The sequence below is a fragment of the Ammospiza caudacuta genome, chromosome 5 (genome assembly GCF_027887145.1).
Source record: "Ammospiza caudacuta isolate bAmmCau1 chromosome 5, bAmmCau1.pri, whole genome shotgun sequence".
NCBI lineage: Eukaryota > Metazoa > Chordata > Aves > Passeriformes > Passerellidae > Ammospiza > Ammospiza caudacuta.
The window spans coordinates 41,832,718-42,121,075 of NC_080597.1; positions in this window are offsets into that span (position 1 = coordinate 41,832,718).

A 288,358-nucleotide genomic window follows, 5' to 3' on the forward strand; every position below is an offset into this window, starting at 1 on the left:
TTTCAAGCTAAGGAATAGAAAAAGTGCTATAATCTGCAAAAATGAAAAAAAAATTGCCTTACAATATTGTCACCACAAATACCATGTAATTTGTACAAGTGAGTGCAATGGTACTGGTCCAAGTGTCCAAGAATAGTCTTGGGCTTGTGCTTTCCTGACTGGCTTTTAATTCACATGTAATTAACATTATTAATGTTATTTTTTCCATCAACAACTACCACTGTTTATAGCTTCGTCTCAGAGTTGCTGACAGACCTAGAGCTGTGGCTGCTGAATACTATGTAGAATGCAGCCTTCTCAGCCTGCTTTTGCTTGCAAAACTAGGGAGGACAGGAAGGGAAACACCACGTGGAAAAGGACAGAAGCACCATACGGGACACAGGGACACTTGCTTCTAACCACAGCCTCTCAACCACTTCATATCAGTACTTGTTGGGCTCTTCAAACCTTACATATGCAATGTAACTGAGAGAGTTACATATGCAATAGCCAGGCTCCAGTGTATATTGTACAGGTAATTACTATCCATCAGCTACTTAAGGAACTTGAAATTTAAAAAAAAGCGGTGGTATGAAGATAGAATATCTAAATGCAACACAAAATGTCTTTATCCCTAAAAAATACTGTAGGCAGACTAGGCAGTAGTGCACCAGCTCGTCAAACGTTCCAAAGGTTTTTTTCTTTTGAGAGAATGCAAGATGAAGAGAGGGTTGTGTTAGAAGCAAAAGAAAGCAAGGCAATAGGAATCAATAAGCTCTTGAGAACTGAGGAGAATAAATGTTTGTATGTATATGGGAAGGTAAAGTTGCTTCAATAAAAGTTGTTTGAATTGGTTTTAAGGCAAAAGCAATAAAAAAAAATTAATATGCCTTTCAGTTAAAATAATTCTTTTGTGAATTCTTCTTCAGCCAAATGGCAATAACAGCAAAATAAATAGGATTTTATTCTGCTGAAGCAGTATTTTAGAGCAGTTGTCTCCTGTCAGTCACAGGGCCTGATCCTGCCCCAGCTGCTCTGAAATGGCTTCACTCCTGTTCCAATAACCATCACAATAATTTCATCCTTCCCAAGATGTTTGGTTGGATTAGGTTTTTTGTGGGACATTTGTGTGCCTGCTTCAGCCAAGGGGACTCAGACATCTGTACTTGAAGTTATCTGTAATGCTATGTTATGAAAACTCTACTGGAGACACAAAATCACACATGAACACGGTGAGAAACAGCTCAGTCTTTGTGCTGCTGAATGCCATGTTGCCATTCCACAATAAATAGCAGAAAAGAGCCCTGAAATTCATCATCAAAATTGGAAAGGATTTCACATTAGCATTGTCATTTTTCTCCTTGATTTTCTTCTTTTAAGTAGAAAAGCTATGATTCATTTGAAACAGCTTATCTCTAAGATGAAGTGCTGTTGCACTATATAGTAATTTGTAAAATCTAATTAATTTTTGTACCCAGGACTATATTTTGTCACTGAATGGAAAGAGAAAGTTGAACTGCAAGTCAGCTCATTCAAATCAAGAGTCACCTGCTGGCTTTCTAATCAATAGGAGACAGAAATGCTTTTATTCCTAAGTCTACAAACAGGTAGAAATAAATTGCTTCCAAATTTTTATATATATTTTCATTTTAATACTCATTAACTTGTATATTTAATAAACTTTTTGGCTTTAATAAACTTACTGGCTTGATACAGTGGACTTGATGGCCTCTGTACTGAGATAACTTTGAACAGCGTTTAAGATTAGAGTTTCTGCAACTAAAGCTGAGACAGAAATGTCTAAGTCATCTAACCTTAGGCTTGAATCTGGCATCCACCTTGTAGTTATTGTAGAGAGGCAATTTCTCAGAAGAAGAAGAAGAAATGTTAGGAGTTTTCATATCTTACTAAGCTGATGGTACCTTTGTCACTATATCCAATCAACACATGAAGTAAAATTTGCTTAGAACTTTTCACCAGATAGTGTTCTGGACTGCTTTAGACTCTTGAAAGCTCATTGAAAGAGAAGTAAAATCCAACTAATAGAGTTGAATACCACTTCTTTGATTATAAAATTCATGAATTTAATAGCAAGTTGATGTCTTTAAGACAGAATTAAAATGTTACAGAAGATACAGGGGAGACTTGACTTCTAAACCCCAGGTGTCTACAATGCAGGTTGTCATTCTGGATTACTCAAAAAGGCCACAGAATGTCACAGGAATCACTGGCCATAAAAATGCTTTCCAAAACTCAAGTTTGCTAACTTTAAGCTCCCGTAAAAAGGTCAAAAATATGCAGCCATTGTGTAATATAGGAAAATATTGCTTGGATTTAAAGGCATGTTCCACCATGATCCAATGTCGCAAGAGTCTACACCAGGAAGGAAAATTTTAAATAAGATTGCCAGTATAAAGCATGTTCTACAGTAGAGATGAAGAATAATCCCAGTTCGTCCTTCATTTTCCATTTTGACACCTTTTGTTAGTGTTTGGTGTAGTCACGACCATATGAACATAAATACCAGAAAGCTGAAGAAACATAGTGTGCACAGGGCACTAAGTTTCCTTTGTCTTTTTCTCGCCCTCAGCTTGTAGTCTCCTGTGTTTCCCAAGGGCAAAAAGCACAACCAAGGAGCTGAAGGGCAAAGTGACTTCCAGGGTCAGAAGGACCTTGCTGGTTTCACAGAGATTCTGAAGTTCTGAAACATGAAAGTCTTACAAGCACAAAAAGAAAATGAGCTATCTTCTTTCAGATCCCCTTGGAGATATCAACACATTAGATGCCTGTAGTTTCATGTCAGAAATTCAATTTACCAAACCAAATGTGCATATTTAGCTGTATCTTTTAGTTACATGCTCTTTTCCATAGATTTATGAACTAAACAAAACAAGGAAACGGAGAAATTTCCCCTTGCCACTGCTAGCCTTTCAAAATGTTGCTCTTTGGAAATTTAGGAGTCATATTCAAGCTTTCAATCGAATTAATTCTCAAACAATTTTTAAACATTTGATCTTCGACAACATGAAGTTTCTTTTCAATAATTGTTTTGTTTCTCTGTGTTTGCCTCAAATATGAAGAATTGTCATATTAGCCTTTTTTGGTCAAACAGGGCCAAATAAACCAACCTCTTTTAATATCTCTTCATAATACAGTTGTTTCAGGGCTCTGATCACTTTACTAATCTCTTTTTGAATGTGTTCCAAATCACTCGTACATCAGAACACAGCAAAATTTTTCCAACACCTTGTAGAATGATCATTCCCACCTCTGACCCTGAAAGCATTTCAACTACTCCATCCTTGAATTTCATGAGATATTTTCAAATCTGTTTCATATTGATAGTTCACAGTTGTTACATGATCAGTCAAAACAGATAGGTCTCTTTCCCCTCCTTTATTTCTAGCTATTTAATTGTTTCTTCAGAATAGAAGTGTTTTGACAATGAGATTTTTGAACTTTATGCCATCAATTTTCTCACCCTTCAGTCGGAAAGAACATTTGACCCTTCTTGTACAATAGTTCAGTCTCTTGGCAGTGTTTAGGACTCCTAAATTAAAAAAAAAAAAACAACATACAGATCTGTATTTGTTCATTATCTGATGTTACTAATGAATGTATGAAACAGGAACAATCTCAGAACTAGCTTCTGAGAGATGTTATTCCTGTTAATATGCCTTTGGCGTAATCCAAAATAGCCTTGTTAGACAGTTTCTCATAGAGTTCCCAGCTCTTTTATCAATCCCTTTACTTTCCATCACGGACTGTAATAGCATACTGAAAAACACAGCAGATGATATTTACCTGCATTGATACAGATACACTGAATTAATTCCATCTAAGAAATTAATCATTTTTAGCAGAAAAGACATAACATTAATGAAACACTATTCACCTTTGATGATCAACTTTTCAATTTAACTCACTTCACCACTTCTCAATCACCTCCTCCTGACTGTTCTTTGTTTCAAAAATGTGTTCTCAGTATTGAGGTCAACTTAATAGACCTGTTTTAGCTTATATCACTTTTGTATCTTTTCAGTACTGTTTTTTCCTATTTTCCAGTCATCAGGTACTACCCTCCCAAAATATAAATAACTATAAAATTTTATATACTACCATACTTTGTACATTTAAAAGACAGGGTAGCGGGCAAAGTGCTAAGTACTTTCTAAGCTTTTATTTTGCTAACTTCTAAAAGGTATATTCACAGAACAGAGGCAGCTTTGAAATCTATATCAATATTCAAGGAGCTTTGCATAAGATCTATCTTGCATTCTGTTACTTGAAACAAAAAAACTCAAGCTAAATTTAGTTGTGATTAAGTTATTATCACCACTGTAATAATCCTGGAAACATATAAGACTAAGGTACCACTGATTGAAATCTTGCAATGAGCTGTAATCACTTCCTTTTAGGTCATATCTTTCTGTGCTAGACTAGAAATATTTTTCTAAAGGCATTGTTCTTACTGACTGAAGTACTGGAATGAGAAAATATTTCCATAAAAAAACCTTACATTTTCAAAAAGACGTCATAAGTTTTGTCACGTTATGCAAAATTTGTACTTAAGACAGGTTGGTGTTTGCATTTTTAAAAGAAAATAGTGTAGATACGATAAATAATATTTTTGTTTGGGTTTGGTTTGGTTTGGTTTTAATTAAAGACTGTGTTACTTGTTGATTAGCCAATAACTGTACAAGAGTTTGAGGAAAAAATACCCCAGTAAAAGCAATTGAAGAAAATTTGCAACAAAAACTTTTTACTTTTGGCACAGAAAAACCCTGAGAAGATCAATAAGTATGCAGGTTGGTTTTGCTTCATTATATAATTGATCCTTCCAAGATAAAGAAATCATTTATTTAATAAATTTTTCATTCCGGTAGGTACATTAAAATTAATCTACTCCCCATGTCTGTTGCAGCAAAGCAATATTTCACAAGTATTTCAGTATTTTTTCCCTCTTTATTAGTAGTTATTACAGCAAACACTGGAAGACACAAAATATGCAATGTACTGGCTAATTGTGCCTCAGTGGAAACACATAGCTAACTATATCAACTAAAATATTAATTCCATATTAAATGACCATTTGTATTTCATTTAAAAATTTGTCCATTTCCAGGTCTGAGAACAGGCAATGAAGAAATCACACATATTGAATTTAAAAGGAGACTGCAGTGTTTTGCTAAGTGTGATGCCAACCAATAGCATGCCATAGGCTAAAAGCTCTCTACGGCTTTATTTCCATCTGGGAGTAATGGCAAAGCACAGACTCCTAATCTACATGACTAAATTACCTCTTTCCAGGCAGCCTGCTATATCACAGCAGTCTCCTGATCTGGGTTCCTGTCTTACAGTGGACACAAGATGTGACAATTTTAAATATGATTCAAAATCATGATAAAGACTTGAATTCACATCTCTTCAACCCGAAAATGTAAAACTCCCTCATTCTTGCAAGAAGAACACCAGTTTTCCAGTCTATTGTCTCCAAAGAGTTTAGGACTGTTTGTTGGGGTATTTGGTTTATTTGGGGGTTTTTAAATCTTAAATTTGTTCCTGGTGCATAGCTATAGAAGGCATAATAGTCAGGATTCTCTTTTGTACTGCAGAGGTATCTGCAGTTGCTTCATTGCCACAGTAATTAAATGCAATGCAGACACAAGTATTACACGACACACTGTAAATTCTGGTCTATATATGAATATCTCTCTTTGAAAATAAGTAATTATCACCTTGAACTCAGGTTTATTGCATATCTACTATGAACTCTGGTTGCTTTAGGAATTTCAAATTAGCATTACTTTGAGGGATCCAAAAGTACATTTCATCATTACTGTATAATGACCTTTGTGACAGAGGGAGACAGTGTCTGTATGAATCTTTTCCCTCTCTCACTCTTCAGTACAAAGAGATGATTTCACAACCTGCAGATACCTTGCTCAGGTGTCACAGACAACTTCATTCATGTGATGCCCCTATCCATTTTCATCTGTGTTTACCTCTGAAAAAGACAAAAAGGACTGTTGCCAAAGACCTATCACAGCATGGGCGATACCAGATGCATCCTGGTTTTTACACAGGGAAGTATCAACTCATGGACCTGTTAATCACAGATTTTCATTCAGAGTAATATAGAAACAAATAACAGATGCAGAACATGAACAGGAACCACTGTTGTCCCTTTTTAGTGCCGATATCACAAGGACACGACACTGTCTTAACTGTACTCTCATGACAGTAGGAGATCATTCAAAGGGTCAAAACTATGAGGATGTAGAAATTTTTTTCACCCCAGTTACAATACAGAATTCCACACTAATTTAATCTAGATGCTTACTGAAATTTTCTCCTAATTTGCTGAGTTGCTTGATAACTTGGATAATCTCTTGCCTTCAGAAATCTTTTTCAATAGATATATTTTCAACAATGTACTTTATCTTGTTGGAGGACATTCAAGAATTCTTTTTTCAAGCCACAGGGATATGATGTTTTTCAAACTGTAATCATAACATTTGATATGGTATAGCATAAAATCAATAAAGTAATATGAAACAAGATAAATGAGTTATCTTTTTGGGAATCTTCTGGTTAAATGCATGACAAGCTTTGTGCAAAAAGTGACTGGCTGGTGAAAATATCTCTTGAGCATGAGCAAATTGGATTATCAATTAGCCATGTGTCTTCAGAAATCTCCTTTTCTCAAACCTTCTTCAGTTACACCCTCATTTGTCAAGTGCCAGCAAAAAATGTTTGTTTTCTTACACAGAAAAGCTTTGCTTTCAGACTGCCATTTTCTTCTTAAAAACTAAAGCTTGGTAAGCTTCACTAAACCTGTCTAGTAAAATCCCTTAAAGCAAAAACAAATCATGAAGAATTTCTTAAAATTAATTATTTAAGTGACTTAAAATAATATTAAAGTCAAGCTGAAAAATTGTCAGCCACTCTAAGTCCCAGGGCAAACCCTCAGGCTTAGGCAGTAACAAAATGGGACCACAGAACGTATTCAGAGTGGAGGCCTACAGGTCTGGGGTAGTTAAAGGTTTGGGTTTCAACTTCTATTAATGCCCAGAAGTAACCTATCCTCTAGTCATCTTGAGATGGGCTGAGACTGTTTCTTTGTTTTTTTCTTGAGTCTTTCTGTATGCATATCAGAAAAACTGGTATGCCTCAACAGCAAGAAATATAGTAGCTTTTGTATGGGCAAAATTTAATTTTGTATGTCAGAGTTAATAGAAAAGCTTTGACTTAACGATTCTCCTGAATCTGGGCATTACCATACTCCCTGGGAATTCAGATTGATTTGTTTTTTCCTCACTGATATTTTTAAGGTATAAAAGCACTGAAAACCATAGTGTTTGCAGTACATAATGCTAATCTGCTTTCTTTAAATTTTCTACTGCCAGCAAATGTTTCATCAAAATAAGACCACATCCATATGCTAGCTGAGAAAGAAGGCAGAATTAGAAAAAGATTAATATTGTTATTAAGCAAATCCTTTGACTCCCTCACAAGGAACAATTTTAATTCCCCATTTATTTATTGACATGAAATTTCTCTGCTCTTTCCCAGCTTGCTTTCCAAAGTGAATTTAATGGCACACCAAGGCCTGTAAAGCAAAGGCAGCCTACTGGAGAAATGGCCATAAAGCTGTTATAACTTCATCACACTTCAATGGCATACCATTTTTAATTTTAAACTTCATGGCTCCTTGTGCCTCCTGGATAACTGTATCTCCAAGACTACAGTTACCTCTTCATCTCATAAACAATTGGAATAACAGCTGATCTTAGCTCTGCATGTGCTGTTTTATATTAAACACAGCTGAGTATCCATAAAATATGTCAGGTTACTAGCACTAAAAATAGAAGCATTTTAATTGTTCTGAAACGGCAAAATCATAGAGGATGATGACAAAGTCATTCTTACATGGTCACAGAATCAAAAAAAGACATAGATTATCCTGAGTTGGAAGGGACCCACAAGGATCATCCAAGTCCAGCTCCTGACCCTGCAGAGTAATGCCCCCAAGAGTCACTTACGTTGCCAAGAATGTTATCCAAATATTTCTTGGACTCTGTCAAGGTTGGTGCTGTGACTATTTCCCCAGGGAGGCTGTCCCATGCCCCATCCCCCTCTGGGCAAAGAACCTTTTCCTGATATTTAAAGTGAATTTCCCCTGATTCAGCTTCGTTCCCTGGACCCCATCACCGTGAGTGATAGGACCAGAGTGAAATCAGTGCCTGCCCCTCTTCCCTTCACAAGGAAGCTTTAGTCACAATGAGGTCTCCCTTCAGTCTCCTCTCCTCCAGGCTGAACAGACCAAGTGATCTCAGCTACTCTTCACACAGCTTCCCCTCCAGACCCTTCAACTCCTTTGACAATCTCTAACATTTTTGTATCTTTCTTGTATTTTGGCACTCAAAACATCACAGAGTATTGAAGGTGAGGCTGCACCAGAGCAGAGCAGAGTAGGACAATCACCTCCTTTGATCAGCTTTCTTCTCTACGCTGGTCTATCTGGACCACAAGTACAAGAACTGAAGTGTTTGTAAATCTCATGCTTTGTCATGGTGAAAAATTATGTTCTCTATCTTTCATAAATCATCTAAGAACTAATGAAATCTTTTACTGGTGCTCCTCCTGAAACATTTTTCTACAACCTCAGTGCCATGAAGGCAAGAGCATTTCCAGCATGACTCTATCTTACTCTAGTGCTCAGGAGATCTTTTACCAGTATAACATAATCATTTAAGCAATTTTCCCTCACATTGCAGTTTAGCACAGAAAGATATTCAGAGACAGTTGTCATAGTCTTTCTCAGACTCTCTTTTGCTCTTCTAAATAAACAAAACACTTCAATGCAGCTGTTAAACTAGAGGCTTTCCAGTTCTCTTAATAGCCTGTCCCTGTTTTAAGATGGAGACTGAGTACAGATACTTTTATCTTACTGTTAGAAAGCACCATTAAATCATGTTTGAAAGTGAGAGGCATGCGTGGAATGAGTTGAGTCTCACACTTCTGTGCCTTTGTCCCTTTTTTTAAACACAAAACACCCTTATTCTCTGACATTAATATTAAGAGTGACTAAGGGGGACTCCTAATCAGTCCCATGTCTGTTCAGGCTTTGGCATTTCCACTGCTGTTTAAAAGTTTACCTTCATACTATTGGTATTTTGAAAATATTGTTTGCCAAGAGTTGTCTTGAGATTATCATCCTAACAGTCTGCAAGACAATACACCTCTGCTAACCTCCAGCCTTCCTAAAGGGGCCTTGTTCTAGCCAGTGCTCTATTGGTCACATCTTAATGTCTTACAAAATCCTTTACATTATACATGGTAATCAGCATGACAGCAAGGCTAAAATCACCAAAGGTACAAATATAAATTTCTGAGCTTGGTAGGGCTTGCTCAGAATGCAAACATGGGACCGTGTGAAGCATGGCTCCCATGGCTCATTTTCTTAAAGATTAGAGAAAAAAATCTGAAATGCAATTATTTATCTATAACCATGGGTACAACTATCTATAGATACATAAATAAATATCTGCATCTCAAAAATGGCAGATAAATCTGAATTAGACATGAATTTCCTGACACGGTTGTCACTAGCATAGTCTTCTTACTGTTTTATTCCACAGTTGAGAGAGGGCCATTAAAAAAACCCAACAAAACAGCAACAACAGAAGCCATGAAGACCATTTTCCTCTAGCAATTATGGCATGAACAATGTTTCAAGTTCATTTTAGACCATATTTGGTCTTGAGTATATCTGAAAGGGATTTCAACCATTATTATTATCAGTCACTGCACAGTGACAAGACCAATGTGTCAGCACCACGGATGGGAGAGCAGGATATTTTTTTTCCCCAAGAGACATACATCAATGTCTCCAAGAGAGGAGAAAAGAGGGAGTGAAATATTTCTCAGACTGGTTTTATTTGATCTATTTCAGACTTTGATATACAGAAGAAATTAGTCAGTGTTTGGCTTCATGGAACTATCACAAGAAAAACCTTTCACTCTTATCTCAGATAATGTTCAAATTGCAGCCAGACAGCAATGGAATGGAAAATCAACAAATGAGAAAGAATGGTTTGGGAGTGAAGATATGAAGAGGAAAACTGTTAAAAATGCAGGCCTTAATTATGCCTAGTTTCTCTCTGCATCAACTTATTGTCCATTAAAGTCAAATCTGGATAGACTTCACTGCTCAGGTTAGAAAAAAATCAGTGGATGAATTAAATATCTTGAAAATAAGGGACCCTGGTTTGAGACATATTTACAGATAAATTTGCTGATGATGTGACTGGAATAAATTGACAAGTTTTTCTTTTCTCCAGAACAATTGCATATTTTCTGTAGAAAGTCTGACTTTTTGTAAGACAATTATTTATAATTACTGCTATGCAACTATTAAATGAATAGTTATGCAACCATAATTTTGAAAATCCTGAGAATAAGTCTACATATCTGTGATTGAAAGGCTATTTTTTCCTCCTAGTTGTCCAAAAGAGCCCTCCTATACTCAGATCTAGCAAGAGTGAGAATGGGAATATTCTGAGATTGTGAACATCCTGATGAACCGAAAAGAAAATGTCATAATTTATTTGTCTAACATATAAAAAGTGAATTAAAAATCATATAAACATTTTATTGTGTAAAATGTGTAAAATGGTAAATTGTGTAAAATGGTTTTGTGCTGTCTTGCCTTGTCAAGCATTTCTGTATTAACACTTTGCTGGAATGACCACAATATCAGATGAGTTCTGTATGATGGCTGGGGTTGTTCAGGCGGGAGAAGAGAAGTCTCTAGGGAGATTGTTGTAACATCCTTCCAGTGTCTGAAAAGAGCCTACCAGGAGATGGAAAGAAACTTTTTACAAGGGCATGTAGAGACAGGACAAAGCAAAATGGCTTCAAACAGAAAAAGAGCAGGTTTAGATTCGATATTAGGAAGAAGCTTTTCACTGCGAGGGTGGTAAGGCACAGGAACAGGTTTCCCAGAGAAGTGGTGGATGTCCCAACTCTGGAAGTGTTCAAGGACAGGTTGGATGTGGCTCTGAGCAACCTGGTCTAGTGGAAGGTGTCCCTGCCCATGGCAGGGCGGCTGTAAGTAGAGGGTTTTAATCTCCTGCCCAACCCAAACCATTCTATACTCTAGGACTCTGGTCTGTGGGATTACAAAACTGCCGACACCAGCGCAGTGCTCTTTGTACACACACGCACAGGGACCTGACAAGAATAACACAGATCATTCTGACATCTCACACCATGAATAAAAGAGAATGGCCAGTTTTCCTGCTTCATCTCTGTGAGGGGAATGGGAACATTTCACAAAATCTTCTGGCAGCAAGAAAGTCTAGAAGGCATTATGTCCCTCTGTTGTGTCTCCCAAATGCTAGCAAGCAGTTATAAAACAGCCTCTCCTCACTGTGAAACATCTCACAAGGGAGAAGGTTGGTTGAAGGTAGTGATCACAGTTACTATTTTGTTTTCTGCTCTCAGCTGCCTGAGGCTTTCTGTCAAAAAATGAAACAAAGCCTAGCCCAGAATCCAGTTGTTTCCCCAAAGTAAACAACTTCCTAATGTTCTAGCTACATGTACTTAGCATTTTCCATCACAGCCTAATTCACGGTGCTCATTGTGATTATGTCAGGACACATGGCACATAATAAGTAGACTTAATTTTTCCTATACTAACAAATTAGCATCTCCGAAGTCTCCATTAGACTTCTGTGGTATTTTCTGGATGCATGAATGATTTTTCAATAGTGAAAAAATTGTTTCTAGGTAGCAAATTCACATAGTCTCATCTCTTCTTCAAACTGGGTTTTCACACTGTTGCAATGCAAAATGTAAACTTTTTATACATAAAAAGCAATCTATCAGAAATGCTTATCAGGAACAAAACTTCCAAGAGAAGTTTCATATTTCCACTCAAAAGATAAATAGCCACCACTGCATTTTTAATGACCTTTGAATGAAATTTATTTTGATCTTGTGTGTTTCCCACTTTCCTGGGTTACAGTAATCATATTTGGTTGCTCTTTAATCCAATTTATTTAATTCCTAATTAAATTCCATAAAATTTTCTTGAAAAGAAACTAAGAATTTTAGGAGGCAAAGAGATAAATAATTATGAAATATAACAGCTTTGCTATTCTTTTGAAAGGAGTTAATAAAAATATGTAGCCTCTGTATTATAAGTACTCTGGCATTATCTGAGTAGAATATTTATGATGATGAATTCCCTCAGGCATTAATTGCATGACTGTTTGTTTTATAGAAAGTATTTAAATGTAAATTAGAAATATTAGCTTGTTCTATTTCTATTTTTTTACTGGTAAAATGCAACCTACACAGTGAATACAATTATGATGTTAATCACTGTTACACTACTGTTTTCATAGTACAGATTTCCTTGTTTCACATTTCTGAGGATTATTTTTAATGCAGTGCTCCTTAATTTTGTATATCAATGATATGGGGTTATCTATTTCACATTGTACAAATTATATTTGTATCTGTCACTTTTTATTGTATGTAAAGGCTAAAAATTCATAAATATGTTTAAAAAATATTTATTTCCTTTTCCTGGGTACAGATACACTGAATTAATTCCATCTAAGAAATTAATCATTTTTAGCAGAAAAGACATAACATTAATGAAACACTATTCACCTTTGTGAATAGTTTGTCTACATCAAATCAGAAAATAGTTAAACAAGTGCTGTCTCTCACTAGCATTTGATTTTCCACAAAGCACTTTCAAAAACAAAACAAGCAAGAGTTCTCCTGCCTGTGTGCAGACCATTTTGTATTTAGCAAGCAGGAAGCACTCTCTCGTTTGTTTCTGTCATATTATTCCACTGAGTGACAAGAACAAATGCTGTTGAAGCACTATAGAAAATGCACTTAAGATATGTACCTCAGCTTGCATCAAGGGGCACTGGATTGTTTTTGTGAGCTACAATAAAATGGTGCCTGTGTACGACATAAAGAAAAAAGGACTGCCAAAGTAATCTGCAAAATTGGAAAAAGGAAAAGTTTGGCAGATCCTGTGTTCCCAGGGTGCAGTGAGTAGTTACTATCAATTTGAGTTCACTTTCTTAATATTTCCTTCTGAATGAACAAGGCATTGAACGGACAAATGGAGTCTTAAGGAAAAACTGTGAGGATATAACCAACATAAAATCAATGCACAATCTCAGAAAGCCAAAAAAAATTACATATTTATATTTCAAAGTTTACAGACAAATCCTAAATGCCTAGGATCAATGTTACTAGCCTATCACATACTCAGTCTTTTTCTCATTAAAGGAATCAATCCTCAGTCAGTTGAATAAGTTATCTACCATTTCCTTTTTTTATAGGGGCTCTTCCTTTTACACCCAGGTAGCCTTAAACTCTGTTCTGGTTTCTTGCTCAATCACTATAAAAAGGAAGTAAATACAATTTTTGGAAAGTTAAATTAACACATCTTACAGCCTGCAATTGTAACATTGACTTTTGTGACCACCCTCAAAGGACTGAAATAAAACTTTCATTCTGCCAAATATAAACCTGACATACATTCTTTTGTAAATTGGAATTCATGAGATCAGTTAGAATATGAATAAGTATTGCAAACTGGTTTGCATTCCGAGCAGGAAAGCCTTCAGGAATACACGAATGCTGCAGTGGTTCTCTTGGGAAGTAAACTCTAACATTCAAAAATTGTGTCATTTCCCACATGATTAACAGAAGCCATACTCCAAGAACACACTATCACTCTGTCACCCTGTCTCAGATTTAGAACTTTTGCTGCACACAAACAAAACTCCTTCCCCAAAATTGCTCTGCCTGAGCAGTATTGTTAGTGTTACAGATGCATCTCCCTGAACAGAACACATTGCCAGGTTTCTCAGATGTTGCTGACAATAAAGCTGGACAGAGGTGCTGTGATATTGGCAAGTCACTTCATAACCCATGAAGAAAATCACAGCCCCAAAATCTGATCCTGATTGTACTGGTAGCACAGGTGGGATTTCTCTAGAGGCAGGTGAGTATGGGAGGCATTAGATGCCTCTTTGCACAGGGGCAGAAAAGTGTGCACAGCCTGGTTCAAGTGACTAAAATCTATAAAATATCTTTCTGTGTCCCCTGGAAGATGGAGAGCTGCCCTTCTTATGCTTTTAAAAAAAACCCAGTTTCCACATTATTTTCAATGCTGCAGGGCATACACTGTCAAACTGTGATAGATTTTGAAGTAGTTTTGGCTCTGTCAGAGGAGGACATATTTGATATTGGCAAAATATACTTTAAAACTATATTCAAATAATATTTCTTCTTCTTTTTGTATCCACAAGGACATGGTTGTGTAGCCACAAAGGATGTACAAAGAAGCAGGCTATCAAACATTGTTGCATCAAGACAAAAGAGTCTCATTTACCTCTGTTTATCCCATGAGAATTTTCAAAAGCCTAAGATGCAAATCTTATTTCCATTAGATGGCTATAAAGTATACTATTGTCACAAGAGAAATAACAATATATTTTCTGTCAGAGATGACCATCCTTTTCTTCCTTTGTTACAAAGAATTGCTAAGATGCCTCAATAAATTAATCTTTGTTGTCACAAATTGTAATATGATAGAGCCAGAGAACCTGGGAGATACTGCAAGTCCATAGCACTAGGCACCAAGAAGACATCTCCTGATTTGTCCCAGCTAAGTAACTTACCGTCTTAAATCAGAGGGAAAGGTGGCATGGAAATTCAGAGATGCAAAGTGACTCTGGGCTCAGCAACAGGCTGAGAAGGGAAGGAGTAATGCAAAATATATCAATTTGAACAAGTCAATGAAACTTTTAAATTTCTGGAATCGTTCTTAATATGAGGAAGCCATACTGACTGATGTACCTGTCTGAAAAGATGCCTTGCCTATTTTAACTCTCCTCCAGAAATTCAATGATTGTAATATATTTCTTTTTATTTGCTAGATATGTTAGCAAGATGTGTTTTAATGAATGTCCTTATTTTGCATTTTCTGTATTCTCAACACTAAAAGATATTTTATGATGGAATTATGAATCAGTATTTTGTCTCATGCAATGGCTGGCATTATTGTATATAACAGAACTCCTAAGGGTATACACTTGTGAGATCAAGCACTTGAACTTTTAGCCTGACATGTATGGATCAGGCCTATTTTTCATTCACTCTTATTATACTTTTTATGTTTTGGTCTTTTCTTATACAAATGTCTCTTCGAAACTTAAATACAAAAGACATGTAAGTGTGAATAATCCTTTCTCTTTGCAATTCCCCATGTCATAGAGTGGAAATTACTTAAATTCTGATTATGATGCGTAATTATCCTCTATGCATCTAATGTCTCCACCAAAAATCTTCCTTAACAACAGATTGAGGTGAAAGAATCACATTCTATTTCATCAGGAGCAACGTTATTAACAGTACCAGCATGGAATTTATATGAAGTGAGGCAATTTCCCAATGCCTTTTCCTTCTAAGCTCGTACTTTGCATAACCTACATCCTGAGCCTGGTTTCCTGAATGAGAGATTTTTCTCATGAAGGATCCCTTAGAGCTGGCAATTTACAGAAAGCCTGTAAAAGTTCAAAAAGCCAAACTCTCATCTGAATAGTAGGAAGTTTACATGGTTTTGATGCCCTGTGAGTCCATTAAGCTAAAAGGTGTAAGTAGACTATTTTTCCCACTCATTTTCATCTCTCCCAGAAGGGATCTGAAAACAAAACTTTATGATAAAAACATTATGTTCTCCAAAGAAAACAATAAATGCTGTGTTTCAATCCCAGTATCAGGAATGTAATTCTGAGATAGAATCTGCTAAGTAACTTCAAATTTGGAAAACATAAAATGTATATTATACTTCTTTCTTTAAAAAAATCCTGAAATCACACAATATTTTTGTCACTCAGGCATTTAATTAGAATTTCAAAAACAGATTAATTGTAATTGAAAATGTAATAAACTATAGTTTGGGATTTTTTTCTAGGGAAATCCAAATTAACATAGTTAATGAAATTACTTTACTTTTTTGCTTTGTCAGTAAACTAAATCCCTTCTACAGCTTTCTATTTGGAAAAAAACCCCAACCAAACAGATAATCTGCTAAAGCAAATGGTCTGCTTTTTCACCCAGGGATTACAAAAGCTATTAAGGCAAATTCCTGTGAACTCCATCAACAGTACTTTAAAATGAACTTTTAACACCTTACAAGTGTTATTTTAATGGAAAAAAATGACATCAATTTCTCTAAATGCTAGAGGGATTTAAACAGTGGTAAGATGAAGTCAGTGGTTTTATGAAGTGTATTATCTTCTGGATACTGGTTTGTTGAAGATTTTAAAACCATTATCTCACTAAGCTCTCAAGTAATGCTAAGAATGTCTATGAGCTCATTTAAAGCTGATCTGCAGTGTAATAAAGAAAAACAATATATTTTCTTCCAGCTGTCAAACCAGCATGAATGAACTAAGCCACTCTGGACATGTTTAGAGAAGTGGAAAAAAGCCTGTAAAGATCAAGCAGGAGTTTCCCAGTGTTGGGAAAATACAGATGGGCAGGTTTGGGTAGGATTCTCTGTTCAATGCCAATAGCTCAGCAAAGGCTCTTCCTCTGGATGAGCTGCTCAACACAGGGAAAGCAAAGTTGTGCTTTGCTGTGGCTGAGCTGCAGCAAAATGTTGTTACAGGGAATTTATGTGTGGGGGACTGTGCCCTGTGCTGGGAGAACCCCATTGCTTGAGCCCTCAAATGTTCACCAAAATGCAACTTCAAAACATAGAATAAGGTGTAGACAGCAAAACATACTTGAATATTTGGGAAGACAAACACTGTATAGCTAAATAAAAGAAAGCTCAATTCTATTTCCTCTTCTAAATGATTTTTATTTCATTTTCAAAACTCCACAGATTTGTATTGCTTAAAGAAAAAACATGCTATCATTGGTTTTGGAAAAAAGCATTTTCTTTCAAGATAATCAAAACACAACACACTGCTGAACTTAAGAATAATTTCCACATTAACCTGAAAACATTTCATCATACCCCTAATGTCAAGAAAGGGTGAATATTTTAAGTCTATCCCTTTTTTTTGTTCTAAGTGACTCCTTTGAAAAATTTAACACAATTACAGAAAGCATATGTATTTTCACATCAATGAGAAAATGTCATCAGATAATTTCTGAATGAATTAAGAGATGTAATTTAAAATGTCTTTTTTAAATATGAAAATAACATTAATTTCATATGCATCTTTTTTTTGGTTTTGGTTTTTGGTTTTTTTTGCTAGTTTAGCAATCAGTTTTATTCAAATTTCTATCCTTTTCTACTCTTAATAGAGATTTTGGTTGACAGTGATATTTATCTTCCTTATGATACTGAATTAATCCTTGCACATTGTTTTAGGCTAACCTGAGTATAAGGAAAAATCCCCATGTGTATATAACATATTTTATATAGAGAAGAAAGGTAAACATATCATAAAATTCCTTCTCTTGTAATACTTTTACGGTTTTAGTAGTCACCATAAGACACTTCTCATCACTTTTTAAAATGAAAGTGTATAGTCTTATTGGTTGATGCATTTGCATTTAAATTATTTGCTAATATAGACAATACATAACTGTGAAAATTTGTGATTTTAAACTAAGTCATCATTAAATCTGACATTTTTATGGTAGGTCTGTCAATCAAATGACAAATAGTTGACATGAAAAATGTTTGCAGCTATTTGAATTGTAATAATTTACTTTTAATCTTACTTTATTAAAAAACAAACAAAAAAAACATTAGGTGAGGTGTTGCACATGAAGAGTCTGTTTCAAACCAAACAGCTGGGAATCCTATTTAAATATTTCCAGCAGAGAACATAATTTTCTAAATTAGCAAAATAGCTTTTATTTTCATGTATTTAGAACAAACCAAATCCAAACCAACAAAATTCCAGCTGGATTTATCATCAGAAACACAGCTCTGTGACTGAGAGTTGTGGGGTAGATAATAGGACATTCCTAAATGAAACATCAGGAAACATCACTTTATTTGAGGCTTCAAGTAAGCTTTTTAAAGAGATTAATTAATTTACTTTGAATATTTTAAGCTTTGTATCACTACCATTTTGACAACATGATCATTTCAGAACTTGAAGCATCTGAAGGCTTTAGTTTAAAGGCTTATTTCTAGTTTTATTTTTTATTTCATAATTCAAATTTCTTTTATAAGAACGAGTAGTAATATTTTTATTTTACATGAATATTGGAAAAGTTCTAGAAGTGTCAAAGATAAGAGATACCTAGATATTAAGCATGTGGCACAGGAGTACTGATAACAGGTTTATAAGGAAAAGGTGGGCACTATATCTATTTTCAGTGACATATGAGTTATTTATAAATAAAAATATGATTTGCAGTGAAATAGACATGATCTTATTATTGTCTCTTATTTATTTACCTTTATGTGTTCCATTATTTTAAAATCTGTTCATTTTACAGTCATTGTGACTTTAATATCACAACAGAAAAGCAAAGATAGGAAGCATTAATATTATAAAATCTAAAATATTTATATATAGGAGACTGAAGCAAAAAAAATTAGACTTTAATTTTAAAAACATAAAAAAGCTGCCTGCATAATTTCAAAAATCTGGATATAAGTGCCATTCTTAAACTTACACAGACCAAAAATGTATGTAGCAAAGAATTAAACTTACACAGACCAAAAAATTTTGTAGCAAAGAAATTAATCTAGATATTAACCTAACTTGAAAAAGTCAATTCTCTTTACTTTTTGCTGTCATATGTTCTTAAAAAAAGGTATCTGGAAAAAAACCCTGACAATTTTGTAAATTTAGGAGAAACCATATAAAAGAAATTAATAAAGAACAAAGAACCCGTGTGTATCATATCTATCTAGGGAAAAGAAAGCTGTATCCTTTAGATGGCGGTTAGTTCATTTTTTGCACTCAAACTGCAGCCTTAGCTGCTCACTCACTAAGGGCTCAGAAATGTGATTGGGAAAGTTTCTTAACTGGTTGAGCTGACTTTATGGAAACCTGAATTTCTGCAGTGTCTCTGAACATGCACGGTTACATTTGTTCATCTCTGCTATCCTACACATCTTTATTGTGCCAGGGTGATGAACATGAAGAGGTGAATAACCTGCTTCTTTGATAGACTCTGCCAATTTTAATAAAGGCCAGGATAGTCCTTTTGAAAAGATACCTGAAGAATGCTATTAAAATGAAACTTTAATTGAGGTACCCAGCTTATTCACATCCTGATCTCATCAGTTTTCATTCACATGTGACACATTGCCAGCTTGTAATAAGAACTTATAATAAAAGGTGGCCCAATGGGAAGATAAAAGCCAGGATGGAAATAGCTTATTGCTTGAAATGAATTAAACATGGGGCTGATGGCTTTTAGCAAGATAAGTAGTCAAGACTGCTCAATGACAGCTATCTCTTATTTATTTACACTAAAATCCTATTTATCTGAAGTTCGTGGTTCTCAACATGAAGTAGCAGGCAACCAGAAAGGCTTGTCATACAGATCAGATCATCAGGATTGTTCTGTGTATTGCAAAGTGCACAGTTAAATTCATCTTTCCTGCACAATTGGTAAAGAAGAGCACATGAGCTCCCACAAATCTCAGCCTGGTAGGTCCCAAAAGCTGCTCCTGCCCAAGGCTAGAGGCAGTACTCAATATAGTCAGTTCTCAAATAATGAGATGTGCAGATAAATCCTGGCATGGGGATGCCAACTAATAGCACCATGCAACAAACCTCGAAAGGCTGAATAAAAGGATATTTAATTCAAACGAAAATGCAAGGAAAACCTTATACATAGAACATAAATATCCATGTTTCGCTTCAATGTGTCAAGTGCTACTAAGACAGTGCCCTGTAAATCTTTCTGCTGCTTTATTTCCCCCTTGAGTAGTCACATTCTCTAGGTTTCTCAGCTCACACTTCCCCCTCTGTTGTGACAGCATTTGTGTTTGTCCCTGTGATTCATGCCAACTCTGCTACCATTTGGGTCTAAATGCAGTGCTGCAATTAAGATTGCAACTTTAACACTTCTATTCAAAAATTGCATTCAAGATTTTGTGTGACTCAGGTATCTATTCATATCTCTCTGAATGTAAACAAGCATTAAATAGTCCTGTTAATGTCTGGGACTGACTTCAAGCTGACAAACTGAAAACAGTGATATTTATAATTCAAAATCTGCCTGGAAGAGCTGTCCAGAAATATGGTTTTGCCAGCTGCTAGGATTAAGGAGCATTCTGGCTGTGGAAGATATTCTGTGGGGGCCTGTACAAACCTGGATTGCACCTTTGCTGGAGTGATGTTTGAGGAGATGGCTGCAGTAAGCTGATGCTTTCAGTGGTCTGGTCTGGCACAGTGGAGAGCCTGAAAACACCACCCTCCATGGTAACAAGCTAAAGGTGCTCTGAGACAAGCCATGATTGCTGCAGACTTTTTGACTTGAGGCAAAGCAACTATTTATACCAGCTTTTTAGTTTTTTGTTTTTGTGGGTTTGTTTTTTTTTACCTTGTATGAACACAATGTTCCCTATTCTTTTAAAACTTACAAGAAATCTTCCTGCTTAAGATTTTTTCCTTTCCTGTACTCTTTCACTGTTCCCGTCTGTGGTGAGTTCATTACAGCTATAAGGACATCACAATCGAAGATGGTGATTATTCTGGGAACAACCAGGGTGACTGAAAATATTGTTCTAGGCAGTATTGAAAGCATGACATCCTTAATTTCCTGCAAGGATTGAGCATCATTGCAAGTTTGAAACTGTTTTTAATTAACAACGACCAAATCAGATCCTGGCTTTGTACAACTTCTGCAAACAATCTGGTACAAACTTCTGCCAAATGTGAAATGTCTTTTGAAGCAAAACCCTGACAATTCCAGTTTCTTCCTCAAAACTTCTGTAAAAGAACTCTGCTTTAAAAGGTAACAATTACATCTCTATTAAGAGGAAAAACAGTCTTCAAAATTCACCTCTAAAACAGACCTTCAAAATCTCCATCTCACCTTCTGTCATGATTTAAAAATATGAGTAGAGATTTCAACCACAATTTGTGCAGGGTTATCATTCTTCCTTAATTTTGGTGCTATGTGGATGGAGGATGCCAGCCAAGTACTACTGAGAGGTCCAGAACCTTCAGGATCAAGTTCACTTACAGGGCTGGGATGTCAGGTGCTCCTTTTATGGCATTTTGATATTGGGCCAGTACACAATATCAGCAGACAAAGGTTTTTTTAATCTAGTCTGCATCCTCAAAACTTGGAATTTTAGGTGTAAAGAAAATGGAAACTAAGTCAGATTGTTAAAAGGGTAGAACAGGTAGTAATAGAAATTAGATATATCAAAATTTAAGACAGAGGAGATTTATAAGAAACATCAGATATCCTGAAAACTCATTCCAGTCTTTTAGTCATAAAAAGAAGGGCAGAGATGCTCGTCTGTTACTCCCTAGTTTGGAAGGATGTTGCCATATGATACTGAGATGTCTGATGTTATTTACCCACCTTTTTGCTTCTGCCTTTAATGAAAAATCATCACATTAAAGTAAAACAAGCAAAAAGCTATTGCAAAAGTAAAATAATTGTTCCCTACATATCATAGCAGGCGTGATAGGTATTAGTGGATACTAACTGCACCAGGAGGGATTCGAGTTAAGAAGCAGAAAAAGCTTTCAAATAGCATGGATAATGAGTAACTGGAATAATTTGACTGGGGAAATTGTAGAGTCTTAATCTTTGAACCTTTATAAGGACAGCTCAGGCAATTTGTCTAGAGTAGTCCATGATAGGAATAGCATCTGCCACAATGTGACTCTGACCTGAGGAAGAAGGAAAGCCCAGGTGAAGCTCTTAAAGCTCCTTCAATTCTTATTTTTCTATGACTTTTATTGTTTACTCTTATTCAGAAAACTAATAAAGAAAATCATATCTACTTTCTTTTTGTTATATGCATACCTGCAATCTCCAGCATTCCTGATTGCCTTTGGGAAGCATTATATGGCTATTGCAGCTATGTCAATAATTTTTATACCACCTGTGGGACAAGTTATAATTTGTAAACAAACATATTGTCAGGCAAATTTAAATCAGTCTTTCCTTTGACTTCAAGAGGAGCTCAATTGCATCATGTAGATTCAGACAACCAAGCTGGCAGCTGGTCTCCCAGGGCTCCCTTTGTAGTCAGCACATAGATGGGCATTTTAGGAAGCAACTGAGAGCATGAGACTAATTTATGTCCTCTGAAGACTGGCCAAATAACTGAGCAGGTTATTAAAGTAAATTAAATTGGAAACCAGTAGCTGGACAGTGTTAACACTCCTTCCATGCCTTCATAATGCCTAAATTACTAAGTGATAAATAACCAATATTTGAAGAGAATATATGAAAACATATAGTGGAAAAAATAGCATTAAATTAATCACATCCACAGAGTTTAAAGATTTTGCTGCAATCTCTCCTCCCATTTCCGTACCATAAATAATACCAGGGCAAACTAACTGTTTTCTCCTACAACTCAATGTGAAAATTTCTGAATTAGGCTGGCTATGTAAACATCTAATGAAGAGTAAAAGAAAGCAAACCTACTCTATTTTGGCTCTCTGTCTGAGTGGTAGTAAAAACAAGATTGTGTTAAATAAATATGTTTTAGAACTACTTAGTTGTGGTTTATAGTAAGAATAAAATAAACACACGGCATAATTTCTTTCAAGGCTTTTTAAGATATAGATTCCTACAGTTAAGTTACAGAACAAAATTAAAGAACACAGAAAATGTTTTCTCTATCCTTCAGCTTCCTTGTCTGCATCAATTAAAATTATTCTAGGATCAAGAGTGTTCCTGTTTCCAGCTACACCGTTCAATATTCTTTTCTTATCTAACAAGGTCTAGCTGAGTAATTCCTCAACACTGAGAGAATATTGATGAGTGAACACATAATATTTTCTTCTTACTATCCTTTGAAAAAAAGGCTCAGCCGAATGCCAAGTAGCCTTCTGTACATGGTGGAATTGTGTAAAAAAAATGGATGAGGTTGTGACTGAACAGCACAAGAACTGCAGAACCAAGACCAGGCACAAGGACTGACTTGGTTTGTTTGTTTGTTTTTTTGTTTTTACGGGATAGGTGCATCATAATTTCATCAAATTTTAAAATTTTTATTTATATTCCATCTCACTATGTCAACTGAATATCGCATTTCATTGACACGTTTATTCAGCACAGTCTTGCTAAGCCCCAGGATAACCACTCTCCCACTGAACAGTGAAAATTGACAGTTTAATAGAAAAATAAAATGTTTGTTATTTACAAATAATGGAAAAGTCAATCTAATTTTCCGGGACTCTACTTGGAACTGTGATGATAATTAGAACTATTAAGTACAGCCAAACGACCGTTTTGACCCATTTAATCAAAAGGATATGTGTCACATTAATACTGTCATTACTGTGTAAGTTAATCTAAACATCCATATTTATCCTTTCTTAAGTACTCCTTTAAATACATAATTCATATTGATGCAAAAAATATTTAGTTATTTAACTTGCAGTATGAACACGATACTAAAATTTTAAGACTTTTTTTCCTTTTTCTTTTATTTTCTCATCAACCAGCTTGTGAATCTTTGCCACAGTGACATAAGTATCTTTGATGGCAGTTGCCTTTGGAGTGTCCCTTGTGCTGAGAGGGCTCAGAGTCACTTCCACAGGCACCAGAGTGCCAGGTGCTGCCTATTGAGGGATTTATTGCACCCTGCTGCTGCTGCAAGGGGAAGGATGGTTTCTCCCCAATATCTCTGATAAAAGGATATTGCTTCTGGACTGATGGCAGAAATGTTTAACACCGCCCATGTTTAACACCACCCATGCAAGTGCCCTGCAGAGTTATGGAGGTTAACAACTTCCAAAGCTTAGATAATGCTGCAGGAATTGGTGTGAATAAATAATTCACGTATACTTTCTTATGACTAAAAAAATATAAACAAAACTTGTGTAGTTTGAGTAAGATTTAAGCTACGGTTAAAGTATTAGGTTTTATCACAGATGTGATTTTTGCCAATTGAATTCTTTTGGCACAAGGGCCTTTTCCAGAGGCTTGATGTAATAGAAACTTGACAAATTGATTAGAACATGGTTTTCATTCTTTCCAGATGTTTCCTGCATTATGTAGAAAGCTGAAAAGTGCAAATTTTATTATCTCTTACAAGACAAGAGTGCAGCTCAGAAAACAGTATGAATCCTTATTTGGCCAGAAATATGATGTTTATTTTGGTTAGAATGGGGCAAGCATTAATAGACACACAGAAAACAAAACACAACAAAACAAAACAAAACAAGACAAAACAGAACAATAATGAAAAAAAAGAGATCTATGAAGGCATCCAGTTATGGAAAATATTATATGCAGTTTTTATTGTAGATGTGACAACTGGTCCTGTCTGCTGGCTGCCTCTTCCTGACACCCACCGGTGTCCAATAGATGCATTTGGTTGGTGCTGCTTACTTTTGTATTGCTACCACTAGCTGTTTTAGAAACAAAAGCAATGCCAATAACCACTCTGTAAAATTTCCTTGTGTCTGAACATAGAGGTTTGTTGTTTGGGTTTTTTTAATAGGGTCTAGATACAAAACTGTCAATGACACTCACTAGTGAATGATGTAGAAAAGGATTACGCAGGAACATTCAAATCTTTAGAAAATAATTTAAGAGCCTGAGACTTATTTGACACAAAAATTAATAAAAATGAAAACATGAAGAAATTCTATTTCCTGCTGTTATGTTATGTAACTCATTTTCTGTTCAGAAATTAGGCCATGAGAAGTTACAGAATTGCAAAGTAGTTCAGCTGGCATTTGCATACAAATATAGAAACATTGGCTATAATAACCTACTAGTGTAAAGGTTATTTCAAAAGTCCTGTTGTCATCCTCTTGTATGGTTGTCATAACATTTATTCATAGAAATATGTGGGAGGAATTAAGCCATTTTAAGAAGATTTTGAAAGAGTTTTTTCCTTTCAAAGTTTGCTTATCCTGAAATAACCAGCTTTTAGGAGCACCGGTTTTCTTATATGAAATATTTATGTAATTTGTTTATTACTTTTGTATTTTATTGAGGTATGCAGCTGTGGATTTTTGGTTTACCTTTTAGAAAGAAACACGCAGCCTTATAGTTTTGTTACATTTAAAAATATAGAAGGCATCATCCTACAGAACTGGCAGCTTTTCTACTTCAAAGCTCATAATTTACTTAAGTACTCTAATAGAACTATATTTCATATATGCTTTATGCTTGTGTTACTCCTCAGAGAACCTAAAGATGAAAACAAAGTCATTTACTGCATTAGGAATAGTGACTGTATTGGCCATTAACCTCAGTATGTTGCATAGACTAGAATGGGGCGTATAAAACACTCACAGTAGTGAGATTTGACAGTACAAGATATTTATTCAAGCCAAAGTATTGCTTATGGAAAAGACCTCACAGATATCTGTGCTCACACTACTCTGTGCTACCATCTTCTCCAAACAAGTAATTTGTTTTCTGCTTCATACAATATTTGAAGTTCATGACCAAGGCACGTTATTTTCTTATAACAATTTCCTCTTCTCCTACAAAAACAGTGCTGAAAAAAGTGTTATGCTATATTAACTTATAAATTAATTTTTTTCCATTAGCACTGTACTTATAACTTTAAATGTAAGTACAATAAAATAATCACTGGGCTATACATTATACTGCTTAAGAACACTTTGCTAAAAATTAAACCCCTTTCACATGTATTTTGCACGTAAGGGCATACACAAATTTTTATTTTTTAAAACTGTTGATAACTACATTAGCTTTTCAAAACAAGAAAAATGAGAATTCTTCAATAACTAACTTCCTCCAAGACTCTGGTTGAATGCTAATATCAGTTTATCTGTTTCTAAAATTTTATGTAAATGCATGCAACTCCAAAATGTTTTGAAAGAGTGATTTATCTGCTGGAACCCAATGATACAAATCCTCTTTGCTGCTAGGTACTCTTCCAAATCTGGCAGAATTGGGCTGTTTATAGATAATACTTAAAAAAAAAAGTGTGCAGATTATAAATTCAAACAGTTGAAAGTTAGAAACTGTGGTTTAGTTAAATTCAGTCCCTCTGGTTTTGTGTTCTAGAATGGCAGCACCGGCATCTTTCCTGATAATACACAATTGTTTTCTGTGGGAGCCCTGCCTCCTCTTTTGAGTCAGTTTTACTGTTTGAATGTGGTGATGTACAGAGGTGATGTACAGTTCTTAAATCCATTATTGACAGTATCCACTCATCTACTGCTTGTTTAGACCTGTCTCAGTCTTGAATTAATTTCTTTGACAAATTTTATGATTTTTAAGATTCTAAACTTGTAAGACTTCTGGTAAGACCTAGAGTTACCCACAGCTCTTCATGAATGCTCCAAAATTCTTTAGTCTGAACAAAATTCACATGCTTAGTTCTTAATCCACATATATAGATTGCTAGAACCATAGAATAATTTGGAGAAGGGACCTTAAAGATGGAGTAATTCCTAGCATGCCAGTGTGGGCAGGGAACTTTCCCCTATGCCAGGTTACTCAGGCCCCCATCCCACCTGGTCCTCAACACCTCCAGCCATGGGGAATCCACAGCCTCTCTGAGCAACCTGTCACAGTGCCTCACCAGCCTTATAGCGAAGAGTTTCTCCTAATAACTGATCTAAATCTCCTTCAGTTTAAGGCCATTTCCCCTTGCCCTGTCACTACATGTCCTTGTGAAGCCCCTCTCCAATCTTGTATGCTCCTTCAAGTACCGGACATAAATCAGCTCGGAATCTATCAAGATGTTTTTCCAACTGCATCCTCCCCAGGACTCACTTCAGTGAATCTTCTTAGAAAATAGTTACAGGATGGAGTCTTGTCCAGAATGTAATAATGGACAAGGTTGGCCATGAAATGCAAATCTTCTTCAGTGGTGTATGGTGTCTGTAATAAAAGCCCCCTAAAGAATTTATATTATTTTTTGCAAAAGGAAACTACTCCAGATAGGAAGGCACTAGCCACAGAGGACCACAGGTGATGATTGATTTTGTCTCCCTCATTTTTGGTGACATTTCTGAATACTGTATGTGTGCTTGGATGAAACTGTCCTCTCATTGCTCTGGTTTTCAGTGGAAACTGCTGTCATTACTCAGCTTTCTAATCACCCGCTATGCATGGTTGATCAGGAGTGGTTTCAAACCTGGACTGCACAGAGGTTTTTGTATTTTTTCAACACCACCATCATCTTTTCCTGCCCCAAATGGGAGTCCCAGGGTTTCCTGCCCTCTCTCAACATCGCTCAAACCTGGGCTTCATTTTGAAGTACCTGACTTCACTCATTAGACTTTGCAGTTGAGGTTGAGGGTGATCATAGTGGATGCAGGTTCAAAGCAAACTTACTTTTGGCACTCCTGGTAAGCAAGAAACTTTTGGCAAGGGCTGCCCACATACTGTTACATCCTACCTCCCAGATGTTGCTTTTCAAATGATTGAGAATGGACAACTTAAAGGACCCCAAAAGCTGCTGATTATGCAGTCAGAGAAGGGAGGTGGCTACTCCACCTGAAACTAACAATAAGCTTTTGTTGAATGGAGTTCTCAGAAACTGATTAATTGTTAATTATTTTTCTCCTAAATTTTAATTATCATTTTTATACCAAATTTTAAGCTGCAAACAGGCTGTGTTCCCTAGAAAAATGAGGTGTTTAACTGGTCAAGAGGGAACCTGTTGGTCATTCCACATCTAGCAAAGTGACAGGCAAGTAAAGGTGAAGCTGAGACCAGGTGCTATAAAAGGTAGGTGGGAAACGTCACTCCCTCATAAGAAGCAGTGCAGCAAGGATAATTCACTACAATACCCTCTGCGCATAGAATGAGCCTTAGGTGAGCCTGTTCCATGGACAGGAAGGTGAGGATGTAAAGTTTGTTCTTGAGGCTTGCAGGATCCAGATACTGGGAAACAAGGATTTTGAAAGCTATGATCCCAGCCCAGCGCTGCAGGAGTTTGACTGCAGTTTGGATTGGGGTGTGTGCCTTAAATACTGATCTGGGCACAGCACAGAGTGTGAGGCATTTTGGAGATGAGGAAACAAAGTTCACAACCTACCATCTAAGTGGAAGAAGCTGTTCAGACATAGAGCTCTGTCACACAGTAGGTGAATGTTTGAAACATACTGTGCAGCCCAAAGAATTTAAATCCATTTTGAACCTCTTCAAAAGCCTAAATCTGGACTCTTCTCTCTTACAATCTTCTTGCCATGGAGCAGAGCACTGCAGAGATTCAGGACCAAACCCCAAGCCATCTGGTTCCCAGATTCCAAGCTCTGGTTGTCACTGCCCAAATGGTCTCTCATATGAGAAAAAATTATATATATGGGCTGTCTTTCTCAGGATTCTAAGATCCAGTCTATTTTAGACACTTTCTGTGTAGAACACTGGCTCTAAATAAAACAAAGCATTTTTGTTCCTCTTTATGCTTTTATTTCCTAAAAGAAGAATGAAAAATGTGGTTTGTTTGGAATTTTAACTTTTCTTCCAGTCCCCAGTGAAGTCAATTTTTCTGAGAAGTGGATATTTCAATGTGTTTTTGCTATTTATGGGCAAGCAAATATTTGACCCTGTTTCTTCATTTTTCTTTATGCGTAATATATTTTTCTTTATGACATATCCCTAAAGACACTAAAGATGGTGCTATTCTCATTTTAATAATTGGAAACTAGAATAAAGCAAATGGAGGTAAAAATGTAGTCTTTAATTTAAGACTAAAGTTTTGCATTTTTTATACGAGCAGAGTTCTTACTGACCTGATTTGCAAACCATGACCTAAACTCTTCTGAGCATCAAATATCAATTTTGGGTAACCAGAAACAAAGTAACTTCAATTAATGTAAGCTTCTCTTTATTTCTTTTAGAGGCAGAAGTACAATCTGATTTTACAAAAGTAGCAGTAAATCATCATAACCAAGAAAACATTTTAGCTTAATTTTCTAAGACATGTTTTTGTTCCTATCTGTGCACACACAGTCACATTTGTTCATTTTTGAACTTACTGATCAATTTAAACTAAGACCTGACAGGAAAGTATAGATTTCAGAAATAACTGAGGTAGTTATTAGCCTGCAGTTACAGTTCATAGTCAAGTACAAGTTTTCAAAAATCACAATGCTAGGCAAGTGTGTATGATGAAAGAACAGGGAAAACTCAGTGATGCCATTTGATAAACCTCCCAGCTCACAAATTCTGCAGCAGAAGAGACAGAGGTCCCATGAAAGCCCCTTGCAGTGCATGACCTAATTTATTAACAGTTCATTCTGCACTGTAAACTGAATGAAGTCTGGGGAAAATGGAGGGAAGAAAAGAAAAAGTGCTGTGCTTATGTACTACAGATATGGGTACTGAAAATACACACATCAATGGGTTCTGCTGGTAACTTTTCCTGTTAGCCCCCACTAAAATCTCAGTCTTGTTTCAGTCCTGCCTTAAATGCAGAGCACACAAATGCCAGCACAGGACAACACTTCAGCACACTGGGGTAGGAAGTTCACTCTGTCTGTCCTTAGTGAGGGTTCTCATCAGCTAAAGGGCTTTATGGCTTCAGCTAGCAATTGGAAAAATATTGATTCCATGTTTTGATAGTGCAGTCTCCTTCTCTAGGTGGTACTAGGCATGGTGGAATATGAGATTATCCCTACCACCACTGAAAATTTCAGTGGAAGCCGTAGGAATGAGCTGTTGGCATTGCTGCACCCCTGTGGTCCCACACCTCTTTGCTAGTCAGAGGAGATCTTGGAGACTCAGGAATGCTGGTCTCCGTTCTCTGCTACACAAAGGAATTGCTCTCATTAGTCAGATTCTATGACCTCCTACTCCTGCAAAACTAAACTTCAAGTAATGCCCTATTCCATCTCTGCCTGCCTCAGATGGAGCATGTTCATTTTTTCCTGGAGATGCAGTCTTCTTGTCTGTGCAGGCTACAAAGAACAGGGGGAAGCTCTCTATCAAAGAAAACTGCAGAAAGTTGACCGCCAGGCTAAAAGATACTTACAATAGGTATGAAGAGATCACTTTAAGGGCTCATAATTTACCAAATAGGAACATTTTCTGTGTATGAAAAAAAAGAGAAGGGAAACTCATGAGACGATAGCAAATTGTCTTTTAAAGTTCATGTTCCCATGTTCCCAGTTGTGAAGTACTGCAGCTTCTAATGGCTGCAACAACCAAAACTGGTTTAAACACCAGATTACACACTTAGAATAAATTTACTTCTGCAAATAAACAGAGTTCAGCAAAGGTACTGAGCGGATCTGGTAGCTTTGCAAAGTCTCAGTGAATAAAGTGCTTTATTATAGAGTTTTGGGCAACTTCTGTTACATTAGGTTTTTCCTTGATGGTAGACAAACACTGCTTCAAAGGCATGGAGGCATGGTCAAATAACCCAGACAGGCATGTAAGGAATTTAAATTTTGCTTGCATGTGTGCATTTAGTCTATGAAGATTATGCTTGCAAGGATCACTCATGAGGCTCAGAGTAGCTGAATTTTAGCTTTATTCATTCAATATAACACATGGCCGAGTCACTGAATGACACCAATAACACCATACAGTGGACTCAGAAATTTTTGGCCAGTGTAAATCCAGAAAGGAAAAAGGTGTGCCAGGAGATTATCTCCTGTTGACTCAGAAGAAAGTTCAGCAAGTATAACACTGTGTTCTGCCTGCCCTCATTGCCTCTGCCTGGCCTTCAAAACCAGCCTGGATCACTCCATCCCAGTACTCCAGTCATCCCACCATGTCTCCATGGCTCCTGTAAGAGTGTGGCCCTGCAGGCATGTGAACATCTTTACATCCAGTTGTTCATTCCCCACGCTGTGTTCATTTGCATACAGCCATTTAAGTTAAGGACGTCTCCCTCCCCTCCCTCCACAATGAAGCCAACTCACTGGCTGGAATGCCTGGAATGCCTGGAATTCCTTTGTGCTGCTCCTCAGGTGCTCTGCTGACCTGTGATCCATCCCCAGCTTGTGGGCATCTCCTGCTGGTACTAGCATAAAAATCAAGAAAAAAATTAAATCATGAATAATTCATGTTGGCTGTTCTGGAAGATATTTTGTAGTTATAAATAGTGACATACAATGGACTGGTATCACTGAAAATGTCACAAATTAACTGTTTGATACTGTTATTAATAATGACCTAAGTCGTGTTTGTCCAACTGGACTCTGTTCCACACAAAGGTATCTACCCATGATTTTTGAGTTAATAACTTGCCCTTTACCACTTGAAATACCATACTTTGAATTTGTAACAAACATATAAATCTAATTCAGAGAGCTTGTCCTAAAATCAGATGAGGCATTGATTTAAGGTATTTCTCATGAAACATACATGAAAAAAATTGCAGCGGCTTTGCTTTGAAAAGACTTTCCTGAAGGAAACAGGCCTCCATTTTGGAAGATATGCAAGATGAGTTCAGTTCATCTCAGCCTAGGCAACCTCAAATATCTCTGTCCTCATTTGCAGAGCATTTAGGGAATTGTCTGAGTTCTTCTTTAGGTTTACGTCCTAACCAATTCATTGATGGTATTTAGAGTGGTATAAGATCTGCAACATTCAGAGAATCTGGTATTGTCTCTTGTGCTATAAGGCCACAGCATGAGTGAGAAATTACTAAAAACCTTGACGTCTTGCAAACTGAAATACTCAATTTGAAATATTCAAGGAACAGCATTATTGGAGGTGGTCCTGATCTTTATGAACTTACTTCTGATGGTGCATCTAATTTTTGTGGAACCACTCACAAGAATGAGGAGCCTCTAGCATAAAGTCTACATCACCTGACATCACCTTAAAAATGTGGCCATTTTTCATTTAAATATTTATAGTAATTTGCTTGCAAAAGGAATGGTAAAACTTCTAGGATGAAACTTACGTTTGTGCAACCATGTACAAAATTGCAATTTTTCATATATACATTACTGCAATAATTTAATGGTATCCAATTTACTATATTACTTTATAAATTATGCTATTTTCTAAAATATTTAGGTTGTGTAGAGGCTAGGAGAGATTTGCTATGGTGTATCAAAATCATAATTAATATTAAACAAAAATGTCTCCAAAAGCATAATACATAATTGGTATATTTCATTTATCAGAGAATGAGTCTGTGCAAATGAGGCTTTCTTTATATACTCATATACATAGCAAATTGTCTTAAAGTGTTAACACAGCCTTTAGGAACTCTCAAGTGTACATTTAACATTCGAGATTCATTGTATCTGGCATTTGCACAACTGTTGTCTCTAAAAGCAAGTTATGTGAATCATCACAACAATGATTCTTTGGGGAATGCTTCTTTCTACCATGATGGATCCTATTTTACTATGAAATTTTGAAAATTGAACTGTTCGTGATAATTGGGTTTAAATTCCTCCTCTCGTCCAAACAGAATTTATGTACATGCAGTTGGAGCACATCTGCACCCAGTTAACTGCCTTCAGTTAGCAAAATCAGCTGCTTTCAATAATTACATGCACTTTCAGAGCATATGTGAGTTCCTGAATCGCATTCACTTTATAAAATGTTACATCTATATGTAAACGTATACATTTTTTTAACCAGTGTAGTAGATAAAATTTCCCATATTCATGGTTTCTTAAATTAGCTTTCTCAGAATTTCTACACTTCTCAAGGAGATATGTAGCATATGTCATATTGATCCAAACAGATTTTAGGAGCAGGCTTGTGGCACTATATCCAGAAAAGGCCAATGCAAATACACACCAACTCAAGATGAGCTTCTGCAAACAAATACCTCACAACAAATACTTTGAAAAGGGAGCCAGAGTACATGAAAAAGTGTTTTTAACTCACCTCTCCAAAGGTGCCAGATATACCATCTACACATACAGATAAAAAAGAAAATCACTTAGGAAAAGTCCACATTCTTCTCCATTATGCTTTTAATTCTTTTCAGAGAGGAAAATTTCATATGAAACAGACAGGTTTTTAGGCTCAGGGTTCTGCAACCAGGTCATAAATAAATAAATAATAATAATTTTTTAAAAAGTAAATAAATAAATATTTTAATGGCTTCTTTTGGTTTCGTGTTGCATAGACACCAATCCAATTACCTTCCCATTAGGCATAAACTTTAGACGGTCCTGACTGTAACAACAGTACAAAAAATAAAAAAGGCAAAATACCTTATTTTTCTGGTTTTGCATAGCTTATAACACTGCAAAAAATAGTCAGGACCAGCAAACTCGTAACTAGCTGGTCAGAAAAATTTCATCTGCTACATTGTGAAAATTGAATTTAAAATACAATCTTATGCTTTTTAAATATACCAGCTTGTTTTATTAAAACATTGTAATAACCCCAATATGATAGAGAATAAAACAAAATGGCTTGTAAAATAGAAAAAAATACCAATAGAGTCCTTGATTTCAGAGAAACAAAATTATTTACTTCTTTCTCTGGATTAAAAAAAAAAAGGAGATAATAAATGTATCAAACTGACAAGCATAAATATGATGCTATATTTGCGTTTGAAGATTTTGAGTTTTCTGCTATAAACAATATACCAAGAACAGTTATGGAACACCATCAAACACACATAGATTTTTAAGTGGCTTCAGAAAGATACAGCTCCTAAAATATTATTTTAATTTTGAAGACTTTTTTCCATCAAATCCAATTATTGTTCTCCCAGAAAAGTGGTTTAAAATTTGTGTTTGAATAAAGCATTATGAAAAAATGTAGGATTTTCTATAGAATGTGAAAAGAATCTCCACTGCATTTTATATTTGTTGGATGAGGAACTGCCTAGTTGCCATAAAGGCATCTCTCTGAGATGCTTCCAAGTATGATGACCCCACTTGGACCATTGCAAGTTGGAGGGTTTGCAACCTTTATTCCATATGAATAGACCTGGAGGTCAGAAGTGATGAACATGATCAACTTGCCTGATCGCAAGTGGCAAGCATCCTCAAAAACAGTATTAGGGCCACAACTTAAAACATATTTCATCTTATTTTGAAAACTGCACCATAATATCCCTTGAGAAGTCTGTTTCAATGTGTAGTTGCACTTCTTGCTTGAACTTTTGTCTGATTTAATCAAGTCATTGGATCTATTTGCACCTTTGCTTGTCATAATGAGAAACCTCCCTTTACCCATCTTTTCCATGTGTAAATACCAGAGTAGCATGTCTTGACCTTCTTTATAATAATGTGGAAAAAGGAGTTGATCTCAGAAGAGCAGCCCAATATGCTGTGATTTAAGATCGAAAAAGAAATGGCATCATTATATAAAAGACTCATTTATATACTGTGTAGAAATATTGTTGAGCAATTGAAATAGGCACCAGTGCTACGACATGAGGAAAAATCCACAGATATCTAAAGATTTTCTAGAACAGAAAAGGAACAGATAAAACATATGGAGATTCTTTGCAGAAATTTCTCTCCAAACAATGTAAAAGACAAGCATATTGAATTTGAATCTTTGGTTAGGTTAACAGTGTTCCAAGGACATGTTCTTTTATAATCATAGAAATCTGGTGCAACACAAAACTTTTAGATAATCCTTTTTCAAATACATGTTAAAAAATCCAAAGGTAGAAAGGCAAAAATTCTAAAGTTTCCTTGACCCAAAAGTGTTTGACTGTTTTGAACAGTTTTTCATCTCAAATGCTTTCATCTTCTTTTTCCCCGTAAAAGAGAGAGTGCGTGAACTCAACTTATAGTGGAAAACATTTCTTGGAACATGAAGAGTCAGTCACATAATGACTGGAATCAAACAGCAGTAGTCTAAGACTTTAAACATGGAGACACCATGTCACCTTCATAATCTAATTTTAAATCCTTCTAGATGAAAGTTGTTATTATTATTATTATTATTATTATTGCTACTACATTTTATCCTTTTAGAGTATGTCCTCTACGGTGTTGCCCTAATTGATTTTTCTATAACTGCAACAGTATTTTTATGCATTACAAGTCATATTAATAAATAAGCATCAGAATTATAATGCTTCCACCTGGGAGTACTTTAGTTAAAGGCCATGTTTTGTTCAAAAGGTAAATAGTTTAAATGTTGTCAAGTTTAGAATTAAAAAAATAAAATGCAATTAAGCTGGCTTTTATCCCAAATGTTTTCCCTGAAAGTATCCCAGGATGAATATAATAAAAAACATAAGCAAACTCACCTTCTGCAGTTAGGTTTCATGTGTTGTGTGTCAAAGTTTTGTGAAGATTATTCTTTACGCACTAAACATGACATTTTAGACAGAAAGAGAAAATAAATTTAAGAAGAAATTTAAACCCTATATTATTACTGAAACCATATTTTAGAATTATTTAAATTATTTAAAACTTTACTATTGAACAGAAAAATATTGAGGAGTGATATTTGGCACAAATTACATGAGAACTGAATATAATCTAATTCACAAGCTTCTTTATTAAATTTTAATTACATAATTACCTCAAGGTAACTTTAAGGTTTTCAGAGAATGCATTTTGTTTTCAAGGCATCAACACTTCAGCAGTTGACACTGTATCTGAAATCTGAGCTCTGGAATGTACAATGCCAAAAACTCTTTCAAACTTTTTGTTCCAGTATGGTGCAACTTTCATATTCTAGTGGCAGTTTGGACGTTTTCTCCCAAATTTGCCCTAAACCAGGACCACTTACTTCATGACTTAGGGCAAGTGCCCTGAGGTGGAGATGACACAGCAAATATTCTGGAAACATTATAGCCTGGATATGTATTACTGGAGGGCTGCCAGAGAGGACAGATCCAACAGAGCCTGTGAGCCAGATGCCAGTTTTCTGAATATGGATCAAGTTGAGGGAAGGAGTTCTAGAGATTCTGACCAAAAGTTTGTGAAAAATACTGTACTTCCATCTAAAACATTTATTTCAGCAATATCTACAGTTTGAGAATGAAATGTATGAGTTCTGAGAATACAAATGAAAAATTCAACTAAAGTTAAAGCCAAGCTGGATATGCTGTTGGAATATAGAATCTGCTAAAGTGCATGGCAAATGGATTTTCTTTCCTATTTATAATTGCTGTGTTGAATATAATTGTGCTGTGCAATTGGCTAATCATAGAGCAATCTGCTTCATATTGGTTTGTCTGCCACTATCATGTCTGTAACTTCTATATATTGTTTAATAAAACTGCCAATTTTCATTCTTTTGAGAGCCTCTTGGTGTCAAAGTATTTTAAATTTACCGTGATTACTACTCCAGTAATAAGGCATAACTGTGCATAAGTGTTGGAAATATGAGACAACGAGATTCAATAATTGGCTGCTACCTCTAATGTTGCTCTGATTTTACACACTAAGCTGTATCTTCTATTTACACAAATGTTTGATTTTAAGCCCATGAGCCCTATTCTGTGCCCAGTAGAGAATATTCTCCCTTTTCTTAAATTCTCTTCAAAGTCATGCAAATTCAAGAAAATCCTAACAAATCTGTGAATTTTTCCTTCAAAAAAAGCAATTTTTCTATAGGGCCATTTAAAAAAGATGGAGGAGGTTATAATTCCCCACACAAAATAGTGAGGAATTGCATACACTATACATTAACAGCCTCACCATGGACCCTAGATATCAAATGTTTTCATACTTGTTAGAAAATCATGAAAAACCTGTTTTGGAGACTGCTTTGACCAATAAACCTCTCCATAAATGTCACATCAGAACACAAACCATTAAAGCAGTTCATAAGACACCTTTGAGAATACTTGAACAAGCATATGGTGTGCCTTTTATGCATCCAACCAGGAGCATTAAAATAAAAGGGTTACTTTTACTGTGATCCCCTTAATTGCAATATCTTCCAGCAATGTTGTGTTGGAAACAAGGTCATCTAATGGCCTAACTAGCTCATCTTCCCTTTGGGAAAAGTGCATGTTATTCATATGGGTATAAATGAAGCTGCAACTAGAGGAGATACCAGTGTTTGGAGACATTAGACTAGGTACAAAAACCCCCAACTTCAAATATGGTCAATTTTACACTATTTATTTTGCTATAAGTATGCCTTATTTAAAAGGAGAAAATATAGTATCAGTTTAGGCCAGCTTATGTTGCTTGAGTTCCCATAAAGGATCCCTTCTTTTCCTGATTTTGTGGGGAGAAACAATCTCTAGAACACCAAAATGAAAAGTGGTCCTAGTGACAGGCTACTGGCATGCTTGTTGCATTCTGTTAGTGACTTTCCCTTCAGAAGTAAACTTGCAAGGCTAAGCACTTTGGGGTCTCAGTACATAACTGAAAAAAATGAATTGATAGTTGTGCTTGAGCACTAGCAAGAGGTAAGAGTGATGGTAAGTGTAATAAGTTTGAAACACCAGGAACATACAATTGTTCTGAAATCCCATTATGAAGATGTATTATTATTAGGTTCTGCTGTTGCCTCAGTAAGAGAGAGAATATAAAACACAAATCAGAGGGCACAATGGTTGGGATGAAATCTTAAGATGTCCGTTTTCTAAACAAACTCACAAATCACTTCCTTCGCTTGGAAAGGCAGATGCACCATTTTGAAGAGCCCCAAGAAAGGATGTAGAAGACATCTTGCTGTTTTAGATTTCACAATCTAACCGGAGAAACTTGAATTGTGCCAATAGGCATTGCAAACAACTCAACTTCTCTGCCAATATGGCAATTTGCATAGCATTACCCATAATGCTTCAAACTGTGCCTTTGCTTTGAAAACAGATTTAATTGAGCCTTGCTGAGCTGCATTAATGTGTCTGTTTAAATTGAGCAAATCTAATTAGCTCACATGAAAGTTATGCCACCTCTGGTGCAGCAAAGCTAATGCAATTAAAGTCAGCCAGATGTATTGAGTATTGTAAACATGAAGTCAGACTGGTGGAGAATAGCTCAGTATTCATCAGAGACTGGACAGTTTTGTAACACATTAACAACAGCTGCACTCTCTAAAGTGTACAAGTTATATTGTGCTGTATATATGACTACTTCTAAATTCCAAGGTTTTTGCATCTTCAACAATACTTGTTATAAGATTAGAACAATCTCATCTGTGTGTGCCAACCCAAGACTGTTTTTTTTTTCCAATTAGACCACTACTTGCTTATACAGCATTGCTACAAAATCAATATTTACTAAACATTGCACAGAAAAATACTATTTATATTGGAAATTATTTCCTTGACTATTTTTATGCCTTTATGAACTAGATTTCTAAAAAAAACTGTATTTAAATGCATAACTGGGAAAATGCCAAGATACATTTCAAAAATAGTCAGAAGATGCTTAATAGGAAAAAAAATGTTTTTAAGATGATTCATTATTTTCACTACACAGTCCTTCTACCATCTCCTAGTTAACAGCTACCTATAAACAGGTTAGCACTTGAGATGGTGTCTTATTCCTATACAGTTGGGGTTTCTCTAATAGATACTGATTTCAGTATCTGATTTTGTAGATGTCACTATAAAAAATTATAATTCTTGAAGGAAATGCTTCAAATCATACTTCCTCTTTGAAAACCTCACTTAAGATAGATGTCTGCATCTCTTCTTTGCAGTAATTTTTTGTTTCTGCTTTGTATTCCCTTCCCAGAATGCCAAAATGACTGAAAAAAAAAATTGGCTTCTTTCCTGGCAATTGATAATCTTCTTCCTCCTCATTTATTAAATTAAGCTATAATTGCTTTCAATCTTAATCAAGTCCAGTGTATCACACTGTGGAAAAGATTTTCAGTGGAAAATAAGGTAGGCTGTGCTCTCTTTGCTCTTCTTAAATCTTGGACATACCATTTTCTAACTTCTCAATTTTCCTGTCTGTAAAATGGACATAGCTTTTCCCAAAGTAAATATGATTTTGGTTTTCTTTTCATTCCCTGCCCAAGAAAGTTAGAGATATAAACACTATAGAATGAAAGCATGTTGCAAAATTGATTTTTTTAAGTAGTAGGTTAAATATAGATTAGAAAAATATGTATTCAGAAGATACCTTGGGTACATCTTTTAAAAATTAGCAGCTTTTGAGGGTATAAATAACACCTTTAAAAATAGGGAAAATTAATTAGGAATTAAAATTTTTAACACTTACAACCATTACACGTAAGAACAAAGTCATCTTAAATATGTTCAAGAGAAAGTTTTCTATACTTAGTTTAGCTGCATACCTCAAGTTCTAGACTCTATTTTGTGAGAGTTTCTAAAGTAAAGGTAACAAGGTAGCAAAATCCAATTTAATATTTCTTTGCTGGATATTTAGATTTTTCTATGGAGTTTTCACTACTGAGAAGGCAAGGTCTTGATGAACGAATGGTGTAAAATATCCTTTCTTTCCCTACCATTTTTCATGTCTGATGTCCCGAGACCCTGAAATAAGTGACAACAGCTTAGAAGATGCTCCAGATGCTTAATCCAATGATCTATTATTTTTGTTATCCTATGCTGAGATGCCTCTCCTCAACCTATAGCCACCTTAAGGAGAGGCATACTGGGGTACCAGTGCAGTCTTTTCTGTACTGAGGGTGTTGTACAGCTACTTCCCTCCCACCCCTCCTCTCCCAGGCCAGGTCATAGCAGAGGGCTTGCACTGGTATAAGGGTAGCAAGTGGATTCTTCAATCAAATTGACTTATACTTGGATGAATGACTTATACATTTGGATGAATGAAGAAATCATGAGCAGGGGGAAGGGCAGATTTTGGGGGTTCCTTTGTTGTTTGTTTGTTTGTTTGTGGTGCTGGGCAAAATACAGATTCACTTGATATTCTTCATCTGAATTTTATAAAAGTAAATTTCTGTTGAGCACTAACAAACCTTCATTACCAAAAACTGTTAACTAGTTTGGCCATCTCTTAAAAGTCACCATTTTAAGAAATGTCAAAATGCTTGACACTTCATAGAATCATAGAATGATTTGGGTTGGAGGGGATGTTTAAATGTCATCTAGTCCAATTTCTCGGCAATGGCCCGGACATCTTCATCTAGATTTAGAGATTATGACAGGAGGGCTGCCAACAACCTGACAGGCATAATACAGCAGACAATGCTGTAGCAGTGGAAGATTTCATGTACAGAGGCCTTTCAGACTGGACTGAGAAGCTGTAATCAATGTGATCAGGAATTTAGTAACTCTAACATAAGAATGAAAACAAAGATGGCTTACACGTAGCTTACAAAACAACGGAGGAATAGCAATTCTAGTCATTTTTAGAGCTGAAAGGAAAGTTCTATATAACAATAAAGAATAATGTTGTAAGAGGAATATAGGGAGACACAAAGGTGAGATTCAGACTCTGTAAATCTTGACTGAGATAATAAAAAAGTCTATCTTCAAGCTTTAGTCTGTCTGCTGTTTTTGCCGGGTTAATTGGATCCTCAAATTGATGCTTATATCTTTTATTCACCTCTGTTGTGCTGTATTTCTCTAATATGTATCCAAACGCATGCGTAACTATATTAATATCACCATATTGATATTTGCATAAGTGCAAGCTGATTTCCAGATTTAGTTTTTGGAACTCACCTGCTTTCACCTCAAACACCTCACCTGCTGGCTGATTTCTGTCTTTGGATGAAAGCATTTGGTACTCCAATACAACACAGATCACAGAGGCCTAGAGTCATATTACATGAAAGTTTCTTCATCAGGAAAAGTAATTGCAAATAACTAAGAAAGTCCTGTACAATATAACAACAATTTTTTATCTACTTCCCCCAGCAGCAAAGAAACCCTCTTGCATATTCTGCAGAAGAATTGATAAGACTGAGTTTTTTCCAGACCTCCAACCGTAACAAAAACTTGTCTCATACAAATAATAATTAAATATCATCCTTATTTGCTAATATATCCGTAGAGGTCACACTCAGTTTACATATTTTGGCTCTGCAAATTGTTTTTGGACCATTTTGCTATGTGATTCTAATTAGAAGATTGCAAGTTTATAAACAAATCAGGGTGCCAAGTCAGCCTGTCACACTGATTATAAGTGAAGTACAGAAAATAAATTGATTAAGCATTAGTTATAAAAGCAGAACAAACTACCACATCAGGCATCAGAATACAACACGAAATGCAGGTGGAAAGGAAAAGACCAGTGATATCAGTTAGCAGAAAGTGGAGAAATAAGGGAAAAAACACAGCATAAACTGAGGGAATAACGGATAACGTACAACAAACTCAGATCTCTTTTATTGGCAGCAAGTACGGAATATCTGAAAATAAAATAAAAACTTTTTTAATTTAGCAAAATCAATTTGCAAACCAGCCCTTGGGAATTGTGTTTGCAGCATTAGAGAAGATTTACTTTTGCAAAATATATCAGATCCTGGCAATCACATTAGTTATTAAGACAGCACATTAAGTTATTTATGCAATATTTTCTTTGAAAAAGTGAGAGTGCATGCTTAATGCAGGTAACAGACAATAAAAATAAAATTACCTTTTCCTAGAAGATGAAAATTTGGACCTTTTTACATAGTTCAAGGCAGTAATCCAAGTAGAACAAGTTAAGACTACCACTGCCTCCACTGCAGAGCTAGGAGCAATATCAGCTTAAGTTGTATAAGGCTGCAACTAATTGTAATTGGCTTGGTCAATTGGAAAGCTTGCAGGGGATATTTTGACAGAAGGCTCTTTTTGATAAAATAAATAAATTAATTAAATCAAGCTAAACACCCACTGACCAACTTGAACTGAAATGTTATAGGGAAAGATAAGCTATTGGAATTAATCTCTTTGCAAAAGTTGTTGGTGTTGCTATCAAAAAAAAATCACATATTTAGAAACCAATTTTTAAAGTATTAATGGGGTTAAAAAATTAAGAAAGACATTAGGAAACTAAAACACTGCTTTAAGTGATCCAAAATACATTTCCTTTAATCTCTCAAGACTTTTGTTCATCTTTGGGAGTGAAGAGAAAGAGCTCCAAACATGTATCCCAGGACAGCTTTTTGCAGCAGCTCTCATTTAAATATAAACTCAAGTAGGTCAAGTAGGCTTATCACAATTTTAAATAAGCTCCATCTAGATTTTTGATATCCCTTATACTGTTTATAGAACTTATTCATTGTATTTTTAACTCTGCAAGGAAGCTCTCTAGAGACTATTCTCCCTCTCCAGTACTTGTATTCATGGTTTTGTTAAAAAGAAACACTCCCAGAGAAACTATGAGCACCACGACCATAGAGATGTAATTTCTGAGCTTTTTCTGCCCTGCTTCTGATCATCACAAGACATACAATATCTAAAAAAAATAAATGCTCATCAGACTGAACAAATTCTTTTCAAAAATACCTTAGGTCTTCAGAATATTAAAAAGACTTTTAAAGTAAATAGCTCCGTTCTATATGCCTTTCCTTACACACCACATGACCATTAAGACGTCTAACTACTCCTTAGTCAGTAGTTACCTAAATCAGCATTTTCCTCATTTGAGCTCCTAAATATCCCTACCTGCATGTTTAAGACACTAAATAAAGTCCCTACTCTCATTTTCATAGTCCTATTCTAATCAGAGGCACTGTTTGGTGGTCCCCTGGTGCATCCTAGTAGAGAAACAGAGTATAACTGCTTTGAATTTAATGGAAGGGGTTTTTTCAGAAGTATGGCAAATATCTGTTTTAAAACAAGAGACAAGAAAACATTTTTTTCCTGTGTTACCAGTAGTTCTGACTTCTCCAGCTGTGTTCTTGAATCTCTATCATATCCCTAACAGTACTTTAAAGAGATATACGGGTCTCGCCTGCATCTCTTTTTTCTTTATGGGGAAGTCATAAATACTTGAAAGCTCTCTTAACAGGATAATTATTGCTTGTTGTAATTTGCTGGCCACTGCATTGCTCTGAGAAACAATAGAAATAGAAATAATGTACAGCAGTTGAGACCAGGCACTATATGTCTTTAAAGAACAACGAGAGGATTATCTGTGGTCAAAGAAAATAAATGTACAAGCTCCATACAAGATTTGGCAAACAACTATATAAAGTTAAGGCTTTTTTTTTGCTTTATTTTCCATTTTATGTGCTCTTTCTCTGATGATACATTGTATTGTATTACCGCGACCTGTGTGGGTTGCAATTGGTGAGAGAGAGACGGTGAATCTTGTATCTTGATCAGAAGGCTGAATTTATTAATATATGATATAATACATTATAATTATACTAAAAAGAATATAGAGAGAGGTTTGCAGAGCAGCTAGCTAAGCTGAGAAGAGATAGAAAAGAACCCACAACAAAGTTGTGGCCAAGGACTCAGTCCCCTGGCTTGAACTGATGATTGGCTCTTAATTATAAACATAGAAAATGAGCCAATCAAGGTGAATCCTATTGCATTCCACAGCAGCTGATAATAATTGTTTACCTTCTCTTCGGGGGCCTCTGGCTCCCGAAGACACAGAAATATGAAAGGAAGGATTTCTGTGGAGAAATGTCTGCGACATCTCACCTTTCTAAATTGTATAAAAATAAAAGAAAAATGCTGATGTGGAATGAACAGGAAATTCCTTCACCTATAAAATATAGAATACTAATAATTCACTAAAACAATCCTACAGTATAAGAAAATTGCAAGAAACAATGCAAAGAGAATTCAAGTCCATGCAGCTGAGTTTCAGGAGCAGTCCATCAGCTGAAGTTGTTTCTTTTGGACATCTGAGAGTCCTTTTTGGTCCTGAAACAGCATAACACAATTTTAAATAATTTGAAACAATTTGAACAATTTTTAGAATGTCCTTTTCTGGCCCTTCAGTGCTTCAGCACTTCAGAGCTGCTGCCCGCCTATTTTCAATCTTTTTTATTTAATTTTTAAACTTTTTTTTTTTTTTTTTTTTTTTTTTTTTGATCGAAAAGCAAAAGAGCAGCAGCCAAGCAAAGCAATGCCAGAGAAGGAAAGGCCCTGGGGGCCCTGGCCCATACTGGACCAGGGACCCCAAAACTGGCTCACACAGGGGGACCCGGACCGGTAGGACAAACCACAATCCCCAAAAACATCAAGAGGCCTCGCAGTGGGCCCGGCCCAGGAATTTCCTGAGCCCAGCATCCCAGGCCAAACCCATGAGGAAGGCTCTGCATTCCTACAGGCCTGAGCCTTGCTGCCAGCACAATGGCAGCACGGGTAGTGAGACGCTTCCTTTCCCCTAAACCACTGAGGCATGCCAGCAGCAGGGAAATAGAAGCTGCCCCGAGAATCTTCATCTCGGGTCTGGGAATGTTTGTTTCCCACAGCATCACGGCACCACCCCCACTGGGCTGGGGACCAAAGGCAAAACTTTCAGGAGCCCCCTCCCCCTCACCGCTAGGGCACAAGAGAGGCGGCGGCCTCCATGGGACAATCCCCGAAAAACCACCCCCCAAACCGCCGAGCTTGAAAGCCGGCAGCCGGACTGCCACAACAGTGAGCTGGCGGGCAGCCCCTGCTCCACTGAAGGAGAGACCAGCCTCCAGGGCGGCTGCTGGGACGTCCGGTGGAAGCAGCGGGGACGGAGCCGGAACCGGGGAGGGAGCCGGAACCGGGGGGAAAACCGCGCTGAGCGTGGGATCAGCCGCGGGCTGCTTCGAGGGTCCCGCAGGTTCAACTCCGTTTTCTGCTGCTGACTCTGGGGTCCTCTGCGGAGGCGCAGTCGCAGTCGCCGTCGCAGTGCAAACCGGCAGCAGCGGAGCTGGGAGAGACAGCAGAGCGTCGCCGTTGCTTAGCAACAGGTCAATCGGCGGAAGTGCTGTCTCTTCGGCCTTCTCCGACACAGGCTCTGGCGGGGGCAGGGAGGCCGGTGAAACCGCGGGCGGGACCTCCTGGAGAGGTGGAGACGGGATCTCCTGGAGTGACGGCTCTAGCAGGGCCGTGGAGGAAACCTCGGAGACCGGTGCCGCCCCCGTTTCTGAAGGCGGAGTCTGAGAGGCCGGCGCTGGCTTGAGCGGCCGCTCCCATCCCCCTGGAGAGAGAGAAGGGGGGGAAGGAGAACACTCAATCTGAGCATGCTCCGGAGCAAGAGTAAAAAAAACTTCTTCGCGCCGCGAAGTTTCGCCCCCCCCCGCCGTGAAGCAGGGGGGGCTGGGAAGAAAAATGTCCTCCCCCACCGCGTCTTCTGTCAAAGGTGGTGGAAACGGAGCTTGGCCATAACAATTAGAGATCCACTGAAAACAAGCTCCTCTGCGTTTCAGGACAGGGAAAAGCTTTATAAATGCTGGGTAGATAGAAGGCAACACGCGTCCCTTACTAAAGACGTGCTGGATAATCGAGTCCATGCACTCCCAGACAAAAGCATCTAAAGCATATAAGACATCAGCAAAGAACCCAAAAAGCTTTGCCCATCGAAAGAATTCATAGATATCTGTTTTTGACAAAAAGAAACTGTCTTCCCTGCACCAATGTTTCCAGAGGGCTATTATTTTCTCCTCTGAAGGGGAGAATTGAATCTCTTCTGGCAAGGCATGGGTCTGCCATACAAACAGCCACAAGCTACGAAGGGCTGGTTCATCAGGGATAGAAAAGTGAACAGTACCTTTTGAAAGAGTCCAGCTTGCTCTGGCCAGCTCCACAGGTCTGCTGCTCTTTTCCATCATCTTTCCTGATCGTTTTCCAGAAGAAAGATTCTCTTTGTGGTCAGCCTTGGCTGTGAACTCTGTCCAAATCTTCAGTTCTTCAGCTCCTGGCTTGAATCCACTTTCTGAGGTCACTTCAAAGCAACCATCAAATGCTACACATACAGGATTTTTACCCAGTGCAGCAATTTTGCTCCTCTGGTCTTATCAGATTAATTTTTGCTCTTACACGAGGGGTCACCAGATATTACCGCGACCTGTGTGGGTCGCAATTGGTGAGAGAGAGACGGTGAATCTTGTATCTTGATCAGAAGGCTGAATTTATTAATATATGATATAATACATTATAATTATACTAAAAAGAATATAGAGAGAGGTTTGCAGAGCAGCTAGCTAAGCTGAGAAGAGATAGAAAAGAACCCACAACAAAGTTGTGGCCAAGGACTCAGTCCCCTGGCTTGAACTGATGATTGGCTCTTAATTATAAACATAGAAAATGAGCCAATCAAGGTGAATCCTATTGCATTCCACAGCAGCTGATAATAATTGTTTACCTTCTCTTCGGGGGCCTCTGGCTCCCGAAGACACAGAAATATGAAAGGAAGGATTTCTGTGGAGAAATGTCTGCGACAGTATTGCAGAAGTATCCCAGCTGTGACTTGACCAGGATATTTTATTTTCCAACATAACTTTCAAGAGAAAGAGTGTAGGAAATTTTTAATGAGAAAGGTAAGAGTGACTCTTGTTTTTGAATGTCCCTCAATAACCAACGCCTGTGCTATCCTTATTTCACTGACTCTACATAAACCCAGCTAAAGAGACTGGAGGCTTTCAAAAAAGGTGTCTGTGCATGTCAGAGAGCAGATGCTCTCTGTGAACTAGGTAGCGGGTTGTGAAAGAAATCTCTGAAGGGGAAGGACGAGGCAAAAACTTCCATTGTCAGAAAAATCAGCCTCTGCTTTAGACTGTTAGAAGAGGTGAGACCTACCACAGGGTACAAGTCAAGGCTGCATCATTTCAAAGACTTATGGGCACATAGAGCTTTTAAAACCAGCAGTGACTGTAATTCAGAAACCTTTTTCTAAGTCTTTTCTCCTGTTGTGCTACCAGACTGGGTCAATTAGGAAGCTCAAAACAGCTGTGGTGGGATTCCTGAAGGGATGTATAGGGAAGGAGGATCTCAGTAAGCTGAAACATCAGATCCAAGGTTTATGATGATTATTGAGACTTGTACCCTCAGACAGGAAAAAAGGTGCCAAGATTAAAGCCTAAAATGTGTCTGAAATGCTCAGAAATTAATATTGATCCTGATTTCTGGCTAGAATGTAGGCTTTGTTGTTGGCTGTGCTCCTTCTGTAAAGTGGTACAAAAGTGCCTGAGACAGAAGATATGTTGGTCCTATATGTAAAGCCCACCTGGTCCTCCACTTGCTGAGAATAATGGTAAATTTGGGTTGTGAGGCCTAAGTAAGGAGAGAATAAACCCAAGTTTATCAGCAGGGCTTTTTCTCTCACAAACCTTACACTGCCCACTGCATCTGGAATTACTTGACCCTTGCCAGACTAGGTGTATTTTTACTTCCTGGGATTTCCAGTCCTTGAGTTAAAGCTGGAATAAGAAAGAAGCCATGTCTGTAGGATTAATATCTGTGGACCTGAGAGGCTGAAAGGAAGATCCTGGCCTAAGATTCATTAGCACCAAAAAACCGCTTGGTATAGCTCAGAACTGCGTATGTTACCAAATGATGGTGCCAGAATGCTGTGCCCTGATAAGGGATGATGCACTAGCCAGAGATGTGCCATGCTGTAGGAAGAGCACAGTTATTTATGTGAGCTAATACACAGAGCTGCAATCACTTTTGAAATCAGTGCAAAATCTTTTTTTCCGCTAAGCTCTAATTTGGAATCTAGTGTGTTCATTAAACTACAAAATTGTGCAGCCCTCATATCTGGGCCTGGTGCTATAAGTTTTCATATGAAATGACCTCTAGCTCAGAGAAGGGCTGCAATTTCACCTCCTACAAATTAATCCTACACAAACCCAGTGTGACACATGAATCATGTAAAATATTTCTGCAGTATTTTTAAGGCCTAGGGGGATACCTGTTCAGAGGATGAAAAAAAATAACCTGATATCTGCAGTGGGATTTATTGAGCACAGGTTTTAAAGAGGTTGCATTTATCAAGCACTGTTGAATGGATACTTGTCTGGAGTTTTCCAAAGAATTTCTAGTTGCATATAGGTTTGTGGTCCAGATCTGGACAAACACTAGGGAGAAAGATAGAGAACTAATTTTTTGAAGACTTATTCTCCAAAGAATCCTTGGAGGAAAAGTTCAAAAGGCAGATTCACAATAATATATTCAGAAAGTGCATGCTTAACCAGGGCAAATAATGATAGCTATATTCCCTGGTATTCCTTTGGGTGTAACAGAGAGTACCACTGCAGAAATTTGGTGTGCTGCTTTTTTTGTACCATCCCCCCAAAAAAGGACTTTTCAACAAGGGCAGGTGGCTGGCTTTGTGCTTTATCTGATTATTGATCAAATATGTAGGACAGCACACTTATAATGAGAGACTTTCAAGTCTTGGATATTCTTCAGATATGCTATAATCCTTCAGACACAGTGCAGTCCTGTCTATAGGAATCACAGCAGTAGCTATGCATAAAAAATTTGGAAGTGCAGATATATTTTTGGAGGGGGAAAATATCTTCTGCAGGTTCAGTGCCACTGTATTTTAACTCTGGTTATTTCATTTTCTATGTCATGCTAAGGATGAGGAGAATTTTCTCCCTAGCCTCCTACTGAGACAGTATAGGACTACTGGGGACAGCTAAAGTTGCTGACTGATGAATGATAACCAGTTTGTAGACAAGAATTGATGTAGATGAGTAATCTAATGATGACTAGTGAATGAGATTCTCTTTCTGGCACTTTGGGTAAACTTTACTCCTCTTTAAAAGAGGTTGATAACAAGGCAATAAAAGGATTTTCTGCAATAACAATTTTGCAGCTTGTCCAACTCTCAACCAGGCTTTGCAACAACTCACCTTTAGGAATCAGTTCCAGATTAGACAAAATATTATCAAAGGAAACTTCCATTATAAATTACTCCTTTCATGTTTTTCTCTACTGATAAACTGAACAGGGCTAACTCATTAGGCTTGAGCACTGTCTGAAGATTGTTCACACTGTTAGTGTGATCCTAGTCACAGTTTTGAACTGTGTTGACTAGAACTTGTACAGGCAAAATCCAGGCACTGTTTGGAGGTTAGGGTAGACCAATAACCTTTGGAATGAAATAGATTAGGAACTATGTCAGATTATGTAAAATTAGTAATTTTTGTCAGAGGAAAAGTGCTTGTAACTGCAGAGATGGAGCTGTGACATAACAGCGGACTTGAGGGACAGAACACCATTCTTGATCCATTTCATATGAGTCTAAATACTACATAAAAGAATATATGCAGCAGCAACCTGCAAAATTCCTTGAGATGCCTGTCTTGCTTTCCTGTGCAGAAATAGAGCTTGTGCCAACAGGAAGTTGAAGGTCACTTCAACAAACTTAATTTTTCTCAAAGCTATTAGAAGGTTTGTGAAAAAGGGACAGTCACAGGTCACGAACTTTGCCACAATCCTTGTGCACGGCTGAGGGTCCCTGCCCTCCAGAAGTATAACCTGTTGGGTCTCCTCCTAACTCAGAGATCTGGCGACATGCTTTTCTTTCATTGCAAAAGAGACACTTAGGGAGTTGTAAAGGGAATCTGCAGTTGGGAAAAATAATACTTCAGCCACACTATGCTATCTGAGACGGTTCATTATTTTTTCCCAGGCTGCTTTCTTAAGGAGAAAGATCATAGATTCACACCTCCACAAGAGAAGATGAGATTCTCCTTTGCCATCTCCTTACTTTCAGTGACTAAACCATAAGCTTCAAAAACTGATTTTGATCATGGAAAATATGAACTCTTCTAAGACTAATCAAGTTCTCTTTAGTCTGCTTCAGATATAATCAAATTATGCCAAATTTCTTCTTTATAGCACACAATATAATTAGAACAGGAATAACTATGTCCTTGCTACCTGTTAGCAAATCCTCACTTCAAAGTGTGCTTTATATTTAGATTCTATACAAATCTTGCTGTTTCAAATATGTCAAATATATCTCTCTTTGTATTTAAAGAAACAGACTATTTCACATTTATGATAAACTGCTTAACAGCAAGTCACATCAAACAGTTGTAGGATGTAATTTTGTCTAATAAGATTAGCATACTTGATATTCAGACCCTTGACTTGTTTGAGGGATCTCAATACCAGTACAGAAATATGATGTTCCCTGCCATGTTTCTTTGTTAAATTGAGAGAAGAAAAGCCTAGACATTGGAGTGCTCCTCAAAGAGTTTGCAGATTTCTTTAATACATCTCCTAGGATGAAAGTTTTTTATTTTTCTCCAATCTCGAATATCTTTTCATAATGTGAGGTGAAGAATATGAACAAAACTCACAAAAATTGTGATGCAGTCCTTTTACAAACTATTTGTGTTTGTAAGTGACAAGAGAGAAAATATATTTTGTTGCTAACAGTTAAGACCCAAATAAGAATAAAAATATATTACATTTAATGATTTGAATTTTAATAATTTTATGTGTACAGGAAGAGTTGTATCCTTTACAAGTATATTTGGACTAAACTATAGCTTCATTTTGCAAATCTGGAATCTCTGCTTCATTACCCATTAAGTCTAGCATCACTTTAGCAAATAATATGATTAAATAATCTGAGGAGACAGTTTCAGAGAAAACTGTGCTAAATTATTTTCAAACTTCACAGATTTTCATGGGATTAAGGTAGGATTGCATGCAAAAGTCCATGCAATTAAACAAAAGTTCTTTAGTCCAAAGTGTCTATTGAATTATTTTCTGATTGATAATGCTGTTTGGTAACCTGCTGAAATTATGATGGGTAGTTCATGCTTTCTTCTCATTGACTTTGGTATCTTTTTCAAATGTTGCAAATTACAGAATATATTTAAAAAATGGTAATGGCAGAAGGAATTGGTCATATGTTTAGGAGATTGAACTCATTGCACAAATCTGACCATTTTCAAGGGTTTGGATCACAGCAGTGACAAGTGCTAACAGAAATACATCTTGCTGTACATGGGGAGGATGAATCATGCAATGTCACCTCACAAAGACTTGTCATTGTGTGCACTGGGGAGATGGAGAAAATAATTAAGGTTTTGACTGATGATGATTTAAAATCAATATTTGCTCAATTTTTCACACAATAAGTCTCTTAAACATTTTAATTATACAGACACGAGAAATTGGTGTGCATTCTCTTATTTGGTTACAATTAAACTAACTCTCATTTTTAAGGGAAGACCTTAATAGCAATGTACCTGATTGCTAATTTTTTCTATTTCTAACACATAGCTGGATAAAAAGCTTCCAGAAAATCTTGGAAGAGTAGGCCATGGGTAGCAGAGGGTTAAGTCTAGAGAACACTCAAACCAGATAAACTCAAAATATGTTCATATTATATAAAAGAAATGGTCAGAAAATCAGATTTCAGTCCTCTGAATATCATCCATATTCAAGTAATTTCATCCAACTCAAGTCACATTAAAACATCCTAAACAGGTCCATATTCAAATTCCGTATTCATAGTGCTGAAAATCCATTTTGTTTTAAAATTATGCCTGTCTTTTGGCTGTGCTAATATTTTTAGCTGACTGCTTTGGCAACACAACCTTTGGCTTCCCAACATTTTCCATTTCAAAGCCACCAAACTGTGAAGTGCAGCAGTGAAATTCACCAGGTGTTGGAGGACAACCTCATTGCAAAGATAAAAATGCAAAAATTTTAGCCAGTAGAAGTAGATTTCCTCCTAGCCCCCAAAGTACTAAGCTCAATGACCTATTCCACTCCCCTGAGATCAAGGTACAGTAATTTTGTGCCAAATATGTTGTCTGCTACCATCTGGAATTAGAAAATGTACAGAAAAATAACTTCACCTCTTGTCAGGATTTCTGGATAGCTCAGGGTAGTGACAACTGTGCATGAACAGCCAAGGTGTGCTGGACTCCTGGCCAAGGCGCAGAGTGATTCAGGTGCATGCAGACAGCGAGACGGATGCTTGCAGAGATGACCAGAGGACTGGGCATCTCTCCCCTGTCAGAACTGCAGATGGACAGCAGCAATTTTGTCACCTGGGCACACCAAACTTCACATTCATACGTTACAGGGCACGAGCACCCACATTCCCAGCCGAGAATTCCCAGGAAAGAAAAGAGGAAGATAGGTAAAGGAACCTGATCTGGCTCACTTTAAAATCAAGAAGACACGATCGAGAGGGGCAAGCTTTATGGGGACTTGGCAAGATTTCTGGCATATCTCCAGTGCTAGCCTGGTTTAGCCACACTTCATTGTATGCTCTTTCAAAGGCTGGTGAAAAGAGAGTTTAAAAAAGAGAGTTTTAAAAAAGAAAGTTTTTTTCTGGAGCTTTTCCAGAAAATATTCTTTCTGTCCGAGTCAAGGTGAAAACATATCTCTGATTGTTCTCTATGTGCTCCTTGGTCAGCTGGTGTTACAATTTGCCTGCTATAGAATACTTCTTGGAAGATACTAAGGAACGGGAGAGCAGGCATGAGAACAAACGAGGATTTGCCACATTTAAGTGTTCATTCTGATATACACATAATGGCATGCCCTGGTTTGCCTCACAGCCCCATTTCGCTTCCAACCATCTTTGTAGGTCTTGTATCTCAAGGTTTGCTCTGCAGTGAATTCTTTCTTCTACAGCTCTGCACCGGATGGACACAGAAGCAGAACTGGACAGGGCATGAAACTGTATTTCCCACCCTCAGGCTTCTGTTAGGGCAAGCAGTCCATGTTTAAAAGGGCAAACCCTGGACATAACTTGTTGTACCTGATATCTGACCCTGTCCCATTGTTGTACAAGGTCTGAGAGCCTTGTAAATGCAGATTTCCAGATTTCTGAGTTCTTCAATTTTGAAACAGTAATTTTCAAAATTGTTTCATGTCTTGATATATGCTACAATGATTTGTCAATATTTAGTATGAACAGTAGTATGATAGAAGCCTGAATAAATAATAGCAATTCCATTATCTTATATCAATCCTGTAATCTGAAAATAGATACCAAATTAATGAAATCAAATTATCCTGCCATAATGTCATATTGATTACTACTATTTCTTTTGCTGGACCTGATTTAATATACTGTTTTATCTTTTATTGTTCTCAAATGACAATTTTGTTTCAAATTTATTCACACTTTAAAAAGATAATGTATGTACCATACATGTACATCACTCTTGCACAGGAGTGTTTTCTGCATCTGGGCAAAATAGTGAGGATAACCTTTCTTGTTGTTCTTTCTTAGGCAACTCCTAGTAACACAAACACTATGTGCTTAAGTGGAGGATGGGCCCATTTCTAGAATTCCCAGATTTATTCAATCCAGCACTTTAGTACATAAACGTAATCAAATGATGAAGCAAAGAGACCTGCTTAATTATATACTTAAATGCTTTGCTGAACTGGATATACAGCTTCCAGCTTCTAAATTTTTGACAGAATTGAAACCCATATTTTCCACATGGATGAAATATCAGATGATTTTCTCAAGTAAGGACAAAGTTGCTTCTCAATCAATAGACCATTCTGATTGCAGGTATATCCCAGAGACCCCACAGTTAGACCTAAAAACTTATCCTCTTCTCACCTGAGAACATCTTATTTTGAACAATTGGAAATAAGAGACCACCCTAACCCAGGAGAAGCTGTATGTACTTACATAGGGTCAGATCTCACATATTTTTCTTTGATGAAATGATGAAGAGACATTGACTACATAGGAATAAGAAAATTAAATAAAGTCTAAGTATTCCCTAATTATCAATTAAAGAGGAGAAAAATAATCTTGCAAGTAACCATGGAAATGTTGCTAAAGTCAATATATTTAGCCTCAAGAATTGTAAGGGATGGAATGTCTCTATGGCTCTACAGCTACTAAGTAAAAACATCGATAAACACTTGCAATGCATTCGTGGCACAAATGTACCCCTGCCTACTCAGTGTAGATTTTCTTACTTCTATCTTCTCTCCTAATTCTTCCCTCCTAATAAGAAAGAAAACCACTGTGAGTCTGGTTGAAATAAATATTTATTTTTGAAATCCAAAATAAAAAATATTTTTAAGTTTATTAGGTCAATATTAAGGCTTCCTAAAATCACAGACGAGGTCAAGGGAGTGGTCTGTGTGATGTTGGTGGACCACATCTGGAGAACTGGGTCAGATCCTGGGCTCCCCAGCACAAGAGTGACATGGAAATTCTGTTGCAGATCCAGAAAAAAAACACAAAGGTGACTAAGGGACTGGAGCATCTAACATAAGAAGAATAAGGGGCTTGTTCACCCTGGAGAAGACGCAAGGAGATATTTAAAAATATCTGGCAGAGGGCAGTAAAGAAGATTCAGCAAGACTGTCCTCACTGGTGGCAATTGAGGGAAAAAGAGACAGTGGGCAGAAACTGAAATACAGGGATGTTGATCCATAATAGGTGTAAATCACAGGAAATGTCTGGAGCGTTTATGGAGTCCGCATCCTCCGAGGTATTCAAAACCTGGCAGGATGAGGCCCTCAACAACCAGCTCCAGCTGATACTGCTTTGGACAGGGGAGTGGATTACACAATCCTCAGAGGCCCTTCCTAGCCACAGTCATTTTGTGAATCTTGAACAAAAGATTGGCTTCTATTGTTCAAGCCAGAACGACCATGAGGATGCAGATGTTTTGCCAGGATCAGGAATAGAGCATACATGATCTCATTCTGCTACAGGCTCCTGCAACAGCACTAACCTGCTGGACTTGTGCCTGACTAGGCATAAAAAATCCAGCTCAACAGCACTTTCTGATTTCAGATGAGAGAAAACCATAAAAAATGGTTAATAATTCCAGTTCATTTTCTTACTTTCTGAGAAAAAAAAAAAAATTCAACACTTGTGCCTTTATCACTTTTACTTCCTAAATTTTTGTGTGCTCTGAGAGGAGATCTAACTATTTATTTTTGCCTTTTTGTTATACATGTGGTTATCCAAAGAGCAGTGCTGAAATAGATTGTGAGCTGTCCTTGGAGAGACATTCAGCACAATTTAGAGTGAAGGTCCAAATTGAAACAGGCTGCCCAGGAAAGTGGTTGAGTCACCATCCCTGGAGGTGTTTTAAAGATGTGGTGCTTAGGCACATGGTTTAGCAGGAGCTTGGCAGTGCTTGGCTAACGGTTGTGCTCAATGGTCTTAAAATTCTTTTCCAATTGAAAAGATTTTACAAATCTATGAAAGTCAAATGGTTTAACTGCAGTATGACATAGACACATCTTTGTGAAGTCTCAAGGACCATATCCTGGTTTTGCCAGGAAGAGTTTTCTTCTTAGTGTATGTACATTGCTGTAGTTTGGATTAAGTATGAGAGTAATGTTGATAATATACTGATGTTTTACTTATTGTAAAGCAGTGCTTACACTTCTTAAATTGCCCTTCTACTGAGGAGGACAGGGGTCACAAGAAGCTGGGAGAAGACACTGCCAGGACAGCTAAGCCCAGAGTAGTTTCATAGCTGAAAAATAATACTGTGAGCAGTTGGCTGGGGGGGGGATAGTGTTCTGCTGCTTGGGGCTGGTTTTGCATCAGTCAGAGGATGGCAGGCAATTTCATTACACTTGTTTTGTATGTTCTTTATCATTGTCATTATTTTCTCTCCTTTTTCTGTCCTATTAAATTATATTTATCTAAACCCATGTGTTTTAACTCTTTTTCTGATTGTGTCTCCCATCCCACTAGGGGAGAGTAAGCAAACAACTGTGTTGTGTTTAGCTGCCTGCTAGGTTAAACACAGCAGACCTTTACAAATGTCCAGGGTTAAGAGCATGACGAATATCTCTTAGGTTTGTAGAGGCTTAAAGGGACAAGTCAGACATCCAAGAATGGATCTGTATATACTAGCAGGTCTCATACCTCATAAAGTATTACTGCTTTCGTAGAAAATCACAAAGGTGTGTTTAGAAATACCTCTTCTACAGCCATGAAGCTTGTCTTAAAGGGAACCATTTGCAATCTTCTTTCAAAGGTGTCTGCTGGCACTTCTAGCCCATAAAAAAGATACACACAAAAGTCTTTTTGCCTTGAATATGCAACTTCATAGTGCATTACTCCCCAAGTGGCTCAGAGCTTAGCCCACATAACCAAATAATCAAGGAGACTATGAGCAAATCTCTTAACTGTATGACAGATTCAATCAGGCTTTGCATGTGGTGTAAAGCAAACTGCTGTGACAGAAGTTACAAATGCTCACATCTTGCTTAGGGACCCAAATTTAGCCATTTTGTTCTTATGAATCCACCTTTTACCAAAGAAAATAACAATATAGAAGTAAGTACTAGTCCTACTCGTTTATTAAAGTAATGTGTGATGGTGTTGCATCCACGGTATTCTTTCCAGATGTACTCATGATCATGTTTATAAATGTTACTTTACGAGTAACTTTTCAAATATTTAAGCAGATGGAGCATCTGCTTCCATGAAGTCTATAAAGAGGGTGAAGGTGTTAATAAAGGCTTCATTATTGGCACAGCAAATGTGAGAAAGATTACTGTCAATTGTAAAAGCAGTAAACACTCTTGAGAGCTGCAGTCTGCATGTGGATGACAAAACCTTTCCAAAGGTCTTTTCCTCTCTCATCACTAGACTGTATGAGCAGCCTAGGAAAACAGGAGCTCTCTATTAAAGAGACAGAAGCAAGGCAGGGTAAAATGCTGGAAGTAAAGCCACATGGCAGTAGTCATGGCGAATAACTCTAGCTGTAAAATTTCATTAAATGAAATTAACTTTATAGTCACAATAAAACTGGAAATAGGAAAGGTTATGTTCTTTCTGGAGAGAAAAGCCTAGCTGCTGTGAGTTTAGAAGGAATCACATAGGCATTTAGAAGTGTCTGCAAATATACTATTAAGCCCTGAAGTTCAGCTACAATGAACCATGAAAGAGGAGTAGAAATCTGCATAAAGTGTAATGTAAGGTATAATCCTATTAAAATCACATGAAATCTATGAATCTACAGTGGGTGTGCATGTGCACAGCAGCAAGTCCCAGGAGGGGAAGTTTCAAGAATGTCAGTCTTTATTGCTATGGAATGTGACATGTATTAGTTTAGCATTCCTCTTGCACTGTTAACTTACTATTCACGTTGCCACCTTCTCCCACATCAAACGCAATGATTGCAGTGAGAATATTGCCAAGACCTCTCTTGCCTCCTTGCAGTCTCAAAAATTGCAATCTCCTTTGTGAACTGCTGTTTAATTGCAGTGTTTCCCCTCCTCTCAGAGTGTTCAGCATATTTTTTAGAATTTTTTAGAATCTTATAAAATATTACATGCCTCAAAGACTTGGACATCTAAACTGGGACAGCAGAGGCTTCTGGATTCCATCTCCAGCCCTGTTGTGCTGTTTGGAAACATAGCATCAGACATTTTCTTTTAGATATTTAAGACACAGCATGATCCTTTAGGTGTTTATTTGAATTCACCAAAATATTATTGATAATAGTATGATTTGCATAACAATAACAATTAGTATTGAGTAGCTTCTTTCCTTAGAATAAAGCCCTCTGTTGACATCTGAAACAAGGGGAAGGGAGGTTTGGGTCATGATGGGGTGAAGGACGGGAAGAATTTGCTAGCCAGAGTTCTTATTTATAAGCACTCTAATTTCTACATATAAAACAAGGAGTATACTGATCAAGATCATATCACCACTTAAGTTAACTGCTTTATCCTGTGGGTGTTCCCTACAGGGCAGTTCCTCAAATCAAAGGACTGAGTCTCTTCAGGAGCCTCCCATTAATTTTTCAGGGGGTGGCCAGGAAGGAGCAAAGAGACAGAGATGAAGAGAGAGAGAGATGTATGCATATATATACATATATATATATATATATATCTTTTATATTATGTGAAACCTGGCAACAATGAAACAATATTTTGCAAGGTGATGATGACATGTTTGGGAGTGACTATTCTGTTATTGAATTTAACCTTGTTCACCTGCAACTTAACCCCTTGTATTTACAAACACTGCTTTACATACACAGATTTACATATAGTTTAGATTTACTCTTCAGGCTTCCAGACTCTAACAACATACCTCTGGAATCAATAGAATATCTGTACTTTGTAGACCTGCAATGCTTTCAGAAGCAAACTATATTTTGGTATACATCAGTATTTAACCTGGGTGCATGATATTGTCAGCAAATACCTGTTACTCCTGCAACAAGGAAGGTAATAGAATCATAGAATGGTTGGGTTTGGAAGAGACCTTAAAGATTTGCTATCTCCAACCCCCCTGACAGGGACAGGGACACCTTTCACTGTTCCAGGTTGAGCAATACTCCAGCCTGCCTTGAACACTGCCAGGGATGGGACACCCACAATTGCTCTGGGCAACCTGGTCAATTCCAGTGTCTCACTATCCTTTCAGTAAATAATTTCTTCCTGATATTTAATTTAAACCTTTTCTCTTTCAATCTAGATCTGTTCCCCCTTGTCTTGTCACTACAGTTCCTGGTGAAGAGCCCTCTCTGGCTTTCCAGTACTCCCACTTCAGATCCTGGACTGTGGCTCTGAGGTCTTTATGCAACCTCCTCTTCTACAGACTGAGAGACTGACCGTCTCAGCCCTCCTCTTCATAGGGGAGGTGCTTCAGACCTTTTATCCACTTGTTGCCTCTCTCTGGACTTGCCACAACAGTTCCATGTCTGTCATACTCTGGGGACATTTGAACAGAACACAGCAGAGCAGAGTAGAGGGACAGAATCCCCTGCCTTGGCCACACTGCTTTTGGTGTAGCCCAGGGTTGGCCTTCTGGGCTGTGAACACACACTGGCGGTTCATGTTGAGTTTTTTATCAACTATCATCCCCAAGTTCTTCTCCACAGGGCTGCTCTCAATCAATTCTTTATCCAACCTGTATACTTCCTTTTCAAAAGAGCCGTCTTCAGGACTTAACTAGAAAAAAATAAAAATGTTGATGTCCAATATCAGAACAGAACAAGAAAATTTCATGGCAGGAAAGGTTTAATTCAGACTTCATCTAGATGTTTGCACCAGAGAATGGTATTTTCTTAACTCTTATGTTTCAGATATTCTTTTAAATCTTTAAAACATTATATTTTTGTCAACACATATATTTATATAATTAATGTTCACAATGGCATTTTTTCTTAAACCAGTCATCTAGCTTGAAAAGCTTGTAGAAGAACACACCACAGATTGTCAGAATAAGTCATGCCTCTGAAAGATGAGCTGTATTAGAAAGCACAAGGATCATCAGAAGCTCCACATATTACAGAATTTTATTAGCATCTTGTTAAAAAGGAGCACTTCATTTCACTTTTAAATTTTTTTTTGTATGTGGATCATCAAATAGAATATAAAGATGTGTAAAATTTATGACAATCCCTGGGAGATGCAGCCATGCAGTGATCCAAATTATTACTATGGCAAACCAGACAATATACAGCAATGGTGAGGAAGATGGGAGGGAATAATATACCTTATATATCAATTCTGTAATCCACACTTCTTAGAAGCCAGAGAAGGTGGTAGCCTGCCTCAGCTGCCTGAAGCTCCATCTTCTCAATAGCATCCCATGCAGATTCATCTGGACAACCATGGGCAGTTTACCCAAAGATGTTTTGGAGAGCCCTCCCAACACACTGGCCTCCAAGAGTACCTTTCAAAATCTTTGGGTGTCCTTACTTACAACCACCACAGCAACGAGGGTAATTAGGAAACATTACAATTGTGAAAATTCAGAGACCGCATAATTTTTGTCAGACAATCTCGCATCTCTTCCATGCATAAAAATAGAGCAATATGGTAGAATATGTTCAAAATGTATGAAAAAGGGATGACATATCAAAGTCAATAAAAAAGTCACAACAGAAGCACTTGGAAAATAATATAGAAAATTTAAAGCAAAAGTTTCCATCATAAGTCCACTTACCTGGTTGCTGAGCAACATGTTCATTTGTGACAATCACTGAGTTTTATAAAATATAGTTTGTCTCTTTGCTGGAGGTGATATATAGATTTCTCAGTCTGTAATCAAGAGATGGCCAGAGTTTGAAAAATGCACAATAAACCAGCAGGCTTCAACTGAAATCCAATTTATTTTACGGTCTCCAGCAATAATTTCCATAACTAAGTGCTAAATGTTTGGTCAATATTACTTTCCTTACTTCATGCTTTGCAATTAAATTATGCTGCTATATAGGGAAATGATAATTATAGCACTTGAGAAGTACTTTGTACTTCCAAAGCTCTATTCAAAAGTTAATTACTAAAAAGTGATATAGCTTGACCCCTCTGGCTATATACCCTAGCAGGGCTGCACATAAGGGACATTTCTGTGAGGTTAGCAGCTTTCACAATCTCTCCTGAGCTGTGCCACAGATATCCTGAATGAGTCTTGTGAGATAACTTAGGTGCAAATTTTGCTGATTCTGGTCACAGTCAGTCTAAACAAATAACTTAAAATTACTTCATTAGGATTTCATTAGCCCAGCTGACTAACACTGTACTCTGTGAATAGCCTTAATGAGGGTTCCTCATGGCAAATAGAGTAAAAGAGCAACAATAAATCTCAAAAATGAAATAAAAAAGTTGTTATTGGACTCCAATATTTTTTACTTCGAAAGAGTAATGTGCACAGTAAAAAATTCTTTTTCAAGCCTGTTCAACCTAAAAGCATATCTTAAAACCTTGAAATATTCACAGACCTACTTCTATAGTCATTAATTGTGGAAAACCAGCTGCAGAGATGCTATTTTCTTAAAGAACAAAACCAGAAGACGAATGATAATTAGAGTATCAATAAAAAAGATTTCATGTTGGCTGCATGGTCTGGCATTTGCTTAATACTTACACAGAGTACAGTACAAGTTCTAGTGCTTACCCATATTTGTAAGTCAAGAAAATGAGTAACTTTTCTTTGTCTTCACTACTGGACAGAAAACACAGCATCCAAATGTACTCTCAAAACCACTTAGATTATCAGCAAAAGTATTTTCTCTTTCCATATGGTAAGTGTCTTAGAGTATTTCCAATACTGTCTGAGGATCGTCTCCAAAATTGTGAGACCCCTTTTATTCACATCAATTATTGGGAAAAGAATCTTTTTAAGAGAAACAATATGTTGTCAGTAACTCTTATGAAAATAACAAAGTTCACTTGTAGGTGGGATATAAAAATAAAATTTCTAACAGCTCTGGACAGTCTATCATGTCTGATAATTTTTTAAAATATATTAATATGTAGGGATTTTTTTTAATTTTGAGAAGTTTGGGATATACTGGATCTACTTGATAGTTTTACCTATGCTAAGATACTTTACAGTACATAATCCTTTTTGCATTTTCAATTGTCCTCTGGAAACTGTGTGAAAAAACGTGAGAGTTATTATTGTGACTGTTACCTGTCTATGATTCTGCTGTTTGTTATGAAGAAATAATAGGTTAACACAGAACTGGATGATTTTGTATTTCTGCATAAATTTAGAACATGACTTTTGGTAATGCCCATTATCAAAATATACACAGATAATTGCACATTGTACCTCTGAATATACCTTTATACCCATAGGAAAGGGTGTGAAGTAAAGGTCAAACAGAGACGACTTCTAAAAAACACAGATCCTCCAAATAGTGGGAAGTAATTACCCATGAAGAAAAAAGGACACAGTGTTTAATTGCATCTTGAAACCTCCAGTGATGGGGATTCTGCACTCTTCCAGTGATTGGTTGTCCACACTGTAAATAATTTTTTTTCTTATATCAGAAAAATGCCATTCAGTTTGTACCTTTTGCTCCTTGTCTTCTCCATGTGACGCCTTGTGAAATGTTCCTCCATCCTCATTGTAGCTACCCTTTAAAACTGGAATAATGTGATGAGCTCCCCCGGAGCCTTCTCTTCTAGATTAAAGACAAAACTCCTTCAACCTTTCTCCACAGGGCATGTTCTTTGATCATCTTTTTGGCTCTCTTTTGGACACTTTCCCTTCTGTCCACAGCATTCTTGAATTGTGGGAATCCTAGCTGGACACAGTACTCCCGGTGCAACCTGACAAGCACTGAGCAGAGTGGGATGATTGCATTTCTATCTCAGCTAATAATGCCCTGTAGATGAGCCCAGGCTGTGATTTGCCTTCATTGCTGCAGCAGCACACTGCTGACCTGTGTTCAGCTTGTATTTCACCAGGATCCCCAGGTCCCTTGCAGCAAGGCTGCTCTTCCGTAATTAGCTATTTGCTAATTAAGCTATTTGCTTATTTTGTGTCAGATGTAGGGCTTCACACTTCCGTGTGTCAGTCTTCTAGCTAGCCCACTCTTCCAGCATGTCCAGGTTTCTCTCTAAGATGGCTTTCACTTCTGTTCTTTCCACCTCACCAGCCAGTTTTTGGTACCATCACCAAACATGATGACAGTACTGTCAATTCCATCCTCCAAATAATTTTTAAGGATGCTGAACATTGATCAGTGTCACCTGACATCCAGTTTCCTACCCATCTTGCAGAACACCCATCTAATCTGTGTCTCACCAATTTTTTCTAGAAGTTTTAGACTTTTAGTAGAAGTATTGCAGCTTTGCTCAGCTTTCTGGCATACTGGATGCAAGGCAGTATTTACTGACAAAGCTAATAGTTGCACCCATAACTAAAGGGAACTTGAAAAATTAATTTCTGTTTGAAGCTGTCACTGAGATTTGCCCTTACGGTTTTCAAAATGAGTTGGTGCATTTGTTTTTTCTCCCAGGAGAATTTTTTTTAAATGCAAGAAAGGCGCATACATATCTCAAATTGCCATATGCTTTAATGTTCTCTAAAATGAGTTTGGAACAAAAGCTGGCTAGAAAAAACAATTTCTGGTGTGTCTGCAGAGAAATATCCCTCCTTGTAATGAACAAAATCTAATCTTTCCAATCAGTTTACACTCTGCTGCTTGGTATGATACATGTGGTAAGCTGATGTAGCCTTAAATAAACACCAGTAGTAATAATAATAACAGGGAAAGCTCCATAGGAGAAGACAACCATTACAGCATGGTTCTGCCTTACTGGAAATTTGAGATGCTGAATCACAGCATAAGGCACTGGTGGAAGTAAACCATGTGACCAGCCAGAGGAGACAGATTTGGACATAAAGGCAACCGAATATTAAAAAGCTGAATTGAAATCCAAGGTCACATCCAGAGCCAAACTGAATTATAAACTCTTAACAAAAATATCTTAAATAATAACGTTGTTATGACCTAGTGCCTTAGTAAAATACATGCTTCTATAGATCTCTTAGTTCTTGGGTATGTGAACTGTGATCAGTTTGGGAATCTTCATTTCTTCCAACTACATCCTGCAGTTTAGATAAAATTAAATATGGACTATGCAGAGATAGGTGCCATTGTGTGATGCCATTAGTATAATTTGGATTCATTTAGGTTTTCATACACAACTTGCTATTTTCTTATTCTAAGATCTTCAATAAACTACATCTTAGACCACTTCAGAAATACAAGGTTATATTTGATGATGCATGACTCAAAATACATTTTCCTATAACAAATAAGTTTATAAAGAAACTTTGATGGCACAGGTCTGTGTAAAATATTTAGATTGCAGCTTCTAAATTTGCACCTGAGAAAAAAATTGTTGAAGCCTTGTTTTCAGATCATTTATAAGTGTTTATTAAAATAGGCATCATTTAAAGTGCTACTTTGGAGAAGTTTTCCCTACAAACCAAGTTAGACATATTAAAAGTATAATTAATAATGATCCAGAAAACTTGGAAGTAGTACAAAGCAGTTAATTTAAATATCCATTCTCTGACAAATTAGACATGAAAACTTTCAAAAAGAAAATTGTTTTGAGAAATTCACATTTAGAGAATTCATTGTTCTGGTTTCCTTGAGTAGTTTTATGCAATATCATCCATATGTTATATTTGATTTCTAAATTCCATTGCTTGCCCTACTAACAATGTGTCCAGTGAGGTTTCTAAACAGAGGTAAAAAGCACAATGGTGTTCAAGTTCATGGGAAATTTTGGACAAAGGACATTTTCTCCTTACATATAGTAAGATTTTAATTACACCCCCTTCACCCAATTTTCACACAATAGCTGTAAAGTGCAGCTTTTAATCAGTTAAAACATAGAGGAAAATAGCCATGAGACACTAAATGTAAAACATATGGGAGCCCAAATATATTAAACACACATAACACTTACCTCAAATCTTTTTTTCCTGTTGGCCTAGAAATGTAAATACAAGGTCCTTTGGATTCAGATTAGGTTTTGCAACAAGAAATAATTATTTGCTGACTAATTCTAAAGAGTACTGATACACTGATACTTTTAGTAACAAATACATATGGACTACTATCAAATACATACTAAGATTTAAAAAATCTTAATTTAAACATGTTATTCAATATTATTGACCTTGTTACAAATTGTAAGGCTTTCCAAAATTATGTGATGGCAAAGCATAATTACACATGGACGCTGTTCTGCAGGAAACCTTGGAGCTTTTTCTACGTTAAGGAAGCTGAAAAATTTAACCACAAGAAATGGCTACATCTCTTCTATATTTTTGAGCAAGCAGGCCTGTTACTTAGAAAAGTTGTTCAGCAGTGAAGTAGCTAGTGTAATTTAAACTATTGTTCTGTTTTTGAGGGAATATACTACTGAATGAAAATACAGCTGTTCAAGCTGCTGCAGAACAACTATTTAAAGCTAACACTAGACTCTGAAAAAACAATTGTACTGAAAATCTAACTTGTCAGTCAATACTAGTCATTTAGATAGGGGAAAAAAGTTGTTTTTCTGGAGTCAATTCCAGCACAGAAAAAGAGATGTTAGCTATCCTGTCAGTTGTAGAAATTTATATTTTGACTTTTGATTAAACATTACTTAGACTGTCCCAAACCCATGACAAGCATTCAGTTAAGAAATTGAAAAATTTTTAACCTATAAATATGTAAATAATTAAACAGTAATTAAGTGATTTAGAGAGACTTAGTAATTAAGTCATTTAATGTGAAAGATTTAATTTTTTAAATTTGCAGTATTTTTGATACCCATGAAATTAGTATTTCATCACTATAAACTAAGAAACTGAGAGTTCTAATAAATTATCTAATGATCTGATTTGCACTTTTGTCTTTTCACTAAGATATGAAAGGTATTTCCTGAAATTACCTTGAATTGGAACTAAATTAGTGATTGGTTTTAAAATGTTCCTTACAGCCAAGCCATAAAAGGGAAGGGAAGGGAAGGGAAGGGAAGGGAAGGGAAGGGAAGGGAAGGGAAGGGAAGGGAAGGGAAGGGAAGGGAAGGGAAGGGAAGGGAAGGGAAGGGAAGGGAAGGGAAGGGAAGGGAAGGGAAGGGAAGGGAAGGGAAGGGAAGGGAAGGGAAGGGAAGGGAAGGGAAGGGAAGGGAAGGGAAGGGAAGGGAAGGGAAGGGAAGGGAAGGGAAGGGAAGGGAAGGGAAGGGAAGGGAAGGGAAGGGAAGGGAAGGGAAGGGAAGGGAAGGGAAGGGAAGGGAAGGGAAGGGAAGGGAAGGGAAGGGAAGGGAAGGGAAGGGAAGGGAAGGGAAGGGAAGGGAAGGGAAGGGAAGGGAAGGGAAGGGAAGGGAAGGGAAGGGAAGGGAAGGGAAGGGAAGGGAAGGGAAGGGAAGGGAGGGGAGGGGAGGGGAGGGGAGGGGAGGGGAGGGGAGGGGAGGGGAGGGGAGGGGAGGGGAGGGGAGGGGAGGGGAGGGGAGGGGAGGGGAGGGGAGGGGAGGGGAGGGGAGGGGAGGGGAAGGGAAGGGAAGGGAAGGGAAGGAAGGGAAGGGAAGGGAAGGGAAGGGAAGGGAAGGGAAGGGAAGGGAAGGGAAGGGAAGGGAAGGGAAGGGAAGGGAAGGGAAGGGAAGGGAAGGGAAGGGAAGGGAAGGGAAGGGAAGGGAAGGGAAGGGAAGGGAAGGGAAGGGAAGGGAAGGGAAGGGAAGGGAAGGGAAGGGAAGGGAAGGGAAGGGAAGGGAAGGGAAGGGAAGGGAAGGGAAGGGAAGGGAAGGGAAGGGAAGGGAAGGGAAGGGAAGGGAAGGGAAGGGGTAATTAAAATTATTATGGGTAAGATAAGCAAACTGCTAAAGGGAGAAACCTTATCTGATGTTATCATAACCATTGAAACTAGCTTCACATTTAGATGCATAAAAGCAAACAGATAATTTGAAAAAATTGGATTCCTTGCCTATTGGGTTATGTGTGAGATAGTTCAAATCCTTTCGTAGTCCAACAGATGATCTAAGTACAGCCACTTCTTATTTCACTAAGATATAGACTAAGATAGTCTTATAAGAAGCTACAACTTCACCTCAGTAATGGAGAATATTTGTCCATTCACAGTTAATTGCTATTCCCTTTGCAAAAATATTTTTTTTTTACTATTCTGATCTTGAGATCTAGATATTACTGAAAGGGTAATCAGGGTTAACATATGATATGAGTGTGGTAATATCTGGCTTTCTACCAGAAAGCCAACTGATATTGAAAGCCAAGTTTGCACATGTCTATGTACTTTGACCATTGAGCTGAACAGCACAGCAGTTAAAACCAGAAAAAATTGTCTAGATGCTTTTAAGTAAGAACAGTTAGAATTATTTCATTGTATGAACTGCCGAGTATAATCCACTCCTTTAGAAAGAGTGGAGAAATTTTTCTCTCCTGTTTCAGTATAGAGTGGATCTCTATCTTAAGGGAATTTACTTTGCCTTGAATATTGAGTAGAAACGGACCAGCTGTGACTAGATAGGTAATTTTTAGATGGGTAACATCACATGGGACAAATGCTACCTAATAAGTTATTACTCCCCGCAGTGATACCTCATCCATATTAAGCATTAAATACTGTGAATAATATCTCAAACTATTTTATGTTGTTTCCAGTCTTTGTGCTCAATTAAATTAATGATATTGTATTTCTTGAGAACCAACTAGACCAATTATATAGTGCATCTGGGGACAAATTCTAAAAACCTCATCATTCCTCTCTTTCAGCCCAGGATACATCTGTTACTGGGTAGCCAGAGTGAGTCTTTCTAATATTCTTAAGCCACCATCTGAGATAAGGCTGCCTTGTGTCTAGGTTTTCCATAACACTTTGTCTTTTCCAGATGAAAGTTTTATCGTTCAGGATTTTGAGCACTTCTGTCCAGGAATTCTTGGCATATAGCTGCTCAGTCATAGCAAACTATTTCCTTCTGAAAAATCATAGTCTGAAATATGGCAGCCCTAATGACAGGAAAACCATCTGTCATTGCTGTAGAGCTTAGATTTGAGCATGGATAGATATATTTATCTGGACAGCTGCAACTTTGCAATTGCTGCACTAATCAATAGTTTTTGGCTGCAATTTTTGCACTAGCAGCAGTTACATTTACATTTTCTTTCCCAGCTGCAGCTGCACTTGCACCAAGAGAATGAAAAGAGAGGAATAGCAAGGAAACAGCACAAGCAGAGGTGCTGATTCAGAAGGGATTTTCTTTAGGATCTCTTTCCTTCACATTTAACATGTGAAGCTGATCAACAGCTATTGACTTTGAGATGACAACAGGAATTGCAAACTGCACCACTGTGCAAGGCTCCTCTGGCTTACAGAGCCAGCTCACTGCTGTGAGAATTCATTGTCCTTTCACTGGAATGTGACCATTGCCACACCGGTACTTGCTGCCCAGTTTGGCAGGGGCACATCAGCTGTTGTTGGTACAGTGAAAAATGGATAAACTTACTAAAAATATTCTGTTGATGCAAACTGCAAAACTCTAAAATTCAAAAATCTCATTGTGTTTTGGCACATAACAGTGGAGTTAACTAAATGCATTGACAAAACTACAGGGATCTACATTTTTGTCATTTTTCAGTGCAAGGCTTGAACTGGAAGCTGTCTTGCAAGAAGAAAACCCTTCCTAATGCACACTGGCAGAGTAAATGGCAAAGGTATTTTTATAGGAGAACTAATTTAGGTTTTTTTGGTTTTGTTTTGCAGAAAGACTGATTTGTCACCACAAACAATGTAGATATTGATGATGAAATCTCTACTTTTATTCAGAAAAATTTGCTAACCTGCCTTCCCTGTCTTCATGGTTTATGAAGTCTATTAGTGGGTTGCAGGATAGAAGTGCTTAAATATTTGTAAAATTACAGTAAAATTTACACTTCTCCTCTGACTTTTTTATTTATACCTGCTGAGTCTGAGGACTTGTCAAGCTGTGGGAGATTCTCTTTAACAATTTCCTGGTTAAAGCTCATCCATTCCAACAAAAGGAGGGAGCTGGGAAATGTTGAGACCCTAGAGACCATTAGAATCCTTCCCTTCCCTCATCTTGTGATAAGTCCAGGTGAAGCAATTCCAGGGGGAGCCTCTAATTCCTTGAAACTTTAGAGAAGAGGGTGAGCTGCTGTGATCCTCTGCTTGACATCCTTCAGTGTTTCCACATCTATCACTATTTAATCTTTCTCTCCCATCTCCCATTCCAGCTCTTTTTTTTTTCTAAACTCATCATCTGCCATAATCATTTGGATATTCCTCGTTTTTCTACTGATCCCAGGAATGGGCTGATGCCTGTTCTTAGGGGGGAAATGAACAAGAACACAGATGTAATCAGGAGCATAAAGGAATTTTTCAAAGAAGACATGTACATTTAATTGTCTTCCCACAGGAAAATACGCTTCCAGTGTTCATCTTTGTTCAGTACAGAGAACTGTCTGTGCTGAATGTGCATATGTGGTAACCCTTTTACAGATCAATGCCCAGTGTTCTCATGAGCCTATGTGAACATCTGACACCCCAGAAATTAATGTTGACAATAAATGACAAAGGTTTAATTCTTTATTTCTGTTTGTTTGGAATCTGGGTACTTCTCGCCTAATTTAATGGTCCCTATTTCTGTACTGTCAGAGAGGAGGACAAACAAATCCCTGTCTATGCTATTTCATAGTTTTGTAGCTTCCTATTACATGCCATTTCTGTGTTGTAGAGACCAGGCATAAGCATATTTTGTCTCAAAGACTCTTACTGGTGCAACAGGAAAATTGCGAATAGAAGAGAAAGTTCTGCAGAGGTGGAGCAGTACTGGGCTCCATCATACAAAATCTAGTTTGCCTCAGAGGCATGCACCAAGTTAATCATAAAAGGAAGTGCATCAGTGTACCTTCCACCCCCCCCCCCCCCCCGCTCTTTTTCCTCTCTTTCTCTTTCATTTTCTTTGTTTTACTGCCCTACCTCCAGACCACCCACATGGTAGGACCAACACAGGACCGAAGAACTGATGATCTTCTTTGTCCCCTTTCACTCTTTTCAGCCTTTATTTTTCTCCTCCCTTGCTCTGACTGGGCAAAGCACTGCTATCACATTCTACCCTGTACTCCACATGGAAGTTTGTGCTGGGGGTGGGGAGCTTCTGGAAGTGTGTTGTGATTTGTGAGCCTGCATCTTTGAGAAGTTTGTTGCAGGAAATGAGAGATTATTGAAGTGTACTGTAAAATTTAGGGCCTTGTTAGCCAACACTTTTTGAGCCTAAATAATGGCCTGGTTGCCAGAGTTAAGGTGACTATGTTACAAGAGTATATGAGTTCCCTGACACGTGGTCTGCTGTATTTGTTTGGTTTAATGAGAATTTACAGAAAGCATCACACATTTCACACCAGTGGATATGACATATGTTGGCATTTTTACATCATTTCATGACCTTTGAACTGAAAAAAGAGTAATTAAAAGTTATTCATGATCTATCACCACAGGAAAAATGAATGGGGCATGGGGAGACTCAGGTACAATGTACATACCTCACGTCATGGCTACTTGGCCTCAGAGAACGGTTCATGGTCTTGCTTTCCTGACTCATTTCTTTGATTCATTAAGCAGTCTTTAGGTGGATATCCAGTCATCCTAGAGAAGCAAATATTTTGGCACCGTGTTTGGTTATTGGGATCAGTATCAAAAAGTCCAGCGTTGTCATTTTCAAAGCTAGGAAGTTAAAGTTAAGAAGGAGGTACAAGTGCCTGGGCAGTGTTTTTAGTCAGTCACACTCTCTGCAGTCTGTAACTTGGGATTAGTCATCCTGGAGGCAGATGCTGTGAGGGAGGAAGGAGAAAGAAATAGAAGGCAAGAGGTTGTGTTGATTGAATGTGCTTTCCACCTGAACTGCTGGTGCATCTGCTTGCGCACTTGCACAGGAAAGCCTCACTCTGCCATTATATCTCTTTTCTTCTTCCTGCTCTTTTTCCTCTAATATCTGAGAAATTGTGGGTAATTCTGTCTTCTCCTGTGGTTCTTTTGCATCTCAATGAAATTCTCTCTCTCATGGAACAGCCTCCTTCATTCCTAAAGGTTTTCTGAAGCTCTCCAAATGCTCCAGAGTTGCCTCTGTCCAAGAAGACCTATGCCTGTTAAGTAAGAAAGTAGACAGTTGTTGCTAGTGGTTCCCTTTCTACAGATAAGAACAATTAGAGAATTTTTACAAGGCTGGGATGATATTTTCACAGCATCTCTCTCTTGTCTTGCGAGTCTTAAGTAAAGCCACATCCCTCACATCTGCAATGTCCTCTGGGCAGATGGGAGCTTCTTAACACAGACATTATAATAGCTGGGAAAATGGGTGATCACTGTAAAAGATACATTGAATTGTTGCTGTACTTTATTTAACATTCAAAACAACAGCATGAGCATGGAAGACCTGGGGCAAACATTCCTGTTAAGAGTACCTGTGACATTGTAAATCCATGTTTGAGGTGAAATGGTAGCTGCAGGCAGAGTACTTTTACTTCTATGCAAACCACTTGTCAACCATGTAAACATATGGGTCCAAAGTAATTTATAGCCTGATGAAGGTAATAAATGGTTTGGGCTAGATCCTCAGCTGCTACAAAAGCTAATGGAGCTAATCTAATTGCACCTTGTGAGTTCTGTGCTGCTGAGTAGTACATTTTTTTTTAAATTTTTAAACCAGGATCCATGTTATTGAAGTATTAGGGAGGGGAGGGAATGCATTAAATAACAGAAAACAAATCTTGTTGAAAAGTAACTCAGAAACCAACAGCAGGTGTCTTGCATAAATGTGTACACCACACTGTCTAGTAGTCTAAACACTATGATATTCAGACATCAGGTTTCCTGGTCAGAATATGTCAGATCAAACCTCCTAACACCTCCCAAATTCCAGCAAAATATGAACCTGCACATCAATTTCTGTCCCTGATAACACAAAGCTGTAGATAATTAACTTTTGTCTTTTTTATTTTTATGTATCAATACATTTAATCTTTCTGGAGGTTATAGATAATATAATCTAAGTCTTTACAACATGTTTTGAAGGTAGTTAGTCAGTACAAATACTTGACAATTACCAATCATTAGTTTCTCAAAGGCTGCTTTACCTTTAAATCACTCTAATGATGCTGTCATAAAATATGGCTTGTTTACTATATTTTTTATGTATGCTGTAGCTTGCATATAATTTCAATTACCTTCCATCTTTGCCATCTGGAAACAGGGAAAAGAACTTGTCTCCTTTGTACTGTATGGAAAATAATTACCAGTGATACTCTGTATGATAGCTAAAGGAGAATTTTTGCATCATAACTTGATTGCTCTTTTCACAAAACAAGTTTATTTAACAATATATACACCAAGAATTTATAAATGATACTATTAAAAAGTTGTTTTAATTTCAGGAATTAGTTCTTCCAACTGGGAAAAAAAAATATTTCAAAAACCTCAATAAAGCTCTACCAAACATAATATTTTTGTCAGGCAGATATGATGCACAGGGTCACAGCAACCTGAGGAAAAAACAAGTTGTTTGGCAAAGGAGCTCCCTCACACCCTTTTTAATGTGATAATTAAAAAAGGTAATTAGCAATAATGGTCAAATCCCACTTACTTAGTTCAGATTAGCAAACAAAACTTCAGATATTTATCTGAATTTAGACAATCTATTTGAATGTAATAAGTAACAATAATAAACTCTTCCAATCTGCAGTTCAGATTCTTGTGCAGAATCTCCCTGAGAACAGTGGGGATCTTCTGAAGATCAGAGGTCTGATCACTGCATTTTATTGCAGGAAGTATTTCCTCATGAATTATGCAGGTATCACTCTTAAACAGAAGTCTTTTGCATCAGTTTTCTCTTTAACCTTCTAGTCTCAGAACCGGATGAGAAGCAATAGGCAGTCATAAGAATGAATAATGGGAGGCAGCAGATGTAGCCAAATCTTGCATACAGCCAAGAAGAACCAAGATGTTTCAACTTGAAGATGCGAAGAATTCCTTGACTCATCAACAAACAAACAAACAAACAAGCAAACAAAACCACCAAAGTTTTTAAATCCTGCGTGAAAATATGTTGCTGAAAGGGTATTTCATATATGCCACTATAACATAAGGGAACAGGATTCCACATGTAAAAGCACAACAAACTACTGACTGGAAAATTGCACAAATATCTTTACCAGCTCTCAATCACAAAATTTATTCCATAAAAGAAAAAAAGTTCCATATTTATTCATTGTGGAAGGGGCTAGCAGCGGGCCTGTTAGCTAAAGGAGCAAGAAGTAAGAAGAAGAAGAAGCTGATAAGGAGCTTTCTCCAAGGCTGTAACCAAGGAGATCGAGAGAAGGAAGATAAGAGCATTCTGCAGCTGGATGAAGCGTTTTTAGAAAGTTAGGTGGAGTCAGAGTAACTTTTCACCAATGGCATGGTATTGAATTATTGTGGCCAATAGCTAAGGTAGAGGAAGGGTAAGCAACTGGAAAGTGTATAAAAGATCAGCCATTTTCATTAATAAACTGTTGCCAAGTGTTACCAACTGAGACTGCTTGTGGTCTCTGCTTTATGTCGTGACCGCCTCGACTGCGACATTTTGGAGACGCCAACGTGATAAGAACATAGTCGGTGGGGGCCCATACAGGGTCCTAGTAATTGGCAACCGTGACCCACTGGGACGTAGTGGGGGAGGCGGCGTTGGTGCAGCTGAGAGTGGCAGGTGGAAGCCACAGGGAGGTCCGGACCTGATTCCCTCCAATCAAGACACCTGGAAGTAGGTGAGCCACCAACTAGTAATAATGGGACAAAATTTATCTAAAGAGGAAGAAGGTGTTCTGTCTACATGGAAAGTTTTGTTAAGAAATAAGGGAATTAATACGTCAGACTATGAGCTTCGTAATATATTGCTGTGGGCTAAATCACAGAATTTTGGCACTGATCCCAACACAGCATTTAGTGTTAAGGCATGGAAGAAAGTCGGGGACAGACTTTGGCAAGTTATTCGAGCGGGAGATAAAACAGCTGTTGATTTAGCAGTAACCTGGAACTCGCTCTTTGAGGCTTTAAAGGAATGGAGAATAGAAAGAGAAACAGAGCAAGATGCGGACGAAGAGTCGGGACTGATATCTGACGGGGGGGCTGAGGTAGAAGGGGGCTCTGATGGGGAACTTGGTGAAGAAAGTTCGGATGCCATGGGAGTTACCTGGCATGCTGCCAAAGCTTCTGGGAAAGCTGCCAAAACTTCTGGGCAACCTGCCCTAGCCTCTTCTTATCAGACTCCTAAGCCTCCTTATCTCACACCTGCGCAGCAGCTCGAGATGGTGCCTGTATATACTACACCGCTACGCCAGTTAGCTGAAATGTCTTTAGCAGAGAGAAAGGTCCAGCCGTCTGCCCCCCCGCTTCCCTCCTCTCTGGTCCAGCCGTCTGCCCCCCCGCTCCCCTCTGAGATGCTTGAACAACCTGCAAGGCCGTATCCTCCTTTACCTGACAGTGACAGCAACAGTGAGTCAAGTGATGAGTCGCCTGCAGTAACACCTGACTTGGGGCAAGGAGCTCTGGTCTCTTCATCTCCTAAGAGCTCTAGTCTTACTGCCCCATGGACTTTGCCTCCATGCCAAGTCACTGTGCTTCCTCGACACCCTCAAGAGTTTTGGGAATTTGTTAGGAGGAAAGCAGTTGAAGAAAAGAACTGGGACATCATAGAAAGGTTAGGTGCTCCAAGAGTACCTCAGGAGAACAGTGCCATTGCAAATGTTGCTTGTGATAACCCTATGGCTTTTCCAGTTTTCAAAGCAGCTCCTGGAACAGGACAGAACGACAGTCATCATGTCTTCACCTGGAGGGTTGTGCAAGACCTCCAATCAAAAGTAGCTCAATATGGTATTAATTCCTCAGAGGTAATGCAATTAATACGTGTGATTAATGCAGATTTGCTTGCACCTTATGACATCACTCATCTTGCTACAATTCTATTCCAGCCAGTACAATATGGTGTATTTCAAGAAACTTGGAGGCGAGTGGCTGAGCGCACCGCTTTAACAAATATGCAGTTGCCTCAACACGACCCTCATCATGCTGTGGGTGTTGATGCCCTAATGGGCTCTGGGCCTTTTGCTAATCCAGATTTACAGGCAAGGTGGGATCCTTCGATTTTGGCACAAGCTCAGCAAATTGGCATGAGTGCCTTAACTAAAACAATGGAAATGGCAGCTCCAAAACAGAAATATGTTACTATACAACAAGGAATGAGAGAACTATTTTTGCAGTTTGCTGAAAAACTTGCTGCCGCTATTGAGAAACAAGTAGATGATGAAACTTTGCGAGACAAATTGTGTGTACAATTGGCTAAAGAAAATGCAAACCCAGATTGCAGAAAGATTATTGATACTTTGCCTGGGGAACCCACCTTGTCTGAAATGGTTACTGCTTGCTCGAAAGTTGGTTCAGTCGAGCATAAAATGGCAGCTCTTGCTGCAGTGTTAAGACCTTCAGCGAAGTGTTATAATTGTGGACAACAAGGGCACGTAAAGTCACAGTGTACTGTCCAGAGAACAACATTTAGGCCAAGTGCAAGTAGCAATGTTGTATGCAACCGTTGTGCTAAAACTGGCACTATGCTAAGCAATGCAGAAGTAGATATCATGCAAATGGTCAGCTATTGCCGGGAAACCCAAAGAGGAGCGCGAAGGGGCGCGTGGGGAAACAAATACCCCAACAACTACAACAGCAAATGCGGGCCTTCCCAGCCCTGCAAAGCTACCCATCTGCGAACAATTCTCAGGGGCAACAAGCGGGTCCGCAGGGATTGATATACCCACCGCTGACACAGTAACCATTTTAACAAAAGAAATATGTAAAGTGCCTCTTGATGCCTATGGTCCGATAGGACGGGGATTGAGTGCGTTTTTGATAGGGAGATCAAGTACTACACTTAGAGGTATTCATGTGCATCTAGGGCTTATTGATGCTGATTATTTAGGGCAGATTCATGCTATGGTATCCATTGATGACCCTCCTGTCACTATTCAGAAAGGAACTTGCATTGCTCAGCTTGTACCTTTTGTGAGTTCTGTTCCAAATGCAGTGGACCGAAGTCGCGGCACAGGAAGCTTTGGATCGACAGGAGTACCTCAAGTGTTTTGGACTGAGAAAGTAACAGAGAGCCGTCCAGAAAAGACATGCACTCTCACCACCAATGGATGTCATCCAGGAACTATATCAGTAACAGGTTTGATTGACACTGGAGCAGATGTCACAATACTCTCACGACTTTGCTGGCCTCAATCGTGGCCTCTCACTCATGCAAGTTTTGGACTCCTCGGGTTGGGTGGTGCTACAACAGGTGGCCTGTCAGCCATTGTAATTAATGTGAAACATCCTGATGGCCAACAAGCTAACATCAGACCCTATGTTGCCGATACTCCTCAAAGTTTGTGGGGACGAGATTTTTTATCTCAATGGGGTGTCAAAATTACTACGGATTTTTAATGGGGGCCACTGTGTTGCAGGGCAATGAACGTCCAGTTGTACCCCTGACATGGTTGACAGATAAGCCTGTCCGGGTTCGCCAGTGGCCCCTGACTACTGAAAAGCTTACTGCCCTGCAAGAATTAGTTACAGAACAGTTACAAGCAGGACACATTGAGGAATCATTCAGTCCCTGGAACACCCCTGTTTTTGTAATAAAAAAGAAATCGGGAAAATGGAGACTTTTACATGATTTACGGCAGATAAATGCTGTAATGGCAACAATGGGAGCTTTGCAACCAGGCCTTCCTACACCCACGATGATTCCACAAGAATGGCAAATAGTTGTCATTGATCTAAAAGATTGTCTCTTCACTATTCCATTGGCTGAGCAGGACAAAGAAAAACTCGCATTTACGGTGCCTTCCTATAAATCATGCTGAACCTGATAAAAGATATCAATGGAAGGTACTCCCACAAGGCATGAAAAATTCGCCAACTATTTGTCAATGGTTTGTGGCACAGGCCTTGTCAAAAGTGAGGGAGCAATTTAAAAACTGCTACTGCTATCATTACATGGATGATATCTTGTTGGCATCTGACAACAAACAACAGTTGTCAGCTCTTAAACAATGTGCTGTGACAAATTTGAAAGACTTTGGCTTGATTATTGCTCCAGAGAAAGTGCAGGAACACATGCCTTGGAAATATCTAGGTATGTTGGTGACCAACACTCAAGTTATGCCTCAACCTGTAAAGTTAGACATTGATGTTAAAACTGCTACTGATGTACAGAAATTGGTTGGTTTAATAGGTTGGATTCGATCATATTTAGGCATAACTAATCATCAGATGCAACCATTGTTTGATCTGCTGTCAGGCATCACTTCCTCCACTGATGAGAGGCAATTGACCTCAGCGGCAAAAAAGACCCTAGAAGAAGTTGAATTAGCCCTAGCACACAAATTTGTTAACAGGATAGATCCCTCTGTTGGTGTTCAATTGTTTATTTTGAAAGACCATGAAATACCATGTGGAATATTGTGTCAATGGAATGATAATTGGGAATATCAATTGCATATTCTGGAATGGATATTTTTATCTTTCAGATCTCGGAAAACAGCTCCAGGACTTTATGAGCTCTTTGCAGATATTATCATCAAGGGTCGCAGGCGTTGTCATGAGATTTTGGGACAGGACCCTGTGACCATTGTGATACCTGTACAACAGTGGTATTTTGAATGGTGCTTTCAAAATAATCATGAATTGCAATCTGCCTTATCTTGTTTTACAGGCCAAATCTCGTATCACTTGCCTTCTCATTCTGTTCTAACACTAACTAAAGAGATTCCTTTTGAAGGCAAGCAAATTTGTTCTCCTGTTCCAGTGGAAGGTATAACGGTTTTTACAGATGGGTCCGGGAAAACCGGAAAAGCAGCTGTGGCTTGGAGAAAGGATGATCACTGGGAATATCAGACAGTGATTCAGCAGGGATCTCCTCAACTGGTTGAACTTTCTGCTGTTCTTTTGGCTTTTACTTTGTTTCCTGGTTCTGTAAATATAGTTACTGATTCAGTTTATGTTGCAAATTTGGTTAAGCATTTAGATCAAGCAGTGTTGTATAATATTCAGGAGAAACCATTGTTTACTATATTAGTGAAGTTGTGGACAGTTATTGGCGCTCGAAAACATTCTTACTTTATCATGCACATTCGCAACCATACATCATTACCGGGATTTTTTGCTGAAGGCAATGCCTATGTAGACTCTTTAGTAGCTGCTGCTGCAATCAAAACTGTACCCAATGTGTTGCAGCAGGCAATTTTATCCCATCAATTTTTTCATCAGAGTGCTCAAGCTTTACAGCAGCAATTCAAATTGTCTACTGCCGAAGCAAAATCTATCCTTTCCTCTTGTCCCGACTGTCATATGACTCATGTCACTCAGTATTATGGTACCAACCCTAGAGGTCTTTCTGCGTTAGAAGAATGGCAAACTGATGTTACAAAAATGCCAGAATTTGGTCACTTTAAGTATGTTCATGTTACAGTTGATACTTTTTCTCACGCAATGGTTGCTTCAGCATTCACAGGAGAGAAAACTCGAGATTCTATTCGTCATTTTTATCATGCCTTTTCTACTCTAGGTGTTCCATATCATGTAAAGACAGATAACGGCCCAGCATATGCTTCGCGGAAAATGCAAGCATTCTTTCGTGCTTGGGGCATTGAGCATTCAACAGGTATTCCACATGTCCCCACGGGCCAAGCAATTATTGAAAGAGCTCACGGACTTCTTAAACGTCAGGTTCAAAAACAAAAAGGGGGAATGCAACAGGAGTCACCTCAAGTGAGATTAGATAAAGCTGTTTATGTGTTAAACTTCTTGCGTCCCCTACCTGACTCACAGTTATCTCCAATCTTTTGCCATTTTTCTTCTTTGAATTCTAAGCAACCAAATTTCCATAGAAATGTCAAGGTAAGGGTCAAGGATTTGATTACTGGTATATGGTCTGGTCCAGTGGAACTGGTAACCTGGGGAAGGGGTTATGCTTGTGTTTTGACAGATAATGGTCCTCGATGGGTTCCTGCTCGCTGTGTTAAACCTTACCTAGAGCGTGCGGGAAAGGACAGGATCGATGGCTCCGCAGCTGAAGCAGAACGTGCGGATGACACTGGCTAAGTCCATACATCAGTACTTAAAGATGGATGAAGGAAGAATGGGAATTTTGTTGATGGTTGTGATTGTGATTTTGTGTGTCCCCTCTCTGCTTGGGTTTTTGCAAAGGGCCCTGCAAAAATCCATAGCAGCTGTATTTACAGGTCAAAAACAAAAAAGGGGGAATTGTGGAAGGGGCTAGCAGCGGGCCTGTTAGCTAAAGGAGCAAGAAGTAAGAAGAAGAAGAAGAAGCTGATAAGGAGCTTTCTCCAAGGCTGTAACCAAGGAGATCGAGAGAAGGAAGATAAGAGCATTCTGCAGCTGGATGAAGCGTTTTTAGAAAGTTAGGTGGAGTCAGAGTAACTTTTCACCAATGGCATGGTATTGAATTATTGTGGCCAATAGCTAAGGTAGAGGAAGGGTAAGCAACTGGAAAGTATATAAAAGATCAGCCATTTTCATTAATAAACTGTTGCCAAGTGTTACCAACTGAGACTGCTTGTGGTCTCTGCTTTATGTTGTGACCGCCTCGACTGCGACAATTCATGACAAGAACATTGACAAATATAAACACCTGTTTGTGTAAAAATTCAAAATTAATCAAATTTTGATGCCTGCAGGAAGAAAGAGAATCTATAATGAAGTGCAAACAATGTCAAAGAAATAGGAACAGTCATGGATCAAATTTATGGTAAAAAAATTGCCCCTGGGAAATTTAGATTTTTGTCATGATGGTTTTACAGCTTTCTACAGTAAAGATATACTTTTCATTTGGTTATCTGTGGCAGCAAAATAAATACCTTCTCATCTCTGGTCAATATCTGATATAAAGACTAAAAAACCAGCAGAGCAAACATCTGCAAGACTCATTTAAAATATTAAGTCTCATATAAAATTACTTTATCTTGTCTTTCAACTATTTGGAAACACAAATTAAATTTACAACAGTCATTTCATATGGAAATTATTTCTTCCCCTTGAAGACACTGATAGCTAATCACATATTTCATGGTATGAGATTGTATGAATTTGCCCTATTTCAGCAAAGTGCCCAAAACCTGTACAACACTAATTCAATGACAAGGCCTAAGAATGAAGCTCAGAATGTCCTTCTTGCCTTTTCTTCATGCCTGCCTACAAAGACACTGGCAAGGCTTGTATTGCCTTGCTAATTGAGCATTAGATTAAGTGGACTGGTGTATTTGTTGTCTGGATTTTAGCAAATAAGTGGAAGAAATAATTGCCATCATAAGCACAGCCACAAATCCGCTTTACATTTTAATTTAATGTGTTTGCATGGGATTTTAATCCTTAAAATGGATACACCCTACTGTAGCTAGCTATAAATGTGAGGCATAAAGTTTCCTTCTAATAGTGTGTCATCAGCATTTGCATTTTCAGCCTGGAAAAAATCATTTTGGAAAGGTTGATGCATTCTGAAATATTGCAGTCAGTATTTTGCAAGCTGATCAAATACTGCATTTTGTAGGAATAAAACTGCAATGGCATTGCTTTTTATAAGAGTTGTTAGACAAGAAGGCCAAAGAAATTTTAAAGAATTGCTGCAATGAAAGCACGTAATATATTTAGCAAATAAAACTACCCACTTGTAAACAGTTCAAGGAACCAATATAATCTAAATTTTCTGTTTAGTTTTTGCCTATCAAATGTATTAGAATATAGAAAAACAAATATTAGAACTTGAACTTATTTCTTCAGGGTAATATTACCTTATATACCTTAATGCTTTCACTAGTGGAATTAGATGGTGGCCTAATCTAGTGGTTAATAAATGTATTCATTTTTTGAGACATTTTCTTTATTTTGGAAATAATCTGTTGGTCCCTGTGTCAGGACCTGGAGGACTTCATGAGCCCAAATAGCCTGTCAGGGCAGCTTCACTTGGAAGCCAAGGAGCCCAGGGCAGCCTAAGACTGTCGCAGACATCCTTTCACTAAAAATTCTTTCTTTAGGATTTTTCCTTCTGAGAAGCTAAGAGGTCTCAGAGACAGAATGTAAACAATGGTTATCTGCTGCTGTGGAATGCAACAGGTCCATCTGTGATTGGCCCATCTTGGATGTGTATAGTTAATGGCCAATCAAGGACCGAGCTATCTCGGACAGAGTTGGAGAGAGCTGCCCTTGTTATCATTCTTTTCTATTCTATTCTTAGCATAGCTAGCCTTCTGGGGAAACCTTTTCCTTCCTTTTCTTTTTAATATAGTTATAATGTAATATATATATATAATAAAATAATAAATCAAGCCTTCTGATCATGGAGTCAACATTCTCGTCTCTTGCTTCACCTGAAAACCCCTGTGACCACGGTCACAGAGGACCCCTGCATTCTGTTCAGCCCAGGCCCTGTTGAGTCCATCGGGGCTGCCCAGAGGGACCCCAGTCCTGTTTGCGGAGCAATCCCTCTCCTACTGCTTCCTGCAACCACATTGCACAGCTTCCCTTCAGAACTGCTGTTGGATGCAAAAACTACATAGATATCTTTGTACTACAAAAAGCTAACCTCTGTCAAAGTACCACCTGGCAAGTATTTATGTTCTTCCATTGAATAAATCTTACCTTTAAACACCAAGCTACTATATTTATTTCCATGGAAGTTAATTCATCATGCATTGGTCCCCAGCTGCTCTGACAACTGCTCTAAGAGACACAGATGAAATTGAATAATGCTGGTTTGCAATACAGAATTTGTAGATACAGAACTTTAAAAAAAAAAAGAGAAGTGCAAGCTCACATTAGATAATGAATGAAAGCAGGTACAATAGCAAAGTGTAAGAGGAACAGTACATAGAGGAGATGTGTGAATTCCTGCCAAGCAAACACAGGTTGCAGCAACTGAGTAAACAAAGGTTTAAGATGCACTGGCTTCCTAAGCACCTTTCCAATACAGATTTGCCCTCTTTATGATTGGACAATCCAGTGTCTGTGTCCAGAACTCTGTCTCTTGGGAAATTCCCACAGTTTCTGATAGTGTGGAACTGAAATTGGAATGTAAGAGTCCAAAAGAAAAATGACAGTCGGAACTCAAACAAATGTTACACAATCCCCCTATATCAGAGAGAAAGGCTACTGTAAAATTGCAAACAGCAAGCCACAAGTATAAAGAATCTCATATTTTTTTTTTAACTGAGATCCTGGTCAAGTTCTTCACGGAAAGTGAAATTCACAAGATATCAAAGATAATCCCCTAATATTAATAGTATTAAGCACCTCTTTCATGAATAGAGATGCTACCACTATTTTACTTTTGTTTTGGAGGTGACTGGCCTTTGTTGACATGAAGTTGCAGCTGCCATTTTAGTGTTGGCCCAGGTTTCTACTTCCCAAAATATTGAATAGTAATTGTGTTAAAATATGTGACCTAGATAGCTCTTATCCATTGAGGGAAATTGGCTGTTTTATTGTAGTTGCTGCTCTTCAGAGGTATTTAAATGTGATTATGAAAGTGGCAGAATTTGCAGACCGTGTTTCCCACACTACTTGCAAGAAAAACAAGTTAGATGTGAATACTAACAGGAACACAAGAGAAATAAATGGAGGGGAAAGTATATGTTTGTACAGACAGGTTAATGTGCATGAACATGGTTTCATATGCATAATATACATATACTCAAATATTTCTCTAAGTGGGAAAATTCAAAATACGGTGGAGGTTTACTAATTTATCTTGCAAATTTATACTTATGTAAGCTGTCTGTATCTACATACAGTGAAATCAGAGGTCAGAAAAATGATTGAAGACACAAGCCTAACTTGATAGTTCTCAGCTCCTAAAGATATTGTACAGTAAAATCTCTTTTGTTGGATAAATACTTAAAGCAGATTGAACCACTGCTCCACATGCAATCAAACCAGGCACTTGTAAACTTAATTATGAGTGACAATCCAAGCCAGAACTTCAGTGCTGGCTCACTTCACTCCTTCATCTGTGTACCCTCAGGAATTAAAATTCTAATGCCTCTGTCACTAAGGAAATTACATGATTAAACTAGCTTTCACAGGGAAATCAATTACTCCTCACATTTTTTAGTTTATTTTTACATCCCAGAGCCTTCTTTGGTATGTCATATTGAAATGACACAACTACAATGTTATTTAATATAACTTTAATTTTTAATTTTCTTAGGAAATCTGTTTATATTTTTCTATATTTGGCCCTCCAAAATATCCCAAAAAAAACCTCTTTTGGACAAAGAAATGCTATTGAGTGAATATGCCACACCCCCTATCACCCACAAGCCTCTGGAAAGGCTCAGAGATATAAAGGACTGCTAAAAACTATGATGAGAGCATTAGGCAATGGGGCATGGAAGCAACAGGATGCAAATTTAGCAGAAGTCACTTGGTTGGTTGCCACCAGAGGAACTGCAAACCGTCCTACTCCAACCAAACAGGCCTCCTACATGGGGGAGGAGATAACTTCACATAAGGAAGTAGTGTGGATTTCTCCTCTCATTGGAAAAAGCAAATGCAGACATGGGATCGTCTTTGCTCAAAAGTTGGGCTTACTAAGTGGGTAATGCAGAAGGATGGGGACACCTGCTATACATCTCAAGCAAATTTAACTCTGGGGTAAATAATCTGCTGTATGTCACAGGAAGTAAAGTAGCAGTAATGACATGAACCAGGGCAGAGGAGCAAGGAGAATATGATGATTATTCAAGCCAGGCTGGTGCTGTGCTGCTTTTCCTGTCTTGATCATCTGTCTTGATGGAATGGAGTCTAAATCATGGTTGGTTTTGATCATCTGAAGGGGTGGAGAAAGTCCATGGAATAGGAAAATAATATCTGTGAACTAATGGGGAATAGTAGTTAATGAAATATATACATCTGTGTGTGGGTATAAAGCTGGTTTAAGTACCTAGTTAAAGCTGTAAGAAAAAAAGGAGGAAGGAATTAATTAATTATGTTTTCCTTCCAGAACAATTCCTATGCATGCTGCAGACCTGCTTCCTGGGAAGTGAATGGACATTACTTGCTGGTGGAAACTAGAAAACAATTTAGTTTCTTTTCCTTTTCTTTTGCATGCACAGCCTCCCATTTTTCCTTTAGTAAACTGTGTTACCTCAAACTATGATTTTTCACTCTTATTTTCCCTCCCCTGTCCAACTGAAAAGTGCAAATGATAGAGCAGCTTGGTGGGCAACTGGCACCCAGCCAAGGTGAACCCACTCCGGTCTTGGATATTTTTGCTTCATGGCTTACTTAAATATGTCTGATAGGAGTGTCATTATATTTACATTATCCAATTGTCTCTATTAAGATAACAATTACTTCTGTTTCACAGATGTAATATTCACCTTTGCACTCTACCACTGATGTTATGATTATTCTTTCAGTCACACTGTCTTGTATGTGTGTGCACACATGTTTACCTGTGTGTGTTTAGGTATATAATAAAACTTAATTTCTTGCCTGGTCAAATTTTTCTTAGGCTGTTCCAATTTATCCTGTCTAATGAGACAGCTTCTAGCAGCAGACGTTGACAGTAAAAGTAATAGCTTTACAAAAGCAGCAACCTGTTGCTGTACATTGCTATATTGAAAAATGGATGCTCTGGTTTGGAGCACATCTTTTTATTGAGCGGCTACACTGTGATGGAAGATACATGAGAGAGAAGAACATTCCTAATCACCAAATGTTCTGATAAAGAGGACCAATTAATCTTTGTCTATTAGAAATAAGGATAGGGATTAACTCCTGTAAACTAGTCTGAAGAAAAGTTAAAGTAAGACTTAACAATATTGAAACACTCTGCAATTTTTCTTTCATGCTCTGTACATATTATTTTGCACCCATAACAGCCTATGGCTTAATACAGTTTCTGAGGTCTGGTATGCCAGTAATGCTGAGAAAAGCTGAAAACTATAAATTACCCAGGCAGGGACTATTACCTGAACCTGACTGCCTAGTTGCATTTATATTAGCTCATCTTTCCTTGTTTCCATCTTTAGGGAATTTACCTTAAAACCACCAGCTCTGTGGGAAAGCCAGCTCTCAGACAGAGAGCTCACCTGTTGGCCTTGACACTGGTGCACAAAGAACGTGGGGACACCAAGAGCTTGTGGATCTGTACCAGGTTCTAAGTGCAGCCTTTGCCTGACCATGCAGGTTGTCAAGAGGCTCTTCATTCAGTGACATGACGGTCTTAGTGTTTATGTACCAACATCATGGAGGGTGATTTTCTCTGGCCTCAATGCTACAAAACTCTTTCACGCACTTACTGTGAGCGTACTCAGGTGTTTTGCAGATCTTGGGTGGTGATAAAACACTGCATATTTCTGAGCCCCAAGTGAATTTAGCTAAAGGGAAATTTAAAATATCTTCCTATGTCTTATTGTCATTCACTTTCACCACCATCTTCAAAGAGGAGTCAAAAAAAGAACAAAAACCTCACTTTCTTGCAGTGTGTAAGATAGGTTTTTCAGGGATTCTGAAAAGGTAGCAATAGGTAACAATTGTTACTGTTACTGTTGGATTGTTACAATTGTTACAATTGTAACAATTGTTACAATTGTTACTGTTACTGAAGGATTAAAAATATAGATTAACAGTCTAAAAGATCCATTTAGATAACATGCCCTTCAATACACAGGTGAAATTCATTTTATTGACATGAAGTCAGTAATTAAGCTGTATGCAAAAGAAATCTGGAGGCCTCCAGGTGCTCCACTTCATCCTTCCAACCCACTGCCTTAACTGCAGGATACAGAGCTCCCACAGAGCCATGCTATTCCTATCTGCAGGATAGAGAGAGAGCAGCAGAGCCCTGGGCCAAATAAGCTGGCGTGAACCAGCCCCACTCTGTCGCAGACATTTTTTCACAGAAATCCTTTCTTTCAGATTTCTGTGTCTTCTGGAAGGCAGAGGCCTCAGAAGAGAATGTAAACAATTGTTATCAGCTGCTGTGGAATGCAATAGGATGCACCTATTTTGTTTGGGGATTGGTTCATGTTCCCATGTTTATAATTAAGGGCCAATCACAAAGTGCAAGCTAGGGACAGAGTCCCTGGACACAACTTTGTTATAGATTTTTTCTTTCTATTCTTGGCCCTAGCAGCAGCCTCTGCATCCTCTCTCTTTATTCTATTTAGTATAGTCATAATGTATTATATATCATATATCAATAAATCCAGCCTTCTGATCAAGAAATAAGATTCACCGTCTCTCTCTCACCCTCAGTGACCCACACAGGGCGCTGTAATACCACTCAGCATCCCCCATGCATTGTTCCACCTGTGCCTCCTCAGGGAATGCACAGACACACATAGAGAAACACAGCACGACCCTAGAGGGCTTAGCATTCCCCTTCCTGCAAGCAGACATTTTCACCTAGGAAAATTATACTCTATTTTGGGGTAACTTAGGCCTTTTTCTGTAAGCTAGCAAATTCTTCAGAGCATATTAATAACACAGAAATTATGAGAAGGTAAAAATTTTACGTTTTCAGAAAAAATTTACTAGCACTATAGATTTACAAACAATACTAGGGACTCTTTTTTAAAGCCTAGATAGCAGACACAGGATTATTAACATCTACCAATGCCCACTATTCTTTTGATTCATGAAACATATTTTTCCCCAGTATTTAGTTGAAAATATTTAAATAATATATCAAAAACGTGACTAGTCACTAAAAAAACCAAACAGACCAACTTTTTCCTTTTACTGCCTTTAGAGAGTATCTTTTTTGATGCAGTACTACAACTGCATTCAAATTTTGCTTACAGATCACAGCAAAATTCACAGGAGCCTAAAAAGAAAATCCCTGTTATTTGGTAAGCCCTAGTCATGGTATGTCATCCACTCTGTGTCTCAATTTAGTTGAAAAAGGCTTAACAACTGTCAATTTGAAGAAACAAGTTTGGAATAGCAATGACCATTTCATCCTGTTTATTGATTTTAGCCATTTCCTTATGTTTTATCCAGCATGCTAAAATTTAGAGCTTCCCTAGTAAATTTTAGATATACTTACAGAAAAACCTTGAAACAGGAGGGTGGATTTGAAATAGATTTTCCCTGGCTAAATGATAACAAACAAAAAATCTCGACAGCATTTCATTCTCCTTATTGGTACGCTGTCAACTGTGAAGCTATAAAATAAAGATTAAAAATAACTGGTGCTGTCTTTAGAATGAAGGTTTCCCTTCAGTACAAGCCTGAAGGAAGGGGTCAGTTGGGTGATTGGTGATATTTATTTCTCAATACCTTCAAACTCTCAATACAGAAAAATTCATGACTTGCACTTAAATATCACAAAGAATTACTTTCTCATTTTTTCTCTTGACTGTGTACTTTCATCACTTGTTTTATTAAATTTTTCCTAGTGCCATCAGAGAGCTCAGATATTTTTCCAGAGTGCAAAGTACATGCTTAAGCACCCATTGATGTCTTGTCATTTCCTGAATACCTTGTACAATAGAAATTTTATTATTCCTTTACCACAATGACTGAACTGTTCTGGGCCATTTGATTTCATATCAGAGATGGTGGGAAGGGATGTCTGTTGGACTGTTAGCTTTGAGAACAAACTGACAATGCTACAGTGACAGAATGAGATGTCCCTGAAAATAAGAAACCAAACTGCAGGAAAAGCAAAACCAAGTGAACAATAATAAAGATTTCAACAGATTCTCAAATCTGGACTGAAGGTGGGGGGGAAAAAAAAAGGAATAATATAAAAATTCATATCTGCCAGGAGGGATGATCCTTTTTTATAGCGTCCATGTGAAATCAACAGCTCAATACAAGCTAAATGCAGCAGTTATATGATTGCCATTTAGGTTTTATGTCATATTGTGGTCTATATGTCAGCTTGAGTTTGTGAGCAGCTGCTGTGACATAAATCACCTCCAAATGCTTGCATAAAATTTTTTTTTCTTTTTGGGTGAGGAAGCAGGGAGCTGCGATGAGGTATGAGGAAGTGGGTGGAATTTAAGAAAAGTTAAAAGAGGGAAGAAAACAGGTTTCAAAGTTTTGTATCCTTCTCAGCCTTTAGAAGACAAGCATTTGCAAAGTTCTCTGTGCCATCAAGAATTTTTGAAATCAGAAAACAGCAGCACTGCAGCCACTTTTTCAAAAACTGCAAACAGTCAGGGAAAAGTATACGCAATTGTTAATGGATCATCTTTTTTCTGCATGCTGCCTATGCCATAAGAGCAGATAATATTTGTTAAATACTTCAGAATAGCATCAGGGACAGGTCTTGTTCATGCTGTTACTGGAAGCATAGCCACCTCAGTGGCTGACCATGAAACAGTTTTTATATGTTCACTCAGGCTCTGACTCTTTCCTTTTGGATTTGCTGATTTTATTATCCTTGATTCTGTTTTTTTTCCTGTGGCTGTTGGTTGCAGGGGAATTTTGAACTCATAAATGCTTGTGCCATATAGATCTCTCCCATATAGCCCCCAAAACCTCTTAGCTGATATAAATTTGGTAAAAATTCTGGCACTTAGTTTGCTGCTATGATTTGTGTCTGTGCTAAGTGAGTTAGAATTTGTTTGATGAAACATATGATCTCAAAAGTTATTAGAAGTTGAATGGAATTCTATCCGTATTTAGTGTACCTTGGGTTTATTTCAACCAGTGCTGCCTGTGAGTCAAATAGTGTGAGCCACTCAGTCTCTAGATGGTCAATTGACAGGGGTACTTCCTCCTATTTATCTTTTCCTTCTGACTTTGGGGGTGATTTAACATGTGGGTGATAAGTTACATGAGAGGAAGTTCGTGATTTGTTGGTCCATTCATGAAGACCACTTTTAGACAACTGCCTCTACAAGGTACTCAAAGGACCTGTAAATAGGCAAGGACAAAATGTACCAATAATAGCTTCCTTCTCTTGCTGTGTACCTGAAGTGTTGGTATGTCTTGCTTGTATTTATAACAAAATAAAACTTTGGTTTTAAATGTTAAGGAAGAAGTGATGCATTAGGGTGAAATGATGGTTGTTAATGCACGATTTTACAAATTGCACTGTTTATTGTGTGCTCCATAAAACCCAATAATTTTGTGTATCTATTTTGTTCTAACAATAAGCATGAAAACAAAACTATAAATACATCTTCACACAATTTGCAACATGGCTTTATATTCAACTCTGAGAAAATTAAACAAATGCCGGTATATATTTCACTACAAATAAAGGCATTTGTGATGTAGTGATTTTTTCCTCTAGATTCATCTAGACCTTCATCTAGACTCATTTTTACTTTCTCCCTATTCTACCTTTTAACAGAAAATGAAGATAAAATACAAGTTAACTTGGACAACTAATGTTGTCAGCTTTTGTGAATGAGTTAGAACTGAGATCCACCGGTGGAGTACCCTCAGTCCTGCAGCAGGATTATAGGGTGAAAATAGGGGTTTAAAAGGGACTTGAATGGATTTCGGATAGTTTTGACTAATCTATTCTAGCACTACTATACATTTACTTACATTTGGAGAATGGAGCTGTTCCCTTCAAACAACAATGCCCCATTTTGCCCTCATGATGATGGTTCCTCCATCTTCACATTTTCCTTTTTCTCCGTTTTTATACTCCTAAAATCTTGGGCATGATTTTAACAACAAAGCGTTTGAGAAGTTGTTCAGAGATGGAAGCATTATAACAAGAATCCTGGTCTCATTTTCCTCTTGTATCTCATTCAACCCTTTTGCTGTTAGTGGGAAGCAGTGGCAATGAATGGTGCCCAAACTGCTGAATGCTCTCCTATGCACGGACAGCTGATTTGAGACCTGTACTTTTTCCTATGGTCTGGACATGAACAGTCCTTCAGACTGCAACCCCTCTGACAATAGAACTGCTATTAGTTGCAGGAGATGTTCATCATTTCAGGCATTTTATATTACTATTAAAAGATGTCTTCTACTAAATTGAGTTGTAATGCTTCTCTTCTTGAAGGATGCTATAATAAACAAGAAAATTGCAGTGAATGTTTACAAAAATAAATGGTTCTTCTGGGCAGCAGTGGCAGGGGGCAGAAGAATTCCTTATGTTAAGTAGAGATAAGATTGCATTCAACAGCTGGCTTCATAAAGCATGTATAAAATATGTGGTAAAAACACAGGAAGACCCACAGGATTCTGCAAGTCCCACCATGGGAGTCCAACACTGTTTAGCAGAATCAGGTTATTTGAACTTTCTTTCTACTGCAGAGAGAAAAACAATAGAAAAGTCAGACATAGTCTTAATTTCCTGCATTGGGTCTATTAAACATTAAAGGTTTGTTTTTCAGATGCAAGAATAGTAGCAGAAAGGAAGAATTCTGCTTAGATCTGCTTTTTCATCCTGTATAATGTTAGGGGTTTTTTTCAAGAATTGAGCTATATAATATTCTGTATTTACTTTTTGATTAAAAGAATAAATTATAGGCCATCTGAGAGTCACTATTAATCTTTCCTATTTCTTTATTCCACAGGAAAAATAAAACAGCTAGGAATATTTCCAGCAATATAAACAACTTCTTTGAGAATTTTGAGTCACAGATAAACTGTGAAATTAGCCATTTTTTGCCTTAATCATTCTTCCAGTTTGCTAACAGTGATTAATACAGCACCCTAATTATCCATGTCCTAATAGTTTCATATCAGTCACAGAAGATCCATGGTTTAAAGTAAAGAAAAAAATCTGATGGTGAAATAGTCACAATTCAGCTTTATTACTAGAAAATGAGAGGGTTTTTTTTTCTTTGACATGTATGAAGGAAGAAAAAGAGTGTTATCTGGATCTGAAGGCTAGAAGAACATATTGTAAAATATGAAGGAACAGCCAATTTAGCAGTCAATGTTTTCAAATCTATGGTTTTCTTTTTCAGATATGCTTCTCTCACCAAGGGCATGTTGCTGAAAGTCAAGGCAGGCACATAATAAACACAAAGTGTCAAAAAGGATATTTATACAAAATTTAAGACTCTAATGCCAAGAAAAATGACCCACACTGTTTCAAGTGCACAAGACATGCTAAAGCTCCTTGTCTGCCAGTGTTTTACTGATGTCTGTGACCAGCTGAATCCCTTCCTTTGCTAAGCCAAATACCTCAGCTTTCATCGGTGTCTATCTGCAAAGCTTGAGGATATCTGAGACATTCATACATGGATGACAGGTATAATACAGAATTTATGTACACTATTTTAGAGTAGCAGCTGAAAGCCAGCCTAGAGCATTGCATAGTGCCTGATATCCCATCTGCTTCAAAGAAGCAATACCAAATTAATTTGCAGAATACTGCTACACTAATCATGTAGGGAGACCCTCTTCTTTCACAAAAGGTGTTGTGGACTTCAGTTGTCTTTGTCTAAAGGGAATTTGAAACTGTAGCTTCAAATCCCCTGAAAGGTATCCAACTAAAGGATAGATAAAATGGAAGCACATGTCATATGTCCTACTGAAGTTTGGGCGATAAGTAATAGCATTTTCATTGCACTACCATCATTTCTGATCATTAATCAGGGAAACTAAGTCCTTTAGACAGAAATTTAATTTCCTTTGTGTGTATCTTGAAGCTATTATTTGTAGTATCACAGTGAAACATTTGATTTCAATATAATGAACACATAGCAATATTTGTGAGTAGAGTCCAAAAGCTGGATAGCAATATGAGATGGCTGCAAACTCTTTACACTGCAATATGCACACAAAATTAGTTCTAAAATTCAGTTTTTCAGGCAAACAAAAGTGGATTGGGTAAAGAACTCTACAGAAAATATGCTCATCACTTTCAAGGCTGCCAATGTCTTCAGTGAAATCATAATAAGGCAAAATACAAAAGTTACATTAAAATACTACTACTTGGAACTTGCTTATTGTTTTATTAGAAGTGACAAACTTTAAAGAAGCAGAAGGGATGCAGAAGGTAGAGTTAAAGGAGACTGATTTCAGCAAGTCCCGAGGGAGTTAATTGAAAAGTAAGCACAAACAGGATACATTCTGCTGCAGTTTTTCTGTGATTGTGTCTGTAATCCATTAAATTTCAATAACTTCTCATAGAATGAGACATGAACATTTTCTCTTTTCTTACTCAAATTCTTTTGGAATTCCTATCTCATTTTCCACCTACTGCTTTAAGAATGTAACATAAAGCATCCCAAATGTTATTGTGTGAGACTATTTATAATTTTAATAATTTTCATTCTGTGATATCAAGATTTGTTTAAAAATGGGCTCTAGAGGATTTGTAAAGTTCTACTATAATATTTAGGTTAACTGATTTAAAGCTAAACTATATTTCATTTAAATAGGGGGAAACAAATAAAATAGTAAGTTCTGTCCAAGGATATTGTATTTGTCTTCTGAGCTGTCTTTGCAATTGTGCCTGGAAACCAGACTGGAAAACCACCAGTGACTCAAACCCCTTCTTTGTACTGAGTACCTTCATTATGTTGATAATATTTTTTTTTCCAGTTTTTTTTTCCAGAGAGAGAGATTTTACTATTTCAGAATCATCTAAAAAGTGTAGCAAGTTTTAATCAATGAGAAAATGTTAAACTTTTAGATATCCAAAACCATTCAGTACAACACGAATCAAATTCTTAAATATTTTCTTCATCATAGGTATATAATGGTTCTCCACAGTGAAAAAAAACTAAAATCAATAAAACATTGATTTTTTAAATGCTTTTTGACCAATTTCTCATTTCCAAATATTGTGAGTATGTAATATTTACTGATAGCAGCAGTAATTATTGTATATGAGTCTTTCATGGCAACTTGCCACTTTATGCTTTCTCTAGAGAGATATTTCACATATTTCTATACTGCATTTCTATAAATGTAATCATTATGGACTAGAGATTAAAAGGATGCTGCCTTGAGTAATGAACTACCTTTATGAACACCACTGAGGAAACAGCTGAAGGAGGAAATTGAACCACAACACCCTTTAAACTCCAACAGCCATCAAAATGTTTTAAGGTGGTTATCGTTTATCCTTCTTGATCTCCCTTTGGTAGGGAATAAATGTAAGTACCCTATTTGTAGTGTCTGTCCCTTCATCTTCGCAACCCAAAACACTCTTAAATTCAGAATCTTTATAGTTTATTCCCAACTTTTATATCCTTCACAATCATCAGATTTTTTGAAGGTCTCCAGAGGTAGATGGTTTGCCCACACTTACATCTGCACTAGACATACTCGTTCCTCCTGATAATTGAAAAATCTTGTTTTATTGTGAATGACCTAAGAGGCCCCTAAAAGTTTGCTCTAAATTGTGTGTTTAAATTAGGTACAATGGATTCCACCCACTTCCTTCTATTGGTTTATATTTATTAAAAGAATGAATGTTGGTTTAGCTAGTTATTAAAATGCTAATTATAAGCACAATTTTCTAATCTGCTGCAAGACAACACTGACATGTTGTCTTTGTTTTATTTATCTGAGCTTAGTGACTGGGAATGTGATATCATCATCCATAAATTAATATAGTCCTATAATTTTAAAATGAGTAAGCTAATCTATTCCTACTAAGAGTGCCACATATCTTACGAAGACACATTGTTATAGAATTGAAATTAATTTTACTGAAAACAGTGTTCTACATACATTTTTTCTAACTTCACTGAATACAGATTAGTATCTACACTGATATTTCAAAACTTTCCTGTTAGTTCTTTTGTAGCTTGTCTGTGTCTGTGGAGCATTACCCTTTACAAAACTGGGACTGGGACAGGACCCTAAAAAGTGTGTTCTCTATAACGAGAGAAACAACCTGAGAAATGCTAGATCTGTCATTTTATTTACTCCCCTGCCTTCTGTAAAATATAAAGCCTGAGCTCAGAGCTCTCACTCTTCTCTTTGTTCAATGGCTTGGCTCCCATAAATGCACCATATCACCCAGTGCTCCAAAGAGAAAAATGCAATAAATAACTTCATTTCTCAAGCACACTGGCGTTTATTAAATCAAACCAAGTCCCAAAGCTTACTTCAACTTACAATTTCTTTTTTTTTTTCATACAAATGTGTAGCAGTAACCTAATATTTAAACAAATACAGGACCCAGATTCTTTCCTACACCACAGAGTGCAAATACATTTATTTAATATGTGAGTGATAAGGGCAATTAATGTTTTTGTAGCCTGTTATTCAGAATAATTAATCTGTGAAGCTCTTTGGAATCTAGGGTTGGAAAAGGCCTCTCAGATTAATGGTTTACCCAGCACTGCCAGGTCCACCACTAAACTATGTCCCTAAGCACCATACCTACTAGTTTTTTGAACACATAATACTCTGAATATCTGGGATTAAGGTTATGCCTTAGCCAAGTTCTGTCTCACACAATACTGTCTGCAATTAGAGTAATTACCCTTATTGTATGTATATATATATATATATATATATATCAAAAACCTTAAGGTTTCACCTACCTGTATGCATTGCCCACATCTGACTATGGATTTTTGGATCTCTCATTGACAAAAGATAGTTACCTTCAGAGAAAAATCAGTCTACTGTCTTCTTTGGGACTAATTGTGTTGTAAGAAAAATAAAAAACAAGAAAATGTTCCTCTTCACAGACTATAAGGCCAAACACAGTCATCAACTTTAGACATCTGCATCAGTCTTTAAAGAGTCACTCTAAAAGGGTGCAGATTGTGCAAGTTAATATTGAACCTTCCTGTAGGCAGTCATCCCATATACTTATCTTTGCCTCAAATGCCATTGGTTGCATATGTGTGTTCACAGAACTGAGACTTCCATCTCACAGTGATTTAGGTGTTTAGCATGAGTTTCCTTTGCATGCAATGGACAGACCCCTGAGGGATAATGCATCTTATTTTAAGTATGGTATCTAAAGATTACTAGCTGTCTAGAGATCTCTCACTCTCTTATTGACTAAAAAGGATGCCTAGACCACTCTCTTAAATGGGCATTTTTGTGATATGCAGTTATGGCTGAGATTAATATGATTATTTCAGAATCATATCACAGGTGACTGTGGAATATATCTTATGGAACTGGAATTTGCAAAGCTTTTAGATGTTTGAATTATTGGGTTTCTGAACTGACAGCTAATGTCTGCATGTGCTTTTATTTCTGGGAAAAATACTGAATTGGTTTCCTTTTTGAAAATTAAGCAGTTTTAATGAAATAAAAAATTAATTTAAAAATTACTTTATCACAAATATGTGTTGCTAAAGCCAAAGTTGTAACCCACCCTTTTATAAATTCTAAAGCCAGTCTTATGGAGACATAGACAAAACTGACAAAAATCCATTTCTTTATGATGCTTATTTTGAGTGTAAATGGAGTAGTATTATAATCAGTATAATCTTGGACTAATTTGAGTCACAGAATAACAATAAGTTGTTTAGTGAGTTCATTGTAAGCCACATTTTAGAAAGATCTTCTAAAAGATAAAATAATTGCTGTGAATTAGTTTAGCATCTCACCATGCCAAAAATTTAAAATAAATCATTCAGTTTAACAATTAGTCTCAGAAACTACACTCTTACTATGTTAATCAAATCTCAGTTACAATGCAGAACTACAGTTAAATGAACATAAAGGTGGGACCATTTAATTAAATGGGTTTTATTGGTGCTTTATTTAATGTTGAGTAGTAAAATTTAGCCCATCAATTTTGCATTTGACAAGAACCCTTTTAACTGGAGGTAAAATTCCTTAAATTCTAGGAATCATAGCTTTAAGAATAGAAAATCCTAAAGAATTAAATTCTGGCAGTCAGTTAGTGCAGAGTTGTAGGTGAACAGAAGTGACAAAGCAACAAACAACCGATGAGGTTGTATTAGTGTATGAACTGAAGTGGAAATGGAAAGATAAAGCAGCAAACCAGACAGAAACTCTTTGAACTGTTACACAGTATCTACATTAACCTCTGAAAGGGGCAACATTAGATCTCTTTAACGTCAGTGGAAAGAAATATACCCTAACAGTTTATGATTGACCTTACTTACCTTAGATGTCTGCTTTAAGATGAGATTAATTGTTACTTAGAAGCATCTGCCTCTCTCCACTCACTATAAAAAGAGAAAGGGATTACTGCTTTTGGTGTGGAGCATTAAAGACATCTTCCCAACAGGAAGGTAACCAGCTAGAATGACCCATGAAATGGCAGTCGTGACTTCATTTCTCAAGTGCCTTTACTTTGAAGGAACAAAAACATACAAAAAGAAAAAGTTGTTAAAGATTGCTAAATAGGATCTGTTTGTTTATAGTATTGAGAATACAGAAGGGGCAATGAGGCAGTTTCACTTAGATTATAATGGATTTCTGTATGATTGATTAACTTTTGTAAAATCCTACCATAATTTATGCTAAGTATCAATGATTTTACATCAAGATTAAAGGTATGGTAAAGGAAAAGTAGTATTGAAACTGATTAGCCACCAATGATTTGACTTAAGTTTGCATTGGTCTTTTTAGGAAACAAGTATATAACACCACAAAAATCTTTAGTTGAAGCACACATTTCCAAGTTTATTTGTGTTATCAGTTTTCAATTTTTACAAATCTATAAAGTGTAATACCATGGAATTAAGTGTTCATATAATAATCTTACCAACATCACAGCTTCATATTTTTAGTTAAACTTTCATGCCTTGCCTGAATAAGAAAAGTAAGGAAGAACAAAGTCTTTATTTGCAATGCATTCAGCATAATATGTTGTTGTTATTCAATGTATCCAAGCTAATGATTTATAAGTTAAAAAGGCAGGAAAAGAAGACATTTCAAGAAGTTTTTTTTCCATCAGAAGCTATATTTCCATTTAGACTGAATTTATTGCTCTACATTAAAAAAAGTAATCCTCCTACCCTTAATTAGTGTAGGGCAAGGGGACAGTGCTTTGGTCTTTTTGTTTGGTTTGTTGTGGCAATCATTTGTCTTGTTTCTGTTTTGGTTGGTTGGTTTGTTTGTTCAGAATTTTTTTTTTCCTAACATCCATAACGAGATTTGTTGACGTAATATACCAAAAAGAAGTGACTGTGAAGCAGCCCAGTACAAAGCAGATTAAGGCTCTTTATTCTATCCTTTCAACTGGCAAGCCCAGCTACCTTCAGCTGCTCTCTTTTTTCCCTCATACGGGTGGATATGTGAGGAAACACTGGGTATTCTTATGGCATTTGTTCTGCATATTCCGTTCACAGAGAGCCCACTTCACTTTGTTGGTACTAACACTTCCAACGCTGTCCCTCACAGCACCCTTCTGGACAAGCTCTCTGAGTGTGGCATCAGTAGGTTCACAGGGTAAAAAGCTGTGAATTATGGGGCTCCAATGGTTGTAGTGAATGGAATGACATCTGGCTGGTGACACCAGCAGTGTCCCTCAGGGCTCAATCATGGGCCTGTTCTGTATTTTTATCAGTGATCTGTGGATATAGGAGTTGAATGCACTCTTAGCAAGTTTGCTGACAATACCAAACAGGGAGGTGATGCTGACTCTCTCAAGGGATGAGAGGACTTGCAGAAGGATCTGCATAGATTGGAGAGTTGGGCAATTATCAATGGCATGGAATTAAAGAAGTCCCAGTGTCCAATTCTGCACCTAGAGCAGGGTAATGCCAGGCACAACCTGGGAGAGGAATGGCTGGAGAACAAGCCTGCAGAAATGAACAAAAGCATGGTAGTGGTGGCTGACAGCAGGATCAACATGGAGCAACAGTGAGCCCTGTCAGCCAGGAGGGCAAACACCATCCTGGGGTGCACTAAACATGGATAACCAGCTGGTCAAAAGAGGTGATTACACCACTGTATTCAGCATTTGTCTGGCCTTACCTGGAATGATGTGTGTGGTTCCATGCCCCATGATTTAAGAAGAATTTGAAGGTCCTTGAGTGCATCCAGAGGAGGACAACAAATTAGATGAGTCATTTGGACAATGCCCTTAATAGCATGCTTTAGCTGGTGGTCACCTCTTAATTGGTCAGGCAGTTGGATGCGTGTGAAAGACTGGACTGCTAGTGATTAATGACAAACATTCATCCACTTGCAGTAACCTCTGTAAGAGACTGGATTATTGATACCAATGGCATAAACCATCTACTGGATGCTTTGATAGTGATGAACAGAGTGGCCTCTCTGGTGCAGAAGGGCATGCACATCTGAGGCTACAAGCTGGATTTCCAGATAAGGGAAGAGACTGATAAGAAGCAAATCCTATGATGCGGAAAGAGTCCTTCTTATCATGCCAATATCCCCCCTTACATAATGACTCATCCTGAATATTGGCTTCCCAAGTAGTGGAATATTCACACCTAGGGTGAAGGTGCTCATCTCAGCTGATGGGTCATGATTGATCCAACTGCACTGAAGAGACTGCTGCAACATCTTAGATGATGTCAAAGAGTCCTGATCAATAACATTATATCACCCAGTGTGAAACTCTGTTCCTCAGGGCGGGCACGTGGGCGTTCCCACCTGGACTGCAGTGAATATAAACCCAACAGACTTTGTGATCTGCGGTCTCTTCCCCACTCCCCACTTCATGGATACATACTGCAAACATTACTTCAACAAAACTGCAACCACTAAGAAGACTAGAAGTGGACCAACAGGATGTCATCAGTATCTATGTGAGTGGTTATATTTTTTTCTACTTTCTTTGTCACTGTCTTTCTCTCTCCCCACCCTTCTCTTCCCCGCCCCCCGCCCGCAATCTCACAATTACTTAAATAAAAATCCATACTATCAACTTCATCATATGGTCTCGTTTGCACCTTCATTTGAGCAGAAGCCTCTCTCTAATAATTTCAATAACTGAATCATAACAATGAGGTGATTGTTCTACGTCCCTTCCAATTGAACCATCAAATTTTTTTTTTAATCGATTTTATGTAAGATAAGAAAAATTTCATTAAAAAAAAAAAAAAGAGGAACATGGGAAACATTTTTATTACAAGTAAAGTTCCAAATGCCTAGACTGGAATTTATGTCTTCCACACCACATTTCCACATTTCTCACACAATCACTAGTAGTGTTGCCTGTTGGAGAACTGAGAAATAGATACTTGGGAGTACTGCAATATTAAAATGAAATTCCTGGTAGAAGGTACTATAGGAGACAAGGCTCATGATTCCTTCCGAGATTACTTGAATGCAGTGGTTATATGAAGAAAAAAAATAAAAAAATTTAAAAAAAAAAAAGTGAAAGAAAGAAAGAAGTTGAAAAGACTAGGTGCTTTTCTTTTTGCTTAAACTGTTTGGTGGGAAGGAGATAGTGACAAAGGAGATAGCTTAACAAAGGAGATAGTGACAAAGGAGATAGTAACAAAGAGGCATAATAAAAATACTGAAGAGAACAGTGTAAAAAATGTTTAAAAAAAACAGTCAGAAGAAAAATTTCTGTAGTGATTCAAGAAAGTTAAGTGTTTGGCAATAGTCCTTGAAGGAGTGTTTAATCTAAAACACCTTTGAAAAAGTCCTCATTTAACTCCCAATTTACCTCCAAGGAGCTAAGTGGTGCATTGTCACAATAACATATTTGTGGTCCAACGTAAATAGTACAAATAATTGTTCTTTAAGATATCGCAGGTCTATAGGAGCATTTAATTACATTGCAGTAAGGAATCAGCATATTATTTTCCCTTCAAAAAATAGCTCTTTATTTGTCCTTCTTTGTTTTCCTCTTTTCTGAAAATTGCTATGCCATCTAGGGCTTTGGACATCAGGACTGTTTACTTTAATTCCAGAATCTTTTATTAATAGATGTGCTAGATTTTGTTATTAAATGGAGACTCTTGAGAGAAATATTATACTAGGATGAATTAACATCTAGATTAACTCCTAATAATTTTAAGAAGTCTCTTCCTGTTCTATTTGAATTAATAGGTAAGTATATGGAAGTGCCTATGAGGTTTAATATTTCTAAAATGAAGCCAGAGAAATATTCAGAAAATTACAGAGATGTGTGCTGTGTGAGAAGCCACTCACCTTCATATGGAAAAAAAATGAGACTCAACAAGTCTAAAGGAAATGAAAGGAAAAGCTGTAAAGGTATTAAAATAGATGCAGGCTAAATTTTTTTTGTTGTTAATACATTTAGCATTATCAGGCTTATAATTGTTTTAGGATTCTAACCATATGGATCAGCAGGAGACATAAACTTATATTAGAGGTTATTCATTCCATTGAATTGAGAACATCATGTGTTGTGGCTTTTTTATTAACATTAAACAAGGTAGGAAATGAAATGTCATTAAGATTAATGTTGAATTATAGCGGTGAAAGCTTTGTAGATATGTTAAAGGATCTTTGGCATGTAAATACTGCCCAAAGCTCTAGCACCAATTTAAAAAGAAATGTGTTTCTAAGTTTTCAACCAAACTTTAAAAACTTGTTTCCACTCCATTTGCCTTAGAGATTCAAAGCCAGACCTGGGCAAAGGGAACTGAACCTCTTCTGTCCCTGAATATTGCTCTTAACCTGATTAGTTTCTCTTTTTTCAGATGTACTTAGGAAGAAAAAAAATAGCTAAAATTGAGGGTGAAAAGCAGGGGGCACAAACACTTATCTTTTGGGAAGAGACTCCAGGCACCTATCTCTAGTGAAATGACTCCCTGCCCAACAGCACGGAGAGCCGCAGAGAGCTAGCTCTGTGATTTCAAATGTCCTACTGTCCTCACACACCTTAGCTGCCTAATGTAGGGGGATTCTTATTCAACACACTGTGAGACTGCTGTTGCTTTCTGGGGTTTTTCTAATGTATGCAATACTAGATCTTTACACCTTCTCATACATTACATGGGGAGTCTGTGTACTATTTTCAGCCAAACAGATTCCAATAATAAAAATCAAACTCTGAAATTGTGGAGCTTTTCGTATAGATTTAGTACCAAAGGAAAAAACAGTGTTACCTTTAGTAAGAAATAAAACAACATTGACTAAGGATATTGAGTACTTGTGTTTTGTCAGAAGAAGAAGAGGAACGGGAAGGGAAGTGCAACCATAACAATTACAGCTTCAATATAATTGAACAGATTTGGCCATCACATATTGTTGTATGGTTCCATAATACTGGAAGTACATTTTGTCAGAAGCAGTGAGATATTATTTGATAGACAGAAAAGCTGTTCATATATTGACAGGTACAGAAAGTTCATTTGTCCTGCACAGAAATGGAGACTATGTAAGTGTTACATCAAGGGAAACAGCTAACCTCCATAAATCAGCACTTTCAGCATAAAGGAGGTAGCCTTTGTGATGTAAGAGGCATCATCCTAAAATTCTTCAAGTGTACAGATCTCATAAAAATATCCCAGTAATTATTAATAACAATAAATGAATGGCTTCTGCTAGAAAGGCGTTTTTCTAAACCCCTCTGAGTCCTGCTCCTTGACATCTCCAAACACTGGATGAGATTCTTAGTGACTACCATTCACTTAAAAACTCTCTAAAAATAGTTAAGGAAAATTATAAGAAGAAGCTTATAAAACATACATAGTAGAGTCTTTTTGGTTTATACTCTAACTGGCCTGATGTTTCACAGTTGCTGTCAATGAAGAACAAGAATAAAGGTGATTGAAAAGGAATGGCGTTGATATGATACTGGAGAGAAAAATCTATTGTTGTGATTGGCTATTATCATCTACTTCACAGATGAGTGATCACTCATGTGAGCAGGAAATTTCATCGCATTTCCCAACCACTAGTAAGCTACTGCAAACCAGTGTCAAAGACACACTTATGTAGAAAGTGACCAAAGAATTAAAAAACATATCATGGCTGTAACTGCACCATCACTTCCTAGAAATCTTACTATATGTGAACTGTGCCTGCATATTACTTTAATATAGCAGCCACTTATAACCAGGAACCATTTCTATATGAGCTGCCCAACGGGAGCATAAAGCTATAATTATAGTGCACAAAGATATCCATTGAACCTTTAATAATGACAAGATGTATTCATTGTATTACAGACCAGCCTAAATGCCCTGTATCAGATATGTTTAGCAGTAAAGTATCTCACATTTGCTTACTCACATAAATATACTCCCTTAATTGCAAAATATTTCTGCCATACTGATAAAATCCAATGACAGATGAACAAATATCTAGTTTTTGGGGACCTTTAAATTTTACTGTCTATTAAGTATGCATCAAAGAACTTTCTATTTGGAAGACAAGGCATGCAAGTTTGGCAGTTTTGCACATTTTATGTTAATATTTTTGAATAAGCCTAAAGTATAACAAGTGTTTAGAAATTGTCTTTTATGGACTTGAATTTGAATAGCAAGAGTTTTTCTCAATACAGCTACCAACTTACATACAAAAGCCTTTTCCAACTTGAGATTATCAATAATGATAACGTAAGTTTCATAGGTATTTTCTAATAAAAAGAACATTTCATAACATGAAAAAGAGGTGCATTCAAAACTGCAGACAAAAAGATTACAAAAGTAATGCAAGCAAACACCATAAACATGTCTTAGCAGTCTAAGCAGAGTTAGAGAAATATAAAGAAAAATAATTCAGACCATTACTCTAAGATGTGATAAAAGAACTTAAAAGTAGTGGTGAATGATACAGTTATGAGCCGAGACAGGTAATGTATGACTTGCACATAGAGCTGAGGTAGTTGAGAAAAACTCCTAGATGGTACTAAAATAATAGATAAATATTTCAATTTAATTTTACACATGTTAGAAAGCAAACACATGCAACAAATTTGAAGAATTAGAGAGAATATGTGAAGAATCAAGAGATATATTTTTCTTCTGAAGAGATTCATAATGTTTATAATTACCTTGGAAAACTGTGTTTGGTGACTGTGTCAGTACAAAATGAGAGTTGCAATACAATGCAGAGAGTCTCAAGGACCTCACTAGCCAGGAGGAAATCTTGTCTTTCTCTCTGCACAAATGCCAGTTTGAATGTCAGTAAGACAAATTTCCTATCTGTGAAAATTATAGTCTCTAAACAAGGAAGAATTTCTAATTTTCAAGACTTGATATTTAATGTACAACTTGATGAGTTTTTTATAATGTCTTATTCTCCTTTTTTTCCCCCAATAAGGAAGACTCCAGATTTTGGTAAATATTTTTTTTAGTGATTGTTTTAGACTTTTTGCCTTTGAAGTTTCTGCTGACTGAAATTAATGATCACAACATGATTGAAACCAAGAGTGATTCTGAAAAATCTGTTCTAGTCATGTCTGAGCAGGAGAATGCAAATCTACTCTCTGTGTGAGAATTTTATCCAACTGTGCAGGCACAGTTATATGCACACAGGTTGTAAATAATGTGTGAGATCCAGTCAAGTCCCAAAGCAGTAATTATTGTCTTCTTTTGCACCCATCAACATGACCCAGTCTTCTGTCGCCACAGAATAAAGCTATCTTCTCTTCCTCAGTGAAACCTATTTGGCACAGCTGCTAGTAAAGCAACTGTAGTTGGAATAATCTCTGATACATCTCTGCCTTTTTTTGATATCATTAGGAGACCTCTATTTACCACAGAAATACAAAATGTTTTGGTGCTCAAATTATACTTAAAATATTCTGCTCTTTTACGAATAAAGTGGAACAAGATGTATGCAGCAGATAGATAACCTCAGAAAAAAGTCATTCACTAAAAGTACCAGAATTCAACAAAAACATCAGCACCACACTTAACGTCTAAGATTAGGTCAGTTATCCAAAATATGTGGTATGCATAAGTGAAATAGCTCTACATTTTACCTACTTTGTTTATGTTGTGGGAAGTAAGGTAGGTGGAGAACAGGTGGAGATCACAGAACATATGTTGTTTCTTGTTATGCTGTACAGCACAAAAAGTTAATTAGGAAATATAAAAAATGTTATCAGCACTAACTAAAGCTTTGCTCTTCAGCTTTTTTATGTTATACTGTCACATTACATTGGGGAAAAATATTAACATATTCAATTCAGGCTACTAGAAACCCTCTTCCACTTGGCTGTTAAAAGGGCAATGTGGTCATCCTGCTACCTTTAGGCTGATCCTTCCTCAAAGCTCTGACCTGGGTAGCAAGAGACTTGGAGCCAAAGCAACTGAAGAGATCAAGTCTTGACATTTTCAGAAATACTCTGTAGAGTAGGTTGCCCACAAACCATGAGCTGTTTTGATCTGAGCCTGCTGGCTGCAGATGAGGTACTTTCTGGTCTGCCTGTGAGATCAGCTGTGGGTTTGGCAAGGAGGGAGCCAAGGGGCTGCTGGTGTCCAACCCACCACCTCCCTGCCTACCCTTTCTACACTGAATTAGCCTGAGTTTTGAGTGTGCAAAAAAATCTGCCTCAGCTTTTTTTCTGACATCTTAGTTTTTTTCAGCACATGTCCTATGAAGATAGGCTTAGGGAGTTTGAGGTTTTCAGCCTGGAGATGACTCCAAGGAAACTGTTAGAAGCTTTCCAGGAACTAAAGGGAGCTTATAAAAAGGATGGAGAGTGACTTTTTACATGGGCAGATAATGATAGGACAAGGGGAAATGGTTTTAAACTAAAAGAGAGGGCATTTACATTAGAAGTTAGAAGGAAGTTCTTACTCAGAGGGTGTTGAGGCACTAGAATCAGTTTCCCAGTGAAGCTGTGGATGCCTTATTCCTGGAAGTATCCCCAAAGCCAGACTGGGTGAGGCCCTGGGCAACCTGATGTAGGATGATATCCCTGCCCATTGTGGGGTGGTTAGAACTAGATGATCTTTAAAGTCCCTTCCTACCCAAGCCATTCTATGATTTTAAAGTTTTCACATCAGGTGTGTTGCTACAAGCAATCTGTGCAGCTTTGCACATACAGACCATGTTTAAAAATAGCCCCTAAAGCTATGGATTTTTCAGTCTGGTGTTGTAGGATAAACTTAAATGACTGTCAGATTTTGATAGTCCTCCCACTATCCCAGTCTGCTCCTTTTAATTTCCAAGAGACAGTTTAGGTCATTTATTTTACAGTCCAGTTTCAAAGAGTTGATGATCTGCATAGTTCAGGGCAAGCTGAGGGCTTCAGCTATAAGCTGAGCTTACAAAAAGGATCAAGGGAAGACTAGAATGGCTTACACTGGCCCTCTGTTAAAAATTATGTAATGTTAAACACTGCTGTTCATTCAGGCTCATTTCTTATGACAGTTTAAACTAATATAAATACTGTAGAATGTAAGTAGTCAAGTTAAGGATCTGCCTTTCCTTCTACCAGTTTCATTGTAGAGTAGTCACTGCTGGTTAGGGGTGAAATTAAACACTAAGAATACAGTAGCTAAAACCTGTAAACCAAGTTTTTCTATGCTTGCCTCTTGGAGTTTTCAGGCACTTTAATCTTTGGACAGATGGTGGGATGAAGATTTTAGCATCTATATTATGAACATAAGGTCCTTGAGGGCTCCTCAAAGGCTTCAATCTCTCTGCATCTCATTTAATAGGACATATGCTTTTCCTTGACAAAACCTATGTGTAGGAAAGAGAGAATAACAATTAGTCTTGGTCAAGCATTTGATGTGAGAACATCATTCTTCAAAAGTACATTGATTCATGCATGTCCAAGGGTCTTGTGGAAATTAATTTTCATGGAAAATTTTAATAAACGGTTGATACTTTTTAGATAGTATTGTAAAAATTTCATTCTGACAAAGTCAAGGTAATTTCTTCTTTTGCATTTTGATCTCCATATTGTTATATATAATTAGATGAAGATAAATAAAGGCTGAAGTGTTGCAGTCAAAAGGAAGTACTGCATTGCATCAAAGTGCTTTAATCTTATCAAAGTGAGGGACAGCCATAAAACTCATTGAGAGTTCTGAAAAAAAAAGTAAAATTAAATTTCCTGATCAGAAAAAATTTACTTTAATTCCTACTTTTATTTCCACCCAATTTAAACAAAATGTCAGAATACTGTAGTTTCTCCCGGGTCGCAGATTCTGCTGTTATTTTAATTTGGTTAGATAAAATGCAGAGGGAGTGTTCCACAGACAAATAAAGCAATGATACAGCAAGAGTGGTTTCTGTTGATGTATTATGGATGGATAGACAAGTTGCATCTTCAAAGCTGGTGGCAAAGCAGTTTGCCTTCTGGACATGTAATAAAGATTGCTCTTCTGCTTTTTTGTTTACATGGTTCCATGATTTGAGGTATCCACCATTACAGCCTGTTGCAACCAGTTACAGAAAGGTATTAAATAAGGAGAAAAGGAGCACAAATAGAGACACTTTGCAGGAGAAGAGATGAGTTTGGTAAGGACTTGTCAGTTGAAGATGAGAAAGTTGATGAGAGGGACACTGAAGAAGGATATAAAATCATGAATGACACAGAGAAGGTATTAGATAATATTGGTAGTTATTCCTCATAGTAGAAAAAATAGGCAATTGATTCAGAATTTTTCATACACTGCAAATTTAACTTGGGAGTTCATTGACATTCAATGCTTTATGTAACACAAGAGTAAATCATTTCATAAACTACTAGAAAATTTCCCTCATGGAGAAAATGTTTTTCAAGAGCTACTAATCACACCCAGGCAAGTACAAAAATACAACCTCTGTCTCAGCTAGGTAAGCTGATAGCTGGAAGCTGAGAGCAAATATTTTGTGAGATGTTCTGCTTTAGCTTAGTCTTCTTTCTTTTCATAAGCACCTAAAGATTATGTAGGCTTTTGGATGTTTTCTGTAGGGTTCTCTTTATACTTGGTCAGAAAATACAGAAAATAAATTTTCAGTGTCTGTGGCCCCTGGACAGCCCTCACATAATTCAGAACCTTTCTGGAAAACATGAATAGCTGATGATACTTTGGAAAACAAAAGGCTATCAGCTTGTCCATGTGCACCAATGATGAAACAGGACTGCCAACATTTTTGTGAAGAACATGTAGCCTTCTGTTTGCTTGCTTGTTCATAGCTAAATGGTTAATTTCCTTTAAGCATCAAAACAATCACCAAAATCTCTTCTGAAAGTATGCTGTTAGATACCTAAAATTTTTGGATTGTGGGATGGAAAACTCACTTAGTAGAAGCCACATGTCTAGACTCGTGTCTGCCAAAATTAAATACCAAAATCTTTTAGCAGAGACTTTTGTTGGTAATTATAGAGAAATTAGACCTTCCTATTTCAGTGGGCAGTTCACTTAAATTGCAAGATGTCCCTTTTCCTCAGGTTTAAGTTGGTACAATGTAAAGTTAGAAAAAATCCTCTTGAATGCATCATGCTGAGTGAATTATTATCGTTCTTGTAGCACCAGTGCAAGTGATATAATTAGCAGAGCTAGCAAGGGCATTGTCTATGAGGTCAGCTTCACCGTATTCTAGCCACTATAATTACTGCCATGCCTCTCTGAAAATTGAACTCCTTGTACTGTTGTCTGCCCCCTTAATAATGATGTCTTCCTTCTCCTTTTCCAATCTGATAATGTGAGTTCTGTGGCTCCACCTGCATTTTTGTAAAGCTAAGCTCAAGACCTTCTGCCTCCTCTATTTTCCCTCTTTGTACAGGGGACTGTATTTTAAAGCTACTGGCAGGGAAGTTTAGTTTATAGGAACAATGGCTACAGACAATGTGGCAGATGGCCCCACCATTGGTGCAAAAACTTCTTCAAAAGAGAGAGAAGCATCTCCTGGGTTAAGGAACCCTGGAACCAGTCCTGTTCAGAAAAATGATTGCATACCTCTGGAAACCAATGAAGCTGGCTCTACTCATTGCTGCTTTGGGAAGGCTATTCTGTAATCAAACTTGTTTTAAGGTACAGGAAAGAACTCTAATTTCCAGCCTAGCTTTATTGAAGTAATAACCATTTCTTTTTGAAATAAGAAGCAATTGTACTTTCACAGAGGGCAGAGTGGCAGTACCAACAATTTCACTGAGATGCTATGCTTTTACGGCAAGAGATTATTATGAAATCTTGTATACACAGCTTTTGTTTTTCCTTTCTGGTTTTCTATTTTTTTAGCTTGTTTTGTTCCAATTTCTTTCTATACCTACATTATATCTATATCATATCTATCTATTTATCTATCTATCTATAATTTTTCTTTTGCCATTCATTGGAAAGCCAGGAATAAGCTATTACATTATGACCTTTCTGTAGCATTTTCCATTGGGACATTAATGGTAGGTTATTTATCATTTTGCTGGGAAGGAATAGATTTCCTGTCTCTTCCCTTGGGGAAACCTTATTTTCACTTGTTTCATTGACTAAATGTGCTCATTATTTAGTCTCAAGTGTATGCCTGGGGTGTAGCCCCAGTAATGATTAAATTTTCCTAGCAAATCAACACTATGGAAAATGTTTCTGGTACTTAAATATGTCTCACACTTCATTTATTTTTCTGTCCTCTCTTGATTAACTTCAAGCTTGCTTTTCTTTTCTTTGTTTGTTTCTATATCCAGTGGTGACATCTCAGTTGTAGCTTTCACGATTAATTGTCACTGTTGTGTTTTCATTATCATAAACACCCAGGACAGAGAAGCCCTTTAATGAATAATTTCCTAAGGGTTACTTGTACATGTTACTTGTCTTTCTATCCTGAGGTTTGCAGGTTTTACAAAGAAGCTATTTAAAACCTTGCAGAGTCAAAAAAAAAAAAAATCCTTCACATTCTTCCTATATTCCCATCACATACACATTAACACACAGTGTGCACAGATTATTACTCTGGTATTCAGATCCACTGTCTCCAAGTAAATTTACATATTTAACTACTGTACAAAATTCCTTAAAATAGCAGTATTTAATCCATTCCCTTGAGCCAACTAACATTTTCAGTCATATAAATTGTTGGTTTGATACAATTATGCAATTTTTTTAATAATTTATTGAATAATATAATTATTATCCATCTTGTGGTATAGTGGTACACCTTCTAAGTTCCCAGTTATCTGCTTGGACAGGTATTTATTGTGGGCAGTAGTGGATTAGCTATAAAGATCTCTGATGGAAATAGCTTTGTAAAAGACAAATCTTCATTTACTTTGCATTTCTTTTTCAAGTGCTTTCCACCTCAGATTGACATTCAGCATTCATCTTTCAGTGTGTAGGCTCTCAGATGTACACTGTAAGTTTTCCATTATATAAGTAGGTGTCAATGACTGGAAAGATAAATAACAGGTCCTGGAATGGAGCTTGTCTATGGAACCCATAATTATATGCACTTTTTAATTTTTAGCTTCCTCTTTCATGGTGTTTTGGACCCCTCTACATACTTCACCACAGGATGAATATACAATGGATGTGACAAGTCTGCAAGGCTCTTGGGTATCAGCTCACACATTCCACTTGCTGCTGAGGGCAGAAATCAACACCTGAACCCCTCCTATTTGGCATTATAGACAAAGAACAGGTGAGCATAGGTTCACTCAATGATATTTTCAAGGATTCTAAAAGAATAACAAACCAAGAAATAGTGTTAGAAGGCAGCACAGTAAAACTAAGTTAGAGAAGATAGTTTTACATTGTAATTTTTCAGTTGAAACTGAAGCTACAGATTCTTTATTGTTGCATAAAATGTTAAGAGGTTTTGAAAGACTGAGACTGTAAGAACTGTAATAAGCTACTAAATATTGCTCCAGGAAAACAGAACAAAAATTTTCTATTCTCTCTTTTTCAAATGAAAAGGATAAAGAGAAACTAATTTGAAGGGGAAAATGTAAAACTAATAAATATACAGCTAAATAATGGAATTGATTGGCACGCCGTGGCACTCTGATGACTATTTATTTTTATTTGCTGTAGAAAAATGGGTAATGATGTGTAGGAAAAAAATCCTTTATTTTTAATTGTTCATTCTTTAATTCATAAAAATTTTGGATGTCAGGTTGGGAGGAACCACAGTGGGTCAGCTGGTCCAACCTCCCAGCTCAAGCAGGGTCATCCTAGAGCACATTGCACAGGACTGTGTCCAAACAGTTCTTGAATATGAGGGAGAGTCCACAACCTCCCTGGGCAACCTGTTCCAGCTCAGTGGAACTTTCTGTGCATTGCTTTCTGCCCATTGCCTCTTGTCCTATTGCTTGGCACCACCCATTCATCATTCACTGAAGCTAACAGACATAATTGACTATGCTGATTAAGGAAATGGTTTATCTAAAGAAATAGATATGAAAGGCTTTATAATCAATGTACTTTGAATCTAGATAAAACCAGGAAAAACTAAGTTAGACCTGCTATTGATTTTTCTGGACATTTTCTGCAGTCCTCCCTATAGTTACTCCTTTTTTTTTGTTGGGTTTTTCACTAGTACTCTGCAAAAACTTTGAAAACAATAGAAAATATTGGTATCAACTTACTATCTTTTGTGGTGACTGTTGAAACAGAGTGAGAGGAAATTTTCACAAGACTGACTATTTTTTACTTTTAACACTCTTTGCAAACACAGGAGTACGTTTATTGTTTCCAGAATGCATGAGCCTTTCAAAAGTATGGTTTTCATAGTTTAAGATTAGGAAATTTATTTTTAAAATAAGGAAAAAAAAAGAATAAAGGAAAAAAATAAATAAACTGAATTCTCCCTTTCATTCTGGAGAGAGCTTCCCTGGATATTCCCCCAAAACATAAAATATTGAGAAAGGAGAAATACATGGATACAGACAAGGTTTAAAATAGGAAAACCATTAATGCAAATGATATTTTTCATTCAACAAAATTTCCTACATTGAATTCAGCTTGTGTGAGGACTCATAGCAATGTGCTACTATGAAAGAGTTGTTTAGTTTGGAAACATAAAAAACAAAATTAAATGTTGAGTGGCACGGGGCATTTTCTAGGAATTATTTTTAAGCCAAAGGAAGTGAAAGAGAATCATGTGCTATGTATATTACAAGAATTTCTGAAATGTTCAGGGGACTGCATAGTTCCTTCTCTTTAGTTTATACAATCTTATTGTTCTACCTGAAGCTTTGAACACAGTAGTTATATGCAACCCTTATCTAGGACACCAATGAAAACACCTCTCCTCATCACGTAATTATATCTCTGGAGATAATTATGAATTCCATACTTACATTTTTAACCTTGAATGTAATCTCCTGGTTCATCCATCTCAGTTTGCATAAAGTTCAAGCTGAAGTAATTTTATGCTTGAAAGTGAGTAGCAGGAGTGACACAGCCTGAATAAAATGTCCATGATATCTTAGAAAAAATGAATAAAGGAAAATAATAGTACAAAATGCAAAATTACTCTTCTACCTATTGTAATCTAAGCAACAAAAATCCTAGATACATAACTAGCTAAGATGTTCTGCTTCTTTTATGCAAATTTGTGTTCTTTGAGAGAAATCAATAAAGGGATAGAACATACCAGAAGACCTGTGTTTTATTGATTACAATTCACTATATATAATCCACTGCAGTTTGAAATGACAATTGAACTTCTTAAATGCAGAGGTCAGATTATATATGAACTGTATTCTGCACAGAAATTACTTTCACAATGATGCCTAATGAAGACAATATTCTATAGTTTATTTATGTAACTTACTATTGCCCATAGAGATAATTTAGTGGATTGGTTGAAAAGATTTTGCTTAAAGTTTTTGCAAGTGTTTTAAAATAAAAGATAATCATCTGAAGAAGTACTGTTCTAAATTTTACAAAACAAAATAAAATAGAAATACTTTAGAGGTAAAACCAAAAATCAGAAACTAGTCAAAACAGGACTGTTAGATCTGGTGATGTGTCAGGACCCAGGGCATCCCTCTGGCTGTCCTGAGCAGCCAAGAGCCCTGCCAGGGGTCTCAGAGACCCTGGCACAGAGCCCAAAATGCCTGTGGTTTTGATTATGACCCATGGATCTTCAACCTTGTATGAAGATCAGCGAGCCACAACAGTTTAAGTAGAATATTAGTGAAGTTATCACAGGGTGGAAAAGTAGATTTTAGGGTTTTTAGTATGGGAGTTCAGGAGGCAAGATGGAGGGAACTGGGTGTGTCCAGCCTTTCCCCTTCTTCTTCTTGGCCTCCATCTTCTGCTGTAATGTTGGCACTTACAGATTGGTTTAGAGTAGAAGCTCACTGTCTAACACAATTGATAGGTATTGGAAAGTAATTGTAAACATTGTACATGCAGTTTTTAGTATAAAGACATAACACCGCCCCAGGGGCAGGCAGAGTGCCTCTGACTGTCTTGCTGAGCTGACCTTGTCAGGGCAGGAGAAAATTTTTTATAGATAAGATAAAATAAACAACCTTGAGACAGAGAAATGAAGAGCCCTGACTCCTTCTTTAAGCGCCGGGCTGGGAAAAGAGACTTTCCAACTTTTCTCGGTGTCACTCTGACAAGATAATGATCCTGACAGTGATGGAGCCATTATAACTTTCTCCGACACCAGATTATTCTTCTTGCCTTGTCAGTTTCCCTTGCCACGCCAACTCTTTGGTTCAGCAAATTGCATAATACTTTCTCCCCTAGCTCCTTCTGGCCTTTCCCAAATCATTGCAGTAAGCAGCACTATCTGAGCAAACACTCCCCTAGTGAACTACATGCTCTGAGGAGCCAGGAAAGAGAGCACAAAGAAGATGTAGGAAAAGGGTGGAGGTTATGGCTGGCCAGAAGCAAGGTGAATGTAGGGCTTAAATGTTCTTTGCTTTAATAGCAAAAATTATTGTATATTTTAGCAACAAATTGCACCTTGCTATTAAACTATGTTTAAAATAGTAAATAAAATGCAATAAATAGACAAGGTAGGAAGTATTTGAAAATTTTTCCAGGCTTTTAAAATGTTTTTGTAAAATTTCCTTTAAAAGTCCTTTTCAGAAAAATTAAGTAACCTCCAGTAAATCCAGGACATTTAGTATCATGATTAACAGCCAAATACGCTATTCAGCCATGTCCCCAGGTGTCACATCTGCACATATTTTAAACACCTCCAGGGATGGCGACTCAACCACTTCCCCAGGCAATACTGGATCACCCTTCTGGTGAAGAAATTTCTCTTAATATCTAATCTAAACATCCCACTGTTCAAATTGAGGTAAATTTCTCCTGATTTTTAGCAGAAGTTCCCAACCCCCACCTGGCTACAACCTCCTTTGAGGTTGTTGCAAAGAGTGATCAGTTGTCCCAGAGCCTCCTTTTCTGCAGACTAAATACACCCTGCTCCCTCAGTCACTTCTCATCATTTATGAACTGCCTATGGCCAGTGGCAGTGGTGATTGCATCTATAGCAGACTCTAAAGAGGTTATTTGTATCTATTTACTAATGAAAGCCGAAATTAGCAATTTTTTCAAAGGACTAAATAAACTGAAATCTATCAGTACTGATAATACTGGAAGCATCTCTGTCAAAGTGCACCTCTAGATCTTGTCATACCTCCTGAGTATCAGCAACAGACGGTGGACAACAAGTGGGAGTAATATAGAATAAATATAGAATAAAAATTCAAAGTATCAAATGTCGTTCAAATTAAATTAAATTACACCTGCAGAACAGAGCTTTCTAAATTTTCCCACAAAAAGAATGTTTTACTTAAATATATATTCATGGAGTAGCTAGGTGCTTTCCTGAATGGTGCCAGGAAATGGGACCAGATTTTTTATTTATTTTTTTTTCTTTGTGGATACAGGAACATGGTGTTTATAAGGAGAAAATATTATTTATTAAGAGAGGTTAATATATTTCCCTTATTTAAAGCATAAAACAGAAGATTTTTAACAGTTATTTTCAAGATCTTTCTTTTTGAACCTGCTTATTTTGGTATCTGCAAACATCTGTCAGGGAGTTAGCTTCTATAACTAACAGCCATTACAAGTCTTCAATTTACAGATCCTTTTTAATGAGATGTGGTCAGATAAGTTTCTGATGAATACCTGGATCGGCTGATTATGGCAACATGTCCACTCCAGTGAAGTAGCTACTTAGTTACTGCTGGTGATCAGAATCAGATCACAGAGGACATTGGATGGATGTGAGTGAGTAACTCTGGCATCCTCAGGGGATGAAGTGCTGTAGCTGACTGTGTGCAGTGAGACAAGAATAAGATACCACTACAGAACAAATCATCTCCCAAAGCAGCACATATCCCAGAGCAGTACAATATTTTCCCTCTCCTTCACTGGCCTTGACTTGTTTCATTATAAAATGACAGAATTTGCAGATCTATTTTAATAAAAACCCTATTAAAACTTAAATGAGTGTTAGCAAATTATTTTTGCTCTGATTCAAATAATTTTAAAATTAGATATAGGTACCTAACTGAGAGTCTGTGAGTCTGTATAATTTATAGTTGGAAAGAGTTTTTACAGTAATATTTAATGAAGCATAAATGCAAAGTTTGTAAAATACGTTTCCTAGGAATATTATGCACTCGTCTTTGCACCTTTTTCTCTTTAAATTAATAAAACACCCAAGATTGTTTTGACACCATCAGGTCCAAAAGCAAAAGCACTTCCTTTTGTTAGAGAAAAAAAAAGAAAAAATATAATCAATGTGATAAAAGGAACTGTCACATCTTATTTCTTCAGAAATGCAAGGATAATAGCTCCTAGCTGTCATGTTTGTCAATGTTCTGACAACCCATGAAATAGGAGGAAATCAGAGGTTGGCCCACAACATGAAACAAACTTTGGGACTATAGGATCAGGGTATCCAGCAATGTGCTTTGGCACCTCCTTAAGTACCTTCTCTGAGCATGCCAGACTCATATTCCAATATTATCAGATTTTCTTTCTGTGGGAGATATCTAATAACCTTTAGTTTTCATTATAGGTTTCTGAGAGTTTTTAATTTTTATTTTTCTTTTTATGGAAGAATTTTTTCCCAGTCAAAGTCTGTGATATCCCCTTAAGTGGAGAATGAACAATAGTCATAATAGGTGGCTGGCTCCCTCTTTTTTCCCAAAATGGCTATTCAGCCCTGCCCTGGAAAGTAACTGTCGATATACTATGGATTATTTTCAAATTATAATAACGTCTGCTTCTAATCCTATTCTTATTTCTTTTAAATAGTGTATTCATTTTAGTGAGTTTTCCCAAAAGTTTTTACTAAGATAGCAGAGCTATCTTAGTTTTTACTAAGATAGACTGAGCTTCCCTTTATAATCTCTCTAGTAAGGCAAAAATGCAGTGGGATTACAAGATCAATGATGATCTAAATGGATCTCATTTTTCCATTCTTTTCATTCATTGACAACAACCCAATCATTCAGTCAGCTCCACTTTCCATGGTAGCATAAACTTGTGCAAATGTTTAATACATAGCAGTTTAATTTCATTTTGACTTGCACATGTTCCATGTCTTCAATTAACGGTCAGGTGCTGTTAGGAATTTTAGATTAAGACAAACAACCTGCAGCTTCCCAATCCAAATAAGCAATATTACTTCTTTGACAACTGGTTTATTATTCTGGCACTTCACTGACTCCTGAATACATTATACTTGCCCTTAAAATGGAACAGAAATCTCTCTATTTCACAGTTTTAACTCTGAATCTAGCATACAAATTTTACATGACAACTCCTCATGGGCCAATTAATTTTTGAAGCTATTTACTTGGATGAATATTTACTAAGTTGGCAGAGGAAACATTTAATATGGATGGGTTTGACCACAATAGCTCAGCTTTTGCGGATTTACTTAAAGTACTATTAAATTCAAATGTCATCTACTTAGACTCACACACAAAATCTCTCTCAAAATCCAGCTAGCAATTGTTAACCAAAACCTGTTCAGCTTTTAAAAAATTTGAGCACTGTATTTATATGCAAGTGTACCTTTATGAACCAGGTCTAGAGTTGGGCTAAAGGTGAGCTTTTATAAACTTGAGCTTCTTTGCGGGTAATTAAGGTGCTAACGCAAAAAGTTGTGATACAAAAAACGTTCACCTGACTGCTGCTAGAGTCAGTTGCAAACAGGAAAATACCTTATATGCCCTATCATGCTTAGGGGCCAATCCCACATGATGGAGAGAATGTCCCACTGTCAAGTCTGTCCCTTTGAAACCATTTTACCATTCATTAAATGCTTCAGAAGAGGATGAGGAAGCTGCAGTGCATAAGGCTGCATTGAAGGGGGACAAAAAGTCACTGAACCCCTTTGTTTTGCTCTCAGCTGGCTTCTGTGCCCTGCTTTAGATGCTTTGTCCTACCCTGAATGTGAAACTCAGACCATATTTTTTTTGGGAAGTAGGACACTTGGTTGGGAGCTGGAAGATCCATGTTTTGGTTTCACTGAAAAGTATTTCTAAATGTCTGTCTAAACCTGGCAAACCAGTGTAAAATGCATAAATGCTTCTTGGAGAGCCTAAACCCAGCACTGCACCTTCCATTAACGCACCTTAACCAGCAGACATGCACTAGTCATCTTGATATTTTCCCTTCTCTGGCTATAAAACAGCTGAAAACAGCTAGGCTGTAAGGTGCTGCTAAGTATGTTGGTTAGTATCCTGCCTCTCTTAAGATTTGGATTCTGCTCTTTAGCAAGTGGAGATGGAGACGCACACACTTTAAAAAATAAATAAAAAGAAATCTAAGAAACTTTAATTTTAATTTTGGCCCTGACTACAGCTGATAGTGTGGGGATGTAAGTTTGATCCTCTCCCATAACACATTTGCTTCGATTAATGTTAATGGAAATTTAGATAACCTTGAAACAGAAATTGTTTTCACCAAACAAATTCCAATAGCCACAACCCTTCAGTCTCTGGTAGCACTCAGATCTCCAGATGAGGTGCAAATATCATAGAGCTATACTCTGGTGACCAAGAAGAAAACATTTAATAGTGACATTAGTGCGCTATTTGCCTTCACTTTCTGGTTTCGCTCACACTGGAGGCTGTAGAGGATTCACTTTCCTCACATGTAGGAAAGCATGAGAATGGCTTGTGAACATATCCTACCCATAGTTTTGGAGGTTTTCTGGTAGCAGAAATAGAAAATATATGCTAGGGTAGAAAATCAGCAGAAATGTTAAGAATTTTTTTTCAAGTTTCAGTTATGGTAAACTCGCTCTCTAAAAACTTGCATGATCTTTTTACTTTTCTACAAGCTAATTAGGAACATTTTTTGAAAAAATTTATCCAGCAAGATGATGCTGTAGTGTGATGATAAATGGTAAGAAATGAAAAAAAAAGTCATTATTTAAGTGATTTAATAAAAAATTATATGATTCTTTGAATAAATTGATATTCATAAAAGCAGTGAATTATTCAGTGAACAGCTTTTTACAACTCTGAAGTTTCTTGCAGATCATAAAATGCTACATAATTAGATAGCAAATAATAACAATAAAGGAATGGAATACAACAAATATTCTTAACGAGACTGACATAGGAACAGCAAAATTAACTAAATAAGATATATTTAATCAGGTTTTATCAGTTGTCTATACTATTCAATTAGCTTTACCATAATTTATTTATTATTAAATTATTTCATAAGTCAATTTTACTCTAGTTCTATAGCCCATGCTTCTGCTTCCATTGCAGACATGGCATAAAGCTACTTGAGCAATACCAGTTATAATCCAAGCACAAAAGTGATGGTATTTCTGTAGCCCAAATTTGAGGAAAGGTTTCTGTGGGCCTAAACATGGAACATATTCAAAGGATAATATAGACTTCAGTACTAAGGAATTGTCCATCAGAGCAAAACCTTCCCTTTTAGGTTGTACAGGCTCAGAATGACACATTATTTCTTATGACATGCCTCTAAATTTTCAGTGGCTGTAGATAATGCTGTGAACAACCTCAGTTTAATTACCCTAGATAGATGTCCACAGCTTTACAACATTGAAACAGATGATCATTACTAGGGTGTGGTTGCACAGAGAGGTGAGTCAGCTGGATATGGGCCAGCTGAAATTTTAGCAAAGCCAGCTACCTTAGCAAACGCTGTTTGTTTAAAGACTGTTGTTTTATACATTCCAAAATGCTTACTGGCTTCCCATGAAATATGATGACTTTGGGAGAACCAATCACCTGGAAGGTTTCCAGTTCAAACTCTGATGTCATATAAACAGGGTTTCCCTGAGGCAAGTCTCCCTGTTTAAATTTCATACCATGATAGATGCTGCAACCCTTGCATGAGAACACAAAATGTATGGCTCAAATCCGTGTTTGTACTTTTAAAGCCTTTGTAAGTGCTGAAATTCTGCTGTTGTTCTGAGTTCTGTTGAAAGATATTACCTCCAAAAATCCTTTCTGGTGTAGATTAGCACACATGGTATCACAGCACACAGGCACTGGCTCACCAGACAGAAGATGAGAACATCTGTCACAAGAAAAGAAGCAAACTGTTGGTTCAAGGCTGGTATTTGTTATCTGGGATTAACAATCAGAATGAAGAGCTGCGTCTTGAGGCCAGGGTAGTATGGGATACCAGGACTGGGCCTAAGCAGGCAGGCACAAATCTGGGCACACCTGGCAACAGCAGGGCATCAGGTGCTGCTTGTTGTGAGAGAAGGTCATGGACAGAAAGGTATTGAGGTTATATAATCAGGAAAATGCCCACGCAAACAGCTTCTTTTGTTTGGCCACAGGATCCTTCCCACTGAGAAAAATATCAAAACTAGAACATAGAAAGTAAATAATAGGACAGTAAAAATGTCTCTTTAGTATTTCCTCTTCCTTTTCTTTTTGGAAAATAAAGAGTAAATTTAAAAACAAAACAAAACAAAAAAGTAACCCAGAAATTAAATGGCAAAATCTTTGTTTACATGAATTTAGAATTGCAGAGTGCAGCAGATTCAGGCCTCTGAAAGTGTGAAACATACCCCTTCTTTGATCTGTGCTGTAAAACACCAATAGCATGTATTTAAACCTCTTGTCTTTGGACAGGTTTTAACTGGAGTACCTACATATTTGTCAGTCCATCAGTGACAACACTTATTCCACCAGATGCACAATGAAGTGGGTAAATCTCATATCTTCCTCCCTTCCTTTTACAAACACATAACCTTATACCATATTTTCAAATATCAAGACCACGGTCATCTCAACCCAAACTGCTCAAGGTCTAATTGCCAGTTCTTTTGTTATACAACCCATAGGACACAGGACTGAGACATGGAACATCAAAACTCTCACATCATGCATAGTTCTTTCTTTTTGTTATCCAACTGGAAGTCTGACAGAAAACATCAGTCTTTTCATAAGCAGGCACAGTCCATGCCTTAAACTATCATTTAAAAGCACATCTTTGCAAAGCAGCTCCAAGACTCCCTTCAATCAGCCTTTTTAATTAATACAGAAAATATGGCTATGTATTTTAATGTATTTTAATCCTTTCAAAGAAATCTGTACTTATAATTTTTTTTTATTAAACATTTTTGAGGTCTTTTTGAAGAAAGTAATTTCATTGTGGAACAAGGCCTGTACTGGAATTGCTCCAATTGTGCAAAAATTGTCTGTGATGATTTTTTAAACAAAATATTGATTTACTTTAGCTATTTTCTTTCTGTATTGCACTGTTTCTTCACAAAGGCTCCACTTCATTTCCAGAAAAGTACGTGGAAAACAGTTTTCAGAGCAGCCTCTCTGAGGAATCATTGAAATCAAGCCTCAGCTTTGCACTTAGAAGCCTCTGTGTTTATATGAAAGCACAGAGAGACCTCAGCTATTGAATGAACATGTCTGGGGCTAAAGGTATGAACTGCAGCAACCTATGCTGCAGCCATCTGTCCAAATTAAAGTGCAGCTTTGTTCCCTGCACCCTGGGGACAAGAGGGACAATGCAAGCTAATGGAAAAGTGAGCTTGCTTATTGAGTGAAGGAACAGGAATAGCTTAACATGGCCACTGTTGGTCAAGCAGCGCTATTGAAATTTCCAAACCCATCAATCTGCAGGATATTATGGTTTTGACATGTTATTTGCTCAACAAATGTGAGGAAAAAGAGAATCTACCCTGTTGACTAGATTATTTGTTGTGATCCATTTACTTGCACCTATTACTCAGTGGCTGAAAAGCAGCTGTCTTGATATATGCTCATAAGCATTTGGCATAGGTACCCTTAGACCAGACCAGCTGAGCTCTTTCCTAAATTAAACAGAGAAATAAACAAGATTAAAGTAAATGTCAATAAGAAGCACTTCATAAATAATCTAATATGTCAAATAAAATATAGGAAATTAAGAAGATGACAGAAAATTAATAGATGTGCTAAAAGCAACCTCATATTACCCAGTGCTGAAAAATTTACAGTCATATAGATGCTATAAATTTGTGACAAAACACAGGAACAGAAACAAATGGGAGGTAAGCCAGCAAAGTCAGTGCTGAAATGCTTGTGATATTAGAAAACCATTCTACTAACCAGAGTACAGGGATAGGTGCAAAAATTCTAGTGAATTCCATAGAAGACTCAAGTCATGAATACATGTGTAATTTATATCGGTATCAATTTATGGTAAAAGAAATTTTTTTTTAGGAGTTTCATTTTGTGCATTTAATTAAAAAATATTATTTTGGCTTAAATCTCAAGGAAATTTGGATTCTTTTTCCATAGGAATTTAAGGCTTTTCTGTTTGTCTTATACAGAAACACTTTCGTGTGATTCTTATTTCTGTCAATGAATGAGTGTCAACATGTCACTCTTTGCAGTTAATATACAGGCTGTAGTGTCCTTGTTACAGTAACATTGGGAGAACAAGCTTTCCAAATGTTTTACTTTGACCTGTCAGTCGTCTCCTTCACTGAATGCAAAAGACAACTGTCCATGTGGGTTTACCATGCTCAGGGACAGGTACCTCTATTCTAATAGATGGAAGGTGACAATTCTGCTCATCTTCAGGTATTAAATTTGTCAGAAGCTAGTCTGACAGCCTCAGCAGAAGCTCTGAGTGGGATTCAACCCACCTGACCAAAAATCTCCAATGAAGATATCTGAATCTAGGTGACTCATCTTAGGTTCCTTTTATGATCAGGGAAAATTAAAATGCAATGATTCATCTGACATATTTCAGACACCAGCTTCATGCTGTAATCAGTCACATCATGCAACTGCTTATGTACCTTCATTGATTATGAAGGGAGTTTAGGTGACATACCCAGATATGGAAATGTACAAGGAATCTTACCTGAAGTTTCTTGATTCATGTTTGAAGATTTTTCCTTGTAGAGCACTCAGCAATCATAGAGCCAGCTGGGATTGAGGGAACATATCAGAACAAAACAAAAAAAAACAAAAAAAAACCCAAAAAAAAAAAAAAAAAAAAAAAAAACAACAACAAAAAAAAAACAAAACAGAAACAAAAACAAAAAGAGGGGTTTAAGCCAGAATGTCTTCTTTATCCTAATCACTGGGTACTCCATATGGTCCTTAAGGGTGCCATATTGTGGGATGACATGCCCATGCATCCATCAGATCTCTAAGTGTTATGTTCTGGTCCAGCAGTCTCTGACACAGATGGTTTAGGAGGATTCCAGTTCCAGCTTAGATCATTACTCCAGCCCTAAAATTCCTATTGATGAGCTGGAACATCTCAGTAAAAAATCTGGCCAGATTATCACATGGCACCTGCTAGTTTAAAATCTGGGAATCTGTGTAGAAAGGAAAGACATAAACTCATCATACAGTAGAAGTTCTGCTTTGCCACAATGACCTCTCCAAAATCCTCCCCTGTGCATCCTTCTATGCAGCTGCTTATAGCGGGTTTGGAGGGTGGTTGTTGCACACATGGATATACACATGCAGGAGAGGGTGTTAGTGTAGCTTAAACTAGCAGCTGTAGAAGTGAAAAAAAGCCAGAGGCTTTCTTGGCTCTGTCATAGACTTCTCAGGCCTGCCAGAGAAGAGGTGTACTCTCCACTTGCTAGACTGCAGTGAAATATGAGCTGCCATGTCTTCTCTCCTCTTGACAAAAATTATGGAGTTTCCTGGGTCTGCATTTGTCTGCCTGTAGAACTGTTAAAAGCAATCAGCCTTAAAGCATTTTTCTCAGTGTTGTGTTTATAAAATTCTTAAAGATATTTGACAATAAGAAAATTATTAAAAACTACCTGTTTTCCAGTTTTTTTCTTCCTAGCTATATTAAAACAGAGCTATGCATGGAGCTGCTATATGTGTAAGATTTACAAAACCACCAAAACACAATAAATCTGCTGCTGTGCTGCTGCTGTACATCAAACTCTTTGAAATCACAGAAAGAACGTATAATAACAGCTTTAAAATGAACTATCTGGTAGAGCAGTTCAGCTGTACAGTCTGCTTAGTCTGAATTCCACATCTGTGTGAACATACTTTAACCATTTTAATCGCAATCAGTTGCTGACTGAGAGTGTATATGTCCTCATAAATTTGCCAGTTTCTCTCTCTCACATGAGGAATGTGTGACACTAATGCTTTAAGGTACTTCTTGTAAAAGCTCTACAAGAAGGGGATCAAAATAAGAAACCACTGCTGATTTAAATGTCACATTCTTGGCACAGGTTAAATACCCATAAAAATTTACAGTCAAGATTAAAAGATGAGACTTCAGATAGTACTCAAGAAAATGACCTTTTGGTACTTAAGTATGAGAACTTGCTTAGAAATGGCATAATAGCAGCTCTAGGAGGACTGGATTTTCTGACTTGATAAATGAAACTTCTTGTTCTGCATGATCTTTTATTTTTTATCCTCATTTTTATCTCCACTTGACACTGTTCAAGACAAATTGAAGTGAAAAAAAGCCAGCATATTTTTTAAATACTTTGGAATATCACATAAACAAGGGGAATGAAGATGGAACAGACGTATTTCTGTTATATTGTGAGCCATACCAGTAAAATTTAGGCAAGTGCAAGGGTTCTTTATTGGACTGTGAGAATCTGCAGACTCTCAGCAATTAAAACCTTGGAACTAGAATTTACAGACCATCTTCTCAACAACACTGCACAGCAAGTACATAGTGGTATACACAGACAAAAGGGATGAGTAAAGTAGTTTTTCCTTTTGCTGAATCTGGGTGGGTAAGAAAGTGCATTAAGTACAAAGAAATGAAAGTCTAACTTCTTTTCCTTTGAGTCTCTCTGAAAAAAGCTTTGATAGGCAGTTAATAAACTATTGCATTTAAGAATTAAACATACAGAAATATTTCTAACATTAGAAAACCTATTGATTTTAACATACTAAGATGAGCTTATCTTTATTTTTAACAGAAACACAGTTTTTAAAGATATTTTCCTCATTATCTTCAGCACTACAATTTTACAAGCAAAAAATACATCTGTTGTTCATTGATGTGATGATCAACAGAAACACTAATTATCACCATGTATTAAATCTATAATGTAGGAAACTGGGATTATAAAATTTTATGCAATCAGGTTATAGCTACTTACTGGCTCATTTATAATTGTAAATCTTTCACAGATGTCTAGAATTTGAACAGAAGAAAAAATTAATTTAATTTTTTCCTGAGTGAAAAAAACTAGAAAAGTAACAACATTCCTACTAACTTGTTCCAGCTTTTAAGCAAATATTGTAACTTTTTACTTTTGATTATTTTTATTATTTTTATTTTTTACTATTTTTGACTTTTTTACTTTATTACTGCATGTCTTTATGGATTTTTTTTTTAATATTAAAACCAGCTATTCTGGTTATAATCAGATTAAAATATCACTCCACGTCCTAGTTCTTAAAGGCATTTTGGTATTCTGAGGGGAAAAGGAGGTCTGAGGGAGGATCATTGCTGACTGACAGTAGTTCCTCACTACTGTAGGTAGCATGGATGCGGACTGAAAGTACAGATGGTCCTAGGGAGCCTTGGGAGCTAACAGAGACCTCTGCAGCTTCCTCCTCCAGCCAGGCTGTGGTGTGAGCAGCAGACTGCACGCCAGTATAGAATGCTGCAGTCACAGGATGTGGTTCCAGCACACAAGCCATATTTCATCTGCTTAAGTGCCATATGCAACTCCATAGTCACAAATTGGCTATTTTGCCTTAGACACAGAAGTCAACCGTAACTAAACACACACAGTTTCAAAGAGCAAAATATAGCCTAAAGCAACTACCCAAAAAAGTATTTGAATCTCTTTGATCCAAGTCTGAATGACATTTTGCCATTGTAATGGTATGAAGCACCACACCTTCAAGGACCTTCATCCATAATATAAGTAAATCAACCCCCGGTCTTGTATGCAGTGGTCTTTTACATCAGTGCAGTGCCTGAAGAACTACCTCTCTGTGTATAAATAGCATGGCAGTGTGTTCATTAGACTGAATATTCTTCTTAACTGTAGCAAGCCAAACCATCACTCCAGGTCATATATCCTTTTGTATGAAGTGAAATCAATTTGTTTCTCTTTCTGAATAAAGGTTATCATGATAGTTTATACTCTGGGCAATAGGACAGAAATTGTGTCCTTTCCAACAGCTTTCCTGTAGCTCATTCAAGAGGCTGGCAATAAATACTTGGTACTTTATTTTCACTTCCAAAAATACTATGTCAAATATGTTCAGCCATGAAAAGAGAAGGCTTTGGGGTGACCTAATTGCAGCCTTCCAGTACCTGAAAGAAATTGTCTGAGCAGGTAGTGACAGGACAAGGAAGAATGGATTTAAATTGAAAGACAGTAGGTTTAGATTAGATATTAGGAAAAATTCTTTAAGTGTGGTAAAGGTACTGGAACAGTTTGTCCAGGGAAGTGGTGGATGCCCCAGCTCTGGAGGTGTTTACAGTCAAGCTAGATGGTGCTTTGAGCAGGCTGGTCAAGTGGAAGGCATCTCTGCCCAAGGCAGAGAAGGTGGAACTGCATCTAAATCTTCTAGGTCCCCTTCTAACCCAAATCACTCTATGATTCTATGAGTATCTTGACTCTGGATTTTAGTGATAGTAATAAGTACCATGCTTCAGTATTCCTCAGTAATTTTTTTTTTTTTTGAGAGGAAAGTGTTATGTTTGCCACAATTATTAGTTATTCATTAAATATTTATTGAGAACTATAAAATATAGGGAAGAAAGGAAAAGGAAATTTTGAGACTTAGATGTGTTTCTAAGGTTGATGTTGCGTTATTGATACCTTATCAGTGTTGATAAATTATTTCCATGAGTTGGTTGCTCAGGTCATAATTTTTATAATGCAATGGCAGAATGAAGGAGATTTAAAGTGTTTGTAAACCAAGAAAGCTGTAATGAACTTCACACGAGCAGGCATGATGAGTGACTCATTTCACTGTATAGTCAGTGAGAAGATATAGGAATATTTAAGGAGTAATTAATTTCATCCTAAGCTGAACACCTAAAACAGTCCAGATAAACTGTTTTCTAAATGTACTCATTTCTCTCCATTGCCTACAGTTGAGAATTTGATGATTAATTCTGGTTTAGTGTCTACTGTGTAGGTGGTCAAAGCTACATAAGTCTGATGCCTTTGACTTGACTCTGTAAAGCAGCAGGTTACAGCAGGCATGGATACGCCAGGCTCATTTTTTTATTAGAACAGGCTACTGACTCTCACTTCAGAAGGAGAGTTGTGAGTCTGCAGAAGGAAGGGGGTTTGCTAAACTTTGATATACAGAAAAGCTAATGGGGTTACTAAAGCTTAATTTTACTTGTCTTTTCTTTACTGGTTTTCCTGCTCCCCATCTGTAAGATTCCATAGCACAGTCCGATGATATGCTCATTAACTTGTTGGGGTTTTTTGTTTTGACTGAGAAGTTTTATTTTGTAAGAAAATATACTTGCTAATCTGAATGGGTAGCATTTTAAATATGTATTTAATTGCTTAAAACCCTTAATGACTTAGGTCATTGTACTGTCAACTGAGAGAATGAAGACAATGGAACAACTGCAAGTAGTCACTTAGAGGACAAAGGGCTTGCAGAATTAGACCTAGCTTTCAGGGAATAATTAAATTTATCTTTTGTCTTGAGCTCAACATAAAAATGTTGCTCTCTTAACTTATTGCACTTATTGTCAAGAAGCAAAATGCTGGTTCCTGACTCACGGCTGAATAGAGATGCCAAATAAATGTAATAATTCTATTATTACAATGAGCAATGCTGAAAGGGTGAGTCTCTTTTCACTGGTGTAGGTCAGTGCACTGTATGAGGAATGATGGTGCTGCACCATGGATGCGAGTGTGTTTTGGGACACAGAATACCAAGGAGAAAAAGGCACGCATTTAATAGACCCCACTGACTCATGTTGCTGAACCAATGCCAAAAGGAAGAGGAGATTTATTTCTTTTTATGACAAATCACTTGTTTCCCTTTCTCTTAATACTAGATATTCAATATCAGGCTGCAGCTCAGTTTCTTCTGGCAGTCTCCCCTACTCAAGGAAAGCTCAGAATCAAGGCAGGATGGGGCTGCAGGAAGCTAAATAAATTAAACAGGAATAAATTAAACAGCTCCTTTTTATGTCAGAAGTTGGAAAAATTCCTTGGCATCTAGAAAAATTCACTGCTAGCCAAGGTTAGCACTCAAAACTCTATTACCAGTCTTAGCAATGGGTCAAAAATGAAAGGGAATTCTCTAGCTATTTCAGAATGTAGAAGCTTTCCCAAGCTGTTTATGCTTGGGTTTGTTTCCTCAGTAAATGAAGGACAGGGTTGCTAATTTGCCATCCTCTTGTCCTGCTGTGTACAGATACTCCTCTCATGATTAGTTACAGCCACACTAAAAAGAGGTTGCTCTGTTAGGTGGAAAGCCAAAATGCATCTCACAAGCAGACAACAGGGAGAAAGCATTACACCAAAAGAGACACTTGAAAGCAATACTCTGCATATAATAAATGAGACACAGGCCCTGTGAAATGTAAAGGGGACAAAATCAAAATGTTCCAGAGCAAGAGCAGGCTCCAAGTGGTTTGAACTTTATGCATACTCTTTTAATCAAGACACACTGGGATATTATGCACAGAATATTTGATGGATCACTAATAGTCATGGGCGCTGTAAGCCTAAATTCTTCACTAACCCCCTCATAAACAATATTCACATTGAATAGTACTGTGAAAGCCAAAAGCTGGGTCAGCTAACACAATCTTTAAGATTTAATGAGAAATTTTCATATACATCTTGAGGGATACCACAGTGTATCTGAAGAAGAAAAACCCAGGTAAGAAAAATTTGACACCTGGTCAAATTTTGTGTAACAGGAACTGTTTTAGAGATTTGACTCATGCTCCAAGTGATCATTTATACAGTGAGAATTATTGCTCTGTCAGAGTTTCACAAAACAACTTACCCTCCTTTGAAAAACTGCATTCTTTAGAAGGGCATAGTATATATAACACCCTGAGCTCAGTTCCTGTGGGAATGTGTGAAATTCTATAGATTAAGAATCAAGTTTAAGGGCCAGCACTCTACTGTATGTTTAAAATGAAGACTCTCAGATGGGCCGTGTATGCAATAGGAGAGTAAATACAATATTTTCAGTTATCATAAGGATTCACTTCTTCTCTTTTTCTCTTCAAGTGGAGTAAACAGCACATATAGAATATTTTGCAATCTATCAATCCTCTAAGAAAAGATCCATCCAGTTATCAAGAGAGAACCTTTAAAAGTGTTCATTAATTTTCTTGTCAACAAAACTAGAGTGCCTTCTTGAAATTTACTGATGCTGTAAGCACAAGAGCCATCACTGAGACACAGGAGAATTCAGCTGTAATACAAGATGTTACTGGCGACAGGGACAGTATTGTCCTGAAATCCAACAGTGCAAAGCCTTGGTCTTATGGGACAAACAAAGATTCCTGCTTCAGAGTCAGCGTTCTTCAGCAGAAAAATAACCCAAAACACTGAAAATTTAGGGATTCAATTTTACCAAAGGAAATTATGGGCTATGTTACAAATTAATTTAAAAATAAATCTCAAAGCAGCAGAAAAAAGTAGGCAAATCAGTGATTTTTTATTAGGCTGTTCTGAGCTCTACCTGAAATCCCTAGAGTGACTTTTTTTCCTTCTTCATTTTTCACTTTTTATACTGGACCTTTCTATTCATACCACCTTAAAAATGTATTCTACCCAGAGGATTCAACAGCCCAAAATAAGAACCAATAAACTCACTTTCAGTTCAGTGATATGGGTAGAAAAAATATTTTACCTTCATATCTAATGCATGCCTATAAAATATCAGTACCCAGTATTTTGGACAGATGGAAAAATACTTATTATATGAAAATTAATTTTAAATTATATTTATTTTAAACAAATTATTTTTCCTATAAAGTGGAGTTGTAAAATGTTCTGGTATTAGAGAAATAATAAGCATGGATTATGGAGAACATTGTGTGAGTTAGTCTAGAATATTGATCATGTGGCCAATGTATGTATTTTATGATCTGCAGACTCATTAAACCTGCTTGAGGGCTGCTAGGTACAAAAATATCACTCCTTCCTCAGGAAGTGCCCCCACACTGGCTGGAAGGAGGACACACAGAGCAGTTCCTGCTGTGTGTGCGCTCTGTCTTGTTACTCCTCCCCAGACATTTGTTATGGGCTCTTCTCAGACAAGGGCCTTGAAGGTTCAGGGGTGCTTTGATCTGACCAAAAATGAGACCCCTCTCTCACAGGGAACATTTCTCACTCCAGGCTCTGTCAAGCACACAGAAGAGTGCTACACCGAACTTTCCTGCTATCTGCTGGGCCTGAGAAGATAAAAACACCACAACTGACCACTGGCTTAGTGGTGGTGTCTGAGTAGTTGCAGCCAAAAAGTTTTATGAGTAAAGGACTGCATTTACAAAAGACGTGATCTAGATAACTCCAAGAAAAGACAGATTTTATCTGGCTACCATGAGGTTCTAAGACTGAAATTCTGAGGAAGAAACATAAATATTGTTTTCCTGTTAAAAATAAACTTTCCTTAAGCAATTTCCTGAACTTTAAGTACCTTCAGCAAGAAATACAAATTTTAGAAAAAGTATTTTTCACCAAGCAGATCAATTACATATATACTTATCAAATTAGATAGTCAAGAGACCTTTTTAATGATACTGTCACAGGAATTTGTCAAATTCATTATCATGCAGTAATTCAGTCACAGAATATTATTGGCTGTAAAAGTGTCCATTAAATCTGTGTTGATATTCACACATATTTGTTATGAAGTCAGATTTGAGCAAAAAGCCAACCAACATAATTGAGATATTGCAGGAAAGAAAATAATTCAATATACTACTCCTGTGAGAGTTTCTGTGATATGAAAAGAGCGATCCCATTCATGTTGTGCCATTGGCCATAACTAATAGCAGATTTCTTGAAGTACATTTTCCAATATCTGATAGACTTAGAAAGTACAATAGGAAGAGCATTGTCCGCAGGGCAAGAGAGTTGGTCCTGTACTTCTGCTCAGCCCTAGGAGGCCACATCTAGAGTGTTGTGTCCAGTTCTGGGCTTTTCGGTACAGGAAAGACATGGGGTTCCAGGAGTGGGTCCAGCAAAAGACTGCAGAGATGATTAGGGGACTGGAGCATCTCTCTTAAGAGGAAAGACTGAGGGAGCTGAGCTTATTCAGCCTCAAAAAAGAGATGGCTGAGAGGGGACCTCATCAATGTCTATCAGTATCTGAAGGCAGGGTGTCAAGAGGAGGTTTCCAGGCTCTTCTCAGTGGTGCCCAGCCGTGGGACAAGAGGCAACGGGCAGAAACTGAAGGACAGGAAGTTTCACCTGAATATGGGGAAGAACTTTACTGTGTGAGTGACTGAGCACTGGAAGAGATTGCCCAGAGGGGTTGTGGAGTCTCCCTCACTGGAGATATCCAGGAACTGGATGCAATCCTGTGCCACGTGTCACATTGCAGCTGATCTGATGCTGCCCCCTAAACTCAACCAGCCTAGAAGAAAACCAGTCCTTGGATTAGGAGGGGATAGCTTGGATTCAAACCCAAACAATGGCCTCCGCCAGCCCTGTTCAGGTACATACAGGTACACCACTGGCCAGAGATCTGGGCGGAGGGAAATTCCATCCAATCAGCTGTCAGGGATGGGGAAATCCAAACCACCCCGGATAAAGAGAGACTGAACAATGAAACACACCCATGGATGTCTCACGATCAAGAGGACTCCGGTTGTGATTTCTGTCTCCCTCCTACGACCGCACGTAACAGCCATGTGCTCTGCTTGAGCAGGGAGGTTTGACCAGCTGACCCACAGTGATCCTTTCCAACCTGTCCCATTCTGTGATTCTCTTCATGCATGATTCTGAATAAAGCACCAAAATACAATTTAGGACTGGATCTTGAATCAAAACTGTGCCTTTCTTTCACCATTGAAGGCTCTTTTGAAGTTCTTTTTTGCCTTGCCAACACACACCAATCCCCTGGACACCCACACTTGTTCATTCCAAAGGGTGACCTTTAACTGCATCCCATTCTTTTCTGAAACCTCTTGCATATTTCCAGTTTTAGACCAGAAGCAAAGAGGTCATTCACACATTCTTTGTCATATTTGGAATACTGACTCCTACAGTTTTTGCTCCAGAAGCACTCTCTTAGAAAATTTTGGGCAGTTGTACTGAATTGATTATCTGTACTTCAGTCTTAGCATGCCTTAGCTTCCTTTCACAAGGCCACTCTACTTCAATAGATTTCTAACTATTATTTTTAAATTTATGTGTTTGTCTGAATAACTGTAGATGAATCATTATGGAAATCTAATTTACATAATGAGCTATTTTTAGTATAGTCAGGATTAAAAGAGCAAAGAATCACAACAACTAATTTTCACATTAAAAATTGCTGTAAGTCTTGAAAATGACATAGCATAGTAATGATTACAAGAAAAATCATAAATTACAATTATTTTATTCACCTTATAGATCTTAATTGTGAAGCTTCATCTCTTCTGTAGTGAAGAAAGAATGCTATAATTCCACATGATTGTTTATTAGTACCTGATCCAAATTGATTTCACGTAATCATAGCAGGGTAAAAATGAAAATGCATGTTTTACAATGAGCCATACACACACATACACATGCATACTTAACATTAATAGCAGAAGATAATTAATATTTCTAACTGCTAGCATAAGAATGCAAGTAGCCTGAAATTCCTTTTGCTCATGTAAGTGAGCTGTCATGCCATTATGCAGTACAATATATTATCATCATCAAATAATTTCCTGTTCTGTTAAATAATTACAAAGCACAGAATGCTTTGCAACAATTCTTGTCAGTTGATGGGTTGCTTTTTGACATGATTCAGCTGTGTGTTAAACAAATGCAAACCTCTTAGTAGCAAGACTTCCCAATCAAGCAGTATCCGTCAATTACAGTAGCAGTTGTTTTTAACTGAGGGTGTTTCCTGAATATCAAACATTAGCAGGGAAAGGGATAGAGAGGACTCCTGTGCATACTGCACAGGAATCACTGTCCATCAAAGTAATTCATTTTCCAGTGATTCCATATAAAACTGATCTGGCAGTTGTCACAAATTATTTGCATGTGTTGCAACATGGTCTTCGGCTAAGTCATTATTTGGAAATATTTTTTTTGGTAAAAAAAGAAATATTTTCTTAAAGAGATTTTATTTTCTTGCTTATCTTCTTCCTCATATGCGCTGAAAACACACAGGTCACCATGGGTTACTGTGATATGAGAAAATGAGAGAAAACTGTTCTTGGTTTCAGATGTTTGGGATAAACCACTATCTTGGTTTTAACTCATCACTGTTTTTGAATTACCTTGTCCAAAAGTGTGAGAGTGGTAAATGAAAGCCTTTTTTAGAGATTGCAAGTCCTCAGTTTTTGCTTTCCAGCTAGGTGTCAATGATAGGAACTTATAAATGCTGAGAAACTCAAAACATGCCAAGACAGATGGGCTTTAGCTCTTAGCTCAGAACAGAATAGCTAATGAATCTTCTGTTCATACATCTAAGCCCCTGTGTTGCAGCAGCTCAGGCACATAAAATTCCTTCTAATCTCAGGTAGTATCATGGTTCTGTATGCCACTTGCCGTGACCTTTTGGAGTTTGTTTAGGCTGCTATATCTCCTTAGCTGCGCAAATAAGGCAGAACAATGGGGGCATGCTCTGAATTTAGCTCTTCATTGACCTATGTCTTTATTTTCCATGTACTAGCTGTTTAATTTTCAAGCTTCAGAAAATTTGGACTAAAAAACTGAAGCAGAATAAAATGTCCAAAGTACAAATTTACTTTAAAGTGCAAGTTGAATAGAAAGTTTGCAGGAAGGCTTTATTTTTTTCTGTTTAATAGGCATACAATGTAGCAGTGTTAGTTTAGACATTTATTTCCTGAGGAAAAATGTCCTGGGAGGGGGAAGGATTTACATGAAGGTGCTGATATGTGTGTACATTTGAACATACAAGCAACTGTAGTGGATTTAATGGAGTGCACAACAGACACTCTTCCCTACAGATGTATTTGCAGAATTTCAAAGCTGTGAAAGGAGTTCAGTTTTAAACAATGTTTCTGAAGGGCTGTTATCTTGCCTCTTAAAAAAAAATCACTCTAGCATGAAAGTTGGTATATATAAAGTTCCAGCCTGGGACCAATTTTTTAGACAAAGTAATACACCTTCATTTTTTAAAATTAAATTGTACAGGCTGTTAACCTATAATCCTAAGTATAGTTATGACATTTTCTCTACATGTATCAAAGGAGTGTTTAATTACACATAGAAAATGTCGAGCTAGTTAGGATAATGCCCCTTTCTGGCTTTTAAAAGGCTAGGAAAGGGATTGTAACCAATCAAGTACTAGAGAAAATTGGTTGTTTAACTGAGAGCCAAGTTCATTATTAAGTCCTAAATCCAAAATGTCTCTTTGTTCAAAAGCCTGGTTCTGACTTCACACTCTCATAAGATGTCTCTCCTTTCCTACACAGAACCCAGTACATGTGGTCAGAAGTACTATAAAAAGTACCAGCTGACTAAAACAAATTATGAATGAGGGACTCCAAATTCTTTATAGTAGTCTTGGATTTGCATTGCAGAAGTAATGAATCTGATGGAATAAACATACATAATATTAAGTTTTAGTCAATGGTACCTCTATGACTTGGACTACTTTTCTTCCTTTCCTCCTATTTAGAATTCTCAAGCTTCAGATGCCCTAACCTATTTCACTAACAATGCTACAAAGTCTCAGTTGCATTCAAGTATTTATTTTACTAGAAACAAAGCTAGATGCTCTTTTCCCTCACAACACCACTGGGATACAGCATACCTTTAGTCTTCTTCAAAGGATCAGGAATTCTGAGACATGTTTGAAAAAAAATTATCTAAAGTTCATGCATTTGAAAATCAATTGATTTATGCTTCATCTCATGTTATTTAGTGTAAATTATCTGGTAGAAGAAGAGTAACTTAGATTATCTCAGAGGAAAGACCAAGCATGTATTATGTATCAGGAACCTTGATTGTGCCTCTATTAGAAGACAGTTGAAAGAAAATATTAATATCCAATACTATGCACAGGCTGCAGAATGCATTGAATTATTACAATTCACCAATGATAGACACTGTGAAATGCTCCAAATGAGATTTAAAATTACTTTTCTGAATTAGAAAGCCATCAACTTGAATTTTTAGATATGTGCAAACCATTACTGAATGATTCATTAAAGCACAAAGCATAAAAAGCAGCACAATCTTAGCCACCCCCTATTAATGTCTATGAAAAAGGAATGGCTTTGTTGTTCCTCCACAGTTCCTGGCAGAGCCCTCACTGGAGTTTTTAGGAATAAAGGACATTGAGGAACAAGCCTCAGCTCCCTCATGCATTTCCTGAATTCTTTGCTTATTATTGGCTAAAAGTCTAGACTTTTAGCTGAGATGTAACATGCAAACTCATTGACATCAGAGGAAATAGCTAACAAGGAAAAAGCAGGTCTGCTCTGATGCCACCAGACTGCTGCAACTATTTAGATTGCTGTCCTACATATGGATGCTTGAGGAAAATATTGTGTTTCAGTGTAAGCATCTCAGAAGGCAACTGCCCTTACCCTCAAGAGTCCGGAGAGTAACAGAACCTCATCACAACTCTGTTAGCTTCTCAGAAATGTGGCTTACTCTTGTCTGCACCATTTCCATCACACAGAACCATTCTGCAGGAAGGAAATGTTGTTCCAAGCCCTATTGAGTTGCAGAAGAGATGTCCCAGAGAATATGCAGGTTCAGCTCCACAGCTAGGAGAATTTATGAATTATTCCATCTGCAGCACCATAAGGCTGGATAATCTTCTGGCACACATTATCTTACAAGCATGTATCTACATAGTAAAACAGAATATCTATCCTTAGGGGTGAATTCCATATTTAGAGATTATTTTTTTCTGCTTTTACTCAATAGATTTTTATTTCAAATTTGGCTTTACTAAAATCCAAGTAGCCAATTACACTAGAAAGCCTCACAGTAAATACATTTTAAGTATGGATATTTATCTTGCCATAAAATCATAGCTGACCTACTCAAGGTATGTAACACTAACGGTCTGGACATACTAGTCATTGTTTCATGCCTCTTCTTCCAAACACACAGAATTACAGAATGGGTCAGATTGGAAGGAATCAGAGTAGGTCAGCTGGTCAAACCTCCCTGCTGAAGCAGGGTGATATCAGAGCACATGGCACAGGATTGCATCCAGTTCCTGGATATCTCCAGTGAGGGAGACTCCACAACCTCTCTGGGCAATCTCTTCCAGTGCTCAGTCACTCACACAGTAAAGTTCTTAAGTTCTTCCCCATATTCAGGTGGAACTTCCTGTCCTTCAGTTTCTGCCCGTTGCCTCTTGTCCCATGGCTGGGCACCACTGAGAAGAGCCTGGAAACCTCCTCTTGACACCCTGCCCTCAGATACTGACAGACATTGATGAGGTCTCCTCTCAGCCATCTCGTCTCAAGGCTGAACAAGCCTGGCTCTGTCAGTCTTTCCTCTTAAGAGAGATGCTCCAGTCCCCTAATCATCTTTATCATCCTTCACTGGACCAGTTCCAGGAGCTCCATATCTCTCTGTCCAGGACTGGAGACAACACTCCACCTTCATGCAAGTAATTAATTAGTGTCTTTATTCTGATTTATAAATCTGTGTTATCAGCTTGAGCTGCCTTTTTTTTTTTTCCTCCATTACTAATTTTAATTTCAGATACGGATAAATCTCTTTTGTAGGCTGGAAGATTACTTCCCAGCAGCCCCAGGGAATTCATCATGGCACCAAGTCAAGAAGAGCTTGGACAACTCTCAGACACATGGTCTGATTCTTGGGGTGATCTTGTGCAAAGCCAGGAGCTGAACGTTGATAATCCTTGTGGGTCAACTCAGGTGAGCCTATGATTCTATACTTAAATTCTCTGGCAATATAAGGCTTGTGCCTTCAAAGCACCCCTTATTTCTGTTACAATTTCTTTTACCTTAACCTTAATTATTAGTTTTAGTACTTCTGGGACTTTTTTCTTTTTTTTTTTTTTTTCTAGATAATTTTCTGAAGTCTACTTTGGACAGTCTTTAGTAGTTATGAGTTATACCTCAATTTTGGTACCTTTATTAGTTCAGCAGCATTTTGGGTCTGTGGTGCACTAAGACAGCTGACTGTCAATTTCAGCTATCACTACAACAAATATGTGGGAAATAGAAGTTGTTTCTTCCAGATAACTACAGTCACCATTCTACTGGTTGTCCTGTATTCACCTGATTTATTACTCTGTCAATTAGTTTTGTTTATTTGTGTTTGTTTATAAAATGGATTTAGGTACTATGAGCTCCCTATAATTAATTTGCTTACAGAATAACAAAATATCTATGAATTGTCTGGTGTCACGTTGTTCCACCACAATATTTGTAGAAAGGACATAAAAGACAACAAGTGCCAATCAAGCTCCCTTCCCTATATGTGAGAGGTTATTCTAAACAAAACATTTTGAACTTTAATTGCATAAAATTAAAAAAAAAAAACCCTATATTTCAGGAGTTTTTTTAATTAAACTGGATTTCTCTAATGATAGCAAAGTCAGAAAAAAAGAGTTGTATCCCCACTACTGGACTGAAGTGAGAAGATATCTGGTATAATTAAAAAGTAAAGAATTCAAGAGAGCTGGATAACAACAAAACCAGAGGACTGGGGACCTTGCAAGCATATGACTTTCTTGTAATTCCATAGGTGTCTTATAAATTTACCTTTATATTTGGATATCTATTACTTCCCCATGCTGACTCCCTCCATTCATATTAAAATTTCCTTTTTTTTTTTATTCTGACATTGTTGTGAAAGTAGAGGTCCTATCCTTGAAAATAAGCCAATATTTGTGTGTTTTGTAGTATGTTAGACACATTAGACATTTTCTTCTTGGGAAAGATTAGAATGCTTTCTGCAATTTTTGTACACCAGTGGCAAAACCAACAAATAAGTGATGTGTTTTTTTAAGATTCCATAATTCCTCTCTGAGATTCTGTTGACAGCATTGGTAAAGTTCTTTTTGGTTTATTTGTTTGTTGTTTTTGATTTTGTGGGTTTTGTTTGTTGTTTTTGCCTTTTTTTTTTAATGCTGGCTGGTTAGGTTTGAAAAGTTTAATTAAATAAGTTTTAGACAGGTCTAAAGCAGATGATATAGTCTGATGATTGGATTTCTGGCAGGTCCACACAGATTGGCAACTGGGAACCATCATGAGAGTCCAGCCCTAGGGAAGAGGTGCAGGCTGAATTGGAAGCCTGTAAGTCCAACACAGCTGTTCAGAGAAACAGCTGGCATCTTCACCAATGCTGAATCTGTTTCATGAACCTGCTGCAGAAACTAGCCAATATTACCTTGTCTGGATATTTGTAGCAAATACAGGGACTGAATTTAGAATATTTTTTCTTCTGGGAACAATGGGGCTTAGGCTAACTTCAGTGCTGACAAAGCTTCCTGAGCTGTGGCACCACCTGGGAAAAAGCCAATGTTAACTTGAACTGGAGGAGCTGGAGATGAAATCACATTGACAGACAGTTTTTCTCTCTTTCAGACTACTGAGAAATAGTGATGCTTGATCTGACAAGAAAGCAGGAATATTGTCATGGATGTCCAGGATCTGCTGCTAAAAACAGAATCTTTGGCTTGTGATAAGAAGGAAGACAACTCCTAGAAATTAAAATATTAAGAAGACAATTCACATGAACACTATTAAAAAAACACAATTGCCACAATCCTCCCCTCTTGTCTTGTCCTTCCTGGCTCTGATAGTTTATCTCTAGCAAAGATAGTGTATGCTAACCACATAATATCAATGTCATTTTCATCCATCTCATTCCTTTCGGCTTTATCTTATTCTGAAGCAGACTTGCCACCAACTTTGAATGTACATTGTTCAAATGGAAAGTGCCCTTTTTTCGTTTTTAATGACATAGTCATTTTTCTGGATATGAGAATAATGGACATGAGAACAATAGTCTGGATGATATTATGAAATGAAAAGCTGCATTTCTTCCTACTATGTAGGTTTCTTGCTACAAAGGTATTTCAGGATCTTTCAAATGCTTTTTTCTCTGCAGTGATGTGCTGACAGCATCATCACAAACAAAACACTATAGATTTGTAAGGAAAATAGTCTGCTAGAAAGATAGGAAAAAAATCTAGAAAATGTACAAACAGAATGAATAAACTGCTTACTTTCTTAAGGAAGAAACTAATAATGCAGTAGAGCCCTACATTACCTTCAACTTAGCTCTTTTTGGAGCTAAATCAATTTAAAAATGTGATTTAAAAGAATATTTAAAAGAGCATTTTAGGAGAGAAAATTACATTTACTTGGCACAGAGTTCTCTTGTACTATAGAGAGAACAAAAGACCTAAAGAGGATTGAAAGACTGCAAAAATATTCCACCTTTGACTTTAAAAAATGAGATTTTCAAACAGAAGTAGGAACAAATCTTAAATAAATGATCCCTGGATTTTTTTTGTGGCTCATTAATAACAAAAATAAGAAACCAGCAATAAAGGGCAGGTATCAATTTTTAAAGAAAAGAGCTTAGATCAGAAGCTGTCAATACAATTGAACAAATTTCTGGAAATTTCAGAAAAATCAGGAGCATAAAATTTGTCAAGGATCATAAAGAGTAACATTGGACAACATCAGAACATGGACACCCAGAGTCAGAAATTACCATATCTATTTACGAGAAGCCTGGTCAAAGTCATCCTGAAACAGTGAGATGAATACACATACAAATATATGTAACTGGGCAGCTTCACTAAAAGATCAGACAATAATGCCATAATATTACCGATCTTTTCTTTGAGCACCTGAATGCATCATTTTCTGAATGATAGATGATAATCAAGTTCTCTTCATCCTGGTCCATAGCCAACAAGCAAACAAACAAACCAGCAATAGATTCTGGTAGGAAGAACTTACATATTAAATTTATAATTTTAATGAGAATATAGTTTTTAATAAAATTTCTATTTTCCATGATTTCTATTTTCCATGATTTCTAGATTTGCTTTGCAGCTCGATTGCAATAACTAATTGAAAGAACACTTTCAAATTGTGCATAGGTATCCTTCATATGTAATTTTGAACACATAATATATCATTAATTTGACTTTACTAAAAAGGTTTAGATTGATTCAATAGTTTAATTCTCAGTGAATTTTTGTGATGCAGAGATTTCTGTTTGGATAAGATTACCTTTTACTTTAGCTAACTTCAAAGAGCTAGTTTCTCATTGGGGTGCTGAGAATGACTTATGTCTTACAAACAGATTAACCAAAAAAAAAAAAAAAGGAATAAAAGAAACCAAGAAAACCTGCAGAAAACCTACTGGATAGTACAGGGAAACCATATGATATGTAAGAGTTCATCTCACCTTCTGTTTCATGTTTTCTGCCTGTTAGTAGACTATTAATAGCATTCTATTCTATTCTATTCTATTCTATTCTATTCTATTGCCTTTTCTAATTTCTGGTAGCAGAGACTCATGAAATTAACTTACATCTAATAAGTTTAAATTAAATTAGTTGAATCCTGAAAGCTTTCCTTACTAATCACTAAGACAGAAATTCTTCTCTGAAGTCCCATTTATATCACAGCAAAATATATAAGCTTCAATATGACATTTAAAAAGAAATTTACATTGCTTTTTTTATATACCAACTCTCTCATGGATGTATGCATCATTTCAATTTCATACGCAGAATTTCTTCTCAAGAACTGGAATTAGTGACATGTTCTTGTGGCTGTCACTCATTTTTTTGGCTTGCCATTTATAATGTAAGGATTTATTTTACAATGCGCTTATTTCATTCTAAACAAATTTGAAAGCACTTCATGTTAAAAGAATATGTTTCTGTGTTAATAAACACTACTTCAATTGGCTTTTTAACTAATACATTGTTTTTGCCCCCAGTGTAATACTGAGCAATGTCACTCAGGGAATTGAGGGCACTTGTAAGGATGTCTGAATGCTTGGAAGTGCAGCTTGAGTAGCTTCGAAGTTAATTGTAGACAGATTTTACCTCCTAGTACCAACACCTAAAACATCCCTGCACAGAAGTAGCAATGTTTGATGCTTTTAAAGGTCTCTTCCAACCTTGATAATTCTATGATAAAACTAATATTTTGGGGAGAGGAACGCAATGAAATTTGACAAACGAATCATCAACTTTCATAGTAGCCAAATGGGGACAATATGTATTTCTATAGGAATGGATGAGATGTTATAATTTACAGTGTAATGGGAAAATGTATGTATATTCCTACAAAAGCCAGCAGCAAGGTTATGATGCTTTGCAATGCTGACTGAAATGACTGTCCTATTAGGACAGTGGTCCATTGTGGTTATGGCATTAGACAGGACTTTATTTTTGATGAGCAGAATAGTACAATCACATTATAAAGGCGCAATCCAGAGCTGCTTAAATAACTAAGTATTAGAAGTCCCAACAAACATCCTTGACATTCTAAGGTGTTGCTCCATACTTAATGATGCAATAACTTCCTTTATGGAATTCTGCACTTGCTCTCATTTTTTCCCAGACTTCTATTAGGTACACAACTCTCTTCTGAGACTGATTTTTTTAGAGAATGTGTGCATAAGATTGGTTTGAAATAACTGTGTAATCACACCATAATTAGAAATCACGAAAATAGAAATTTTATTAAATTTGGTTTCATTCTTTTGCCAATATTGCAAGTGAAGTTCTTTAATACCAGGGTATGAACATATTTGTATTTTGACAAGCAGTGATCCTAAACTGGGAAATTATCTTAAAGATTTACATTGCTATTTCTGGCTTCCCAAGTTTTGCACAAGTTTTAAAATGTTTCCATTAAGTATGTGAGTGGATATGTTTTGCTTTCATTAATTGACTATCGAAAAAGAAGATTGGCTAGAAGAGTAAGTAAGCTTAACATTCTCATTTTCATGTAAATACTATTGAAGTGATTGACAGATAATTATGGTGTAATATGCATTTGACATCTTTCAAAACTGGAGGTCTCCTTTCCTGAAAGAGGGATGATTCCCATAATATCTTCTTGAATCTAATGAAGCACAGACTAAATAAGTGGCCAGTGAGGTGGACAGAAAACTGGCTGAACTGCGGGGCTTAAAAAGCTGACCAGTGGTACAAGCACCAGCTCGTGGCCACTTGCCAATTGTGTAGTCCAATATCAACACTGCCTCCAAAAGTTTAAAAACAATACCCTCATTAGTGAAGGACATTGTGAAATTGAAACCTAGACAAAACTGGTAGCAGTGATTGATGCACCGGACAGTTGTGCGGCCATAATAGGATGAGCTGAAATATTGGGTCAATGGGAAATTCATGAGGTTCATTGATGGGAAAAGCAAAGCCCAGCACCTAGGGAGGAATAACCATGGGCACCAGCCCAAGTGGAGGTTTGCCCAGTTGGAAAGCAGCTTTCCAGGAAAGGATCTGTTTGCCCTGGTGGACAAGCTGACCATAAACCAGCAACCTGTACTTGTGGTGAAGAAGGCAAACAGCCTCCTGGGCTGCTTTGGGAAGAGAGTTCCCAGTAAGTTGAGATAGAGGATTCTCCTCCTTTTTTTGGCACTGGTGAGGCCACATGTGAAGTATTGTGTCCAGTTCTGGTCTCCTTGCTGCAAGAGAGACATTGAATGAGTCAAGAGAAGGACTGCTAAGATGTTATAGGGACTGGAACATCTGTCCTATAAGAAAAGGCTCAGACATTAGGAACTGTTCAGCCTGAAGAGAAGAAAGAGGAGGATCTCTTTGGTGTGTGTAAGTAACTGATGGGGGGAAGAAAACAGGGCAGAATCAAACTCTTCTCAGTGGTACCCAATATCAGCACAAGAGGAAGTGGATACAAACTGAAATAATCAAAATTCCATTTAAACATGAGAAGGTTTCTTTCATTCTGAAAACAGGTTACTGAGAGTCTGTGACATGTCTGTGCTTAGAAACACTGAAACCCCAGCTGGAAACAGCTCTAAACAGCCTGCTGTCCTTGTCATTCCTTTCATAGAAGGATTGTACTAATCTTCTGAAGTACTACTGAAGCGAAAGGCTGGTTCTGATACACTGCAAAATTCTGGGATGAACTAGGGAGGTTTAAATATTTGAAAAGATTTAAAAAATGGTTTCACAGCTGCATCTTCCATACCTATGGTGTACCTTCTCAGACTTCCACAGATATTATGATCAGTTGGTATTGCATGCATTTCTTACAAACTGTTACAAACAGTGTGGAGGTAATCATAGTGCTGAACACGGAACGAGTGAGAGGTGAGAACTACACCACCAAGTATTATGGGAGATGGAAAATTTCCTCTTTGGCACTGCTTGCACCTTCCACCATCCCTGTGACCTCACAGTTAACACATGTTAAGTACACAGTCTGTAGCACTGGTTTCAATAAATCACTGGTTGCTTAAACTGTGCATCTTTCCCCATGAAATCCAGAGGGAGCATGCTCTTCCAGCTTTTGCTGCTATAAACTGTCACTTCTGATGAAGCAAATCAGCTTACCAACACTAAATTCAACAGATCTTTGTCAATTTTCAGCATCCATGGATCTGACTGAGGTCCTACTTCTCCTGTTTTATAGAAATGAATTGCAAGAATTAAAAAAAAATAGTCTTGGCAAACTAAATTTACAATACACCGAATTTTCACATTATCAGAAATACATAACATCTAAAAAGATACATATTGAAAAGACAGAGGTAATATTTCTGGACCATCCATATCTTTTTCTCATATAACGCACAAATGAGTTCAATTTCCAGATCAGACACATTCAGACATAGCAGAAGTCTCTGCTCTCCACTTTTTTCCTGTGACAAACTGTCAGTAGGAAAGCTTACATGACAGAAGCTCAAAAAGTGCCAGTCAGAATAGAATAAAAGTGGCAGTTTGAAAATTACACTGGCACTGCCGCTTGCTCAAAGCCAAATGAGTACATTTCACTCATATTGTCAAAATACAGGTTGTAAATCCACTGTTTCTCTTCCATCAGTAAGAAATAATTTCTCTCCACCTTTCTTCTGCTTGCAAAATACTCAGTGATATGTTTTTCTCACCATCCTGATGCAGGTCTGACCTATAATGAAAGCTTAATAAAATAGCCTCCTAAACAGCACTGTTTTGATTGGCTTTATTTCACATTTTGCCAAAACAAACTAGTACAAAAGTAGTTCCTTATCTCAGAGAGTTAAGAAAGGGATTGCACAGCCAACAGAGCACTTTGTGTGTGTGAATCACAGAATGAGAGGACTTGGAAGGGACCCATCAGGGTCATCAACTCTGACCACCAGCCCCACAGGGCACTATTCCCAAGAGCCACACAATGTGCCTGTGAGCAGGGTCCAAATGCTTATTGAACTATGTCAGGCTTGGTGCTGTGACCACTGCCCTGAGGAGCCTGTCCTAGTGTCCATCCACCCTCTGGGTGAAAAATCTTTCCCTAACATCCAACCTAAACCTCCCCTGACACAACTTCAGGCCATTCCCTCTGATCCTGTCATTGGACACCACAGAGAAGAGATCAGTGTCTGCCCCTCCTCCTTGACTCATGAAGAAGTTGTAGCTGCCATGAGGTCTCCCCTCAGTCTCCTCTTCTCCAGGCTGAAAAAACCAAATGACCTCAGCTCCTCCTCATGAGGCTTGAACTCAAGGCCCTTCCCCATCTTTGTTGCCCTCCTTTGGACACTCTCTAATAGCTTCATGTCTTTTTCATATTGTGGCACCCAGAACTGCCCCCAGCACTTGAGGTGGGGCTGCCCCAGTGCAGAGCAGAGCAGGACAGTCCCCTCCCTTGCCCGGCTGTGATGCTGGGCCTGATGCACCCCAGGACAGGGCTGGCTCTCCTGGCTGCCAGGGCACTGCTGGCTCATGTTCAACTTGCCAGGACCCCCAGGTCCCTTTCCATGGCACTGCTCTCCAGTATCTTGTTCCCCAGTCTGTCCTTACATCCAGGGCTGTCCTGTCCCAGGTACAGAATTCATCACTTTACCTCATTGAAATTCATGTGGTTGGTGATTGCCCAGCCCTCTGATTGTTGAGGTCTCTCTGCAGGGCCTCTCTGCCTTCAAAGGAGTCAGCAGCTCCTCCCAGTTTTGTATCATATGTGAACTTGTTCAGTATCTCTTCCTGTCCTGCTCCCAAGTCATTGAAGAAGATGTTGAAGAGCACCAGGCCTAAGATGGAGCCCTGCAGAACCCCACTAGTGACAGGTCACCAGTCTGATGTTCCCTCATTCCCTATAACCAGCAGAATGCCAGTTTAAAATACACAAAAATCCTTATGGAAGTTAAATGCTTTGAAAAATGACATGCTGCTGAGAATATCCCAGTTAGACAAGATGGCTGAACCTATCTTTTGGCCCTTTAACAGACATTGGAGCAAGGCGTTGGTAATAAAAAGGGACAAATGAAGAAATGAGATCTGTCACTGGATGTCTGAAAAACTAATCACTGGGAAGCTGAGACCTGAGGTGATTGTTTTGATGCTTTTGTCTAACAGAACAATATATAACTGACATTTTTGTTCTTTCGATTTAGAGGATGTCCTTTCAATGCAAGCCTCCTACAACGTGTTCTCCTGCAAAGCCTGCAACATTGGGACAGAAAAAAACTATGCCAATACAATAATGATTTTGGGGTCTGTCTCTCCATTGACAAGTCTTGTGCTAGAATACCGCATGTGGACATATGTAGCTTGCTAGAATAAAAACACCTCAGTGTTAGGATTTCCCAATTTATCTTCTTTTTCAAGAATTCTAGACTGCATTTATAAACCACCTTTATTTGAATTCTTCCAGAAAATCCTGGACTGGATGCATTAAAATTCTTAAATACTATAAAAAACCCAACAGTATTCTTTTTAAAGGATTATTGCTAGTATTTTCCTTAATCAAATGGTAACAGCCCTTGCAAAAGTGGAAACATGATTCTAAGGGAACATACACACACGACTAAACATTATAGCAGTCTCATCCTTTTGTGTTTTAGGATTCTTCTAGGCATCTCTTGATTGAAGAATGTGAGCAATAAACTCAACATTACACTCTATTGGAAGTTTTTCGTTTTACATTGCAGAACATCTAGGTGTATTCCCAGTAAGAGTATCAGGTTACCACAGACTGGAAATGAACATGAAGAGTAACAAGTGGGGGGTTTGTACCTTTCTTTTCTTCCTGATAATCAATCTAGTGAAATTTACTTGTGAAAGCTGAACTTTTCAGCTGTCAAAGAATCAGAAAAGGAAAACTTCATGGGATATCTCATTTGGAATGTACAATTTCAAACATGTTTTTCTTGAAATAATAAATGTGAGGATTATTTTTTTATTTCCCCTTGACTATTGCTATTGGAGGGATGATCTCCCTTTCATATTACTGTCTTTCCCCTGCTCTTACAATCCTCAATGTCAATGAGAAGTATTTTTAATTACATTACAGAAGGAACTGGCACTTATGATAATATAGTGGACTGGCTGAATTGAGTCTCTATTGAAGTTACACACAGAAGAATCCTACTGTGAAACCTGCTGTGCCTCTCCCTCCATGCCCACCTCCTCTTTTTTGATAATGGTGTCTATATGCAAAAACCTACAATTGACTATCTCATCAATTTAGATAGGTCATTTTTTCTCCTCTTTGAATCCTTACAATAGGAAGTAATCTTGGCGAATCAAATCAGTTCTTCGAATCTGTTCTTTCCTGATAATTAGCTCATTTGAATTTTCTTCTGAAAATCTCTTCCATGTACCAAGTTCTGTCCGCTTACTATGATGCTGGAATATAATGCTTCTTATGCAACACTTAATGTCTGCTTTTAGGACAGAAATCTTTCATTCTTTGCACAATTAAAGCAAAGATATCATGTCAACTCTGAGTGTGCAGAGAATACAAAATCCAATCCCTATTTGCTAATTTCAATATTTCTCTTATTGGCATGAAAAATTCTTGGCCAAATCTTGGAGACCTGAGCCCACTCCCAAGGACAGGCTCACGACTTGCAGTGGGAGGAAACAACATAGAACACAATGCTCTTTACACTGCTTTTTCTTGTTTCTTATCTTCACTCACCACCACAGACACAGAACCCTCCCACACACCTAGCCCTAGTCTCAGACTAGCCCAAGCTCAGTTGTAGTTACTAGTTTACAATGCATATACTGCAGGGCAAAATTCTCTTAAAAATGGAAGATTTTTACTGTGGTTCAAATATCCATTTTATACATCTGTGCAACGACGTGTATCTAGCCTTCTACAGCAGAGAAGGTCAGAGTCCGGCTAGCTGAGGTTAAGGCCGACACCTCACTGCATAGTCTGCCAGCACCCCTCAGTGTCGTAAGGCCTCGGGCTGTGCTGGTTGCGGACTGGATCGCTGCTAAACGACGAGAAGGAAGAAGCTGGACACTCGCTGGGGGGCTACACTTGGTTTATTGGAAAGCCCACGATGTCCCAGCGAATGACCAAGAACAAAGGGTGCTTCAGGGTTATAAAGGGAAGGAGTGGACCTGGGAGGGGTTTACAGAAGACCAAAAGGGGGAGAAGAGGGGATGAACTTAACACAAATGACATAGTGGAGAGCCCAATAGGTACCAGGTATGGGAGGGGCCCCGGGACCACAGCCAACCACAACCCCCAAAGAGGAGAAGCTTCTGGAATACTAGGTGGAGTGGGGGGGTGATTGACTTGGCCCAGGGAGGAGAAAAAGCATACATACTAGGGAAAAAGGGGAGGAGGAATTATATAACCTAGAAGACTGACAATAGAACTGGCAGGGCTGTGGCGGGAAAACTGAGGACAGCAGAACCATTTTACACAAAATGGGGGGGAAGAGATACATAAAATGGGGGAGGAATTAAATGAACTTAATGAACACACTACAACACATCTGTTTAAGTATTTATTGTAATTTTTTCATGTGTGTAAGTGTGCATTCTTTGATGCTAATAAAACTTTTTAAAACTTACACTTAAAAATAAATCTCTTGTTTTATATTGAATTTATACTGCATTTTTCATATAGCATAAAACATATGGTAACCTTTAAGTACATAAAATTCCTGTCTGTATGAAATGATAAAAAGTATTTTCAGCACAGGATAAATCTTAATATCTGTGTTGCAAACCCCTGGAAAATAGAGACTATCACAGAAATATTTACACAATATAACAGGATTAGTAAGGTACACAGAACAGTTGAATATTCTAGAAATTTCCTCTTTTGGATTTAAGATAGCTCATCCTACATTAAACCCAGCACAAAGGGGCACTGCAGGGAATGATGATGGCATGAAACAAGCATTTGTCTTACATTTTATCTTGTAAGTTTAATAAGTTAATACAAATATTTACTAGGATTTGTTGATTGCATAATGAAAACATTTTACCTAGTTGTTTGTTATTCTTTCAATTTAGTTCTACTTATTTATTTAATGATATCAGGAAAAATAACTAATTTTTTAAATAAACTTAAATAATAAACATTAAAAATGAATGTTCATGTATCATACTTACAATAAGTTTAATGGAATTTTTTCCATAAATATTTGATGGTGGCTCTGGATTAATCATCATTTTATTATTTCAGAGTAGGCAGCATTATTTACTCCCATCTCAGCAGAGTTCTTGTTACAGCTGCATAAACAAAATTATCCTTTGAGCTCTATGAGCACAAAAAGATTGAAGTTTACACCATCTCTTTTAAGGTACAATGCCAAGTTTCTATTAGGATTAACTTTTTTTTATTTGCTTTTCCACTAGGATTGGACATCAACCATGGGGTGTAATCCTTAGCAGTTGTGAGACTTCTAGCAAGCACAACTACATTACAGGAGGATTTGGGCAACTTTTTCCTGCGGTAGCTTCTGTAATGTGCCACAGAGTGCTGTGTGGTTGGTCTTGCAATGAATCTGTCTCTTGAAGCAGAGACCAGATGAAACAAACTTTTACATCCATGTCTTGAAGAAAGGAATCATTTCACATATGCTCCTTCTCTGCCCTCTTTTGTCTGTCCTGTGTATACAGACTTAAACACCTTAGAGAAAATAATGGCACTTTCTGCCTCTAGAAGCAAAGTTGCGTGCCAAAGCTGGGACCCCCAACTATAGTTAATAGAGCATAACCAAACATGTCTAATGACCAATTCAGTGCAAAAAGGAGCAACACTCACTGAAGTGTGAATATTGCACAGATACGTCATGCCAAAACTGATTGGTTATTATTTTAGAGCTCTAGCAGAGCTTGCAAACAGCTGTAAACTTCATTATTTCCTTGTTCATTCTGTTTCAATCATAATGTCCCCAAAGCCAAAATCAAAAGCCAAGAATTCAAAGAGGGACAATGTGCAAAACTAGTATTTCAGTGCACAGTCATGCTTTTTACAGCAAAATCAAACAGCTGTAAGACTGTATTTTACTAGAAGTATGTGTCTAAAAATAACCCATCTTAGGGCAAACACTTCATGGATCAGCTAGAAGGATAATTAAAGTCCCCACAAATAAGCACATAGCATTGTATTAGATTGATTAGGAGTTTCCATCCAGACTCACCTGTCAGCCTAAAAGGACACAAGTTTCTTGGAGACCCTTTAGAACTTAGGACTCTCAGATACCTTGCCTGGTCCCATGTGGCAGCAGGGTCTGGTACTGAGGTAAACAATTCCTGTACTGAAATCCTAATTCTCTCTCATAATTTCATAGAGAGAACTAGGATTTCAGTACAGGAATTGTTTACCTCAGTACCAGACCCTGCTGCCACATGGGACCAGGCAAGGTATCTGAGTTGCGCAGACACCTAAGGTAGCACAAATTTATTCCTATTCTATCTGCCAATTCCTACATTCACTTCTCAAAATAATCAAACCACAGAATTTGGTGTTGCTTTCTGTAGTAAAATCAAGGAGCTAATTCATGTGTTAGTGAACAGTATTATTTCTATTAATACACTCAAAAGTATCTGTGTGGACCTGTGGATGAAACCTGGAGATTATGTCCAATTGAATCAGATGTAGATCTACATAAAGGTTTGCAAAACAATTTTATAGAGGCTTTTGATTTTATCAGCTGACATTGGCTCCATTCAGATTTCCACAAGCAAATCCCAGTGCATCTGAAGAGCTGGCTTCATGCTGCAAGTCCATGAGGGCATTGGGGCACTGTGGCTCCTGTGTCATATCTGTCAGCCCAATGCAGACATCTCACACACTTCAGAACTTTAAAAACAGCATTAGATGCCATACATCACCACCTGCATACAGACACAAGTCTACAATTCCTGTAAGGAAAGCCTGGACACCTAGTCTACAGCTAGCCATCGAGGCTTAGATACCTCAGTGTGGAATTTCACCCCGACTCTGGTTTTATTCATTGCTCATAAAACCATGTCCATGTCTCCTCCAGGCTGAAATAAGAGTCAAAATGCTGGAGGAATACTAGGAGTCCCAGTTTTTTAAGAGTTGTTAAATTGTGGCTCTTAGTCTTCAGAAAGACTGAAGCCAAGAAGATAGCTGGAGGAAACCTTTGTATCTATTAAAGACTCTTAGGAAAACAGCTTTTTTTAAGAAAATGGACAGCTCGTGGCTTTGCTGAAGTAATCTTTCCCATAAAGTTGTCACAAAAATTCGTCTTCCAGAAGTTCTGTCTTAGTCCATTGTGAATGAAGTGGCTGGCTAGAGACATCAGAACAAATTATTGGCCTACAGCATCATTGTGCTTGATTTCTGTTTGCCAACAGGTCCAGATTACCTATAATTTTTCTCCTTTATTATGGATACAGTTTGATTCCAAATTAAATTAAAATCACACTTGGTCTAAGTATTTTAGTTGTGGGTAGGAATGTCAGGATTTCTGCCTCCACTGTATTTGCTCCTACTGCCAGGTAGACTCCAACCAGACTGCAACCTCTTTTCCACACACTGTGCTACTTTTTATGTTATCTGTGCAAAACTTAGGAAACTGTGAAAGCACATACCATGTACTTTCTGCAGACTCTTCTGTATTTGATGTTAATTACCTCTTTGTCTTGGAAGTACCTTCTAATCTTTCCCATGGAAGAATTAAGCTATAAATAGAAATACATTATAACATTTTGTCGGTCTGCTTTTACAGACAGTCTGTAACAGATCACAGAAAAGTTATAAATATGTCCTCCACATTGGCAGCCTCATTTTGCTTGTTAGGAGAAGAAAAGAGAACCCTTCATCAGTTCTCTTCTGGAAGGAGATTCTCTGATCTAAGTCAAAGAGGTCAACTCGTTTCTTCTTTTCCACTGTCAAATTTAAGGACATAGGTGATTCAGAAGGAGAAAAATAAAGATAGTAACAGGTAATTGAAGTCAGACAGAAGAAAAAATAATTCCGTTTCTTTAGACTTTATACTTGCTCGTCTCTGAATTCTTTTATTTCAAGGGAGATGCATTGTGCTGTCTGCCGTAACAGGAATTGTTGTCAAACAGGCCTTTCAGTAAGTTCTTCCACAGGCAATTACAAGTCCTTAAAAACTCCTGTTAAAAGTTTTCACTTTGGGTTGAGCAAGTTCCTTAAAATTATATTGCACATAAGACAAAAGACCCATCCAAAAGTTGAGTGGTAAGTGCTTCATATACAATACATTAAATTGTTCTGTATTGTGTCTATTTTCTTATAAAAATAATAATGTTTACAGGTTTTCATCTGTAATACTGAGAAAAAGCAATTTACACCTTTTTAAACCATTATATGAAAATATTTAGTCCCATCCTTGTTAAAAGAATACCAGCTTTCCTTCTCAATTTTGTTATGATAAAGAAAATAATACTGAAATTAAATGAATAATTTTACACACCATTACAGATTAAAAGGATGAAAGTCTAGTTTCATCACTGATGTGTTTCTTAGAAGAATTTACTCAGTTTTATTAATGAAAAACATAATTTTTTGCAATCAGTGGTAAGCATGATTTCTCACACATTTGCATAAGAAAATTTGTTACTGATTTGTCTCACAGTGAAAAAAAATATATACTGAAAAAAATCTCAATACTTGCAAAGTAATAAGCTTATCTGTAGTTTGTTATGTTAGAGGATTTTCCAAAGTGTTATCAAACTAACATAAGTTTCAAAAGCAAAATGCTTATGAGATGATACTAAGAATTTTAGGGCATTACAACTAAGCAGTAAAAGAAATTTCAAAATCTCAAAGAAAGGAGCTCTTATAATGTGCCACTGCTTTATATCCTTATTTGTCATTATGTGAATAGTTTAATCTAACAGTTATGAAACATGATTGAAGCTTCAGATAGTCCAGACATCACACATGTTCATTTTGTAACGGGATTTTATGAAAAATATTATTACAGACAGATCTACAATCTGAACCATTTGTCACCACAACTCTATGAGAACACAGCTCATTCCCTTCCAAATGAATTTTCACTAGATTTTCTAATAGCTGTTCATTCCTCTTGGCTTTCTAAAAGTGTTGAGGATGGATGATCTGGGCAAAGCTGCAATACAAATAAAGAACAGGAGTCATTTTGAAAGATAAATGAGTCTATGCTGTCATGGAGAATATTTTATCTAAGAACCATGGATAAAATAGGCTATGAAAGCAGAGGGACATATTCACTTTAGCAAACATTGTAACATCATCAATAATTAGTTTATCTGATGGTTAATTTTACAAGTCCAGAACACAGAGAGACTTTGTTGTGCTTCCTGTGATCTTTGAGACAAATGTTGTCTTCATGGCTGTTCAACATAAAAATTGGTTTAACCACAAATCAAGGAATAAAGAAAATTAAATTGATATTTAGCTCCCAGCAACCTGATCAGGAACTACCATAGCCCTGTACTGCTGTGGAGAATGGAGAATAACTCTCCATTTCCAGTGTTGAATAATGGACTTGTGTCAACTTTTCTAATCATAAGAGAAATTTCTGTTCAACCATTTCTTTTGTGGACATCATGGCCAAGTTTATTATTCCAAAATTCCATGATCCAGATGTCACTCAAATATCAGGACACCTGATATTTCTGGGACTGTTCCCTCATCACTTAATAAAAAAATAGGAATTAAAATAAAATTTAAAATATTAAAAAATTGAAACAAAACTAATTTCATGACTTGACAGACAATTCTGGTGATAAGACATAGTAGATAGGTTCATACCACAAAGTAAGAGGCCCCAAGTAATTTGGAATGATAAGATTTTATAACTGAATAATTCTTGTCTTTTCGGTCTTTTAAGTGAAATATTGGCAAGATTTAAGTCTTTTTCTGAATGCCCTTGACGGTTTATTTGCATTGCACAGAGAGAACATGAATTGAACTTTACACCTTACTCTCAAGTGCTGTGCTCTGCATGGAAAAACTAGTAGGAACCTCTATAAAAGAAATTTCAAATAAAAAAAAGCCACAAACCCAAAAAACAATACAACAGCATAATTTCAGGGAAATATTAATGCAATGATTACCTTCTTTTTAAAAGATAAATATGTCAGTTACCATAGTCATACCACAACTAGCTTCAGGCTTCAAACAAGGCATTTTATTGCATTGCATAAGATAACTGTAAGAATATTGTTGTCCAGATAAATATCTTTGAACAGTGATCAAGTCCCCTATTAGTCTTCTCTGGAAGAAATGAAATAGTAGACTCATATTATTGAAATATTCATTGCATTATACATTTCTCAGACCTTCTTGGAAGGTCATCTTTATCTCATTAGATGTTTTAAAAATCATGCACATACTACTGTAAAAAAGGCTGACTCTCCCTGCTAGATATTTACATACTTCTACAGTTAAACATTTTTCATATCCTTTTTTTTCATCTGTGAGTCTAAAGGGCTCTACAAAAGAAATAAAGGATTCTTCCTCTTAGACATGGTGTCACATTGGAAGATAAATTAGTTATCTAAGACTATTTTAGGTCTTCCAACTATTGCTGATTTATTTTTTAAACTTCTTGTTGCTTCTGAAATGGAAACATATTTCAATCTTGAAATTCAAAAATAAATTGTAAAGTAAAATTATATGCATAGGGGGATTTTGTTCAAAATTTTCCTTTAAATATTTATCAGAAGAACAACAGAGGGGTGAAGATGTTCACCTTTTTTGTATTACTTTGTGGGATTTTCTCATGTATAGATCTGACCCTTTAGATTTTCATTTGGCCTGAAGGAAACTGAGGGCTCTCTTTTCATAATAATTTTCACTCAGACTGTGTTGCAAGAAATACCCCAAAAGAAAGAATTTTAGATAAATATATGTCAATATCATATATCTGTCAGTAGATTTAAATTCAAGTCAATTCACCATGTAAGTCTAGCTTGCATGTAAGGAGGAGTCACTCCTCTTTGTGCACACTGTGCTGATAACCCCAGCTGCCTCTATCCAGAGGCCCAGGGGCCACTGGGCTGCCATGAATTGGCTCCTAAATTGTGTAGTAGGTGCAGGTATGGCTATGCTCCTCTTCCAAAAGGAGATACTCTTTTCAGTTTCCTGCTCCAGCATAGCATACCAATGATACAAGACTAAAGAAATCTTGTCTCATGAGAGTTAATTATACTCAGTATAAAAGCCATGTGTAGTAGGACAATCTATGTGAATGGTTGCGTTTTGAGCACTACACGGGGTTTCCACTGTTTCCTTGTTAGTTAACAGTCCTTTCTAGTATTTTTGTTACAGTTAAAATTTGAGGGTTTGTAGGAATATTGTAAAGAGATTACAAAATGCAGCATTTTCTGTGAAGGGCTAAACAAGTTATCATAAAGATGGGTGTCAAGAGAATGGGACCATACTATTTTCAGTGGTACCCAGCAAAAGGACAAGGGGCAATGAGCACAGACTGAAACACAGGAAGCTCCATCTGAACACAAGGGAAAGCTTCTGGAACAGTCTACCCAGAGATGTTATGGAGTCTCTTTCTCTAGAGATGTTCAAAACCTGCCTGGACTCAATCCTGTACAACCTGCTGTTGGTAAACCTGCTTTCTTGGGTAGGTTGGAGCAGATGATCTCCAGAGGTCCCTTCCAGCCCCAACCACTCCATGATTCTGTGATAAAATACCACATCACTCAGCTTGGTGTCATCTGCAAATTTGCCAAGAGCGTACTCGATCCCTCCATGTAATTAATGAAGATATTAAATAGGCCTGGTACCAGTAGCCCTGGTACCAACATTGAACCATGAGGAACACTACATGTCCCTGATGTCCATTGGGACTCAGAGACATTAACCATTACCCTCTGGATGTGCCCATTCAACCAATTCCTCATCCACCTATCAGTCCACCTATCAGCTCCATCTTTCTCCAAGTTAGAGAGAAGGTTGTGAGGGACACATTCAAAGGCTTTACAGGAGTCCAGAAGAAGACCAAACGTCCTTCAGCAGAAACCTATTTGAAGAATTAAGTAAAGCTTTAAAGTGCATATTCAGACCATTGCCCCAAGCTAAATGGTGTGCTTGACACATCAGAAGGATTGGATGCCTCTCAGAGGCACCTGGATAAGCTCAACGAGTGGCCACATTGGAACCTTGTAAGACCAAATGCAAGATGCTGAATCTAAGTCAGGGCAACCTTCAGTATCAATACAAGATGGGAGATGAATAGATGGAGAGCAGCCCTGTCAAGAGCAGCTTGGGGATGATAGGCTGGACATAATCCTGCATCATGCACTCGCTCCCCAGAAAGACAAATGTGTCCTGGGCTACATCCAAAGCAGCGTGGCCAGCAGGGCAAGGGAGGGGATTCTGCCCTCTGCTCTACTCTGATGAGACCTGTCCTGGAGTGCTGCATCCAGCTCTGGGGTCCCCAGCACAGGAAGGACCTGCAGAGCGACTTGTTGGAGCCAGTCTGGAGAAGGACCGCCAAGATGATTAGAGGCGTGGAATACATCTCCTTTGAGGAAAGGCTTAAAGAATTGGGATTGGTGAGCCTGGAAAAGAGAAGCCTTTGTGGTCACCTAACTGTAGCCTTCCAACACCTGAAGGGAGCCTACAAGGAAGAGAGGCTGTTTACAAAAGCACATAGACACAGAACAAGGGGGAATGGTTTCAAACTTAAAGAAAATAGGTTGATTAGATATCAGTGAGAAATTCTTAATTGTGAGATTGGTGAGGCACTAGAAAATATTTCCCACAGAAGCTGTGGCTGCCCCATTCCTGGAAGTGTTCAAGGCCAGATTGGACGGGACTCTGAGCAACCCGGTCTAATGAAAGGTGTCCCTGTCCACAGCAGGGGGCTGGAACTAGGTGATCATTAAGGACTCATAACCCAAACCATTCTATGATTCTATGATTAGTCTTAAGATGAGTGCATGATATTGCAAACATCACGAAGGGATCCGGGCAAATTTCCAATATGTCTTCCTAGTTGTTTTGTTATAGTGTGAAAGCTTTAATCACAGATATTTCCAGACCGCATCCACAAATGATTTTCAGAGATATATATGTTATATCTGTGGGTGAATCAAAAACATGTTGCCTTATGAGAAAATATGTGTAACACAACTAAGATAGAAGACATATTCACAGTGATCAGTTAATGAAAATTCATTCTATTATACTAGTTCCTGTCCATAGGCAAGCTTAAACTTGTTTTTTAAAATGGAATATTCACCAGAAAAACCATTATATACATAGAGATAACATTCAGTCCATAGAATATATCTGAAAAGCTTGCTGAAATGATTCATTGTCAAAAAATCAAGCTGCGTTTCTTCATTTCATTGAACACAACTCAGATTGTGAAGCCTAACAAGAATATGGATGGCCCTGAACACAGAGAAAATACAAATGGCTTGAAGCCATTTTTTACTTCTTCTTTGCTAAATCTTGCACAGCTGAGCTGCCATTCAGGGTCTGGTTCTTAATTTAGATTTTCACACATAGGGGTAATTAATTTGTTAAAGGGAATAACAGTTGCTGTCTACCACTATCATTTATAGTTCATTTGAATCTGTTAGATCCCACTGTACATTGGGGATGAAGTCAAGTCACACTACATCACCCACTGAAGATTGCCTGTGGTTTCACATGGAGCAGAGAGGGACTAATTATTTCTGCCCTTCCTTCAGGAGAGGAACACGTCCTAAAGGTCTCTACAGCTCCATCTGATTTTGCAACAATGGGATAACCAAAGGTATCCCTTGGGAAACCCTTGGGGGTTTTTTTGGGCTCCTTTCCAGGGAGCTGGCAGAGGTGCTTATCAAGGCACTCAATCATTACACGGCAGTCATGGCTAACCAAGGGGGTCAGAGCTGCCTGGATGTTCACAAATGAGATTATCATCCTCTAAAAGGACCATAAGAAGGATCCACAGAACTACAAGTGTGTCAGCCTGACCTCAGTGCCAGAGAAGGTCATCAAGCAGATCATCTTGAGTACCATCACATGTAACATACAGGACAGCCGGGGGTCATGCCCAGACAGCATGTGCGTCCTGCTTGTCCTGGCTGATCTCCGTCTATGACAAGGAGACTCACAGAATGGATGACGAAAACGCTGTGCATGACAGTCTGGACTTCTGACATGTTTTCCCACAGCATTCTCTGAGAAACTGGCTACTCATTATTTGGACAGGTCTCTGTTCACTGGGTAAAAAATTGGATGAATTGCTGGCCATCTGGGCCTAGAGAGTGGTAGTGAATGGAGATACACCCAACTGTCACTTGAGATGTTCCCCAGAGCTCAGTATTGGGATCAGCCATGTTTGCCATCTCTACTGATGATCTTGGCAGGGCGATCAAGTGCACCTTCAGTAATTTCACAGATGACAGTAAGCTGAGTGGTAGTGTTGATCCGATGATGGAGGGTTAGGAGAGGAATCTGGACAGGCTGGATTGATTGGCTAAGGACAACATCCTCATGCTAAGGATGCAGCGTGAGGTGCAACAATGCAAAGTGCTGGGTCCTGCCCTTGTGTCACAAAAACCCCAGGCAGACGCAGCCTTAATGGCTGGGAGCAGAGTGACTGGGAAGCTGCCTGGCAAAAAAGAACCTGGAGTGCTGATCAACAGCAGCTGAACATAATCCAGCAGTGTACCCAGGTGGCCAAGAAGGCCAATGGCTTCTGGGACATTGTCAGCAATGGTGTGGCCAGTAGAGCATAGCAGTGATTGTTCCCCTGTACTTGGCACTGCTGGCCACACCTTCAATTCCTTGTTCAGTTTTGGGCCCTTCACTACATAAAAGACATTGACGTGCTGGAGTGTATCCAGAGAAGAGCAATAAAGCTGGTGAATTCTCTGGAGCAAAAATCTGATGGGGAGCAGCTGATGCTTAGTTTGGAGAAAACGAGGGTCAAGGAGAGTTTATCATTTTCTAAAACTCCTCAAAATTAGGTTGTAGCCAGGTATGTGTCAGTCTCTTATTCCAGGTAGCAAGCAATAGGACAAATGGAAGTGGCATCAGGCCAGAGGAGGTTTAGATTAAGTATTAGGAAAAATTTGTTCATGAAAAGTAGTCAAGCATTTGAACAGGCTGTCCAGCAAAGTGTTCAAGTCACCATCCCTGGAAATGTTCAAAAAACATCCAAATGTGGCACTTAGTTCAGCCGTGAACATGACGCTGCCATGTTAGAAGTTGGACTTGATGATCTTAAAGGTCTTTTCTGACCTAAGCTATCCTATGATTCTATTTTATGACACAGGATAGAAGACACAGTACAGCAAGAAGGAGAGTATTTCTGTCATTTCTGCCTCTGGACAAAGTCATCACTATTCAAACATTTTCCACATTGCTGTTTAGATACTAACTGACATCACCAGCATTGTGACATACAGCCAAAATATCAGGATTAGATGCTATGTGCATGTAGAAATTATCTTTTAAATTATGCTAATATGTGCATTTAATAATTTTGCTTGCAAACAAGTTAATAAATGATACAAATAGGAAGATTCCATTTAAAATTCAGTAAGAAATAACTATTACATAAGAATTTGATGTCAAAACTAAAGTCAGAGTTATCCTCTCCACAGAGAGCTTGAAAACTGCAAATTGGAGGGAACAGCCAATTTAACAGTGAACTTTTATTGTGTTTTCCCAAATACAAACATTTGTTTTCTTCCCAGACAACTTAATGGTCTTTGCCCAAATGTCTCAGCTTTCAAAAGTATAAGACTAAGCATAGAAAGTGTTAGCAAGCAGAGGCTGGTGTCTTTTTAGAACAAAGGAACACAGGAAACCAGGTGATAGGATGAAGGTGCGTTCCCAGTTTGTAAAACAACTTTAGTTTCTGTTTGGATTGACTGCTGTGTAGCAATAGTAATAACATCTTTAATGACATTAATGCTCACAGTACCTGATGTAATAAGACCACAGCACTTTCTATCTCCTTACTAGGTACTTTGATGAATAGCTTAGACCTGAGGCAACACCTGTTAAATGTGAAGCCCTCCATTCACATAGCAGGTAATTAATATGCTCCATCTTTGTGAGAGCACCAAGGCATATTTTACCTAATGCTCTTCTTAAAAAACCTTCCTAGCACACACGGTTTCTCAAGGACCTCATCCTAAACCTATGAAGAAGAACCAGCAGAAAGAACAAAAATCACCAGAACCACCCTCTGGCTCACAATTAAAATTTCACTCTGAAAGGGCACTGCAAGAAGATGTTGCAAAGAAGAGTTCAAAGACCTCTAAGTAAGCCAATTTAAGGTTAATTTGCTGCTGCACAAGTCTCCTCCTGATCAAAAATAATTAAAGGTGGGCTTCAAGCATGAGGTTTAATAACACTTCCGCATAATTTAATTAGCGTTAACAAGGATAATGGGATATTCATCATATCAACAGACCTGTCAAACTGCATTCAAATCCTATTAATTCCTGGCCTCACTTACTTCCTCTGGCCATAATTTGCACTGCATGAATACATGCTTTATATGCAAAAGACTGACTGATTTCAAAAGGATAGAGCCTTCCTTGAATTTTCTCTTTTCTAAGATCTGAGATGATATTCTCTCATCACCTAAATCTGCATTTTCATTCCGTATTAATCCCTCTAACTAACTGCTCCCTTCATCTCATCTGCTTTTTGGATTTGTAATTAAGTAATCACTAATAGTCTTCATTCATCTGCTTAGAAGACTTTTCAATGAATTGATAATGCAATACTTGTCAATTATTTTTAGCTGTCAACAACTACTTCATAAAGTATGTAGAATCTTAGTCACCCACTTTGACAGCACAGCATTAAGTCCTGTTTCTTGTCTCATTTTCTTTCACAGCATAACTGTAACTTTCAAAGGAGGCAAGACATTGGATGTGGAATTCATTATCACCTGAAAATTACAGGCTAATTGCCTTCTTTATATGACTTGTCTCCTCATAATGGCATATAGGAAAATATTGATTGCAGTTTTCTTCAGCATGGAGAGAAAACAGTATGAAAAAGTTGTGAATTTCATCACCTAGTCATGGCACATAACAAGAAAAGCTTAGTATTGATAGTAGCTCAATATACACATCTGGCTAATCTTTTTTAATCCTTTTTCAGTTTCATTTCCTAGCTAAGGAGCTCTGAGATATTAAGCTTGGGACATGAAAATTGTGGGAATTTATCTGAGTAAAAAATAATGCATTTTCTGCTGACACTACATTTTATACAAAACCACAAAATAACAACAAAAAAATCCAAATAAAACCAAAACAAAACAACACAAATTCTCTAAAGAGTAAATATCTGAAAGGAACATGAAAATGTGCATACAATTTGAAAACCATTTACCAAGCAGGGCCAGTGAAGAGATTTTTAACCCAAATCCCATTTTAACATAAACTGTGGAAGAACTGGAAACATATAATGAAGTTATACCCCTGCTTAGGGTGTTGATTTTTTTTTTTGTTCAAGACTGCTCACTGGAGTAGATCAGTCAGTGCCACTTCTCACCCTTCAACTCCTATCATGGACAAGTGTAGAGAATGAGGAAGAGATCATTTTTGACCAAAACAAAGCCAGAAATGTACTCTTCCATGGCAAGTGAAATATGCTCTGGCTGCTGATGGACACTCAGGCCATGGACTTAGACTAAAGCCAGCTTGAGGCAAAAGACTGAAACTGATTCTGCAGAAATATCAGGTTCTCAGCCAATAACAAATTTATGATGCAGCACCACTGTACCCTACATGCTGATCTAGACATCCTCTGACCCTCCTTAAACAATGAGACTCTAGCTGAATAGCTAGTACTTATAAAAATGAGAAATGTATTAATAGATCTTTTTCGTTTTTAAGTATTTATTTTCAATTGATCCCAAAAGCAGAAGTGACACAAGAGGAGAAACAATGCTATTTTTTCTCTGTTATTTACAGCATTAAAGTCTATCAAAAGTGGCAATCTCACATTGCAGTATTCCCAGCAGATATACTAATATAAAGTTTCCACCTTAAGAGACAGACAAACCACAGGTTGCCTTTTGATCAGATTCAAATGGCAAACATACATCCAATTACTATATTTAACAGAGATCTCAGAAGCAGGTTAAAGTGCAAAAAGAACGTGACTGAAAATTTTCTTGACAATGATTTAATGTGCTTCATTTAGGAAAAAAATTATTGCAGCTAATCCTCCAAATATTTCTCATTATTCTTTCTGAATGTGTGTTGGCAGTTCTGTCCTGTCCACATTGCAAGCAGGTTATTTCAAAGAAAGATTTATTCCAGGGAGTGGAGATATAAAGTATCTAACAGGACTGCAGTCTAAAAATATTTGACAGACCTAATATACATACTGAATAAAAGTATTGAAATCATGACCTGGCATTAGGAAGACTTTTGGGCCATTGTAAACCATTCAGAGGAAAAGGGAAAAATAAGGAGTGTTTTTGCTTACTCGTAGGAGCACAAGTGGGCTAATAGCAGCATGACATGATTACTAGAATAGTTACTACAGACATAAATCAGTATGCACTGCTCGATGGCTGCCCAGTGTTCGGAGAATTTTCTTAACAAGGGACACTACTGTTGTACTACTGTTTTGCTACAAACCACAGAAGATGTAAAAAACATTATTTAAAAACCAAGGGTCATAGGAGATTGATTTCTGTAACTTTTTTGATAAAAAAATTAGCCTGAGAATTATGACAAATTGAGTTTTCTGGGCTAAATACTTCACTGATCTCTCCTCCTTTTGTATATGTTATCTTTGATCCCTGTCAATGCCAATCTAATCATCTGGGACAGAGAAGGAAAATAATATATTCAACAATATCCCTGAAGAGGTAAAGAAAGCAACTGTTTCTTTCTTTTAAATTTTCTTTTTTATGGTAAATTGTCTCTTTGAAGTGATTCATTTACAACACAGCAATCCAGACCAGGTTGCTGTTTCAACATAGAGAACATTTATACTGGAGTGTTTTCTTAACTTATCTGTAAAATCTATACATTTTAAGAGCCCTAAGTAAAGATAGTGAGGGTGACCTGGTTCAATAGTTTTTCTTCTACTTTTCCTTCTGTAACAACAATAAATTTCAAAATACAATCTCTGCTTGACTTTTAGCTAATATTTGCTTGTCAGAGGGAATGTCATTTTTTAATAGTTTATCTCCTGCTCTTCAAGTGTAATTATCTGGACCCTAACTCTTGTGATTTGAATTATAGTAATCAAAATACATTCAGCTAAAAAACCCTTAACAAATCATGGACATAGATAGCAGTAATTAAATGCTTCAATATGTTTTTAATAATTGATTGCTCTACATATCTTGTCATTTGGGCTTGGTGTAACTTTGTAGCATTTCAACAGTATTAAATAAAGGATAAACAAAGACTCTCAAAGGAAAGTGTTAATTGTACATAGCACAGGTAAGTGCACAGGTGCTGTAAAAAAATATGCATACTATAACTAATTTCTAAGAGTTTTTACATACAAATCCATATTTGCATTTATCAGACCTAAAAATTTTTGTATAACTAGGTAGCTGCTGTCTCTTCCCTTCTCTGACACTCTTTGCTGCTTTCTATGCTTACTAGTAATTTACTTGTTAAACAAGTTCTTGATTCTATACTTGATCCTGCTCAGATCCATCTCAGGACAGAACTCCATTATTGTTCATGTGTCTCTGCTTGGGCAAAGGTCTAGCGTCAGTGACAAAGTTTGTTTTGTAAACTCTCTGTAGCACTCTGTCTCATAAGAGATCTATAACATGAGTGTAGAAGTTATTGTAGTATAAATGTATGAATCAAGGTAAAAGTACACTCCAATTTTTACCTTAAAAAAGGTTAAGATCAGTCACTTTCTATATTTATTCACATTTTCATATATGTTCTTCCCCATTGGCTATATTTTTGTGACACTCAAAGTACAATACATGACAACTTTGGCAAAGGACTAGCACTAGATTTTGGGTTTTCCTGCTGGATCTGAATAGTACTGCAACTACTACACAAAGAATTCCTCTGGAATAGTCAGTTCCTCTGGAACTGTTGAGAATGCATATGATACAAGCTGCTTTACAATAACTGGTATAATATGCTTCCCAAACCTAGGAAGCAATTTGTTTTGCCTACTGGGTGTCTGAATGCCAAGCTCAGAATATATCAAAACCCATGCAGAATGGAAATAAGCACACTTTGGAGTGACTGTGTGAACTATTCTGCCAGTACAAATAGCTTTCTGGCTTCCCCTCAAGGCAAAGAATTGGGTCAAAAACATTAACTGTACTTTGTGATACACAGTACAAGATAGAATGAAATTTGGCTCTTGGTGAGAGCCTCACCTGGCTTTTCCTTTCATGCTTTTCTCATTTTGATGTATCTTCTCCCTTTTTAATATCCCATTCTTTCTAACATTTTGTAAATAAAAGGTGCAAGTGCTTACACTTGACATGTTTTTTACCTATGGTACAGGTCAAAGGTTGTAGTCAACACTAGGTACAAAAAAATAGCCTAGGCATCTACCTTCTATTTAGGCATCTAATCCCAATTTATAACTTCAAAACTCTTAATGGACTTTTCCACAGCCTCCGAAGGCTGTTGCAGCATTGCAGTTTTTACCAGATGCTTACATATATATTGCAGGAGGATAGCACACAGGGAGAGTGTTCAGTACCCTAATCATCATGCTCACTATCACCACCCACTTGTATCTTCTAATATTTACAGTAGGAGAATCAAGGAGAAATTGATTCAGCTGCACTCCCTCAAACTCTATGAAACACCCTATAAAGGAATCCTTTGTGTAGTCTCTGGCAAGGTCAGATATCTGCATTAAAACTCCTACTCAGAATGAGACTGCAAATCTTCTCCCACTTCTTTCCCTTTAATTCCTTGTATTTCTCCTTTTTGTGTGAGTTTCCTGCTTACCTCCAGAAAACAGATCAAATTTGTGAATGTTAAGCAAAGCTCCAGAGCTCTAACCCTTCAAAAAAAAGCTTAACCCTTGCAGTGTCTCCTCCAATCACTCAGTATTTATTTCCCAGGTCAATGCTTTTGTCACATTTTTGGTGTCAGCCTGAGATGCCCAGCTCCTGATATTAAAGTAGAGGGATGCAGAGGTGCCTGACTCCAAATCACAGATTTTATTGAAACCTGCTGATGGGGCACAATGGTGTTTTGGTGAGGAGTTTAGGTCAAATCTATCAGGCTGTACCTGCTATTACCTTTCCAGCTGGCAGAATCCAGCTGGACCTCCCAGGAGTTGATTTTGTTCTTTCCCCAACATGCCTGTAAGCACAAGTATACATTTCAGGTTTTTCATTATACAATCAGGAGGTTCCTAGGTTGAAAGTTGGTCCCTAGAAACCATGAGGTGCTTGCAATACAGACACAGACTACAATGCTAAGCCTCCTAACACATATACATCATCCTCTTATTTAAGCTTCTTGTTTCTGGGCTATGTGGGGTTTTTCCCCTGTAACTAAGCAGCAAATTAACATGAATCCTTTACTTTTCAAGAGTTCTGCTTAACTCTTACTCATAGGAAATTACAGTTGCTGGACTGTCAGGAAGTGCCAACCAGCAAAAACACTCTGAAGTCAGGAGGAAATTGTTGGTTTTCAGCTGCAGAGGAAGCAGCTTTTTTTTTCTCCTTCCATTACCATTAAGCATACAGGGAAAGGTAATTATGGATTTTGTGCCTAATGGCTCAGTGCTTTTTATTAAAGAATTTCCAGAAAGAAAAATAATCCTTCTTCCATAACTCTAGGATGTTCTGCTCAGTGTTGAACTGGGATAGCCCATTTCATTTTCACTCGCTGGCCTAATATCATGTATTTTGCTAACCCTTCTTAATTGAAGTTTACTACAGGCTAATAAAAGAAACAATTTATACTTCATGGTCTGCTTTTCTTTTTGGATTTTATCTTTCACACATCTTAAAGAACACTACTCTGAAATGATGCTTCTGATGCTAGAAAAAAATCTATAAACCCACAGTTTGGACTCAAATGTGGGTTATACAGAACCTTTCTGTACAATCTGGTATAAATGGCAAATAAAATATCACAAATACTGTAGTATGTCATTTTACATAGACACTTCACCTGTGGGTGGTGAAGGCTCTCATCTGTTCTCTGCAGAAAAAGTAGATTAACACTTTCCTTGGACAGACAGGGAGGCTTATATGAAGCAGCTGATAGATACAAGATTCCTCTTTTTATTTATTTTAATATTACTGCACACAAAAGAACAGGTTGAGAACAAGTAACAGGGATAACAAGAAAGTAAGATGGAACCAGGTACTTGATCATAAAGCAAGGAAAAAGCTGTGGATGTGTGAGTCATTTGAGTCAGACTACATATATATATATATATATATATAAAATAGAAAGTATAGAAGAAAAGCACAGACAGAGAAAATAAATAGTGCATTGGAAACCAAGAGGGCCTGGGGTGGGGTGAATGTCCCAACTCACATATTTTGCTGCCACCCAGTAAATCCTCACTCAGGCAACAGATGAAAACAGTTGGTGTTCTCCATTCCCTGGTAATGAATTCTTCACCCCCTGCTCCTTAGGGATGGAATCCTACTGGCATAGGAGATGTAATTTTCACCAACAGAGGTAAATTGGCCCCTGCAGTTTGCCCTTTATATGCTTTATATGATTTACTTAGGTTTTATTAGCTAGAGTAACAGTTACTACAACTTGATAATGTTCATTGCCAAAACCAGAATGCCTCACAGCAGTGGAACTGTTGAAAGAGAAATCCACCATCATGTCATCTCTTCAGTTTACTTTCCTGTCAATATTTTGACCAGAGAGACTATTTCTCTAAAATTTAGGAAAGGGTTGATGAATTTAGCAATCTAATTGCAATGGGGTGTGAAGCATCAACAAAAGGAATGGGTTTTTTTCTGTGACTATTAGGCTGCAGGTAGAATTTTACCTTTCAAAAACGGCCAGGAATTTATATTTTCCACAAAGCTAATTTCTATTCCAATCTGTACCACCCCAACTTCACAGTTTTAATTGGTTTTCCATCTGCAGAATATAGACTTCTCTTTCTCCCTGCCAAGCTTGGACTATGAACAACCTCCTTCATTAATATCAGTTGTCATTCAGGGTTACAGACTACATTGATTAATTCTCCAATTAGTTTAATTATAAGGAAGAAAATAAGTGCAAAGCAAGAAATGTATCAGGAATGTTTAACACACAGTAAACATGCAGGAAAATAATAATATAAAGACTTTTGCAAATCAGTAAAAGCAGAGGAGGTGTAATTTTTTCACTTTCTTTTTCCTCAGACAGAAAGTGCTAATGAAGTTGACACAGACCTTTGCAGCCACTTTAGAACAACTTTGGGAAAATGCTTTAATCATTGTTCAGTTCTGAAAAATCTCACCACAACAATACAAAGTGTATAATTTAAAATAAATTTTGAGTAAAGAGATATCATGAAGATGCTTAATTTTGATGTGTTATCTATAACTTTTCTTTAAATTTCAAAAATTTCTATGTTCTTTAAAAGGTTATGATGTTCCTTTAGTAAACCTGCAGGAAATAGAGAAACTGAGCTTTTCTCTATTTTGATGATAATTACAAACAGGAGGTAGTCACAGCTCAGAGTTTTGTTGGTGTCTTGCACTAGATTTTTTTAAAGTTTGATAGAGAAAGCAAAGCTATTATCCATGGTAAGAAAATGCCACCTAGGACAAATCTAAAATTCTTCCAATTATCTTAAGTAATTAGAAAATCTCCAGTGACCTTCTACTCAATCTAAACCAAAAAATAAGTGCAGAAACTGGTGGTGTTAAAAAAGGTGCAAAGAAACAGAGCTGATGATGCCCATTGATGACGAGTTCCTACAGATGTGTTCTTGGCACTATCTTCTGAGAAAGAGAGCTCTACACATCCCCATATGGCACAGCAATATCTGCAGTACCATATGTTTACATTGCTAAACACCCCACACACCATGTTTTTAAAGCAACACACTGAGCACATCATTGGGATTCAGCCTTCTGTAACTCACGCAGATCATACTGCTCGGCCGTGAACACAGAATAACAGTTGTGTGAGCAGTGCCTTGTACAACAGCTTGTGTGGTACTTCTTGTAGCTTCAGTGAAAAGGATGTGAAAAGCTATGACAGGACCCCTCAGACTCGCCGCAACCAGAGGTCATCTCAGCGGGTGATTTCACAGTGCTCATACTCACATCACAAAATGTGCAAAAAACACACTGCCACCTGAAACCCAGCAAAGTGGCAGTGAATCTGTAGATCTGACTTACTTCCCGAGTCAAAACCAAATCCCTCAACAAGTAAGGTATCTCACTCCAGAGGCCGCTTGCCCCATGGCAGCATCCCATGGAGGCCTCCTGCTGGCAGCGTCTTTGAGTCGCCCTTCGGCAGGGACGCCTCGATCGCTCCGAAGCTGACAGCAGAGCTGAGTCAGGGGCTCTCGCAGTGACTTCAGATGTTTTGGCTCAAAATCTGCAAGTCATATTTCCATTGTCACTTGTGCTGTGTAGGACCCAGAGTGCTCGTCACTTCCAAGGACGTGTTATAAAAGTTGCATAGGTCGTCTGCCTACCAGTTAAGTACAAATATATGGATAAAATAATAATAATTTTAAAAGCTGCATTTAGAATCAGTGCAGACCCTACAACAAATTATTTCATGGTGAGAGCAGGAAATTGTTTGAATGTAGTAGGTTTGCCTTTGAATGAGTAAACGGACCAGCGAATTAATCAAAGGGGGAATTGTCTGACTTTTAAATGTATTGCCCATTTATGTCAAAGCTATGAATACCACAAGTAGAAAGATTTATAGTGTAGACAGAAGCAAAATACAAAATAAAATCCAGAAGAAATATGAGAACATTCAATGCAATTTATACTATTTTGTGTTGGCTTTGTATAGTCTTTTCATTCTCTAATTTTAAAACCAGAAGTATTTTCTCACATGTATTTGAATTGCTAGTATATTTGTTTATTTGATTTCTACATTCTCAAGCAAAACGCTCATATGTAATTATTTTACTGGAAAAAGTTGTTTAAAATAATATCTGATTCTCTTTAAAAGCAGAGAGATAATTGTGTTAGGTTCAAACTAACTATGACAAGATCATATTTGATAAAAATGATAATAATTTCCCTTGAAAGAATGTATACAAAGATGATAAGATTTTCTTGCTAAGATCTGTGAGCATTTTAGAAGGTAAAATCTTGAATGCAGTCTAAGACATCTGTTGACTGTCTAGATTTTGAATTTTAAAAAAGTATCCAAAAATGGGATTCAAGATATTTAACCTGTGGAGTTAGTGATTCAATAGAATGTGCACTTGAACACGTAAAAAAAATTTGCTTTTAAGGTACCTTATTTGTGCTAAACAAAGCGTCCTTTTTACATGCTTTTTCCGTAAGTAAAATAATCTGCTCCTCTTAAAAATGATCAGGGAAGTGCTTGCTCTTTTCCTTTAAAATGTGGACATGCTGCGAGCCCTACCCCTCCTATATCCCAACCTGTTTAATACATCATTCTTCCACCTTAGCCAGCAAAGGATGAAGCATATCTTTCTGAGGAGTATCTTAACCTCCAAGCTGTAAACCAGATTTGTAGCAGATTTTTTTTTTTTTATTGCTGTATTTGGAATTGGATCAGTGTGTGAGAAGGAACTCAAAAATCTCTAGGTTGGTGAGAAAAAGGATATTATGTATTAGTGATGAGTAGGGGTAAGGGCCATGACATGGAGATGAAGAGATGATTCTTGGACATTAAATTTCAGGGGCCTTTAGCAGGTCTAGGTCCCATATGTTGGTTGACAGTGATCTAAAGTGTAGTAAAGAAACACAAGAAGGTGACAGAATAAGTAGCTGAATTTTGAGTCTAAATCTGCACCAAAAAAAGCAAAAATTTGTAAAAATTAGAAGCAAGAGCTTCTTGGACGTACAGAGCCTCTTAAGGGTTAGTAATATTAATGATCTGTGTCTGTTGCACAGTCATCCTTACAAACAAATACCACTTAAAATGAGAAGTCTGAAAAGTCAGATTATATTTGCATATGTAAATACATACATGAATACATATGCACATATGAGAAATGTACACAGACATAAATGTGCACATGTAAAACATGCCTTTTGAAAGTAAATAGAAAACTTGCCTCATGTACTAATAAGACAAATATAGAGAAGAGTTTTCTGCACAGCAATATCCCTGGTTTAGAAAAACTTTTTTAAATAAGGATTTAGGCAAACTGTAGGAAGGTTTGCCTCTTTTAAACGGTGTGTTTTAGCTCTGCAGTTGAACAAAATATGAGAACAACTCACTTGTCGAGGGAAATAGCCTTGATTACCCTTTCTAGACTTTATATACTGTGCTTTGATTCTAAATATAAGAGGACATTACTGACTGTAGTGTTATAGCACCCAAGGAAAGCTTCCTAAGTATTATGGCAACAGTACAATTTGGCATCCATACCTAAAACACCCAGGGAAAAAAAACCAACATAATTTAAAGTGGAAACAGTCCTGTACCATGTATAAATCCTTTCTCCCCATTCCCATATGCTCTCTGGAGGCACAGGAGAATTGCCTTGACTGAAAATGAAGCATAAAATAACTTGAGCTAATGAGGAAAGAGGTGGACAGAAGTCATAAAGAAAAATGAAATAATTTGAGTGCTAATATCCAGATTAGCTAGTAACTAAAATAATTCTAGTTATTTAAAAACAGTAGCAGAATAATGTAACCACAGTTTCCAACTGGCCTCCCATTATGTTTGCGCCACACAGTTTCCACAACTGAATAATCAGATCTTTGAAAAGATGTTATTTCTTTTTCCTCTTTGAATCTCTGTCCTTCTAGAAGTGAAAACAACCCTCTGTCGCAGACATCTTTTCATTAAAAATCCTTTCTTGGGATTTTATCCCTTCTGAGAAGCTAAGACCTCGGAAGCAAAATGTAAACAATGGTTATCTCCTGCTGTGGAATGCATCAGGTGGATTTTTGATTGGCCCATCTTGGATGTTTGTAATTAATAGCCAATCAAGGCTGAGCTATCTCAGACAGAGTCCGAGACAGCTGGCTTTTGTTATCATTCTTGTCTATTCTTAACTTAGCTAGCCTTCTGAGAGGAAACCTTTCCTTCTATTATTTTTAGTATAGTTATAAGATAATATATATATCATAAAATAATAAATCAAGCCTTCTGAACAGGGAGTCAACATTCTCATCTCTTCCCTCACCTGAAGACCCCTGTGACCACTGGCACAACCCTCTATTCCAAACTCAGTTTGAGAGGAAAGGATAAAAAGTGAAACACCTGTCCCTATGACTTTTCATATATCTTTAAACTATTTGCCATATTTCCTGAAAGTTTTCTGTGTCTTGCTCAATATTTTTTACCAGTGAACTACAAAACAAATGAACATACATAGAATCCTCTTAGCACAGTTCCTAAACAGCAAGGCCTGAGGGGTTATATAATAAAAAATGACCAGGCAAAATCACTTTAAACTGGACTGACTAGAAAGAAGTTGAGCCATCGGCACCCATGGCTGTGCTGCCATTTGGAGCATGTCTCCTGCGAGAAAAGGCTGAAAGATGTGGGTCTGTTCAGCCCAAAGAGGGGAAGGCTCAGGGGAATCATGCTCAAGTGTGTAAGTAACTGATGGGAGTGAGATTAACAGGACAGAGTTGGATTCTTCTCAGTGGTACCCACTGGCAAGAGAAAATGGACACAAACTAAATCAGGAAAATACCATGAAGTGGACAAAGGAACACTAAACTCCTCTAGATGAAGCTTAAAGCTCCATGAAGTCAGATCCAATCTGAAGCATGATCCTATTTCAACTTTAATGAGAAGATAGTGTGTTACATGCCACTAGAGGAAGCAATCAGAGTGTTCTTTTCTGGCCAGATTGTTTCTGATGGGCTTCTACTCAGTGAGGAGCAAACACCTCACTTCAATCAATAAAAGATAGCCCTCTGCCTCTCCTCCCACATCATGAATCCACAAAGGAAATTCACTGAGTATAATTAAAAGATGTAAATTAAAAATAGCTTTTATGGTTCATTAAAAATCACTTATATTAGCATCTAAGCCTGAATGTGGCCAAATATTCTCCAATTTCCAAGCTGTTTAAAACTCTGTTTGTTCTCAGCTTCCTTATTTGTAATGTTTTAATGATGTGGAGCAAGATCAGAAGAAATATGAGCATCAGATTTCTCCTACTTCACCTCCAAATCTTGGTGGATCTTGCTTTCCTGCCAGTTGTCTGAGATCCACATCTACACCAATTGTCAGAGTTGGCTGCTCCACAGAGCCAAAATATGTCACTGCCATGCATTTCCTTCCAGCTCTCTCAATTAGAGGCTGGCATATTTCTACACTATACTGCTGCAACAAAGGACACTGAAACTTTCTCTGATTTTAGAGTTCTTCGGAGGACTCAGTGAATTGGAGGTCAGTTACTGATATACTTCTAGGCTGATATTTTTCTTTTACTTGTTGCTTGTGTCAATATGCTCGATTAAATACAGGGCCAAAAACTCAAATGCTTCTGGTCAGAAGACCAAGAGTTCTGAAGTTGTACTTTATTATACCAATGTAGATGCTGAATTCAGTGAAGTTACCTCATACTTATATCATTATAAGGCCTGGATTCACTCTATTATTTATTTTTTAAAAAATCATACGGATGTTCCCATATGTGATAAAAAGTAATTTTTCCTGCTGGGTTAAAAAAGAAAAAACACCTCAATTCAATATACTAGCTAATAAAACTTTTTCAATTAGTCAATTAATTCTATTAAAAAAATAAAATATTTTTAAATGGAGAAAGGCATAGAATATTGCAAGGATATATTTTATAAATGTATTCTCTATCTTGTAAAAAATGACAATGTTAAAGTGTTGTGTCGGCCGTTTTGTCAAGGTATTAATGACCTCCTTGAATGATCACTTTCAGCTTTGCCACCTGCCTTTAAGAACACTGAGTCATTAATAACTTGGAAGTACCATGTTATTAGGATATTATCCTAGTTTAAACAACAGAGGCACTAACCAAAAATAAATGTTGTCACACTTGAAGAGGATATTCCTTTAATGAGAAACTAATAAGCAGGTTTGAGCATTTTGCATTTCCATCTTGGCAATGGTCAAGTTTCAACCTGAAAATAAGCCAGGAATAATTTGCCGTGGAAGGATGGATGGATGCCTGTTCTATATTATATCTCAGTTTATGCCAGGCAGTGAGACCCAGGATGGGGCTCATAGTATTGTCCTTATGGGAGGGCCGTGAGGCTCAGCCTGAGTTGGAAGCACTGAAGAAGACCACAGAATGGGGTAACAGAGCAGAGAGCCTCAGAGACAGACTCCAAGGTTAGACATGAAGATGCATCAGATATCTTCACACCTTCCTAGATGTGGGTTCACAAGGCTAACTGTATTTCCATATACAGATTCTTTTTCATGTCTGTTATCTGCCACTAACATAAACAGAAATGAAGTTCATTGTGACCCCAGAAAATACTGTGTGGAAGCTCAAGCCTAAAACTGTAAATCGAAACCTTTCTCCAGAACTCCTTTCCCATCATTATCACTTTGATACAGGACAGCTTGCCTCTTCTCTTATGAAAATTATCCCATCTTTGCACAGAACGTCAAAAATTTTGTCAAAAACACTGTCCAAACTTCAACACCAGTATTATATAGGAACAAAATTTAAAGTACTTTAAAAATAGCATCCTTATATGTTCTTTTGATCTGTTATTTTGCCAAATTTATTCCACATCAGGTTATCTGATAGAACTTGAACTGATTAGCAAGCGGTGTTAAAATTGTGGCCAGGAAAAAGAACCAGAAAAAAAGAGTTTTATGAGAACAGGAACTGAAATACAACTCCAGCATACTTAACTGCAAGTGCAGGTATTTACTCTCATTTTCGGAACTAAGTATTCAAGTAGGAAATGGTAACAGACTAAGAATTGATATTTCTATGAATCTAAAACTGTGTGACATATTAGTTTTGAGTAAGATAAATTATATAATTGTTGAGAGACAACATTTAAAATTAAGGACCAGAAGTGATTCTTTTTCTTAATTGAAAATATGCTATGAAGCTTATTACAACCAAATGGTACACTAGGATTAACTGATGCAAATAATCAACAATTGGATAGAAGATAAGTGGTATAGGAAAAATATAAATTTAATTGTGGCCTGCTCTCATTAAATTAGTTGATAATCAACAAACTTTTTTTATACGTTCATATTGCATAAAATATTTCAATTTTCTCTCACTGGGAGAGGGTGTCTCATGTCTATTACCAAAATTTTCTTATTAGCTCCAAAAACTTATAACTGATGAAATAAAATTTTTGTGTGTTTTAGTTAGAATAGTCATTTTCCTATTTCACCTCTCATGAAAGATTTTTAAATTGTTTTTTGATTCTGCACGTACTCTGATGTGCTCCACAGGTCAGACTTTAAAATGACACATTCACCCTGAGGCAAGGCGGAAGGCCATTGGCAAAAGAGGAACTGAATCCATGTTTATTAACCTCCAAGATGTCTATTACTACTAGGGTAACACAGGGCATGTCAGTCTGTCCAAGAATAAAAACATAAATACATGAAAAGGACACAGACCCAAGGAGCATCAAGGGAAATATAGGTTGGATATTAAGAAAAAGTTTTTCACAGAAAGAGTGATAAAGTACTGGACTGGTCTGTCTGGGGAGGTGGTGGAGTCACCATCCCTGGATGTGTTTAAAAAACACTGGATGTTTTTTTACATGGCACACTCAGTGCTGTGGTTTAGTTGAGGTGTTGAGGCATGGGCTGGACTCGATGATCTTTAAGGTCTCTTCCAACCTAGTCAATCCGTGAATTCCGTGAATTCTATGAAAAAATTTGCCCTCGGGAGGTCTTCCCAGTGCTTTGTTCTGGGATGTGCTGACACTGTTCTACCATAAGAGCAGCATGTGCTCCTTCTAGAGCTCTGGGGACAGGAAATGTCCCCTTGCATTATGGGTTACCTTTGTAGTGCTGTGAGCTGTGAATGAACCTTACCACTGATATAAATATTACTAAAATATTAACATTATATCATATATAGATATGTATTCATATTAATATATTTATATTTAACAAAATATTAATATATTAATATTATATATGGTAAGATATCACTTTCAATCTAAAGTCTGTGATGCTTTAAGTGAGCATTATCAGATAACAATATAAAGTTCCTGGCCCAGGAGTATTAAAAGAGGATGGAAAACCCTGTAGAAATAACCATCATAGGAAAAAACAACCTTAGTTCTTTTGAGAGGAGTTGAACTTTCAAACTCAAATGGCTATTGAAAATATCCAAATAAATATCAAGGATATATAAGATTTTTAGTCCTACTCAATCAATAACTTGCAATTATGAGTTTTAGTCTAACTGGCTAGGCTGTCTAGATGCTGGTTATGATTTATTTTGCTTACATTCAGTTACTTCGATTTTCTTTCTGTTTTCCCTTGCTTGTGTCCAATAAACCTTGTTTTATTTAATCTAATTGAAATTGGTGTCTTTTAATAAAAAACATCCATTGGCAGGAGGTACTGGGAGAGGAATGTGGTTTTGGCACTGAGGGAGAGACTGGTGGGTGCTGGGGCAAGGCAGTCAGCTGTGCCAACAGGGAGATGCCAGGATTGTGCTGTGAGGGAAAGGAAAATCACAAAAATCAGGGAGGAAAGAAAGACCCAGAGTAGTGGAGTTCTTTGTCCATAAACTGATGGACTGAATAATTCAGAACTTGGATGAATTCGGTTCATGGCCAGCACTGAATTTTGCCCCAGCTGCAAGCAGATCTGGCACAAAACACAAACAGAGGGAACACACCTTTGATATCACATTAATAAAAACCCCAAAACAAACAAACAAATAACCCACCAAATGTTCTCACTAGCTCTGACTATTTATCACACATTAAATGTTGCAATGATTCACATACTGCTGCTGCTACTTCTCAGGGCTGCTGCAAACTATATCTAAGATAAATCAGTGCAGCTTTGCTGGAAAGGAACCATAAGCCTTGATTACAAGCATTAAGACCACAATTTCATGGAACAAGGGGTTTGAAAGTGTTTTAGCTAAACACTGATTTTGCATCCTAATTCCTTTTCTCTCATTTTGTTCCTCTGTTCTGGAGTGGCTGTGTAATCACCATGATTTTCACTGTAGAACCTTGCAAAAACAGGAGTCCTTGTTCCAGATTTAAGCTTTGGTGTGCTTCAGTGAGTAAATGAGGCCCTGACCATATTAATTACATTCATTGGGAAGCTCAACATGCTACCAATGTCTCTGTAATTATTCAGTATGCTGAGTGTTATCACAGCAGCCATGTGGATCCATTATCATTTTGCTCCTCTAAATGCTGCTGATCTAACCATTAGCATAGCTGCAACTCATGCTCCCAAGGAATAAGAGAAATAATAGAGTTTAATTCCTCATTTCTTTTTCAATTTTTCATGCTCTGTATCCATAGGCTGTTTCTCTCATAACCATTTACCGGCTTGTGAATGAATCTCCATGCCTAATTCTTATGGTTTATACATGACTTGTATAAAAAGTTAAACCCACATATAGAAGAAAAAGACAATCAAATTACCTTACAAATATTATTTGTCTGCAAAAAGACCTCTTCCATTTGGGAATATTTGCAAAGGAAAATTAATGTTTTGTGGTTTGTAAAGGTTTTACAGACAGGCAAAGGTACAACCCCAAAGGAGAAAGACTGGGAAAATGGAGGTTGTACAGAAGTATTTAAACTATAGACTGATAGCTTATCAGTTCTTCCTTTTATTTATTCCTCATTCACAATGTCCAATTGATCCCTGAATCACATTATATAGGTTCAGTTACTGCCAGCTGCCATGACTGACTTTTCTCTAGCCAGGTGACTACTGAATAGCAAAAAATTAATAACGCTTTACATGTATGGTCATCCCTATTAGCACTGCTAGAGGAGTACCAAAAATGTCCAACATCCCAGAAACATTCAAGCAAACACAAAACTCTACACATCTAAATATTTTGGGAAAGGGAATAGTAATAAAACAAGAAAACTGAAGTGATAAATGTGCTCACAAACACTGCTTCACAGTTTTCATGACATTCTGTTCAGATCCATTTGCTTTACAACGCATCACTGTGCAGCTACATTTTTAATGATGTTGAGTTTATGTTTGAATATTCTGTGTCAAAAAATATTTCAATTTATCTTATTAGCTATTCTAACGACTAATTTGAAATTAATCTCACAAAGCCATAGTATTGTGGAAGCACCAAAGACAGAAATCCAAAAACACAGTCCCTAAAGTTTTGCCAAAATACCTCTTTTGTCACTTGCTGTCCAAGTACAGCTTGAACATATATTGAATCGGAACTAAGAATTGCTGAGCATAAGCCTTTCCATTTGATTAAAGATTCTGCAGTGTGAGGGCCAAAATTTCTGCTGGTGCAAACAGCTGTAAAATGGCTTTGGTGATTACTGTCAGACTTATCTAAATTATCAATTTCCAACGGGTAAAATATAAAAAATGCATAAAAATTAAAAAAAAAAATGACTGTTACATAAAACTGCACGCAGAACTGAAATTGAAAATTCTGGTTCTGAACTGGGTGATCCAGTGAGGTTTTATATATAGTATATTTCAGGGGAAAAAGGGGGAGACGAAAGTGAGAAAGAGTATATTTACAGCATAATGCATCTTCTATCTGTACATTTATTTTCTTACTTTGTTGAAATTAAAGTTGAAATTGAAATTCTCAATTCTCAAGGCATTGAAGGAAAAAATCCTTCCTAAAAAACCTTCCTAAAGAGAGCAAGTATTGTAAACTGGAAAATTATACTGAATTAAGATTACTCATTGCTGCTTTTCAAGGAATTATTAACACATATCAACTAATAAAATTAGGAAATACCATTCTTGGCTAAGAATTTGCTATTTAACAGCATTTACATTCAAAAGAGGGAGTAGTTCTGGAACTAGCACTCAATTTACTGTAGCAATACAACCCTTAAATAGCCTTACTGCAGAAATCTTTTTTTTTTGCTTTTATTTTTTTGAGAAATGCCAAAAATAAACCTCAGTAGGAAATGCATTCTTTTTATCTCTTCTACCATTTTGTCTTCTGATCTATCTTATTTTATACATACTTCTTTGATGAACCTCAGCTTGGGCACAATGTCAATCTATTTCTGATAGGACCATGAGGACAAAGTTCCAATTTGAATTAAAGTTCAACCAAGCCTCCTGCCTATGTGATTGTTAAAACCATTGGTTTTTTGTTTCTTATTTGGGAAGCATGCTGATTTTTAAGGACACGGGTCTTTTCATGTTTATCCAGAATCTGCACAGCCTGTTATCCCACCAGGCAAATTGAATTTGGGTAATCAAGAGCCAAAAATTCCATAGTTGAGTGTGACAAGGAATATGAAGGGCTTTGCAAGTCAATCAGTAGAAAAATGAGGAAGAGGCAAAACATGGGCTTATTGCTAAAAGGAGCTGGTGCCTGTATCCAGGGATACATGCCTGGTGGAGGCAGGGAATAAAGAAGCTGGTCCCAGGTGTTGTTCAGTGGTGTCCAGTGACAGGACAAGAGGCAGTGACCACAAACTGAAATGCAGGAAATTTTATTTAAGGATCAGGAGACATTTTTTCACTCTGAGTGGTTAAGAACTTGTACAGGTTTCTCAGCAAGGTTGTGAAGTCTCTGTTCTTGAAGAAATTCAAACAGAGCCAGGAAACAATCCTGAGCGACTGGATGTAGATGATCCTGTTTTGAGCATCGCACTGGATAATCTCTGGTCTCAGCTGTTGTGTGATTCTGTGAGAGTGTTGCTCCCCTGCTCAGGCATGAGTTCATTGAGGTCTTTGGAGAGATTCACTATGCAGGACAAGCAAAACTATTTAGTTTCATTAAATCCCACCTTTGCTAACTGTCTTTTATCCCAGGCACAGTTGGACTGTGGAAACATGGTTGAAACCTTAGAGAGACAGACAGTAATATTCTCCCTACAACTTGCAAAATAAGGAATTCCCAACTGCTCATATTTCCAAAGCAACATAACATAAGGGAACTGAAGCTGGTTGAAGTTGCTAGGAGTCAATGATGTTCCTCTGGTGACAAGTACTGCAGAGAAGCTGAGAATCTAGCTGAAACTGAAAGGGGCAAAAAAGGTACCTATACCTTTGTGCAATATCTTAAAAACAGGTGCTGCAAGTAATAATCCTTATTTTAGAGAGAAAGAAGATATATGATCTAACAGGAATTTTTCATCTCAAGCCCCTTGACTCTTGGATGGGTAATGTATTATTCATCTTAGACAGAGAATAGTCAAGGATAGACAAGCAAAAGAATGTGGAAAACTATGCATTTTCCTAAAAAGCTGTCTTTAAGCTGTTCTAAAAGGAAAAGAAATAATTCTCTTAAAAGATGTTTCTGAATTAAGCTTATATGACACTTTTGCCTCAGGCTGTATGTGATAGCAGCTAAATTTCCTCCTTTCTCATTTTAGTGGTACAAAAGTAAGAGCAGTAAAAATTATTCAATACAAAAGTAGTAGAAGAAGAGATTTTAATATGCTTCAGCACACCTCATGCCCAATTTCTATAGATATGCAAGTGGTCTTGAACTGATGAGAGGGAACATGACTGCTACATTAATCATTTGGAGACATACACTAAAATGCTTCTTTCCCCTTCAGCTTTCTGAGGAGTTTGAATTTTGCAAATAGAATGGAAAGCGGAACTGCAGTAGGCAAACTACAAGGAATATTTTTATTAAATGAATATTTTAAAAAATATTCCCACACTAACAACTTTTCCTTTACATTCTCCCTGTCTATTTTTCTTACACTTTCAAAGATGTATTTTAAAAGGTATTTATCATTTTGGTAGTAAAGCTTCTTTGGTTTCAACGCCCTCTTGTCTGTCACTAAAATTTACAGTCTCAATGATACTTTCTGCAGTCAGATTATAGAGATCATTCAGTTTCTTCATTTCCCCAAAGCCAACCCAGAAATGAGGAAATAAGATTAAAGACTGCTCTTCCTTTTCATCATTCCATTCTGTTTTTCATCCAGGTAAATGTAAACTTAAACCAGCTATCTGTTCATTACATCAATCCTGGCAGGTCAGGCAGTGAGGCAGATGCTTTTCATGTATTTATACGTTGCTTACATTACATGTATTCATGCATTGATTTCACTGGTAGGAATACAAGGGAAATGTTGAAGAATTTTAGACCAGAATCATCTTCATATATCCTTGACACATCTGTGCTGTTCCACCTGGAGGCCAGAATTCTGATCTACTGGCCTGGTTGCCCTCCTGCTGTAGATGAATCCATCTCATGGTGTCTCACCTGTATGAGACTGTCCTGTCACACTACCCTCACACTATGGAGCTTTGCTGCTTCCGATAGAATCCCTCTTGATTCACAAGGGACTCTGTAAGAGCTTAATTTTAAATTTCATCTAAAACTTAAGAAGTAATAAAAAAAGAAAATCAATGTAATTTTCTTAAGGAGCTCATACCCCAGTTTCCAAAGAAAGAGACTTGAGGTTTACTTATTGAAGTCTTACAGAACTGAGAAAAAAAAAAATTCCCTGCTCTCAGACACTGCCCCAGGACCATCGCAGCAGAGGGTGGCCACATCCCAACTGTGCCCTGCTACCTCCTGCACCTGCACTGGCTCTTCCCCTTGGCTGCAGCAATGGCAGCAAGACAACCTGCCTCTCCCTTGATTTCGGGCTGTCATCACTGCTCAGCATCAGCCAAACCCTTAAAGCCAAGAACAGACTGAAAAAAATGAGAGGGTGGTTTTTGTACTCCCTTCTGTGAAAAAAAAGTGGCGATGTGGAAGTAATTTAAAGGCATGCATGAAAGAAAGCTGTAAAAAAGGTAGGTAGACAGGGAGCCATAGTTTAAGGAAGACAAAAAAATCAGAAGCTTTGACAGACAAAGAGAGAAAAAGAGCTACAGAAAGATGAGGAAGAGAAACATAAAAGTTTTCAGTTCTGTTAACCTGAAGACAAGCTTTTCTGTCAAAACACTTCACATCTTGCCAGGGAAGTCTGAAGTTCCAAAGATTTAAAGAGTTGCTCAAACATGGGTGAGTTTGATCTCCTGGTGTTATTAGTAAGGAATCCTCAGCTGCAGCCATGGACTTGGAACTCTGAAAGGTCAGGTAAAGTATTCAAAGAACTACCACAGCTTTTAACGTTAAATGACATTCTCAGTCCATAGCCTTGACCCCAAAAGAAAAATTAATTTAACTCAGAAGAATAGATTTGGATTTATACTTCTAATCCTAGTATCCATATCTGGATTTAATCTGGAAGAGATTTATAGTCATTCCTGTCTTTTCCTAGTATTCTTTCAAGGCTGTAATGTTCAGATAAAAATAGAAATGCTCTTTTTGGAGAAAACCCAAACTCTTCTGTAGAGGGTTTATCACAGGGACAAATGTGCTTTCAATGGTCTTCTTCCATTTCATAAATGGTGTTGCTTGGATTTTTTTTTAAGTATTTGCAAAAAAAAAAAAAAGAAAGAAAAAAATATCAACCTGTAGGTATTCCATTTTCTCTTCCAACCATGTACAAAGTAATTTAATTCAGTTTTTTGCTTTGCTAGTTCCTCCGTTGCGGGGAAAAAATAGTTTAAGAGTTCAACTTGAACTGAAACCAAACAAAAGAAAAAGAACAAGATTTCTAATGGCGGACCCCCAGAAAAAACCTAGAAACAAACCAAACAAAACCCACTAAACCTAAGAAAAGTCGTCATTTTCCCAGCTCTGCATTTATCCTGGTCTCAAAAAAGCTACCCCATTGTATCTACGTTTTACTTCTGAATGTTACAGTTTCAGCAACTGTAGCAAATGCAGCTTTCATTCCCAAGCAAATTCCCCACTGGACCGATGACATGATTTCTCAGCTAGGAATATCATCCAATGATTGCAAAGTCCGGCTATGTACAATATCATTAACAAGAGAATTACATGAATCAACACCATTACACTGAACTTTGTGAGCTGAGTTCCAGAGGGCTTTTTTTGCAGAAACTGAATTTCCAGCAAACCATACACTGTATCCCTAATATAAATCAAGCAATGTAAAAATAAAAACAATATAGAAATGTCTGGATGTTTTAAGTTTAATAGAACCACATTAAAATGCATTGAATAGAGCTATTCATTCTAAAAAGGCAGTGATACATGGAATCAGGTTTTCTCAATTACATTCATTTTTGTGGAAAACGTTAGTAATTTGCCGTTTGCATGGTGGTTTTATTACTATGTCAAGAAACCATCATCAGCTTATCACTGTAGGACGAGCTAACATTTGGCTGTGTGATTGCAGTAACACTGGGAGATGTCAAAGATGTACCAACATAATGCTACCTCTTACTAATGTCCAGCTCAAACATTCATTGTGTGACTGCAATTTCCTTCATCTTGCATTTCTTGAAATTACAAGTGTAAAAACCACAAAGTAAATCATATGAGAAGGAACAATAGCTGTGAAAATCTGCTAGTTGATTCAGCTGTCCTTTATCTGCAGATATTAAAAATGTAAAAATTCCTAGTGTAAGTGCTGTATGAATCAGCTGCAGGACTAAGAAAAGAGAAAAAAAATCAGAAAAGCCACAACCAAAATAACCAAAACTCTCTTTTTGTAAGAGGAGATCTTTCTTGGCTGGTTTTTGTAACACCTAATGCCCTGGAGGAGAAACATTAATTATTATTTTTGCCAATACTGGTTGGGACATTGTTTATGGACTACACTGGCAGTGCTGAAGCATTTGAAATACTTAGTATAGTTTACTATAAAAATTTCACATTTCTTCAGGCATTTCTGTGCTAAGTATCTACAATGTAATCTCCTTGACTCACTCTTTTCTCTACACATTTAATTTAATTTAGTGTTTGCATATCACCTGAGATGCAGCAATGATGGAGCTCAGCAATGAGTCCATGCAGAACCATGACACAGCAGGACCAGTTTTCAGCTTAAAAAACATAGAGATGGCATTACCCTGACAGGAGAAATTGGATTTATTTTCTCTTCTCTACTTTAAATCTACACTCAGCTGCATACTGGAATGATGGGGTGAGGATTTCCATGACAAACACAGCTTAGCAGGTGATCATGGCAACACATTTCTGACTGCAGTCCCAGGAGCAGCTGTCTGCTGTTTGAAATCATGCACCACAAACAATCATTGTTTGTCTTGTCTCCCATCAAGCATGTCTGGCACATTTCTGTAATTTGACTCTGTAATTTCTGTTCAAAACACGCTTCCTATACACAGTGCTTAAATTCATTCTGCAGACAGGTTGATACTTTATGTGGCTTGGGTTTTTATTGGGTGTTCACTCTCATGTCCATTTTACAATGACTCCTATTAATTTTGCATTTGTTGTAAAGTCATGATTCCTTTTAACTCACTTTATGGTGCTATCATTTTGTGAATGTATTTTCTCCAATTCATGTAGTTGCTGTTTCCTTTGTTTCCTCATGCTTAATATTCTAAGTGCAGATATCACCAGAGGTGCAATCTGTGCCAGTCAAGCACTAGAGTGAGGACATTGATAGATGTCAGTCATTTAAACTGATGAACACAAATGGAGCAGATTCTCAAAGAAAGGAAGACAAGATTGAGCCAACAGTGGCAGTCTTTTGAAAATATTTCAGTGATGAAAGATAAGTTGGGAAATATAAAAAATACCTCTTTGAGTGTTTATTTTAATTTAAGCTCATTTTATACATACATATATATTTGCATCTATTTATATGTGTGTTTACATATATATATATAGATAGATAGATAAAATTTAAGAGAAAGGAGAGAAAGGAGGCAATATTCCTGGATTATAATAAAATGTTTATATTTTTTGCATAAAATAGGTATAATAAAAATACCTCATAAGTCTGAATGGTTTAGACTTTGCTGCTGAAATGCCAGTAGGCTTAGAAAAGCAATATTAACACATGTAATAGATTTCATGCTGTGCTCTGGTACACCAGGGAGAGCTACCTATAGCTATTACTGGTTGAAAGGAAGATAAAGATTCCTATTTTCTAAATAGGAATACCTGCCTTCAGTGAAGTAGGATTCCCAGCTTCACTTGAAAAGAAAGTGTCAAATTCTGCCAGATATAGGGAGAGGTGATTTCAATGGGAATTGCTCAGATTTGAGAGAGGAAGGATTAGAATTTGACCCCATCTTACTCAAAAGATTCGATTTTAAAGTAACTGCTGGAGACAAATTGATAATTCAGCAACAGTTTTATCAACACCATGTAGCCTGCTTTTGAGCCAATGCTTTCTCCTTTATCAGTTTTACCCTATGATTTGCTTTGCATTACCTATCTGTCCTTAAGAATTGGATTGCTTCTTAGGCCAGTAAAATCTGACTTTTCAAATATCAAAGGTTTAAAATTTCCAAAGGTTAATGATCATTTTCTGAATCACTGTCTAAATATCAAATAAAGTTCCTTGAAGTCAGCTGTGACAAATATTATTCCCTTCTTTTATAGAAGAAGCACTTGGAAAGACAAAAGTTCTTGACAAGAATATCTTGGAGAAGGAAAAAATTTATCAAAGAACAAGAATAAAGCTGTCAGCATAAGGGGAGATAGTTTAATTACAGACATTGCATGACAAGAAAATAAAGTCCATCAAGGGGCAGGCAGCATTAGACAAGGTTTAAGGCATCTCCTATAATATTAAATGTTTGGCTTATATGTAATGCAGTTGCAGAAATCCTTCAAGGAGGTGCAAAGATTGTTTTCAGGTTGTAAGGCCTATAGCAGTAAGATCTAGAAATTAAATGCCTGTACAATTTACTTCTTGGCTTGTCTTTTGCAGTCAATTCCTAGTCCCTACAGAAACCCAGGAGTTTTGATTTTCCAGAGTTACAGATTGCCTTAAAACCTGTGTTGGTTTGAGAGAATTCAGAAAATAAGTTATTTCACTAGCTACAGGATGCCTCTGTTTTATGGCTTCTTCCCAGACTCCCTTCTTTCTGACAAAAGCATTATAAGCAGAATTTGAAGGGACGCAGATAATGAGTAGCTCTCATCTATGAGAAGAGGTCTGGTCTGGAAGAAAAGCAGAGAGCCATGGCTGATCTGTGGGCAGATCAATCAGGCCAAGGCTTACATAAACCAGCCCCAGGAAATAAATCTTTTGGGGCCTATCACCATTTTGTGTTATTTAAAGCAGAGCTGGCTTATCAAAAAGGCTTAATTGTAATGACAAATTAAATTAGCAGTAGATGAATCAATACAAACCCTACTCTGTATTCTGGGCAAAAGTGTCTTTTATTAGTTTGGGGGTATAGAAGGAAGCAGTTTTCAACCTGTAAGTAATTATTGTGATAGTTCTTGTTTACTGTTTTCATTTCTCAACTTTTTTACTCAAACCCATTTTATAGCCCTATAAAGTTTGATAAAACTGTATTCACTGCTTTATCTAAATATCGATCAGCATGTTTACAGAGAAATTACTATGCCTTCTGCTTGAACAGCAAGAAGTAATAAATTAAGCATTAAAAACAAAAACTTCACATGCTGAGAGTCCTATTTTATTTTGCAGTCTATAATCCATTGCTTTGCTACAATTAATTTCCCTAAATGTGCCCAGTATTTTTCTCATTTATTTACAGTTCTACTAGGGCCTGATTGAAGTTATATATATTCTAGTGGATAATCAAACTAACACTAGCAGTTACTATAGATTAATCTGATTAGAAACAGAGGTGAGGAGAGCTCCACCTAGTTAAGTGAAATTCAAGTCCAATAGAACTCAGAGAAAATGGTCTTGACATTTTAAATCTAGTAACTAATGTCAGAACTGACTTCATTTTATCAATTTCTGTTAGTCTGCATCCAACAGCTTTGTTCTTAAATTCTTGTTCATATCCGTGGTTCTTTTGGGAAGGCATCACTCATCGACCAAAAAAAATTAGTACTGTTGATCTGGGGATGTTTTCCTTCTTCTTTCACAATGAAGTATGAATGAGAAGATGCATTCAGAATGACTGAAATACAGTATTACATCAGTCATTTTCATCAAGCACATGATTTTATTTTGCTACAATTTGCCTTTGTCTGGACAAGCTTCTTTCAAGAACGTAAGGGATCTGACTCTTTAATCAAAACAAATAAATTTCAAAAATATTTTCTTCTGTTGGAGCACTGCTTTTCAACCTTGGTTTTATTAAAAACTCCAAAGAAGAAATGAGGGAATTATCCATCTGTAATATTACTGCAGCACGTAGAAGTCCCTGGAAATTTCAGTGTGTAGGCTGGAGTAACCATTTTCTCATTACCTAGGTAGATCTTTTAATTCTGAACTTTTAGTGTAAATGCACACCACTGCTAAGGGCACTGCTTTATTAAATAGTTCAATGATGCAATCTAAGCTCTCACACAATCCAGGGCTAACTGCATGAAGAACATGGTAAGATCTCTGCACAAATACTGGGCATTTTAAATGTTTATGGTTGTTGACTATTTAAAGCAATAAACTGGCATTATCTATAAGCAGCAACATAATAGACAAAAAGAAGCTTTCTGGAAGATTTTTGTCCAAGTTTTCTTTAAATATAAAGATTTTTTCAAAATCTGCTTAGGAACCCTGGTGGAAACTATTTTACTAACCTGACTTTAAACTGTTTAACTTTAGACTTTGACTACTCTTTTAGGTATATTGTTTTGCATATAAAAGTCATAGCAATTGGCTCATTTGCACTTTACAAAGCTTCCTCTGCTCTATTAATAGACACTATAAATAATTTAGAGCAACACTGGGTACATGGACTTGTGTGTTTTCCCCTTGGAAAATAATATTCTAGTTTTCTTACATTACACACACTCACCTCATTGCGGATATGGTGGTTATATTATGCAGTCAATATTTCACCTGAAATCTGAAAGCAAGCAATTTTAAATAGGTTAGCACAACTGCACACAGATATACCATGTGTTCTTCCACTTGTGAATGGGAGAAACCATTTAGGTGAATCTATCATCTTTGACGTCCTCACACTGCTGCTAACTACTTTTTTGAGATCCATAAGACTAGATGGGACTAGAGAAGATCACCTGGGCTGTCATCCTGTGTATCAGTAGCTGTTGTGTTCCATCAAATTCTAGCAATGCATGACCTGGGCAGGGTAATGCAGAAAATTCTGAGTAGCACACTTCTCCTGGTATCTATCATGAGACAGCAGCTTTGCATCTCCTCACCACTTTGTTCCACTGGTTGAACACCCTGACTGGTAAAAATGGGTAGTTCATTTCTAGTATGAATTTGCTCTTTAACTGCTAGACATTATTTCTTGTTTCTGTCTTTCTCTACTAGAGTAAGGAGCCCTTTGTATATTCTTTCCCTGAAGGGATCTTATTTACACTAGTTATGTTGTCTCTCAGTCAATTTCTTGGTTAACCAAGCAGAGTGAGTTCTCTAAAGCATCCTTTCTGACACTATCCTGTCCAATTTTTCAGTAAATCCAAAAGAAGTATTTTCCTGTGGGGGTTTCATTCAGTGAACTAAAGGTGGTCCTCAGTCCCACAGATCTTGAGTCTTAACAGGGGCCAAGAAAGGGATGCAGAGGAAATGCATGGAACCAGCGGACATCAGAGCCACCATGGCAAGCACCTATTTCAGAACATGAAGAGATAAACTGTTGACAAGCTTTTTGTAGCCATTTTGTAGGCATCCTGGCAAAGGAGACATTTAGTGAGGGACTTGAAGGAGGATAATGGTGGAGCTTCACAGAGGTTTACAGGGAGTTCCACCCAAACATAAGTAATTAGCTCTGGCAATACAGCCTTTGATGGGTGGAGGGGTTTCAGAGGGTACGTGAAGGTGGTAGCTTGGCTACCCTGAGCGGCACACAGACAGCTCTGGGACAGGACAGTGCTGCAAACACCCCCAGCCCATACCTGACAGGGTTTTTAGGAGGCAGCAGAGCCATCTCTCTGCCTGGCAATACCTTGGTACTGCGCAGATACTCCCTGAAATGCCTGTAAATGTTATGGATAGTGATATATGGTAGCATTGTTTTATTTACTTCCCTCTGCATCTAGAAGCTTCTTGATAATGCATTGCCTTTTCCTGGTCATATTTAAGAATGGGAAATAGCATATTGATTTTGTCATGCCAGTGAAGAAATGTGAACCTGTCAATGTCTACATTCACTTCATCCAGCAGGCTGGTCCTCCATTTCGCTGCCAACTGTAATGTGCTTTATTGGAGAGACAGGAAAAAAATATTTTGTACAATTAATCAACATTCAGTCTGGCTGAAACAGTTCAACAGTATGTAATAAGATGCTTTTTCTTTTTAACCAGAAATATTCCTTTCTAGTTTGAAACTAAACCATTTTGTCAGCAAGCTCTGGGCAGCTACACAGCCACAATCAGTTCAAGCTGGTATAAAATCTTAACAAATATGATTTTAAACTATATTGAGGGAATTTATTTTCTAATGAAATGCTCTGCATTTTGCATTGATCCCTATCCAGTGTATGTCTTTACGTTCAAATGTCATTGCTCACCTCTCACGCTGTCTGCTGATTGTGAATTATATAAAAAATCAGCCAACAAAAGTTTTTAAATTTCATATAAAGACCTGGGGTTCCTTGTTGTAGGTTCAATTCTTCTCTGATTTCTACATAAAAATATGATGTATCAAAAAGTACTCTTGTCCTTGCTGTGTCTGGGTATCTTTTTTGAGCTGTTGAACTATCTCTGTAGACAAAAAGAAATCTTAGGTTTTATCTGCAGAGGGTTAATTTTTGTATTCCCATGATTTTCAAACCAAATCTTAGAGACTCTTGAGACCTCCTCAGTCTTGTTTATTTGAGGATAAAGGACAGGGCCTGACTCCGAAGTCCACAACAGAAAGCCAAGAGGCGAAGGGAAGACTTCTACAAAGGCCAGTCTACTGGCTGTGAAGGGGTGCAGGGAGCAGCCAGAGCCAAATATATTGCTTTTGCCTTGCCTTGCAACAATCCAAACACAGCCCCTCTTCAAATGGCAGTATTTGTTATATGCATGACTTCCAGTGATCCATCAGAAATAGTCAAGAGTTTGCCTGTGGCTGTACTGCCACCCTCAGAAGACCTTATGCCTTATACCTTCAGCCAGCTGTGCCTACATTTGTATGGCATGAAAATTCTACCTTTTATCCTCATCACTGAATATTTTATCAGAGCTAAATCTGAATTTGGGGTGATAAGTGAAAAATGCCAGCAACCCCTACTCTGAAAAATTCACTTTAAAGGTTTAAGTGGAGCTCTGATTTATTGGAAATTGAGGACTGGTCTGTCAGTAGGGATTTCCCAAGGTACCAGTGCATACCTTCCTCACATGTACAGTCAAATTTATCTTTTCCCTTGAAATCCAAGCTGTATTTGCTCAGAGAGAGAAACTTTACATTTTGGTCTTATACTGAGTATTTCTGGTTCCTGGACCTTGCCAGCCTATGTGGCTTCCATGAAATGAGGGACTAGAGCTAAATGAGGCAGCAAAAGGCAGGCATGTGAAGCGTTCTAAGGACAAGACAGTAGCACAGACTAGTGAACTATTTCGCTTTTAATAGAAGCAGCTTTAAAGCCAGACTGAGCTTTGAGTATGGGAAAAACAAGAGAAAGGATTTTACCCATCTTAACTTTTCTAGCTATGAAGATTAGATGCTTATTTTTTTGACTACACCCTCCCTCTGACTCAGAAATAATCACTGTAACTACATTATTCTATCCTTATCTTCTGAGATGCAGAGACTGATGAGAGATAAGGTAAGTAATCTAACTGGCCAATACACAGTCTTAATTTTCTTAAAATAATTAAAGCAATATATTAAAATATAAAGAATGTGACTCATTAATAAGAGTGATAATATAATTGTCTCTGCATGACGGTGACACTAATCCAATCATAAATTGATTTTAGGAGAAAACAAGCAGCTATCGTTACAGTATCTTAGGTCATCAGTTACTTCTAACTTATATCTTAGTCCTGAGGAAGATTTTCTTGACTGGTATTGCCTAATTATACTTCAAAATTTTGCCTTTTAGCAGATTGTCATCCCTTTAAATCAAGAACTGCTATCTATTTAAATCAAGGGTCATTATTCTACATTTGATGATAGCAGAAAACAGTAGTAGAGAGAAATAGTAGAGAGAGTAGTAGAGAGAAAGCTCTGAACTCTTCCAGCTAGCAGAGACTTTAGCATATGGTACCACCTCACCTCAGCTGCCACTATCATAAAACCCCTTTTGTTTCAAATGGAAATACTGCTAAGTATAGAAAACTTGTCTATTTATCCATTTAATATTTCCCAATTCCTACCCTCTGTCCCTTCATCCCTCATTTTTTGAAGTGAGCACACTGCTCACTAATTTGTCTGTACAAGCACTACATACCAATTAAAACTTCTCACAAATCAAAGAGAACTTGAAGGACGTGGACACTAATGGAAGGGCAATGTATAAAAAAGGCTGAAATTGAGAGTTTTGCTAAGGAATTGTAGCTCCTTACTTTAACCAGCCCAGAGGTCTGTTTTCTTTTATTTATGTCTTAGAAATATTTTATATTCCTCATGCTTTATTTTCCAGCTGTCAGAGTTAGAAGCAAACCTAGTTTATCCTTGGTTTTTATACTTTTATTTGAAACTGCTTCATATTAGACATTTTTAAGTCTGGAGCACATTATTTTTTATCATTCAAACTGAATTTATAAAGCCAAAGGAAGACATTTCAATGCATTTTGCCTATGCAAACTTAACTGATTGCAGACATAAAAGTTGTAATAAGTTTTTTAAAAAGTTTTTTTTAAATCAAATTCACTTTACTCAAAAATATATTTAAAAATGAAAGCAAAATCCTTTACTTTGGCATTTTAAATTATGCTCTTGTTTTCAATCAACTTTTCCCTAAGGAAAAGTCCCAGTTTACACTGTAAGAAATAAAGCTTCAGAATTTCTGAGACTAGCATGAGTTGAAGAGTCAAGTAGGTACAAATTATTTCCTTTTTGGAGACTAACTTGCGAGAATTTTGTCCCTTTTTTTGCCACTTTCAGGAGAGTCTTTTTCCTCTCTACTTTTATCAAGAAGAAAAAGATCCTTGAAAACCCCAATAAAGAGGAATGCCAGCAGCAAGACAGAAAGCAAAACATACTGTGAAAACTGTATAAAAAAAGCAAAACAGCAGAGAAACATTATTATTTACTTCTCTTAGCAGGAAATTAAGCCTGGAGTGTTAGACTGCTTTTGCTATGCTCAGTCCCCGAGGTTTCATCAACACTTGGTCGGAGGGCAAACTAAGCAAGCAAGAGGAAAGAAAAAAAATTCTACAGTAGAGAATTGCCAATTCCCTACAGAGGATGACTATTTAGTTAAGCTGATGATGACAAGACTACAAAGTTTGTGTACAGATCACTCATATTTATTCTCTAAAAGAGGGAAAGGACTGCTAATATCACTATCAGTCTCTCCCCATGTCCCCAGTAAAGTATGTAGCATTGCAAATCTTCTCCTTGGATGGATTTGTTTTTTCCAGGATCATATCATTTTACTAAATGCAGTCAAGAATTAGAAGTTCACAAACCAATGTTTACAAAATCACAGTCTTACTTTGCTCTATGATTAGGGCTGTATGAGGGATAAAATAAATATACTTCATTTGAAGATAGGAAAAAATATATTTATTTTTAAGCTTCTTCCATGCAGCACTTAAAATTTTTGCCTACAGAAAGACTTCCTCAGGTATATTTAGTTTAAAATGTACTATGTGCTCACTGGGGAAAATTTGCACAGCCTAATAGAACTTTCTCTATTCAGTTCTCATATTCTTCTTTCTATATTGACAACTCAATATGCATATATTTTGCTATTTCTTTATATGGACTCTCTTGTTACATTACTATTCTTTCTACCTGTATTTCAAAACTCTCAGGGAAAAAAATTCTTGAGACAAAACAATTTGCTTATATAAAATTCAACTTCCATTTTCAAAGACTGCTTTTACCATTCTTCACTGTTACAAAATTTGCTATTTTTTTAAACATCCATATGATTTCATAATTTCTATGCTGGCAGTTCACAGGCTATATAAATCTACAAGATAATTGTAGAATAAATGATATAACTGCATATAATATCACTCTACATTCTGTATACATCTGTAGCTAAAAATTACAATACAATTATATAGACATAAGTGTTTAGTTACCTAGCAATTATAGCATAATTGTTACTGTTTCTTGCATGGAAGATGTATGGAACAATGTTTTGGTACTTTCAGCGCTGTGAATCTGTCTTTATGTGAATTATCATTGTTTGGGAGTTTTGAAGTAAAAAAGATGATAACTTCATGAAGACTAAACTGACAGCAAACTGCAGGAATGTGTGTAAGGGAGAAGTCAGGGTGTCAAGAGGAGGTTTCCAGGCTCTTTTCAAGAATAAGAGAAGAGGCAATGGGCAGAAACTGAAGCACAGGAAGTTCCACCTGAGCATGAGAAAGAACTTCTTTACTGTGTGAGTGACTGAGCACTGGAACAGATTGCCCAGAGAGGTTGTCTAGATGCAACCCTGCGCCATGTGCTCTGGTATGAACTTGCTTGAGCAGGGAGGTTGGGCCAGATGACCCACTGTGGTCCCTTCCTACCTGATCCATTCTGTGATTCTGTGATAACTATTTAACCTGCACTGGTCGTCTTTATTTTTACTTTTTTTTTCAATTACCCCTACATCTGAATTGTGAATGTAAATTAGGTTGGTTTTAAGCTTGTAGCTAAGAAAAATCCTACCTTGAAAGTAGTTAGGATAAGGTGCTCAATAAAGTTATTTTCTTCAAACTAAATTCATTCCAATGAACAGCAAATATTTGTCAAACAATTTCATTGGAATCAACAATAATAGGTTGCCAAATTTCACTTTCTCATACTTTTTGCTTTGCATTTACTCCTTTGTCTGTTGATATTAATATAAATATATATAAAAGTATTTCTTACATCATAAAGATATCTTGGTATTAGTCAGTAAAGTATGCTTCTGCAGAGAAAGGTAAATATGATTTTTCATTTGTCCTAACTAAACTCCAGATTTCTCTCTTAACATGTTGCTGAGGCCAAGATATTGGGGCTGATCTTACCAGCATTCTCCTCATCACCAAAAGACAAAGTTCTGAAATTCCTCAAACAAGGAGGGGATTGAAATAAAGTCTCTCTGGAGCTTTGTAGGTTTTCTCAGTCAGTTTAACAGAGTAGTATTAAAAAGAGGCAGCTGTACCACCGCCTGCAGATATAACATTAAAAGAAAACAATGAGTCTGTGTTATCATTTCCTACCAATTAACTGTAACTGCATTAGACATTTATTGGATTTGGCTAGTAAACAGTGTAGATATCTTTGAAAGGTTGTGACAATATTCTAAAAATTCACTCAAGTTGTTAAATCAGATCTAGATGCTTGAGAAATCCTTGGTATTTTTGGTACACATAATATTTGACCAATTATACTCATATATATACTCAGAGTACATAATTTCTGAGACAGAGTTCTCTCCAGTCACTGTCTATAATTACAGCATAGTATCAGGAGTAAAGGTTAAAAAGAAGAGTGACTTGAGAAACATTGCAATAGAAGAGGAATAATTGGACAATGTAGAGCATGAATTTTACAATCTAAAGAGGCTGAAACTCTCCAGGACTGTAACAGATGACTGAAAAGGTTCAAGCAAGATAATTTCATCTTTATGAAGCCAAGGGGAAACACTGAAAAGAAAAATGGGATAAGGCAGGTTTTCTCATTTTAATATTGCAGAATATGAGCTTAATTTAAAAATCAACAGTTGATGAGAAAAGCCAAGATGGTAAACTTATTATGTTACTGAAATTTATCAAGCATTTTAATTCAATAATAGATCCATGTAGTACATATTTGAGAGTATTAAGACAAATAGACTCTTCTGAAATCTTCAACAAATCCTTAACCTCAAATTAGAATGTGACAGGTATCAGATGCCTGTCAAAAACTGTAAAAAATGCACAATAAAAAAAAAGAAGAGCATTGGATTTACTTCTTGGATTAGATTTAGAAAAAGAATATGATAATGCCAGGGTGCATAAGAAAGAGATAAGCTTATAGTATTGGGGTGATGGTAGGGGAAATTTCTTGCCAGTATGTCTCAGACCATAGAAATGACCAGAGCAAATATAAAACCTAAAAAGATGTCAACACAAAACCTAATCAAGACAAGAGAACAAGAAGCATAATGAAATAAAATACAGCCTTTCAGAAGAACATTATATACAAGGAAAGCTAAAATTTGACATATCAAATCTGAAACTTCCTAAGGAAAAACAAAAATCACTTTTAAAAAAGGAGGTGTGAGAATAGTGGATATTTCAACACTCTTTGGTTACTCTGAAAATGAGAGAACTCATTCCATATGTTTTCGTTGCTTAACACATATAATTTTTCTTTGCTTAGTGTTATATCTAAAAATGCAGAAAATATTTGAAAGTTAAAAGTCTTATTTACAGGTGTGGGCAAGAAACATTCAGATAAGTCACAAGATGAATGCTCTCTATTGAGGGAAACTAAAGGCAAAACCAAATCTTGCAAAGACAGACTTTGAACTGTTGCAGAGATGCAACACACATTGCAGGGCTGGAAGTGTATCAGACCTTAAATCTCACTGAGAGGGATTGTAGTGTAGAGGCAGAAGGCTGAGATGAAAAGTAGAAATGACAAAGTAGGACTAAGTGGAACTACAGAAAAGTAAATGTGTTGTAACAGAGTTTAGGGGTGGGGTAGCCACAAAAGCAGAGCCACGGCACACCATCCAACACAATTTAAAGTTTATTTACTAACCAGGATGACTGTAGAGGTGGGTAGCAGTTTCTGTTGAACAGCCCACCCCGCTCCTACACCTGCTGTACACGTGCATCCCCACCAGGCACTGCTTTGGCTCCAGCTTGAGCGTCACGGTGCTCTCACAGCTGCAGGACTCCCCACAGATGGACAAAGTGCCTGAGCCTGGCTGCTGTCCTGGATTTCACCCAGTGCTTCCTCACTGCTTTTCTGAAGGCTAGCTAAGAATAGAAAAAGAATGATAACAAAGGCTTGTGACTGACCCAGACAGTCCAAGACAGCTGGACTGTAATTTGCCATTAATTAGAAACAACCACATGAGACCAATTACAGATCAACCTGTTGCATTCCACAGCAGCAGATAACCATTGTTTACATTTTGTTTCTGAGGCCTCTTGGCTTCTCAAGAGAAAAAATCCTAAGGAAAGGATTTTTCATAAAACATGTCTGTGACAGGGTTTCTCTTGCCTTCTGACCTGCCACCCTAAATGTATCGCAAAGATGCAGAGGTCTTAAGAACAACTTTGTGTTTCTTGGTTTCTTCCTCATGCACACTTACTACATTAAAGGTGGGCAGATGTAGTTCTGACTTCCAAATAAGGCTCCCCTATAAAATTATTTGTATTTACCCAGAATATGCCATAATCACCTAATATTACATAAGAGCTGAATGGAGTGCTGGAGGTCTCACTTAAGGGATTCATGCTTTCAGGTAGGCTTTGACACATTACAAAAAGGAAAAAAAAAGCAAACTCTTGACAAGCTGAGAAGTTATATAAATAAAATTCTAGTATAATAGTGACAGTTTCAAAAAATGGCATTCACATCAGAATGAGACTCAAAAATGTTATTCATATTGCATATAGGAGCAAAGAAACTTTATAAATCATCCACAGTTCAAATAGACATTTTTCTGTGCGCTTGAAAATACATATTGATTTTGGATTATGATCCCTACTTAGCTGAAGAATAAAGAACAAAAAAACACTGCCATTACAAATTTGATTTCATGCACAAATCAATATTTGCAAGATATGACACAAGCCACAGTAAGGACATGTAAGAAGCAAGTTATAAAATTTGCAAAGATTTATTATTTTTGGTATGCTTTTCCAGGTCCAAGATAAACACAGTGGAATTGTACAAAAGAAAAGACTATCAAAATAACTTGAAGTATTTTTTAAAGCCTGCTTTACTTGTTTGTTCTGCACTGGGTCCTGGTAAATTATAGGACAGTACCTCTTGAATCTAAATTCTTAACAGCTTTATGTTATTTAGAAAGTGAGAGGAAAGATTTAGATAAATGCTATTATAAGTAGAAGCATTGCCGATTCCTTTTAAGCATAATGAAAAGAGCAAACAGAGAAGACTAATAGGTTAAATCTGCAATGGCAGAGCCATTTAACAATACGAACTCAAACATCTAAAATGTGGACTTTTTCGTTATGAAGATGCCCCTTTTTGTTAAAAAGGGTAAACACCAGTGACTGATACAAAAGTAAAATGTGAAAAACAGAGCCAACATGAAGAAGTTCAGGCAGAGGAGTAGTTTGAGGACTAGGTTTTCCAAAGGAAAGTGCTAAACAGAGCAATGCAGGGACTGAGAATAGCTCAGTACAGCCTGCAATATATGCAGCACATCAGAGATCTGAAAGATAGAGTGTACCGTCTAAAAGACTGACTGAAAACACAGGTGCATATTGTGCTATATATTATTTATACACTGTATATGTTATGTTACATGTGTAACATAACGCATACAGTATGGATTTCTTTCCACACTGTATCCATTTTGCATGGATTATATGTGTGGATTTCTTTCCTTACAAGTAGCGTCTTTTTCGAATTTTCTGCAATATAGCAACTTTTAGTAATTAATATAAAATCAAATAAATTTAAAAATAAATATAATCAGTTTAATATAACTGCAATAAAATAATTCAAGATAATCAAAATAGGTGTCAAAAATACACAGAGCAGAAATTCAGATCCCTGAAATAATTGTCCAGCTGCATCTAAATGGAACTGAAGAGATTCATCTCAACAAAACCCTGCCAGCACCCATGATGTGCAACCATCATCTCCAGGAATTTTGTCTTCACAACACACCACCTCCTACAGATGAGATTGAGCAGAGAAAAGGTGACATGAATGGACAAAAATGGAGAGAAAGACTGATGTAAGAGCAAATGAGATACTTTTTATTTGTTCAGTTGCTCCAGATGATGTCCTGAACTTCTGGCTTTGATCATTTTGATGCTAAAACAGAGACTGAAAATCTAAATTTCACCTTCAGAATTCACGGACCTTCAATCACTACTTCCTAACTGAGGTTCTCTAGCTCACTCCAGAGAAGCCCACCTTTCCCAGTGTCTATAGAAGGTGCTGAAAAGCCTGATTATTTAATTTTTTAAGCTAAGCATAGAGCAAGCTGCACGTTATGTCCTTAGTTACTGAATTATTTTTCAGTAGTACTGAACTCACAGTCAAAGAGATCAAGAGTTTGGAAACTCCAAATGGTATAAATTATCTGCTGACAAGCTCAGGTTTAGTTAAGTACAAGCAAGGGTGCTATGTACAAAGCTGGATCTGTAGAGGGTCTTCAGCTTTTACACACTGCTACCTCCCGAAAGTAAGGACCATTCCAATAGCCATACACAAAGTGGGAGTTTTTAAATCCTTTAAAAAGCTCCATTATAATGCCTAAAATTGTTCCGAAATGTTTTTCATTTAAGCAAATTCTAGTGCCTGTCACTATGATTTAAGGTCTTCCACAAATCTCTCACATAATATATGCCTGCCTAAATTACTGTGGACCTTATTTTAGATAAAATGCTATAGCAAGTGTTCAATAAATGCATGAGTAAGCAAAGAAAAGCAAAACAGGTATTTAACATTTGTGACTGGTGGTATCTTTCCAAAATATTTGAATAAAAGTACATTGGGTTTCTTAATTAGGTTCTGTACTAAAAATTAATGTTCAGTCATGATGTCTCTAAAAATTTGTCTTTGTATTGCCATCAGCTAAAAAAACAACCTAATGCCAATCAATGCCAGATCAATTTCTTTACAAAACATTTTCTTATCCCTTGGCTGGTAAGTAGGAGGAGAATCTTCAGGATGAACATATATTTAAGTCAAGATTATTTTGTTGCCAGAAAAAAACATCAAATTAGAAAGATGCTCTGTAAGAAAAAGGTATAGAAAATGCCATAGTGATTTGTGTTGCAATTGTACCTGTGAGTTGTGCTTTTATTTTTGCTAATAAAAATTTGAGGGGATTTTTCCATGAAAACTGTGTTTTTCAGTCTATTCTGTTAACTTAAAAATTGCAGCAAAAATAAAATGCCCTGGAAATAAATCTTCTAATCTGAGAATGGAGAGGAAAAACTAAGCAAGTGCAAATATCATTGAACTTTGAGATTTTTGCACACTTTTAGGTTCCCTGCACTGTCACCTTAAGTTAGCAGATCAAATATTCAGCCTAAGGCTCCTATGGCATAGGACAAGTTCCTGGACCAAGTACATATGCCCTAACAGGTGACTATAAAGGGCTCCTTGCTTTAGTTACTGGGTCACAGATAGATACTATTTCCCTTATTTTGTGTTATTTTATTCAGTCAGAACCATAAGAATCACGTAATTTCTACTTGAAATCACACGACATCCAGCCTTATCTAACTTTCACCAACCCCTGAAAATGGGTTTGTAGAACTATCATTCTTCTTCACCAAATCCCTTTGAAATCAATGGGATTTTCTGAGCAGAGTGACTGACAGATGGAGCCCTTAATCGATAGAGACAAGTAATTTTGATTACAGATTAAAGCAAAAACATCACGTCATAAGGCAAACAGTATTTAATACTCTGCAGAAGACATTTTTCCTAGTATTAAATGTACCTAAAAATCAATTAAAATAAATAAAACAGCCTTCTCTAAATAAGCAACAATAGCATTACTATCTAAGCCATGTCTTTCATTTGGCTGAGCTGAACTGCAGTTCAGCTCACATTGTACAAACACAGATGGGTTGCAGCAGTGACACAAACCTTGCCTTGTAACTCCTTATCATGAGCTGGATTCTGATCATTATCAATTTAAATCTCCTGAAAGCTGCTGTGATTCTGGTTGTCAGTGACAGCACAGCTTCAAGTGGCAGCTCTGGATCAGCAAGGCTGGTGGAAGATGTGTCTGTGGCCTTTCAGCCTGTCTTGCAATGACAGCAGTGGACAAGGAGGGAAATGGCTCAGCAAGGGACAAGTGGGCGCTGCACTAAAAGAAGACTGGTTTTATCATACTTTGTCGTCACAGTGCCTCTGAAAATATTCCTGGTGCCAGATGGTGTCTCAACAATACTATCTTTCCTTTTCATCATCCTCCTGGGTGTCCTGAGTGCAGTCCAGCGGGGATGCAACAGAAATGCTTTCACTGAAAAAATACCTCTAGTGATGTAGATGACCAGCAACAGCAACAACGTTGCTTGGGGTAGACGAGCTCAGGAAACTCATACCCCACAGTGCCATGGGGAATGTCATGTCCCATTGACTCACTCATGGATCCTCCAGAGCTATAAGGGTCACATCCAAATTCATCACACCTGACCAGTCTTCAGTAGTCTTCCAGCTTGAAAAATATTACTTGCACATATTGAAAGATATGCTGTTCTTTATTTTATTTTGTTAATAAAACATTGAGACTAATGAGGAATATTGCCTCTCACACATATATTTACCATGTTTATGGTGGACCAGAAAGCGTGCCTCCTAGGTACATTATATCTCTACAGTATTTCCCAAGGATGTATATCAGGTTGCACAAGCGTTGTTCAGCTGCACAAACCCTCCAATTACAGCAATCATTTGCTTGTGAATTTCAGTCTGCTGTGCAATTATTTGTAGAAAACATCTTTCCAATCTCCTGGGAGACAGACAACACTACCAAATTCCAGATCAAGGTCAGGTGTCCCTGCTAGACCAATAGAAGCTCCTGATAGTACAATCAATGCAGATTTTACTTCTTGGAAATAGCTGACATGTGAGTTGGAATAAACCCATGATCCCACCAGGAAAATAAGGGATGTGCATCCATAATACGGTAGCCTACAGAATTGTGGATGAAGGTTCAGTGCCCCTGATCCTTTATCCAAGCCCTAGGAATTTCAGAGAAACTCTCATCCCAGACTGTGATTGATGGGGAGCTGAAGCAACTGGGACTTTCACCTTGACTAAGCTTTGGAATAATGTTATAGGAGCGACAGAGAATGCTGGTGCATACTTTTTACAGAATTCTGTGCTCTATACATGCAAGGACTGCACATGGAACAGAAAAATAGGAGGAAATATAAGTAATATTTGGTTTGTGGATCAGTCATTCTTCAGATCTTTCTTCTCCTGGAAGCAAGCATAACTAAAATTTTCCATGAGCATGCCAGCAGCCTGCAATGCAGGTGCTGGTTGGAACCTCTAGACCGGGTGTTTTCCCAAGGGAGGCCTCAGGGAACAGCATAAGGGCAGCATGGCACCCATGCTCAATCCCACCTGCACGGGAGCTGATCAAGGCACTGCATGATCACTGTGTGCTGGTGTCACAGAACACCTCACTCTCAGCATAGCCATAGGGAGGGGACCATAATGAGCACTCATATAAGAAAAGACTTTCTCTGGCGAGATGATCAGATCCCCCTTGGGTAGTTGGGGTCTCATTCATCACTCCCTGCTGCTCTACCTTTGTAACAGAACAGCTTTAGTTTGAAACAAATTAATTCCACATGGAAAACCAGTGCAATACCAAAATCAATCAAGTGCTCTGTATTTACATAAAGACCAATATCCTCAGCCAACACAAACTGGAGTGATTCTGCTGAAGCCAGTGGAGTTGCACTGATTTACACCAGCTCAGGCTCTGCTCTAATATTTTAGAAATAATGATCTAAAGCCTCAGATAACCTATGCCAGACCAACTCTATCAAACTTATACACTGGCTGAGAACATGACCTTTTATTGAAATTAGAATGTTAAAATTCCCCTTTGGTTTGTTTAAAACATTGAAAAACAGTAACCAGGTTGTTGATTGGTATGCCCTAACCCAGAGGCACACTAGTTCAGATGCTGTGTGCTACATGGCTGCAGTTTTTATGCCATCACTGCAAAAGTATTTCAGAGCAGTGACAGAATGGGTAGTAAGGAGGTAAATCTGCCCTGTGGCAGTCCTTCATTGCAGATACATTTCTCACTTGTCCAAATTTCAGAGTGAATACCGCACATGGTTTTGTCCTCTGGAGCATGAGGCTCCCTTTTTGTCAGTTTGTTTTTTCTCTTTAGATTCAATAAGTGTTTCTTATGGCTCAGGTGCTTAATAGAGGATAGGGAAAAAGAAATGTGCAAATATGGAATTGAAGGTTCAGTGACATTCATAAGCTTTTGACATTTTTGATTCTCTCTCTTTGTCAGGTTAGTTTCTGAGCCAAAGATACTTTATGGCATAAGCAGATTCACAAGCACTTTTTCAAATGCTGTAGGTGAACTGCATTTGCACAGAAATGGAAGAATTATTTATCAACTATCCAGCCCATTTTTTTCCACTCTGTACTCCTTAAATCTCTATGTGTTGTGATGGCTGTTATTACTGAATTAGTGCATTGTCTTAACACTACAGAAATTTGATCCATGTTTAGAAATAGCATAAAATCTCTGGCATACTATCTGCATAAATTTGTTCATGAGGATAAATTTAGACTGTGGAATCATGGAATCAAAAAATGTTTTGGAAGGTACCTTTAAAGGCCCTCTAGTCTAATCCCCTGCAATGACCAGGGACATCTTCTCTTGGATAAGGCTGCTCAGGGCCCCATCCAGCCTGATCTTGACTGTTTGCAGGGATGGTACATCTACCATGTCTGGGCAAACTGTTCCTCTGTTCTACCGCCCTCAATGAAAAAAAGTCTTTGTTATATCTAGTCTTTACTTTAAAAATAAATGACTGACTACACAGTTTGATTCTTTTGATCCCAATGAGATTACTTATATGAGTAAATTAATTCATAAATTTGCAGGTATTACACTTTAATCTCAAAAGTGAAATGCTGACCTGTTAGAGTCAAATAAAATATTTGAAACATTGATTTTCATTATAATTTTAGCCCAGTGGCAACAAACAGAGGGATAGGTACAGATGACAGACGTGCTAAACAATGTATATGAAAAAGGCAATAAGACAATAAATTCAGTCATTCAGCTGAAGCACATGATTGTTATGATGATCCAGTTAAATTCAGTTAAATGTTCCACCATGGTTTTCCTTTTTAAGTAAATATCCATGTCAGCAGAACAATAGGAGAAGATACAGAAGGCAGAAGAGTCCATAGTAAGGACTTTCTGGGTCCATCATATAACACAGGGATTTCTAAGAACGCCTGCAGCCAGAAAGAAGTCAATACCAATAAAACCTGTACAGGGAAGGAATTCTAAGAATAAAAAATCATGTCCAAAATTACTTTAAAAATTACTTAAAAGGAGCAATTAACAGCAAGGACCTTGCTTATGTATGTCAGGGAAATTGGAGTCACTCTGCCAGTTTTAGTCAAACCATACTGATTAATCAACAGAGAGCGACCTAATGGTTAAAAAATTTTATTTTTTTCCTGGCTCTGAGGGATGTATTTGAATGATTGTTTTAGTACCTAGATTTTTGATGCATTTGAAATCAGAGTTGACAGAATAGAGCTGGAAGATGTTTTTGGAAGAATTAGTAACACAGTCTATATTTTGATTCCATAAAATTCAAGAGGCTTAAAAATCAAGTACAGTACCTTTTACTTTCGTTCTCAGGAGAAGAAATAGACAAGACATTAAAATCTCAAACCTTCAAAGCTGATGAATGTCTGTCCTGTCCTCACAGTTTGACCTAACTTTACATATCTACACTTCATACTTAAGTGTAAACTGGTAGCAATTTTATCTATATTGAGTCTGCATAATGTAAAACTGTGATTGCTGCATGTTGCATTCCAATTTATCTTGATTCAATGAGACACGACATATGGCCATATTACGCATTAACTTCTGCAAAATTATGCCACTGGGAAGATACATTGCATGAGAATTGTTAGTGTCCCATCACAGTCCACCACAAGTCATATCAAGTACCTTCTGCCTGATGGTTTGACACACAGATGGATCTTGGTATCAGCTTGCAATCCATTTGTTAATCAAGCCATGTTAGACATGAAAGGCGTATGCAGTAGGTTTTGCTCTATACTACCAGGGGTAGCAATTAGGGAAAGGAATCTTCAAAAAGATAAAAGGAAAGCTACAAACAACAAAGCAAATTGTTTTGATGTGCACGTTTTTAAGTACTCCATTCTCCTTTTTTATCTTTTCACAGTGCTTGAGTGTACATTTTTCTTTTTTTCTCTCTCTCTAGTTGGCGTCACCTTAGTTTTAAATTATTGTTTTCTTCCTGTCTTTGCAGCTTTCCCAAGTAGACTGTAAATCAAAAGAAGACCAGGCTGAACTCTTCCCCTCTTTAAACCTAAAGGGCACTAAGTGAAAATTTTCAATTACAAATACTTTGGCTACAGCCTTCAATCCAGTCCCACTGCAAGTATTTTTACCAAGAAAAATTTGTTATTAAGGAGAGGAATATGCCTCTAATCACTTTATGGAAGCATGTTGTTGACACTAACAAGGTCTTGATCTAGAGACCTTAGATTTTGCAAAGACAAGCCGAAGTTTTGAACCTGAAAAAAACATGCTTTTCCCTGGTAAAAGTGTTAGGGGAGACAGCCATGTGAGTCATGACTTAGCATGACCTCACTGTGCTGTCTGTGCTATGCACAGCTTATTGGTGCAGGAAAAAGCTCAACTCCATATAAAATAACCCTCCCCCAAAACCTGCAGTTATGATGAAGTGAGGAAGGCAAATAAAAGGAAAAATTGATCAATATACCAAAATCAAAAATACTACTGCCCATCATCATGGAAATTGTAGAAAAAAAATGTGAAAAAAATTAAGAAATCATTTATTTGGTTATGATTTTGATGTAGTATTTATGAAATAAAAATATTTAATACCAAAAAAAAATCACTCAAGGTATAATAATAATTTTATTTCATAAGAAAGAAAAATAATTTTTAGCTGATGCTCATCTTAGATGGTTGTTTCATATTGATATGCATGGGCTTGTCATTTTCTACTCTTAATGAGTGTAACCTAAAATTTACTTCAAGTTAGAACAAAAAAGGAACAATCATGACTTTTCCAAATGCTAGTTTACTACACCTAAAGTGTGTCTCACATACATGATTATTACAAAACTACATTCTTTACCCTAATAAGCACTAGTTTTTGTGTAATTAAAATTGTCCAGATTTTGAATCTTAGTCATATAGTGCCTCTAGCACAAACCAGATCTCTAGTCCTGCAAACATATGCCCATACCTCACTTTACATAACCTCACATATGTCTAAATTTACATAGCAAATCTGTGCCACCGAGCACAATTTTTCTGAGAGAAAGATGAAAATTGTTCATCAGTGTTTGGAGGAACCATGGATTCCTCAGGATTAATCCAAGAACAATTCAACAATAACTGTAAGACATCTGAAAAGAAGAACACTATTTTTAGAAAAGCATGCTTGAGCTTTTGAGCAAATGTAAGGCTCAGAAAATCTTATCTCCTAAAGCATTCCTGACAAAGATCATCCAACAGCATTAGGTAGAGGAGTCTGCAGGGATGAAGTGCTGTGATTACAAAAAGAAGAGGAGGAAAAGAATAAGATGGGACAAAAGAAACATCTTATGTGTGGCAAATTGTTTGGAAGCAAGCCATCTTTTTCTTGCTGTCACCACAAGATGCTTTCATCTGTAACAGTGTTTTCAAGTCTGCAAAAAAGCATTTCCCCACGCAGTTTCCAAAATTGTTGTATAGGAAAAAAATTGATAAAACAGCAACAAAACAATTATAACTGTTCAGTCTGCATTGACAAATAACAGCTATCTAATTGCCATCCTTCAGTTTGATCGGTACAGAGGATTTTTAAACAAAGAGAACCAGTTTTACCACTGGTGAATGCTGGCTGTGAAATCCTACTTGCAGGGCTATAGCCAGATGATTTATTTATGCACAGCTTATTTGGACTAGTGCAGGTGATGAGCTGTGAAAAATTACAGATAAACATTTGGGGGTCAAATTGTGGACATCACCTCTAAGGCACCTTAGACATAATTGTCTTTGTGTCTGCTGATTTTCAAAGCTACAGAGGGTTTCTGATGAGTATCATGGGAAGCCACATTTTCATGCTATTTCCACTCTAACATTCTTTTGTGTTTGGGACAACAGACAAATTGTCTGTCAAGACAGCATACCTGGAGAGACATGTCCTCCTGCAAAGTGTATTGTATCCTCTTAGGTCAGCAGTAGCCAAAAACCTTTAGCATCCAAAAGTTTATGATGAAAGAAAGGTTTAATATTAAAGAAATCTGTATCTCAGAGTCAAATCCTAAAAGACGGCTATCTACACAATAAAAATCATTGATCCTGAATATCCTGTAGTAGCTGAGGCATAGATACTTAATTTTTTTTTCAATCTGTCTTTTTCAACTGTCAGTACTGTCATGATCATTGTTTTCACGAGCCAGATACACCTCAAAATAGAAGATAAAGAAACATGCTGAATATGTTCCATCATTACAAACAATAAAATATTTTTGTAGATGTGTCCACAGCTAAACACATCCATTTATTATAGGTTTGAGAGTTTGCTCACATTCCTGCTTTTTCTATCCTAGGTGAGTACTGGTTCTGAGAAGGCTTCAAAAAAAATATTTTAAAAGCTTAAAATTCCCTCAGAAAGAAAAAGAAAGAAAAAATTCATTGTGCCCATAGAGTGAATTTGATTTGAATATTTAATTTGGAATATAGGGATTCAGATAGAGGCATTTGTCTTTAAAAGTCTTACGTCCCATTCATTTTGACATTATTCATGCTTCCCTCCATTCTCTTAGGTCATGCAATGTTACACACTTAACAATGAAAATTGTACTGCACAGCACATTTAGTTGCTTATTTTCTATTAAGTGTATTGCTTCTCTTTCAGCTGTGAAATGTTACACTCTATTTCTTCGCATGGATGGAAGAGATGCCATGAGGAAGAAAATATTGACTCTCATCTCTGCAAATGTTTTGAAACATGATCCCTTTGACAAATGTAGAACTGAACTAAAATAATGATTCTCAAAAAGAGCTAGAAGCTCAATGTCACAGATCTTTACTAAAATTAGAAATTTTATTCTTATATTTGTGCAAAATATGCACCATAAAGTTGTTGCAAAACTAGGCTTAAAAACTTACTTATTTAACTGTATTGCACTGTTCTACCATCAAGGTTCCTAAAGGTCAGAACTGACAAACATATAGGTTGTTTGCTAAAACTCTGGAAAAGTCTATTTCAGTGAAATGAGAGTATTGGGCATATTGTACTATTGTATAGCTAAATGAAAAAAGTCTGTAGATAACAGTCCAACATGCTTCCTGGAAGTTTCACTGGATGGTGAAAAACTCAGTCCTTAGTTTTAAATGTATCAGACAAAAGTAGCCAGAAGGTAAGATCACACTTTTGGGTTTTGCTTTATCCCTCATTTTATAATAACACAATTGGATGCAGTGTACCAGTATAGTGTACTCTAGTGTGTTCTTGGATATGTGTACTTGGCATTTCCAAAATATCTGGAGCTATCTACATGGCTTAGATACAACAATTCTTAGCTATCACCAGTTTAAAAATAGTGTCACTCTAATCACCCCCCTGCTTCCGAAAATTTATTTTAACCTCGTGATTTATGTTAGAATGATTGCCTGTGAAAACTGCTGAACAGTAGCTTCCACAAGTTATTTCAAGTATCTTGCAAAAATCGGCACTAAATGTGAAAGATGATTACCACAAATTGTGACTTAATGATAGCCTGTCTTCAGAGCAGAAACAAAACAGGGTTTATTTGGGTGGTTTTATCTTACAATTGTTTATACTTACAATTTTTCAATATATTTACATGGAGCAATAAAAATGAAACTTGACTTGCTGCAGTGTTCCATTTTGATTAAAAACATGGTGATTGTAATGAAATAGGAGTAACCTGAAATCAAAATGACCCTTTCAACAGACTATGACTCTTCAGATAAAGGCAGCTTTGTTTGCATCCCTGCTTTTCACTCTAAATCTCAGTACTTTATTGTTAGCCTTCATAAGGGACCTCTTTTGAGTAAAGCGATACCCACCATCACTTATTGGTGATTTGTAACCCAGGAACTTTTTCAAAACTTCTTTTCTCCATATAGAACTGAATGGAATGAAACTTCTATTTCACAGCAGCTGAAGTTTTTCACATTTGTGTTCTTTCCTGACTCTAACAAAAATAATTTCTGCAAGTATTTTTAGAAAAAATTGAGTTGTGCAGACTGTCTCCTTGCTTTCCTTCTTGACAATTCTTTATTTCTTTATCATTTGTCTATAGCTCATCACTTTGAACTGATACAAAGAACTTCATAAAATCTTCAGATGAAATCCTTTTCAAAATAACTGTGTGGTTGCAAAACCTCATATTGCTATTCTTTTCCCATCCTCCACCTCCCCCCTGTCCCCAAGAAATATTTCGAACATTCTACTAAAGAATAGAATAGCTGGCCAGAATTTTTGGGTGAATCATTTAATTCCAGTAAAAGACAAAGTATTGAACATGAAAATTTTTTATATTTAAGAGAAAAATAATTATTTGTATAATCATACAGTATTTTATGAGACAAGCATCTATACTTAAACCAGTTCAACTGAAGATTTTACAGATTTTAAGTTGATTTCCTTCACATAAAATGTATCCAAGGAGTAAATACTAGGGGAAATGCCTAGTATTTTCATTTCATTCAGCATTTTCATTAATCACTTGGAGGATGGGACAGAGTACATCCTCAACAATTTTGCAGGTGTTTCAAAACTGAGAAGAATGACTGATACACCAAAGAGTTGTGCTGTCATCTAGAATGACTTCAAAAGGCTAAAGAAATGGGCTGACAGAAACCTCATGAAATTCGTCTAGGAGAAGTGCAAAGCCCTGCACCTGAACAGGAATAACTCCACCTACCAGAACAGGCTGGGGACAGGAAGGCTTGAAAGCAACTTTGAACACCAAACCCTGCGATTCTTAGCGGATACCAAGCTGACCATGACCCAGTGGTGCACGAAGTGTCAAAGAAGGCAAACAGCCTCCTGGACCCCATCAAGGGGAGCATTGCCAGCAGACTGAGGGAGGTGATCACTCTACTCACATCAGCCCTGGTGAGATACACCTGGAATACCGGGTTCAGACCTGGGCTCCTCAGTACACGAGAAGTATGCACCTACTGGAGAGACACTAGTCAAGGGCCCTTAGGATGACTAAGGGATGGGATCATCTCTCCTGTGAGGAAATGCAGAGAGAACTGGAACTGCTTAGCCCGGAGAAGAGAAGGCTCAGAGGGATCATATCAATATGTATAAATCCTGATGGGGGTGAGTAAACAATACACAGCCAGACTCTTCCCAGTGGTGCCCGGTGACAGGAGGCAGTGGTCACAAACTGAAATATGGGGAATTCCATTTAAACATGACAAGAAATTCTCTCATATGGTGGTTGAGCACTGGCACAGTTGTGGAATCTCAAACACTGACCAGACCCTGTTCTGAACACCCGGCTCTAAATGCATCATCTTTAATTAGAAGGGTTGGTCTCCAGGGCTCCCATCCAGCCTCATCCATTGCATTGTGCCCTGAAAATGAACCATCTTTTGTGTCCAATGCAGTCAGCTGTGTGAATGTCTCCAAACAAAAGTGAAACCTGCAAACAAAGCCCTCTTTCTTTTCATAATAACTTTTGTGTGTTTTCCCTGTTGTTCTCCAAAATTGTACTCTTTGTAGGAGATTCAGTTGATGAGTGTTACCTCATCAAGAGGTGAAGGTGAATCAAGAGCACGCGTTTTTTCCTAAGTAACAGGTTGTTGCTTCTAACTCATCAATATCAGCAGAGAAATATTTAGAAAGGACCCACAGGGCAGGGAGCTAGACCCTTTTGTTCATCTCACTCATAGGCAATGAGTGCACCAAGAAGCTGTCATCTGAAGTCAATCCACTGGCTTTACAAAGTGCATGCAATCTCAGAATTGCTTTCTCAGACGAGGCTGCATCTAGCAAACAAATAGGAATGAAGCTTATCCACCTGTGGACCATTATAACAGCAGTGGCAATTTGGTAAGGCAAGAAACATACAGGCAATTTAATCTGTAACTAACAGACAGCCTGTTTGGCATGGGAGAGAAAGGGAAAAAACCAAACCCAAGCAACCCAAGAGATAAGGATTAAAGTCAGAAGAATCCCATATGAAAAGATTTCCTTTTTCTGTCTCTAAGAACATAACCCGTTTTTATTTCTGGTGAGGGGTTTCTTTGTGTTTTTTTTTTCTTTCCCCCCTTCAAGTGCTCTTTTTTCCTTGCCCTATTGAGCTTGCTAAAGGGATTTCCAGTAGTGGTACAAGAGTGTGCACACTCCCTCTTTATTTGCAGGATGTCAAGGTGCATGCAGGTTTCCTTTAGGCTACCTGGAGGGAAAAGGCAATGGCCTGTGCACTAAGCAGACATCCACAGCAATACTTTAGGCCTTCATGATCCCCTTGGGGGAAGGAAAGCTTCAGGCTCTTTCAGTCTGGAAGAGCAGAGAGGTAGATAGATTCAAGCCTCAGTAGTTCTGTGTTAAATACTATATAGGAAGGGAGATGCTCTGAGAAATGCCAATGGAAATTTAGGAAGAAGGATGAAAATCATTGGAGGAATTGCTATGAATATATATTTGTCCTGGATTATAGTCCAAAATATAGCTAGTGATTGTGACATACTGACCAACAGAAAGACCATTTTCTACAGACAAACTATTTTCTACAGTGTGTTGCAGAAACCTTGATTAGTGTTCAGCAATTCTGTGACCAGAATAACTCTACAGGTATGCTTCCAAATCTTCCTCTTCAGATGTTAACCACTCTTATTTCCCTGGTGAAAAGTCTGCAAGCACTCTTTTGCAGTTATTTCTGGGTAATATGATTTATTTATAATGCAACACAGGCTGTGTTTCTTGCAAAGTGAACCAAGTAAATATATTCTGTCCTGCATTAAATGGGATAAAAGAAGCATCACCTATGGCATGAGGTCTGCTTTGGCATATTGCTCTGGCACTTTTTGCACAGGAAGGACCTATTACCAATTTATCCTGTAATCTCTCCAACAGAACAGAATTTCAGAAAGTTACTGAAAACAAGAATTTTCAATTTCTTTCCACATTCCTTGGATGTTCTCAGATATGTGTTAAAAATATAAGGTGCGCAATTGATGCAACACATAATCACATTTTACTTGTTTTACTGGCATTTCTTATCTTATACTAACATCAAAGGACAAACATAGCTACAGTGGGAGAGCCAATGAGATCTTGATACTGAGCAAACTGTTCCCAGCTTGAAGAGTAGTCATGAAAAACATGCTTTACAGTGAAATCACTTCCCCACAGACTGATGCATGGGAACCTGTTTTGGGAAGGGGATGGTTACACGTAATACTTTTGTTAAGAGGTTCCTAATTGTTTTCATGCATTCTGATCATAAGCTTTCAAATATCTTTGTTTTCTCCATGTCTCTTTTCACTGAAGAGGACCAAATGAAATGCCCAACGATGCAGCTAAGTAGTGTTTCCATAAAAAAGGATTACTTTGGAACGACATAAGACTTTTTCATTTCCATTCCCTATCTGCTTTCAAATGAAAAAAAAGTTCTTCCTCTGAGATGCTGTAGCATATTGTAGGATAGAGATTTCCAGACTTCTGGAATGCACAGCATCCCAACTACTTTGACCTGGGCTATCTCTGAATCCCACTCTTGCACCATTAGCTACCTACACCATCTCACTGTGAGTTTGCTTTATTTTTCACTGATATCTTGAACTGTTTCCAAAACACATCAAGTATTTGTCATATTGAATAACCACTCTCTTTATTATAGTCTTTTTGCATACCATAGAATCATAGAATAATTTGGGCTAGAAAGGGCCTTAAAAATCCTATAATTCTAACACCTTCCCCCACCATGGGCGTGGATGTCACCTACTAGAGCATGTGGCTCAAGGCCCCATCCAACTCAGCCTTCAACACCTCCAGGGACAAGGCATCCACAGCTTCTCTGGGGAAACTGTTTCTGTGCCTCACCAGCCTCTGATTAAGGAACTTTTACCTAACACCTAATCTACATCTCTTTATTTTAAAATCTTTCCACTTCATCCTATCTTGTCTTCTTCTCTCATACATTTGTTACAATCTAGGATGTGGGCTGTTCAGGAAATGTTACAGGAAATATTCAACTTAAAATTTTTGGATTCAGTTGTGTGTTTTGCAGGTAGTATCCCTGATCTCACACTGGATATTTTGTTGGTATAGTTCTGTGGCAACCTGTTTGTGTTATGCCTCTCGGTGCTTCTGAGGAAGTACTAACAGCAACTGAGTGAAACATTTAGGTTTTAACGGTATAGAAGCTTCCTATATGTCAGACTAAATATCTCCTCAGTTATGTTCCTTAACAGCTCTCTACAGTTTTAAATCAAACCATATCATTTAAAAGTAAAGTTTTGCCTCATAATAATAATTCAGAAAATACACATCTTCTTTTTGACTAATAGATACAAATTACCCATAATTTTAAACATGATATTAATACTAATATTGGTATCACAGCACTGAGATGAACTCCCTGTTCATCAAGTGTTATCATTGCAGACATCTGGCAAATTGGTTGTTAACTTCTGACACAATTGATATGCCTTTTAATATTGTAATATTCTGTTTCAGAAAAAGAGTGCCCATTTTCCATTGATGAACCATTTTAATGATTTTATGTAGAAATACAGCTAATGAAAAATAATGTCAAGGGACTTCTAAATTCAGTTTTTTATTTTCCATTCCAGCAGTACTCACTGTAATATCACAAAATTATGTCTTATGAAGATGACACACAGGTACATTTCGCTTCCTGTTTCAGACTGCCTACCATAAATAGGAAAGATTGCACTAGTACCAGGAGAATGTCCTACAATGCTTGGATTGTCCAGCAAATAGAAGCATTAAAATAATTTATTCTTTCTATTACATTTGGCACATGCATTGCCTGAGGCATTCATCTTTCACAGTTACTGTTCTCTTTTGCTATGAGCATCCAAATGAGGAAATGAGATCCCTAACTTAGTTTAAATTTTAAAATCAGACTAATACTAGGCTTAAGAATACACCTATATAGCCCACATATAAGAATATTATAAGATACTAGAAGTACAACCGAAAGCTCATATTATCACTGTCACTCCATTAGATTTCTTTCTTGAGCACCAGTATGTGGCAATTATTGCAAAATATAGTGGAATATAGTAATACATAAGTGTTCATGCTTGGTCAGCTCAGTGATCTATTCAGCTCAGTATCCTGTCTTTATTAGCAGTTAATCACAGATGTTTCCAAAATATGAAGACTCTATTATCCTGTAAACTGTTTCCCAGACACCTATTTTCCACAAGTTCTTTCATTTCAGGGGTTTGGTTATATGCTTAAGTGTGAATGCTTATGGCTCTTTTCTACTTTACCATATCTGCCACAATATGAAAAATTGTTTGACAGTCATAGATGATAGAGGTTCCAACATCTTGACTTCTCTTCAGGTGCAGGTAAGACACAGATTTTGATTTCTCATGCCAGGTTGTCCTATATTATGAAATCTTATTAGAATTGGAATAATTGTAATTTTAATTCTATACAACAACAACAACAACAACAACAACAATAATAATAATAATAATGATGATGATGATGATGATGATGATGATGATGATGATGATGATGATGATGATGTGTAAAAAATTGATGGTAAAGCACAAGATGCTCGAAAGAGCTTTATGGCAGTGTGCACCATTCTGACACTGCCTGGTTACAGGTGAAATTACCTACACTCTTCTTAATAAAATAAATTTGTTGATAGATTTTAAACATACAGGTTATTTCCAATGAATATTTTGGCAATCTCAAAGCAAATGATCCTCACATTAATCAGTTTTTGTATGAAAATGCTCTAATTCTAGTATTCAGGCAAATGCACTGACTAGTATTTGTTCCACCTATAAAAAAATTATACCATTTTTTTTCCAGCAGGTAGGTGATAATTAGCACTTTCATTTATTTCAGCCATTTCAATTGATTCCAAAATACTGTTCAGTGATCTGTTCTCTCTTGGATGAAATCCACATGGTTTCAAAATACCGACACATTTGCCACTTTCCAGTCCCACAGGATGGCAGCTGATTTTAATGAGATTTTTAAACAGTTTCCTTATTGGATACGCATTTAGTCTGTTTTGGGGTATTTTCAGAACCCTGCAAAGCATTCAGTCTTCAGAACTTTCAACTTAATTTATCTTTTTGTTCTGGCATGTCTCACTAGAGAGCTTGCAAGACTCTAAACACAGACAGGAAGGAAACAAACAGCCCTGCATGATGATAAAGTCCAGCACTTCGCTGAACAGGCTTGTAAGCGCAATAAAACCTGAAACAAAGCACTTCTAGAACGTGCACAATCTGTCCATGCTCCAGGAGGCACGCACTACAGTGCCAGAGCAGTGCAAGTGGCACACTGTTCTGCACTGAAATAATGTACACATCTCATAGCAATCTGGTGGGGATTTTGGAAAAGAGGTGGTGGGAGAGTTGTGAATAGAAAAGGAAAATCTAGTGAGGAGTAGAGAGAAAACATAGTAAAGTTGCTCTTGCAACACATTATAGATGAAATCCCAATTTGGGGGGCTTGGAAGCAATTAGGTTTTGAGTGGAAATGCTCAGATTTTAAAAGTAATTTCTTAGCACACACAGAGTTGAACTGCATATGCAATTTAAATCAGTACATGACGTTTAAGCAAAATTATTTCTTTTTGGAAATATAAGGGTATGCCGTTTATTTTCATGTTAGTACTGGACAAATCCTTATTGTTAAACTCAATTTTAATAGTAACTAAAGTGTTATTTTACTGTGTCATCAGTAACTAGAAATGTGTGTGGAAATCAGTAATAAACCAATTCATTTTCTCTGCATTGAAAAGTTAATAGACAAAATTTTTTTGCAAAATTCAGAAATCAAAGGTTTGTTGGTACAGGGCAAGATTATCATAGAAGTGGCTTTTTACACTTGCCATGACAGAACATAAGACTACCAAAATTAAAATGTGTACTAGATGTCATCTGTTATTCTTTTAATACCACCACCCTATCCCGCTGACTAGCAAGTCCACTAACACTAGATCTTAAATCACACATAAGCTGAAGCAAATACTCTGAAATCTAACCCATAAAAGCTATATGCAATAAATTCTATTAAGCTAAATCATGTTTCTGTGAGGATAAATATCACAACACCATGAATCTTTCACTAAACAGACATTTCAAAATTGCCAAGGAGTCAACATTTTTAATCAGCCAGGACCACATTAGGAATTGTGATACAGTTCATTACTTTTGAGATGTTGCACAGCATTAGAGACTTCCATAGGCTTAATTTGACATTAAGCCATCAAACTGTGTAAAATAAATTATAAGAAAAAGAACTTCAAATACATTTACCTTCCAAACAGATCTGAATTTTGCATGCATATTTTCTTCCTGAGACTATAAAGGTAGAATATGAAAAATGTATGTTTTAATATACATTAAAAAATAAATCAACATTAACCTCTGTTTCTTCTTAGCCATTTAACTCACAATTAAGCTTTGAGAAAATAACATTTCAGTATAGCAGCTATTGCTATTGAAAAATGTTAGCACTCTTGCATATTTTTTTCTACACCAAGTTTATACTAAAAAAGTAATATGTTCTACAATCTATTTGAAGAATTTTGTCTTTTCTGTTATCCATACTTTAAGGCTAAGAATTCAGAATGCTTCAGTCTTTATATAAATGTATCTTAGCATTTAAATTGCTTTCAAATTGTGTTTGAAAGAATTTGGAAGCCTGCATTCAAGGTTTATTTTCTCTAAATCTTTAAAGTATGAACTACCTTCTGATAATGTTCAAAGCCACATTAGAGGAAGTTTTTCTGCTCAAAATGTCTCACTTCCCACCCCCGCCAAGTTTCAAGAAGGGACCGTCATGTCTGTCATCTTCAGTATTCACTGAAAGACCAAAAGATACACATGGGACATAGAGACACAGTAATGTCAAAACTACACAGTGAGGCAGCTCTAGGTGAGGAGATGTACAAAGGACAGTGAGTGAAAACAGAGCCTTCCCCAACCCTCCTACCTGTCACAGACAGCTCCTCTGTGTGTTTGGGTAAATGGTACTGCTGAGATCCAGGGGAAGGGGAGAAATGCAACCTGTTGTTCTTAAGAGATGGAAACAGATCATTGTAGTTTAGGACATGTACATAACCTGTTTCCTATAAAGCCTTATAAAGTCTTTATTACCAAGTCTTTACTCCTGGCTATTTTAACCCCTCACTTTTGTTTCATGCCCCACTCCTGCAAAATTTTACAAAGCTGTGTTGAATGCTAAGCCTTGTCAGCAGCCTCAGTCAGCTCAGCAGCTCTCTGATCCAAGAAGGGAAATATATTTTTGATCCTCACAGGCCTGAGGCTTAAGTTTACACAGTCTGAGGCAGGAATTTAATTTATGTTTCCATCTCAGCATTGCTGTAACCAACCAAAATAAGTAATACCTGTGTATGAGTATGATATAATTAAAACATGTAACTAGTTACATTAAGTGTTAGTCCTGTATTTGAGGTGCTGAAGATTAAAAATGCCCCAAAACAAACAATCCTTCCTGTTGAGCTTGTCGAATGGGACTGATTGTGCTGTTTGTAATGAATAAAAGGGGCAGGGAAGGGGCCATTTCAGATCAGCATAACACAGGACTGGCTGCCTGCAACCAGAGCTCAGGCTATTTGGTTCTGTAGAAATCTATTGCAGATCTCCCTCGCCTTCCAGTACTCTGGGATTTCACCTTCTGAATTAATGGGAATGGAATGAAAACTAAATGTCCTGCCAGAATCACCATATTCCTATCTGTTCATCTGACTTTCTGTAGTCTGGAAATAAATTGAAAGAGAAAATTTTTTTCAGATAAAGTCTCTGAGACCTGAGGTGAAATTGTTTGCACAGGATTTCTAACTTCCCTTTTGGTGTCATTTGAAGGATAACAGACTGCTGACGTTCTCCTGAATTAATTATTTTCTCCTTTTTCTCCTCTGCAAATGAGTATTCCTTTTGAATAATGAGAACCTGCTTAGGAGAGACAATTTTTATTGCTCTTTCTGACTTACTATGTCAATGGATACATTGTATTTAATGGCAGAGAATTCTTCACCTTCTATCAGCATTTTTCTTGATTAGGTTTCTCAGAATGGCATGCCTGGCTTTTGCAAGAGGACTGCTCTGTTCCCAGCAGGAATGAGGGGATTGGCCAAGACTCTGCCAACCCACCACACACATTGTATTAACTTGTCAGGGAGCTGATGTACAGCAGGATTAAGTGTGCAAACAATCTAAAGAAAGGATATGGAAACCCAGTGTCAGTACATGTGCCACGTTCCATGCTTAGAAAGAACAATCACGTCTGTGAATGCAAGACTTTGCAAAATAAATGAGGTCTATCTTCTACAGAAACATATCAGGTTACCCCATGAAAATTAGCGTCAACAGCGCTGCATTAATGCAAAAAGGAGAAAAGTTAAACTGGGACATACAAACCAAAGTATATTTTATATAAAGGATGGAGAATATAAACTTCTCTGTCATTTGGCATTGGTAGGACTGGAGCTGAAAGTCTATGGCCACTTTTGCGCACCACTCTTCCAGATAAACATGCATTAATTTGAGTGGAGGTCCAGGGCAGATCAAGAGGAGGAAGTGGTAGTCTAAAGATGCAACTTCTGAGGAAATTTTGAATAAATTTTTTCTACTTATTCTGCAAAATAAAAGTGAGGGGCTGTAGAATGATATTCAACAAATCTGTTAGAAGCTTTGAATACTAAGCAATAGTCTGGTCTCCATATCAGTGAGACAAGGACAAGACATAATTGGTGACAAGAGAGATTTTGATTAGTTTTTAGAAAGATTCCCAACTCAGAAGATTGATTAACCAAGGAACAAATCCTGTGCACTTTCCATTGCTGCAGGTTTTGAGTGCTCATATTAGACAGATGTCTATCTAGTATGACACAAGTACAGGTAACTTGGAAAAATCTCTCATGTTCTATTCTAAGCATCAATTTGTTTCACCTTTCTCCCTACTGCAGTTCTATAAACTTTGAATACATAGTGTAAATGAAAAAGACACAGGCTGGAGCCATAGTCCAGCAAAAAAGAATCTAAGTATTTGTACTTCATTAAGCAAAATGCTCAGGTGCTAACAAGACTTGAGTCTGACAAAAGCAGGGCAAAATCAAAATCAAGGAGTGATGATAGCACAGCTGACAGATTGGATAACAAAGATGAGTAGCAATTCTCTTTATGTCTACCGACTCAATTATAGCTCTATTACTATCCTTGAATAAATGATTTGTTTAAAAAAAAGCCAAAGGAAATAACATGGAATAATGTGCAAAGGTGCAATGCAATAGTAATTAGGATGTGCTTTGTCTACAGTAAGACATCCAAAATACAATTAATTAAAAAGTATTTAATTCTAAACCACATTTACAATACCATTCTCTCCACAAACAAAATTGTTTTAAACTAGCAATGGGAGATAATATCATCTTTACTTTGTATAAAAAAAAATTTAAATCTATAAGACCTATTCACTTATGGGCCTTTTAAACAGAACCTTGAAAGATATATTCTTTCCTTTTAATGCCTTCTTTTGGTGCAAGCTAAAATTATCTAACTATTATAATACCAAAAAAAAATACAAGGATAGTTATTGAGCAATGAATATGATAGTTTTCATGCTGGGAAGTATTTTGCATTCTTACTTGTAGCACAAATGCTTTATTGCAAAATGACAGACATTTTTTATAGTTCTTGCAAATATGTCTGCCACAAACATAAAATGTCACTAGTCACTTACCACATTTAATTTTAGCTTGCAAAGTGGAGTTTGAAATACTAGATGTGAAATCTTTGACTGTTAAAGGAAAGAACAATCTCTCAGTTTAAAACACCATTGTCACTTCCCTCAACAAAAACCTCAATTTAAAGTTTGAAAAAGTTTGGAAGCAGTTGAAGATTTAAATGTTACAGACAAGTCTCATCATATATTGACAGCCATTGCATAAAAAATATAGGCTACTATGCAGTAGACAGAATGTATTCTCTTTGACCACATATTATGGAATTTATTTTAAAGTACATTCATGCAGACAGCAATCATGAAAACAAATAAAATTCAGATATTTCTAAAGGTTCTATTCTTTGTACTTTCTAATGCAAAGAATTCATAGATCTCAGGATTAATATTCATTGTCATCTAATATATTAATAATAGGATGCAAATGTAGTCTTACCTTTCATTTTCATAGCAACTAGTGTAAATTGCATACAATTTACATATTCATGGTATGATAATTCACATTAGAACAGTTGATGTCAAAATTCATAAATACATGTATTTTTTATGTTTAGTGATGATAGATACCTTGAAGCATTAGGTATTGATACATATCCCTTTTTACTTACTATTTGATTAGATATATACATCACGAGGCATAGAAAGGAAAAGAGAGTGTTCAAATACAGCCACTGTTAGTTTGGAACTGCTTCTGAGGTTTGTATTCAAAATATTCATCTCAGAAAGAGAGCATTCCTTCAGGAGAGATTTTAACTTTTTATAATGGGGAACAATATATCTCTGATGTCCCTGTTGCTTCCATGTATTGCAAGATATATTTAAACTATTAATGGCCTACAAAGAAATAAAAAGACCATTAAAGGGAGTATGATCAGCAGCGGGGAGGCAGTGCTACTGTTTATATTGTTCTAGCAGTGCAAAACCTCCTGAAACGAGGATCTTGAGCACAGAGAAATTGCCCCAGCAAGTGTGGCAGAGGTCTGGCATGAGGAGCAAAAACCAGCCAAGGCAAGGAAAGAAGACTTTTCTGGAACCTGAAAAGATCAGTGAAGATTTACTTTGGTTCGGAAAGCTACTGATACATTTCAGTTAGGAAAGTCTAAGGAAAAGACCAGCACACAGAAAGCACAGTGTCTGTGAAGGAGTACTTAAATTCCTTTTTTTTTTGGTGTGGCATCTAACAGATCTGATTTTTCTGAGCTCATAGCATTACTTTTTCTGCCTTATTAATTGTCTTATTAATCTAACAATTTAGAGAGTTAGAAACTTTTTTGATGGTTTCTGGCAAGTCACATCCATAAAATAGAAATTACTCTGTTGTCCAGAAAAATCAGATTCATTATCTGGTGTGCAACCAGCCAATAATGGCTTACACACTCGATAGAGACATTGGTTATTTATTTCAGAGTTGCACAAGCCTGGGCGCTTGGTGGCATTCCACAAATAAAGGACACAACTATTAAAAACTTTTGCTATTTATACATTTTAGCAAACAAAGGAATTAGTGGTTACACACTACATAGTTCTCTTATTAATTAGTATTCTATCTTCTATTGGTTAATGATTTTCTCACCTCTCATGATAATTGGTTCAGCATGCTCTGTCTTTCTCTTCTTTAGAGTGGGTGGGTATCTTGGCTCAGTGGTCCATGAGTCAACAGTCACAATTTCCCCCTGTCAGAATTACCTTTTACCCCACTGGAGCTGATTTCAACACCATTCAAGTTGGGTTTGTTAGTTTCTTCCATATCTCAGGAATTCTGCCAAATGTACTTGTGGCCCATAAATTCTGAGCTTTTTGTGTCCACTATCCTTCTTTACAGCTTTTTTAACCTCCCCCTAGGTCTGAGAGTATCAAAACCTGTCCAGCCCTAAATATTAACAAGGCATTTCTACCAGCTTGTAATTTGTTTTTCTTACACATGAACATCACTCAGAGCTTGCTAGCTGCTATATGTTTCAGGGATTAGATTTCCCATTGTATTGATTAGTCTCAAGATTATATAAAGATCAAACATTAAAAAAAAATTACTTTCTTAAGAAAATTTTACCTATTTTACATTTTGCAACAGCTCCAGCCTAGGGGTCTGTGCCAAGAGATGTTTCAGTCACGGGTTCACTTTGTGGGGACCCTCATTGCCTCGTGAAAACCTGGCCCTGTCTCCTGTGCTCAGGAGGAATAGTGTCAGTCTTAAACATTAAAAGTCATGGGGCTGATCCCCAAATTAATAGCATAGTTCAGAAATCATGCAGTTTAAAAGTAAAAGTACATCTCATTCTCTACTCTACTGCCAGTTAGTAGACTCGTGGTGTCTATACACACTACATCTTCATGTTTTTCTGTTAGTTGTTGAGCTCCATATATTTTGTTTTGTTTTGTTTTGTGTTTTTAAACAGTCATAATAACTCTATAGTTGCTTTTTTTTTTTTAACAGCTAGGTCTCTAATAAACTTAAAGTCAAATTCTGAGCATTATGAACCTTGATTAATTCTAATTGCTGCTACTCAAGACTCAAAACTCTCATCAAAAAAATTCCTACTCCATGTGAAAAATAACCGCAGGATTTGTCAAAAGCTTTTTTTACCTAGTGTGTATTTCAAAGAGCAGCTCAGTTCAGAAACTGTAGAAAACATATCTTTTCCCCGTGTGCATACCATGTCACTTCTGCTCACTTCAGTTAAGAAAACAAGTGTCTAACACCTTTAATTCCTACCAGCCCTGAAAAATTAACCCCTCTGAAACAGCTGATGTGACTTTTTATGACCTGGGCAGTCACAAATTTTTTGCCCAGTTCTCATGGAGAGATCAAGGGAATAAAAACTTTTTAAGATGAAGGAATGGTTGCAACGAAAGATATAATCTTTTTGTGTGGTTTTTAATGGGAATGCCTTGACTTACAAGTTCAGATTGAGTTTGAAGACTCAAAGGTGAAAAAAATCTTGTATTTCTTCCACTTAACACAAGCACTTTCAATTTGGAATCAATTCAAAAACAATAAATGCAGAACATTACGATGCTATTTCTACAGAACTACTTTTGCAGACTTGAACTACATTTAGAAGTCAAATTTGTCAAAACATGTCAAGAAAGTGATGAAGCACCAATGGAGTCCATATAGCAGAAACTGAGCATATCCTTCCATTAAGCAACCCTCACTGTCATAAACCTGCACCAAAAGTCCTCCCTACCCATGGCAGCTCCTGGGCTCACTTTGTCTTGACTTGATGCTCAAGAAGGGGAGTTTGGGCCAGATGACCCAGTGTGTTCCCTTCCAACCTTCTCCATTCTGTGATTCTGTGTTCCTGTGATTCTGTGAATAAAAAAGCAAAGTGAGCTGAAGGCCATTTTATGAATGTCATTGCTCTGACTGTGGTAACACTAAAGGAAAGAACTCTCTATTCTCTCATATATTTGATATTATTAAGTGTACAAGAAAGACTCTGATTACAAACAAGATAGAGCTGTTTCTCTTGTTGCTTTGCTGTTTTCTAATATGTTCTCTTTTATAAGTACTGTTCTTACTGAAATAATGGTCTAAAATGACGAATATAAAAAACCAACAGTGACAAAACCCTAGACAACAAGCACAGCAGCTATGATTGGATGATATATTTCCTTCCCATTGTGACAGAAAAGAAATATATATTGAATTAGATGCAGATTAAACTACTGACAGTTCATCACAGTTGTGCTTAACAACTGCTTAAAGAGATATTAATCAATGGTTTGAAATAATAGCTATGCATTTGAGTAAGAAGCAGACTTATAATGTGATCTTTTTATTTACTAAATTCGAAAGGTATTTTGTTTTATTTTTATGAGAACATAACCAAAGTCACCCACATAATAAAGAGCTTAATACATTTCTAGCTTTCTTTGCTCACTTGACACAAATTAAAACTAAGATTAGTGCTATTTATCCATCAGATTTCCTACTTCTAGAACTACTGAACTACTGAAAAAAAGCAGAAGGAGAAAATCCTTTTTATTAATAGGATGTATATTACTTTTGGGTGAAACCATGAACAAACCTGTAAATCTTCATAGAGAAATATGAAAGAAAATAATTATTTTTTCAGGCAGATTTCATAAGTATCACTTCACTGTACGTGTTGATTTTTATTTTAAAAAATATATTCCATGCAATACTAGAAACAATAAATACTATAAATTGTTATAAAAGAGATTGCTAGTTATTCACCACCTCATTTTCACCCTTTGTATGGGGAGAAAAGTATTGGTTTAAAGAGGAGATGGCGCAGCACAACCCCTCCCAACACTTAGAAATAAAAGGCAATACCATATCTGTCTTCATAATCTCTTCAGAGAAGACAAAAATGAACAGCAGACAAGAAGATAAAGGGTTGAAGCCTTCTTAAAGATTCCATGCTGTAGGCAGGGATGGAGAGGCCCTTGCCTGGAAGCTTACGGCGTGAGTGCAAGTGGGGGCACAGCTGCCTGGGTTGACAATCACCTTCACTGGGCATCCTGTGCATAATGTGCCCTTGGGGGTCCTTGTTCTCTCCCCATGACTGACAACAGGGAAGACAGTGTAAAGTGGGAGGAAGAAAAGCTTCTCTCACACAACATGGGGTTAAAGATTCAGTTCTGGGGCTGTGCTCGCTCAGTTGATGCAGCTGCTGTAAGCAGGGCACATGCCACGCTTCGTTCCCCTTCTGTCACGATGAGTGCCTCCTGGACAGCCCCCAGCGCAGGCTGACACCACTGCCCTCATCCACCACGGCGCCCTGGGCCCGCAAGAACCCCAGCAAGGGCTGCTCTGGCAGGGCCTGTCACCAAAGTCAGAAGTCTGGAAAACAGAAGGGTCAGAAGTCTGGTCTGAAGGGTCATCATCAGACCTCTCCTTTAGAGGCGTCCTAGAGATAATCACTTCTTCCTAAATCTACCCTCATCACTTTCTTTCCCATCATGCCATCCCCCCAAAGATACAAGAGTTGTATAAATTTGCTTTCATACACAGATCCAAACTTTGGACAGCTGCTACAAGTTCCTCTAGTAATATTATTTACACCACACTCAGCATTGGATGATGAAACAAAGCATAAAAGATTTCCCAGTGTTTGTTTCAGGAACAGGTTTCTCCTGGCAGGTATTCATGGCTTCTGCTTGGATTCCCTGCACCACAGATTTAAAGACTATGATATTAATATATGAATACAGTTAAATATTCATACTGAATATTCTTACATCTCTAGGTGAAAGTGAATGACAATATTGACAATTTAGTTTGCATATATTTTTGAAATGATCACCCTAGCTGGTATTTTATCCTTTTACCTGTTGAAGCCTACATTATCTCATGTATTTACATGACAGCAGAGAAGGGTTAGAATCTCCCTGTGAAAGTATATGAAGGCTTTATAAATTCTACCTTGAATTATTGAAAGCAATAGTATTGTTAATTTTCAGAAAGGTTATCTGTGTGAATCAGATTAGGTGTGCTGTATTTAGCAACTGGGCTATACCACATGATGCAGAGACAAGTTTTTCCAAATTACTATTTTCTCCAGGAGACCATTATTTGTGGACATCCATTCTTGCAAAACAATCTAAAAACTTTGTCTCACCTCATTCCATAGTTGTCTTTGAAATTATCACACTGTGAAGTTCACACAATTACCTGCAAGATACAAATGCTGGATTTGAAATACAAGGCCCAATTTGCATTGTAGGGTATTTATTTTGAAGAAAAGTTGGAAAAAAAGGGGAAAAGTGTGAAGTTTCAGGTAGTAACTGAATCTGAATATAAAAACATGACAATTCTGTAATATAGTATGTCATTTCATAGCAAGATATCACACCAGTACCCTTCTGCTGTCTGTGATAATAGAAATCATTGCACGTCTTATATTATTTAAAGCTATAACTGAGTTAAAACTTGAGAAAATGCAGTGGGAAGGAAATTGCTTGCATATGTTGATAACACATAGATCTGCTGTATTTCATATTTTAAATCTTTTACAAAAGAATTTAATCATGTATCCGGAGTAAACTAACAGTTAGTATAACAGCATGTATTTTAGATTCACTCCAGAACTGTAACAAACACAAAATATAGTGCTGAGATTAAAAAAAAAAAAAAGAAAAAAAAGAAAAAAAAAAAGAAAAAAAGATAAAAAGAAGATGCATGCATGTACCTGTGAATTAATCTATTAATAAATGGATCCAAATGAAAATAGTTGGGTTTTTTTTCTGGGTTTTGAACACACATTGAATACAAAATATGTGAAAATAGGGACAGCAAAAACATGACACATTGCCCCATCACTGCATAGACTGAAAACTGTTTGTGAATGAGTTTAACTTCATGCAGCATGTCTGCATCTTTCTGGCTGTAGTTGCACAGCAAATCAGCGGTGATCCTGTTGAAACAAGCCAAGCAATGCCAAGAAGTCCAGCAGAGTCAGCACTTGCTGCTCATTAGAATGGGCCAAATGGGTAGCTTTGAGCAAGTCTGCTGCATTTACATAACAGCTATTTCTTGTGGGAAAAATGAGAGGCAGCAATGAGGTTCTGGAATTTGCTTACAGGACTTTTAACAGAAATTTTGTATTAGAAATGTATGCTAAATTTATGCTTGGAGGGTGATGGACATGAAAGACCAGTGCTCCTTCTTCCCAGTTAAATGCTAAAGCCATAGGATCGGAGTTAATCTGGCAAGGCAGGCAGGCTCCCTCTCTACAATCCTTGGTTGTGGGTGCCCCACTGCATCCAGGCTGCTCCAAGGGGGAGGGATTATCAACCCCTGGCAAGCCCTGGAGCTGTGACAATTGTCTGCCCCATCTTCCTTTTCTGCAATCAACTTGTAGGTCCATTTCTTTCCACAGGAATATGCCACCTGCCTGATCACTATACAAGCGTAGCAAGACCCGTAAATTCTTTGTGAATCCCAGGAGGCTGCACTCTCCCTTCCTCGGAGATGGGCTCCAGTGACAGATGTTGGGTCATTCCGAACAGGCAATTTCTTGTCTAATATTCTCTACAAGGAAATTTTCAGAGGAAGAAGTGAGGTATCTATTGAATACAAGCAATACAGGGATAGGCATTTTTTATATAGTATCTCTTAAACAAACCAGTTTCCAATCCTTCTGAACTTTCACCTTAAATTAAAAATACTTTAGAAACAAAGTATTTGATATCCTGACAAATATCATGCATTTATATTGTGTGTTTTCATAATCAACAAAGGAATAAATATACTGTTTCCACAAGATACATTTGAGCAGAATTTTCCATGGCTTTTTTTCTTTTCCTTTAATATAGTCCAGGAGAGAAAAAGAAAAACCAAAAAAAAACCCAACAAAACAACAGCAGCAGCAGCAGTAACAACAAACACAATACCACTCCCAAACCTCACCCAGAGAAACAAGCAAAAAGCACTTGATAAAAACAACTGGTTCCATAAACATTATGTTCACCCAAGGTTTTTGCTGGCATCTAGCCCACACCAAAGACTTTTATTCTTGGAGGTCATTAGTTTGATCTTCACTCCTACCTCTTCAAAAACTTGTTTTCAGAAACTTTTTGAAAATTACTCTGATTTCTACTATCAAATGTATTTGGGATCAAAGATACTAACAAAAAATTTGGGCAGGAAGTGCCATAGAGGTACACACTCTATGTGTACTCACATATTTTCATGTCCCTTAGGAGCCAGGCAAAAAAAAATTCCAGAGGTGATCCATTGTGCAAACTTCTTATTTTCTCAGCTGCCTATATTAAATCTTACTTTTAGATTCATTTAATAATTTTTATAGCAGTCTACCTTCAAAGTTCTTCCTTTAGAAAAGGGCAGCAGAAAATTTATGGAAAATAAAGATATGCTGAGTTCAGTTTTCTTATATAGCAGAGGAGTTATTAGTCTTCTATAATATAAATTACAACCAGACTGAGTGTTTAATTTAAAAAAATTGCAAATGGAAAAACACTCATATGACTCTACTCCAGAGATCTTTTGATACAGAGTGTAAAATCTAAAATAAAAAGAAAATTCAATAAAGATCATAATCTTTGACCTGTTTTCACCAAATCTTTCATTGTTATTACAGCTTTGTTTTGCTCTCTGAGTTTGTTTGGCAATGCACAGAACACACATTAACCACATGGAAACTTCTGTCTTTTCGATGAAACAAACATATTTTCTTTATTTCTCTTTCTCGCATCACTGACAACAGGCTTTTGTGTCCAACTGTGATAATGTCCTGTGTTCAGAACATACACGTCCCTGTATGAATCTAACAACAGGCAATTGACATCTTGGTGGCTTTCTTGTCCTCGATGAGGGATGAACAAACACATGCATATGCAGCCCAAGCTTTAATGGACAGAAAAGCTCGTTCTGATGAGCAGGGCTTTTCTACACCTGTTACATTTAATACATATGTCAGGTGCCATCTGTTGGAAAAGCTTTTTTCCCTCTTTGTGCTTTTAAAGGACACAAATAAAGTGCTAAAAAGCTCAAGCACTGCAGAGGGAAAGAAATGCCTGTTAATGACTGTCCATCAAGGCCTGGGGTTTCAACATAAAAACCACATTACAGCATAATGAGATCTAAATCAATGGATTGTTCTGTTTTCTGGCTGCTCTCATTACTCACAAAAAACCACAATAAATTCACATAATTTTATTTGTGGTGACCTAATAGTGCTGTGACAAAACCCTAATTACTTGAAAATATTATTATTTAATATTCAGTGGGGAATTGCTGTGAAATTAGCATTTGTTTTTGAAGAAGTCTTTCTGTTCATTTTCTGATCCATTGATTGATATGAAGTCATCCTTTAATTGTGGGTAATTTTGTAAGCTATTTTCTGTTAAAATATTCCTTTATATTCATCCAACTATGTTGATGATTAGAAAACCTAAAATAAAAATTAAACCATTCTAAATCTAATTATTTTGGGATTTCTTTATGGAGTGCAACTTGTGTCTGCAAATGGATCCATTGTACACAAGCCCTTTTTTAGCTATTTCATTTCTTATTTTGAGTAGATCTAAATAAACCTCTTGTTCTTTTTCTGAAAAGCACTCTATTTAGGTAGCATTTTGAGATGTTTTCCTTCATTTACAGCTGATCAGTGGATTCAACAATGGAAATTTACTCTGCTTTTCTGCCGCTTTACTGTATAGGATGTTCTTGGAGTTAGGTTTGGAGTCTGGAAATGTTTTGTGCAGCAGATTACAACTGACCCCTTTTTTGTGAGATAGGGAGATTTCCAGTTGACATCCAAAACAATTGGAACAATTCTCATTACATCCTTATTCCTCCCAAAGACCCAGTTTAGTGCTCCTTTTGACTTATAATTACTCGAAAGAAGTCTAAATGGAAAAATTAAGAAAACTGATTTAAAGCAGTGTTTTGTTTATATACATATCAAGATACACCAAAATTATGATTATTTCTGAACCCTAATATTGTTATCAAATCAGGTTTTAACTGACTCTGCTAATGCATGAAGTCACAAAAAGTAATACAAGACCAAATTAATTTTTAAAGTATGTGAAGAATGGTTTTGTTTTAAAATATAAACTTCCTGCACTTAAACATAGGCAAAAATGAGCAATTATTCATCTTAATTTATTTTCTCATCATCTCTGAGAATGTTGACTTGTATGACTGCACCGCTGATATACAGAAAAGTGGGAATACACTCAGAGTATAACTGTGGAGAATGGAAGTCTTGCAGATTGCTGGTGTTATAGTAATAATAGCAAACTGAAATCTACCCAGGAGTATTCCCATTCCAACTAACTACAGAATAATACTTAAACTACAGGAAATTGTTGCATATTCTTGGGTAAAACTACTTTGCTTTGTGGATGCAGCCCATATAAAGTAGAGAATTGGCTCAAACAGCATATTTAGGGCTTAACTGCTGTGACAGTTGGACACAAATAAATGAAACTTTTTAAAAATCAGGACTGTCCCTTTTGGCACATGTGGAGATCTACCTTGCCTCCTAAGATAAATGTTCTTCCAGCTTCCATTACAATTTTCTGAGCCACTATTCATGGTAAAAAATATCTGTTCTGGGTTGTCTGCTTGGATACATTATTCTGATTTAGAGTTTTGTTGTGATTTTAATGTTGGTGGACGACTGCCAAGGCTCTGCATGAGTCCTCAGAGGTACCAAAGATCCCGAGCTCAACCAGTGTTGGTAATGATGTAGGCTGCCTCTCTCACTTGTAATTAGAGCACTTCCAAAGGAAATGGTGTACCTGTATTCTCAGCATAGCCATCCTAGGAATGTTCCAAGCCAAATTGCTAGTCCAAAGCTCTGCATCACTGTAATTTAGAATGAGAACATTCGACATTTTCTGCTAACATCGAGTCACTCTGCTGCCAAGAAAGTAAAGTTCATGGGACCAAACAGAGCCAGCAATAAACTCCAGTGTAATGATTAGAGTAATGTCCTACTCTTCTGGGCTCTGCCCCCAGGACTTTCTCTACTATGTTTTTCTTAAAAATGTATGAGAGGATCATGCTAATACTGGGTGAAAATAACCACTCAAGGGTGTGTTTGAAAAGAATGAAAGCAAGATGCTGCTACAAGGTTAGGTTTTTTGTCTTTTTTTCCTTAAGGTCAAAAGCTCTGCATAGCTCCTCAAAAGTAGGCATATGTGAGACTTGGGTGATGAAAAGAACTAGCTGTCTAGCATTTTCTTTCACAGGTAAATGAGAGATCTATTCCCCTACTTTGAATGTAAGATGTGATGTCTGGAATTTTTCTCCTGCACCTTTCCAATGACATTTATTTTAGGATGTCTGGATGCTTCCAGTATTGAGTGCTCAAAACTAGATATATGTGTGTGTCTAAGGAGACTCGCTAAAAAAATCCAGTAATATTTGCACTTCTCTTTGGGTGAATATTTGCAAATTAACTAAAACAAGGTCTATTAAATACTACCAGCACATGAATTTGCTTTTTTAATGTAAATTAACATAACGCACTCTATTTCTCAGCAAACTGTGAGTAGACGTGTTTTATTCTTAGCCAAACTGAACCATCAGTCTTTTGTGGAAAGCTCTGCAATTATAATCACTTATTTAGACACACTTAATTTTCTTCCTGGGCCCATGTCTACTTCTTCTCTTTTGCTGATAAAAGAAAGGAGTAGCACTCACCTCTCTGTAACCATACCAAGCTCTAAACTTACTAACCTTGTACAACTTCTAGAGACTAATAAGAATGAGACAAAAGTGTATACATATTAATTTCTACCTAAACTTACAGGATAAAAAGAAACAGTGCCCACAAAGGAAAACAAAACAGCAAAAGTCTGCACAATAAAATAAGCCAGTGTAATGCCAAATAAGGAAGGTCTTCTTCTACATTCACAAGTAGGTTTCAGTAGGCTATTTTACTATTAATGTGACGTTTATAGCTTTATACAAAATATTTTTCAAAGAGGCTTAATATAATTTTGGTTGCAGCTAAACATGTTATTTTCAAGGAGTGCTTATTTTAATCAGATGAAATTCCCTAAATTTTTCTCTGTTATCACAAACCTTAAGTTGTAGGGATAACAAATGTGAATTTGTATCAGAATGAAAATCATTGTTAGAAAAAATGCTTTGCTTACAACTGTGACTACAGCTTACCACCATTTCGAAGTCTCTCAAACTTCTGACTTTTGTGCCTCCTTTCTTTCTGACCTTTTTCTTACCAAGTGTTTTGGGATTTGGGCAAATATTTTAATTCTGATAATTCTAGAAGTCAAAATACATTTATAGGACAACATAAGTCTTTTTGCAAAATATTCTACATCCTGAGAGTTTCCTTGAGGAACTGTAAGGTCTAGTCTATATTTTATAAATGTTGAAAACACTGACCTGTGTTCAAAACAGTTACCTTATGTTTTAAAGTTATCACATTTTAAATACACAGAAATTAGTTTTAAAAGGTGGAAAGATGAGTTGTTGGTTACAATTATTTGATATTCAGATTTGCTAAGTGAGTAAAGATAGTGGTATACAGCTTCAAACTGTTTTCTGTCTACAAATTCATTCTTATTTGAGCATAGACACATTTAAGCTCTGTGACAAGCTACACATTTAACCCTGTGACTTCTTTAGCTGAGCTGAAGCCTAAACATGTCAGGATTCTCAGGACAGGAATCTTCTTACTGTGACTGAGTCAAGCAGAGCAGGGAGTCTCTCCACCAATCTCCCCTGCTCTTCTGCACTTAAAATGGCCCTTTTATGTCATTCATAATTTATATACCATATTGCTTAAGGCTTCACTCAGGCTAGACTTAATCTGATGTAGTTATTTCTGAGCAAAAAAATAGAGATCATACATAGATGGAGATTCAAGCAATTTTGAGTTGGAGCAAGAGAAACTTGGACCAAAGGCCCAGTGGAATAATGATAGGATCAGAGAAGAGGCAGAGGAGTTATGATTTATTAGTTATAGAACAAATGCGTTTCTTCCTGAACAATGTTTGTATAAAGGACTGCTCTGTGCCAACGCATTTTTTTCAGTTCTTCCTTTCTACTTCTTTTGCACCACCACTTGTAAACCAAACTTGATTTCAAGAAAGGTGGAAAATCCCCTTTCCCAAAAAATAGAACAACTTATTACGTCACTCGCTGCTACTTGTACACAATGGCAAATCATTAATTCAAGGGAAATAATATGTTTAGTCTTAAGCATTTAGGTTGCACAAGCATGAAACACATTGGTGCCATTGCTGAGTATTTCAGAGGCATCCTGATTGTCAGAATTACTAGAATATCTTGCAAAGGCTGGTAGGCAGTGTCCCACCATGGCTAACTTACCATAAAGGTATACATCTAGTCTGTCTGTACGTTGCAAGCTTCTGCTCTGGCAAACACATTGAGACAGAAGCTTCAGACACCTCCAGTAAAGATGAAGAACTTTTCTTTTAGGTCGGAGTCCTACTCCTCAGCCAGCCTTTTGCAGAACAAATTAACTTGTCTCACTTTGAGCTCACTCTGCCACTTGGTCATTAGTTAGCTCATAGTTACCAGACTGTGAATGGGGTCAATGATAGCAAGATACTGAAAAGCATAGAGAAAGCAGAACTCTTTTTCTTCCTGGAAAAAGGTCTCCAAGGAGATGACATTTTCTGGAGGCACTCTAGCCTGAATTAAACCAAAAGTTTCATTAACCATCTATTTCTGAAATATTTTTCCCCTTCTATCTATAAACCTGTAAAAGCCAGCACATATATAAATTAAGCAAGCACTCTATGTTTTTGATAGGAAATAATTTATGTTATTAAATGTGTGTGTGAATAAATAGCTAGCTGTAAATTCAAGAAAATGAACAAAGGGAGTTGTTCTATTTAACACTTGGCACAGTAACTGATAGTCAGAAAAAAACCCAACCAAACAACAAAACTAGCACAGAAAGTAGACCAGCCTGTCTCTCAATACATTGTTGTTTGCAGCCTCTCCTTCAAAGTATTAACTTTTACAGCTGCTTCCCAGACTTGGGCAGATGATTATGCATGCCCATAAGGGTGTGACTATGGGCAGATCATGTATTCCTTCCTTGTGAATCCTCATCTTCAGCTGTAGCTCGTGTGGCATTATGCTTCTAGAGCTGGCGTTTTATTTTCTTGGTATTTTAGTGTCAATTTTTTGCTGCCTACTTCGGGATTTATTTGCATGTACTTAATATTTTGTGCCTGGATATCCTGCATTGTTGAATTTTCATAAATAATTTTTCAGCTAAATTCCCTCATGTACAAATACTTGGGAGATAACTAAAGATAACAACTTCAAAGCAGAGATTTTAATTGTAAATTAATACATGAAATTGATTATCTTAAGGGGTTAGTGATACAGTACTTTAATGTTGTGCTCCCATTATCTCACCACCTAAGATCTGAATCACTCCTTGAAGTGCCTATCTCCATTGTAAATAAAGGTTGCCTAAGGCAAGGAGCTACAAATGTAAGCATTTCAGTTGCATGTCAAATGTTAAATGAATACAGGATCCAGGCTTGGATCAGAGTTTGCCTCACAGATCAGAATAACATAAAATCTTTGGATTAAAGTTATTTTGTTTTCACATAATCTTTTACCTCTTACTTGGTACATAAGTAAACCAGTAAACCATGGGCCAGCTGCTATGAGATCAATACATCAGTTCGCAGAGTTAGGATGGGTCTATCTTGGCTCTTGTCCTCATCTGAGGTGAATGAAATTCATAGCAGGAGGTTTGACTGATTCACTGGCAGGAACAGCTTTGAAAATGGGTTGACACTTTTCACAATTGCCAACCAAATTCTGTAAAGTTTGTAAAAAGATGTGGAGGTAGACAGAATGTTATCGGGTTCAAGAGGACACGTAATGTCTTTTCTAACTTTATAAATTCAAATTAGATGCGATTTTCCAGTTTAAAAAAAATTGATCAATTTTACAGTGGGTTTACTAAGGATTCATCCTAATGACTATCCTGCAGTTATGTCCCTTTAAAATTAATGAAATAAATAAAACAGAAGGTGCATTGGGAAATTAAGTCACTATATATATGCTTCCATGAATTCTATTGATGTAAAACAATGATATCTGATCACGATTCCATAAAACCACCAAACAAACAAAAAAAACAAAACAAAACCATCCAAAAATCATATTGCTAATATAATTATTAGACTAACTGCTGCATTATTGTGTAACAAATTAAATCTGTATGAAATATACCTAGCAATGTCTGTGACCAAGGATAAAGATTCCTTATAAAATAAAAAATTCACAGTATTGAAAAGAAAAGTATTTAAATGAATGCATGATAAGTCTTCAGATTTTAGTTCTCAGCCAGCCTCTAGAATATATACCTAACTTAATGCATCAAGTAATATTAGTGTCTTTTCAGATTCTGTCACTAAAATCTGCAATGAAATCATGGAGAATTTCAATGAAAGAAATCATGAAGTAGCCTGAATAACTGTGGCACATATTTGCCCATCCTAGATTAAATATTGGTAATTCTGCATGTCTATAAAAATACCTGAGTTCATTGTGCAGTAATAATGAGGTTGACAAGTATGAAGACACATTCACACTTTTGGAGTTCTGAATTTGCCACTTCCTCTGAAGAAAGCAACACCAAACTCAAATGCATTAAATTTTCCTGAGTCAAACACACCATAGCTGCTGTCACAAATAGATCAGACTTACCATGCTAAAATTATAAAGCTTGTGAAAGCTTTGAAAAGAAATATTCGTATCTATAATCCTTAAGAAGCATTGCATTATTATGGAAAAGAATATTCAGGACTGTTTGAAGAGTCTTAATTCTACATATCTACTTTTAAAAAAATGTTTTACTGCTGCTGTGTTTCTTCCTTAATGAATCTCTGTTTACATTTTTAATTACTTCAACATTTATTATTTCCTCTTTTCTGGTGCAACTCTAACCAGGAGACGTATTTAATAATGGTAAACTCTGCCACCAAAATCTTAGATTCATATATGCTTTTATGCGTCCAGTCATCCTGAAGAAAAACGGTTCAGGGTAAGGCATCCAAAATTAAATTTGCTTGTCACCTAGGCAGCCCCACACATTGGGGTATCTGAAAGAACACCAGTTAACCATGTTTATGCTCCTGATTTTAGTTCAGAGAGAGACGATTCATTCTAGTCTCTACTGTGTCTCAATGGACGCATCCACTCCTTGAATGAGGGTCTCAGAATATGAACCAGTTTTTCCTGTGTGCGGGTTTTGGTTGGGGTAAATTACTTGTCTTCACAGTGGCTGGTGTGGGGCTGTGTTTTGGATTTGTGCTGAACACAGTATCGATAACATCAAGAAGTATTTGCTCTTGCTGAGCAGGACTTACACAGAGACAAGGCCTTTTCAGCTTTTTGACTGCCACACTGGCATGGAAACTGAGGGAGCCTAGGAGGCTGGGAGAACACACAGCCAGGACAGGTGACCCCAACTGACCAAAGGGATATTCCAGACCATATGCCATCATGCTTAGTGTACGGAGTAGCAGGGAGAAGGAAAAGGGGGTTGATGTTCAGTGATGATGTTTATCATCCCAAGTAAACATTCCACTTGATGGGGCTCTCCAGGAGATGGCTGAAGACGTGTCTGGAAAGCAAGGAATTGATTCCTTGTTTTAATTTGTGTAAGTGTGCAGGATCTTTGCTTTCCCTATAAAACTGTCTTTAACTCAACTCATGAGTTTTCCAGCTTATACTCATCCAGTTTTCTCCTTTATTCTGCTGGTGCAAGAGGGAGCAAGCAGCTGCATGGGGCTTCGTTGCCAGCTGGGGTTAAACTCTGACACTCAGAAATAGACATCTAAATTCAGGTGCCTAAATATTGACATTTTACATTTATCTCAAGCCCCTTATGAGGCACTTTCATAGATAAGCTTATAACAGGGAACCTGTAGGAGATCACTACTCTTTTCAGGGACCGTTAGAGGTGACATGCTTGCCACATGTCATGCATGCCACATGCTTGCATTTTACAGGAGTTCTAGAAATAGAGGAGTCTCAGGTTGAATCCAAGCTTGCTAAATCCTCAGATCTTCATTTTTCATTGTCCTGCTTTTTGTGTTCGTTTTGTCTTTATAGGTGTTCTGGCTACTGCTGTAAAACACAATTTAAAAAAATCTATAAATACAGCTAGAAAAGTTGGCTAAGATCAACCACCATCCTCTACTGAATATGGGGAGAAACATAGTGAAAAGGATGAGAAAAATCTTGAGGTACTTAATGCCTTCTTTGCCTTAGTCTTTAGTAGCAAGATCGTTTGCATTGGGAATATCCAGCCCTCTGAGATGGAAGGCAGGGACGGGGCGAAGAACAAAGCCCCCACAGACCAAGGGGTAATCAATCACAAGTGATCCACTAGGCCATTTAAACAGACACAAGTCTATGGGGCCCATCTATGAGTACTGACTGAGTAGTGGCAGGTCTCTCTGAGGCACTTTCCATCAGTTACTAGAGGTCCTGATCAACCAAGGAGATCCCAGTGTACTGGAGTTTCACAAATGTGACACCCATCTACAAAAAGGGTTGGAAGAGGATCCAGTGAACCATGAGCCTGTCAGCCTTTTCTTAGTGCTGAGGAAGGTCATGGAGCAGATCTGCTCCATTCCATCACACACCACACACAGGTCAACGAGGAGACCAGGCTCAGACAGCATGGGTGCATGAAAGGCAGGTCCCGCTTGACCAACTTGTTCTCCTATTATGACAAGGTGAGCAGCCAAATGGATTTATGAAAGGCTGTGGCTATTGTTCACCTGGATTTCAGTACAGGTACATGGTTTCCTACATCATTCTCTAGACGAGAATGCCTTCCCATGTGTATTGTTCACTGTGTAAAAAAAAAAAATGTCTGGATGGACAAGCCCAGGAACTGTTGGTGAATGGAGAGATATCCTGCTGGTGGCCAGTCACTAGTGGTGTTTCTCAGCACTCAGTATACTGGGGCCAGTCCTTTTTAATATCTTCACTGATGATCTGGATAGTGGGCTCTAGTGCAACCTTGGTCAGTTTGTTGGTGACATCAGACTGGGTTGTAGTGTTGATTGGATGGAGGTTAGGAAGGGTCTGCAGAGGGATCTGAACAGCCTTAAGAGATGTGCCAAGGCCAACATGATGAGGTTCAACAAGGCAAAGTCACGAGTCCTTCATCTGGATCACAGTAACCTCATTCAACACTACAGGCTTGAGCTGGAGCTTCTGGGAAGCTGCCTGGCAGAAAAGGACCTGAGGATGCTGGTCTACAGGAGCTGAATATGATCCAGTGTGTGCTCAGGTGGCCAAGAAGGCCAGCAGCATCTTGAACTGTATCGGCAAGAGCGTGAGCAGCAGGATGAGAGTAGTGATTTTCCCTCTGAATTCAGCACTGGTGAGGCTACAGCTCATGTCCTGAGTCCACTTTTAGGTCCCTCACTACAAAAAGGGCGTTGAGGTCCTGAAACATGTCCAGAGGACAACAGTGGAGCTGGGGAAGGGCCTGGAGCACAAGACTTATGAGGAGCAGTTGAGGGAGTTGTGATTGTTTAGCCTGGAGATAAGGAGGCTCAGGGAAGATCTTACAGCTCTCTACAGCTAACTGCTTGAAAGTCAGTTGTAGCCAGTGGAGATCAGTCTCTTCTTCCAAGTAAGGACAAGACAAAATGGCCACAAGTTCCACCAGGGGAGGTTTAGATTGGGTATTATGAAAAAGCTGTTCATGGAAAGGGCTGTCAAGAATTGGACTAGGTTGCCCAGGAAAGTGGTTGAGTCACTATCTCCAATTAGTATCCTGAGAAACAATGGGATTGTGCATGCCAGCACATGCTTAGGTTGCTTCTGAACAGCAATATTGCCAGAGTTCATTTGGCTCATCACAAATGAGTGCACAAATCTCAAGAAAGTATGCCTAATGAAGGTAAGTTACTCTCTGAAAACTTAATTCCTGATTGGTTTTATCCTTTAGATACTGAGGCAGAAGGTAGAAAAGCACTCATCTGCATATTTTAGCTTCTGGCTTACGGGAAGTTTTCTTTGCAGATTCTGCTGTTAGAAAAAGAAAAAGGTTAATTGACATAGCTAGTGTACCTTAATGCAATGAAAAAAACCCAGCCTCTCCTCTTAAATGTCAGTAGTTCAATAAAGGAGAAGCAACTATTATGGTGGTTTGAATGTAGCTGTTTGATTCTGAAATAATCATGTCCCTGAAATCAAATGTTTCTGATGTTTACATCAGAACACACAGTTTAATCTTTTTAGCTCACATTTTCATTTGTGAAATTAGGATAGAAAAATCCAATTATTTTCCTTAGTGGGAATGTTCTAGGATTCAATATTTACTATTAATACAGTACTTTAATTATGTAGAATTCTTGGTAATTGCCAAGAAGTATTAATGTGGGGTTTTTTTAACAGGAAAAAATATTACTTTTGTATTGTCTCCTACTTCTTCAAATGAAAAGAAAAGCATCATATATGGGAAAAAAGTATAACATAATTTCAGAACCAGAATGAAAACCAACAAGAAAACAACTGCGATAAGTTGTGAGAAGTAAATGAATATGCTAAATGAAATGTTGTTAGTTTTGACTTATTTTAACCATACATATCGTTGACAAGACAGACACTGATTGTACAAGCTCACTAACTTGTGTCTGTTGTTTGAGATCTGTTTTCTAGTTCAGAAAGATGTGTTTCATATTGGAGAAATCAGCTGAAACTGATTTCAGAATTAAGCCAAAAAATCTCTTGATTGAAATCGACTTTTTTTGGAGCAGGTTTGTCAAACAACTTGGTATTGTCTAAACACTTTCAAAACTCTGAATACCTTCAACAAAGACAAAATTATTGAATAACATGAAGCACACTTAAAAATAAAAGATGCTGTATCATATTGCCATATGACAGGTTTCTTTTTGTATAATAATTTATGATGAAGCATCTCCAAGATTAAATAATTTGTTTCTTATAGGTATCTGTGTTAATAATCTCCTGTTGCATGCTCTCTAGCACTGAAGACTAACAAAATCTCCTCTGTGACTAGTGTGTGAAGGAGGTTAGTGCCAGTTTGTTTAGGTCTTTTTGGAAAGACCTATCTTTATATTGAATGGCATCTCTAAAGGAACAGGAAGAGATTACAGAAATTGAAACACAGGGGTCATCCACTTGTATCAGTTGAACAAGCAAAACACTGTATTGGACATCATTAAAAGACTCTGAACTGCCATCCTGTTCAGGAAAGACCAGTGTGGTCCATGTCACACCAGATGTACCTGAAGCTTGCTGTGGTGCGGATAACTAGCAGGGTGCTTCAGACAGGGAAACATCACCCTGCAAACCAGCTCACTCAGTCACCTGAAGATCAGAGCTGACAGATTCAGGAAAAAAACGAGCTGTCAAGGCACCCAAAGTAATTTCATCTCTCTACCACCTCCCTATAACAATTGTAATATCAATCACAGCCTCTATCCATCCCTTTTATAGAATCGAGTACTGCCTACAATAAATAAATAATAAAATCCTCTGCATATTTACAGAAAGACAAAAAGATATAGCTGACATTCATCATACTACCTCAGCTGAGAAAGAAAGGGCAATAGTTCTTCTTCAGACACAGGAATGTGTAAAACAATGCATTCTAACTATGCAGGTGATATCACAACCACAGAGAAGTCTCAGGCTTTCTTACTACTGTATCTTTATTTATACATAGTCAGACACATGCACACTCACAAAAGTATTTGGCAGCTGTTTGGAACAGATGGAGTCCTATAGATCTCCAGGGGAAGAGCCTGTGGAAATACAGACACAATATATATTGGCATCCTTAAAATAGTCTATGAAGGAAATAAACTGTTGAAGAGAACTCTTACACACGTCCTAAGTGAGTCATAGCTCCAAAACAAGCCACCAATACCTTGGAGTCAGATAAGGAGCAGCAAGATCATTTACTTGTGGTCAGCTGCATAACAAAAGATGCTGCAGATTGTGTGCAATGATCACATAATAAAACTGATATTAGTGATACTGAAGGCATTAGGAATACTTCTTTAAACTGAATTTTGTAAACAGGATTCTTAAAACTTTCTATGATGAAAGAGATTTTTACACAGAGGAGGAAATGAACTTCACATACACTCAATTTTGTCCTCATCCAGGAGAAAAAAATAATCCAGTACCTTTGAGAAGGATTCATTCTCAGGCCAAAACAAAATTATACTAGGGGCACTGACATTCTTGACTTTTCGTATCCACTTAATTGTCTCTCTACAGTCCAAAAAATTCTATCTCAGAGCTTATTTTATTTTTCAACTATATCTCTGTGAATCCAAAATACAGCATCTTTAGAGTCAAGGAAACCTCCAACATGGATTATAACGTCTACACAGAAATGCACATTTGCATAACAAAGTATCTATCTTGCTCTAATCCTAGTTAAGAAGGAATATTTTTCTTGGAAAATGGTTCAGAATATTATACTGTCAAAATGTAATCAGAGTTGGATCCCTTTTGTCAAGTTTAGTTACTGCATGCAAAAAGATTTCAGAGGAATTTCCTAACTGAGCAAAAGACAGCAGCACCATGGAAAGACTAACTTAGAGATTACAAGACCAAACTTAGAGATATAGATCACAGCTTCTAGAAAAATAACGAACGGTAAAGTAAATGTCTTCAAGCTGTCAAAAAATGTACCTTAGAGGATTCTGAATGACTCTAAAAGGTTTTAAAGATTAGTGAAAGATTTAAAGATTTTAAAGATTAGTTTTAAAGATTATCATAATTTGTCCCTCCATTTGAAAAATGCTATTTATCTAAGCCTATTTGTCTACTTTATACAAAACCCTCTTCCATATTTCTCTACCCCTGTAAAAAAACAAAAAACAAAAACCACCCTGTATTAGGTCTATTTTGTGGCTTTGTGCTTAGATTACTACACTCTTCAATTTTTTTTTCAAGTAATCCAATCAAATATTTAATTGTCTGGCTCATTTCCACCAGATAATAGTTTCAGGCTTAGTCCTTGAACATTTTGAACTTGATTCAGTTACTTGCCCAGAAACCTGTAGTGCCATCTAAGATGCCTTAAGATATCCACATAGAAATGGCAAATGCAACAGAGGGCTTACAGGAGGAGCCTCAGCTGAGAGTTGAGTAGGATGCTATTATACCTTCAATGGTACAACACCTATACTTGTGGGCAAGAGGCTCAAATGCATCAGATGTGTTTTAGAAGTGGCCACGTCCTTTCACACACTTTGGTCTGGGCTCTGGGATGGAGATGCATGTTTAATTTCCCTGTATGCCTCCACAAAGTTCCTGTGTAGCCTTGAAAGAAGTCCCTTCCTTCCACTCTTCCTTAATTCCTTATAGATTCCAGAGAGGCAGACAATACTTTTTCATCATGTCTTGTATGGCGACATCCCCAAAAGCATTTAGATGTGAACTGTCCATATATATTTATTCTTTTTCAGTGTAAGATTAAGTGTTCTACAAGAAACTAAGCACCCTAAGTCAGTACTACAGCTCTGATGTTAATTCAGGGAAATGCACATGAGCATTAACAGTCCTGTCAAATTACTGTGCACATTTACAATATGGTACGATGATCACAAAAGCAAAAATTATTTCCTTCTTCAGTCTTCTACTCTTTCCTCTTTCAGAAATCCATCTTTTTGGATCCAGGTCAGAGTATTTATGCAATGCTTGTGATTTTTACTGGGACAGGAGACAGAAAGAAAACTAAATTATAAGAAATCATACTAAAAAGGGTAAATTCTAGCCATACCTACGTAGGTTTATGGAATGAAAACACAAGATTATGAGCCTAGCAGAAAGCAACATGAATGCCAACTTGTTCTCAATAGAACTCTTTGAGCCTCTTAGCAGAGAGAAGCACACTTTGCATGCACAGGTTGCAGACAATTAAGTGGCTGTAGGAAGCACTGCTTGTTCCTGCTGCGCGCAGCAAACGCGCACACTTTGGCCCAGCTGAGTTCCACTCACTCTTGTGCAGATCCACTGCCTAGATCATTGTCTGGGGCAAGCAGGACGCATTACACCCTGGAGTGCCTAGTCTGCTTCACAGTTCCAACAAAGTGAGCCCACATGACTAGTATAGGCTATACACTGCAGTCTCTAAATAAAAGATGTACATATTTTTTTTCTCCATAGAATTTCCGTGAAGCCCTTGACTTTCTGTCTGGATTTGCATTGTGCAAGTGCTGTGACTCAGAAAACAATCTAAACAGATCTTTTGTCTTCCCAGCCTTTCAGTGTCAAGTGGGAATATATTAAATCATGCATTTGCAATATATTTAAAGCTTGAATTCAAAAACCCAATTTTGTTAGCTATTTCCCTACTAACAAAGCAGAAACACTTAAAAGCAAGGAAATTAATACATGCCATCACATATTGTCCACTGCTGCCTCAGAAAGTAAGGCGAATATCTCATCAAGTGTAATGAAAGGCATATTCCATCACAAGACTGTGACCTTAATGTGGACCCACAGAAAGGTGGGTATTACTAGATAGGGGTTTTGGTTATCTCAATTTCAGTACCAGAATATTTTCTTTAGAGAAAAGCTCTTACATGGACAACACTAGCAACTAATTATCTATTGACAGCAAAATTCCATAGTAAGATACTTTTGGTGCATTAAGAAGCTGTGTTTATCCTCAAGCAAGGGCAGAAGAATGGTTCTAGTTCACCCAAGATTTATGGATGGATTCTGCCTACTGGCTTTAATTGTATCACATAGACGCTACAACCAATACTTCAAATGCCCTTGCCTGGTCCAATCAAGATGACTCCGATTACCTGAATTACTTGCCTATTGTGCTTACACTCAGAATACAGTCTACAAAAATAAATTTAAAGAGGAGGAAGCCCTGAAGAGTGAATCAGGTTAACATCATCTGTTTTGCCTTGTAATCAAACTTCCCAGCAAAGCCCTTGGTGCACTTGCCCCAGCAGTTCTGCCTGAGATGAACCTTCAGTGACCTTGATAGCTCTAAGCTCATGTAAGTACTGCTGGCCACTGGCAGGTCAGCCAACCCTCCTTCCATAAATCACTTGGGAGGTTCTCTACCACCTCTCTCCTCCTCCACCTTTCAGAGAAAACTGGAACAAGGTTCATTAGCCTAAAAATGTGCCAGCAATAATTGGAACACTGCAAGGTCTAGCTCAGTGCATTTATGTAAGACCTGTAAGACATTTCTGACCTGGGCACCTCCGCAGAATGAGCAATATTAGCATTTGTAAGAACTCAAGACACAAACGTATCTTGACAAACAGTCTGTGTAATTACATTTCATGTTTATTTTTCATAAGAGCTATGATGTATTTACTGTACAAATGCTGGTAAACATACAGCATTTCATATAGATATTTCACTTTGGTTTACAGTTGAAGTGTTGTTTTGCAATAAACTGTCTGTCACTGCTCTTAGTAGAGTAATACAGCACTGTAGCTGGTAGAAATACCTCTAGCTTAACTAAATTTAGGAACATTGTGTCGGTTTACGTGCATGGAAAAGCAGGTCAAACTTGTTTTCAATTATTCAGGCAGCACCAATTTTAGATTATTCCTAACTATTCTTTTATTTACTCTTAATTTGTTAGGATTTGAAAATGTATGATAGCTACTGGCCTCAGTGTTTTGCCTAGTAACAAGGAGGACACATTAAATACTGTGTTTGTTTATGTATCTGGCATACTAGAAGGTAGAAAGTTTCCTTTTATTTACTATTTTATTTGGATAGATGAAATAAAACCTGACATATATCTTTGCTTCTTTTCTGTATTCTTTTATTTAGACAAATAAAATAAATGTTGACATACAGTTTTGTTTATCAGTATTTTAAATATTACCCTTGTTCTGGCAGCATTGAAGTCATCATAATGGTATGAAATCCATCCAGTCCTGGCTGCTGCATAAACATGCTAAATTCACTCCCTACTGCCAGAAGAACCCTTCAGCCTAAAGGGATGTGGGGGATAAGGTTGGGCAGAGATTCGTATTGGTTATATGGTGTTGCCTTATTTCAACAGTTATCTATATATCTATCTGTGTAAGACAGAGTGCAGTGTAAATGTCTTGGTCTTTGCTCTCCTATTTGCCTTCCATTTTTCCTTTTCATGCCCAGTTATCTGTAGCACATGGTAAGAGCAGTGGAAAAACATGAGTATGAATTATTAATGCTCTTGCATAACTGTACGTAGGAAAGTACTCGGGGAGTGACAGGGGTGAAGGAAGAAGGAAGACGAGCATGAGGAGCAGAGAGGAGCATGAGGAGCAGAGACCTGAAAACAGCAAGGGGGGCACTTGGCTGTAGTTCTGACTGGTGAGCAACAGCAGGAGACAAACACGTCCCTGGATGTTGTTAACACTGTGCAGCGTGACAGCCTTTTGTGGGTTGACCCTGGCTGGATGCCATATACCCATCAAATGCCCTCTATATCTCCTCCCTCTCAGATGGACAGAGGAGAGAAAATGTAATAAAAGGATTGTGTGCCAAGATAAAGACCTGGGGTAGAGATCAGTCCTCCATTACTATCACAGGCAAAACAGATTTGACTTGGGAAGAAATTAATTTAATTCATTATTGTGGGCTTCTACAATTACTAATTAAATCAGAGTAGGATGAGAAATAAAAACTAAACCTATATACAAAAAGTAACCAATAATAACAAGGAGAACCCAGAACTTTCTAGCAACAATTTACATAATGGAACAGGGGGATCTTGGGAGTGAGCTTTTTGCTCACCACAGCTACAAAGGGTTTTCCCACGGCCTTAAGCTGAGGTTCTCTTCTTCCTCTGCTGAACCAACCCCAACACAGTACAATACACATCCCAGTTTTCCACAACTGTTTTCTTGCCCCCAGTGTTGGTAAAATTTAATCTGTATCTCTTCTCCGACTCTTTCCTGGATTTTATTTTTAGCTTTTTGTCTGGACTGTTTATAATATGTTCATTTTTTATATCCTTATGCATTGAAAATCTCTTCTTACACTGCTTCTGCACATCCTTTACCAGCATCATTTCAACCCCCTTTCTTCATATTTCTCATCCAATTTGTGACACTGTTTGCTTTTCTACTTCTTCGTTTTCAAACTTTAATAGCTAACTGCTGATTCTGATCTCATAACCACAAGTAGAAAACCAGACCACGAAGGCTGTAGTCAGTGTGGTTTTTATCTTCCTACTAAACTGTTACTGCTGAAAAAATTTTGGAATTTCTTCTCATATGTTCAAAGGAATATGAAAAAATCACCATACTTAACTCGAATGACAGTTTTCTCTCTTTGATCCTGGTTAGGCAAAGTCCTTGAACCATGCCTGCCATTTAGCCTGAGCATAAATCTCATTAAAATCAAGCGCGTGCTTAAGGACCTAAAATAGGTTTTCCAAGCAACAGACATCTGTAGCTAGTTAGAAACTTTTAACCATCCATAACTATCTTTCTGCACTGTGCTCCTGCTTCTTTTGCTGCATTATCAATCTTCATTTCTGTCTCTTTTGCCTGGACAGAAATTGCTTCGGTTCTTGAAAGTCTAACTCACTTGAATTTATTCCGCCTGCCCTTCCTCCTTTTGGTGCATGTAGAAATCTTTCCTTTCTATCAGCAAGCCTTATTGAAAAGCAAATCAAACATACATCCTCTGTCACTGTGACTTTGAACCCCTTTTCCTTTCTCTTTTGTAACTTTTTACCCTGGAACTTCCATGCCCCCCTTGTAGGAAATGTCGACAGCATGTGATTTTCACTTTTTCAGTTTCAGGTTAATCAGCAAGGTGTTCTATGGGCCACATGAATGGCTTCAACCTCCGAAGTACAAGCTATCAAATAATAAAAAGCTTTTGAAAATACTTGTCTGAAACAGTTTTTTAACCTTTCTTTTTTTTATGAACTTCTTCCTGATGTAGTCAGAAATATTCTCAGGTATATTGAAACACGTCTTGTAATATTTTCTCACCACCATAAGCTTCTATAAAGCTTCAAGCTCTGACTTGTTTCCAGCTCACTTTTTTTTCCCCTTGAGGTTATCTAAATATCTTAATAAACTGTGTGCCATACTTACTATCTCATGTCTCTCTTCATGGGGGATTGCAAACAACAGTTCCTCAGGTTTGCTTTCCTATGCAGGAATTCAATAAAATCCCTTTACACTAAAGCTACTGATGAATTTTTAACTGTCTCTTCTATATAAATCCCATCTTCCTGCTCTATTACTAACCACAACTGAATTTACATTTATGGCCCATTGGAATTTCAGAGCAGAGAAAGTTAACCAGGGGATATGTTTTGCAATGTGGGTGATGAGTTAGATTTCATGACAAACAGGGTGCAGAAGGTGGAAATAGAGGTAGGATCTGAAGCCAGTACTTCAACACCTTTGATTAGATTTCAAGCTGGTGAAAATTTTACCTTTTCTGGCTTCCAGAAGCTCTCAACTTGGCCCCTAATGCCCACACAGTGAGGTGATGTGATGAGAGTGAAATATATTTGTATTAATGCAGGAATAATGTGGCCATTGACTCAAATGTGTTAGAAGAAAGGAAGCATGCAGACCAAACACAGAATTTTTATAGTTGTTTGGGATTTTTTAGATTACTTAAGCTGAGATCCTTAAACATATTTAGCATCTTAATTTTCAATTAAAATCAGCAAAATCACTCTATGAAGTGACTGGCTGTTACCCATGTAAATACCATTTCATTCTGGATTTTTGATCTTTAGGCAGCCTTTTTACTGGTCTCCAGAGAGGTCAGTGAAAGTAATGAAAAAACTAACATCAACCATTTTGATTCAGGGTTGAAACGAAGAACCTCAGATTTTCTGGTTGCATGGTATTAGAAAGAAGTGAATCCCTTTCATCTAAATATAGCTCCCCCTCCACCATCTTCATATGTAAAATTCAGAAGCTTAACTTCACCACTAGTATCAGTGAGATGCTTTTCCCAAGCCACTTTCAGAAAAAGCCATCAGAAATTGTTGCTAAATGTCATTTTCAGTATCAGCATTGCAGCTTCTGTCCACTGCAGATTAAATGTCTCTTTCAAGCACCACTTTGAATTAAGCAAATCACAGTGGCACACCAGCTACCCTATAATCTCTGCTGGAACACTTTCCAGGCATATTTAGACTACAAATATATTTCTATTAGCACCACAGAAGTCAGGAGACTGTGAAACCTCCTTGCTACAACAAGGCTGAAGAGGAGAGTGAAATCTTTTAATTTTAAGCAATCTCTTTAGAGAGTGCAATATTACAGGGGCAGGGATATTTTCCTTTAAGTGCTAAGCAAATCCAAATTGGTAATAAAACAAACTTTTATTCTGTAGTATATTTTTCTTATTATCCAGTTTTATTCAAAAATCTCTTCTCTGCAGAATATGTTGTTCAAAGTTCTGGTAACAATTAATACAGTTATAGTATTTCAGTTTATTCATTAAAGAAGAGAGAATTAGTGCATACTAGCTACATGTATTCAATATTAGAAACCAGGAAGCACCTAAGCTGAATTTAGCACATTTTACTGGTTAATGTCTATTGGGGTTTTTCATTCACCACTGCATAAAACAATGTATATTGCTTAGTTAGTATCTTTATAGGACAGACTTAAATGATGCAAATGTTCTGTTTAAAGTACACAGTAGGCACGGCTGTGATGACACACACATGAACACAAAAGATCAAGCTGTATAGCCAGGATTCATGCCCCCAGCTTCATCCAGTCACTGTTACCATACTGTGATGTAAATGGAGAAGCAACTCATGAAAGATTCATTCCTTTGGTAATCTAAGTCACCCTCTGCAAGTGATGAACTTGCATTGGGGTTTATACAGATATTTAATAATTTAAGCCCTTAACCTAACAGCCATTAAAGCCCCTACTTTCTGTTGCAATAAATTTAAAGGGGGCACCTCGGTCTGTCCGCCAGTGTCTAGAGATTGACAAAATCAACCTTGGTAGGATTCAAGCCGCCTAATGTCAAGTGCCTCCAATGCAAGTATAGATAGCTGAACTGGGGATACAGATTCTGATTACAGCAAATGGTTAAAAATAATGAAAACACTCAGTGAAGATTACAGTATGATTCCTACATTGGATGTAGATGTTTTCTCTAGAGTGCGGTGCAGTCACCTACAGCAGTGACACTGAAAGTCAGCAGAGCTGAACCCATAGCCTTAATCACACAGAATTTAGCTTCTGCTTAGCCAACACTCTGCTAGGCAGCTGAATGCCATCAAGGATCTGGTCCTCACAATCCTGTTATATTCCAGTGGAAAATCTCATCAATTTCAATGAAAGTTGGGTCAGACTCCGACAGTACTTCACACCGCATAGTTATAATATCAATCACTCTATATTGTTATGTCCAAAGAACAATAATATAAGCATGCAGACAGGCAATAGCTGAGGCAAAATTTGACTGCATTTGCTTCTCAAGCTAATGTGAGACTTAGTAAAGTCTGATTTGATCTTCATCCAGCTTCTAGACAAGAGTGACTTCATGGCTACCTCACAGCATTCTCATTAATGCAGGGCAGAGTTTCTATGCATTACTTGTATTCTGCATCAATTTTTCATTTGCAGTTTATTCACTGAACTCTTTGCCTGTGCCCTTGAAGAGTCATCTTCTTCAAACGACTGGTCTGATTGCATTACACAAAATGCACCAGTAAAATATTTTTGGGAAGTGAAATACTTCACTCTTTTCGGACTATTCCTGATGTTCTTACTGCCAGCTCCATCACTGGGTAAGAATGCAGTATGCGAGCACCATGATTATGGCACTGGCTATCCCTTTGAAAAATTATACATTATGAAATATCATGAGATTGAATAATAGTGGACAAAATCAAGCTAGAAATAAAATGCCCAGTTTTAACCAAGTGTTAATTAACTGATATTGTATGTTCTTTATCATTCATATTCTTTATATTAAAATTTTATTTTTTAAAGATGTGATGTGCCTTGATCAGAAGTTGCCATCTTGTTAAATCTATTATTTGGTGGAATTATGCTTGCATTACGAGAAAAGAGGATGTGTGACCATTGTGGTCCTTTCTGCCCTTAACATCTGAGGATTTTTCTCATTTTGACCTTGAACTAAAGCCCAGTGAATCTGGCAGGAAAATTTCCTTTTGTTTCAAAGGACATCACTCTACTAACAACAAGAATGCTGCAAAGTGGTCATAAGGTCACTCTTGTCTAGAAGCTGGAGTAAGATCAAATCAGACTTGACTTTACTAAGTTTCATGTTTGGTTGAGAAGCAAATGCATTTTAATTTTGCCTCAGCTGTTGCCTCTCTGCATGCTTATGTTATTGGTCTTACTTTGGCCATACCATAGAGAGTGATTGACACTTAGACCTACGCAGTGTGAACCACTGCCAGAGTATGACCAACTCAGGGAACCCTTCTGGGATCCCACAGGCAGCTCTCTGTTCTCGCTCAATACAATGGCCAGGTTCAGCTAGCAGACAAGCAGGTGGAGGGGTACTGTGGGGACACTCTCATACATTTTGATGAGATTAATTTCTGAGTAAAGTGTTATTCCATGAGTGTAAAGGTGACCATATCTGGCCCAAAGATATTGCTGTGATGCTCCACTGCATCTCTTTGTATTAGATTTTCTAATTTTTATGACCTGCATTTGGGATTTTTATTTTTCTTTTATTTTAGATGCTTTTCACACGCAGTAGCATCAGAAGGAGTGATTTTCCTTTCTCTGGAGATTCAAAGGAATTGGATTTCTAGTTCTTCCCTCAGTTCTTAACAGAAGAGAAATAATGTTTGCATTTTACTGACAGCCCTAGGACAGACAATATTTGAGGCAACATTTTAATTTCATCTCCTTTGGATTGCTCTTGCTACAACTGCCATTCATGACATTATCACTCTATCTCTCAAAGAAAATCAGATCTGGCTCCATCTCTGATACGATTCCAAAGTACATATAGAATACAAAGATATGTTCATAAAAACAAAACATTAATTTGTTGTGAGTTTGTTTTTCTGTTTTTAATTGACATCTAATGAGGCTTCTTTTCCAAAAATTAAACAGCTTTTTTGTTGTCCAGGGGGAATGCCTTGAAACTACACATCAAAGCTAATGTAATTTCCCTGTTCTAATAACATTGTTCTTTAACTGCTAATATCTAAAGTACAGGTACTTGATTACAATAGGGGTGAACCCATAAAGTTCTCTTTGACCTCACATTTTATTTCACAGCCAATGCTTATCCAACCACAGGCACTGCCTGAGCAATTTTAATAATAGACCAGCATTTGATTCTGAGACAAAAAACCCACCAACAGATAAGTCTTACATGTGATTTTTTAAGGTCAAACCCTCTTTCAGCCTGAGGAATTCTGCAAAAGCCATGCCCCTAAAGGGAGGGATAAAATAGTGCTGTAATCAAGAAACTTGATGGAATGCATGAAATTTAGATAAAACCATGTTAGATGCCTAAAAAACTACATTTCATTCACTTAAATATCATCCAACATACTGCTAGTCCCTTATCTGTTGTCTAATTATGACAGGGTTTTTCTTCTTGGGCATCCTTTCCTTACTGACTGGAATATTCTCACTTTCCATATACTTAACTCCCTGATTTACTTCAATTATTAAATTCAAATCATCTCTAGCTCTAATCTCCAAGTAAGAAGGCCATAGGACAAGCAAAATGAATGCAGCCAAGAAGCAAGCATGCCTCCAATACCACCCATGGGCACTCTTGGCATGCAACTGTACAAATCAGGTCAGTCACACCATGCCACTCCGCACTGGCCAACCAACTCCTCCAGAAGTGACAACAACCTGCAAGCACAATGGTCCTTATTCACAATACACCAAGGAATTATGGCAATATTATTATGAATATGTAATAGTGAACTCATTTGCAGTGAATTACAAAGCACCTAAATAATTTGCTTTTTAATGGTCCTCTTTCCTCTGCCTTTCAGGCTGCATTCAAGGCTGCAAATGCACTGTCTTGGCAGACAGACATACCAAGAATTACAATAATCCAAACTGAGGAGGTAATGAGAAAATGAATCTAATGAATCTAGGCTAATAATTACAGCTCATTTAATTACCTCTGAGATACAGCAGGAGCTGTAATTTTTTTTTTATAATTGATGTTCCTGACATCTTTGTACCTTTTAAGTGCATTAGTTGTAAAATCTGCCATGTTAATGTTGAAGTTGATAAAAATGTCACAAAGTGAAGCAGAGATAATGGAACAGGAGAGTCTTTAAATGTCAAATAAGTAGAAAGGTATTGACAGGCAGATATTTTACTGCTTTTATGCTGTACATGAGCTCTTCAATAAACGTACAACATGTGTGAGGAACTGAATCAAGAGCTGCTGGCTGAAATATTGTCAAGACTTTGTTTGGTCAGATTTTCCTAATGTAATTCTAATTTTTCATACTTGCCTTAGGCCATTATCATGAAAGCATGTGCATTAGACTAGACACTTGATGGAAGACTCCACGCTCTTTTACAGACATCCACATTAAAATATTGGATAGCTTCAGGCCTCAAACCTGGTAAACTTGTATTTACATGGCAACTATATTCAGGTTAATTGCCTGTTGAAGTTTCATGTCTGCCACACTGAGAATTTAGAAAATAGTCCCTTTAAAAATTGGAAAAATAATTCTGCCTCAATAATGTCCTTTTTTTTTATACAGCATTGGTTATTCTTTCTCCATTGACTGATCCTGGAACTCTGCACCAATGAGAATTTTAATATCAATGAGAGCTTAACTTCACTACAAACAGGAGCATGTCCTCTGTGCCTAATGAATCTTGAAATTAACACAACTTCTTTATATTTTTGCTTTTGCTCCAGCACTCTCAGTGCCAGCACAGATTTCCAAGAGGTGTTTACAGCCAGCTCACTTTCCCTCTGCTGGATGTTGTATAGCAGAGGACAAATGGAAGGTGAGTCTCACTTGGATGGGAGAGTTTCTTTGTAGCCTTGGTTAGTTGGTTGGTTTTAGAAAGTCACCTTTGCCCCTGACAAGAATTCAGAACCTCTTCTATTTCACATCTTAGGCAGTGCCTTGGTGGTCAGGGGTATGTGTGTGTCCAAAGGGCACAATGGGACAGTCTTACAGAGCTCAGCTCTCATTGCAGTGGGACCTCCAGCAGTGGGCTGAGCACACAGGTGCCTTTTTTCCTTTTCTCGGGGATCTCAGAGCATTGAGATCCCCAAGACACAGCAGCTCAGAAAGCAGCAGCCCTATTCCTACACCATGGTCCAGTTCCTCTCACCATAAGAGGGTTGTCCAGACATCAGGGAAGAAGGGGAGGTTTGTGGGGAAGACATAAGATTAAGGTCTAATGCAGATCTACAAAAGTTGTAGGTCTATTAATCTGCAGAATAAGTGGAATAATGTGTACTTTTTCTACCTTAATTTAGGTTAAAAATTCTTTGTAATGACCTCTGCCCATATTTGTTTACCACCTAGTGCTATTAAATTCCTTGGAGCCAATTGTAACTGTACCAGTCATGCCCTTTTACTAAAACAAGAGATTATGAATATTTGCTATTCCTAGCATCATGTGACAGATAGCTGAAGTGAGTTATCCTGCTGCCCTTTGAAACAAAACACAAAAGTATATACACACACACTCACATACTATCCCATATAAAGATACCTAGGCAAACCAGACCTGATCATGTCTTTCATTACTGGAGCAAAAAAATAGCCTCATTCTTTGTGAAACCATTTTGAAAATGACAACAATAGCTTATCATTTTGACTAACATACTAATTTATTGTTTTCCTGTCTTTAATTATGTTCGTTGCACAAATTTAAATCATTCATGCGTACACAAGAGAAAACACAAAGCTTCTCTCTGTGGTCCAAATAGCTGCTGATAGTCATTCACACTTGTTATTTCAAACAAGGTTTATTTGAAAAACTCCCTTTCTCTCAACAAGAGAAGAGGGGCATTTATTCAAAAATCCCATGTGGACACGCAACAGTGATAAGTGGGCAAACAGCTCAGGTGTCACCTACAAAAATAACCCTTTTGGAAACCACAGCAGGTTAAGAGGGAACAAGCAATAAACACTTTCCCTTCTGCTTCTTTCATCTTAATGACAACAATCAGTTGTAGGAAAAGAAAAGCAAGGTCATCCCTAAGGGACACAGCATAAAAAGTGGGAGAATAATGCACTTTCACCCCTCTTAGCAGACTTGTAACACAGCAGTTTTAAAAATTGTTAAAATAATAAATAGAAATAAACTATTCAGACTCATCACTTGCTCTAATAATCTCAGAAAATTATTTAAGAAGTGACATTTAAATTGTTTTTTAAATACTTCCAGATAGCTGGATGCAAACTTAAAAATACTACTTTTTATCTTAGTGTAATGAACTAGGGTTGCTGTAAGTTTGGTTATGGTGACATGAATTTGAAAAAGCAGGGACCAGAAGACCTTGAACCAAAGCAGCAATAATCTTTGTAGCTCCTAAATTACTTCATGATTTCATTTGGTTTTCTTTTTAAGGGTTTTTAACACTTTGAAACAAATCTTCTGTTTATTGCTAACTTAAGACCTTCCTAAGAAGAACAAGTAAGCCTATGAAAAAAAAAAAAAAAAACAACACAGAAACAAGCCTCCGCTATGTGAAAGATCTCATCCCAAATGATTGAATACTCCAGCCCATTCAAATCTCTCAGCCCCTGCAAGGGGTAGTCATAGGTAAATTGGGGAATATTTCTTCATCTGAAACTTTCTTAGAAGAGGAAGAAAGTGAAACATGAAAAAGTCAAGAAATGAGATGACTAGGAAGAGGAGATGAAATAATACAAAATCAGAAGATATTAGCAACAGGATGGATTTACTGATACTGCTGGTCTCCCAAGCCCAGTCTCACCTAACATCTACACTGCGCACCTGCAGGCACAGATTTCTGTTGTGCCCCACAGCACACCTAGGAGGGAAAGTTAATAGAGCTCATGCAACTGGTAACCCTGATTCTCCAGACAGAACAGCTGGAGCTAAGACCTTCCAGGCCTCCACCGGCAGAGCTCCAATACAATTCTTACTGATTCTTCAAGTGACTTTTATCTCAACTAGCTCAGTATAGACAACAACTGAGCTAATCTCCCTACTTCATAGAGAGAAATTGGTACTTTAGAGACAGGAGCTACCAGATCTAGTTTACATGACTAATTTAAGATCAAATTAAGTGTATGCAGGCAGCATGCTGTACTGCAAGTTTGATTTAGAGGGAAACCCTTGGAAGAGCTCCTAGCTTTGGTGTTACCCCTTGCACAGCATTTGTTCAAATGAATCCATGCAGGGAATATATCTTTATCCAAAGCGCAGCTTGGCTTCCGAACTTGTATGAATATAGAAAATTTGTGGTTGTCTGTTTAGCATGTTCTCACATTATCATCATGTCCCATGAAGAAGAGAGTGGCCAAGAAATGGCTGTTGACCACGGTTATAATTAATTGTCTAGATAGCTAGCTAAGGGAGATTTAAGTTTAGAGTTAATAAAAGTATAAAACTTATGTGCAAAATACCATGTTGATGATTTCTCTTGTAAGTATTAGGAGAATGCTTGCATCATTCCTTGCAATAGAGCTATTCAGGGGGGTAGAGGAGACAAGCAAGGCAGTCAGGAAAGCGCAAAATTTGGAGACAGACACCAAGTGGGGAGAAATGAAATTAAATCCTGCCAGCTGCAACAATCCAGAAGGGACTGGCACCAGAAAGTTTGTCTGTAATACAAGAAACTTAGTCCTGCTTTGTACTTCATCAGAATTGTGAAATGGTAAGGAGATTCACAACATATTTGTCAAAAAGCGTTTCTATTTGTAATTTCCACAGCTATTATCTTTATTTTATACACCAATGTTATGTTTGCCCAATTATCCCGTCATAAAAAAAAAACCCCAAAAATATTAAAAGCACTAACAATTTTAATTGAATAGCTAAAATTAAAAAATATAAATTTGGATACAATATAATTTGATTAAAATAAGGGATCATTTGGTTCCAATAATAGTGCATAAGCAAAAGATAACCGCGGGGTATGGAGGGCAGGGTTCTGGGACCTGTGCCACCTCACGTACAAGCTTGCCAAGTGAAAATCACCCCTTACATGCCATGTGCAAACGCCATCTCCTCCTATTTTTGGTTCGTCATATCTCTATCTCCACCCTCATTACCACCTTTACTGCACATGTGCCACCACTCGGTTTGGTGGTCACACAAGTCTTTGGGGGTTGTCACTGATGATGGCTCTGTAGTCTTCTTCGTTGTCCTTTAATTCACCTTTGGGTTACACATGCGGATAAAGCCAGTGCAATGTAAGTTGACTAACATATCTACATATCAAGGCAATAAATGCCTTATAATTAGCATTTTCTGGGACCCAACCAGGTTTTTGCTCATTTTTAGCAACTGCATCTTTGGCCTCTTTCCTGTGGTCCTTGAGAACATCTGCTGGTAGGGGGGTGGAGCCCCTCCTCTCCCTCTCTTCTTCTGCATTACAACTTTTAACTATTTTATTATTCCCAAATATTAATTACTGTATCAATATTGATTACTGTTTCAATTTTTATCAGCACGAATCTTACCTATTTATCACAACCAAAATGTGGGTAGTCATCTTTATCTTATTCATCATTTGGACATATATCACACTCACTCTTTGCTTTTAGCCTAGCAAGGCTCATCTAATCCTAAAATGGATATCTAAACTAGACAGATCACCTCAGTCCATTTTATTTCAGTTATCATGAGGAGAGACAAGAATTTTGGTTCAGATTTTAGGATCTGCTTTGTAGATATATATAAAGAACAGTGCAATGAGGACATATTAGTTTGAATCCTGATTCATATCTTAGCTTCAAAAATTTTAAGTGATAAATATGTTCAAAGGGAAATTTTTTGCAAGGGATGCATAACTAGTGCATCATTACTCCTGTATCTTGCTGTCTGCAAATATTTGGTGATGAGTATGTTCAGGTTTTCCTGGAGAGGAATGGTTTCCTTAACCCTGGCCTTAACAATTAAGTGGTAAAAAGACCCAACCATGAAGAGCATTTTGCATTTCATTGAAAATAAACCACTTCTAAAATGGACAATACAGTTACTCAGCCATGTACAGAACCATTATCATATAGTTCATGGTTGAGGGTGCATAAGTTCATACTCGGATGAAATTCTCAGAGGCAATTTGATGTAAATGAAATATAGTTTTCTGATACAGAATTTAACATCTGTCTTTGCTTAGCATTTTGATTTGCTTTTCTTTCTTTTCTAGAGTGAACAAAACATATTGAAAATCTACATACTAGTACCACAGAAATGTACTTTTCTTGGCATCCCATATCCTGTTTCCTTCTTTCTCAAGTTTGCTGTTCTCAGCTTCCCAAGCACAGCAATCCCCCAGCTGCATCTGATAATTCTCATCTCAGAAGCAACAAAAGAGAAAAATGCAAAACCCTCTGCAAAAATAATAAACTCATTTTCATGACAAATTTAAAAGAAAAAAAAGGACATGAACAGCTGGACTACAGTAAATGATTTTTGACTAGTTTAAGAGAATTCTATATACAATCTTCTCTAAGTATTTCCTCCCCATCTGCAGCAACCCCTTTTTCCTGCATTTCCTATTCCGTTCTGATTTTGAATTTGAGAATTATGATAACATGGGATCTTAATCATCAGTTAATCTGGGAAAAAAAAATCCTACATTGTAAGAAACACAGTGAATTATGCTTTTTTATTTTGTGCTTTCCTCTTCCTTTTCCTATGATAAAAAACCAAGGCTCTAATGAATTCTTATATCAGAGCAATGAGGGATTTTTCCATGGGGAATTGGTTCATTTTTCAAGAGTACTACAAAACAAACCTTAGTATAAATTGATTCTTTTGTTTGGAGTTTTTTTTTTGGTGGTTTTTTTTAACTTGTTCAAAACTTAAGGACGTTCTTTTCTATATAAGAGCTGAGAGCAGGGCAAGGACATGACTGGATATACTTTCTGGAAGTATATCCAGAAAGAAGCATATCTCAAATGTTCCTCCTCTCCACCAAAAAAAAAAAAAAAAAAACCAAGAAAAAAGAAAAAAAAAAACTACCAACACATGAATGACATTATTTCAACATGTGCATAGGTATGCAAAGTGGAGTTACTTTCATTAAGAGCTATGAAATACATTCTACACATTCCTACAGCCCCTGTTGGGTTACACCATAGAGCCTACCATTTTTCTCCACCAGTAAACCTTGAAATAAATGTTGTTATTACTTAGGCTCTACTCATTTAAATACTTTAAAAAATAAAAATGGGCTTGTCATTTTGGAAACATGCAAAATTTTACTAGAAAAATTACTCTAAATTCTTATACTTAGACAGCAATGTATATGAAAAACAGATTATTAGATTATTTTTTAAAAGGAAAAAACTTTATTCACCTGAAAGACTTGACAGAATAAATTACCTCAAAACCACAGGAGATATGCACTTCAGAAAATTATAAACCCTGTTATTCACTGAAAAGCTGATGCAACCTATACTTCTCTTCCACACACTCTGTCACAATATTGCTTGATGAGTATTGTTACTTCTGTTGATTGTTAAATTTCTCAAATAATGACGCTGGTGTATCAGCTTCCCTAATTGAACAACTTATCAAGAGTGATTGCCTTTTAGGATGAATATTATGAAGGACAGACAAAAACCAGTCAGTTAAAACTGCCTACCTTGTAGGAGGCAAATATTACTAGTTTTCAAGCAAAAAAAAAAAAAAAAAAAGAACCAACAGAGATGTGCTTTTCTTCAAATACCATTTGACTGACTGGCATTTCTTCAGGCTTTATTATTCATGTGTCAAGAAGTAAATAAGTAAATTTTACAGACTTTATGATAATTTGCACTTGGCAGTTAATTAACTATGGCATTATTGCCTTCTGGAGTATTGCAGCAAAATTTCTACAAGGATGACGGTAGCAACCCTCTCACCCCCATTCAATCTTTAACACCCAAACACTTTGGTTTCTTCACTTTTCCTGTGATCTCGTAGGATGGAAATTTATTGTGGTACAGTAGATATAAGAGCGCATGAAGATGTCTATATATAATTTTTGCTATATATACAGGCCTGAAAATATTGACAGGAATTCACCAGTGGGATCAAGTGAGCTTATCTTTAAGTGGGTTCTGCATGACCAGAACGTAGAACTACAGAATTCTGAAAACAGAAAACAAAGCTTAACCTGCTTTCCCACAGTGTGAGAAATGCAGACATTGCAATTCTCCAGCCAAAAGTAGAAGTCATGGCAGTTATTTTTAACATACCAGATATCCTCTGGTTGTTGTTTAGTTCTTAGTAGTCATCCTTTCCTATTGTTTGCAGCTTCTTTTTGCTCTGAAGAGAAGAAGGCTTATTTGTTTTTTCGTTTGTTTTTGTAGAAGAGAATGGAGGTGGGGAAACCACACAAACTGTGTCCTCCCCAGTCTAAGGGCAGCAGGAAGCTGGTGGCAGGAGTCCCGCTTGTTTCAATGTGGATGGAGTGCAGCCAGCCCAAAAAGAGCTCACTCACACAGCTCCAGCTCACTACTAAGACGTGTCTAAACATGACTTGGATGCTGCTGGAAACCTGTGGGTCCTGAAAGGGCCTCCCAGCCATGGAACACCACTTGCTTCTTTGCAATTCTCTGTTTTGTTGCATTTTTTGAGGACAGGTTTGGTTGTTTCCTTTGTTTGACTATTGCTTTTGTTTGCTTGTTCTTTTGTTTTGTTTTGTGGGGGTTTTTTTGTAAATTTACTTTTGGAAAAAGAAATTGATCTTTGAAAATGCATGAGTTGCCAGACATGAAAAGAATGTTTGGCAGGTAAGAAATCACCATTTTGTGAAGATCCTTTTAACTTTCTTTTCAGTGTTGAGTCTTTTCCTCATTCTTTGGCATCTACTGCCTGCAGCAGTTTCCTCCCACCACTTTCTGTAAATTGTCTGAGTCATGAATGATTTCACAGCAAGAGTATTTTTTTGGAAAACACTGGGATTTTTCAGTTTGAAGACATATAAGGTTTGATAAAATATATGAAAATGTCAATAACATTGCCATCAGGATGAAAGCAGGGAACAGTTGTTTTAAAGAGCATCAGAAATCTTATAGTCAATCTTACCTTGCCTTCAGTATTTTATTTGAATTATACTCATAGTACCATCAGGTTCCAGCCATATTCACTACCAGCTGAGTCAATTACCTTTCTTGCTAAAACAATTTTCCAGTGTTTCAGGTTTTAAAATACGTGATTTCACCAAGGCAACAGTCCCTGACTTCATAGCAAGAACCTTTTTTAAATTACTACACACTCCATTCACCTCCTCTATAAAGAAATGCAATTTAGTGAGAGTAAGTTTGTTAAATTAGAGCAGTAGGTGCATCAGACTCTGGTAGGATTCTTTAAATGCTGTGTTATGAATCAGTGCAAATGTATGTATACTGGAAAATTGTCTTTAAATCAGAGATAATACAAACATGGAACACAGTCAGGTTTACTCTGTAAAGAAAACTATAAACTGTTTATCCTAATTTTTTTTTTCACCCAAGGCGGGGAAAAAGTTTATATGTAAAGTATTCTAAGTAGAATTGGCAAAACTTTGTAGTACTTTAAAAGATTTTTCACACCTGACATCTTACCTTCCTCTGAACTGGAGGCTGAAGATGCTTAAATCTTCTGATCCTGTGTCCCTTGCTGAGCAGGTCTTTTGAGCAAGCAGAGATTGCTCTGCTTTGCCACATGTCCAGGGAGTTCTCTTTTATGTCTCCCTGGCCAAGACTGCCCTCAAAATGTGAATCCAAGTGACACCACTTACAGCTGATAGAGAATTCATGCTGTGTCATTTTTCAGTTCTGGCTACTTTCTCAGGTTTGTACACGCAGCCAAAGATTACTCAAATAATTGTTCAGAGCAGTCCCCAACACAAGCACTGGAAGCCATTAAACCAGGGAAAATCTCTGATTTTGTTTGCAGATTGGAAAAGATTCTCTGCACTTGTCTGAGGTAGCACCTCTGCAGCTGGCACTGAAATGATGCCAGGTGACACCATCTGAAGCTCTGGCTTTGACAGGACTTTGTCAGTCACTTCATCTCTCAATGTCAAATCTTAAATCAGAAACAGCAGCGCTGAGAAAACAACTACGTCTCTATTTCATTTGACAAGCAGGCTACGTAGTGTCAGCCACAACACCTGGTAGATCTCAATTCTGGAAATATTTTTGCTCTTCCCCTCTTTGAAATAGTAAGTTTTGCAATGCATTACTGTTTTCTTTAGGCACCATAGTCCAGATTGTGATTTTAAGCAGAGTTTTTTGGAAGGAACGAGATGTGGCTTCAACCCAGAGAATGATATATATGTTCTAAATCTTTCAGTGTCTGGAGATGATATTTTTGTTCACAAAGATCAGGAATATTTTCTTCATTAAAAATAAAAATCTCTTATGCTGTCTTTTCTTCACCAGGAGACAGGTGTTAATGAGGTGTCTATTTGATTTGAGCACCTACTGTCAAAATTCTTATCTGAAAACCTTCACATTGCTGCTTTCTAGAGGTTCCTGAAGGTCTTCAGGAGCTCATATATCTGATACAAATCTTCCCCAAGGACATAATTTCTGCTTCAGGAGGATTGACTAGAGAAAAAGTGTCTGTTAGTAGTCTCCAATCTGACAAGGATCAATTTCACTGGACAGCTTCATATTCTGGGGACCTATTTCATGCCAGAAACAATAGTGTAAGTGTTTCCAAAAAATAGTTTCCTGAGAACTTCCACTCATGGTACTTACTGGACATTTGTTCAGCTAGGCCAGTGGGCTCTCTAGCAGCTCATCTCTCAGCACGCAGGTGAACAGAGTTGCAGCCAGCTGGTGACCAGTCACAAGTGATATTCTCCAGGGCTCAGTATTGAGACAATTTCTGCCTCTTTATCAGCAATCTAGGCTGGGGGATCAAGTGCACCTTTAACCACTTTGCAGATGACACCAAGGTCATTGGGTGCCATTGTCGGTCTGCCTGAAGGATGGAGTGAGCCAGCCAGGGAAGGCTCTGGCTTCCCTCCAGATGGACTTGCTTTTGCACACAGAGAAGCTCTGGTTGGGTGGTTGCAGGTTGTCAGATGGCAGTGGGTTTGAGTCTTGGAGAAGTGAGGAAAGGAATCTGCAGGATCAGTGGGCTGAGATCACTTGCATGGGATTTGATAAGGCATAGATTCAGGGGCTGCACTTGGGTCATGACACCCCATGCAGCTCTACAGACATCTGGGGAAGAATGATTAGAAACCCTGGGGGTATTGGTCAATGGTTGGACTCAATGCCCTTAGACATCTTTTCCAACTTTAATGATTCTTTGATTCTGTGACAGTTAAAAATATACTAAATGGAAGAACTAATATTTTAGGGGCTGATTTGGGTCAAACTGGAATTTTCTCTCAGCAACTTACTGTTTTCTCTTTTTCAGTGGTACTGATTTGCCAGAAAACACAGCAGGTAGAGATATCAGTCATGACACCTGAGTTTACAGTCATGACACCTGTAAAGCCCACAGTCTACCAACCTACGTGAGGGAAATGTCAGTATTTGGGCAGATTTACTAACACTGGGACAAAATCCCAGCCCTAGGAAAACTGCTTGTAACCCCAAGTTGTTTTTTCTATTACACCATCTAACCTGATCTAATAAGCCACCTGGGCACTCTGTTTGCTGCTGTGCACATCTCCAGCCAGCACCTAGCATCTAATTGTACATTATGATCTGTCCGCTGAAAAGGGACCTGTGCTCTTAACTCACGGAGATTCATTCATTTTAGAATACCAAATTCATAGCCTGAGAATGTGGTACACTCACAAGGTCATTCCTCCGCTGAGAGTGCAGATCATCTTAGCTGATTTGCACAAAGACACTGCTCCTCCATTTTTTGCTAATCTTCAGCTGTTAGCAAGTGGAAAAATTAATCTCAAATTCTAATATTAGCACTACCAAGTGAGTCACTCAACTTGGACATTTCCAAATTAATTTCTAATAAGGTTATTTGAATTGCTTTTTTTTTTTCTTGCGTACCACCAGCAACCACAAGTAGCTTTGAAAACACCAGTGATATAAGGAAGTATGAATGGAATTTGCACCCAGAATGTTTCCTTGCATTTTTTTATCTACACAGTACTATGTCGTATTTGGGAAGTGCTCAATTTGTGTTAATCTCACCACAGGAAGAAAATAGGGTGCATCTACCTTAGTACTTTAATCCAGAAGACGAAGAGATTTGTACAGAAAAACTCCTGAGTATCTCCCCTTTCTCTGTCAAGTTCTGACATGGTTGAACAGTCTCAGAGCATGCAGCCTGGCTGCTGCAGAACTGGAAGATACACTCCAGGAGGTCCTGGCAGTTAATAGCCTCCCACCTCAAGGGACCAGACTACAGCTAATCCAAAGCTACCCCACCCCTTCCTTCCTACTTCTTCAAAACATGGGTAATATAGGTGTCATGTCCTCAGCATCAAACTGCTTTACCAGAAAGATCCAGTCTGTACGTTGATATTACTTACTAACACACATACAGACACAGCTTTCAGCCAATTTGCCTTCAGCATCTGGCAAATGGGAAGATGAGCAAACAAAATAGCAACAAAGTCACCAAAATGCTGTAAAATAGATTGAAAAAGAGGAAATGTCATCTCCGAAGTGCTATTTACTATGAGATGGTTTTTTCTATAGAGCAGCAGTGGTTTTGTAATTAAGGCATATGTCTTTCTCAGACAATTATTTGAAGTATTATAAAAAATATTAGTACTGTTGCTGTGGTTAGTAATAGTTTTTGTTTGGGCGTTTTTAAACTCTTTTAACGGATTGCCAAGTTTGCCTATTGCAGCAGGTTGGGAGGAGAAATAAAAGCATCCTGAAGGTACAGCTCCTTTGAACTGATCTCTGGAGCTTTGATTTGGTGGCAAGCATATCCTGCCATCTGAATTTACTGAAAAATGAGCTCTCATTCTGTGCAAAGCATGCTCTTAATGTATGAAGGTACTTTGCTGTATTACTGACCCAGAACAACTGAGGACAAGGAAATCTGATGGCCTCATCATGTTTAATAGTACTAAGTTTTACTGGACATGAAAACTTAAGCCTCTATGGGACTGTGAAATTTCATGGCATTTTTATTAGATGTTGGGGGAAAATGCATACCATTTATGCCTGAATACTGCCAGAAGTTTGTGACACATATGCACAACATTTTGGTGTCAGGCTTTTCTGAAATGGCACCCACTGGGAAATAAGGCTATAGTTTTCCATCAGTAAATAAAATCTTCCCTGCCGTTGAGGCCAACCTGCATAAAATAGGCTGTGTCTATATCTACAGGTTTCCTCAGATTTAGATCAAGGTGCCAATATGTAATAGTCACACAGTCAGAAATGGCTTCAAGAGCTCCCATGAAATGTTTGGGAATTGGCAAAATTGGGCCGAAACCAGGCTGGGCACAGAGAATATATAGTCACAGTGCAATCTTTAGTCCACTAGTAGAGTCCTGGTTTAAGAGGCTGTCTTTCTCTTTGATAAAGTGAAATATTATGTCATCTTTCCAACATAAACCCTAATAGAAAACGTGTGTAAAAGCATAAACGGATACAAAGGTGCCACAGAATTTAATGAAGTGCTCAAATAAAATACTCAAAAGATGTGCTCTTAACCCCACAGAGATAATTACAAGCCTAATTTAAGCCTGGTAGGAGCTAGAGGTCTAAATGACTTGTAGTGCTAGACCTTATCTCCTCATCAACATACTTTTGAAAATTCTTCCTGAAGCATCCCATTAACAGAGTAGGGAAGAGCAGACACTACATACACTTTATGTTTGGGTCCCAATACATATTTAGAAGCTGGACCCTAAATGACATGTATACCCGAGAACCTAATCAGAGAGCTCTGTCAGAGGGCTGGTGGCCAATCCCTGAAACATACTTCATTCCACTGCAGAAATCATTGTGATTTCTGAAATATCTGCTACACTCCTCGGGCAGGAAAAGCTGGTTGATTTCTGATGAGAAAGCAAATTTCTAGGCAATGCACAACATCAAAATTTCCCTGCTTGCAGCTGATCTTACAGGTTGTACCAAAACTGTGATCTTGAGTAGAAGATGTCGATGGAGAGTTTCTGCTCTGGATTTTTCATTCTCCAGAGTTTCCTGGCTTTTTGAGCTTGCAGGGGAGGCTGTAGGAGACATCGAGCCCCAGTCATAGCACGGTGCTGAGTTCTCCCAGCTGGCGTGGGGTGCACAGTGCAGGGACACTGTGCAGGAACCCATGTTGATTGCAGCCAGCCGACAGAGCCAGAGCAGCTGCCCTAAGGCTCACTGCCACGAGTTCAACCATCACTGACCTGCCAGCTGGAATGCCCACAGAACACCCTGCATCCATGGAAAACTTTTCCACACGCATGTGAGACCTATAAAAGCAGTGCTGAAGCTCTGCTCTGGTTTACATCTGAAATCTTCAGGGTCCAGGACTAAGCCACTGTAATTTATGTAGATACCTTAAAGCATTAGCAGCTGAGGAATTAACTTGAAAATTATGTGATCCCATTCTTTTCAGGAAAATATAACTACTGGATCCTTGGAGAAGAAACAGCAGGACTGAAATAAAACCACCTCTCCACAAATTTGGAGCAATTATGAAGTATTTGGGAAAGTGAGTCCTTTAAGTCAAAAAATTTAGCCCAGATCTTCCATAAGTTTTCATTTCATTGGTACAATCCTGATTCATAGTAATTTGCTTCCAATTCTAGAAATTTAACCTTTTCAAAATTCACTGCAATGTCATTAGTGACATGGCTTAGTTTTGGACTTGGCTGTTTTAGATTTATGGCTGGATTAGATGATCATAAAGGTCTTTTCCAACTGTAATGATTCTGTGATTCTATGATTTTTCACAAAACTTACAGTTGTATGAGGAACAGGCCAAGCCATGTGCATGTCAGTCAAGCAAACCAAATCTAGCATACATATAGGGAATTTAACAGAGGGCTTCACTTGGCAGATCTGATTCGAAGCTGAGAGCTGTCCTGAATAATTTTGGAAAAAACAATCTCTGAAACTATGTCAGCTTCCACACATTAAAAAAAAAAAAAAAAAAAAAAAAAAAAAAAAAAAAAAAAGAAAAAAACGATTCAGAAAAAAGAGAGCTGCAGCACACGATCAGCCTGCTCTTCTTCCAAAAAGATGCTGCTGAGGCTGTTTCAGATGCCTGGTTTGTGATTGCTGGTAACAGTGAAGGTGACTGAGGAAGGGCTAAAAATAAGAATGCCCAGGAGAACATGCTAAGTACTTGCTTTGCCTGTCACTCCAGTGCTAATTGATCCAAACACTCATGCTGCAAGTGCATGAGATTGAGAGATGCACAGGGTGAGGCAAAATGTCCAGTCAGAGTCTGCCAAACAACAATTCAAACTTTGTTTCGGGTGTAAAGCCTGTATTTGCTTCAGGGGTCAGGATCATGATAGAAGCAAAAATATGGGTTGAGGGGAGAGAGGGAGAAAGGTGGAGACACAGCTGTGGACACAGTTCCTCACCAGCTAAAGCTCAGGAATGTGCTGCAGGAATGGAGACTTGCCAGCCAGATTGTATGTGCAGGGGAGAGCTATATAACCATTTCACTTCCTCAGCAAGATGGAACTTTCACTTTCTTGGGCGAGAAGGAAAAGGCACCATGTTCTCCCAGGGTGACACTACGGATGGAGGTACCCAAGCAGGCAGACCGTATGGAAAAGGACCAAATCTGAAGAGGCATTTCCAGATGAGAGGTGCTAGATGTTAGCTGCCTTAGCAAGGAATGACTACAACACCCTACCTGCCTTCTTGCTCAACAGGACACAAGCCAGGGCTCATTTCCTAAGGCAGAATCTATTTCCAACAGACATTTATGTCCTTTTGAAAAATTATGTAGATGGAGACTTTATTTACCTGCAGACTTCGATATTTCACTACTCTTGGAACAGATCAGACCATTACTGATATCTAATCTGAATGTCCTGAAGCTACAGTTTAAGGCCATTATTTTTCATCCAGCCACACATGAGCAGTAAATTGTTTGTACCGGATTTAAATTAAATGGATTCTTTTGTTTTTTCTTTGGAGTAGTCCTTTTCATGTTTGTAATAAGCTTCCCTTCTGACATGATTTGACAGACTAGTGACATGGAAAGTCCAGGCAGAACAGCTTGCATGTAGCTGTACTTGAGAAAAGCAGAAAGAAAACACGAGGAATATATAATCAGGTAGAATGTTTATAGTATCTAAGCAGTCAAACATCTTGTGCTCTTTCTGCCTGGTCCTGTTGAAGGCTCATCCTCCAGGTATTAAAGGAGCAGAGCCATTCTACCAAGTCCAACAGGGCTGCACAAAGAACTGCAAAGACTAGTTTGCAGTCAGACAAAAACACTGGAGGCATTTTGTTTACCACAAGTCAATCAGCAGTGACACAGACCTCCAGCCTCACTGGGCAATTGGTGTTCAGACTGCAGAGAGTAGAGAGGTAGAACTGCAGCCACCAAAACAGCCCCAGTGAAGACAGAGATGCTTAGGAATCAAAAGTGCCCAAAGTGGCACGTAGCAGTGTGGCAGTGAAGGTGGAAGAAGCTGATTTTTCAATGCAACAGTGAATAAACAAATTCAATCAAAACTTGTGATTGAGTCAGAATTTGAGCTGGCTGTCTCACAGGCTTGGGAAATTCATCACAATCAGACAATATTTCCCAGGAGCTTTCAAGACAAGGAACATGATTTTATGAGTCAATGAACTCAAACCTGTTTTAGAAATAGGTTATGGTTCCACCATATTTGGGAAGGGCAAAGGAACAAAAACAACAGAGGAACAAAATTCCAAAAAGTGATAGAGAAGTGAAATCCACTGCCTAAGTAATTCATGGAAGATGAATTAGCATCTAATAAATTCCATTGATAAATTCTTCAGGCATATCATTAAAGATAAGACAGTTCTTTGCATGTCATTAATGGTGCACAAAATTTCAACTCAGGGGCTGGCTTCATCAAAGGTATAACAGGTAGATAGATTTCCATATAATGAACGCATTTCTATTCATTAAATTCTGCAAGTAGAGAAATAATGAGTGGTGGAAGTGCTCATTATCAGATACTGATATTTATAGAAAATCACAACATTGGGAAAAAAAAACAAAACAAATCAATATTTATGAAGGACTGTTTTCCTATAAATGGAGAAAAACTTTGCTTTTTTAACGTGTTCTTTGTTTAATTATCAACTTCTGCATTTTAATCAATACAAATGCACAATGTTTGTTAACAACCAAGTAACAAAAGGACATTACTCATTATTTCTCTGAGGAATTCACTTCATTGTGAGATAACTGCAGTTTCCAGTGCATCACATACACATTTTCTCCTGTATTTCCTATTTGCTTTGGTTTTCACGAAAATACTTCTTAGTTTATCCAAAAAAAAGAAGCCGTGACATTAATAAAGGGAGCCTAGAGACATATAGTTTCAGGAAGAAAAAAGGTTTCAACCACATCAGGCTTAAACTTTGTACAATTCTTTTCCAGGGAAAAAAAATGTGGTAACCTTTAGGTAACTAGCTATTGTCATCCAAAGTAAAAACAAGATTTTTCAATTAATACTTTATATAGTACAAAAATGTTGGTCCATATCATGGGATTTAAATGCTTTTATTCAATACACAGAGACTTAATATTCATGCAAGTAAATCCTGTGGGTGAAGAGTAAAAGGCAAACCATGTTATTTAATGAGATTCCCCATCTGAAATATGTGGTTATGGCTAAACCCCCTCTCCCTTACAACAAATCTAATATTTGATTTAGGTTAATGATGCCTCTTCTCAAATTAATCTTGCATCTTTAATTATTAAAATCTCTAGCATTACTGAAACCATTCTAATTATTCCCATTGCTCAGTGGCATTAGCAAAAATTATGCTTAAATTTAAAATCACTTTAATAGGGGCCATATTATTCTCATGCTCATTTGACTGTTTAATATTTCACCTCTGAGACAAAAAAGGTTGACTGCAGCCAACATCTCCTTTATGAAAATTATCTTTGCATTTTTACCAGTAACTTAATAAGAATGAGAGTAGATCACTCTTATTATGTTCTGCACCTACCTTTCAACAAGCAAGTCCTACCCCTCATATTAGCCCCTCATCTCTCCTTTTTAAACTTTATGATAATAATATTCTTCTATTATTGTTCGGTTTATCAGTAGTAATGTTTTACATAATTTTTCTGGTGAATTACCATTGAGAAATGAAGACTGCTCTTTATTTCAGCTAAATAAAATTCCATGTAAGACCAAAATATTGAATGATTTTTTCCACTGTTATTTCAATATGTTGGAATACACTGTGTAAATATAGATTCTAAATACAATAGAAGTAGACTCAGAAAGAGAAAAGAGGAAAATGTTTTAGAAAAATTCTTATTGCTTTATACTTAATTAATTCATTTTTATCATCAGAAGCATGCTTGAATTTTAAGATGTGGAATTTCCTTTCAGCATGTTTTATTTTAGTATTTTTTGCCTCAGTTCAGGATGTAGCACTGCTTTTAAAAGTCAGGTTCTGTTCTGATTTCTTTGTATTTTAGAGCTGACAGGTAACTCCAAGTAATGAGTAATCCAAAACTTGATTCTGATCACACTTAGACTGAAGACCTATGCAGAAGGGGTCAGTCAGCATTATGGCACTTTTCTGGCATTACAAGACAGATATCCAGAACCTTAGGACTTGTTTTCTGGGATGAGGATGGACTTGAGTGTTTATAGGTGAAATATTTATCAGTACAGTAAAAAACTAACTTTCTTCATGAAAGTGGAACATGTTCTTGATCAGGATGGAGTTGATGGTTTTCATTCTACATGACAGATTCAAAAGTCAAGCAGGTTTACTGTGGCCAGTCTGAGCTTACCAATACAGGTAGTACAGCTTATACTTTGACTGTCTTTGAAGACATGATGTACTGCCATGAAATATTATAAATACAAGAGCACATGTCTGGCAGCTGGGGACACAGGTTAGACACCATCATCTTGAGAAGATGTGAACTAGTGTCTGTAGCTGCCTGAAAAGCAGGAACTGGACCAGGATTATTTCTGGGTCAGTCATTACCAAGCCACAGATTTCTCTCTACCATTTCCTGTTCTTTTTCCTACTTCCCAGCTGCCTGTTCCTTGGAAAACATATATTCTCCAATCTCCTGCATGCTTAACACACATTTTAAGCCATTGTGAAGCCATTTCAACCCCTGTAATTGTGTGTTCTGTTAATGTTAAACTGAACAGGAGGAAAATGGAATTTTCCTTCCCATGGGCTTAATCTCCAGAGAGGAGCCCTGGTGGGAGTGTCAGTTGGTACCATCATGATTGAATTTTCAGTAATTGTATCATTATGTGCATGTCCACAGTACCTGGTATTCTGCAAATTAATTAGAAACACATCAGGCTTCAACAAAAGGAGCAAAACCCTCCTCTACTTGCCTCATCATAACCTCTTTCTTAAACAGATTAAATCCCTTCTTAAATAGATCAAATCAAGATAATAACTTTCTGGGAGAGCATTGCCTAGAATAATCAGATTTCTCACGAGAAAATATTTATAATTAAATATATCAGGGCTGGACCTCTATCTGACATTCACAGTTCTGTAGCTGAAATCCATTGGAATCAGGATAATTCAGCATGTTTCTCAGCTACAGCAATCTTGTTCTAGTAATATTTCATTTGTCTGGACCTTTGGTGGAAGGTTGGGGTTTTTTTGCATTGTCTGTTTGTTTCAAAGATAAGATATACCTTGTTGACAAGAAAAAGTTGACAGCTCTAAACTAGTTTCTTAATTACATATTAGACATTGCCTGGTATTTGACAGCTGAGAAAACATGTAGTGCTGATGTGAATGAGGAAATGATAGTGCTTAGATCCCACCTGAGACCATCCAAAAAATATCAGTGCTGCTGCAATAAAGCTAGTCATATAATTTAACATTTGGTCCAAAAATGTTTGGAGGAGCCCCTAAGATCAGACATGAGGCCTTCCCTGGATTTTTCTCACCTTGGAGTTGGCTACAGCTCACTTCTTGATACCTGTATCTCTAACAACAGGGTAACGCCTTATCTGGTACACATTTAAAATTACCTTTCATACAGTTCTTAAATGTGGACTATTGATTTGAGAGACTATAATAACCACCCTCGCTGTCTTGTCAATGCATATTTATGGGCTCTGAAGAGAATTATTGATCCTTTAAACTCCAATAGATCTTGCATGCTTATGAACTGGTTCAAACATATCTATTGACCTCTACATCTGCACTTTGTATATTTGAATTATTCTTAGGAAACCTTTAAAACACTAATTCTTGACAACTAAATACATCACTGTAGGACCTCTGGAGATCTCAGCCGCTACTGTCAGAACAATTGCCTTGAATGCACAGTGAGAGACTCTCATTTAAGGTCTCATGTTTCAATTTTTCAGCAGAAATCTCAAGAATAGGACAACTCCTGCCTACTCAAGATTTGTGGTCTCTCAATGATTTAATGCCCTGTCACATACAAGTGTTTGGTGCAGCTCAGAGCACTAAAAATAACTCAGACATGATCACAGAGAATCACACACTAAGCGTTTAATAACAGTAGAAAATGATGTGGCAGTTATCTACACATGGGGGTTAAGAGCAAACATTTACACCTTTGGCCATGTTCACCCTGCAGGGAGGTTTTGGTAGGGCTTCTGCCCTTAGGGCCCCGTGTGGACTCTACTCTGTGCATGCATTGGTTGCTCTGCAGCTGCCTCAGCTGGGACAGTAGCTGCAAAGCCATTCGCTCTTCGTGTTTTGGGGCAGAGGATTAAAAAAAGGAGACTTCTCTGAAAAGCGTTCTAAGAAAAGAACTGCTGTTCTACAGATTGGCAACATTACTTCTTTTTGTTTCTGGTGCTTTCAAGACTTCTTTGGTCCAAATTTTCTTTGTGTGAATGTCACTGGAGTCATGCAATTTCAGCAAGAGCATGCAAAACAGTTCTTTACAAATTATTTCTTATGCATCCAAGTTCAATTCCAGTTTCAGAAAGACCCAGATTTTCATATAAAATTCTGAGCACTAAGTTCTATTTGAACTCCAATGTCAATAGAGATTTTCAGTGGGGAAAAAAACTGCACAATCTTTCCTGAAATTCACATTTTAAGAAAAGATCAACTCTGAAAACTTTTTATTTAAAGAAAAATCAAAGTAAAACCTTTCAATAATGTCTACATTTGTTTAACATAGTGTTTTCACCTTTTGTTTAAAAAATACTTTTGGGAAATCAAGCTGGTTTTATGGAAAAGAACATTAAAAATACAAAAGTACTTCATGATTTAGTTTCTGAATGAAACTCTTTCAACATTTCTGAAGTACATTGTGTGAAACCAAAGCTTTTTGCAATCTTATTTCATGGGAAAAGTCAATTTTGTTTTGTTCAGTTTTTTGACATTTTCCCTCTCTAAAGAAACATATATGTTAATTATTGCTAATATTTTTGTTAGCACAACAATAATCTATTTACCAGTATGCAAAACTGTTCATCCAATGAAGTTCAATACCAGAGGAACAGACTGAATTTTTTCTGTCTCATATTCTCAAATGGGTGCAACCACCGTGTGTATGGCTATTCCTTAAGTTTTGCACATATGACCCACAATCTAGACTCCTTCTGAATATGACCTCCTATATCGGGATTCATGAATGTGCAGAGTCACCTGAGAACTGTGTCTATGAAGACAGCAGGCTGAACAGCATTTTGAGAACCACCAAATCCCTAAAACACAAAACATTCCTCCAGTACATTGAGGACATGTACTTTTCTCAGGTACACCCAGGGGCAACTTACAGAGCTAATACAGACTCTTCTGACCTCTTGAGACTGAAAGATAAAGCTCTTCCTTTCAAAAAAATGAAGACTGTGAAAAACGCGGAGCAGAAGAAAGCAAATCTCACTTTGTGTTAAGCAGTTGACAGTGCCCCCACTCAGAACATAATAGCCTTGTGCTTGGTTGTTCACTTTACTGCCTGAAGAATTTCAAAATCTCTGAGGAGAACATCTTAAGCACTGTGCCAACACCATTCCAGTGCTTCCTGCTCATTTGAATTCCCCAGCAGCACTTGCACCTTGTGCTGACCTCAGAGATTCACTGTTTCAGATGTGTTAAGCAGCATCCTTTGGGAGGACTTGAGCCTCAACTTTATCTAAGGATAATTTGTTTTAAACTGTGTATAATGTTCTGGGCTAGGAACAGAGGTTAGGTCTCCCAGCTCCCACATAAAAGTCCCATTCCTTAGGGTACATCAGAAGCTTTGTCTTCTGGTTCAGTGTCCTTGACAACCCCTAACTCCTGAAAAGTGAACAGATTAGGAAAAAAGTGGGCATCTCTAAACAGTCAATAGCATCCAAGATACAGGTTAGTCCCTTCCAGAAGAAAGCCATGGCCCATTAGGAGGAGAAGGACTAGCCCTATCTCTTCCCTCTTTGATGCCACGAAACCCATTTAATATTGTAAAAATACATTACATAATACATAATACAAAAAATTATTCTGTATAAAAAGGCCTTGTTTTGAAAGGTGCATTCCATGTAAAGTCTAAATCCATGTGGTGCTTGTGGAAAGCAAACATAAACAGAGTCTTCTGTGTGATCTACACAGGAGACCGTAATGTCCTGCCAGATACAGGTAAAAGTCCATTCAAACTTTCATGTTAAAAACTAAAACGCCAAAGTGTCTTCATAAAGCAACACTCAAGGAGAAGACTTTGGATTGCAGTTTTAGAGGTATTCAAATTTTCTATATTCTTGTTCAAACAGATCTGTGTCCTTGCTCTCAGAGAAAAAATATACATTACAGACAAGTGCTGTAACTTATTCTGTCCAGACTGAGTCTTTTCATTGAGAATTTGAATCACAACTTAGTTGTATTCACTCACTTGAGATTGGTAGGTCCTGAAGTTTGTGACAGTAATTTAGGTGTTCTCCCCTTCTGACTTTTAAGTACATTTAACGGGAAAAAAAATCTTATCTCTTTCATCTCTTATTAAATGTGAGAAATCTGAGATGTTTTTGATCTTCCCAGTAAATATAACTCAGCTTTGGTCAAATGCCAAAACAGTATTGTTTAAATGTTTGTTATGACACCTTCTGCAGCCTTGGGACTCAGCACCTTCTTTTCACCAGGTGATTAAAAGACCCACTGTAAGACCCCAAACTACAAGCTTTGTTTAGGGGAAAATATTATGGAGTTTGGGTGAGAACAGTCAGAATCTGCTCCTACTATGCCAGTCCCCATCACACAGGACCTGCTCTGCCCATAGCTCCCTTCTGTCCTTTATCACTTGGTCATATCACTTTGTTCTGTGGCTTCAGAGCAAATTTCTGTGCAAGACAGTGTCTCAAGAGACAGAGAAGCCAGTCTGCATTAGAGGTCTTCATTTACAATTTGCAGATGCAAAAAACATAGGGCCAAAGCTTTCATGGAGGGAAATTATTATTCCCATGTAAAGAAAAAATCCTCTTTGAAAGAGGCATCCTAGCACCAAAGAGTGCAGCTGGTGTGGAGGTGCTGGCAATGCAGCTCCACCTGCGGCTGCACCGTGAGTCTGGGCCAGCACCAGCAACAGGAAACTTGTGGGTACATCTTGTCCAGTGCTCAGAGAACTGACTCGGTCCTGGGGAGAAATGACATCTGGAAAATGATGTGTGTGTGCAGCAAAGGGGGAAAAAAGCAGAAAATGAAGGGAGCTTGTAGGAGGCTGCTGCAACATGTCCACAAAGCACTGGGCAGAGACTTACATCCCTTTGCACATGGGAACCCAAGTCACTGGTACAGCTAACTTAGATTTTAACTCTTACCTCCTTCCCTGTTTCTTTCCAGCAGACAGCAGTGTATTGTAAATCCCTAATTTATTGTAAGTAATAACAATCTATCTGTAGGGCATTTCCTGAGGATTAATGGCCAGCTGGAATGAAACTGATGGCCTGAGGTGAAACCAGAGGCTATTAAAAACACTTGATCATTTAACCACTTGAACGCTGTTTAGAATAGTGTGTCCAAGGGTAGGACACATTATCAGATGCTTTGCTCTGTGTCAGACAAAAGAGAGTTGGGTCTGATACTATAAAGAAATGCTACTGCATCTCCCACAGCAGTCCTGAAACTGTGACAGAGTAGAATAAAGATCCACTGAAAATGCCCTGTGCTGTAGTCATTATTGCTGTAATAAAACTCAAGCGCTGGGAAGGGGAATACCTACAGTGGGGCACAGTTACACGGCAGTAAATAGGGTATAACACTGTTAAGACAATACAGTTTTACCACTCTGAGATCAGATTCACCCATTATTGATTTGCTTGGGGATGTTATATTTTCATAATTTGCATTATCTGTGCCTAGATGTCACAGTCATAGGTCCCATTGTCCTAGGATATGAACATAGAATAAAGGCCTGGTTCTTGGCCCAGAGGACTTACAGTATAGTTTTAACAATCCTCTGCTGAACATCTCCAAATAATTAATTCACTGTAATCTACATTAGCTATTTCAGTTTACCTGAATTATCTTACAGCACTCTGCCTAGCTGATAATCATCATTACCTTTTAGAGTAAAGTGCAACCAGCAGTAACTTTGCTTCATGGAGCTTTGAATAGCTGGAATGTTAAAGACCTTATTAAAAACAAATTGCCAACAGAAAATTATATTCCACACTATCACTTCTGTTAGAAAAAACCCACTATGAAATAGCAATGCATAAAAAAGGAAGATTTACTTTCCTAACGCCTGAGTTTAAGTGGGAAAAAAGGCCATATAATTAAAATTTCAATGCTTCTGGTGGAAAATTTAGATCTGAAGTTAGCACAGGAGACAACAAGCTAAATTCTGATCCTAGCTGGTGCTATTTCAAATTCTGAGCATCACCACTGAACTCAGTGTAATCACTCTGGATTTCCACAGGTGATAATTGGGTCATAATATGGTCCCTATATACACAAGTTGCCTACATGACATTTCAGAAAACTTTAGAAAGCTTTTTTAGAGTAAGATTAAAGTCCCTGGGGTATCTCTATTTCACATGTCAAAGCCAAATTCTTTCTAGGCTCAGAAGTTATCTGCCATAAATTCAGCCTCAGAGCCAGTGTCTACAGCCATGTTATGAAACTTTGTAAATGATGGGGATGTTAAGGGTGGATAGTGGTTTTCCCATTACAAGAAAAGAGAAGGGAAACCGCAAGGTTTGCTACAGAATGATTTTAATCATTTTCCAAAAGGACCCTGCTTTAAACTCATTACTTTGTAAATTCCACTGAATTTTGGCACCTTAATACCAAAGGCATTCTTGCAAACAGAAAATAATAGTCATGTTTACCTTTGCTATTTTGGAGCATTTGTAGAATTATTATCAATTTTAGGATCAGCTCTGCCATAACAACTTAATGTCATGTTTATACAGCCATAAGTAGAGTTCCTGCTGTTTACTGTGGTGTACCTATGTGTCTTAGCTTCTTGGATTTCAGCTAATGAAGCTCATCATTGTAAGGACCTCACAGTGCCTGTATGCTTGTAGCCATCTACAGCCCAGGCCTAAAGCTGTATGAAAAAGCCAAAATGAAAGACAAGACATTTACAATTCCTCCCTGCTTTTCCTGTGAAGAGTCCTATTGGGTCACTCTATCCACATCCACACACTGGACTTGTCCCCTGGGACATGACACAACTGAGATCATCTCATTGCCTTCTCAAAATGAACAGTGCTCTCTCCCCCAGAGATTTTCAAGGTGCTTTCATTCCCCAAACCTCTTCAAAGTTTCTGCTTAGGTCAGGACCCTCTGTGGCCAAGCAGGCTCTCTGTGCTTTGTCCTCATTATAAGCAGCGCCTGATCTGTCACCAGCAAGCTTTCCATTTCCTCAGTGTGGGAACTGTGAATATCCCTGCAACTGTTCTTTCTTTCAGGGATTTTTACCTCTTTGGGGACACATGATAAAGTAAGGGAAATATTCAGTTTATTTTACTTCAAGAAGATCCTTATCATCTCCTCAGAATAGCATTATAATTTGAGGTGCAGCTCTCTGCCGCTGAGACCTACATTTTGGCTTTCTGACCTGATGTCTATATACTGGAGAAACTGCTACAGATTATATAGCTCCAGTCTCTCCTTGTGATTTTTTGCTACAGTTAGTGCTAAAATTTACAAAATGCATTGAATTGCACTGCAACAGAATTGAAAGACTTAGTAGACTTGAAAATGAAGGGTAGCTATCACCCAAAAACAAGATAAATATTGTGAGGCTTCATTTTGCCTTTTTTTTCTCTTTGAGGGGTCTTTTTGTTTCAAATTTCCCTAATGAACCTGCACTAGCTGTCTGAATACTACAGAAACTCAAAGAAAGTAGCCATTTCCCAAGTGTATATGGTGACCTGATACTGTGTTTTTAATCTAGTCAGCATAAGAAATGGTAATTGAAACCACTATAAATTATTTGTTCTGGTTTTAGGCAGTACACTGGAAAATTGTTCTTGGATATAACATAATAAAGAACAAGTCTCAAAAAAAGATAGAGGTATGTGTACTAAGCCATCTCTCTCTCTTTTCAGGAGAATTATTCATTACCAAGGAAATTTACATTTTTAATCAGTTCTCAGTTCTATATTGTGCTCCACCAGCCATCATAGACATGCCACAGATATTTACACATATACTTAGACACAGAGTAGACTCAAGTAGCTTTAGTGGGACCATTCCAGGAACAACCTTTTCTGCAGAAAAGTACACAGGAGTGTGTCAGAGCTTGCCAGATTGGACCCACATTTATGGTTAACACTTTGGATTCTCTAAAGCAGAGCGGAAAGGTTCAACCGACCTCTCCTTGCCTAGAAAAGTCCTGATCACAAAAGACAGATTCTTATACAGGGAAATGAAATGGTGTTTCCATTGTCTCAATAAGACAACACCACACACTCCCCAAAATTCTCAAGAAAAAACTCCTGGAGAGTAAATTTTTTTTAATGTTCTGACCCACCACACAAAGTCTGGGCTCTGTGCCTGCCATCTGCAGCCACATCCCCCTCTGCCCCATCCTCACCTGCAAGAAGGCTGAGGCTGTTCACCATCTTCTGCCTAGCAGATACTGAGACTCCAGTCTCACAAAACTGTCCAGTGATTTCCTTCAATAAAAACCAGTGAAAATGCAAGATAAATCCAGACATAAAAGTAAGCTACATGTATAAATTACTTTGATTCATCAAAATAAGGCTGACAGAGAGCTGCTAAAATTGACCTTCTCAAACTAGCAATTAAAGTTTTATTTTGTGTGCAAACACACTTATTAAAGTATTATGCAAACTACACACATTTTACTGATTATCATGATAGATTACATTACAAATTGTTTGGCTAAAATACCCAACATAGACTCAAAGAGTGGATTCGTTAATCATATTGCTTAAATTGTAGAGATTAATCTCCTGCTATGGTTTTATTTGGAAGTGTAAGGCTAAATTTCCACATCAAAACTTTAGATTTCCGAAGTAAAATAATTATCTCCAAAATATGGAGGACAATTACATCCCTTCCTTCTTCTTTACTCTTTGTGTCTGAACAAAAAAACAAACAAAAGAAGTTAAATGTTGCAGTTCTCTAGGAGAAATGTGTACATTTTCATGAGAAATACATAGCATGTAGAGACAAAGAGCAGGTTAAGACAAAAGCTTTAATCAGATGAGATTTGAAATAGTACACTCCAGGTCAATGGGAAATGTTTTACATATGTATGGCTGAATGAATTTTAATAATGGAGAAAAGGGAATAATTGAAATAAGTGTAAATAAGGAAATATATTAAATAGTGAGAAAAAAATAGAGAGAAGTATTTTTAAAATCATTATTTTACCTGTTAACCCATTACTTGACATTATAAAATAATCCTACTGCCTCCTATCGAGGGTGGATGGACCCAGACTCATTTTTGATGCTGGCTTCCTTTTCTGGGATGGTACAGATTGGTCCTCCAGATGAGGAGGATCATAGAGGAGCCTGGAATTATCACTGATTTCCTGTCACTCTCACAAACTATCCCCAAAACCAGATGTGTATTGGTGCTACATGGATGTGCATCTGCTCCTTGGGCAGGACATTTAAAGAACATTCTTGCTTTAGGGCATCCTCAGCTGTTTTTCCAGTGTTGCACCATTTGGGATGCACAGGAGGAAGCAGGTCCAGGTGAGCAGCTCTTACTCAAGGCAGCCAGAGGGACACACGCCTTTCTTGGGGCTCTCTCCATGCAAGATGAGACCTCAGATTTGTAAAGGCTAAATTAAAATTGACCTCGTGTTCAATTTCATGATCTTGAAACAAAAGTAGGGAGGATCTGAATAGGCTGTGCAAAAATCACACATTTGCATTTGGCTGGCGAGTATCCACAGGGGTCCTGGATCTGGCAGAGAACAGTGAATGGTATTTTCCTGGCTTGCGGCAATCGCTCTGCCTAATGTTTTGTGATATTTCCTCTGAAATGCTAACAATTAATACCCAGTATCTTTTTATTTTTCCTAGCACTCCTGAATCTGTGAAATAAATGAAACATGAGCCATGAATGCAGTCAAAAGAGAGACACATGCTGTTTGTGGGTTTTGCCAGAACTCTCATCACTTACTACAATTTAACACAGCTGATGGTCTCAGGTTTTGTTTCTTAAGACAGCAACTATTACACTGCAGACTGCACCTTCCTTCTTTCCTTAAAACAGACACCTCAAATGCAATGTGGAAGGCTTTTTGTGTCCATTCCTTCAGTCTAAACTGTCTCCTTTTATTAAATATCCCCTTTCCTTTTTCTTTCCTTTTACAACCACTATGTTCAAGAATAGTAGTGTTTTTAAAATGTGAGTTTTTTTATTTGTTTGTTTGTTTGTGATTTTTTAAGCTATTTCTATTAGATCATATTTGCTTTCCTGCATTGAAATTAAAGGTAAGGAGATTGAGAGACATAATTCTGCAGCTCGGTGGTATAAATCAGTAATTAAAGCACATTTGTTTTAAAGCAGGGTAAATTATATGAGAAATAAGTGCACAAAATGCAGGAGAAGACTTTTTTTCTTAGAAAGAGTCACCAAATAAAGCAGTAGACTTGAAGAAAACATGCTTGATCCAGCTTTCTTCTGAGGACAAAAATATGGTACAGATTTTTAGAGCTGCTTTTAGAGTTTTGTTTGCTAATGCCACTGTATTTCATTTCCTGCTAATTAAAAATTGTATCGTATATTGAATTTATACTGGTAGCACATGGAACAATAATAAAATGTAACTCAATTCCATCAAGGAAATAAATGAGAACTTGTAGTCTGGATCATATCACGACCTCCAAATTTGCTTTGTATAGATTAAGGGAGTCATTGTTGTCTTGGGTTTCTAAACAGGTGGAATGTTTTGACTTTTTTCTTTTCTGAAAGGCTGATTTTGCATTTGAATGGAAACCAAGCATTTCAGTGCAACCAAACTACCAAGCATTTCAGTACAAACTGCATTGCCATCTGAAAAGCATTTTATGCCTTATACTTTGAAATACTCTATTTGAGAGGTCTACTCCCAGGTACTGCTCCTAAAGCCACAGAGCAACCGAGGTGGATACAAAAGGGATGGTTTCCTGAGAGGAAGCCCATTCATAGCCTGGTTGCCTGTTTAATTTGCTCACCTGCAGCTAAACTTGTTCTAAACTGACACTAACCAGGGTGAGTTTCAGTCAGGTCTATCCTAAATGCTGAACACCCACTTTAGCAGAGTTCTCTGCTCAAACTAATGTGCTCTGTCATGGATTTATGGCCTCAGCAGAAAATGACAGCAAGGTCTGTGGGATTCTTGGGGTAGATGAATGATGTTACTGAAATTCAGTAATTATTAGAAAAATGATATAGCAATAGTTCATATTGATATTCAACCCACAGCCCTTCATCAATTTGGTGTTTTAGTTTTAAAAATGTCTAATGAAGGAAAAGATTAGGGAAGCAGTGAATCATTACCCCTGCTCGGCTGGGTAGGGCCTTAGAAAAAGAAAGTATCCTTGGCTGTACCTTCCTAAAGCAAGAGCAAAACAACTTCCAATCTTTTCAAAGCTATTTAAAATACATTTGAGTTTGTACTTATATGATATTTATTATTTAGATTTAACACTGCAGTAGCACATGATGATATTAAAGTTCAGAATACCAAAGTGCTCTGCATTGTAACAAATACACCATAGGAGACAGTCCTTTTCTTGAATGGCAGTCCAGGTAGTGTCACAAAAAAAAAAAAAAAAAAAAAAGAAAAACATAAGAGGTAAACAGATAAACAGATGTTGGAGAGTGGAGAGACTTATCCATGCCCACAGAAGTTAGTCTGTGGCAGAACCAAAAGACTCTTCAGCTCAGCTGTTGATCCTGTACCTTTTTGAAATTCTTGAAACATTTTTTTGTATGTTCTTTTTAAGGTTCTACATTTCTTGAGAGTTTAAAGAAAAGGCCTTGCCTGTAGGAGGGTTAAAGACAACAGTCTTACTGTACACATGGCTCCTACTGTTTCCATGGACACACTAGTTAACATTTGACATTTTTTGACAGTGTCTTATTACAAGTTTATTTCAAAGAAAACTGGAAGGGTGACAGGAGAGGAAAGTTGGTACTAGAGAAATACAGGTTCTGTGAAACCCAGAGGAGGTTACTGATTTATATGGGGTATTTACACACCCAAGGAAAAGATAAAATTGCTTTTATATGTTCTAAATATTTTCAGAATTTACCGTTCCTCTTTATTGTATTCTGCCAAAGTATTTGATATGAGTGTTTGAGCTCTCAATTAGCTGTGTAAAATGAGATATTATCTTGTCATCTCATTTTTGATCTCTTTTGATTCTGTAATTTGCAAAGGAAAAGGAATTAGTACCTGAAGTAAGCTCCTGGCAGTGGCTGCAGCCTTTTATGGCCCATGTTCACAGCTATACCCAGCCTCTGATTTCTTCACTGTCATCATTTGCAGCATCAAAGGAACAGTTAGCTCACTTCTGCTCTGTTCAAAAAATCCAAGCAAATTCATTAAATTATATATACGTGTACCTGACAGCATGTTTCAGATGTCTTACTTTAAAACCCAGTGGAAAGTATCTTGCTTTGATATAAATAGCACTTAACATGCTCCAAAAAACTAAATGGATATATTTTTATAAAATTGTTTTTTGCATAGCAGAATGAAATGTGCTGTCATTCCCAAAATGGGGGAAAAATGAACTTTTCACATAACTTTTTAAAACAAATAAAACCTCGCTCACACCGATTTTGTTCCTATAGAGCAAGAGATGATTTATGAGACCTTCAGACACGAGTCTGCTAGGGAGAGCTCAGAGCAGCCTTTCAGTGCCTGCAGGGCACCTACAGGAGAGCTGCAGAGGGACTTTTTTGCAACGACATGTAGTGACAAGTCAAGGGGGAATGGCTTTAAAATTAAATATTAGGGTTGAATATAGGAAAAAATTGTTTCCCATGAAGGAAATGAGATACTGGAACAGGCTGCCCAGGGAAGCTGTGGGTGTCACATCCCTGGCAGTGTTCAAGGACAGGTTGGATGAGACACTGAGCAACCTGGTCTGGTGGAAGGTATCAGTATCACTGCTCAGGACAGTAGGATTGAAAATAGATGATCTTTATGGTCCCTTCCAACCCAAACCATTCTAAGATTCGATGTATGGTTCTACGACACATAACTCATTGCTCTACTTCTGCAAAGAAATAGTTAATGTCTACTTCTTGTACTGGCATTGTAAAACTCTATATTTGGCTACCTAGATTCAAATAAAAAATGACACATCAAAATGATTAATCTCTTAGATAAAAATAGTTTTCGTCAAGAAAAGTTTTTACGTAGGGGTCAGTACCTAAAATAATTGTATTTATAAGATCAAAGATTGACATTTTAGGTATCTTTACAGGGCAACAATATCACAACAATGACAGATGGATAATTTTACTTCTTGCAATTATTTTTGTCAAGAGTTTTTTCCTTCCTTCAGCCACCTACACTCCCTATTCCTGTTTCTTGCCTGTGATATTCTCTTTTCATGGCTGCCTGAGGAAATCCCGTCAGCTATCCAGCCTAACCAAGGCCTGGTTTAGTAGTTTGGAGAAAAAGAGGAAACAAAATGACAGTGGTTATGATTTGAATAAATATCTAAGAACCAGGACAGTTCAAAAATATAACAAGGCTATAATTTTTTTGTTGGAGTTACACCCCATTCAGGAGCAAAAGTAAAATGTAGAAAACCGCTGATGTATGGAGAAAAGGCCCTAGGAAGAAATGACAAGGGTTTTTTATGTTACAAAGACAGATTGCAGGGGTGCAGGAGTGCAATTGGTACTACCTGATTGTTTGACAACTGCTTTTCTAAGTACTTGAAAATTTATATTATAGTTTGCATTATTTTCAGAAATGCTGTGATTTGTAAGACTCCAAGAGGCTTAGTGGTCTAAGCTACAGGTCTTAAATAATTTATTTCCAAGGCAAAATACAAAAAAACTTTTCCTATTCCCTACCTCCAAATAATAATGTGTATTTCATAGGTTTATTGCTCTGCTCCTTCATCTTTCTAATTGCTCCTCACCCATTTTGGCCACATCAAGATCTGTTCCAGCTCAGCTGGTCAGAGCATGGTGCCAATAACACCAAGGTTGTGGGATTGATTCCCATATGGGCCATTTGCTCAAGAGCTGGACTTGATGATCCATGTGGGTCCCTTCCAGCTCAGAATATTCTGTGATGTTTCTGTGCTTCTAGTGAGCCAACTGGCCAGGACACAGCCCCAGTTATTGCCCTGCAAATGCCAGTATCATTTTTCTGTTAAATGCCCCTCTTGACACAGCTTTCACGAGTCTTTCCTGAAACCAGTGCTTTCCCAGACAAGAGACATTAGTAGACCCAAACTGTTCCCAGTAAGCAGTTTGGCTGAGATGCTCCTGCTTTAGGAAAAATGAATTATCAGCATGGTACTGGTTATGTCACTTTCACTCTGCACACAGGAGAATGTCCTGGACCAATTTTCTCAGTCACCATCTGAAAAGCCTCAGAAAAAATAGAAGCTGTTGACATTGAGCAATGAGATAAGGGAGTCCCAAACAGCTTTCACAGGCTCTACTCTTTCCCCCCAGGACACCTCTTCTCTGACGATATTTTTGCAAAAATAAGGAATGGTGACAACATGGAAACTTCATTTCACATGTTAAAATAATCAGTACTTTATACTATTTATGTAAAATAGACATTTTTAAATGTCTATTTAAATAGTGAATATAATTTTTTAATACTCCAACAACATAGCAATGCACCCCTCTACTTAAAAATTCAAAAAATATAGAGCAATGGTGCAGCCCTGTACCATAGGTGACCCCATATCCAGGAATTGTTTCATGCCATCCCTTTGAATGAAAATATCAAGCAGCATTTGAAGAACTGTGAGACCCTGTCCTCCTCAAGCAGCACAGAGCAGTGGGTGACACCTCACTTGTATGCTGCTGCAGCCACTTTGGCCAAATGCAGCATAAGCAGAAACTTTGTCTCTTCTCCACGGCTTCCTTTGGTATAGCTCATTTTGTCACTGCTCATTTTGTCATTGCTCTGCCACCCCCTCAGTGCTTCTCCACAGCTGAAGTGAGCTGCTTGCTCCTCTCCTGGGACACTTCAGGATGGAAACTTGTTTCTCTGTTGTTTTGTGAGCAGTGGTGGATTCTCACAAGCAATTTTGTCACCAGCCAGGGGAACAGAGAGATGTAAAAGGTATTTCCAAGACTGTCGCCCAACTGCATGTGCTGGTGTATGTTCAGAGACTTGCCCCAGATCTCTGAAGTCCTGAAATACAAACCTTCTCCTCAGCCTTACCTCTGATTCCACATAGTTACAGAGCAATGAACTTCCCAGCCATTTAGGGATATAGGAGTGATGATCTGGAGCAGTGAGCATCCCTTGCCAAGCAGCGAGTGGCAAGGAAATGCAGGTCTCAGCTTTGTCAGGAATCTCAGCTATTGAGACAAGGAAGACTTGGTGGTGAAATAAGAGACACAGAGTCAATGAAGATGAACAAAGTTACACCAGGTCAGTCAGAGCTTCAGCCCCCTCCTTCCTCACAAACACACAAGGTTTGGACATCTATATAGCTCTCTAGTTAAAATGACAGTGGTTTATTGGGATAGAGTTTACAGGAAACTGAAATGTGCCTTAATAGGCTGGTTATGTGTGCTCTACAGACCTTGGATAATTAGGAATTCCTAAGAAAGCAAGGCAGAAGGATAATTGCAGGACCCTTAATGGAACATTTGCCAAGAAGAATTGACCTTGATTTTTTTTCTGGAAATTTTCAGTACAGTCTGAAAGTGAAACCAAGTCTATTTGTGTTGACTATGAATATTTGTCAACACTGATTTTGGAATGGGTAAAAAGCTGTACTTCTCCTACAAATCTCAAACACAGAAGATGAAAAATTAAAATCTGAAACAAGAAACAGTCTGAACAAAGTAATAGGTTTTATTTTTAGTGAATAAGATAGTTTATGGATTTCTATTCTTAACTTTTTTCTTATTGGAACCCATTAGTAGAAAGAATATTGTAACTTAACACTGTTGTTTTACAATAACACTAAAAACTGTTCTTCAAAAAAGACCTTTTTTTTCTGTTGTACCACTGCCTACAACAGAATTCATAGCTATTGCATATAATTAATATTGACCAGTTAAGCAAAAGATTTACTGCATGATAAATTAACATCCTTACCACAGTATTTTATAAAGAGTATTTTGCCTATGTCCAAGATACCTGAATTAATTCCTGTCCTTTGAGAAACAACATTTTTGAAATTTATTGTACCTGTTGCTTACAGATCAATAAACATTTCAGGAATTTATATGATTGCTGATTGTGACAGATACGATTTTAACCACTGTGATAAATATGAAAAATAGTCACCATAAGAAAAGTGAAAATGTAGTGAAAGGCAGACAGACTTGTAGTAAAGGAAGAATAGTAAATGCCAAAAGCATATTCTTATTAGATGCAAAAATAGTGTCATAGAAAAGTGACAAAGTTAAATGCTTGACCATTACTGTAATTTCAATTCAGAAAATCAAATAAAATTGCTAACAGCAGCTATTGCTGGAAGGTAGAAGATAGTTAATTAATTTAAGCTAGGTAATGGTAATCTTTGAAGTTTACCTGGGGTCCAGTCTTACTCCCACTGAAGTGACAGCAAGATCAAGCTTTAACAAGGTTCCTGATATCAGTATCCTGATACGTTTGCTCAGTTCTAAGAAAATAAATTATGAAAGTCATTGGAAATTTTAACCTTCTCCAAAGCCTGTGTTCATATCTAACCTGAACATGCAGGTACTATCTGCATTACTGCATTGTTAATTACAACTATGTAAAAAAAACATTTCCATCAAAACTATATTTATTATATACAGTATTTTTTGACTAATTTGTTTTAATCAAATGGCTTTGTTTTCTTGGGAATGCATTACTTTTAACAAAAAAAATTCTAAAAGCAGAAAAGCTCCCTCAGACATCCCTGTGTGTCCCATTTCTCCACAAGCCACACAATTCGGATCAGATTGAATGCAGTTCACCCACAAAAGACTGTGATGCTCATGGGGAACAGAGGCCAGAGCCCAGCCTGAGGGGCTGTGGGCTGAGCCACTGCACCAGTAATTCCCAGGAGATAGTGTGGTTAGTTTCACAGACCATTTTCTAGATCTCTGGTGTTGGTGTGGTTGCCATAAAATACATTTAGAGATGAGATCTAAAAAACAATGGATAGTCCTAGTAACAGGAAATGTTGTTCAAGGGCCATACACCCAGCAGAGGTGAGCTAGACCACATGCTCTTTTATCTCTTCATCAGCTGCCTCACGCTCGCAGAAAAGTGATCCATTTCCAACCCAGCAGAAATGTGATATTCATAGCAGAGAGGCATTTATTTTACTGAAGGTAGTTCCACAGAAATGCATTAATCAGCATTCCTACAGAGTGTCCCATCACCAAAACCTAGCAATGATATGTATACAAATCAGGAAAAGATTTAGCAATACTTTATTCCTCTTTGCAGAAATGGTTCCTGTGTCAAAAAATTGTTTTAGTACTGAATATTAGTATGGCAGTAGATCACTGAGGATATGAAATATCTTAGGCTGGTAGTTTTTTGTGGGTTTGGGGCAAAGTATTTTGCATTTCTGAAAGTTAATTAATTCATTACAGAGAGGAAGTTTGGAAGCAAAAGTTTAAGTGAGTGTTTAGCTAGTTACAGAAATTTTCATAAAGGAAGTTTGGAAGCTTCTTTTGAAATTTCTCCCAAAAAACATAGGTCAGTGTTATTTCAAAAACCTTGAGGTCTCATTGATTTGTGATAGTTCCACTTAAAAAGGGCAGATAAGCATTTAAGGAAAAATGCTTCAGATGCACTTCACAGAGTGCTGCTACTTGAGCAAAATTTTAAAAAATACAATTATTTTAAAAAATATGTCACAACAACCAAAACTCAAGGAGTTCACCACCCTCCCTGGCATGTTTGGAGAGACAGAAGAATCACAATGAATGCTGCAAAGACTTTTGCCTGTGCTAGAATGAAGTAGAGGAATACACTTTGGATACCTGAGCTTCCATCCTTTCCCCTTTAAGACCACAAGCTGTTACTTTGAATGCTTTTATTGCTCAAGCTATCAAGTCATAAGTCAAGTCCTTGGCCATTTAGTACTTCACAAGTCAACAACACTGTGATCAGGAGAATGTCCGGCTTTGAATACTGACATTATCATAAAACAGGTTAAGGTCAAGGATATTGAACTTTTAGGGTTACTGAAAAATTACTAAGCTATATAAACCAAATGGAAATGGAAAATTTTATGTATGTACACATACAGCACAATAAGCCAGTGATGACACTGATTTCACAATTTTCACATGATATACCTCATAAACTTCTATTAATTCTCTTCAAATCTTGCCACATCTTTACATGCCACTGAATTTAAAATAACTATCAGAAGATTTTGCAATAAATCTTAAAGGATTATGAAAATAATGCACTTGCTAACCAGGAAATAAGTGTTTCACTATGGTAGAAATTATCAACTTCCCACGAGCTGCAGAAGATTTGTTAGAGTATTTTACTGAAGTATATCTCAATAAAGAGACACACTTGCAATAGAAATTCTAATCAAGAGTGCCCATTAAACAGAACTGAGCATATCCAAAATGCTGAGAACCGAAAATAATGTCTGATTTTATAAATTCACTTATCACCAATTCTGATCAAGCATCTCCCAGGGAAGTAGCCAGTCATTCCAAAAGCTGTATAAAATCGCAGTAGTCAGAAGAAAAAAATGAACAAGTTTATGAAATGACAGGCAGGGTGTCACTAGCCATCATTTGCTAGTTCACAGCATGTACATCACAAAAGTACAGCACTCATGTGTAAAAGCACAGAAGGACCTATATTTCAAATTAATTTACAAATTTACATTAACAATTTACCAAATGTAATCTACACAAATCTTTTTTACAAAGCAGGGGTACCTGCATATTTTGACAAGGTTTCTATCTTCATCAATATTTGGAAGTGGTTAACTTCCCTTTAAAAACTGGAAGTTATTCTCACCTTCCACCAGGAAGGAAATCAGACTGATTCTTCAAACCAGGGTAGAAATACTTCATAAAATTGTCCCTCTTGAAGTCTTGGCAGTGGATGCTATAGCACTGAGAGAGCTAATAATAGAGTTCCCACCAGAAGCCCTTTACTTATTTTTGGAAACCTCTCACAAATTATTGTGCTAATCCTGTAACTGGAACTTGCATTCCCCGAATCAGATTTAAAGTTCTCAACTGGACTTTTTAAAAGCAAAACAACTGTAGATAAATATAAGTCATGCTGCCCACTGCAGAAAAACCTGGTTAACACAGAAAATACTTTTTGTGTACATATCGAGATTGTGCATGGACACATTTCACTTCTTGATAAAATATTAAAATAATATTCAGGTGAAAAAACTATGTTGTAACTCATATAACATCCACATTTTTGGGCAAGACTCTAATGTCATCTGAGATTCAGCTTCTCAAATACACCATTTCCTTCTTTCTCCATATAGAGTAGAGATGCATGAAATGAGGCTCTGACTTAGATTTATTTTGCTTCTTTGCTTGTTTATTATGTCCAGACAGAAGTATTTCACTGGTTCACATGACTTCTACAAACTATTTTGCAGTTTGTTTGGGTTTCTTTTTGGCAGCAGAAATGCAGGAAACAGTTCTAAAAATCACGAACAGAAAAGACTGGATAAAGCACAGATTTCTTCTGTTGCTGATGGACTGTTTCAAATATGAAAGAAACTATTATACAGAAATCAAATGAGAAGGAAATGAGAAAAGATAAAGAGTGAAGTTTGATGAAAATACAGATACTGTAGTAAAAGGGTTGAAAGAAAGTACGATTTTGCAATTACATGCGATTACCTGTGCCTATATACATTAAATTAAAAAGTTGCTATTTTCTTACTGTTATAAATCAGACAGGACTTATTTATTAGGAATTTCAATTATGCCTTTACACACCTTTAGTCACACATAGATTGTATATTTCTGCTGTACGGCTTTTTGTAATAGATTTTCCATATGAAATAGTCTATTGGTCATGAACTTAATGGAAAATAAAATATCAATGCCTTGTGAATGTATTCATTCTGCCTTGTAATTGGTATTTACAAGCTAGTGATCATTCTCTTATAGACAAAAAACATAATGGCAAACATTAGATGTGTCACAGTTTCTATACACCTCTCTTTACCACTGTATTCTTCTCTAGTTCAGAATTTAACAGTCTGAGTAGGGCAGTAGATGTTTCAAGTTGTTTTGCATTATATTTTTTTCATGGCCTTTTATTCTTCAGTCACAAATGACTTTTTAAACTTTTTTTGCCATGCTTAAGCAAATATTAACTTGTCAGCTTGTACCTGAATTTCACCAAGATTTTGCTACTGCGCTTGATTTTAAAGCACTTTGATGATTAAAACGTGTGTCCCCTGGAAATGAATATTACAAGTACAGAGTAATGTATTCTGACAGAGAATAATGAATAGCTAATAAATGCTATTAAACCAGAAGGATGTCAAAAAGCCAGTTTAGCTGTCATTAAAAGATCACACTCTCTTTCCTGCCTCTGCTATGTACAGCATCCTGTAGCCAACAGCAGGATTTGGTAACATCATCTTTAGATGTAAAAAGATGCTACTATTAGATTCATCTCTTTGAGAAAATATTGAAATCCTAGTGAATACCAAATGTTTCTTTGTGTGGTACAGTAATAATCAAGTGCATTTGTGAAAAAAATTATTATTCTCTGCATGGAGAAAGTACATTACTCTGATTCTTAAATGACCATTTATTTTCTATCCACATATTTCTATATTCCGGGTACCTAAAAATCTTTAAGACTGTGAAACTAAGAAATGGTCCCTAGAAACTCAGGACTGAAAGGCTGTAACTACATAGCCTTCACCTGTCTGGGATGAGCACCATTTCTGAAAAAAAAGTTAGAATTTTTGGGTCTCTTCTATTGGGGTGGTTCTGCCCAATGATATTTGCCCACAGAATTACAACATTTGGCACAGTACAAATTTCTGATTTCTGTGCTTTACAGAAGAGTACCTTTTGTAACACAGGGAAGGACACAACTCAAAAAGAAGTTTTAGGCTACACAAAGGGTTTTTCACCTTTTTAGAAACTGCACTGTATTCACTTCATGATTCTAGCACTATGTATTCATCTCTACCAATATTTCTTAAAATATATCTTTCAAGCTACTGATAATCAAAATAATTTTTATAAAAAAATCAGCAATTAACAGATGACATACTGATGTATACTGGAACCAAGAAAGAGCATTTAGATCATCTACTGCAACACAGGAGGATCTGGGCTGAGGTCCCTTCATAGCCTGATGGGAGATAAATCTATACCCTCAAAAGATTTCATAATTGGTAGAATATCAGTTATTCTGGGTGAGGTACCATCGGACATGATCCTTTCGGTATGGTGAACAAAAAGATTTATTCAGTCAGAGGCCCACAGGAAGAGAATTTTAGAGATGTCCCAAAAACTTCGTCCATTTTACCACACTGGGCCGGATCACTCTCAAGAAGAGATGGCTGAGAGGAGCCCTCATCAATGTCTGTCAGTATCTGAAGGCAGGGTGTCAAGAGGAGGTTTCCAGGCTCTTCTCAGTGGTGCCCAGCCATGGGACAAGAGGCAATGGGCACAAACTGAAGCACAGGAAGTTCCACCTGAATATGGGGAAGAACTTTACTGTGTGAGTGACTGAGCACTGGAAGAGATTGCCCAGAGAGATTGTGGAGTATCCCTCACTGCAAATATTCAAGAATAGTCTGGACTCATTCCTGTCCAATGTCATCCAGGTTGACCCTGCTTAAGTAGAGAGGTTGGACCAGATGTCCTGCTATGGTCCCTTTGAACCTCATCCATATTGTGATTCTGTGATTCCTCTGGGTTGTTTTTAGACCTCTTTTCCTGCCCTTTCCTAGGCATTGTCCTAGAAACAGCTTGGCACACTTTGTTTTGAAAGACTCAGCAGCACCTGCTGCTCTCCCCTGCTCTCATGTCTCTCCATTCTGGGGAAAGGATGTCTCATGGACCATGTCTGTGTGTCTTTTCACAGGCACATCCCTCTCACTTCCTGGACTAATCTGCCCCAAGTCTGTTCTGGATGGAACTGCCCTACCCTGGGACAAGCTCTATCGGGAAAGATCCCACTCATCCTGCTACGATGGCATAGCTCAGGACTTCAGGACTTCTTTATCACTTGATATTTTAAATCAAACATATCACCAGAAATATTACTGAAAGTAACAATTACATATATCAACTTGTCTTTTATTTTGAGCTATTATCTTCCAAAAAATCTTATTAATAATTAATACCACTGACAAAATAACAGAAATAATATTTATACTTAATAGCTTTGAATCATTTCAGATACACATATTATCATAGCAAAGCTGTGGAATGCTATAAAAATCTAGTTAAAATGGAAGAGAAAGAGTAGTCTATAGAAGTTCAGACTGAGGTTATATTTTTAATCTCATCTCTCCACAGATGTCACCAGTAACCAGAGTGCATTTCAGTAGGTGTGCCAAAATGAATTGGGTTTGGACAAAGCATCTGTTTGTGAAGCACTGTAATTTAGCAATGCTGCTCAAAACAGGCATCTGAAAGATGATGTTACCTCCATCTCCAGCTGCAGTGCAAAAGACTGATACAAAATAGTTTTGCTAATTAAAGACCACTAAATAACAGCAGCACTGCACTCTCCAGACAGCAGTGAAGGTCCACTTCACTGCTGAAGATCAAATCCTGGTAGAAATCTAGAGGCAATAGTTTGGTAGGTGAACAGAATCTAAAACCTGAGGAACATACAGTGAAAGTACAGAGGCAATGATCCAATTGCCACAGTGTTCCATGATGATCCATGGTGATCTCCATGCTGCCAGGGAAAGACAGGTTTAATCTAACAACAGTGTCTCCAGGGTAGAAGACCTTTAAACAGTGGTCTGGGCACAGGTCTGAGCACAGGTCTGTGTGTGCAGTTGGAGCAGATCTCTGCTATGGTTGTATTTCAGTTTCTTTCCCCCGAGCACAGCATTATGCACGTCTCCCCTTCTATTTGCTGTAATAATTGACTTAAACTGGGCCATATGAAGAAAATGCAAAACCTGGGAAACTTCTCTCTATGAAGCTAATATATTTTAAAAATCATCTAAGAATTCTACTTTTGTATGAGTGGAAACCTTGAAAACTATCTCAGAGACAAATGCCACTGCAGCCTGTTGCACGTCATGTAGTCTCAAACACTAGAAAAATCCCAACATTGCTACGTCCCCTGACATCTGACAGCCTGTCCATTTAGTCTGAGACAGCTTTTCTGTGGTTTCTTACACTCACTTCTGACCCATCTGGATTTCTGAAGGATCAAGTAAAAACTCCTGACCGATTCTGACAGTGTTTTCAAACCTCAAGGAAGTATTTCTCTGTCTGAAGTCTCCTTCAAGTCACTGTAGAGCTTCCTCAGTCCACCATTCTTTCTCACTTGCCAATTCTCAAAAGACCATAACCCAGGGAAGAAAACAGGAAACTTCTGAAGTTCATCAGCAATTGCCATAGAAAAATAGAAATTGTCCAGACTAATAAGTTCCAAAAACTTTTCATTGATCTTGCAAGGTTTGAGCATGTATGAAGACTTTGGTGTTTGAAACTTGAAAGTTTTCAGAGTGATATGTCTCAAGAAATATTACTTGGGTATATGAATAATTTAAGTCTGAACTTCAAAGCTTCTGTATCTGCAGAAACTACTTCAGGAGAGAAGTACTTATGAGACATTTAAATTATTCCTATAGTACAAATGGACAAAATGAAAACAAGAGAAAAATGTAAAGTAGAGGAAAAAGGCAACAGGATGGATAATAGAAGAAATTAATTATAATATGATTATGGAAGGGACATTATTATTTCTGATTATTATATAGCATGGTATATATAAATATAAATATATAAATATCTGTATTGCTACATTAACATACCACTGTGATAACCTCACCTCCTGAATATACTTATGTACCATGTTTTACTCTGACCTTGTTGCCATTACGTAATTCCCCAAAACACCACTCTAGATGCCTGTGGTAACTTGACATGATTCTGGTCTTCACCAAGTCTGAAGGAAGGATTGCACCCATTCCCTTAGTGTGTTAGACATATAAAGAGCATCACTAGTACAAAGTACAACAAAAAAATGCGCAGGAAACTTCCATTTGATTAAATAGAGTAGAGATGTGCTTG